Below are 285,619 nucleotides of genomic sequence, written 5' to 3' on the forward strand. Positions count from 1 at the left end.
TGTTGATATAATTACCCTCCAATGTATGTCCAAATGGGAATCATAGAGGCAGAAGATGGGATGCAGGTCTGTGAGCTTGGGAAACTGGTGACACTGGGAGGATGGGTTATCTTCATCCTCAGTGCAGCCACTGCTGCTACCAGTAGTTCCTGCTGTGGAATGCATGGGAACTGCACGGCGTTTCGGAGGTGTTAAGGCTTGACTTGTGTTTGGCACTCTGTGACAAGACGCAGCTGTGGTTCCAGCATGATGCTGAACTCTGACCGAGTTGGGCCTGCGTTTTTTCCGGGTCTCGACCTGCTGCTTGTGTGGAGAAGGAGCTGTGTTTTTGTTTCATCAGGGCCTGCAGATTGAATTTCTATGTTCAAGGTTGGGAATGTGTTGCTTCAATGCCTGAAAACTAACAATAACTTCCTGATTTCTCCAGGCAGGCTCAGTGGGAAACACTGTAGTCCAGTTAAGGGATGTACTGTCAAAATAAAGACAGTATTCTATTTTCAAAAAATGAGTGCTTCTTTAAAAAACACAAATAAAAGGCAATACAACGCAAGTGGCAATGAAAACAATGATCAAATTAGACTCAAAACTCACCTGGTCAGATTGTAACTGAATGCCAGGTGACACGTTTCACAGCAGTTATTAGAATCCATAACGCAATTCTGACAACTGTCCTTACGGATTTCATCTGTTTTTGCATTTGTCACCTAAAATGTTCATATCGGAGATAACCTGGGTACATCCAAAATATAATTTTAAAAGGCTGATTTTACGGCCAACATTATCTCTATGTGAAAGAGCTACTGTTGCAAGTCTGCTTCTGAATGGCTGAAAAGGATAAAACCAGAATTTTACAAGGTCTAGTCAAAGTCCAGACTTTAATCTAACCCTTAAACATGTCATTTATAAATCCCTCTGGTACTATATTAACTTTTGATAAATACAAATAAGCAGAGTTTATTGCATTGGCTTGGCGTGGAGTGCTTGAACAGAACACCAAACTTTTGTTATTGAATTTAATGACCTGATTTAATTATTTATCTAGCAGTTTAGACATTTGTAGCTGCCTTTGATTGTCAGTGATGATCATTTCCAACTAATGAGTTGTCTGAGACAAAAGTCCTTAATGAATCACTTATGAGCAGCAGAAGATGAGTGTTGACCAAATTTGAAAGGAGTCGTTTGTGTTCAGTGTTCTTGCACTGAACAACAATGAATCAGCTGCTTATAAAACATCTGAGGGTCAAGCAGTGATGAGTGTCTGGGACACTATTTGTTCATCTGACTCACAGGTATTCACCTCTAGTAATCCATCAGTGTGACGGTTTCTCCAGACACTAAAGGCTGGATAATAATGGTGTTATGTAAACAGTAGTGTCAATGTTGAGCTCCCATTATGTAAGCTAATGCTATACTGGAAAACAAACTGGACGTGTGAAGCAAAGGCCAGTGTCCTGTTTCCTGTGGCATCTTATTTTTAACCACAGAAACAGACCATCAGAGATATTTTAAAAAAGTAGTCATGCTCACATTTGTTATGTGAAAAAAAAAGTTAGACTTTTTGTTATTAGCGGGCGGTTTTGGTCTCTCTATTACAACATTATTGGTACTGAAACTTTGCAACATTTATAGCTATGCAGTGTTGTTGATGCAATTTTACCAAAACTGGGATGCTACTAACATTGTGAGATTAACAGCATCATAATCCAGTAGATTATTCATCCGTTCATCCATTGTCTGTAACCGCTTGGCCGGGATTCAAACCCAGGACCTCCTTACTGCAAGCAGCGATGGATAAAGTAAACAAAGGATTTACTCAAGTAAAAATAGCACTACAACATATTTTTACTCAAGTAAAAGTAAAAAGTAGTCGTACAAGAAATTCCTCAAGTAAGGGTAAAAAAGTATTTGGGCAAAAGGGCGACTCAAGTACTGAATAATTGATCAAAACATCAATTATTTAATATTTAAAAATATCAAGACATGTTGAAATTTTGGTGTTTTAAAGATCAAATGAAAATAATTCACATAGATAAAATAATTACAAAATAAAATCAGGCAAAAGAGATTTTTTTTTTCAAAGTAAAGCTTGTGAAACTTCATTATAAACTACAGGTGTGCATCTGGTTCTGGAGGAATTTTAGTTAAAACAAGCTTGTTCTTCATTCAGTGAAGTTACTCACGGTGGGCTGAGTAACCAGAAATTTTACTCAAGTTTAAAAAAATGCTTACTTGAGTAAAAGTAAAAAGTGCAGTGTAGTAAAAGTACTCCAAAAAAGTAGTTTTTTTCCTAGAGTTACTGAAGTAAATCTAACTACTTGCTACCAAAAAGAGTGCTGGCTAAAGTATTTAATTCAATTCAGTTTGTTTTTATTGCACCAATTCACAACACATGTTGTCTCAAAGCACCTTTAAGAAGAAAAGTCAGTTCAATCCAATCAAACGCAACAAATAACATGCTAGTGTGTTCATGCTTTTAGTTTGCTGTTCTGCTTCTTTGATAGCTTTGTAAAATTAATGAAATATTAATGTTAGGATAATCTTTTAATCTGCATATGTTGTCAGTTAGATTAAATGTTGGTTAATGTGGGAGAAATGATGAAGGTGGAACAGGAGAAATCCTGCAACAGCAAAACTGATCAGCCTCGTGAGAGACGGCCCGGTTCAAAGTGAGAGGAGTCGCCTGAAGAAAGAGTTATAGCAGCAAGGAGCTTTACTCCGAGTGCTAGTGATGTCACGGCTGGGCTTCTCTGCCTGAGAACAGTAGTCTGATTGTTTATGTTCTCAGATGGCTGCATATTTTTCTCATCCTCAATAAAGCTCTATTAAATGTTCCACTGGGTTAAATAATCAGAGTTTAAACTCTGCAGATTCCACGTTGGTGCTCTTCAGTAACAGGATTAAGAGTTCAGTGTGGTATCGTTTATTCTACATAAACTCTTGGTCATTTATTGGTGCATTTTCGTCATAAACCGCAGAAAAAAACCCTACTTTTATTGTTTAGTTCCAAATCCTCTATTTACTGTCAACTGGTTTTCCCTTCAACTCTGGGATTTGTAAACAGATTCATGTTCTCCCTCCTTCTATGCTTTGTGACAGCACAGAAAGTTGTGACGTTCATCAACGACGGTTTAATAAAAGTTGTGTATGACTGTGTGAAATTTAGCTGAACGGACACACAGTTGGCAGCACTGTTGCCTTGCAGCAATCCTAGCCTGAGGTCTTTCTATATGGAGTACTCTAGTTTTCTCTAAAAGTCCAAAGCAGACTGGTCTTTCTAAATGATTGTCTGTCTCTGTGAGAATGCCCACTGTCCTGCAGAAGGTAAAGTCTACAGTCTTCCTTACAGCCAACTTTCAATGACTAGAAAGTTGAAAATGAATTTCAGCTTCTCAATCTATAATATTTAGCTATGTTTCATGAAAATCATCTGTGAATAGGCAGATTTTCCACAAATACTGAGCTGTGAGTAGGCTGGGTTATCTGTATTGAGTTTTTAAAGTTGTCCGTTCTGTCCTGTATCAAGTTTGCCTGAGTAAGAATAAACTCAAATGGAGTCTAAAAGTAATTTTCGTCTTTCAGAATTACATGATGATGATTTGTTTTCCTGTTTCAGGCTGGCAAAAGATGATTAATACCAACATTATTACTAGAATTAAAGAAACAAAGATTTGGGTATGTCCACACTATCTGGAGTGATTTCATCATCTAAATTTCACCTTTAGGTCTGGGAAGAGGCCCCACTCTGAACCAGACCTTGACCTCATATTTCAATCTGCAACATTGTCTGGACTTATTGCAGGAGTAGAAAAGACGTTCAAAGCATGCAGACTTTGAGGCCCAAAGGCAACCCTCCATTTCTTATGCATTAAAGAAATGTGAATTAAAGAAGTGACATGCTCTGCTGGAAGGTGAAATGCTTTTTTTCTGCTCCAGCTGGCTTTCAAATTAGGTCAAGTTAACGTGTCTTGACACGACTCCTACTTCGACTTGTCAAAGCTTCACAAGTTTCCAGTTGGGCATTCAGGAATCCAAGCACTGTGAAGTTTTGTTTTATATGCAACCAGGTTTTGTTTAGCCCCTCTAACAGAAGCAGAACTATGAATGTTTTTTAAGATTTCGCAAACTGGTCCAGAAGTGGAAAAGCAGCTGATGACTCACCTCCTCAGGCAATAAGGAGGAGCCACAGATTCAGGAGAGCAAAAACTCAGAGGGAACGCTGCTCATTTGACCTGAACTACTGCGAGAAAGGCTTCCAGCGCAGATCCTGTCGCACAGAGCAGGACAGACACTTTTTAAAACACGATTTTTTACACACACCAGGACTGAAACCAGAGCTCAGAACCATAACAAAGGCAAAGAAGAAACTTGTTCAACAGGATTTGTCTGTTGTTTGGAGGCTAAGGTTTGATCTACCAGCTGATCTCAACATTTATGGAACAATTTGTTCTTCAGTTTTAGGGAGTAACTGTTTTCTACATCTCTGCTATTTTCTTATTTGCAGACATGACTTTAAATACTGCATCAAACAGCAACTGTCCTGTTGATAACAAGGATCTGTATAAGTTCTACGCAGCTGTGATGATTGTGATTTTTATCTTGGCTTTGCCTCTGAATGCATCAGTCCTTCACCTCTTCATATTCAAGCTCAAGTTCTGGAAATCCAACAGCAACATCATTTTCCTCTTCAACCTGGTGCTGGCTGACATTCTGCTGCTGATCTGTTTACCAATCGAGGCTCATAGCTTCATTAATGAACAAAGGAGGAGCGAGGATAAGTTCATCTGCAAAGGGATGCTGTTTATGTTGTTTTTAAATCGTGGTGCCAGCATTGCATTCCTAACGGTGATCTCTATCGATCGATATTATAACGTGGTGCATCCAGGCAGAAAAAACCTCCTGAAGGCTCTGAAGAAATCTCCCTACATCTCGATATTCATCTGGGTGTTGCTTCTGCCTCTCACCATTCCCACCATGATGAGGAACTTTGACTGCTGCAACAGCCTCGACAACGATAACACGACTAACACGGACAATAAGACGTCTTGGGAGGCGGTAAGGCTCTTTTCTTGTTTGCATCACCAGTGTGAAATGGGAAAAACATAGAAAATGTGATTCATAAAAGGTCTATGAAATCTTACATTGAAACTCTTTTGCAACCAGTTTACCTCTGTTGTAGGAAAAAGAGTCACAGCTTATGACAGTATTGCAATAAGTTCTGATGATACTTTTCAGTATCATCTCGGTTATACAATGCAATAATTTAATTTGAAAATAAGGAAATGAGTCAATCATTTGGCTGAGAGTCTTGGGAAAGTTTGTCAAGCTACTGGCTGATTTTTTTTAATGAACATTCTGTTGGGTTGTTGGTGTTTATGACAATCTAAGTTTGTTTTTCGTTTTATTACTTTTCCAGAAAACTGAGAACATAGTCAGAGAGGCAGTTTTCTTCACCCAGATCCTTATTCCCTTCATCATCCTGGTCTACTGCACCGTTCGCATCGTCAATCGACTGAAGAAGAAAACCGTTGGGAATAAGACAAAGCTAAGGAGAGCGGTCCTCCTCGTGACCGCCGTCATGGTGGTTTTCTCCTTCTGTTTCCTGCCGTGCACCATCGCCAGGATGGTGCTGCTGTTCTTTAGGGTCAAAGGCCATGCGGATTACAAGGAATATCACGAGCTTAACGCAGAAGCGGTATTTGACGGCCTCATGGTCCTCTCCTACCTGGACTGTCTGCTGGATCCGGTGGTTTACTGCTTCTGTAGCACCAAGTTTAAAGCACTTTATGTCTCCAATTACTTATCTTTTTGCGTTAAAGAAACCCCGGAGCAAATCAGCAGCTCAACGGGAAACGCAACACAACCAGAGCGCAACAAAGTCATTTAAAAAAGTGACTGCAAGTTCTGCTGGGTGTTTTTGAGCCGATAGCTGCTGTGCAGCAACCAGACTGACTGTGCCTCGGATACGAGGCCCAAGGAAGGTTTTATGTTAAATCATGCTAAGAAGATCAAAAATATGAGGAATATTTAAATTCATTTTATATCCTAGATGTAAAAAGAAGTGCCAATGTGGTTGTAACTCTAGATTTAAAGCTTCTACTGATGTTGACTTAAGAAGTTCAGTAAGATTTTTTATTGTTTTTTATATTGCCAGTACTTTTTCAAGAGATTTGCGAGTAAAGTATGCACATCTGTTTTTATTTTGTTCTTGAACTGTGAGATGAGTTGCAAAACTCTTTCCTGCTGTCGCATAAAGTGTTGAGAGAATATTTTTATCCTGAAAATCTAAATGCAAGGGTGCTTTGAGTAGCAACCATACTTATGCAATGTGGCTGTAGTGACTGTTTTAGTTGCTAAAGAAAAGTAATTTTGTAATCAAAGTTAAGTTTGTTATCTACCTCTCTTTCTGACATTTACATTCATTTATATGAGATTTGAAGGTTACTATGTGTGATTTTGCTGGGATCTGCTTCACTGTTTTATTTTTGCAGATTTCAACATAAGCACAAAACATGACTTTAAACTTTCCTGAATTACAGCAGAAGTAATGACTCTTCCTTCTTACCTAGAAAGGTGACGTATCCCCTGTGACTGAGTAAGCCCACCTGAATAAACCATCATTTGAATGATATCATTTTTAGTAATACAGGTGAGAAATGATGAGTAAGTTGCTTTGTGTCTGTTTAAAAATAGACTAAAACTCCTATAGATAATCTGTAATCTGCTGTGTCTGACGCTGATATCCATGAGTCACAGCCTTTATGGAATATTCCTCAACTTTCTTCCCAGGATAAACTTTCAACCTCAAGGTCGAAACATGAATCAACCGGCAACAGTTTTAATTCCCTAAAGGTCACACCTGCACTCTTAGACTGGGGAACCATAAAAAGAGTAAATATTGACAAAGAGTCAGATAGTTTCTCCTACTAAACAGTTTGCTGGTATGTGATACTATCCCAAGGTCTATAAGCACATAAAATGTCAACACCATGGAGGCGTGTCTTGTTTACTTCCTCACCTGCCCCATTTCATCCGGATGATAATTGGGGCTTTAACTGCATGCTGGGATTAACTAGAGAATTTCACCTCTTTACTGTATTAATAATTTATTTTTTGTATGAATGCGTCTTATGTGTTCTAAAATAATCTGTTAAATTTATTCTGGGTCGAGTCTTGTTGTGAAAAGTAATCCCATATCATCATGCTGCCACCTCCGTGTTTGGTTGCAGTATATTTTCTGTTTCTGGACCAAACAAACCTTAAACAACTGTGGCCCGAAATGTAAATGTTATGCTTTCTCAGTGCGATCTGTCATTGCTTTTATCACGTCGTAAAATGAACAGTAAATGTCTTCTGCACTGAAATGTGACAAACACTTTGACATCATACATCCAAAGAATGACTTTTGTTTACAAGAGGCATTGTGTAAATACTTATATGCTGTAAATAAAGGTGTATGGTGTAATTTTTCAAATACATTGTTGTTACATTTAATTTCTACTCTCTGCTCCAAATGCAAACATTTAATCTATGTGTATTTTTTCACAAAGAATTAAAGCAAAGATTCAATGTGTGAGTATGAGTGAAATCTACAGACACAATGTGCAAATTATAAATAACCCAACCATCCAATCTCAAGCTAAAACGGGAGAAAACGTCACATATTATTATAACTATTATAACTTTGTGTTGTTTGGTTAGTTTAATCTGTTAAAATGAGAATTAGCAAATCAGAGCTGGTTAAATATTTTAAAATAGAAGGACACACAAATCTCTTGGAGGCAAAAATGTAAATAAATAATACTCTTCAATAACTTGGCTGCACATTCATAAACAGATTATTTTCTGAACAACATTTTTAGTTACATTTTAACATTCAGTTGCTGTTTTTCTTCAGCTTTTTATCAGACATCTTAAGTTAAAGCCAAAACTAACTTCAAGCTGGTCTGAAACAATTAATCAGATTAGTTGTGATTAATCTCTTATTAAAATTATTTAGTAATTGATTAATCATTAACTGGAGACACTCAATTAACGAGACTTTTTAAAAATCTAAAATTAAAAATTAAAAAGACGTTTTTTTTAAAAGAACAACATGGTTAGAGCAGTAATTAATCCAAAACTGTTAAAAAAACACACATTTTTGCATTTAAGATGAAAAGAAAAGGCTCTGTCTGTAAAAATGTTTAGAGCTCAAGTGAGATAGTTTTAGCTTCACTTGGTTCAAATTCTAGATAAAACAAATAAGAATAAATTTTTTGCTGTCCAGTTATTCATCTGAAAAATGACCAACACATCAAAGCTGCACTGTAGTTTCTGAGCTCCACATGCACCCTTTGCTACAAACGATATAGCGCCCTCTAAAGAAATGCTGTGTTACTGCATTTTAGTCAATAAATGTTTATTTTCTTATTTAAAAATTTAATTAAAATTGTTTATTTGCATTTCCTTATGCATTTTTAATATTGTCTAAAATAATATCAAGTGGTTAAAGGAAATACCTGCAGAATGTGCCCATTTTTAATCAGATTAATTGATTAATCGTCAGAATAATTGATAGAATCCTGAAGTAATCATTAGTTGCAGCCCTAATTTCACACTCTCCTAACATTACCCACCTTGACAAAATCCCTACAATCTGTGGAAGCATGATGCTGCCACTGCCGTGCTCCACTGTGGATATGGTGCTATTCTGATGATGTCAACAAATAACATACAGAATAACACTTTATATCCTCTGTGTTTTCATTCTGACTCAACCTTTAAATCATGAGTCTAGACATTAGAAAAATATTGCTTGCATTACTCACCAGGATGTGTCAGACGTTTCTGCAGCCCCTCAGTGTCGCTGCTGGCTTCTTGAAAGCCTCCATAAACAGTTCCTGTCTTGTCTTTTCATTAACTTAAAACAAACTTCCAGTTCTTGTAAAGCTACCTTTGCCCCATATTTCTTCTTTCAGTGTGTCAATAAAAGAGAACTGCCATCAAGCATGAGAACTTCTCTTGCTTGATATGCAATGAGATACATTGCAGACATTTAAAATACCTTTACCAAAAAGATGCAAATAGGACTGTTGCAAACAATTATTTTAGTAATTTGAGCAATCTATCAATTATTCTGATGATTAATCAAATAATAAATTTGGGAAAATAAAGCAGCAATAGACATCAGAAATAGATATCGGCCCAAATGTTCATATCTGTGCCTCCCAAACAAGCTTGGAAAACAGTAACAGCTCACTTTTTAAGTCAACCTGGACAAAAGTCACTAATAAAAATAAAAAGCAGCAGTCTCACTAAAGCACTTTAAAAAAAAATAAATAAACAAAAACATGCATTCTCACGTTTCTAGTTTATATATTCATCTTCAGTTAATTTACATCTAACTTTTCGACGCTATTTTACAGCTTTTTGTATGTGACCGACATGCGCTAATCATCAGCCAGCTGAGTTTTGTCTACCTGCATGCTCTGCCACGCACTTCCCCGCTGTTCCAACAGGTGTTATGCCCAGAAACGCATGCCTGCCCAAAATTGCATCCCCTCTCGCGGGAGCGCGCATCGCTGTGTTCTCTCGCATATTGACGAGAAAACGGACTGAAATATGACCGAAGAGGAAATTTTAAAGATATTTGTAACATTATCACGTTTCTTAACCATGTAATCCCTAAAATGGTGGGTTTTATTTCGCAAATTACTTGAAATAAATACGGTTTTTACACCTTTATTGACACATATGAGTCGAACTTTTTTTCAGCCCGTGTCTGTTGAAAACGTTCTCCGCAAATGGTTTGAAATTCTCTGTTTTTTCTTTTGATACCATAACAGCTTAAAAGCATTACAAAACAGAGGCCCATTATGTAGAACATTTTACATCATGCTTAACTTTCTAGTCTGTTAATGTAGGAGGGAATGCATTTTAATTCATGAGCCTGAAAATATTTGCATCCATCCTGTTGATATAAAAATTATAGCATTAGCTCAGAGAACAAGTGTCATTACGTAGAAAAGGTGAAATCCTTTCAGCTCTTTATTTCTCCAAGTTAGCACAGGGATGCATTTTTTGGCAATTTGCTTTTCCAGCCTGCCAAAATATGCATCCCCTCTTTATTTTCCTCAAATATTATTCTAGTGATTTAAAGCTTATACCAGCAGATCATGGAACTATTCTGTTTATGTAGAAAAAGTTATTTCACTCTTAACTCTTTATTTCTCCAGGTTAACACAGGGCTGCATTTTTTGGCAACATGGATTTCCAGCCTGCCACGATATGCATCCCCCTTATATTCTCCCCAAATATTATCATATTGATATAAAACTCATACCAGTAGTTTACAGAACTACTCTAATCGTGTAGAAAAAGTTATTTCACTCTTAACTCTTTATTTCTCCAAGTTAGCACAGGGATGCATTTTTTGGCAAGATGGATTTTGAGTCTGCCACGATATGCATCCCCCCTATATCCTCCCCAAATATTATCATATTGATATAAAACTCATACCAGTAGTTTACAGAACTACTCTAATCATGTAAAAAAAGTTATTTCACCCTTAACTCTCTATTTCTCCAAGTTAGCACTGGCATGCCTTTTGGGCAATATGCATTTCCAGCCTGCCAAAATATGCATCCCCCCTCTATTCTCCCCAAATATTATTCTAGTGATTTAAAACTTATACTAGTAGTTCATGGAACTACTCTGCAGCTTCTCCTCTTCATCAAACGACATTTAGGCCTGCAGAGAGGATCGCAGAAACGTAAGGGCAGTAAAACATCATCTAACAGTTTTGCAAATCCCCCACATCCTGGACACAAATGGTTAAAACAGTTTATCTTCAGGTCAGCACTACAGAAAGGTATTTACAAAAACTAGCTGCCACAGAGACGTTTCCTCCCCCAGGCTGCCTATCTGATTTCCACGTATGCTGGGGAAAAACATAAGCATATTGGCACTGCCTTTATTTTAAAAAAACGACTGCAAGTACATGTACATATTGTTCCTTTGTCCTTATCTTACATCAAATAAAGTAATATGTTTATACCTAACTGTGTAGCTGTGAGTGCTTGAAAACTGAAGTTAAATTTCTTGCTTGTGCAAACAATCTTGGCCAATTAATTGATTGATCAATAGATATTTCCATACCATCTGGACTCTGAGCTGAGATACCCATTTCCCTCACTGAAATACAATTCAATTAGTTTGCTATTTTTTCTATTTTTGCAATGTCTTTTCCAAGAAGCTCTGTGGTTTTTTCAGCAGTGATATCTTACCTCACTGCAGCATTTACAATCAATGCATTTACAATCAATCTCGTGATGAGAATTCAGGCTTTTTATTTTGAATAAAGAGGCTAGTGAAATTACATAATTATTCAATATTATGCAGCTGCTGCAAAGCCTTAAACAGAATAGGAGTCACTTTATTGATCCACACACACTCACTGCCTTCATGCAGTGAGTGTGTGTGATGGACTCACCTCACTGCAGATTAGATAAGTCTCTTAGAAAATAAAAAAAAACATATGTAGAGTATTTAAGAGGAAAATAAAAAAAACAGCAGCAGTGTAATACTGTGAAGTTGTACTGCACAGGAAAAATGGGATATCTCTAAAAATAGTAAAACAACTTGAATTTGTTGGCTAACTTTGAAGTGTAGCTAACCCCCCAAATCAACTTTTCTTTGCTGATAAAATGTCTAAATAGGTTTTTTGGAGGTTTTATATTTATGTTTATGTTTGAATTTTGAAATTTTCGAGTTCATCTCAGTATACATAGTTCCCACTACTCTGAGCCACGCCATCTTGATAGGCAAGTGCAGTCCAAAGCACAGATGGGCCATGACTTCCAGACCAGCAAAAATATATTGACACTGTTGACCAATGTACAAGATAAATATTGATCAACAAAATCGCTGCCGTCAGGATCTATGAGGCAGATAATGGGCGATGTGAATAAGCTCTCTTCAACGTTGTTTGTGAACTCGTTCTTTCAGTTTGCTATCAATTGACTTGGAATTATTTTTCTTGCAAAGTGTCATAAGACAACATTTGTTGTGAACTGGCAATAACAGATGATGATACGAACATAGATAGACCGGTAAATTGAGAGAGAGATAAAATTATTTAGAAAATGTGTATATTTTTCTATTATAAATAGATAAATTACACATTTGGGGATTTTCTTTTGTATAGTATAAAGTCATTAGTAGTTTAGACTTTTCTCTTTTCTGAGACAAGAGAGAGAGAAAAAGGACACAAAGGGTTAAAGTGTTAACCGGTTCACACAGACCATCATTAACATGTCAGTTAGATAACCACTTTTCAAATGGTTTCCTGTCCTTTGCAAGAGCAGTTTTCTTTTAGGTTACTTATCTATAGCGTGCATCTTTTGAACTGCTTCCCTTTGTCACTGTGGTAAAGTTTTCATGTGACTAGTAAAATGATGATTTCTTTTCTAATTTGTTTTCTGGAAGTTTAAATATTTTCCATCCACAGAGGTAGATGACTGGCATTCCCCATGACCAAATATAGCATTTGTTGCCTCTGGCATCACATTGGCCAGTGGGTGCAAGACACAACATGCATACACTCTCTGTGTGTGTACGTGAGATGTTGCAAAAGTAATGTGGCACTGGTTTTGTGCAATATTACCTCATGTCTAGAACATAGTGTGACAGAGCAGAATAATGAGGCAGCAGCAAAGGGAAGTTATATGTGATGCTTTGCAGGAAGTAAAGTTTAAGTTGGAAATCATTAGCTCTGCATGTTTTAGTGCAGGAGGCTAATTTAATGTTTTACTTCAATAGAGCAATCTGTTTAAAGTGTGATTTGTTTGCAATAAGTCAATAAGTGCTTTGGTTTGGATTTTGAAATGAGCACTAAGATGTTTGTTAATGTTGAATGTAGTCATTCTCTAAATAGTAATGCACCAAAAGCAGCAGTGAGAATAAACTTATCTGATCACAAATACAGTGCTTAAAAACAATATGCTGGTGCTTGTTTACTCCCACCTCTGTGTGATCAGTGTCCACTGGATGATAAATCCTTCCTCTGTGTCAGTGGGTGTGGTGGAAACAGAATAATTTCTCTGAGTAAACACAACTAAACACATTCAGTGTGAAGTTATCTGGCTCTGGAATGCAGCTGACAGACATTACTTGTCCAATCAAACCCCTGAAAATCACAGTTTGAATGATCGTCCCTCACTGTTTGCTATAAACAGAATGTGAGAATTTTTTTGAAGGATTGTCTTTATTCCAGCTAATTCATCCATGCAGTTAACCACAGGAAAAGTAGGCTACACCCTGAAAAAAGGATACTTTAAATAAGTTAATCACAGGAGCACCGATCAGAAGTTTGATGTCAGAAACTGTTGACATATTTTACTTTCTTTTAGGTTGTTTTCCTGATAGTCCGGTAGCAACATTTGTTATTTTCAGCTGCTGTGATTCTCTTTCACACTTAACTGTGTCAAACAAACCAAACACATTGAAAAACCTGTTCCCCTCCTTGCCTGTGGTGGCTCTACACCAAGAACTACTGAAGGAAACAAGAAGACCTCTGAAGAAGACGCTGAACACGACTTCCTTCTTTATGACATGTAAACAAAAATGGAGGGTCGTCGGATTTTAGACGCTGTAGGATTTCTGTTTTGTCTTTGGTAACAAACAACAAATAATGTCTCCCGCCAAGACTAGACTGATGTTTGTTTGGTTGTATTTACCCAGAATGCCTTGCGCTTTAGTTCACTTCCTGCTTTTGGATCAGGACAACATTTAAACATGAAATTCTTATGTCTCTAAGCTTTATATATTTATTTTGAAAATGCGGTTATGTTCTTTGCTTTGATGTATTTATTAAATAGTAAAATAAACAAAAACATACTGTTAGGTTTGCTGATAACCAATCAGAGTCTATCCAGGAAAAATGTGGCTCACTGCTTTTGTTCATATTTAAAAAAAAAAAAAAAATGTAAGTACCATGCATGACTTGCAGTAAACACATTTAAATATTTCAGATCCTGCATGCTTTCCATTCATTTTAATTACTTTAGGTAAACACATGCAGACTTTCTAAAGATCCCAAGATCTACTCTGGAACTTAGCTCAAAAACAAAGTCCTCAGGTCAGGTGACGGGTTTGAAGACGTCAGGCATCTTTAAATGGTAAAAATATGCACAAACTAAGAGCTACAAGTCCAGCTACTGAAGCTGGACCTGGAATCCAGAGTTAATCATGTTCAAGTTGCAATTTATCTGCATTTCATTTCACCATTGGACCTCGAAAGTAACCAATTGTCTTTTTGCAGTACTCCACAAACAGAAGTTCATGTAAAATCTGTTACTGTGCAGCTGTTAATTTTTGAAAGTGAGGCAGCCATGTTGAAATGTGAAGTTCCTGTTAATTTTTCAGGCTCAGATCAAGGAAATTCCACTTTCTGGATGAGAATGAATCATGTGTTTATACATAGCTAGATTTGATGGCCAATGTTTTCTTGCGTGATCTGTAAGATGTGTTGTCATTTTCCCCTCAAACCAGAGCAGCTCTGTAGGTGGAAGGGCGGAGAGAGGGACTTATAAGTTTACAACCACATGGATTATTTCCAGAGTTTACCGTCTAGGAAATGAGTAACCAAGCAAAGGCATCAGGATGGTGAACAATGTCTACCAATAACACTCAGAGTGTTTTCAGAAGCATTAAAATTTAGAGCAGCATGTTGCAATAAAACCGCCATAGCAACTCGTCACCAGCCATTAAGACAAAGAAAACAGCAAACATGAGTTGCTGCTAGTTTAAAATATGTCTTTTCTTTGCTCATCTTCAAATATTTTAATATTTGATGCATATTCTGATACTCAGCTGCCATCTTTTGTTGTGACAACACACAATTAAATGTTAAAAAAAATTCTACCTGGTTTAAAATTATTTAAATCTAATATCGAGTGAAGAAAAACACAATATATGCAACATTTTCATTATTTATTCAACAAAGATCAATTCAGAAAGGAGAACTGACTGCAGGTACTGGACTAAAGAGGGGAAGTTATCACTAGGTGCTGCTGGTCAAGTAGATTTGATTAATTGATCGGTAGCCATTGAGCCGAGTAGGAAACTCAGGGTTTTTACTAGTGGAGTTTACAGATGTGTTGACACAACGCCAAGCGGAAAAGCATCAGCAATGACTTTTAAGAAGCAATTATTCCTGCAATTACCTGGAAAGATCTATTTATGAACTCTGAATTTAAGCAATCTACTCTGTGGAAGGTATTTATCAGAACAGATTAGAATATGTATTGTCATTTTAACAATTAAATATTGTGCCACAAAATTTGGGTGCAGTCCTCCAGATAAAAACAATGAATATCACTTAATAAATAATCACTTACATTGCTTTCATCTATTGACGAAAGTAAACTTAAAACTGTAGTAAAATATAAAAATCAGTGAGGTCAAATTGACTGCCGAGCTTCATTCAGTCTGGTGACGGCTAATGCGTAAAAGCATCTTCTTACTCTGTTGGTTTTAGTTTTTTCAGATCTGAAATGTGAACAAATGAGAACATCTGTACAAATTCCCATTGATGTCAGACGGTGAAATTGCAAAAAAATCCAAGAACTCCATAACCCGGTTTCCATGTAGCTTGTTAAAGGTTCTTGACGATGATAAACTTTCATGAAAAAACAAAATACCAATTTGGTCTTTTGTTTTTTCATGAAAGTTTCTGGTTTGACAAAACCAAGCACAGCATAACGACACAAACAGTTCATACTAACGGTCAAGGATTGATGATTTAGATTGTTACCTGGTCAGCTTGCACTCACTGAGTCGCCCATGAACTCAGTACTGAAGAAAAACTAGTTCATTTACAGAACAATGGTCCAACACACACAGAAGCACATCTGCAACAGAATGACTGAAAAACAAAACAGTGTCAAAGTGTTAAAAATGGTCCAGTCAGTGTCTGCAAACCTTAAAGTCAATCCTTCCCCACTAGTCAGCTCCTCCAGACTAGTGGCAGCAGATATCAGCAAACACCTGGTGGAGCTGCATATCTCCTGCACTTATGCAAAGAACAGATGTAAACGGCATCATGGAGAAGCATTGTTGTGATAACATGTTGAAGGGGGAGTGTCAGAAAGGGTAGGAGGTTCTTAAAGAGACAGAGGCCAATTTCAAGGCACCAGATATGGCTGTGATGCAAAATTAGATTTTTATTAGATTGTTTTTGATATACAGCATTTTCATAAAAACTGAAGGAAAAAGTAACTTGATTGTGTTATAAAATGGCCCTATGTGCCTGGAAAATACATAATATTCCCAATTTAAAGAACTGGAGCAACTTTAAAAAGAGGAATAGGCCAAGATTCTTCCACAATTGTCACGATCCGTGTTTCTGTGTGTTTATTTTTGAGTTTTTCTGTGTAGTCCTGTTCCCTGTGAGTCCGTCTCTGCGTCTTCCCTGTTGATTGTTTCCCAGGTGTGTCTCATTCCCTTAATTACCCCGTGTGATTTAAACCCACCTGTTGTCTGTGTTCCTCGTCGGGTCCTTGTCTTACGAATGTCTGTCTTATGTCAATAGTCGTCTGAGCTCTCCGGTTGAACTGTGAAGTCCCGGTTAGATTAGCTCCTAGTTCAGTCTTGTATCAGTTGCTACCGGTATTTGGCTGTGTCTCTCTGCCGTGCTGCCTGTTGGACTGTTTTGAGCCTTCATTAAACTCGTCATCATCACCTTAACCTGGGTCCTGCGTCATCTCCTCACCACCATCCACCCCACCTTATGACAACAATATTGTAAAGGAAAGAATAATAATCTGGAAAACGACTGTTTTCTACTAAAAGTGAATTTATAACTTACTGAATTATAATTGTAATAAAAAAAACTGAGACACATTTAGACTGTCATTCTGTTCTATTCTATTTGACAACAAAATGAAAATCTTTTGCTTTTATTTCTACTTTTAGTTGACCTTGAAATTTTGCTCATTTTCTATATGAAATATATTAAACTGTTTGTTTCTAACATGCAGTTTTATTTTATCTACGAAAACAAAATGTTCACATTTTAGCTGCAAAAACAACTTGTTGGCGTCTGGACCGAGCAATATATGAACAAGTGCTTCTATCCTGTTTTTAGCCTAAATACATTATCTGGTTCACTTCCTGTTGCAGTAAAAGCTTTATAACCCACATGAATTATAAATCCATTAGGACCAGCAGAGTTAAGACTTCTCTTCTGTTAGGCAGCGCAATGGATGACAAAAATGAAGGACTTGATAACAAAGGTCAGAGCAGAATGCTGAATTTGGTATTTGGTGTGAAAAACAACATAAAACCTTAAGGTGCAATAGACTGAGCAAAATAAATCTAAAGATAAAAGAAAATTACAAAGACTTGCCAAATAAATAAAAAATATATCGCTTTGTTCAAGAACTGTTGAAAAATCTTTACTTGCATGAGCTTCTAGAAACCACAAGTTACTTTTTAAGCCCTGTGGTCAAAATATGACAAACAAGAATTGCATTTTTTCACCACTTAGCAGAAGCAACATTATGACAGGCTTGGATGCAACATTTTGCTGCAGAGCAGAAGTCCGGTAAGCTAAAGTTGCATTCACACCAGACCTGCTTAGTCCATTTTAATCAAACTCCAGTTTGTTTGTCTAGAACACGTGTCAAACTCAAGGCCCGCGGGCCACATGTGGCCCGCCATGTCATTTTATGTAGCCCGCCTCAGCATTTTATAGGCCGATGATTGACTTAAAATAGGTTTTGAGCACGAATTGATTACAAACTACATCTCCAACAATGCATTCCGATTGTTACCAGCCAACATTGTGGCTTCTCGCCACTAGAGAGCAGCAGAGTCACCTCAAGCTGCTTATTGATTTTCCCAGCGAATAAAACTGAGACATCGACAAGCTAACATCAAAACGTCCAAGAAAAGAGAAATCGATTTACAAGTAAGACTGTGAATGAAGATGTGTGTGAGTTGGTGTCAGGGCGGCAGGTCGCGCTAGACTTTTTTTGTTATCCGTTATCTTGACCGACAACATAAAAAAAAATCGGTCATATACTATTTTTATCCGTGAAATTACAATCGTATTAACATCGGGTATTTAGTCGCATTTTATGTCTGGGGTGTGTTTCTGATCTGTACCGTCAATGTGGCCCGTTGAGGGTGGCCAATATGACAAAGTGGCCCTTGGTGAAATTGAGTTTGACACCCCTGGTCTAGAAAGTCCAGTTTGTTTGGAGAGGTGTGAATGCGTAAAAGAGCAAACTAGGCTCAGTTGAAGTGAACTCTGATGCGGTTTGAATGCATATGTGAACGCCAAGCAAACCAGAGATCGCTCTGAAAGCAGGAAGTTTAATATATAAGCACAGGGCATTCTGGGTAAATGCAATCAAAATGCATTTGGTGTGAATGCACCTTTGCCTTTAGGATGCATTCACACCAGCTCTATTTGGTCTGCTTTAATCAAACTCCAGTTTGTCTGGGGAGTGTCTGTCCAATTTCACCTGGGGAGGTGTGAACACGTAATCCAATTCTGATGCGGATCAAAAAAGCGAACTCTGGTCTGGCTGAGAACCTCGTTTCAGTTTGATTAAAGTGAACTCTGGTGTGGTTCGAATGCATATGTGAACGCCAAGCGAACAGGAGACCGCTCCAAAAGCAGGAAGTGGACTACAGTGCAGGGCATTCTGGGTAAATACAACCAAAACAAATTCAGACTAAACAGGCCTGGTGAGAATGCATCCTAAAGGTGAATTCACACCAAACCTGGTTAATCCGCTTTAATCAAGCTCCTGTTTGTTTGACTAGAAAGTCCAGTCTGGGGAGATGTGAACGCGTAATCCAACTCTGATGTGGCCCAAAAATAGTGAACTCTGGTGCAGTTCAAAAGCATATGTAAATGTCAAGTGAACCGGCTCCAACACCAGGAAGTGACTACAGTACAGGGCATTCTGGGTAAATACAACTGAAACAAACGCGCTAGAGGAGGAATTAGCTCCTGGTCTTTTACCAAACCCAAAATCCTACAACCTCTAAAATCTGACACCACTCAATTTTTATTTGCATTTTGCAAAGAAGGAAGTTGCGCTCACTGTCTTCTTCAGAGGTTTTCATGTCATTTTCTTCTGTGGTTCTAGGTGCAGCGCCCCCACAGGTGAGGAGGTGAACAGGTTTTTCAAAGGGTTTGGTTAGTGTGAACATGAACCACACCAGCTAAAAATGTAACAAATGTTGCAATTTTGATCTCCAGTGTAACTGAGTCTACCAAACTATCTGATGCGAAAACACTGAAAGTCGAGGTCCAATAGAGGAAGGCAGTGATAGAAGACCAGATAGAAAACGTTTGGAAAAAAAACACTCAGAGTGTTGATGATGTTCTGATTGTTGAAAGCTTTAAACTACCTAACGCCCAGTGGAAACAGCACTGACAATGTGTGATTATATTTTCTGAGTGAACAGATATATGAAAAAAACTTTCCACTTATGCAGATGAAAAAGACCAACCACAAGCTTTTTTCTGAACCTCTGACCAAATTTTTAAAAGTCACATTGTTACTCATCATTACATTTTTTTTCATCTCTGAGCAGAAATTACTTTGTGACTTTTTCTCATGAAATTGAATCAAGTGGAGATTTACCTCTGTGAAACTGGATTAACATCATCAACGCCTGGTAGGGCTGGTGATGGTATTCCACAGGGATCTTTAGTCAGGCTGCTTTAATTTCTATGTTCATGCTTCCTCTGAGATGAAAGCTGGGTCTATTTTTCTATACAATCTAAACAGTAAAGTCATATTCCTGTGTTGGGGATCTAAATGGATGCCTGGCTGATAGATGTATGTTTTAATATTGAAGTCAAATGAAACAGGAAACTGTGGTCAAAAAACTTAGACATTTGTCTGTCTTACCATGTAATTACTCAGAATTTTACTTCACCAGTTTCTAGAAAAATGTTGCACATGCCATAGTTTAATAAGAAGACAGCAGAGATTAAAAGGTACCTATCTGTTTCCAAATACTGCTTCATAATGGTTTCAGGTGGGTCAGACATGAGTTGTGACACGTTCGCTAGATATTGCAAAGCCTTCTTCAGTTTTGTGAATTGTTGTTAAAAATCATCACAGATCCTGGAAAAAATGAGTTACACCTATTTGTACTGGCATATATTCACAGAAAAAAGTAAAATGTAATATTAAGAAATTAAATAAGCTCCTATATCTACCGGAAAAGTTACTTACAAGTTAGTTTTGTCTTATTTTATGTGTAGTTAGATATTTCCACTAGAAACTAAACCAAAAATACTTGGTAAGAGCTCCGTTACCTACTACTAGTTCACTTTTTGTGTTTTTTTAGGTCAAAAGCAGGATCTAATCTCTCTTTGTTGATTACCAGCAGACGTTCATGTAATGTTTTACTTGAAAACTATGATTTACTCAGTGATGTCTGATGATAGGAATATTTCGACATGTGCCAACTTGATGCTGCAACAGGGAAACGTTCAGTTGAAATACAAATTAAATGCTAACCAGTCAGGTTCTTCATAAGAAGGGCTAATTCAGTTTCTTTGTTTCATTTTCCTCTTTAAGGAAAGGAGCTTTGACACTTCGCAGTTAGTTGAGCCACTCTCTTTAGCCACACCTCCAGATGAAATATATGTCCTTCCTCTCTGAGGGATCAGTTGCAGCCTTGCCTGAAGAGAGAACACACACACTCTCAGAGTGTTTTCTCCTCCTCTCTGCGCTGCTTCTCATTTCTTTTGTTTGTTTGGTGTCTCTGTTTCCCTGGGATCTTTTGGCATGGATGGCAAAGGATTGTCTGGGTTTCTCAATCACTGCCTGGATCTGTGAAAGGAGCTGTTGAATTTGTTGTTTAAGAAGGAAGAGAGGAAAATCTGGAGTGACAGATTGTGGCAGAGTGAAGACGAAGGATTCAGTTTGAGATTCATCAAAATGTGTAATATTACTATATTGCCAAATGACACCTGCTTTACACCGAATCGAGACACTTACCAAGCCCTCTCCTACGTGATGATTGTGGAGTTCATTCTGGGACTTCCTCTCAACCTCTCGGTGCTCTACATCTTCATCTTCAGGTATCACTGATTTTCAGCTGTGAAGATGAAAATTTCACAATTTCCTGACATTAAGGTGTAGATAAAGTTGGATTATGAGGTTCAACTGTGGTAGTAAAGGCTGTTGAGATGCATTTAAAATATAGCATCTGCATAAAATATCAAACAACTTAAATAAATGTAATTCACTGTTAAATTAGGTTGCATGTGCAAATACACACTAAAAAAATTTGATGTCCATTTTATGTAAGATGTTTAAATGTCAAAGTGCAGTTTGTAGAAATTGGGCTGCATGTCAACAAAGATGCCACCAGATTAATATGTTGCAATAGCTGTTCTAACAATGCACGACAGGCCAACCACAGTCTAGGTTCTTTTGATGTAATCACACATTTCCTGAATTAAAGCGTTCTCTGTAAACATAAAAAATAGCAGCCATTTCCTGACATGTGAAACTTTATCATTGTTAATATTGCTGAGAAACCAGAATAGTTTCAATCAATCATCTGCAGACGCCAGGAACCAAACGTTCTGAGCAGATCAATGTTCTGTTTCTCTTGACTAAATGTTCTGTGAACTGTTTCCTCTTCAGGTATAAATTCTGGAGGAATAACAGCGTGTTCCTCTTCAACATTGTGGTCGCCGATTTTTTGTTGGTGGCCTGTCTTCCTGTTAAAATTCACCACTATCAGCACAGTCTGAGGCGCAGCAAGAATGATGCTATTTGCCGTCTGATGCACTTCATGCTGTTCCTCAATCGAGGGGCCAGCATCGGCTTCCTCATCACTCTGTCCCTGGACCGCTACTTCAGCGTCGTCCATCTTGGGAGGAGAAACTGTGTGAAGGTGCTTAAGAAGTCTCCACTGATCTCTGTGCTTATATGGGTGTTCTTACTGCCGCTCACCATTCCCACGATGCTCAACAAATTCGATTGCTGCAACAGCCTTGGCCGAAATAACACCACGACTCTAGAAATGTTGGCGGATGCTTTCAGAGAGGTAATATTCTGGCTTCACTAATTCACATCAATATTAAATGTACAGATATTTACCATTGATTCAACGATGAAAAGGATTTTATATAACTTCTACAACCATATACTTGGCAATCATTCATAGACAGGCAGAGTTTGGTAGTAACATTTACTCAATTATATTCACTTGAGTAACGTTTTGAAAAACAATACTTTTAGGAGTATTGTCATTAGTGGAAATATAAACATTTCCAGTTCATATTTTGTTTCTTCTGATTATGTAATTTTTAAATATTAAATGACTGATAATTTGATCAGTTGCTCAGTACTTCAGTAGATTTTTTACCAAATACTTTTTTACTTTTACTTGAGTAAAAACATGTTGAAGTTCTGCCACTCTTACAAATTTTGGACACTCCGTCCACCTCTGTGTATAGGACATGTTATTACTCTGAAAACACTAAATACAAACCCAGAGGAGCCAGCTGCCTACATGAGTCTCTAAAGTATTAGAAATACCCCACATGGGAGAGGTCTACAGTAGTGATGGGACTCAATTATTATTTTTTTTTATTTTGCAGAGTTTGTGTTTAATTAATTGCATTTTAATAATAATATTTTAAAAAATAAATTAATAAAATAACATTTTCAATTCAAACCCTTTTTTGCTGCCAAATTATTGAATAAGTAGATAAATGACCTCAACATCTAAGACAAATGTTTCAGGAATCCTTAATAATTTTATGGAACTTTTTTGGTATTTCAGCTGTGGACGCTGACACAACTGAAATCCTGTCAGGGAGGGACTTAGCATTAAGATGCTAATTTAGGCCAGAACGGCTTTGCTGAAAAGCTAACTGCTTTTAGCACAACTTGAACACAACAAGAGTCTTTCCCAGACTTTTTCAGATTATTTTTCAAAGCAGAAAGAAACCTACAGAGGGCAAAGAGAAGGAGCTTTGTTTCATAGCTGTTAATTGCGGACAGCGCTTGTGCGTCAGATTCATGGACGTACCAGAAACGCGCCAATACGAAGGTTCCACCCACAACTTCTGTGTGTAAAAAAATAAAATGCGATTATGTTATAAATAAATAAATAAATAATAACATGTAAAATCTAATTGATTGAAATTAATGTTAAGGGTAACAAAGTTGTTAGATTTAACAAAAATACAAAACATTGGCCAATAAAAATGTATATACAGTAGTTTATATGTAAAATATTTAGTTTCATTGAAGAAAGGAGAAGGTTAAAGTCCAAAATGACTAAAAGGTGCCAACAAAGCAGAGGAAAACACAGAAACAGACATTCTTTCTCTATAACAAGACTAAATAAACAGATAAATCAGAAATTAAAAATAATGAAACACATTTGGAAAAATATTTAAATATCCCAGTACTTTGAAAAAATTATATTGATTTAAGAGACAGGGTAGAAGCAAGATAAAATGTAGCTTTTTAGCATACAGTGCTGCGTTTAAGTTGACCTGCAGCTATTTACATAAACCCAGTCTCTTAAGCAACAGCTCAGGCGATTAATTATTACCTACACTGGTAAATCTTTCCACTTCACTAACAGCTGCATTTCTTTAGGAATCACCACTGATTTGTATTTTCCCACCAGTTTTAAAATAAAACCTGCAATATCAACTTATATTTACCACATAAAGCACTGCTGTCCTGAGTAATAAGCTTCTTTTCCTTTCAGACTGTCTTCTTCTCGCAAATCATCATCCCCTTCATCATCCTCATTTACTGCACAACTTGCATCATCAATCGGCTGAGGAGGAAATCAATTGGGGAAAAGGCCAAACTGAGGAGAGCCGTGTTCGCTGTCCTGTCTGTCGCCATCGTCTTCTCCATCTGCTTCCTGCCGTGCATGATGGCTCGGCTGGCGCTGCTGATCGTGAGGCTGAAACAATGTCAGGAGATGGAGGATAAGGTGGTCCAGGTATACGACGCCCTCATGGTTTTGTCCTACGCCGACTGCTTGTTGGACCCACTGGTTTACTGCTTCTGCAACTCAGGCTTTAAGGTAGCTTACATCTCCACTTTCTTCCCACCATACCTGAGGAAGAAACTGCTGAAGTCTCCCTTGACCACACCAATGGCCACAACAACAGGAACTACAGCAACTACAACGACAACTGTAGTTCCAGGGGCTAAACTGATTTCATTGCAAATGATGGAAAAATGACTATTAGTCAATCTTTCTGGTTTAAATGTAGCTATCATAAAAACTTGACAACTACTGCTCCACCTGTAAAGGTATCTTCTCAGGAACAAAGCCTTAAAAGCTTCCTATTATTCTTCATTGAAAATGTTAGGATAGGTACATGGGATATAGAAAATATGTTACATTACATTTGTTGTATAAAATCATTCATAGAAAATGATTTTTGTGTGATCAGTTTTGCTTATTTTGAGCCGTTTTAGGATGTCCTGTCACTTTAAATCCAAAGAAGCTGCTGCTGGCCACTTCCCCCCAACTCAACGTTTACACTTGCCCATGTAAATAACTGCCAACCGATGCGCAATTACACAACCGTACGTCTTTGAAAAGCATAAGTGGAGCCTCCTGCACAACCAACAATATTGTAACAAGTGGTTTCTGAAGGATTACTCAAAAACAAAACTCTTGTCTCTTCACTGTGGTTGCTAGGTGCAGTGCCTGTTGATTTGTGACGTTGCATTCAGAAGGTTTTCAAAACAGCCAATTTTCCAGACACCAAAAAACATGAACTTATTGCCAAAGACATCTTTAATGAAAGTTGTTTTCATGTTTAAATTGCAGAAAAGTTAGTTTCAACAAACTAACATGTAAATACCTGGGAAGCAATCTATAAATGTATTGTTTGTTTCTGAAAAGTTACCAGTAAGGTCATTGATAATGACCCGTAACTTCCATTTAGAAAAATCACTCGAGTCTCTGAAAGCTAACCTGTGAATTTCAGAAACGTATCCTGTGTGCTTCAAGTTGGCAAATGGCAGACTTCAGGAATATAAACATTACATTTCACAAAATTACTTTGTTAATTTCAGGAAAGTAACTTCCTGGGTAGCAATTTTTTAGTTACAGATAAATAGTGCATGAGTTCCAAATAGGGAACATTTAAGCAAAACTGCAGGAAAACGTAACTTGGGGCATCAGGATGGTAACCTTTACGTTCAAAGCACATTCTTGAAGTTCCAGTAAATCAGTGCTTCTCAAAAGAAAAAAAAACTTTACTTTTTTCAATTAACTTGTTAGTGTCAGTAAAGTAACAACAATTTTGAGGAAAGTAACCTGTGTATTCCTTGATAGTAGCTTTGTAGTTATAAAGAACCTCAAGTTTTACAAATGTAACCTGTGAATTTCAGAGAAGTACTTATGTGTGTCAGGACAGTAACTTTTACTTCCAGGAACTTAAGCCTTATTTTCTAAATTTTGGTAAAGTGGTCTTTAAGTTTCAAAAGATAATGTTAACTTCAGAAACACAACATGTGAGATCCAGTAGACTCCCTAGTTATTACTAGGGATGTTTGAAGAAATAAACCTGCTTGCTGTGGGATATAATAACCTTTCCGATTTTTAAGTTTTAAAATCTACATTTTGTTTTGTTGCATTTTAATCCAAGTTGATTTTTTATCCAACCAGATGAGGCAATCTAGTGGAAATGCTTCTGCACTTTTTTCACTGTAGGGTTTCCATTACTTTACATATTAGCTCTTCCTGTATGTATAATCCTGTGATGTTTGTTCAAGTCAAAACATATAAACAGACAGTGTGGGTGTTTAGAGACGTCTGAGTCATGTTTAGACCCGTCTCGTCTTTTTTCCTCCTTTCATTTGGTTAAAATTTTTTACATTTTTGTGTTCAAATAATATAGTTTATAATGTAAATATTTATATATCTTATATATTTATTTAAATTTATTCCAAACATTTATTCCAAACATGAGTGAAAGAGTTGAGATTTTTTTATATATATATTTTGCAGGTTAATAAAAAAAAAAAAAAAACAGCCCAGCTCAGTGTTTAAGACTTGAAGTGTTGAACTTTTTCTCTTTTCTTTCTGAGTTATAAATGTTGACTGGCCATTTTGTCTCCAGTTTTAAGCTTTGTCATCACTTTATTTGACTGTTCATGTTGTTGAATCTGTTTCATGTTTCAGCCACGGCTACAAAAATGTCCAATAAATCTTTTTATGCTTTACTCTAACAATTCATGTGATGTTGTTTTTCCAAATTAGATTATTTATGGTCTGTGATGCTGACTGAAGATCTTTGTATAAGGCTGCTGTAAATACAACCCACTCAGGAAGGAGTCTGGGAGTTTTCTCATTCATTTACTCCAAACACCCAAAAGAAAAATCCCCAAACCATCCTAATGAAGCCTTCCTTGCAACGTCCAAATATTGATGTTACTTCTATCTCTTGAGGCTCAAATTTCAACTTTTATTTTGCAAGCAATTGCAGAAGTTTGTTTAGATTGTGTAATCTGCAATTACACATTCACAGAAAGCAGTGAAGGTGTGGACACTTTTACACTGTGCAGTGTTGAAAGAGTAAATGTGGAGGTGGCTGCTAAGCTGGAGCCCACAGGTCTAAGCAGGAAATATCTGGAAACCATCAACAACTCAGGAAAAAGTATGATAACGCAAACATAGATATGCAAAGCATAACAAAAACTCAGAGCGGCGTTGTGTTGGTGCTTCTGACGTATTTTGAAATGGGCTTCTTTCTCTGACCACCCAAGCAAGAAACAAAGTTGTGTATGGCATTTAGGTCTTGAAATACAGTTGGAAAGCAATTTTTAGACATTCTAAGTCTAAATTCTGACCCAAAAGGATTAGTTCCAAAATAAGAAATCAGCATCTCATCTGTAAACCTCAACAGGCTGTTTGGATTTTAAAACTCTTGACTAATCTTCCCTAATGACTGTTGCACGTTGGTTTTGCTGCTTTGTAAACACCACTGTAAACTGATAAACTACTGCCCTCTAGTGGTAAGAAAACAAACTTTCAGATTCAGTAGAAAAGTTAGGTTCAGCAGAATTATCTTTGCTAAAAAAAAAAATACCACAATATTTTTTTAATTAATTGTTTAAATTCAGATTTCAACTCTATTTGGTTGAATTTAACTTTAAAGTGTATGATTTGGAGTAATGTTTTGACCTTCCCGGCTGGCTAATCAGGAGATCCGGGATATTTCCCGGCGGGCAGGTCTGACTTTGGTCAGTGTGAAATTAGCTGCTATCACAGTATGGCAGGACATTTTGTGTCTGTAATTACAATGTAAGCAGAGAAATCGATTATATGTTAAAACGGCCTGCCATATTAGCTGTCCCTGACCCGTATCTACCTCCCCTGGTGTTTTTGTTTTGTTTTTGAAGAACCTCTGACATAACGGGTCAGTATTCCTGGTCATCAGGGTTTTAAAGATGGAAACTATGATGCGCAGAGAATGCTAGGATTAAAAAGGGGAAAACCCTGGAAACAAAACTGGCAACTTTTTCACAAAAACGAGCTAACATGTATTAAATAGTGAGTGAATGTTATCACAACTAACACGATAAAGAGGAAAGTTTGATGGAAAGTGCCAGATAAATCATTACACCTGATCTGAATTGATCAGAGAACTTTCGTACAAATGAGAGATTTGAGCTGAGAATTATGACTGTTTTTAAAATGCGATTTATGAGTAACAAACAGCAAAACCAGGCGAAATCTTCTCGGATAAATATTTTCTGGGTCAAGGGAAAATATTTATTTCTGCGTTATTGTTATTGAAACATGATCATACCGTACTTTCACCTCCAGATGGCAGCAGAGGCCAGCGTTTGAACAAGGGACAAATTCAAATTCAACAACCTCCTGGCATTTTATGATAAAGCTTACAAACTAAATGAGGACGGTAACGTTATTTGTCAGCTCATTTAAAACATGATCTTAATAAAAAATAATAATGTTGCATCAGATCAACAAAAATCTAGATTGTCTGTGGAGAAAACAGCTCAGATACCAACAAAGATAATATTATAAAATAGTTTTATCTTCTCTAAACATCAGACTTAGTGTTTTAAGTAAAGGATACATTTTGGGGGAGTTTCTTTTAAGAAATTAGTAATGTTATTTTTCTTCTACAGTTTTATGAAGTAAATAGATTATCTTACCTGAGCTGTTGATCTCTGCAGCTCCTCCAGAGTCACTTTGGGATCTCAGATGATGGAAACCTTTGTCTCCTCCCATCAATCAAAAAGTTCTAGTTATAAGTGGAATGATCTGCATTAGATCTTTTATTTGTGTGGATAAATAACTGCAGTTATTAAGTTATTAAGAGGGCGCTACATGCTAAGTACCAAAACTATTGTATTGTTGGTACATTTAAAGCAGGGGTCCCCAAACTACGGCCCGCGGGCCGGATCCGGCCCGCCACGTCATTTGGTCCGGCCCCCTGAACAATGCCGGATCCGGCCCGCCTGCTCATACCAGAGAGCATTCAGTGTTTTTTTTCATATATTGTATTTTCCGGTTTATATGTGGATTTTTCTTCAACCACCAGGGGGCTTTTGAGCAAATGTGAAACTTACTTTCCCTCAATGGAATATATACTCGTCAGTCACCGTTTCACTCACGGTTTTTTCCATTTGCATTCTGGGTAAAAATCTATCCAAAAGCGCGAATGTGTCGTCGTTGTTCAAGGGTTAACAGAGGAGCCATGTTGTGATAACTTCCTGAAGACAAAGTTTCAGAAAAAGCATTAAATTACAAGGACAAAGTTCTTTCAAGTCATATTTGATACATTTAACATTTTGATCAAAATTAAAGGTAATTTAGTTACTTGATTACGCTATAAAATGGCCTGGAAAACACATAACACTTCCCCTTTAAGTTCTTCTGGTCTAAATTACTGAGAATGAAATGAGACGTAAAAGTTTTTGACATGAGGAAATGATTTCAAATTTGCTTTCAAATGGCAGAGTTGCTTAATATTGCTGATAATACCCACTTTATTCCAAAAATAGTGCTCCAGATCAGCTTCCAAGAGCCAGTGAAGCTGCAGTCCAAGCCAGCAGAGATCCAAGGTGGCGCTCTGCCATCTCCAAAGAGACCCTCTCTTCCTTGGTTTGCTGTGTGATGTCGGCGCCAGGCTTCGGAGGGCCTGGCGTCCAATATTTTCTCCTCCTGCTGGGGTGTGTGTGAGTTTGCATCCAAACACACACGTGTGCATGTAGTGTAGAGAAACACACATGCTTGGAGATTAACAGTGATGACAGATGAGGCCTGGACCGGAACATGGCTTCGGGCAAAGATCAGAGGAAAGAGGTCATTTCACAACAACATGCACACAAAACACTACAGAGCAAATATTTACAATAAATCATCTGATCTCACCTTTCCAATACCGTTCTCCCAGATTTTATATGCAAAGGGACAATTTCAACATGCAATATTTAGCTCAACACAAACAGAGGTGGGTAGAGTAGCCAAAGATTTTACTCAAGTAAGAGTAAAAAAGTATAAGACAAAGAGTTTACTCCAGTACTGAGAAACTGATCAAATTATCAATCAATTAATATTTAAAAATAAACTCATCAGACAGAGCAAAATATTAAAATAAATGGACATTTTAGTATTTTAAGGACCAAAATGACAAGAATTCATACAAGTAACTAAAAAATAACAAAACCAGGTAAAAGAAAAAATTCCCAAATCAGTTTCTTTCAATAAAAAAAAACTTTAACAAAAACTGCAGGAGTGTCTGAGTCTGGTAAATTTCTGGTTAAAACATGTTTGTTTTTCATTCAGTGGGTAGAAAAACCAGAAATTTTACTCGAGTAGAAAAACTTCATAATTAAATTACTCAAGTAAAAGTAAAAATGTACAGCCTAGTAAAAATACTCCTGAAGTACTTTTAAAAATAGTTACTCAAGCAAATGGCAGCTAATAAACTAAAACCTTTTGTAAAAGTGAAAAACCAACAACTTCTAATTTAATTTACTCTCATCAATCATTCATCCTGTCAAGAAACATTTTGTCTCATTAAAACAAATTATTAGTGGAAATTTTGTCTATTTGTGGGTTTTTTTAGTTGAATGTTTCTAAACTATTTGAAAAAAAAGCAGTTCATTGAAGGATTTTGTCAAAGTGCTAAGAACTAACATTCTGTACAAGTGAAATGCTTTCATGAATAAACCTGTACCAAATGGAATTGGGTCGATATTATTTTAGCAAAAATACATCTTCAAACAAAGCAGGAAAGTTTAGTGTAAGAAAAAACTCAACCTGTCTAATTTCAGAGGTTGCTTTATTCAAAACAAACTTCATCTCTTCTATTATTCTATATGCAGGTATGATTTAAAACAACTCATTAAACAGGCAATAGAAATAGTCCCAGCAAAAAATATAAGATATTCCACAATTTTTTTCAAACAGAATTCAGCCTTACAAATCTGCAAAGCAGGAATTTAAAAATCCTGTATGATAAGAAGCTGAACAACATTAGGTGGGTTGGTTTGATGTTGGGTGTTTTATAGATGGGTGAGGATTCCTCAGGACTTTGTCCCGAGTCCGATTGGACAGGCGACTCCCGTCCCGCCCAGGCCGCAGTATCCGTGTGGGTTTTTACTCAGGTACTGCTGGTGGTAATCCTCAGCGTAATAAAACGGTTTGGCTTCAGTGATTTCTGTTGTAATGGAACCAAAACCTTCTTCTGCCAGAACCTGAATGAAGCAGAAGAAAAGAAAACAAAAAATGTTAAAAAGTCGGACCATACATGTTGAAAGGTGTTAAAGACTCCAAATTTTCTTTAAAGGACGCAGTTACCAAAAACATACATTAGAAGGTGAGCCGGAGTCAAAACAATCATTAAAACTTTAATTTTTTTCCACACATATGTGACTTGCTCATAGGAGCTTTAGACAAAAAAATGATTAAAAATGGACAAAATGTTGCTAAAATCTGCTGCAAACAACGTAAAACTTGATCATTTAAACCATAAACTTTATATTCTCAAATAAAACTTTCTTTTTGTCTTGGTCTCATGTTTTCTGTCTTTAACGCTGTTTGTGTGTCTGCATTAAACCAAATTTACCTGAAGAATCATTAACCTTTCAGCTGAACTAATCCCATCAACACCTCATCCTGCCAAGCAGCCATTAGCATCTCATACGTCTGAAGTGTAGAAAAACAGACTTACACAATCGCTGTATCGGTTGGTAATGACACCTTCTCCGGCTTGTTATAAAAATTACTCAACCAGATGGTGTGTGGGTAATTTAAAAGACAAAGAGAGACGGTGCACATGAAAACACACACACACACACACACACACACACACACACACACACACACACACACACACACACACACACACACACACACACACACACACAGACAGTGATGAAAGTTTAATCTGCGATGGAAGATGCTGCCGCGTTTTTAGCTGGGAGGTTTACAGCTCAGCTTTTTGTTTGATCATCTCATGGATGGTGGAGGAGATAAATATGGTTTGACATTTATTCGCTTAGGCTTTTATTTGCAAAGCTGCTCCTATTTCTTCTCGACTTGACAGCAGCAAATCCAAAACTCTGAGTTCATTAAGTTTACGGTTATTATCCTGTTGGTCAACAATCATCCCAGCTGATTCTGCAGCTCGGTCCGGGATCAGCGATTCATTTTCATCAAATGGAGAAGAAGAAGGCGCTCTGGTTTTACTCAGTAAAAATTTTATGTGAATGTAACGACAGTCTGGGCATCCAGGTTAATTATTTAGAGGTTGGCGCTTCATTTGATTTAGAGGAGCTACTCAACTGGAAACAAACTGCGTGCTATAATTCAGAGCTTGATTATACGCTCCATATCCTGTCATTATGTGCTATGTGTGGCTATCTGTTCAGAAAAGGTTAATAAACGGTGTAATAAATCATCTTTAATATATTTTATAGGTTAATTAAAGCGCTCCGATGCGATAAAAATTATTTTATTTGAAAAGAAAGGTGGGAATCAGCTTGAGAACGTTACCTCGAATGACACATAAAATGGATCATTTCATGAAAATATGCATTTTAAATTTTCTAATAACAGAAATAATGAGAAAGTCAGGATAAAATGTTGCAACATTTGGGACTGCAATTCCAGCTGCAGGAGTTTGCTTTCACACTGCACTGTCAGACAAACTAATTAAAAAACCTGTTCCACTCCTGACCTGTGGGGGCACTGTACCAAGAATATCAAAGGAAATGGCAGCAAAATCTCAGAAGGACACTGAGAACAACTTCCTTCTTCATAAAATGTAAATAAAAATGGAGGGGCATCAGATTTTAGTAGTTGTAAGATTTATCTTTTATCTTTGCGTAATCTGACTAAAAACCTCGGTCTGGGTTCGGTGAAAGTGAACTTTGGTGAGGTTTGAATGGGTAAGTGAACAACAAGTGGACTGGAGACGACTCCAATAGCAGGAAGTGGACTACAGCACAGGGCATTCTGGGTAAACAGTACCAAAATAAACATGCTAGCTTAGCGCTAGCAGGAGAAATGACTTGTGGTTTTTAGCCAAAGACAAGAGAAATCCTACAACCTCTAAAGTCTGACACCACTCCATTTTTGTTTACACTTCGTGAAGAAGGAAGTTGCGCTCATGACTTCTTCAGAGGTTTTTGTGTTGTTTCCTTCAGTGGTTCCTGGTGCAGCGCCCCCTCAGGTGAGGAGGGGAACACGTTTTTGACACAGTGCAGTGTGAAAGAGAATCCAGCAGGTGGAAATGCAACAAATGTTGCTATTTTTGTCCCAAATCAAACCTAGTCTGCCTGTTTATCATGTGAAAACAATGTACAAATCATCTACCTGTTGCACAAAATCCACAGCTTGCAGACTTACAACCTGGATATTTATAAACTTTATATATGGTCATGACTTCATGAAAGAAGTCGCCCAAGAACTTATTAGCAACATCATGTATGAGGTAAAAACTTTACGACTGACTGCAACAGAGGAATTTTCTCTGAAAGAGGAAAGTTACTTCTGTTGTGGATTAATGCACTAAAAGCAGAGAGGAAAAATCCAATATGAATAATTTCTCTAAAAACTCAAAAAACAACGTTTTAAAGCTCAATTCAAAACAGCTTTAACGTTAAACCCTTGTGACGGCACTTCAGATTTCAAAAGTCAGTCCTTTAGGGAAATAGGAGTTCTTTTGTTTTAGCACAAAAACAATCAAACTAGAAGTGTCCTCAGTAATTTCACACATTGGTGGCTCTAATACTTTGAGAGAGGTAATTATTTGAAAACCATTTTAGCTTAATTGATGTCAGCACTTGGAGACTGTTAGCAAAGAAATCAGCAAACAAGCCCAGAGGGTCTGTGAGGCTTCAGAAGCAGGAGACAGGAAGAGAGTTCAGCTCAGCTTTCAGTCTGATCCATCACTTCCTGTGAACTTCTAATGGACTCGATCTACGGTTACACATATGTAGGGAAGGTAAACTGCAGCTGCAACACAGCAGCTATAATGGGATACTGTCAGGTCATGAACTATGGTTAAAAACAGCTGGAAGGACTTGATGACAAAGAACAAGAAACATATTTTCATGTATTTTCAAACATCAAGGAAAACATATTATTGTAGTATTAATATGCATGTTATTGTTTACATCCAGATATTTAGCGCACAATGCTGGAAGGAAAAACATGCCGTACGAAGCCGCGCTGCAGCAGCAGAACAATCCCGTCAATGGCCTTTGTTTTTTTTTTCTGTTCGTTTTTTAGCTAATATTTGACATGTGTATGGAAATGTTAAATGTTTGTTATGATAAATTTTTATGGGAGGGTAAAAGTTAATTATTTGTGACTAAAAGTGGTATAAAATCAGTTAAATCTGCATTTAAAACGGAAAAACTCTGGTTGGTTCATGTACAGCAGCTGCAGCTCTGCACGTCACACAAATTTTCAAGGATCTGTGTGAAACAGGGTTGAGCAATATTGACTTAAAACTATATTGTGATATTTTAGGGTTTTATTGTGAAAGCAACCACTATTTATTACTTGTTTTTTAGGGTTGGCACAGAATTTATATCACCACAAACACAAATACAACTTGAAAAACATTCTCAATGTATCAATAAACTGAACAAGGTATCTAAATTTAATCAAATTTATTGACATTTATTGATGCTCTTGTGGAATAAGCAATGGAGAAAATAGCAAATATAACATTTTAGATCATACTGTCACTTTTTATTTATTTATAGTGACAATAAAATCAAAGAAATTCTTCATGATAAATTATAAATGTCCGTCTTTAATATGTAATCAAAGTCCTTATTTTAAATAACTACCAAAAAGGTATTTTAAGGGCTAATTTAAGACTGAACTGGCAGAAAAATATGGCTGCTGTCCTGTTTACACCAGTTCTGCATGTGAAGCTCAAAGCGGCAGCGTACCCTGCTGTGGTGGCATCTTTATTGTCCCTCCTTCCTCTCAATGTTTTCAAAGCATTTGCTTGTGCTGGAGCCTGGTGCTGTGTTAGCTGCGTGCCATAAATGCATAATTCACATCCATTAATTTGCATGTCAGAGAGGTAGATTGCTCATTTGGTATGCAAATACCTCCAACTGCTCCAGTAAAGCAGGGAAACGTGAACAACGCTGATAAGCGGCCGGAAGGAATGGAAAAAAGAAAACAGAGGCTAGGTGACGGCAGAAGAGAGGGAATCTGTGCACAAAGAGGCAGAGGAAATAAAAGCAGCAGTTTTGTGTTTAGAAGTGGATATAAGAATGGAAAGAAAATGGATCAGCCAGAAAAGATACCAGAACAATGAAAACATGGAGCCATGCCTGCACCCACAGGCCGAGCACACATTATTACATCAAGCAACGACACACACACACACACACACACACACACACACACACACACACACACACACACACACACACACACACGTTTACCACTACCTGCCATTTTAGACGCAGTGCACACCCTAATGATGGGTAGGGGGCGAGAAAAGAAAAGGGAGGCTCCTTTCATGCTGCAGACAACCACAAGCCGCCTGCAAGGTAATTTTCTGCAGCGTTGTTGTGCCTTACACACACACACACACACACACACACCAAATTACCCAATCACACTCTGTGTGAACAATACAATCAAGGCAGCCGGCGAAGCGAACATGGTCAATACCGTGACACCAAATGAACCCGTCTGTTTTCCTTCTGGGTTTTTTTTGCTGAAGTTTCTCATCTCTGGTTTAAACTTTTATTTCACCCTTCTCTGCTCCTCCATCTACATTTTTCATGGCAGCCGAGTAAAAAAGGGAATAAAAGAGCATTTAGCTTTGTATTTAACCGAGCTTTTCGGAAATTCAGGTCAGCGCCTGATCTGCAAGGCTTTGACACAGTCTGGGTTTTCAGAAATAACGAATTGGGTGGCTGGATACAAAGACTTTAAAGAGATTTTTTGGAGCACAAATTTATAAATATTTGAAGGCATGAGGCGAAAAGAAGAGAAGAATTTACAGAAATGGCAGCTTTAGGCCCCTCATCATCTATTGGACTTTGTTCTGGTACAAACAATAAAAATTATGCATCATCAGAACAAACCCAAAGTGTGAGTATGAGAGTGTGTTCGCTACTTTTGCAACTGAAGCGATTTTTGAGTAGGACAGATTTAATGCCCAGATGGTTTGGCATGGAGTGTGTTTGCTAAAGGCCAAGTGTGTTTTCTCTCTCTCTCTCTCTCTCTCTCTCTCTAGCACACACACACACGCACGTACACACACACACACTCACGTACATGCACACACATGCAGACACAGATGGGAGGGGGTGGGTGAGCCAATCTGGTGAGGAAAAAAATAAGCGGAAACAAAATCTAAGAGAGATTTTCAGGAGGACATGGTTGTTAGAGCTGGAGTCAGGAAATCTCTCTATTACGCAGAGAAAGTTGTCTGTGTTTCTGTGAGAAAATAAGAAAAAAGGGAAACCAGAGCACCGGCGGTCTGTTTCATTGGAAGAGAATCTTTGATGTAGAGATAAAACTGATCTGATCCATCATCAGTATCAGAGCCGATGCTGATGTCCTTCTTAGATCAGATCTACGGCCACCAACCTGGACACAATGGTTTCTGTTATTTTTACTGATTAGATTTACACAAATAGACGTCTACAGTCAAACACACGGGAAAATAAACAGCTTGTCACTTTAAATCCAAATAAGCTGCTGCTGGGCAAGACCCCCAACTCAATGTTTACACTCCCACGTGAAAATGACTGCAAATGGATTCGCAGTTATACAACCGTCCATCTTTGAAAAGCAGAAGTGGAGCCTCCTGTACAACCGACAAGAATGGATGGTAAATAAACTACAAAAGACTTTTCCCTTCCAGCAGCCATTGTATGGCGCATGCAGCAGTAAAACCAAATGTGCTGTAGCTCAGCTTGGGTTGCTAGGTAACGGCGCAGTTTTTAATAAAAACATTTTTCTAGGAATTTTTTTACTTTTCAAATTTAGAAATTTCAGTGTGGTTTGATTATTTCTGAGAATAACCTAAAAATATCTGAATTTTTAGAAGAAATTTACTCTATTTTTTTTACCATCCATGGCCCTAATATACCACCATTAAGAAGTGGGAGTTCAGGTTTATCATGTTTATTGTTAAACAACTCAAATGTCTGAAAATATCTTTATTTTAGACAAAAACAGAACATTATAACTCAGGATGTTATAAGTCTGATTTCCAGGTAAATGTTTTGCACTTTTGAGCTTTTTCTTCACTTCTTCATCCCTGCGACAAACCAAAGATTATTTTTTATATATTTTAAAACTTTAAGTGCTTGTGGAAAACAAGCCGCTGAAGGAAATCAATACGTGCAACGTCCCTTAAAAGAGCCTGACCTTCAAAAGGATTAAAGCTTTAACAATTTCACTTCGGCACAGTTTTGTATTGAAGCAGTTAGAGTCACAACAATCTCTACCATCTCTGTTAATTAACCTTTTGAATCTCCACTCCTCACCTCTCCGCGTGTTCACCCTCATCCTTCTATCTCTCCTCCGGGTTGCTGTTCATAGATCTGCTTACAGTTTTCGTCCCACCTTCCTGTCGGCTGACTTTGTTTTCTATTCATTCTAAACATAAAAGGCCTCAAACCAGCTGAAAGCAATGGGACAACCCCAAAAAGCCCAGCAATAACAGAAAATCCTTTTTCAGACAGATATCGCTGAAAAGGAAAAAGAAAAGGTTTCAAAAAGAAAAGGAAGGCCAAACAGGGTGAGGAGAAGGAGAGAAAAAAAAAGACTAATGAAGACCAGACTACACTAGAAAAGAATAGAGTAGAATAGAGTAGCCTCTACCCCCGTCAGTTTCCATGGAAACAAGCCCTTTGGTGCGACGGCGGTGGAAAAGCCTCAGCAGGAGAGGAGTCGACGAGGGAGGCGGCGTGTGATCGGCTTTTTGTGTGAGTGGACTTTAAAAGCGTTCGGACGTATACGAGCTGCATGTACAAGCAGAAATAAAAGGAACGGTTCTGATGAGGGGAGCGGGTCCGGAGAGCAGAAAGGGATGCTGGGAAGTGAAGTCAAGCTGATGTGAATCCTGACAAAGATGAAAACATTCGCCAAATACTGATTTTTAAAGAACAATGTGCTTCGTATAGTTAACTGAAACTAACAAAGTGATAAAAACTGAAGGCGATAAATCATTTTTAGTAACTGAAATACATAAAAACTAATTAATGGGGAAAAACTACAACTAAATGGATGTTGTGCATTTATAAAACATGCTGAAATTATGGAAATAATATTCCTCATTTTTGTGTTTATGAATCTCATCCATTTAGAACTTTAGAAGTGATGTGGAAACAAAACGTTTACTCCAGCTGTCGGCAAATTTTGTTTCATTCCTCAGACTGAATCCTGATAACGCTAACTACCGATTTACAAAAACAGAAACCATTATGGAGCAATTATTAATAAACAATGTGAGTCATAGTTAACTAAAACTGATGAAATAACCAAAACTGAAGTTGAGAAAACAACTTTATTATCTGAAACAAATAAAAATGGTAGTTAATGGGGAAAATTATAATTAAATGGAACTATGTTTGGTGTTTATAAAAATAACTAAAACATACTAAAATTATAGATATAGTTTTTGTGTTTACAAATCTATTTTTAAGCCTTCTCTTCTGATGTGAAATGAATTTTTCTACGTCAGCTGTCAGCAAATGATGATACTTCATACTCTTCCAGGAAAAGTAAAAGTATTCATTAACCAACATATATATAATCACAACATAATACCATTTTGAATTCTGCACCTAAAAATAAAACAAAGTATGAAAAAACTAAAACTATTACTACAATTAATACAAATGTAACTAAAACTAAACAATATTTAACTAAATTAGCAAATGCACTTGAAAAACTAACAGAACTGGACAAACAAAAAGTAAAACTTAATGAAAAACCCAAAACTATTAAAATTCAGGTCATTAGGAGTGACGGGTGAAGACTGCAAAGCATGCCTGACACTAGGGTTTAAAAAATGTTTAAAAGGAGTTTTGGTTCAGAAAAGTTGGAAAATTACAAAAAGAAATATATAAAAATTGATACTTTCAGTTGTTTAATAGCAGAAAAGCAACAAAAACAGCCTGATTTCAGTGAAAATGGGTCAAAACTCTGAGTCAGATGAGTGGCTAGGAATGGTAAATATTTAACAAAAGGGTAAAAAAAACAGAAAATCACCAGATTAGATCTGACCTCAGCAAACAGCAACAAAACTGAGGCAACGCGCTGCAAATCTGTGCATACAGTTATCTTAAGTGAGCAGAGATTTTAATGAGCTCCGTTTTTAATCCCCGCCCCCCTGCACAGCAGCCAGCGGGCGCCGGGGAGGATAACGAGGAAAAATGAACACGGAAAAGTCAAAATGCCAAATGTTTAAGTCTGTGTCAGACAAAGGGAGCATACAACACAGAAGAAACTTTGCTCAGCATGTTCTCCTTGGAGATGAATTCATTTCTGGATTTTAATGCCTAAACTTATGTGAGACTTTTACTTAACATCTTTAATAATAATATAGAGCAGCAGCAGCTCATTTAACATGGGTAACCCAGTGCAGTCTTTCTTAAACTGTGGTCCCCGGACCAGTGGTGGTCCACAGGCGCCCCCTAGTGGTCCGCATGCAAACAAACTATTTGACGTTAGCTCGAAGAGTTAACTTAGCAAAAGATTGCGTTTAAAAATATTAGTGGATAAATGGCTTATGACTGGGTCACTAAAAAGAACAGCTGAAGATACCAGTGGGAAGCTTTTCAGGGTGAGTTGCAGAACTGTTGTTTTTGAGTACTATTACAATACATGACGTGCCACATGTCCAACATAAATCATTTTATTTTCACCAGTGGTGGGACATGCCGGTGACGGGGCAGCGAACAGCGCTGCACCCCACGCTGACTAACTGCATCTTAACACCTAAAGTTAAATTATTTATGTTGAGCTATCTGAAAGAAAATGTTTGTTTTTGCTAATGCAACTCAAATCTATTATTTATTTATTATGCTTCTAAATTATGCCTCTTGTATTAAACTTTTTTGATTTGCTTTCTATCACTGGAAACCTTTCACATTTTCAGAATCTGTAAATAACTCAAAACGCCCCAATTATGGCCAGTCACGCTTACCAAACAGCACCACCCTCCTCATTTGGAGGAACAAAGACAATGAGTTACTAATATTTTCATTTCAGGTTGTATATATTAAAATGTTGTGTGACTGCGGTCCGTGACTGTTTGTTAAATAGGTAAGTGGTCCTTGGCCTGAAAAAGTTGGAGAAACACTCCCCTAGTGGCATGTAGGACTTTTGGGGAGCAAAGTTTCACACTTGCTGTTGTTCTTGCTATATGCAGTATTTTGCCTTTTGCTTCTATTTTCTGTGATTGCAGCATTTTTGTGTTTGCAGGTTTTTCTGTTGCATTTGTCCCCGGTGAAGGTTGTTTTGTGGTTATTGTTGGGGTTATTTAGCTCTTTTGGTTGTTTTCTCTTCAGAGTTACATTGGATCATCTCTTTTGTCTCAGTGAACCGCTCTGCCAGGCCCATTTCGCTTTGTGTATTGGTTTCCTTTTGACTGCCTGCTCTGCAGCATCTCAGTTTCGCCTTTAAATAAAACTCTAATTGCAATCCATCTGCCCGACCCCTGATCTTGTCCTCCTCTTCCCACTGACCCTGACGAAAAAAAAAGAAGAAAAAAACTCTCTGTCCTCTACAAACTTCCCAGCTGTCTCATACGCAGTTTGGCTTTTCTCCAGATTCTTTAAAGGGATCCATATTTAGTTGTAACAATAGACTTTATTTGAGATATATGTATTATATATGTTAAAACAATACAGTAATAATACTGTAGGCTGCTTAGGTTTTATAAATCTTAATAAAACATTGTCACATGGACTTCGCCATGTTGCTGCAATGCATTCTGGGTAAATCATGTATGCTCAGTCAGATTGCGCTAGCTCTGTCCAGCTAACAGTTTAAGCCTTTTCAAATTGAACTGGAGCGCATTGAAATCGATGGGAATGTAGAAATCAAGATAAAGAGAAATCAAGAGATATGAATAATCTAGATGAGGAGAAACTATCAGAGGAGGAGGAAAGAGTTGGCCGAAGAAGCTGCTGGTATTTTGCTGTTGCCTTCAGCTTCATAAATTAAACAATGAATGACATGCACCTCTGGTTGGACTGTGTGATCCGGTAAGCACTTCAATTGTTCTGTGTCCAGTCCAGTAACAGCTTAGGGTCTGGTGTTGGTCTGTGGTTTCACATTCAGTACCGGCAGCAGAAGCATAACTTGCGTTAGCATTTCAAAGACTTTCCTGCGCTGCCTGTCTGATGTTTGTCCCAGTGTTTTTCGCTCTTGGCAGCAGTGGGGTTTGGCTGCTTTGTGGATAAAAACTGTTGGTACCGCATTCATTTTAAGCTTGTAAAGGTAACGGTCACCTGTTAGAGCCTTCATCAGTTTTGCTCGTACAAATGACTTAAAGTCTTCTGGAGAGAAATGTTGAGAGCACCAATGGGTGCTTTGGAAATTGAGTTCGGCTTTTTGTGACCGTGCTCTTCTTATTTTAATAATATGGGACGTGATCCAGACTCACCTCACTATTTTTATTTTTTATTTTTAATTACAGCCAACAGCAATGCAGTGTAGAACTATCTAAAATTACACCGATCAAATGCAGTATGATGAACAACAACTCTGGTAAAGTCAGCCTTCCTGTGTTTACTCTGTAGATTCCAGTACAGAATGGATCATCAACCCATCAGGTGAAAAAATGGCCACCTCCATGAGTGAAATATATAAGAAAATTTTTGAAGTAATTATGACGTTTGCCGTAACAGCATTTTGTAAGTTAAAAAGAAAATTACAACTTATTTAGGCCAACATGTTCAATTAATGGTGGATCCCTTTAAAGTCAAAATGCTTTCGTGCACAAATTGTTCAAATAACAAAGACTGGTGGATCTGTTCACCTTCTGGTACTGATCCTTGGAGGCCAGCGCTTCCTCAAGCTGCTGCTGAGTGTAGGCGTAGATGGCAGAGCGGTACGTTGTCCCGACATCGTTCCCCTGACGCATTCCTGAAAACACACACGTTCGTTTTTTAAAACGAGGATCTCGATGGCAGCGTGGCGTCTTTGTCTTCGGTTCTTGGCAAACGACAACTGACAGCATTTCCAAAAATATAACCTGTCTTCTTCTGTCTTGGCAGAACCGAAAGCTGTTTTTTCATGACTGATCATGTCATCGTTTCACTGTCGGCTTGTCAGTCTGTCAGCCTCAATGTTTCAAGCTTTCCAAGGCTGGCTCACATATGCGCTGCTCTATTAATCAGTCGAACGTAGGAACAGGTTTTAAAATGATAGATATATTGATCATATGTAGCAGTATGTAGCAAGCAGAAACTAGCAGTGGGGATTGACGTGTCGTCGTCACAATAAATTACAATTAATGACGTTTAAACCCCCCAAATTGTTCTTACTGTCAGGATTGATAGTTTTTACTGTTTTCCACTATTTGTTCAAGGAAAGCATAAATAAATATCAATACATTTGAAAATACAGTGATACAAATCACAGTTCTTTGTATGACTCGTGTCGTAAAGAAGCACATTACAAATGGGACTGGGAATAGTCCCAGACGTTATTGTTGTTAGCAATAATATTGCTGTTTTGACACAATTTTTAAGTAAAATATTGGAAATGGCATAATAATGCAAGAACACGTTCTCAAAAATCAGTAAACTTTAAACTCTGATGAACATTTCACCCTGGAACTTGAAGGCATTTTAAATATCCAAAATAAATAAATAAAACGACAGAAACAACAAATAAAATGAATCATGAAGTTTCTAGAAACAAAACTGTTCTTCAAATTAAGGGCTAGTTGAGAACAAATCACCAGAATGAAAACATTTAACATCCAGTTTTTGGTAGAGAGAAACGATAAATCATGCAAATAGAAATTATTGAGTTTGCTTTAAATTACGAAGGGATTAATTGATTTATTGCATATTGTGACAAGTCTAGTTGTATCTGTGTAGTCATGGATGCTGCTTGGTCACAGTCACACAGTTACCAAAAAAAATGTAACAGGCTGGTTAGCAGGGCCACCGATGACAGCAGATAAATAGTTTTCCTGAAACGGTGGGTTGTTTCTCCGCCATTAGAACATTTAGCAGCGTGTTCATGAGGTGATTGACAGCACTAAGACCCTCCTCCTGGTTCTGATTGGTTGTTTTTGGTGCATTTCTTCAGACAGCAGTAACAGCTCAAAGAGGAAATGGAGATGTGTTTTCACACATCGTCTGTCTCATATTACACTGTCACAACATGGTGACAGTTTTAATAAATATGTACATTTTTTTAAAAGTTACAAGCTGCAGCCTTAAGTCCATATTGCCCACACCCAACAGAAACTCAAAAATAAAACCCCTCCTGTTCTAGTTCCAGGGTTTAGTGACGAATGTTGCGTTTACCTTGAGTCGGATCGTGACTTTCCCAGAAAACCTTCAGCAGGCTGTTGAAGCTGATCTTCTCTGGATGGTAAACAACTCGCACCACCTCAGTGTGTCCGGTTCTGCCTGCGAAATACAACCATAAATGTTAGAACCTAAAAATAAGCAAATGCAAAATTATTTTTCATCTATTAAGGAAAAAAAGCTACTCAAACCAACAAACAATTGGGCAACGTTCACACAGCAAAAGTGACCCAAATCAGATTTATGCTTCACATATTTCTGATGTTCATGGCAGTCAAATCAGCCCAATTCTGATCTTTTCTCCCCCTTAAAGAAATTGGATTTGAGCCCCTTCCAATTGTGGAAATTAATCGGATACGAATCCATCATGTCACATTTTACCCAGTTTTTACTTCATAGATGTGAGACATGCATCATAATTCTGCACCAGACCCGGTAAATCAGGACATAAATAATGGCTGGAAATTATAATTATGAAATTATGAAACACTGAAGTGCATCTAGAGATGGGCATTTATCGCATTGTTTACCATTTATCATTATAAATGTTTTATAGGAATTTAGATTTATTATTACTCCAATAGATTCTAATTAAAGATGTTTAAAAACCCTCAAAACTGTCTCTATTGTTTGGATTGTTACATTTTACAATTTTCCCCCACTTTTGTTCAACAAAAGCAACAATAAATAAAAACTATATTGAAAAGATGATTAAATGCATTTAGTGAGTGCAGCTTAGTGATACAGATCACACTTTTTTATAAGACTGGTGTCCTAAAGAAGCAAATGTTTTTCAAGAGCATTTTTGTGTTTGTGAGGCTGTGACTGCTTTAGCATGAAGATACAACTTAAAGTAACCTAATCAATACTTCTTATTGCCCTTTTTATCATTATTACATTAGTAGCACAAAATATCGTGATAAAACTTTAGGTTCATGCTGCTCAGTGCATCACACCACTTCCCAGTTCTGACTCCAAACCCAAACAGATTTCTCTGCAGTCAATCAGAGAAGTCTGGTTCTGTCTGGACCAGAACCAAACGAGGAGAAGCAGCATTCAGCTTCTATACTCCACAAATCTGGAACAAACTTCCAGAAAACTGAAAAACGTCTGAAACACTGAATTCCTTTAAAGACCCGATTGTTTAGAGCTGCTTTTGTTTAATCAGAACTGAAACGTTGATCAACATATTTCATGTTTATTGAAGATTTTGAAGATGACATTTGACAAAATGTAATGGTGACTGTATGATGTTTTTACGACTTTGAGCTGCCTTGATAAAAACTTGATATAATTTAACTTTCAGACTGTTTGATGATCCTCTTTTTGCTACAATTGCAAAACAAAATCAAATCAAACCCTTTCAGCAGGTATTGATCATTGGCAGAAAGTACTAAAAATAATCTTTTGATTTGGTTGTTTTATGTTTTTGTGGCATAAAGTGACTGAATCATATAATCCTTAACATGCCTTCATAGCGGAAGCCTTAATGCTTCAGAGCTTTAGGGTTTCTTTTTTTTAGATGCACGACCTTAAAAAAAGAGCAGATTTACACAAGAAAGACACAATATACATCAGGTGTCCTTGAAAGGCCAGGCTGGTCCAAAACTGATTTTCTGCAGAAGAAAGATTCCCTCTGCTGCGAGTCAAACAGCAGCTGGCGCTGGTAATGAGTGTGACCCATTACGTGACACCTCATCTTCTCCACGTCTCTCATTCCACCTCCACTCCTATGTCTTTCTCTGCCTTATTACTTTTTTAATATCAGGAGTTATGGATTCCTACGGCAGATATTGGCGAACAGAGACAAAGCAGCGGTCCGCATTAAATTAATGTCTCACCAGGCCAATCTCGCAGGAATAAATTCATCTCGGACTGGATGGGAAATACAGTAAAGATTGGAATCGGAGCAGAAAATAAAGCGGCAGCTGGTAGGAAATGTACATCCAGGTGCCAAATGATCTCATAATCAGGCTGTTACTCAGAATGAAGCAGTCAGGTGAACGTGTTGGATTACCAAGCGGACAAATTTTTTAATTCTGGAGAAGTTTTAAAGCCTTTTGTGCCAGAAAATAAGCTTCACTGTTTGCAGCATGAAAAAGACAATGTAAACCCAGAAAGTGGCCAACATTACCATCATTTGTGGTATTTTTCTTCACATTTTGCACCTCTAATTTGACTGCATACTAAAAATTGCACATACTGTCTTTTTTCACACGGTCTGCGTACTGTTTTTATTTCTCTCAGTTTTGGAAACAACATAAATGAGTCCCAGAGGAAACCTAACACCAGCAGCAGAATGCGACTTAACTCTCATCCCTTTCAAAGCCTCAAACTGTTTAGCAGAAGAGCTGCTCAAATCCAGGTGCTTTGCCATCCTGGAGCTAAATCAATAATAACTGGTCTAAAGAAGCAGAGTAAAGTTATGTGCAACTTCATGAAGACAAAAAAGGTTTCTTGATAGTTTGATGCAAATATGAAGTAAAACAGCTTTAAATTAAAAGGATAAACGGCTTCAAACTTGTGGTTTTTGTGCTTTAATCACCATTTACTCAGAAGGTAATGTTGGTTTGACAAAATAAGTTTTCTTATGATTTTAAAATTACTGTTCATGCATCATGTAGCCTGCATGTAGCTAGAATGTTCTCCAGTTAATTTCTAATTATTTTTGACTGTTTATTTCAGTCTTCAAAATGATAAGTGACCTTCTTGACACAAAAATATGCCTGGAATGACCCAAAGTAGGGAACATTATGTACAACCAGGGACTCTCCTGAAAGTTTGCATGTATGCACACAACCGTTCTCAAGCATTTGTTCCTCTGACATGAATAAAAAACATTTGCTACTTAAAATATGCATGCAAAAAGAAAAAGAAAAAAACAACCTTAGCCTTGTGCAGTGGAAACCAGCATAACATCAATGAAAAAATACACATAAGCAAAAAATTTATAAAAAGAATGGAAACAAAAAAGTGGTTTGAAAATGAAAAATGTTGAAAGAAAAATAACATAAAAATAAAAAAAAGATTTGAAATTGAAATAAAAATAAAATTGAAAATGATATTTGAAACATTTTTTATAACTGAAAAAATATTTGAAACTCAAAAAATTAAAAAAAAATCTGATGCTAAAAAAATCTAAACTTAAAAAAAGATTTGAAACAGAAAATTTTGAAACTGAAACTAAAAACAGGAAAACAATAAAAGATTTGAAACTGAAAAAAATTTAAACAAAGGATTAATTATATTTCAAATCAAATGTATGAAGAAAGCTGTCAATAAATGAGACACAAAATAATAAGACTCAGCGTGAGAGGAGAACTGAACAGCGTGGGAGTTTTTAAATCTACAAACAGGTACTTCTTCTCAAAACAGAGTAAAAATATGCAAATCTAATCATCACAAATTGGACCTAAGCTGATTTGAAAGCAAATATTTAACCAACAGTGAATATTCAGGTGTTGTCTTTCCTGAATATGTTTAGGCTGGAGGAGCACTTTATTCAGCCAAGTGGCCTCTTTCAGCAAAGACACAGCTAATTAAAAACACTCCAATAAGACTTCAAACCAGCTCCTATTTATATCTAAACTGTCAACAACATGCAAACTATGAAATGCTACAGTAACTTTCTGATAGGAAATAATGAAGAAGGAGCCAAACACACAAGAAATATGATTTAAAAACAAAACAAATCTCCTCGATTTGTCCGGGGAAGAAAACATCTACATGAGTAACACAGCCAACCGTGACTCTAAACATGACTCACAAATTCATACGTGGGATTTCCTCTCCTCCAATAACCCTCCAAAGCCGATAAGTCAAGCGCTCAACTTGTTCCTTCAAGCATTTCAAATGCATTCAAGTTCACTTTTACACCATATATCCAAATGTTAGACAAGAATTGAGGAAAATAAAGAACAACTTTCAAACTTTTGCAGTTTAGTCTGTAACCTTCAAACTGTGTATTGAATATGTTCAGCATTTTATCAGCAGTTATGTTTATTATCAGCAGTGTGACAGGAAGATGGAAGAACATATTTATGATGGGCATTTCTAACACTGCAGAAATTATTTTGACCCTGCCAGAAGTTGCTAAAGTCAATAATAAATTCAGACTTGTGCATTCAAAGCTGCAAATTGTAACTTTTATTTTTAAAAAAATAATATTTGTTAAAATGGTCACTACATTGTGACAGTATGAGACAAATAATCTGTGATTTTTTTCCCTTTCTTCTCCCAGTGCAAACTAAAAACAACCAATCAGAGCCAGGAGGCGGGTTTTAGTGCAGTCAATCAGTAAGGCCATGCTAAGGCTAGCTAGCATGGCCACAGGGTATGGCAGATAAACAGTTTTCCTGTAACATTAAGTTGTTTCTCCACCATTAGCACATTTAGCAGTTTGTTGGTAAGATTGATTGACAGCACTAAGACCCTCCTCCTGGCTCTGACTGGTTGTTTTTAATCGGGAGCAGGCATTTCTTCAGATGGCAATAGCAGCTCTTTTCATACATTATCTGTCTCATAAACTGAAACAACTTGGTGAAAGTTCTAACAAAAATCTAAAAAACACTTTTTAGTTCTTGTGTTTTAAAATCATATAGTTGCAGTTTTTATTTCTGATTTCTCATCATCATCTAATAAAGATAACCTCATAAACAGTTTGACAAAATAAAACCGAGTGAGACAGCAACAGACAGGTGGTGATGCGGGGCTAATGATGGATTTACTGTGTGCTGGCGGAGTGGAAGAGCCACTGGGGGGTCTGGACACACATCACACACACAGAAATAGTCGCTGCTCAGAGCGGTCAGGCATCAATAGCTGCCTTATCCATGCCCCGGTTTAATGGGGCCTGAGGGAAATGAGGCGCTCCTCTGTTTCTGTCCTGTTTTCCACAGTTTATTAACAGTCAGTAGAAAACACATGCATGTGTGTTTGTGTGTGTGTTGGTATGCAGAGGCTACCTGTGCACACTTCCTCGTACGTGGTGTTCGGCGTGTAGCCGCCAGAGTAGCCCACTTGGGTGGAGTAAACTCCCTTCTGTCTCCAAAACTTCCTCTCTGCTCCCCAGAAGCAGCCCATGCCTTACAGAAAGCAGAATGGAGACGTTTATATATCACATCTTTTCTCCTGTTTTAAATTCATTATTTCCTATATAGCAGGAATCATCTGGTGTGTATTTTGACACTTACCAAACATCACCATCTGTGTCCCCTCTGGAAAGGGCGGAATAGTCCTGTTTCCATTCACATCATGTTTGGCTGCACGAAAAGGGACAAAATATTGAAGTTATTAACAATAAAAAATGAATTTAGCAAATGTTCCACCTGTTTCTTCAACTCCACCAAATTACAAAACAAGACAGAATGACTGGAAAACCACACATTTATTTCCAAAAGCCTTGGGAGACATGTTAGAGTGAATGGCATCCTGAACACTTAGAAAGTTTGGTTGCATCTGCCAATAAACTGAAAACTACAGGGTTTTTTTTTTTTTTTTAAAACATGATAATGATTGAAAACACACACAGCAACAGACACATAATCAATAACCATCTCAGTCTGATATCACAGTCAAATTCTATAAATTAGAATATATGTCCCAATTCTTCTCTATTGTCAGGTTTAATTTACCTTTTGAAATCCTTTAAGAACAGAATAAAATACTTTTAACACACCAATTTCAATAAACCTATTTTTTTTTTTGCATCTAATCAACAACTGGATGTTCCTACTGGCAGAAAATACGAAGAAAGAGACAAGAAATGGTTGGAGTGTGACGTGCAGCATGTGTTTTGATGACTTATCGCAAGAGCAACTTATTCAAGTGTGATTTTGAGTTTCTTATTTAATTGAAACGCCACAATTGTGAAATTGTGCTATTTCAACAGGAGACAAAGTTTTACGAACATTTTTAATGAAACCGCAACTAATGAGTCCACTGGTTTAATTGGCTTAAATGGGAATTTTTTGTTGTCCTTATTATATTATAATATGTCCATATTATTCTTCCATAAATACAGAAGAGTTAAAAGGTTATAGAAACTCTGAAAATGTAGTCTGAAAGCATGTAAATTCACAAAATATTCAAGTTTGTTTCCCATTATTGTTCCCTTTCAAATGTTTTGATGCATAAATGTTCAGCTTCATCCTCACTAAAGACGGACATGCTCATTAATCGAGAACGTACAGAGAAACCCAGAACGCGGCACAAAGTCTACCTAAAAGCTGAGAGTACACACTGTGACCCAGTTAAAGAGGGTTTGCAGATTTTCAGAGCAGCTGCGCTCAGTCCAATCAGCGGCGAGCCAGAGGTGCATGAGGACGAATACGAGGCCATGCAGCCACCTGGCTGAGCCAGCGCGCATTAACTCCGGCTTGCTGCGGGCTGCGCGTGTGTGCAGATGGTTTACTGAGGGGGAGGAAGACGGATTCAAAAAAAATTGGAGTGATGGAGGAGAATAAAAATGAAGCAAACATCTGGATCCACACACACACACATTCAGCGTCTTCATGCATAGATGCATAATTGTCATGAGGGCAGCATGCTGATAGACAAAAGCATGAGAACGGGTGCTGCCAAGCAATCAGCAACACACACGCAGAGTGATAATCAGCTTGAGGTTTCTGTTCTGCTCTCAGCATTCTCAAGTTTTGCAAACACGCATCATCTGCATCTGAGTCAGTGAGTTTAGTCTGATTACATGAGGAGCCTTTCCTTGTGGAGGATTGGGATGCTCTGTATTCTGCACAGGGAACGTTTCAGCTGCTGCAGGGAAAACATGTCAGCCTCTTTAAAGAGGATTATTCATGTTCCTGAAGCCACTGCTGTATTTTTCAGAACAGCATCCATACATGCAAAATTCATGTGTGTTTCTTTCTGAAAACTACACCTTTAAAAAAATGTCTTTTCACATATTTTTTAAAACTGTCACCATGTCATGATCATTTGTTATGAGACAGATAATCCGTGAAAGGACTAATCTCCTCCACCTCCTTCCCATTTTTGAAGAAATACATCAAAAACAACCAGGAGGAGGGTCTTAGCGCTGTCAATCAAGTTTGTGTACGTGCAGCTAAATGTGCTAATGACAGAGAAAACTGTCTGTTTTCTCATTTATAAATTACATAACGCAGCTTTAAAATATAACATTTCTTAGCCTAACAAACAATAATAACAACATAAATACATACTTCATATAAAAAGTATTGAACCTTTTGGATATTTTACCCATTTATGTCTTTTAAAAATCAATCATGATCAACATAATTTGGATATTAAAAAATAAACTAAATACATTGATATTGAAATGAAAACTAATTTCAACAAAATAATGACAATTAGGTACAAATATGTAACGACTGAAATAGATATCTCCTTTAGAATGACTGACCTAATTCAACAGAGGTCCATCCAATCGGTGCAAGAAGTCTCAAAGAGTAGAATGGAGATTTACTTTACATTTATTTCCCAGCTGCACAGTGACCTGAAGCATCCAGATAAATATTCTGGAGTGACCTAATTTTCCACTAATTTCAAAAGTCGCAAATTTCTACAAAATTTCAGAGATGAGTCTAAAAATATCAGTTTTTTTTCCCAAGCATATTTTTGACTTTTCAATTTCAAAAATGTCCTTTTTTTTTCTAAGAAATTTTTGAGATGAATTTATAATTTCTGAGATTTTTTGGCAGAAATTTACCACCATTCTTTATTTTTTTATCTACAACGACTCCAATACGCTGTCATAGCAATGATCTATTTTCTATTTTATGTTACATATTTCTTTTTAAATATGTAATTGTAAGTATCTTGTGAAAATCAGTTTTGACTGTGACAATATTTTTCGTCCAAAAAGTCAATTTTGTTATCATGATTAATTAGTAAAAGCAATAAAAATATAAAACATCCGAATACTTCTTCCAGGCGCTGTAGAATTGCTGGGGTCTTGCGTTATTTTTGACAGCCAGAGTAAAAGAAACATAATAACTAAATTAAGCTAACATTTCCCAAAAGGAACAAAGCAAACAGCTCCTCCTGCAAAACTGACTTTATTTTCAACCGCAGAAGCACCAAAGACACCAGAACAAAGTCAGCGATGCCCCAGTTTTCAGATGCTACAAATCCTGCAGGAAAGCTCCAAAATAAAACATGCAAACTAAATGTAGAAAAGAAATAAAGGTTGATGAACAACACACACAGCATTCTTCCACATCCCTCAAATCTTAATGATTTTAAATGGAGATTTAAAATCCCGAGACGGATCCTCAGCCTCGTTTTTCCTCCCTCCTCCGCTCACATTATCCTCTGTCCGTGTGTGTGTGTGTGTGTGTGTTGGTAATGGCTGCCTTCAGGGAACTGCAAAGGCATGTTCATTACAGGACACACACACACACACGCACACACACACACACACACACACACACACACACACAGATAAACAATTTAAATGTAAATGTCAGTAGGAAAAAAATAAGTCCAGACAGAATACTAATGAGTTTAACAGCTCGCTGAGTGTGTGACAGAAGAATCAAGAAACAACAAAGAAGCAGCAGAAGATACAGATCAGCTGCTTATTATATCTGTCCTGCTGTGCAGCCGATGTACTTCAAATGTAAACATCTTCCTCAGATGAAGAGTCCAAGAACACACCTTCAGTCGTTAGGACTTGTTCAAATAAGTGGCGACAAACGAGTGAAAAGATTCAGGGGGGGTTTGTTGTTGTTTTAAACTGATTTTGCGTCTCTTAAAGATTTTCTTTATGATTGTTGATTTCCTGAACAAACAAAATGATTAATCAACCACAATGAATGCATTTTTTTTACTTTCTGGTATGAAGATTTGATTTATTTGACCTGTGCATCCTCACAGAAAAGTAACATGCAGACACAATAAATACAATGTAGTATTGAGCCAAGCTAAGAAAATGTAAAAAAAGTAAAATTACGATGATAAAGTCATAAGATTACAAGAATAAAGTCATATTACAACTTTATTGGTATATTATTCTCATATCATTTCAACTTTATTCTTTTGCGACTTTATAATCGCCTTACTTACGACTTTATTCTCATAATATGACTTTATTCTTGTGCGAGTTTATTCTCATAACTTTAGTCTCATATGTCTTCATTCTCAAAAATTATAATTTATTAATTTATTTAACTCAGTATTATGCATTTAATTTATCTTTGGGATCAATAAAGTAATTTGAATTTATTCTCCTATTATTACAACTTTGTTCTCATAATGTTATGAATTTATTCTGGTATGACTTTATTCTCAAATTACAACTATTCCCATACAATTGCGACTTTATTCTTGTCTGGATCATTTTAAGTTGCTTTTTAAAACTTATTTTTATTCGTTGGTATTTAATTGAGGCCCTATACTGTAAATTTCAGTTGATGTTCTATTTTTATTTTTTAATTTCTAATTATTTTTCTTTTCATCCACTTATTCTATTGTGTTATCGTCTTTGTACAGCTCTTTGGTGCAGTTTAACCTGTTTTGAAAAGTGCAATATAAATAAATTTGACATTGACATACAACTTTATTTTTATTGTTGTAATATTATGACTTTATTCACATACAAGTATATTCTCGTAATTTTATTTTTCAAGCTTTTCTTAGTATGGCTTTAACACTCTGTTGTACTTAAAGCTGTAGCTTGAAATATATATATTTATATGAAAATAGGTATCATAGATCACTATGGTTTGAAACAAAAGTGACCAAGTTGGTCTCTTTTACGTGAAAACCATTCATGCTAGTCGGGTCAATCTGAGCCATAATCAACTACTGCAATCAATTAAAGTCGCTGGAGGCAACATCAGACTAATTTTAGCACATATGTAGTACTTAAACAGTCCACTTCAATAACAGCATGAGCCTTTTTTAAATTCATTTTTTTGGATGAAGCCACATTAATACGGGAAGAACAGACAAACGGAGCAGAAAGCCAGACCAAGAAATTCCTCAGAGAATGAGGTCAGTCTTTAAAAACAGACTGTAGATTTATGATTAAATAAAACTAAAACATGACGAGCAACACCAGGCTGCAGAAACAGAAATCTAGTTTTCAATACAGCCTCTGGGTCTGTGTTCTTCTTTCTTTTATCAATGCATCATAAAAAATCCTAAATTCTTTATACTATAAAGAAAAGCTGATTTCTGTTTTATTTTTTTAGCATTAGCTACTGCACTGCAAAAATACAGAATCTTACCATGTAATTTTTGGTCTAATTTCTAGTACAGACAGTAGATTATTTCACTTATAAGATGGGAAAAATGCCTTGTTATGAGTTAAATAATCTAATAAACACTATTATTAGAAATAATAGTGTTTTTGTTAACTTTTAGCAGTTATTGACATAAAACATTCTCCTACATCTTGCTGAACAGTTTCTTGTAAGATAGTTTTGTCTTATTTCAAGCATAGTGAGATATTTGTACTAGAAACTAAAGTTACTTTGTGAGATTTTGAGTTTTTGCAGTGTATTGTTGTCGTAATGCTAACATTTCCAACTTGATACCTACGGTGGCCGACAGGTGCAAATGCGCACCAAAAGAGAAAACACCCCCGAATTAGAAAACACCCCCGAATTCGAAAACACCCCCGAATTAGAAAACACCCCCGAATTAGAAAACACCCCCGAATTCGAAAACACCCCCGAATTAGAAAACACCCCCGAATTCGAAAACACCCCCGAATTAGAAAACACCCCCCGAATTAAATGCAGCAAACAAAAAGTGTTGAAAACGGAAGTGCTCCAGACCACTATGGGGAGTCTATAACAAAAAATAGCTGTGTCCGAATTCAGGCTCTGCATCCTTTCAAGGGCCCTGAGAAACTGATCCTTCGAAGCATAGACATAATAAAAGAGTACACCTCCCCCCCACGATTGGCTGCTCCGGCGCAAATACACTTTGCTTTGCTCAACCAAAACAGCAGAAGATGCCTTCAGCACTGCGGAATATTGTTGATCGGATCGACGGACTACTGACGTGAGGGCTCGACAGACTTTTCGCAAGTAAGATGGACATATTACTGTGTATTTTTGTGATTAGAATATTACTATACTGTATTTATGTCCACTGGCGAAATACCAGCTAATGCTAGCTATAGTGCTTGGTGTTCAGCCCCCGCTCTGACAGCTAACCGAGATTCCGTAAATCTTAAAATGTTTCAGTCATTCTCCAACATTTAGATTATCTGATACAAGAGCCTACTATAGAAATGAAACAATATTATAAAAATCATAACATTCACCAGCAAAGTTTACACAGATGACAATGGCTATTATTTAATTATTTAACTCAGTCAACGTAAGATAACTCGAAAATGTCCCGTTTTTGTTTTGAAGGTTTCCTACGACGTGAGGAAGAAGGGAGAGACAGATTCACTGCACAGCACGGATGAATCTCGTATCGGATTTTGGACCCAATCTCAGCTGCTGAATCACTCTTAAACCAGAACTCGTAGGCTGGAAAACATTATATATATATATATATATATATATATATATATATATATATATATATATATATATATATATATATATATATATATATATATGTGTGTGTGTGTGTGTGTGTGTGCGTGCATAATCATGCATAGCCTAATGTATATTATTCAGTATTAATGATTATTTATTTATGTTTGTATACTTATATAAGTATGTATTGATAAGACGAGAGCGGTTCATTAGGCGTCTGTCCTTTTATTATGTCTATGTGAGAAACGACCCGATCTACAGAAGACGGGTCCTTCGAAGGCCACGAATATGGACGACCAGAAGAGAGAAGCTGTAGCCTCCGGCTAGCTGCCTAGCCTCCATCTCGGCGTTATGTTGCTTAGCAACCGTGACAACGTGAAGCACAGAGCAACGAAGGAAAAAAAACGGACTCAGTTGTTTTTTACTCTTTATTTCTGTATTATTCTTCACCTTTTGTAATAAAAGTTGTTCCATAGTAAAAAGAAAATCTGTCTGATTCTAAAATGTTTAATGTATACAAGGGATATTATTCATTTTCAAATACTCTCCAGATCTCAGGTAGTAAGACATTACAGTTAAATAAACTATGTTTGAAGGCTTAACTTTAATCAGTCAAACCCATTTGCTCAGGAATAAATTAAATACTTTATTAATATCTACATGGAGCGCCCGGCCAGCTGACAGCTTGCGAGTGAAGCTGGCTGTTAATGCAGCGGGAGAAGACATCTCCGAAAACGTCGGAGCAATATTGGAAGTAGGTGATTTATTAATGAACCGAGCAGATATTTCAGATCTACACATCTACATTCTCGCCTAAAAACATTGTAAAAAATAAATTTGTGTAATTTTAAGTGTAATACAGCAAAAATTATTTTGTCGCCATTGCTGCTTCGGGGGTGTTTTCTAATTCGGGGGTGTTTTCTAATTCGGGGGTGTTTTCTAATTCGGGGGTGTTTTCTTTTTTGTTTGCTGCATTTCATTCGGGGGTGTTTTCTAATTCGGGGGTGTTTTCTAATTCGGGGGTGTTTTCTTTTTTGTTTGCTGCATTTAATTCGGGGGTGTTTTCTAATTCGGGGGTGTTTTCTAATTCGGGGGTGTTTTCGAATTCGGGGGTGTTTTCGAATTCGGGGGTGTTTTCGAATTCGGGGGTGTTTTCTAATTCGGGGGTGTTTTCTAATTCGGGGGTGTTTTCGAATTCGGGGGTGTTTTCTAATTCGGGGGTGTTTTCTAATTCGGGGGTGTTTTCTAATTCGGGGGTGTTTTCGAATTCGGGGGTGTTTTCTAATTCGGGGGTGTTTTCTCTTTTGGTGCGCATTTGCACCTGTCGGCCACCGTAGATACCATTTTCAAAACTGGCAACATTTCTTGAAGAAACAGAAGGTTTTACGTTATTCTGGTATTATTTTGACTTTATTCTGGTACAAATTTATTCTCATAATTTAGTGACTTTATTACCACAATTTTATATTTTTTATTTATTTTTTCTTCGTATGGCTCTAGTACTCTGCTGTACTAAAGAGGATGTATGGTTTTGTTTCTTCTTTTTTATGGATTTCAACCAAAATGAGTATCATTGAATGTATTTTTAGTACTCACTATATCGAAGTATCTGTTATTTTGACAATCCTTTAAGATGCATTGATAGAAGTATTTACCTGTAGTATTCCTAAGATATCCAGGAAATAAAAGCAATGCTTGTTGTTAATCAAAAATAATTCATGTATCTTTCGTTTCTAAATACTGCGCAGCTCATGTCTACAACACTCCTTTAGACAATAACAGGAGACATTTACAAGGTTGTAACAGTAAAAAGAAAAGCAGTAACATATTTTATATTTCCCAGCTGATGCATTAGTTGTCACTCCAACAGGACGAAGCAGACTGTATCAGACGTTTGCTCCATGTCATGTTTCCTAAACTGATTTCAGCTGTAAGAGCCCAGTTTGTGCTGGCAACTAATTTGCTTTTATTTGGTTGTGAAGAGCAGTGAAAGAGGTTAGAAAGCATTTCAGGACACTTCACATCAAACAGTAAGCCACTTCATTTTAGCTACAAAGTGTGTGTGCGTGTGTATATGTGCGTGTGCGCGTGTGTATGTGTGTGTGGAACTAACTAGGATGCCTCCCAGTCTCTTTCTTTCCCAGCACCCTGAATCCTGTCACAATAATAAGCCTGATCAGAGAGCAGGCCTTTATCCATGGTGACATCTGTACCCCACACACACACACACACATACATACACACACACACACACACATGCACACGCACACACGCACACGCACGCACACACACGCAAACGCACACACACACACTCTCTATTAGTGCTGCTCTATTTCAGCTGTGTGTGTAAAGGCAGCCAAAGCAGCTCCAGAATCAGCCAATCAGAGTGCAGTACACTCAGCTTTATCTCTGCAGGCCTTCATCACTTTTTAATTTTCTGTAGAGACGATAAAGATAACAAAAGACACTCCTAAAATATGCAAGATAAGGAAACAATCAACGGGTCAGCCTGGAAGTTGCTTCATGATGGAACAGTCTTATTCACATTCATTTCCACCCTAAAGACTGGACTATTTTTAAAGAGAGAATTATGGAAAGACCAATCTAGGAGGCATTTTATATATTATATAAAATCTTGTAGCTCTTCTACGTCTTCTTATCTGCCATTTTATGAATCTTGCATTGTAACTTTTTAGTCCTAAATTACCCCCAGCATTCATCTTCTTTGTATCTTTTATTCTCTTCCAACTTTAGTTTTATTTTCTTGTGCCTTTTTGTCAAATTCAGTTAGTCTTAATAAGTTTTTAGAGTGTGTTCGCTAGTTTTTATTAGTTAAATGTTGCTTAGTTTTAGTTTAGTTTTTATTGGTTGAAATAGTAGTTTTAGTTTTTTCATACTTTTTAGGTGCAGGATTCAAAAAGGTCAAAGCATTGCATTGTGACTGTGCATACATTTATTGGATAATGAATACTCAACAGAAGATATTGTTCTTAAAACATGTTCAACAATCAACAATGGTGTTTCACTCCAACTTTATTTGACTGTGATTTAACGCCTTTAAATTGGGCCTCTGTCTCTTTAAAAACTCCTGCTCTTTCTTCAGGATGTCTGTTAACCCTTTAACGTTTTTACCAGAGTTTCACTGAGAAGTAGCTCCTATAATGAGCTCAGCTGATGCTTATCTCCACCTGGTGTTTGCTAATTGCTGCTGGCTAGTCTGAAGGAGCTGAGTAAGTCCCGCGGTGTGAGCCGAAACCTTGGTATGTTGGAAACTGCAGCTCGTAGGAGGAGTTTCTGCCATGGAGGCGGGGCTAGGTCCACTCAGCTGTTTTGTAGCTGAACAGTTGCCATGGAGATTAAAAAATTTCTCAAACATGCCTGAAAGAATCAAGGGAAGACTCCAGATATGTTCTTGGTGAACATTATGAACTCAAAAAAGCTAAAGGTATCAATTAGAAGGAATACTCTGTTGAACAGATTAGATGGTACTGGATCTGGAAGTTTTTTTATAACTCAGAGAACTCAGCAGTGTAAAAACTGACTCATTGTGATAAAATACTGACGGGTCACAGGCTTGTACATCTCCATCTTTGCTACCAAAACATCCCGGTTGGCACGACGACCGGAGAAGAGTTGAAACCTGTACTGAATGTTCAGGAACCTCTCATCTTCCCACCGGAGCTCCAGAGTTGACAGTGATAAATGAAGCACTGCAGTTAATGTCTGGCTGGGGGGAGAATGGGGGAGTCTACACACACACACACACACACACACACACACACACACACACACACACACACACACACACACACACACACACACACACACACACACACACACACACGATTGCCTACACCGTGCTGCAATTAAATCTACAAAGTAACCTCCCCCCGCCGCCCCCTCTGCCTACGTCTCTCTCTGATTGCCTGGTTTCTCCATCTCTCTCCTCCTCACGTTCCCATCATCCTCCATTTACCCCCCTGTTCGTTTTTTTCTCTCAATCTGAGCTTCTCAATCAGCTGCTCTGATTGCTGTCTTTGTTTTTATTACTGTCCGTCACGACAGCCATCAGTGTTATCCTTATTGCTCTGTGTGTTTGCCTCGCAGCGTCTGGGAAAAACTCAAGGAAGTTGCAGCAAGCCAGTTTATGCAAATTGTTAAATTGCAGTCGCACCATGGAAATAGGAATTCAATTGCTGCAAAAATTAAAATATATTTTCAGCTTGGTGATTTATGCAAATCACACGGACAGATAATAATTAAAAAATCATTGCAAGCTGAGCTAATGGAAACGAGTTGTAATTTTTACCTTTCTGTTATTAATGAACATTACGTCATCCTTCTTTGTATTTCATAACTACTGTGACTTCATAAAAAGCAGGTTTCCATACACACTTGTGAGTACATATGCAATATTTTTTGCACATTTTGAAGCAATTCTTTTAATAAATAAAGAAAGAATATTCCATAATAATGCACATACGCATATTCTTTTTACAGCACAGAGAGCTGTAATGTTTTGTGGATGAACCAAACCAGGTTTCCATCAACATTCTGTTTTTGCACATTTTTAAGTATCACTTTTAAAAAGGTTATTAGAAACAGCAAAATTCAAAATGATTTCCTCAATTTCACAAAAAGGTTTGGTGATGTCTTTCCCTTTTGACACTTTGTCACAAAAAAGGAAAAAAAAGGGAGATATTTATATTATTACACTTCTTTCTGTTCCTTTTCATCCATGATTTTGTTTAGCTGTTACATAAATTATTCATATTTACTACTGAGTGAATGAAATAAAAAATAAAATGAAATAAAATTTCATCAGGTGTGGCTGTAATAAAGAAGATACAGTTACAAGCTAGTATGAACATACAGCTGGACAATAAATCAATCACAATATATAATCAGATGCTCAATATCAATAGAAAATACATCTGATAGAATATTTAATAATTTCACTTAACTCAGATCCAGAACTGCACAGCATTCTGGGAGATGTAGGCAGAGGAAAAGCTTTAGACGCTCAACCTCTCACTGCTAGCTAAGCTAGGTTGGTGGAATCAACTAACTCTCTCACTCCCTGGTTACCTAGCAACTCAATCATTCTTTGGTTACCTAGCAACACGTAACCAGCAGTTTAAGGTTTCACCACTGTGCCTCTTCTGCTTAAAAATAAAAAAAAAACAACAGCGTGGAGTGAAAACTGTAGATAAACCAGGAAAGATCATGTCAGCAGTTTGGCAGTATTTCAGAAATTTAAAACAAAAACAATTAATCAATAATTATTTATACTGACTGAAATGGAACACTTATATCATGATACGTCTTTTTCAGGCATATTGTCCAGCCCTGCAAGAACCAAACATCTCAGGAAAATGGAGGCACAGAAGTTTGCTACGCAAGAACTTTTTCTGTAAATGTGTTTCCATCTTCCCTTCTTCTGTACAAACATAACCACCTCAAGTGAGCATATCAACTTTTTTGTGAAATTGTTGAAGTTTTTCTTTAGCTTTAATGGCTAACTTCACAAACAAATAAAAGAAAAAAAGAGTTGAAATACAAAAAAACTCACTTTTTTCCACTTAGAGTAAATATTAGATGTGAATCTTCCTGTCGATTCATTTCTGATTTTTAGGGTCACAATTCAATTCAGAAACCATTTTTTCTATTCAAAAACTATGTTTAAACTATGTGACTGATAAAAAGACAAGGCAGTGTAAACAAATCAATTAATACTTTACCAAATTCAGTCAGTTTATATTTAATCAGAATTAGGTTTGTACATAAAATCCTTAAAATCCCAGAATTAGGGTACCTTAGCTGCCTGGCTTTTACTTAAGTAAAACAAATATCAAAGAATATTTTCTTTGATAATATCCAAAGAAAATATTCCAGCATAATATTATTATGCTAGAAATACAACATAAAAAATACCAAAGAATTATTCAAAATATAATTTTATAAAGATTATTCCAGAGATAGGAATTGCGATTCTCATTAAAATCAATTTTTTTCCCTGCATCTCTAGAAAATATATTAAATATTACACAGTGGATTAAATGATAGCATTGTTTTCTTTGTCAATGTTCAAATCTGATCACATTTACCAACTGCATGAAATGTCTTTCTTATATATTTGCTGCAAAATGAATGATTACTGGCACCAAATTTTAGTATTTTCCTAGTTTACTGTCCTTTACTTCATCTTTCTTAAACCCTGAAAACAGCTGACTGATGGCTGTGAGTGTAGTTAGAGTAGAGGTGGGGGTTAATAAGCCTCCACAAGGCTTTTCTGCAGTGTGTGAGTGTGTGTGCAGGTGTGTGTGTGCGTGTGTGTGTGAGAAAGAGAGAGAGAGAGCTTCCCTACGGGTTCGACTCAATCGATTGCTCACAGCCATTAGTCGTGAGACAGTGTGCGGTGCAGAGAATCGGACTTAATGCACTTTGCACTGGCAGACTGATTGGACCCTTTCAGACCTCTATGCGTTATAGTAATGGCTTTTTGCATTCACACTTTCTGTAAGTGGATGCTGTGGAAAATGTTGACGGCTGCAGCGAGACAGAGCTGCGATGCATGTGGAATATTTCACTACACAGGCTGTAACTCACACATGAAATGTGATTGTTCATAGCAGAACGACAGAATCGTAATGCTGGAAATAAATCTGCAACACAAATTTAGAGCATCTATAAATCACAGACAGCTGCTGTAATTCACATCATTACATATTCCTTTAAGAAAAGGTTATTTCTGCATTTCTTAACTGTTAAAACTGGAGGTGATTTGGGAGTCGAAGTAACTCTTAGCCCAACTCCTCCATATCAATTTCACCCTGATTTTCTGCGACCGCTGCCTTTTTCAGGTAAGATAATGACCGCTCATAAATACTTCACACAAGCACTAATTGGCAATTTGAGCATATTTCAGCTGACATATGCTTCACCTCATCATATGGAAAGTTTAGATATTTACAAAAGACTTTGTATGAGAAGATTATCTATGCAAACACTTCAATAACGACCGACCTTGCAGCCTGAGTCTTTTTGCTTCTCTTCATCTTTTCCCTTCCCTCCATCTGTGCCAATCTGCAGGCCGTCCTCATCCATTATGCCTCTCACATTCACCCCTAAACACTTGTCATTTTTCCTGTCAAGGTTATCAGGGCAGTGTCGACAACAACGAGCCGCGCTGATGAAATCTTGCACAAAGAGAGGCTCATTTGTCCACAAGAATCCATCTGTGTTGTTGTGGAAACGGCACTGATAAATGCAGACGGACTGAAGCGAGGAAGCAACAGCCTGATAAGACTGAAGATACTTAACATGTACAAGAAACACGACTGTCAAAACTGATCCAGGTTGGCAGGAAAAATCTGACTTGAGTCCCGACATCCAAGCAAATCAGCGGATTTTCACTAACAAGCAAATGTTTAATGATATAAACGGTGCAAACAAATTAAGAAATGGCATCAACAACTACGATGCTGCATGTTTGACAGCTTTGATTGTGTGCAGATGTAGCTGCTCTGGGTCCTTCATGTGGAAACAGGAAAACATCTGGCTTCACCGAGCTTTCAGCTGTCACACTGTGAGCTGCCAGGAAGATACTTTTTATTTTTTAACAAAACTGCACTGAAATCTCTCAATACCATGCCAATATTTACAAAAAAAGATCCTCAAAAAACAGCAAAAATGACACTAAAACAAGCCTCCCGCTGCCCACAAGCACATCAGCTAATGAAGGGACTCTGCTGCACCAGCAGCCAGATGTCTGAACATCTGCATCAAGCTGTGATGAAGGAGACTCACTCTTCTTCATTAGTCTTTTGTCCATCTGTATATAAAGGTGGGGAGACTTTGCAGGCCAGCATAACATATCACATGCAATTAAATATAAAGTTAATTCCAAAGAATTTTGCTGGACGATAAATTGTCCCAGAAATTATTGCGATAAACGATGACATTGTTATTTTAAGTCCATTTTTAATAATAATAATAGCATAATCATGCGACTGCAACTTCTTCAAACATCAAAAAACATCTAAAATATCCAAAATAAACCAACTAAACAACCTAAACAATAATTATTGAAATTGATTTTAAGGACTCTGCAACCAAAACTGCAGAGATTCTCACAACTGAATTACTAATCATTCAGTTCAGACGGGAGAAACAGGCTAAAGTTTGGACTTTTGTAGAAAAAAGAAAAGTGCAAACTAATTTTGTTTAGTTATGTGTCAAATGTTTTTCAAAATATCAGCTTTTCAGCGATATCAATGGCAATTATCAAGTTTATTTCAATTTATAACGCAATTAACTGAGTTATTGGTTCTTGTGACAGGTGGTTGTTATTTAATCGTGTTATAAATTAAAACAAACAATTTCTATTTGAACAATTAATGTTTTTTTTTAATTTTCTTTCTTTCTATCAAAAACTGCATAATAAAAGTCTTTTAGTCTTTCAACAAGCCCTTTTATGAAGGGAAATTTATTGTTTCTGTTGTTTATTTGATTAAAATAACTTCCAATTCCAGTGTTAAATGTTGATTAGAATTTAAAATTTATTGATCTTTCAGAATATGTTCTCGCATTATTCCTTAAAATGGGTTCTTCAAAACAACAATATTACAGTTTATCCCAATAACTTCTAGGCCGATTTATCATCCAGCAAATTTTTTTATCATAACTGGACTGTTGACAGGTTTACTTTATACATCATTTAATTCCCTTGTAACCAGTTAAACCTTTAATGTGGAAACTAAACTGTGAAGTCATGAAAAAGTATCTTACCAGGTTTTGATACAGAAAACACTGAGGATTCCACACCACTGATCCCAGTATACGTACGTCTCTGTTCAGAACAGGAGAGCATCAAAAGCACCAAACTTACTTTAAAGACGCGACAGGAATTGATGCCGTAAAATCTAGAAATCTCCACTTTTGGCCTGCTTTCTCTCTTCTCGCTTTGCTGCGTTTCAATGCGTTTTCCATTTTAAACTTGGACACCAGCAGTATTCCCAGTAGTTTGGTGACTGACCCAAACCTCTTGCTTGGTGTGAGGCTGGCCTTCTTCTGGCTCCGACTGGCCTTTCTGTGGTTTAGCACTGTCCAGGAAAAAACCAACCAGTATAAAATCTGTTGTTTTGCTGTTGTCCTCCAAAACCCAATCACGTCCAACGGCCCCGAATCTGACTTGTGAAGAAGAAGGAAAAAAAGAACAAAAAAGCAGAAAAATATCTTCTTTTGTCTTTGCCTCCCAAATCCCAGAAGTTCAGTTTCCAGTCGATTCAGTTAAAATATGGATTTTTTTTGCTTGTTTTTTCGTCACAGATGCTGAAATTGTCCCCGTGCTTCACCACAACCACCATGCCTGGACGTTTCCTGATTTCCTCTGGCGCTGCAGCCCTAAACCAGACAGACAAAAGAAAGGAAGCCCTGCCAAGTCTCTCTACTGCAGGCATAGGCTTTTCCTTTCCCCTCCACTCCCTCGTGCTTTCTTCTGTTCCCCAGAAGCGTTGGCGAAGCTCCAGCAAGTCTGCCATGCTGCCTGAACCTTCCCGTCCGTCCCGATCGTCGTTTCGCTGTGGACCCCCGCCCTCCTAACCCCTTCGCTCCCACAGCCTCCTTCTCCAGTCCAACCCCTTCCAAACCGGCCAAAGTAGTCCAAGAACTTCACTCGGTGTTTAGTTGTTGATTAAATCTGAAAACGCTCAAACATTTTAGCACAACGCTAATCAGATCTTAAGTCTCGGATACAGCTGAGTCAACACTCCATTCACCAGACAACCTTTATATTTACTGCTTGTAAGTAAAAGCCAGCATAAAGGGCAGCGAGTGTGTGCTTCTGTGTGTCCTGGGCCCTTCATTCAGTGCCAGAGCAGACCTATTCATCATGTGCCAAGGCTCAGCGCCCTCACTTGTACTGAAGAGGGGGCATCTTGGTGCCAACTGCCCTCACTGCCAACTTAGTGCTGCTGTCGGCCTGTATATGCACACAGAAAGCTCCCTATCTCACAAACACACACACAGTGCCAGCCATGTTTATTGGCACCACCGGTAAAGATATGGTTAAAGTCTTAGCATATCTTTTATTGCAGCAGCATAATCTCACTCTGAAAAGATTCGCTAACCTTAAAAATGGGTGAATGTATTCACTGTTTGCATCTTTTATATAAAAATATGCGGTGATGACTGTTTTCACAACATTCAAGCCTTTATTTAATTTATATATATATATATATATATATATATATATATATATATGTATTTTCAACTTACCAAATTGTCTAGGAACTGGTAAGGATTTATCTGCAAACTTATATTTCTCTGGGGTATAAATATGATGCCACACACAGATTACTAGAGACTAAAAATCTATTTTTTTGGTGGCCAACGCTCAAGTTGGCTTTGACATGAAACGAAAGATGAAATCAGAGATGCTGTGGCTCTATTTCTCATCCTGAGGAAGCTGAACGAAATGTAGCTCACCTTGCCGATATTTAACAGTGTCCTGTTAGAACACAGATTGGTGTTGTTAAAAAAAAGTAACTATTTTACACATTAGTGATTTTGATTTTATATTTTTGACATTTGTGAAACTAATCTAAAGACATGAATACAACACAGACAGAACTCTACTACATTATTTTTTATGTGGTTTGCAACTACCAACAATTATATTTCTAAAAGTTTAAAAATATATAAATAAATATATGCTAAAAACGTCATAAAAGGCAGCTTTCTGGTTCAGTTGAATAAGTTCTTGCTAGGCGTTTCCCTCCCCAATATGGCGGATCTAACGACGTATTACAACAAAAACCGGGGCTGTTGAACCGAAGTACGCATGCGTACACTACAGCAGGTGCTGCTAACTGACAAAAACATCTTTTAGGACTTTTTACCGTAATTTGTTAGCCCGGTCACAGTTTGCGATTCTACAGACATTATTTACTGCCAAGAACCTCGCGAATTAAACACAATAAACAGTTAATTTCGGCTCAAGAGGCTTGAAAACAAGTGAAGTTTGGTTAAAGCTAGCTCAGACTTACCGGAGACTTTGATGCTGTCAGCCCGGCCAGGTAGCGCTGTCTCTGGGGTTGGCATCTGTGTTTTGGAGGCCATGTCTCCCATTCTACTGTTGATAAAGTGACGCCAAACCAAACGCAGCCTGGAGGAGGAGACCATTGAAACCAGAGCAGTTAGTTACCCACAGAGCTGCATAACAGCTAGCTTACCTAACGTTACCACGGAGCTGATGTAACAGGGGTGCAGCGCTGTTTCACAACAGTCAACACAAACACGGCTCTCCGTTACTTATATAAACTTAGAAAAACTGAATAAATTCTTGGAACTATAACTATGACAGAAAATACTTCGTCTCAGAGACAGAAGTTGTTATTTCTAACTAATTCCTCTTTCTGTGAAGAAATAATTTTATATTTACGTTGTAGGAGGAACAAAACGGTAATTTCTTACGTGAATTAATATTTTTTGTTAAATTAATGTTACAGAAATTTAGTCAAATAAACAACTAGATGACTAATATTAAATAACGGACTGGGTGGGGGGAGGATCTAAAATAAAAAACTTGTAAACTGAAAAAAAATATATTCAAAACTTATTTTCAGATTCAATGTAATTTTTCCAGTTGCAAAACTTTTTTTCAGTTTTTTTTTTTTTTTTTTTTTTTTTTTAGTTTGAAATTATTTTTTAAAGTTTCAATTTTTTAACAAACCCTCTGGCCCCTATTAAGCTCCATAAATACCTTTTTTAAAACTTATTTTCAAAATGGACTCTTAATCTTAAAATTGAGCCTCATCAGAAAGCATTTTCTAAGTTATTGATTGTATTTCCGAGAACTGATACCCAGGAAGGAGATAAAGCCGGTTCAGTCAGCACCAAGCAGAACCAGTGAGTCAACTGGTTTCCTGTTTACTAGGAGAAAGATAGAAATAGACAGATGATATGCCATATGGAAGAACGCAGGAGGAACACTGCTTGTGCTGAAAAAATGTTCCTATTGGTGTCTGATGATGTCTGTATGAAAGGTGAGAATTGTCAATAATTCAGCAGGAGCAAACCCGCTAATATCACCACACAGGAGAGTTGTGGTTTTTTCTGCATCACAAACTCGTAATAATTGAGTTTGTTATAAAGACCACAACCAAAAGCTTTTAGATAATAAAACATCAACACTAAATGGTTGATCTGGTTTGGTGGTTTTGAACTTAAAACCTCCATTCACACAAATTGTAATTCTCAAGTCCTCATATGGAAGCAAAACACTAAAAAATGATTGGTTTTAAGGAGGATATTAAATGACATCAGCCTTTATTAATCTTAATTTTATAAATAGTAAAAGTGACAAAGTAAAACCATTTCAAAGGAATAAAAAATATATTAACAGTTTACAAATCAGACATGTTTAATGCTTTAACTTGCTCTCTAAATAATAGATTTAAGATGTTCGTTTTTCTTTATTTTTTGATGTAGTACTTGTGATGAACTTCTTTCTTATTCAAATTTAACTACCTGGATCCCATAGTTCAATTTTGGCATCAAGAGGGAGAAAAGGATCCAAAATGATTATATTACCACAATTAACTGAGCTTAAAAAGGTGGAAATGAGATACAGATTATTTACTGCTTACATGTGCATAAATGCATAAATACATAATTCTCCTCCAGCGTATTAGGGTCATTGTAGATAAAAAAGGGAGTAAATTTCCCCCAAAATATTTTCTTTTTAGAAAAAACAAACATTTCTGAGCTTAAAATATCAAAAAGTGACTAGAAAACAAAATGTAGACATTTTTAGATGAATCTCAGAAATTCCTTATAAAAAACAAGAAATTTTCTGAGCTTGAAATGTCAAAAATGTTCTAGAATAAAACTTGGAAATTTCTGAGTTTCAAAATCCAACAATTTTTAACTTTTGAAACTCTGAAAGACAAGAGGAAAGCCCGACTACCTTGCTGCAAAACTGGAAAAGTGATGGAAATAAGACAGACCTTGACATCCAAATCTTACAACCTGAGATCACTTCATGATGTTTTACTGCTACAATCTTTCTTATTTAAAGGAAAACACATTTTGGTTTTAATGAGACCTAAATCTCTCACCCCGGTGTTTCTGGGGTGAATAATATTTCCACCATATTTGGCGCCCCCTCTATGCAGCGCCCCTATGCTGCCCATACAGTGGATTCCCACTTTTTCCGCCACCATGTGCACTTATCCAGAGTCAGATCTTCAAGTAGCCTGGTCAAATATCCTTTTTAAAACAAGTGGAAAGCTGAAAAATGTGAAAACTGAGGATTGTTTCAGAAAAAAGACAGATCTTTGACATCCAGATCTTAAAACCTTTCATGAAGTTTTACTGTTACAATCTTTCTTATTTAAAGAAGTCATTTCGGTTTAATGATATATAAATCCCCAGTGTTCTTCACTAGGAATAATTTGTCCACTATTGTGTGGCGCCCTTCTAACGCAGCGCCCTTATGTCGCATATGTAGCGCATATGCCGCTTATCCAGAGTCATGAGCAGATCTTCAAGTAGCCTGGTCAAATATCCTTTAAAAAAACAAATAGAAAGCTGAAAACTGTGAAAACTGAGGATTTTGTCAGAGAAAAGATTCTTGACATCCAGACCTCACAGCTCATGACGATGAGTGACGGTAATTATCTAAATGTGAGACTGAATCATGTTCACAGCGGCCATATTTTGGGGAAAGAAAAAAAAAACTTTGCGTGTTTAATATTTCCGGAAACCATCTGGATTAACCTAAATTATGGTCAGGTGGGGTGAGCCAGATGCTTTCACTCGGCCTTTCCTCCCCCTTCCTGAGGAGGATGAGGATGTGAAAACCTGCCTTCATCTGACTCCCTCTCTCTCAGAGGACCACCCCTCCCCTCTCCTCTCTCCTCTCCATCTGACTGCGCCCGACTTCTTTCCCTCCATCCTGCCACAGAGCTCCGCGGACTGCACCCAGCGCGCCGAGGAGGGAAGCGGCATTTTCAGCTTCTGCATATCTTCTTCTTCTTCTACTTCTTCCTCTTCTTCTTGACTCTGGACTATGTCTGCTTAGCGATCTCCTCTGGAGGGTAAAACTCTTCATCTGCAGAGGGGAGGACGGTGTGATCTCTGCATCCCCCGCATCACCATCATCATCATCACCATCATCATCATCCCTCCGCATCCCTCCATGGAGAGGATTAAATCCCGCAGAAGCCGGTCGCTTTTTGTTTTTAGTGAAAACGCGCCGTTTATTCTGCTCCTTGCTTTTGGAAGGTATTGTTCGGTTTTGCGTTTATTTGAAACTGAAATTGACGCTTTTAGTGCGTTTATTTGCAAAAGCCGCAGTGTGCTGTCGCGCTCTGCGGAACTGCTTCCTCTCCTTGTGATAAAAATCATTTAATATGATAAAAGCGACATTTATCTCCTTAAGAGGCCATGATGTAATGTGATGCTCTGACGAGAGAGGATAGTCATTTTTAGAGATGTTTTTCAAATATTCCGTTCCTGTTTGATTGCTGCATATTAAAATTCGTTAATAGTGGCTTCAAACCTCTCAGCCGACCCCCACAAAGAAGCCCATCCTCCCCCCTCTGCTCCCCCTCTGCGTTTTTAGCCTACATGAGCTATCTGGGTCATTTGCATTTCTGCGTTTAATGAGGCTGCAGATGGCTCCGTTTCTTTTCATTTCTACCTGAGAGCCGCTGAGCTGCACTGATGCACCTCTCATCTCTTTTCTGCATCATTTTCTTCCTTTTTTTATTTGGAGCTGACATGATGTGTGAACTGATGCGGGATGATGGGTAGAGCTGCAGCCGCAGCTTCCACCCCTGCAGCAGTGCTGTATAAGAACGCACATTATGGCTGCTGGATAATGGAGGGTAATGCTCTGAATGTCCGCAGTGCTGCTGCTGCTGCTGCTTAAAGGACCATACCGGCGTTTTTAAACCGGATCTGGCAACATTAAATACACATACCGGGCATGCATTGCATTTTAAAATAACGTAATGCGTCTTTCCGCTCTGCCAGTAAGCCATTATTAGTTTCCACTGTGGGATCAAAATCAATTTGTAGAGATTTTACACCTGCAGCAGACAGACAATCAATTTCAGAGAGCATTAGATCCATACTGGCAACTCTGGAACTGCTTTTTTTTTTTGGTTTTGTTTTATTGCATTTAAATGTAAATGCAAATTTTTACAGAAAACAATCATCATTTTAATCTCTCTAAATGTTAAAAATGTGAGGCAAATTGCAGCGTTTTGTTTGACTAGAAGTAAAATGAACATTTCATGGATTATTGGGCGATCGGTGAAACTGTTTGGAGGTCAGATCAAAAACACATTTAAAAAAGGAACATTTCAGTTTTTATGTGAACTGTAGAGGTCAGAGCTCATTAGATTAAACCTTTTCAGGGTAATAATGGACCTCAAAGCATTTAATGCATTCAGAGAATCTGAACCTGTGTGACAAGTAGAGCTTGAATCACACAAAATTATCACCATTTTATCACAGATCCTTAAAAATGAATGGAAATTATACATTAAAAAAACATTTAGCCAGTATTTTTTGGCCTAAGCAGTGACTGAACATTCTTTAGAATCATGACTTATTATAAAAGCTGCATGTGCAAATCAAAAATTTTTGATGTGTTGAGGCTGATTTTGGTTAAAGGCGGTCAAGTAAAAATATAAATGTGAGCTGAATGTCCTGGAAATGCTAAATGTATGCAGGAAATGGTTAAAAATGGCTGACGTGATGGAGGACTTTGGGTTTTCTCTCCTCGTGTTCACAGCGGACCTTGATTTAAATGTCCATACAATTAAGGCACGCGGTGAATGCCAAGAGAGGGACCGAAAATCAACAACCGCAGAAATATACAAACTAAACATCCACTTTAACGCGACAAATGGATGCAGTACCACCCCAAACCACTAGATGGCGTGCTCATTTTACTCAACTGTAGCATTTTTTTTTTTTTTTTTAGCATTTCGCTCATTAATTTAGGGAAAAAACAAAACTTTTAGTTAATTTGAAGGTTAAGCTACTAATAAACAGTGAAGAAAAATAGAGGCAGGGCTAATTTGTGTACTTATAAAATTTGCATATCTAATGAGGAGATGCTGCAGAGTAACATTTAATCAATTAACAGATACTAAATGTTTTCTTTTAATTCATATTTTGAGGAAATTAATTTTTTTTTGGGAAAAACTTGGCTAACAAAAATTGCAGCGTGTGTAGATGTTTTTTTCTTCTGTGGTGTTTTACGATCACAGCGCCCTCAAGTGGTCGGTCTGGACAACTGAATTTTATTTTAAAGCACCACCATAAATGACAAAGGTTTCTTATTTTAGTTCTTAGTATTGCTTTAAATACTAACAAGTAAATTTAAATATTCTTGCAGGACAAAAACTAAAAAAATGTAAACAGCAAATATAGAAAATTGCTGTAAATTGTAAAATGCAGCTGCCTTTGTTACTCCGATAAATACAATTTACCTGCAGGAGTTTTCTTACAGTTTGTTTAGCAATAATAATCTGGATTATTTGATGAGAATTAAGAGGCTGGAAAGGGAAAAGAACAAAAGAAAAATAAATTTTTAGTCAAAAATACACAACTGAATTAAATTATTTGTGAGTTTCAACATTTTTCCTGTACTTCATGAGATAGTTTAAGTGCAAAGGCAACAAAATGGGAGTAAAAAGTGACGACACATCGGCACAAAATGGCGGGAGAAATTTGGTATCGTTCATTTGCACATAAATTGCATCTCGAAGTGCCAGAATGTGCAATATATTTCCTCGATGAATCTCTAAGTCAATGCAGAAACCTTCTAGTCTTTTATGTTTCATGGATTAACTATGCTTAACACAGATTAACACATTGTAACCAGCTGAATTAGGCTGATACAGGGTGAATGTTGGCAGTCGCTCCGTTTCACGCAGCTTTAAAGTCGGCTTGCCAAACTGGAAAATGCTTGGATTTGAATCCATTTGAGCTGAAAATTGAGGAGTTAAATCCCCTGGTTTGTTGGACTGGAGACATTTGGAGGTAAAACCATGATGGAAACGTCAAGATGGCAACTATTTTGGTTATTTTGACGGCCAGTGAGGTGAATTAAGGCGAGGGAAGTAGAAAAGGACTAAATTAATACTCGTACAGTTGGAGCTTGTTGCCTCAGCCGCTCTGCTTTCACATCCGTTCTCCATCAGAACCATCTCTGTTTGGGTTTCTGCTCTGTTGCATCCCTCTTACATCAGCCTCCTAAATCCAGAGAAATACGCCATAATTCGTCATCCAAGAATAACGAACTGCAGCCCTGCAGGTCAGCAGAGATTTGCTTAATCGTCTGTAAGCGAGACAAAAAGCTGTGACAAATAACCAACGTAAACTAATTTCTGTCAAAATAAAAAAATAAAAACTACTCAACACAGAGCCAGTTGGATTAAGAGCTGCAGGAATCCTCAATAATTCATTTTTTACTTTGCATTCATGTTTATGTTGCTTTTCTTCAGAGCTGCAGAGAATAAAGTTTCCTAATGGAAAAATTACAGAGTGAAGAGGCTGCAGAAAACTCCAGTTTAAAGATAAATTTAAAAAAAAAACAAATTCACCCATCCATCTTCAGTACTTATGTAAACTATGAGTAGATAGTGAAGGATATGTTTAGTAGGTGAGCAGGAAATCCAAGTTATTACCCTGTAATGCATTTTCCTCAAACACTTGCAGACTTGAATATTGATCGCGGATGTGCAGGAGAGGCTCTGCTGGGAAACGAGGTAAAAACGATTATTATGTTTACATGGGGCAATTCACGACTCCACCGTATTACCCTTGGTTCTGTCAGATTACTTGGACAAATTCTATGCTTAAAACAAGAAATATACTCAAAATATTGTGAAAAAAAATGTAAAACCATCCTTTATGCTCTTTCTTTGATAAACGTTGCTGCACGAAGCAATTTTACACATTAATGACGCACAAGAAGGATATAAAAAAGTTATTTCACTTTGTATACAAAATAATCAAAATGTTCCATCACCACATTATAAAAACCTGAAGAAAATTACATGTTTATATTTTGAATTTGCAGTTTTCAGATTGAATTCTCTTGTTTTTCTGTGTATGGATTTTATCTCCCAATAAAGCACCATAATGTTTTGACTTATAAGTAAAATAAACAAATCTGAAAACTTGTTTTCTGTCTTTTGTTCTTGTTTCATAAGAGAATTTACTGTTTCATGTAAAAACAAACTGATTGTGCAGTTTGGTTTTAGAAAATATTGTTTACATTTTTACTGTAAATACAACAGGAAACCAGACTTTTAAAAGTCCAGATTATTGGACGGTCACAGCTTCTAGTGCAGACGTTAATATGCATCAGTATGAGGATGTTTTATTAGTTTTTACTTTTTATTTGTCCTCTGACAGCTCAAAGTGAACATTTCTGGTTTATGTGGGTTGTGGTAATAAACTGAATCAATAACAGCTCTCTCCAAATATTTCCCCTGCATTAGAACAGAATCAGCAGCTAAAATGTTCCTCTGTGTCTGAGCCAAATGAATGTGAAAACATTTGACTAGTAGTGCCTTCTAACTTTATATCAGCATTTTGAATTATCTTCCAACTATCCCAAGTAGCATTGACTTGGAGAAAAATTTTTGTGAAAAAGTGAATCTTTTAGCTGCTTCCATTCACTGCAGACAAGTTTTACAGTTATTGATATATAAATTATTGGTGATAACTTCTTCTACTTTGATGTAGTTCAACCTTCACAGGAAAAACATTTATTACATTTTTTGCTCAAAAACAACACCCATGACAGTGTGAAAAAGTGGGACTTTTAGCTACTTCCTTCACTACAGCTATGTATAACAATCATCTATATATCTTTATATACATTTTTTGTTTATGGTGTCAAGAGAATCCAGTATCTTGATTTAAGATTATTACAACAGATAAAGGCAGAAAAGCTTAAAATCTTTTTTTATTTAGACATTTTTAAACAAAATACATTCCGTAGGAAACATGCAGTAAAGGCATAACCGGCTTCAAAAACACACATTCACAGAAAAAGGAACATTTCAGTCTGCGTACATCAAATAAAACTGATCTGCACTGATAAGTAAAACCAAACTGCAGCTTTACAACATAAACAGAACTTTATTTAAATTTAGATGACAACCTTTGGCTTTATCAGCTGTGCCATCCTGAGAGAACGTCAAAAACACGACAGAAAAGATATAAAGATGTGTCAAATAAGATGAAACGTATGAAAATATTTATCAGTACTTTATATTGTCTTTTTTTTTTTTTTTACAAATTTTCTAGTGTAAAGAATTCACTTGAATATAAACTATTTTGACAAACTAATGGCTAAATACTGTAAGATATTGTGTAAGAGGAAACTAAATTAGAGCTATACCAAGTTTAACTGAAATGTTTAGATCTTTGAGGAAAAAATATTTTTGTGCTAGCTTATTTTTTGTTTTCTTCATAGCAAGAACTTATTTATAGGCATTTCAATAAAGATTATCATTGTGTATTTAAAATTCTGCTTTGTCCCAATTAGAAATGGTTAAATAGTACAAACTAATTCAATCGAGACTGTTTATACATGTAGCTAGAGCTAACACTGTTAGCTTAGCTTTCATTTATGTCATAAAACAAATCAGAAACTATGGAAACAGTGAAGTCTGTAGAATGTTTTTTGTTTGAGGACCAAAAACCTTTTCATATTTGTTAAAATAAAATAACAGAATTTGAGTCTGACCAATTAACTGTTTTCAACGATTTAGCCAAACAAAGCTAGGCTATGCTAATCTATTAGCTTACCCAAAATAAGATGAGTACAAAAAGAAAGCAAATTAAGATATTTCCCAAAATATCACACTATGAATCTTGTTAAAATGTTTATGTTAATTATCTATTAGCACAATGTTAATGAAACGTAAAGTATGTTGAAATTCTTCTGACATCCATATTTGTCATTTTTTGGTTATTTCATTTAATTTTAAATGTTTATGTTCTTGTAAACAGTACAGTTAAACAACATTTAATTTCAATAAAACAGAATAAATAAATTAAGAAAAAAAATCTGACAAAGCTGGCAGAGAAACAACTGAAAAATCAAAGAGAAAGATTAGCAGCTAAGGAACATGGAAGTATGTACGGAGTCCCATCAGTGGAAAGAGAATCCCGTTGCGGGTAGACCACCGCACCAGTTATTTAGGAATTTTAGGACATCCTGACACTCTGGACTGTGGGTCGTCTGTGGGGATAAATCAACGCAAACAACCAGTCACTAATAATTTATGTGTCTGATTCTTACAAACCCTGGCAAGGAAATAAAACACAGTATAATCCAGGTGTGTGGGTGTGTGGATACATCAAAATATGGCATCCAAAATTGCATATAATCAATCTGAAATGTACTCTTAATGTGGATAAAAACCAGAACAATTTTATTTTCTTGGGATGAAAAACTATTTTCAGCTGAAAATGTGAGGGACATAAAGGAACAATAAATTAAGTTGGTTCCAAAAATTATTTAATTTTATTTAAATAAATAATTATTTAAATAAGTGTGATTTATTTAAATAAGTATTTATTATTTAAATACAAATTATTTATTTAAATAATTATTATGTTCATAATTTTATATATTAATTTAAACCACGGTAATTGTAGTCCAAACATTATTTTGTGAGTGCATGATTGGGAAAAATTACAAAATTACAACATGAATTCTAATTTTATGGTACTTTCTTGTAAATGAGACATTTGGTTGAGTTACAAATATGTAGAAATCAAAGCTTGGGAAACTCAGAAGAAAACCTTAAAATTCCTTTAAGTTTGTCGCCTCAGAATTTTGAGTTCTGACAATTTTTCTTTTTTTACAGTGCTGTATGGAAAAGCATTTTTAGACATTTTGATCATTAGTTCTTACAAAAGAAAGAAAAACAGAATATATGAACACAACATTTTTTACCAATTCCTACTATCCATTACACATCTGAAAATTTCTAAAGCAAATTATATGATTTTAAAAACTTTAGGCTCCCAGATTAAAGGGGTGACGCACTGAGTTAACTGCCATCTAGTGGCAAAAGAAAATATTACAGCCAGCTGATAGTAAATCATAGAAAAATGCAAGAAAAGCTTTTAATTAACCTAGTGATATTCACATTAATAATTTAAAATCAAATATGGTACAAGCAAGAGTTTTTAACTGTTCAGATTAAGAATTAATGTTAGTCAGAATAAATCTAATCTCACCTTTGTTGCCATTAGAAATGTATTCCAGTCTTCTTTGTTGGCTGCTTTTCCAGCAACTGGAAACTCAATTTTATTCCTCAGCACAGGATAACCTTCAGACACAGACAACACAGGATAAGAGGTAAACTCTGTCATGAGAGCAAATATCACCAAAGCAGCAAATAAAAGCATATTTTGTGGATTATTTAGGCGTTATCCTTAATATAAATAAAAGTGGAAATAACGCTTCAATCAACCAGAACATATTAAAGCGAGGACTTTTAATGAACATTTCTAATCAGCTAAAAGCAGAGGAAAGAACACTTTCATAACAAATTACTGTCTTGAAAACTGAAGAAAAAGACTAAAAGGTAAGAGCACAGAAAAACCACCAGCATATTTTGAGGCTTTGAATTTAATCTTGATGCTTCTCCAGCCGCAGTTACTTTCATATAAAGTGTTCAATGAATTGTGACAATGTTATATTGTTTCTGGTGTTTATCATTTGAAAAAAAATCACTTTCATGCTTATTGTATGCATAAATAATATGTATCATAATTAAATTGTCCTCGAGAATGTGTGAAAATGATGAGATTATACAGAACACAAATTACTGCAGCTGAATGAGGCATTATGGGTATTTTGTCTCTTCTGGGTGAATAAAAAGAAAACACAAATGTGGAAAACATTTTTGTGAAAACTGTAAACTCATGAAAGAGACGATTCATAGGCCTCCAAAATTCGGACATTTTTTTTGTCTCAGAATTCTTAATATTTCAAAGAATCCAGAATTTAATCTCAAAATTCTGACTTTTTCATCTTAAAATCTTGATTTAAATTTTTTAATTCTGACGGTAATCTCCAAACTTTGACTGGAATCTCAGAATTCAGCCTCTAATCTTCTGATTCATTTCTTTTGGCCCTAGTCCTCTTCTGTATTTTTTGGTTTTTGCCTCACAGAGGCTAAAAACGCTTCCCATTTTTCCTATTTCTTTCTTAACTTCAAATATCTGAGTTTTCAGACTATAAATCATGTTAAACATGTCACGGTGCGTTACCGGTGAGGACACACGGCAGCGAGCGAAGGCCGGTGTTGGCGGCCACCAGCGACGCTTCGTACGTGTCCCTTTCATCCCGAGGCAGAACCTGTTCCAGCCGGTTTTCCACGGACACCATCAGAACCCAGTCACGGATCTGCTCCAGCTGGGCGTCCTGCCATCGATACGAAAAATAAAACAAGCATGGCTGTAAAACCCTTAAGCGTAAGAGACGTTGTAGTTCGAAAAGTCAAAAGATTGCTAGAAAAAAACTCAAACACTTTCAGATTAATCTCAGAAATTTTCAAGAAATTATATTGAAGAATGAAAAGTCGAAGATTTACGAGAAAACCCCCCCAGAAATTTTGAAATTAATTTAAAAACATTTCCACAGCAAATTTGGAAATTTCTGGAGTTTAAAAAGTAAAAAAATTGCAAGAAATAACTCTGAAATTTTGAGATTAGTCTAAAAAATTTTCTAGAAAAAGTTTGGATATTTCGGTGTGAGAGGAATTAAAAATTTGTGAGAAAAAACATAAATTTTGAGATTAATCGGAGGAATTTTCTAGAAAAAATTACAACTTTTGAGTTTCCTTGTTTTTCCTTGAAAATTTCTGAAATTAATTTCAAAGCATCACAGTTTTTTGGCGGAAATTTAGTCCGTTTTTAAAACTGACCATGGCCCAGAAAGCAAAAGCAGCCATTGCTTTAGCAGGATGGATTATGGTAGGAAAAAGAACATAGTAAAAAATGAAAACATAAAATATTGTAGTGCATTACAAATATAAACAAATTTAAATCTAGTGAATATAACGTCTTTAAACATCCTTATATCCTTAAATATACAACTTAAAAAAACAAATTCTAGTTTCAACAAAAGATGAGCAAAAATGTGATAAATTCTGCCTTCAGAGGTTTCAGTTTTCGCTACAATCAGTTCGTCCATCATCATCTCTCATCTTTCGTGCCTCCTGAGTCTGTGGTTAAAAACCAAAAAGTGATGAAATGGATCAATCCAACAGCCAACGTTCGGCTGACAGCGACACTAATGATTTCATAAATCCACGCGAGCCGCATCTATTCTCATTTATTAACAAGACCAGGGAGGAATGTGACACTAACTCCATCAGATCTGATTTGCGGCACGACATCGATATTGTCTCCATCTATCAGGCCGTAATTTCAGCGTGGATCTGAGCTGAGTGGGAGGAGATGACTTTCTTACGGTCACACAGAGTTTGGTGGGAAGCGGGACTTCGAAGGGAATGTCTGTGTCCAGGAAGTCGGAGTGATCCGGAGCGCGGCCGTCGTCCAGCGCCTGCAGGAAGCGAGGAAAACAGAATAAATACATTTACTTCTCAGTGACTAGTTTTAGAAAGCAAAGACGAAAAAGTGATGAAGATAAATGGAGCTGGAAGAAAGCTGGTAAAATAATCTCAGAAAATAGGATTAATGTAAAAATAAATCATTTATGATGTTTGGAAATAATATATTTTTAAGAAAAAAATCAATAGAACCCAAAAATCTAACAGGGAAAGACAACTGAACTTCCAACAAAGTTATAATCCCACAGCAATTTCAAGAAAAAAGTGGCAAAAAAATGTTTTCATTGATGAGAAGAGCATCATTTCCTCCATGGTTTAAGTCAGAAATTTTAAAAAGGAGAAAATTACCAGTCATACCGAAAGGCTGTCATGTTTTTCATTAATCTGTGACACATTTACAGCTTTACAGAACATTAATCTCAGACAATTATTGACTTTCTCCTGATACAAATATATTATATTACAATTTTTGTAATGTTTTTACCAGTAAAGTTAGCCTCACTAAAGATAAAAAAAAAATTAACAAGTTGGGAACTTAGGGTAGGAATTTCAAAGTTGATATATTTTTCTTTCTCCCTTTTGGACATGTTATGTTGACATTACTTTTTATTTGAGAGTTTTGATTGTTGCTTACTTTGTTTTGTTTATTTTATTCATTTATCTATGTTTGTTGTTTTTCTCATGTTCAAAATAAATGTTTAAATGGAAAGAAAAATGTAGTACAAAAAAATAAAAGTTATCTGAAAAATCATAAATTTGGTGAAAGAATAAATTTGCAACTACAAACGGATACTTTTTTGCTTTTTGTCGTACATTTGCAAGAGAATAGTCAAAACACTGAGGAATCAAATTTAAATGTTCGGTCAAAGAGAGATGATATAAATATACTTACATCACATAAGTCCACAAAGTGGTTGAAAAAGATAAATGCCATGTTCTCCCAGCCAACAGCCTGACAAATACACATATTCAGCATTTAAAGATGAAGATAAAACAAAGTTATTGACAAAAAACGTTTTGCAATTTAATCACTGGTAAACGTGGAGCCCAAAAGGAGTTTTAATATCGTTCATAATATTGTTCTTTTCAGCTAAATATTTAAATAACATTCAAATAGGTTTGTAATATTTCCAGATGGACAAACCTTGCAGGCGAGGCCAGCTTCATAGAAAGCTTTATCTGCACGAATCAGCTCTGTGTAACGCAGCAAAGACACAGAAACCTTCGCTGCTATGCTCATCTGAAAATGCAAATAAACAGAAGAAAGAGCGTCAGTGAAAGCAGCATTTGAACAACAGATGCTTTTATGAGTAAAAACTGCATTGTTTGAAGATTAACTTATTCAATTCCTGCAGAAGACAGACATCAGTCACCATGTTACAGGTGACGTTTGTAAAGTTACACAGTCAAAAACAAACAGCAACAATTTGGGTTATTTAGCCTGAAATAATAGAAAAAAATGCAGCTCATTTTTCAAATATTTAGTTAGGAAGCTTAGCGAGCTAACTATATTGTTCTGAAAAAGCTAAATGTCTAGCAAATTAAATATTTAGCTCCAAACTAAATATCTAGTTAGCAAGCTAAATATTTAGTTTCTTATTAAATATTCAGCTTCAAAACAAATATTTAATTTGCATGTTAAATATTTTGTTTGTAGCTAAATATTTAGTTTGCAATCTTAGTGAGCAAGCTAGCTATTTAGCTCCGAGCTAGCTAAATATTTAGTTAGCAGGTTAAATATTTATCTTCACACTAAAATATCTAGCTAGCAAACTCAATATTTAGCTTCAACCTAAATATTTAGTTAGCAAGCAAAATATTTAGTTTGTAGCTAAATATTTAGTTTGCATGCTTAGTCAGTAAGCTTACTATTTAGCTCTGAGCTAGCTAAACATGTAGCTTTGAGCTAGCTTTATTTTAGGAAAAGAAATGATGATAAAAGGGATGACATGATACGATCCATTTCATGATTTTACAAAGAAGTTCACATGAACCAGCTTTTATTTTGGTAATCCACTTCCGCTTACTGGCAAGTAAATTTGCACATTACAAAAGCTAACTAAATATTTAGCTTCAAACTGGACATTTAGCTCTGAGCTAAATAATAAATGAAGTATTTCATTTGAAACTGACATTTAGAATAACTTGATGAAAATATGACTTGGAAAATTAACCCCTGTGTTTTTATGACAGGCTGAATCACCCAAAATATTGCGATTAATTTTTGACTGCGTAACTTTACAAATGCCACCCCATACCTACCAACTGAAACATTCTGTATTTATGTCAGATTTAAAGTTTACCAGCTGCTCGACTCCTTTAGCGGCGGATCGCGCCGCCAAGTAGTGAGCGATCAGCAGCATCTGCTCAAAATCTTCATGAGCTGGAGAGTTGGCCTCAGCCGACTTGGTCAAGTTCTCACACTGAAACCGAAACCACAGAGACATCGCATGTTTCACTGCTGTCATGTCAGAAATGGAAAAGCTTCCCCTTCCTTGTGTTGGGATTCACCAGCTCCAGCAGGAAGTTTCGCAGGTCGGCCCACATGCGGTAGGACTCGGGTCCGGCAGTGTTGGAGCGGTTGATCAGGTCCAGAAACAGACGTTTATAAATGTTGAAGTTCTTATAGGAAAGAAAAGAAGTCTAACTATCCTGAATTAAATAAAACAACATCACAAGTAGAACAAGGTAACTCTGGTAAAACACATTAAAGGTTCTTGAGTATGTTTTACTTGTGGGTTTGGTGGCGCTCCGTGCTGCGTGTAGAGCTGCAGCGCTTTCACAGCCTCTTCCTCCTTGATGAGATGAGTCGCGTAAAGAGCCACATACTTATGGAGGATCTTAAAGTTCTGGCAAAAACAAACAAATCAGTGAGGAAGAGCACAGAAAAACTAAAACTTGTTTATGATCAAAGGGTTTTACTGTACGACATCTATGATGGTGTATTGGGGCCTTTATAGAAACAAAACAAAAAGGAGCAAATTTATGCAAAAAAACCCCTCAGAAATGTTGAGATTATGTTTTTGAGGAGATACAAGGACAGTACCTAGTTTTGAAAAGTCAAAAAGGTGCAAACAGAAAAACATAGAAATGATTACATTCATCTCAGAAATTATCTAGAAAAAAACATGAAAATTTCTGAGTTTAAAAAATCAAATATTTTCACCTTTTGGAAATGATCTGACTTTTAAAAGTGATTATTTTTTTTACTTTTGACGACAAAGAAACATGTCAGAAACACTGAAACATTTCTCTGCCATGGGGAGCTCAACAGTAGATATGGGCTTATTTTAATCCTTGAACACAAGAAGCTGCTCAGGTCAACTGTCTTTGTGTCTATTAAAGTAACAAACACCTCAGAAAAATCAAGAAAACAGAAGTCAGCCTGATGTAACTTTATTAACTTTAACATCAGTTTAACTATGAAACACAGAGTTCAAGCCTTAGGTACATCTACAGATTAAACAGGAAGTCTGTCTTTGTACCTGCTTGGAAGCCGTTTCCAGACATTTCTCCCACTGGCCTTTCTCTGCGTACAGATCTAGAGCCGCCATGACGTCCACACTGACCAGCTGAGCACAGAGTCACAACAACAGCTCGTCACGTCCGGGAAGCACACAGCATCAAACTTTAAACTGAGTGGACCTATGATGTAAAATTCACTTTTTGCATGTTTTCTGCGCTTGGGGCTCTACTGATTCTAAAAACAGGCCAACTGCTTAAAATGGCAATAAGTTCATGTTTTGTTGGTGTCTGGAAAATGAGCCGTTTCAAAAACCTCCCAATTGCCAAGTGACATTCCATGGACACCAGCAACCCAAGCAGAGCTCCAACACATTTGATCAACTGGTTTTACCGCTGCACAATGGCTGCTGGAAAAGACAAGTGTTTTGTTGCTGACTTACTATCCACTTGCTGCATCTTGTTGGTTGTGCAGGAGGCTCCATTTTGCTTTTCAAAGCTGTACGGTAGTATAACTGCTCATCTGTTTGTAGCCATTTTCACATGTGAGTGTAAATGTTGAGTTTATGGCACTATGATTTTGTGTAAAAAATGTCATGAACATGTTTTGTATTGCCCAGCATAAAGGTTCACCTTTAAAAGTGTTTGATGAGCAGAGTTGTAGGGAAATGGTTTGAAATTTTAGAAATTATCTGTCATAAGAGTTTGTTTTCAAGAAAAGCTTAAATATTCGTTCTTCCATTTCTTTTCAATATTTACATTCAATTACTGGGAAATATGGCAACTATCTGCACATTGTTTTCCTATAATTTAATGTTTTTGGGTTAATTTTAAGGTTAATTCAGCAGGAAAAGCAGAGAGATGCTTACAGACTCCACTCTGCCTTGGTTTTTAAGATGCTCCTTGTACTTCTGGTCCACGTAGTTTTCATATCTATGAAAAAGAGCCAGAAGTTAAGAAGGTAAAGTGACAAAACTTTCCTGTTTTTGGGTTTAGAAAAGAGGCAGGTGTGTTTTTAACCTCGGCTCCAACTCTTTGGCGACTCTCTTGGCTTTATTCCACTCTTCGCCATTAATGAAGGTGTCGATCGCCTCTTTGATGAGGTCCATGTTGAGGTAAAGTTCAGCAGCCTTACAAAACAAAACACAAAGAGATACGAGTGAGATCAGAGCTTAAAAGGCAGACAGCGTTGTTTTTTAACCTTTGAGGGATGTTTAAATTGACTATGCACTATTTATAATTAAATTGTCCCAAGGTGTATCCCAAAATGATACACCTTGTAAAACTAAAGTAAAAATTTAATATTAATTCCTTTCCATTTTCTTTAACGGTTTCAGACCTTTCCACAGATATAAAGTATAAAAGATTTCTTAAATCTTTTATGCCTGCTTTGTCCAAAAATCCAAAATTTTTCTAAAAACAAAATGCAGAGTGGAATATTTTTGATGTGGGTGTTTCAGTCTTCACCAGATCAAAAATGAATAACATTGTTTTTTATCCATGATTATTTTTGGAGCAATGAGAGTTTAAAGAAAAACCCAAAAGTGTGATAAAAATCATTATTTTTCATCTTTACTGCATTAATTTTTTTAGTTGCTTCGCGTTAAGACGCTCACTCACAGCGTTGAACTTCCTCAGCTGTGTGAGTCGCGGCCCGACGACCTGAACCACCTCTGTGGCTCGGTTCCCACTCAGGAACTTGATGGAAAGTTCTGCTGCCTGGAAACAAACAAACGAACAAAATGCAACATTCACGTGAACTGGAGTTTTAGACCTAGTGACAAAAAGAAAAAACATGAAGAACAACACTTTAACAGCAAAACATAAATTTAATATATTTGCTTATTTGGAACTAATGAAACGCCTTCACTGCTGTTGCTGGAATCAATGCAACTAAAGATGGACGAGTTTCTCTACATGCTGCGACGTTAGTCCTTTAATCCTGGAAATATTCTCCAGCTGATAGAAGGCTGATTTTGTAACCGTCTTTATGTGACTCTGAAGGTTCAGTTTTGATAATAGTTAGTATAAACGCTGATGTCCAGCTTTAATCCCAGCATTGATTTTTCCGACCCTTTGACCTTTGCTAAAGCCTCAGCAGGAGGCCCAGAGTTCAATCAGCAAACGGTTGTAACTCCCGACTCGTCCCCCGGGTTGATGCTACGGTTTCTGGGTTAATAAAAATCCCAGCGGAAACAAACCTATTGATCGCCTCGACCTTTCCTTTCACAGCAAACATCCAAATTTCAAATGATCTCGTCTCTGCAGGCCTCAGGTCAATAACACACAGAGCCAGATGTTTATCTTCACACAACCAGGAGTGTGAAGACTTATAGCGCATCTCTTAATAATTATAGTATAAATGTAAAAAAATCAGAAAAGTAAACACCTGTTGGGAAATAAAAATAAATAAAAGTAAACATTTTATTGGCTAAAATGCAATAAAACTGCAAAAAACTTAAGGAGTTTTGACCAAAACATATTTACAAAGAAGTATTGTTCTTTTTTAATAAATACAAAATATCTATATTTTCTCAACAGTTTTGGCTTAATTACTGTTCTGCATATGTTGTTCTTCCTGCAAATGGCATTTTTTTGAGTTTGTACACTCTAGTTAATAATTAATCTTGTGAAATTTCTCTCTTCTGCATAATGTACACTATGCAGTAACTATAGATGTTAACTAGAAATGGATAATATAAACTTTAAATGTCATCCACACATAATCTGGTGCTTTAGGCTGCAGAGCGTCGAAAGCCTCAGAAACAGAAACATTCTCCACAAATAAAACACGCTCCACCGTTTATTATTCAGCAGTTTACCTAAAGCAAAGATTTCATCACAGATTTGGATGGATTTTCTGTTTCCACCCAGGGAAAAGAACAAAAATGAGAGAGACAGAAGTCTTGGCAATCTGCTTCTGTGGCATAAAAAAAGAAGATCTCTTCAATCAGTTTGTGCCAATTTTCAGTCACAAGCGCTTCTGGTTTTTACAAGTACAGTGCCTCTCAAAAAGGGATTGATTTTGTGATGGAAAAGAAAGATAACATTCAAAATAATGTTTAAACTTTTTGCAGATATAAAATGTCCTCACAGCCTGATTGATTTGGAGAACTTTTGGAAGGTAAAAGTCATATCTTGGCAAATATTACGAAGCCAAAATGTGACTTTCCAAAAGACTGTAACAGACTGAATGGTGAAATTAAATCTAAACTATTAGTTAAAAGCAGAACTCTTCAATTGGAGCGCGACACAAAGAAAAAAATAAACAAGAACAAATAATAACAGTGAACATTTAACCATCCATTCATTCATCCAGCCTCCGGGGGCGCTGTTACAAAGTGCATGGATAGAGTGGAGAGATAAAAACTTGGTATGGAGTTAAACATTCAGATTGGTTGGATCTTCTTCTCCAGACAGAGAATTGAATGTATTTTGTGGGACTTCTACCTTCATCCAGCACTTTTCCATCACGGTGAGGTTGGACTCGTCCTTCACCTTCAGGTAACAGTCGACGGCGCGGGAATATTCTCCGGACTCCTCCCACTCCTTGGCCTGCTCCAGCAAACCATCCACACCCCTAAGCACAAACATTCAGGATTACACGCTTCAGGAAATCCTTCCTTTTATTTCCAAAAACGACTACCGTAAATTAAAAAAAATTAACACTGATTACTAACCCACCCCTCTGCAGCAGCTCTGCAGCGCTCCCTAATGAAAAAATGGGGCTTGCAGCCGTAAACTCTTCAGGAATAATTTTGCGTTTTTTTCCCTCACTTTCTTTCGTCTCCACTGGCAACTTTTGATCTTTTCTCCCACGAGCCATTAAAGCATCGGGGGGAAGATGAGAGCTGCATGCTGCTGGTTTGCTTGCTAACGAGCTGTTGGAAGTTTTAGTTTCAGGGGAAAAACACGAGAGATTTTTAAATAAAGCATCTAACCGTTTGTGGAAGGATTCATTTGGTGAGCTTCAGAGGAAAGGCTGCAAAATCATTGGGTTTGTTGTGATTTGAGGTTGTTTAAAGGTGACCAATTATGATTCCTCAGACAGGTTAGGTGTGTGGGTTATATAAAACATGTTCACTACATCTTTTGCACAAAATAATTTTTAAATAACCAGATTTTAGTCTGCAGATCTGCCTTATTTTATTTTAAATCCAAATAAGCTGCTGCTGGCCATATCTCCCAACTCAACATTTACACTAAATCAATTCTGCACAGCTTTTCTGTGTTGATCGATACAAAAACTTCAGATATTGGTACTGAAAGTGAAAAAAGTGGATTACTGCATCCCTACAGAAACAGCCAGGTGATTTTTTTTTTGGCGCTTGGGCTTTTTTAGTAGCAGTAAAGACTCAAATGGAAGTATAAACATTTTAGAAGATCATCAGGGCTAAATTAACTTTACCGGCTCCCCTTCTTGGAGGCTTCCCTCTCGTAGTCCTCCTGCAGAACGGAGAGCTTGCTAGGCAGATACTCCTTACAGATCCGAAACGCATCGCTCCACATGTCTGCATCCTGTCAAACACACATGGAAGAAATAAAAACAACCGACCTCAATGAGGCACATAAAACAATAAAAATTAAAAACCATCACCTTATAAAACTTAACGGCCAGTTCAGGCCTCTGCGCTCGCAGCAGGAACGCCTCGGCCTTCAGGAAATCCTTCTCCTCGAAGCAGAACCGGGCCTGGCCGACCAGAACCTCAGAGACGCTGTCCGGGTCGTAGCTCTCGGCCACTCGCTGAGCGTCGGCCCAGTCCTTGTTGTGGACATACCTGGGACAGGTTTGGACAAAACGTCAAATTAGACAAACTTTTAAATATAAAATAAGAGACAAATTAACTATTCCCCCATATTTATGCACTAATCTGGAGAGTAATTTAAATAAATGTGTAATTTGAACTCCTGGCAGAATATTTTAAATTAGAAATCCTGACTTTCATTTAATTCACAGGTGTCAAACTCAAGGCCCGTGGGCCAAATCCGGCCCGCCTTAAAGCTTTATGTGAACCGTACATAGAACCTTGAAAATAATCATTGTATGTTTAAACAATATTTTAGCAATCAAATGAAGGCAGATTTCTATGGAAAGGGAATAGGGTCACTAAAAAGAAAGTAATTCTGACTTTTTCTTAGAATTTACCAGAATTAATCTTTTAAAATCAAGAGTCAGAATTGTGAGAAAAACAAATTCTGAGAAAAAACAAATTCTGAGAAAATAAAATTCAAAATTCTGAGGAAAAAAAGTTACATCAATGTAAAATGATGTTCAGGACTTCCATAATAATGGAGCTCAATAAGTCACATAAATAACGGGAAAAACAAATAAAAGTTTGAAATTTATTCTAAAATGGATGGAAAGTGAAAATAATGCGATTTGTGAAGTTCTTAGAAAATGTCCACAAATACTTTGGAATAGCAGTTTAGAAAGTTAGCAAGTTAAATTTAGCTAAAAAGAGTTTTAAAGAAAAAAAAACAATCTCTTCCTCCAGCACTCACATGAACACGGCTTCCTTTGGTTTTCCTGCTTTGATGAACTCAACTTCCGCCTCAGGAAACCTTCCCTGGTTTTCAAAATGAAACATGTCAGAATTAAGGATTAGCAGAAAGTATGAGCTGACAGTCGCAGGTAATAATGTCTGCTGCATTAGTGACTGATCAAATTTACAACAATGGTAATAAGGGAAGCATGTCAGACTGTTGGAACTTCATTCAGATGGGAACTGACTTCCTCCTTCGCCTAATAAAGAAAAATCCCGGTTTTAATGAGCCGGGCCTCGTTACAAAGCGTTGAACGTCGCTTCATAATCGCATCAAGCTTGTAAACAAAATCTTTCCCACTGTGATGGCGGCTTAGATAAATGAGACAGGTGGCCAATTTACCTCGTCCTCCAGGTATATGGCATGCTTCAGGTGGATCTCAGGAATCTTTTCTTTGTAAGACAGGCGAGCCAAGTCAAAGGCAAAGTCAAATTCACTAAAAGTTAGAGGAAAAATCAGTAAGTAACACTTTGTAGACATGTATCTAAGCAGTAAACTGATAAATCCAACAGTAATCTCTGTTGATAAGCAGATAATGATGATGATGATGCTCACAACTTATTAGCAGCAGCCTCGATGGCGTAGTCCAGCATGCCAAACTTGTTGAGCAGCTTGACAGCGGCCTCTCCGCCCAGACTCTTGGCCCACAGGAAGGCCACCTGTTTCTGGGCAGCAGCACCTCCATGGCTCTTTGCCACCTGACGCAGGTCACAGGGATATTTATGTAGAAATCAGAGCAAAGCTCATACATATATTAGGGAATTTGCAGCTGATGATACGAGAGAAAAAACATGAAAGTTGTAAATTAGTTTGAGACAACATAATTATTGTATTACCAATACTTTAACAATTTAGTCCTATTTGGACACATTCACCTTTCCACGTATCTATTTTAATATTTTCTCTTATTTATGTCTAAATTGCGGTTCAGGGGACATTTGTGGCTGTTGGAATAATTTTGTGTGACTGAAAAATGGTCCTAATTTGGACACATTTTGTAATTGAGTTGAGATGAAAAATGGAAAGTTAATATCTTTTTAAACAGAAAATGTTAAGTGTTAAGTGTTAGCCTTGTTGTTTTGTTGCTTTTATTTATTTTATAGAGTTGCCAAATAAATGGAACATTGACCCAGTATATCTGTTGTCTTGATGATGTTGGATTAAAGCGATGTGAATAAAACCGAAGTTTCCTAAAAGTTACTTCTGAATTCTGGAAAGTAAACATAAATTCAGCTGCAGACCTAATATGTTTTGGGTCAGGTTAAAAATAAATGTAACAACGTATTCAGTTTAGTAACAATGAAAAAGTAACATGTAATGTGATGTTTTTACCCTGTATGCGTCCTCCCACATGTCATGGACTCTGTACATATGGACTGCTGCCTTCCACTCCTCCGCCTCCATTAAGTGATACTCTGCTTCTGAGAACCGGGACTCGGCTTCCAGCTCCTGCAAAGTAAATAAAAAAGAAACATATTTACCAGCATGAGTTAAACATCAAACACAGAAAAGCTTCACAACTTAAAGCTTAGCATGAATTATTACCCATCTGCATCCCTGCTCAAATCTGGGACACAGAAAAAAATGAAAATAAATCATAATCTGCAACGATTATTTAAAGCTCTTACAATTTCACTTTAAAACAAGATAAAAAAAGAAGTATTAAACATTTTTAGATACATTTATAATATGCAAAAAAAAAACTGCCATTGTAATCATTCATGTATGTAGCTGTGCAGCTAACATGACTATGAAAAGATTATTATTTTCTGTGTTGCCACTTGGGAAAACCTTTGTGATTATTTGTTCCATTTAAATTAGATGCATTATTACATGTGCAGAAATCAGTCTAAAACTAATTTATTGCTGAAATAAAAACAGATTAACAAGCATTTTTCTTCATGTTTTCATTCTGTGTTAAATGTATTGTAGATTTGGGATTTGAGGCCTTTGAGAGTTGATCTTAATTTAAAGGTTCAGTAGTCTGTGTTAGATAATTCATGAGGGAATATTCCAGAGTTGCAGCCCATTTACTGTGAAATTCACTAACGTTCTTTTCAGCGACTACAGTCATCATGACAGGCAATGTAGTCAACGACAAAAAAACCAACAATTTACCTGAGCAGCATGTGTCCAACTTAGAGGCCAAGAAAATATAAAAAAATAAACTAAAAAACTGAAATCTGACATTTGCTGTATTAGAAGAAAGTCATCTGGTTTTTGGTTTATTATATTTAGTTATAAGAACAGGATTTGAGTCACTTTCTTTCAAAACATTTGCCAATATTTACTGCTTCTAATTTAGTAAATAAATAGAGACAGTAAAACTCTCTAGAGCAGGGGTCACCAACCCCAGTCCTCCAGGGCCATCCTGTAACTTTTAGATTCACCTCTGCTCCAAAATGTCTGAATTCCCTCACCAGCATTCATTCCTCTCTGCAATAGGCTGGAAACGAGCAGCTTATTTGATCAGGTGTGTTTGAGCAGAGACGCATCTAAAAGTTACAGGATGGTGGCCCTGGAGTTGGTGACCCCTGCTCTAGATAAACAAACTTCTATTTACTGTAAAAGTCTGGTATTAAAAAGACAAATAGTTTGTGTTGTATTTAACATTTTCTTTTGTAAAAAAATTATTTTGGCAATATTTTTACCCTCATCACAAATAAAAAGTCTCCATCTGCATCAACAACTGCTAGATGGGACAAATTTGCATCAGTTTTGAACTGCAGTTGGGGGCCACACAGACTCAGTTCAAGGGCCACAGATGGCCCCTGCACCACACTTTGGACACGCCTGGTTTACACAACATGAAAATAACTGGTCTTAGTTTCTGCTTGTGTTTCACTAAAACTGCAAAAACACAAAATCTTACCAAGTTCTTTTGGTCTAGTTTCAAATGGAAATATCTTCATAGACTTTAAATAAAACAGAACAAAATTATAAGTAACTTTTTAGCAAGAAATGGGAGCCAATAATTAAGTAAATAATTCCTTAATATGTTTTTATATTTGTAAAATGAGAGATCAATTATGAATTAAAGAAACTAACATTTTCAGAAACATGCCTTTTTATTAAAGGCACAATCTTTACAGATATAACAATCTAAATCTTCAACTTAAAAGGAATTCTAAAATTATTATGACGAAGCGAAACGGCATTGAATCAGCTGAGGTTTTGTGAATTTTTTGTGTAGTTGAAATACGTTAATAGGTGCCAGATAATATAAGTTTATACTTTTTTCTGCTCCCTTTTATTCATGATTTCTGTTAGTTGTTACATAAAATATTCATATTTATTATTGAATGAAAAAAAATATAAGTACTAGTTCCAATGGAATATTATTTCACTTATAACTAGAACTTTTGAATAAATTTTAAGTATTTAGTGACTTAAAACAAGCTCCTAAATCTTGCTGAAAAGTTACTTGTATGTTAGTTTTCTTACTTCAGATGTACTAAAATATTTGCACTACAAACTAGACAAAAACACTTGGTGAGATTTTGTGTTTTTGCAGAGAATGAGGTGGACTGATTCCTTCACAGAGGAGTTTTTCCATCTGCTGCACCTTGGCCAGGTGGAGGTGGGTCTCCGTCAGCAGGTCAGGGTGATGTTTGCCCACGACACGAATTACATCATCAAACATCCGGTTCTTCTTGTACATGGCGACGGTGAGGTCAGGCCGATCCAAGGTGGAAAAAAGCCTGCAGGGTAAACGAAAAAAAGTTTTGGTATGTTTGTTTCTTTTTCATGCAGTTTTGATAAAGATGAAAGGTGGCAGCTTGAGTTTGATCACCTTTCAGCCTCCTTTAGCTTCCCGTCCTCCTCCAGCTGCTGAGCCCTGCTGATGTACAGACTGCCAACCTCCTCCTCCGTCATGCACTGCACAGCCAGCTGCACACATTTAACAGCAGCAGCAAATAAATCCGTCACATTCTGGAGAAAATCTTTAAAAAACTGGCATTCTGATGAAATGAATAAATAAAACTAACTTTGCTTCTTCAGTGGTTTGTCACTGACCTTGTGAGCTTCCTCCCAGCGCCCCGCTGTGGTGAACATGTCAACTGCATCTTTAATGTGACCGCCCTTCACAAACAGCTGCTGCGCCACCTACAGGCAACAAAGGAAAAACACATCCATCAGATGGAAGGATGGAGAAAAATAACATGATGGATGATGGAAAATAAAAAGATGGATGGATGGTTGGATGGTTGGATGTATGGATGGATGATGGTTGGATGGATGATGGTTGGATGGATGGATGATGATGGATGGATGGTTGGATGGATGATGGATGGATGGATGATGGATGGATGGTTGGATGGATGATGGTTGGATGATGGATGGATGGATGGATGGATGGATGGCTGATGGATGGATGGATGGATGATGGATGGATGGTGGTTGGATGGATGATGGTTGGATGGATGGATGGATGATGGATGGTGGTTGGATGGATGGATGGATGATGGTTGGATGATGGATGGATGATGGTTGGATGATGGTTGGATGGATGATGGATGGATGATGGTTGGATGGATGATGGATGGATGATGGATGGATGATGGTTGGATGGATGGTGGTTGGATGGATGATGGATGATGGATGAATGGATGGATGGATGGATGGTGGTTGGATGGATGGATGATTGTTGGATGATGGATAGATGGATGGATGGATGGATGGATGGATGATGGATGGATGGATGGATGATGGATGGATGGTGGTTGGATGGATGGATGGATGATGGTTGGATGATGGTTGGATGATGGATGGATGGATGGATGGATGATGGTTGGATGGATGGATGGATGGATGGATGATGGTTGGATGATGGTTGGATGGATGGATGATGTTGGATGGATGGATGGATGATGGGTGGATGATGGTTGGATGATGGATGGATGGATGGTGGTTGGATGGATGGATGGATGGATGATGGTTGGATGGATGATGGTTGGATGATGGATGGATGGATGGATGATGGGTGGATGATGGATGGATGTATGGTGGTTGGATGGATGGATGGATGATGGTTGGATGGATGGTGGTTGGATGATGGATGGATGATGGTTGGATGGATGGTGGTTGGATGATGGATGGATGATGGTTGGATGGATGGATGATGGTTGGATGAATGGATGGATGGATGATGGTTGGATGGATGGATGGATGATGGTTGGATGATGGATGGATGGATGATGGGTGGATGATGGTTGGATGATGGATGGATGGATGGTGGTTGGATGGATGGATGGATGGATGATGGTTGGATGGATGATGGTTGGATGATGGATGGATGGATGGATGATGGGTGGATGATGGATGGATGGATGATGGTTGGATGGATGGATGGATGATGGTTGGATGATGGATGGATTGATGGTGGTTGGATGGATGGATGATGGTTGGATGATGGATGGATGGATGGTGGTTGGATGGATGGATGATGGTTGGATGATGGATGGATGGATGGTGGTTGGATGGATGGATGGATGATGGTTGGATGGATGATGGTTGGATGATGGATGGATGGATGGATGGATGATGGAGGATGATGGATGGATGGATGGTGGTTGGATGGATGGATGGATGGATGAATGGATGGATGATGGTTGGATGATGGATGGATGGATGGTGGTTGGATGGATGGATGATGGACGGATGATGGTTGGATGCTCCACTTCCTGTTGCGTAAACTTTGATGCTCCTTGAGTCAAATTTCTCTTCCTGATAAACAAAGGGAACTTTTCTTCCTCTCCATGCAAACACTCAGGTTGCTCCTCCTCCTCCTCCTCCTCCTCCTCCTCCTCCTCCTCCTCCTCCTCCTCCTCCTCCTCCTCCTCCTTGTCCTCCTGCTCCTCCTCCTCCTCCTCCTCCTCCTCCTCGTCCTCCTGCTCCTCCTCCTCCTCCTCCTCCTCCTCCTCCTCCTCCTCCTCCTCCTCCTCCTTCCCGAACCTGCAGTAACTTCTCTTTCCAGGCGTTTCCAAAGCGGCGGCGCGGAGCGCTTGTTATCTTAATTACCTTGTGTGAATGTTCCCGCTGAGCGGTGCGGCTGCTATTTTCAGCAGCTGACGGCGAGCGGAGGCCGTTTGGCTCAGCTGAACTCATCACAATCAGCGCAACATGCAGAGCGCATCAACACCATCATCAGCTTCCTGTTCCTTTGTGCTTTCCACTTCCTTTATCTAATTATGTCCCCCTTTCCAACAGCTATACTCCGTAGTTTATTGTGTTGAAGGTACATTCAGCAAACTTTTCATTAAGGCTGGAACGCCCTGAAGCAGGCCGTTACATAAACAGAGACACGGGAGGACAGTTAAAAATGGCGACTGCTTAAACGTTTTATAGGTGGTGCAGAAATTCATTAACAAAGCTGCAGAGATCCAACAGATCCATTGTTCTGCAGCTTAAAATGTGACATTTAACGACTTGGTGGACTATTATATTATGCTAATTATGTTTAAAACACATAACATACATTTGCCAAAGAAAGATTTATTAAAAGAGACAGAATTTATAATTTGAGACGATCAGATATATATATATATATATATATATATATATATATATATATATATATATATATATATATATATATATATATATATATATATATATATATTTTACAAAAAAAGAGGAATTTAAACATTACTTTTGTCTGAATTCGTTTTGCCTTGTTTTTTGGTCTTTTTTGTTTAATCTATGGTAACTGCATGTAAGAAATTATTAAAAATTCAAGTATAATTTAAACTATATGGATCAAAAAAAGAGTTTCTTGATTTTAAAAATCCTTGAAGATTGTTGTATAATCATCCCTCTATGGATTAAATAATTTAAAAGTCTGATTATTTTGGGGGCTTTAAATTATTCACTGTTCTCTTTAACTAACTAACTTTTCCCTCCAGCTTTCCCCAACATTTATTTCTCTCCTCTCACCTCGTAGTCCTGAACGGAGGCGTAGTGCTGAGCTATCTTAACGTAATATTTCTCTGCTGATGGGTCTTCCTGTAACTCCAGGATGTGGACGGCCTTCTTCCACTGGCGAGCTGCGATCGCCGCCTCGATGGCTTTCAGGGTGCAGCTGGGAACAAGACAACACACACACTGCATTATGAAAAAACACAGCGGTTTAACCACTGATATGTTAAATTACTGGATTGAACATCGTGTGGTACCACACATGCGCCATTGATGGTAAAGGCAAAATAATGTAAGAACTCATCCTCAAAGATCAGTAAATTTAAATTCTAGTGAATATTTAACACTGGAGCTGGAAGACATTTTAAATATCCAGAATAAATAAACAAAACAACAGAAACAACAAATAAACTGCATACTGGAGTTTCTGTAAACAAAACTGTATTTCAAAAAACGGGTTAGTTGAGAACAAAACACCAGACTGTGGACTTTTATCGTAGATTGTGCCAATATTTGCAAAAGTCAAACTGGATAAAATATGTTCTGCTGTAGCTCGTTCAATTTGAGCAAACTGTGGCTCCTACAAGCAGCAATTATGTTAAATTAAATTATTGTCCAGTATAAAAGAGACATTTGCTTAGTCCTCTCTTTAATCTAACCGAACTTGCAGAAACTAAACTGTTAAAATGAACAAATCAAAACATCAGCAATTTTCTCAGCTTTAATTGATTTAGCCATATTTTATATAAATCAGATAAGAAATCAGGGCGTTACAAACATTTATGATTTATGCTCATCTCGCACTGGGACAGTTTGGTTTCGTGGATTTATTGCACAGTAACGGCGCCTGCAGGTGCGCGTCACTCGCTATAGTGGCTAATCGGCGCTAAAATATACCGACGGGTTTAGCTACCCGCTGGTCAAAGCTAAACTTCTTTATTCGTTCAAACTTTCTCTGCTAAATCTGGGCTATGACTAACTGTCTATATTTAGGATTTTTGAGCACATTTAAAAATAATTCCTCTTATCTTTGTAATTGGATTCTTGGTGAGGATTTAAAAAGGGATTTCTGGCTCCGTCTGCTGTGTTTATTTATCTTCCCTCCTCTCTCCTCCCCACCTGTCCATATCTACACCACCCACCCTGCTTCAATGAAATGATTGATGGCGGCGTCCATCTGTTTCTGCTGGACGAGGTAGTCTCCCCAGGCCTCCTCCAGATTCACCACCTCGGCAGGGAAGGCAACACGAGCCAGCTCCACCGCTTTGGGAAGAGGGACAAAGTTACTTAGACTAAAAACTACAAAAATATAAATAAAGATATGAAGAGATTTGAAAATACCTTTTCTGAAAGCTCCACCTTTGCAGTAGCACTCCAAAGCTCTCTGGTTGTTCCTGACCTTCTCATATAAATCTCCAGCCTGGTCAGAAGAGAAGAAGATGAAGATTATGGAAGGTAAATCAACTGATTTTCCTGTAACTTTTATATTTAGCATTCATTGCAGACAAATATCAAACGCTTAGTTTCCAGGGATGAAATCTGCAGCTTTTAATTACAGGTCAGAAACATTAGATGAAAAACCAAAGAAGTCTGAAATTCTTCATCAACCTCTACTTGAAATCCAACATGGCTGCCCTGCGTGTAAAACGTGTTAAAAGTATCTGGACGTTACTCCAGGATCCGAGTTCTGACTCCAGAGTTTGAAGTGAGGCTATCAAACTTTTTAATTTACCTTAAATCACTTGCAAAACAAATAAAAAGGTAAATCTTGTCCTTCTCTTCACTTTCAGATGTCTAATCAAACAGGGATGAAAGATTTTTCGAGAAGAGTTTTCACACAGACGTAGGGAAATGTGCAGAGAAATAACAGCCGGATGGAATGGAGCTCAAAATAACAAGCAGAACTTTTGCTGTTGTGCTCAAAGTTTTGGTCTCCTGGCATCAGTTAGGAAAACAATACTTCACTACACAAACAAATAAAAATCAACACCACTTACTCTCTCGTAAAACTCTCCCTTGATGAGGCTGGCAGCGATGCGGCTGACCGTCTCGGTGCTGCTGCAGATCTCCGGGCGGCTGATGGTCAGGCGGGCGGCTTTGGCAGGAAGTCCCGCCCTCAGGTAGAGGTTGATGGCGCCCTGGAAATCTCCTTGGCCCTCCTTCACTTCGCCGGCGCGCTCGTCCTGACCCGTCTCTGTCAGCCACTGGTAGTAGTTCTCACGCAGGCTGTTGAGCTCCGGGTGGCTCTGTTGTTCACCCAGGAAGGAAAAAAGCTTAAGTGACTGGAGGACTTGGACATTCACAAACATCTACATTTATTTCACATATAACCAGGATGGGGACCTGCAACGTTGGATTTCCATGGCGACAAGTAGGGCTGGGCGATAAGGGTTAAAATTAAAATCTTAGTTTTCAACACCAGCTCCATGTTCAGATTTAAATGGATTTTTCTCTTGCTGTCTGTTCAAAAAAATAAATTAAGAATGATACAAAATATTTTCAAAAAGTCGTTTTTATTTTAATTATCGCTTCTCTGACATGTATGGCTAATTTGGGCAATTGTTTAATTCCATGATACAGGCATAAAATTACAAGGAAAAAAACACAATTTTACCAAAACTTCTTGAAATGACTCAGTTGTTTGCATTCCTGCTGATAATAATTTGATGCTGATATATTGAAATATGAGGTATTTCTTTATCTGTTAAACCGACACCAAAGTACAACTTTACTTTATTCCTCATTTGAAGTTTTTTTCTTTTTATTATTTTTGTGTTGGAGTTGTCATAAAGTGACTACTTTATTCTCGTATTATTTCGACTTTATTGTGGTGTTACTGTGTTCTTGTAATACTATGACTTTATTCTCGCAATAAAAAAAATAATCTTAGCTTGACCATGTATTATAGAGATGACCTGAATTCAAGATGGCCGCCCCCAGAGTGTTGTCATCACTCTGAACTATGGAAACCCAATGAGAGCGTTGGTGAAAACAAAATCCTGATTTGCAAAAAATTAAATCTTCAATAACAACAAAAAAAGATTAATTGATAAAATCAATTTATCACATTTAAAAGAACCTGTTAGCAATTAACTTCCTCCAAAAATATATTTATTTTGGCTGTGGTGAGACCTCAGACCCAGTTATCTAAACAAATCCTCTATATTCAGGTAGAAAAGAATTTAAATCTGAACTGTTTGCATGTCTTCCTGTCAGGTAAGTTCACCTTGGCTTCGGCCACAGCGATGCAGTCATCCCACCTGTGGAGCTCCTGGTACATCTCTATGGCCTCATCAATGGCATTCTGCAGATACACACAAAACATCAAACATTTGAAATGACGGTCGTTAGGAAGCAACACAGCCAGATTGGTCTGTGAGTAAATTAGCAATAACTGACCAATAAAACCATCTCAGTTTCGGCAGAATGGATTAGATGGTTTTACTGTATCTTGAACTTGCATCTGTTAAAATACTGACTGGTTCAAATTATTTCTGTTAGTCAGTCACACCAACCTGCTCCATGTAATGCATCTCAGCCAGTTTAAAGTTCTTGTCCAACATGGCTATGTGGGCTTGGACTTGGTAAAATGACGTCCCATCTTCTCCCTAATTAGACGACACATTCAAATATGAAAATGCAGAAAGCAAAATTCAGCTAAAAGGCTAAGGTTAGCTTCAATTCTGTCAGTAGCGTGTCATTGACTTACTCCATTCAGTAGGCAAACAACAGCATATAAACTAAATTTAGCTCAAATACTGTCCGTTGATTATTGACTTATGCTAAAATTAGTATTTATATCAAAATTAGCTAAAATGCTTCGCTTAAATCATTAGCTGGAGGGCAGTCAGGCGGTTTAAAACAAACCGTTTCCTGTGAAACTTTGTTTGCGATCTGATTGGTCTGGTGGAGGAACCGGACAGTTGAGACGTCACCCAGAGCAGCAAAACATCTGCAGAATGAGAATTAAAAAAGCAGAGAAGAAGAGAACGATCAAGAGAGATAAGAGGAGCGATGAAACAACAGTAAAGGCTGATCGAAGGCCTGGAAACCTGCAAATTTAATGAACTGAGATAAATAACAGAATCAGTCTAATGAGCCTTCACATGCACTGCAAGTCTGAGAAATAGAAACCCCTTATAGCATTCGGCTACTTTATTACCAACTCTGTCTGAACAGTTGCATCAGATTAATGAAGAAGTCATAAAGAGAAGTTTAAAAAAAAGCTCCTTCTTACTGACTCTTCCTCATTAACATCGGTTTCCCTCATTAAGGGCATCCACTCCAGAGTAAAAAAAAAAAGGATCTGTTCTCAGATTTTGGGATTTATGCAAATGGAGACAAACCCTAACGAACAGCCTATGCATTATTAATGACAGAGAATTCAGATTTGAGGAGTATTTTTTACAACAGAGAGAAATAAAGATGGAGAGAGCGAGAAGGAGAGGATGATGGAGAATTAAAAACTGTCTGATGATAAATGAATTTGGAGGCTTGGACGCACCATCTGCTCTGTGCTTGTGTTTAATTTTGTATATCTGGACATTTCGGGGAATCTAATTATGCATTCTTATAAACAAAATATTTCTTTGTTATGGGGGAAGAATCCAGTTCTCTCACAATATTTTCTCCAGAAGTTGCTAAAGAAAAAGAAAGCCATTTAAAAACACGGGTTGGTGTATTTCTGTTGACCTGCTGACCTTTCTGCGATGTGCAGCTGACGCGCCTCTAACGCCAACTTGCTGAGTGTCTTCCACATGGCCTCAGTCTCTGGTGACATCTCCAGAGTCTCCAGAAACGCTGTTGCTCTGGAAACAAACAGAACAACGACATACAACCTGAAACTCGACAAACAGTCAATTAAGAACGCCCCGAGTCTTTCAACCCAGCATCAAACACTGAGCTGCTGCTGCAGACGATTTTTCAGCTCTACTTATGTCTTTTACTGCAATTTGTCAACAAATCCTGGTGTAAACAACTGTGAAGGTAAAATAATTCACCTGTAGGAATAGAATTAGGACTTAAACGATTAATTGGATTGATCAATAGGTTGGAGATTAATCAGTTTTATCAACTTTTGGTTTTTGAAGGTTTAGTTTTTAGAAAATCTGGATATTTTTCATCAATGCACTGCTTTTAGTTCAGAGTGAGGCCGGCTGCCATCTTCTTTGACATTCGTGTTTTACAGCTTCTATTTTTTCACATCAGGTGAACTCTACGATGAAATAAAAGGATCAGGCTAAGATTTTTTAATTTTTTACAAAAAAATAAAGTCATAATGTTACAAGGATACAGTAATAGTAATATGTAGTAAATCAAAATAAATGAGAATAAAATATTAAGAGAATGAAATAGTAATTTCATAAGATCATTAATTATCCAAGCTTTTTTCTCGTTAAAACAAATTTTTTCTTGTAATTTTAAGACCTTCTTCTGGTAAAATTGCCTCTTTATTCTGCTGATATTATGACTATATTCTTTTAATTAAACAAAAATTATCGTATCTTGGCCCTGATACTCAGTTGTAAACCTCACAGCAGGGAGGATTGAAATGAAAGTCACGTTCTAAAAAAATGCAAGACGATTGAACATTTCTGTAAGGAACTGTTAATGCCAGATGGTAAGAGATGGGGCAGTTGAGGTAAAGCTAATAAAAGTCATTTTTAAAGGGGACCTTTTATACAAAATTCACATTTGTATGCTTCTGTACTTCCAATTGGTTTTTAACTGCTTCTAAAAACAGCACAAGTGATAAAAAAAATACAACCAGTCATTTTTAGGCAATAAGTCAAAGAGTTCTGGTGTCTGGAAAATGAGTTTCAAAAATCTCCCGAATGCAACGTGACAGATCAGCAGGAACTACCCCTCCTGGTTACCCCAGCTGAGCAGAACCAGTTACCCAGCAACCTAGAAACCACTTGCTGCATTCCTTTTGGTTTTCCAGGAGGTTCTACTAATGCTTTTCAAAGATGTACTATGGTATAATTGCGCATCTGTTTCCAGCCATTTTCACGTGTGAGTGTAAACTTTGAGTTGGGAGATGTGGCCAGCAGCAGCTTATTTGGATTTAAAGTGACAGGAGCCCCAAAAACAGCTAAAAATAGGCAGAACTGAGCAGACTAAAATCTGCAAAATAATGTAATGAACATGTTTTGTATAATCCGTAGACTTATTCTAACCTGTTCAAGGAAGCATAAAAGGTAATTTTAATGAAACCCAAGAGAGTTATTGTAAAAACTTCAGCTGCTCCTTCTTTGAAATAAGAGGTCAGTTAATTATTTCCTCCGTTCGATGAGGATCCTTCATAAGAGGCTCCTCTTGGAGGTGTCCAAGTCACGACATGCTGAGGAGACACATTACGTCTCCCAGCTGGCCTGAGAGGGCTGCAGAAAAACAAGAGGAGCAGGAGGAAGCTGAGGGATAAAAGGACATCTGGGTTCTTCTGGTCGCCCTGCTGCGCCGCAGTGATTCACACCGAGGGACGGATGGATGTTTACGCCGCGCCACACTCATCATTAGAGCCATCTTCTTCTTTTGTTCTTCCAGGAAGCGAGGACTGGGCCTACCTGTCGTAATCTCCGTCGTCGGTGGCGGTACCGAACTCAATAAGGCCTTCGTCCAAAGAGTACCCCACCATGCTGACGCCTTCTGTCACTATAACTTCTGTCTTTCCATCGGCTCGTAGCAGGTCCACGATGTCTCCCTGGAAAAAAAAGATCAACTTTACTCAGTCTGTGACACAAGCAAGAAGTCTGATTTCAGTTCCACTTTGCTCTCGACTGAAGACATTTTAAATACAAACATGTTCATTCTGGATTTTTGGCAGATTGATAAAATGCATCTATATTGGATATCATCCATCCCATACTCATACGTAGGCCAGTCGCAATAAACAATAAATCAATTAATCGCACAATAAATTTAAACGAGCTCAGTAATTTCCATTTGCATGATATTATTTTTTCTCTTTCTACCAAAAAAGAGAAAAAACAATAAAAAAGCTCCAATAAAAAAGGAGCTTTTTTTGAACACAATATTGCTTACAGAGACTCATAATTCATTTTATTTGTTTTTTCTGTTGTTTTGTTTATTTATTTTGGATATTTAAAATGTCTTCCCAATAAAGTTTATTGATATTTGAGAATATGTCTTGCCATCACCATCAAATTACTTGAAAATGGTTTAATGTATATATATTATTGTTTATTGCAATAACTTCTGGGACAATTTGACAGATGAGGGCGGAGCACCAAAAAAATTTACTCAACTAAGAGTAAAAACAGAAGTACTCAAGAAACTGATCAAAACAGTCATTTACTATTTAAAAATTACATCATCAGATGGACAAACATGTAAAGTTATGTAGAAATGTTGGCATTTTAGAGACTAAAATGAAAATAATTCATATAAATAACAAAATCAGACAAAATAAAAATTGTTTTCAATATAAAACTGTAACAAAAACCGCAGGCGTGCAACAGTCTGACATCACTTCACAAGAACCTACAAGATAAAGAAATACCAGCACATATCTAATTCACGCTAAAAAATTACAGCAAAACATAAAGAGTGACGATGAGTACAGAAAGAAATATTTTGGGTAATTCTTAATGAAAAAACCCATAGAAATGCTTTAAATGATGTACGCACTACGTCAGATTTCACTAAATTTAACTAAATTATTTGTGGGCTGAACTTTTGTACCTCCCAAAAACAGATGGAATCATGAGGAAAAAACGTGAACTAGCATCTTAAAAGATCACCCAGGAAGGTAAAAAGTCATAAATAATAAAGTTTGTGTGCACCCACCCTGATGGGGAACATGGTGATGCTCTCTGGGCTGTCGATGCTGTACCAGATGCAGAGGTTGCCCCGGTTCTGGGCGACCACCACGTCGCTGCTGGGCACCCACTGGACGTACGAGCAGAAAGTGAGCAGCGTGGTTTTCACCCGGGACTCGATGTCGTACAGGTTGAGCTGAGGAAGAACGAGAAGACGGAAAACACAAATTCATCCTCAATCAGAGGATTCATCCTTAAAAACAATGCAGGGTTTGAACACTGTCCCACTATAAAATTCAAGCCCATGGAAAATGTTATATTTGGAAATGTCACACTCTGTACACCTGGCTGGTCCGAGAACAAAACATTAATTTAAGAAAAAAATCAGGCAATTTCAATAACTTTAACATTCAAAATATGAGACGATCAATAAAACACTGAGGCATTAGGAATAATAAATATTCATTACCCAGAAACAATCCAAACAAATTGTGCTCAGATTAATGATTGCATTAAACACGAAACAAAAAAGAACAAAAAAAACAACTATAAAAATGTTTTCTGGCATTTAGCAAATAGTTATGATAATTCTAACTGACCTAAACAAGGAAAGTTTAGTCTCATTTAACTTCAGACAGTGACAATAAAAAAGTCTGTGTTTTTATTAAGTGTATGGAAATATCTGTAAATAACTTTTTCCAAATCCAGGCTTTTAATAAAGGTTTAGATTACAAAACCGTACAGTTCGAGTATCAAGCCCTTTCAAGGACTTGATACAAAAATCAATCACTTTACAAACCTTGAAAACACCTGATTGAAATTCAAGCATTTTTATTGATTTAAATCAAACTTATGAATCCCAAAAAGGGAAAAATTTAACTAAACTGTCTTACTTTTCATATTCGCCCAACTCCACCCTTAATACATTTTGTCAGATAAAATTATTAGATTTAATAATTTTGCAAAAACAGTGCAGAACCAACAATATTTTTAAAATAGAGACGTAAATGCAGATTTTAGCACATTTGTTTTGCAAAGACAACCTAGCAAGTCGTTGCTAGGCAACCAAAGAGTGAGTGAGTTAGTTGATTCCACCAACTTTGCTTAGCGAGCCATGAGAGGTTGGGCGGCTGAAGCCTTTTCTCTGCCTACATCTCCCAGAATGCTGTGCGATTCTGGATCGAAGTTCAGTGAATATTCTACATATTGCATATTGAATATTTTATCAGATGTATTATATATATATATATATATATATATATATGTATTGCTATTGATTTGTTGCATTATATTTTATTGCCTCACTAGAATAGTTTTGAAATTACGACATGAGCTAGCTTTTAAGAAATGGCTATTAGCTAAGCAGATCTGCATTCACTATTTTGCACTCCAAGAATTTAAATAATCCACTCTTATTCTGCTATGTGAGAAACAAACTGAATCTAAAACTTGGAATGAAGAAAAGTGGAAAGTGAGCCTCTTCAGTGATGCATAATGGTCAGTTTATCCCAACTGTCCATCCTAATTCCCGAGTGTCCAAGCTGCTCCCGTGCAGAGCCTCCAGGCATATTGAGGGTGATGGATGCAGCTCTGACAGCAGACAAGCCCCAACTAAGGATGAATGTTTTTTTCCTGCTATATCCGTCTGTCATTTGCCCTCTCTAATTTACTGCCTGCAGCTCTTTATCTCATTGTTTCCAGTCTTTCAGCCTCTCGGGGCGCTGAGGTTTCATTCTCACCCGCAGCTTCTTGTCCCTGAACAGCAGTTTGCGTCCGGTTTCATTGAGCTCCAGCCAGTCAATCTTGGAGTCGTGGCTGATGGTTCCCAGGTTGTAGCCTGCAGCCAAGTCCACTGAGGACAGAAAAAACAAAAACAACCAGCAGATTAACTGAGGAGCAGCCAGACTGCCAGCACAAGGCTAAAAACTGGGGTCAGGATTAAAAATCAGCCAGTTAACCAGTGGGGGAAACAAACATTAACTGCTCCGTTAGCTTGTTGCTCTGTTAGCATTCAGTTTTTCTTTAATTAAAACGTTGCATTGTTCACCAACTCTGCTTGTCTTGGATTAAAAACTGAATAAATGAACATTTCTGAACACTTAAACAGTATTATTTTTGAGTGTTTAAGTAAAAAATGACTCTATGATGTAGTTCTGCTTCGACATAAATAATATTTTGGGGATAAAAAGCCAAATATGATCACCTTAAAAAAGCTGCACATTGCTGCTAATCATATTGAAAAAAATCTTCATGGAATTTTCTGAACTTTTTTTAATTTGACACATTAAACATTGCTAATGGACATTAAAAAGAGTTCTGATCTTAATGGACATTTTGATTTTCTTTCTATTGCATTGAAATGATCCAAACGACCTTGTTCTTTTTGACACACTTCCTGTTTCTTACCAATTGCAATGGTCTTTAAGTCGATCAGGTAAGCAAGTTTCTTGTTGTCTTCCACTCCTCTCTGCTTCCTCTCATTGAGCCGCACACTGGAGAAAAAATATTGATCAGTTATAAGTGACTGAATGTTTTACATGCAAGAATGAAATCTAGATGTTGATTGTTTGGGTTTCTGCAAAGATCAATATCGCCATCTAGTGGACAGCTGTGCAATTACACACCAAAGAAACTGCTGCAACTTTATGTTTTTATCTTAATACCCAAAATATTCAAATTCTGCTGATAAAACTGCTTGTTTTAGATGTCTAAAACTACGTTTAATATTCAGTTCTGACTGTTAACTGCGCTGAAGTGTGTTTCAGCGTTCAGATCCGTTTCCTGCCCACCTGATGAGGTGTGGATTCATGAACTCGGTTCTGACTGATCCCAGAATCTCGTTGTTGCTGTACTCCACCAGGCTCAGCTCCCCAGCATTAAAAATCATGCACACCTGGAAGCACAGGTTTTAATTCAAACAGCAGCACAGTTTTATACATTTAGCTGTTGTTTCTTTCAGCTTACATCACAGAAGTTCTTCAATTAATAAAAATATATTTGTAAACTTACAGATTCATTTTCGAAAAAGAACTTTTCATTTCCTCCAGAACCCGGCCAAGGCACCTGAAGAAGGAAATAGAAGGAAATTTATTAATCTGACACAAAACTGCCCATTGTTTTTTATATAGAGTTTTTAATTTTAATATGTTACTTTTTAAAATGTTTTTATTAAAACGGTTATTAATCAATTTATTTTGTAATTAAAAGTGTGCTCCAAGTGTTTTATTCTTACATTTGAAATATGTCTTTAGTAAAACTGTCCCTTTTCTTATTTTAATTTTACTTTGCTATGTTTTATTTAGTTAGTTTAACTAGAAAATATGATTTTATTTGTTGCAAATAAGTGCAATTTTTAATTTCTCAATATATTAAAATAATAAGTAAGTGTCCATCTCTTTTTATTTTTAATTTATTATTTTTTATTGAGAATATTACTTTTTTTAATAAAAAAAGTGCCCACTTGTTTATTATTTTTAATTTCACTATATATTTTGCTTATTTACTTAACTAAAATGAACTTCTTGTTTATTTTTTTAACTTCCCATTTCTTTTTACATATTATTTATTTCAATATGTTTATCTGACTTTTATTTTTTGATTTAATTTTTATATTTTTTTTTATATTTATTTTTTCGTTAAGTCTCTTCCCCATTTCTTTTTATTATTTTTCTTAAATACTGATAATACTTTAAAAAAAAATAAAAATCACCCTGCCTATTTCTGTCTACCAAACCTACCGTTTGTCAAAAACCTAAAAAATGAATAATAAACAATTTAAAATACAACAGACGGGTTCAGCACCTCGCTTAGTTTGTTGGTCAGCAGGTCGCCGAGCAGAAGTGTGTCAGAGGTGTGAGCCACCAGGTAGCGATCTTTCCCCATGATCTTCACTTCTTCTACCTCATAGTCGTAGTAGGACTTCAGCACCACCCGGGTCCCAGAGGACAGGTTCCTAATGATCACCTGGGAGGAGCAAGGGAGACATGAGACAGATGCATGTTTCATCTCCATAGCAACAGAAAGGTTTCTACCTGATTCAGCCCAACGTAGGTCATCTCAAACTTGTTCTTATAAATGGCTCTCCTCAAGCAGCAGTCAAACAGCTCCACTCCGCCACACAATGTTCCCTACAAAAACACAAAAAAACACAGAATGTTTCAGAAAAGATCTTCTTCCTTTAGTTATCCAACTGCAGCGGCACACAGCAGACTCACAGCACAAAGACGAGATCCGTCTCTCTTCCAGGCCAAGCTGGTGATGGTGTAGAGGTTGGAGATCTCTTTGGGTTTGGCTTCATCCCACATGCTTCTCCTGGGAGCCCAGTTAAAAACCCGCAGTCTGCAAGATAATCACCAAGAAAAAACTCTTTTCTTTTGTTTTTGGAGATTTTTTAAAGTTTTTTTTAGATATTCAACTTTTCAAACTCAGAAAGTTCACAGTTTTTTCTATGAAATGTATGAGATTAATTTCAAAATTTCTGAGGTGTTTCTGGCTAATTTTCCACTTTTGGAGCTCAGAAATCTTCACATTTTTCTGTAAAATGTCTTAGTTTTTTCTTTCAAACTATCAACTTTTGGAAGTTCACAATTTTCAAAGTTTTGTCTAGAAAATTTAGTGACATCAATCTCAAAATTTCAGAGATTTTTTTTTGGTGTAAATTTTGATTTCTTATCTACAATGGCCCTAATAAACTCTTGTAGAATAGAAAGTCCAAATAAGTAGAAATTGTAAACACAGCCGACAAATAAGATGACGGCTTTACCTGTGCTGACATCATTCTGAACTAGATACAGAAGAAGTGAACTGGTGAAAAAAGCCCTCTCTCATTCTATGTTTCCACAGCAACACAACAGAAGCCGACTCAAACTGACCGGTCGAAGCTGCCGAACACCACGGACTGGCCGCTGGGGCTGGTGACCGCCACCGTGAACTCCCTCTCCGATCGGTCTCGGCTGTAGTCGAAGTTCTGCAGAACCTGGCCCTCCCTGCTGTACGCCACCACCTTCTTATCGCAGCCGGCCACCATGATGTTGTTACCGCCCCAAGCTAGCGCGTACGGAGGGCACGGGTGGGTCAGCAGCTTACCCTTAGGCGCAACAAGACAGACACCGAAACGTGAAAACCTCTGAGGAGGTCAAGAAAGTACCAGGGAGTATTATAGCCATCGTACATAGAAAAAAGAAAAGATGAGCAAATTTCTGCCAAAAATCTCAGAAATTAAAAAAAAAAAGAAAAACTTGGAAATTTCTGAATCTGAAAAGTCAGAAATTTGCTAGAAACAACACTCACATTTTTAGATAAACCTCAGAAATTTGAGAGAGAAAACTTAGAAATTTCTGAGCTTCAAAAATAAAAAATTTTCAAAAGTTTTTGTAGAGAATTTCCTTTAAAAATAAATTTCTGAGGTGAATCAAAAGTTGATTTTTTTCTAGTAAATTTTCAACTTTTCTTTTGAGCAGAAACGTACTCCTCCTTTTTGTTTTCTATCTAAGGCCCTGATACGCCGTTGTAATAAAGTCCAGTAACTGATGGATATGCAGATTTAATGTGAAATCACCTGAGACTCCCCTGAGCCCTGATCATCGAAGAAGTAGCGAACGACCGTCCCATCGGCGTGACCAGACAGGATCCCCTTACCAGAAACACTGACACGAAAAAAGATTTTTACTTTATCTTTTTCCTTTTCTTGAGTCTGTATAACGATTAATCGGTTGCTAAGTTAGTTTCAACCTTCTAATTAAAACACTAAAACCTCTGGTAAAGCTGTGCGAATGTTTAAAGAAAAGATGGCTGACGTGAATTTGAAATTCCCAAACAGTAATTGTTTAATATTTTCACCTCATTTATCACCCAGTGAAATACGAAGGGATGAATTACTAATCAACCCCACTGACACTCCAATTAAAGGTTGAATTTTCCTACATTTCTTAAAGGCTTTTTGCACATCTTTACTAGGGTGCTAATAACAGTAGGGGGCGCTGTGGGGATTAGACATTTACTTAGTCGTCAGAGAGACGATGCAGGACTCTGTGGTGTAGATGGTGGAGGATTTATTCGTCTGGGTGTTGGCCACACGGACCTGAGAAGAAAAGAAATCACAACTTCATTACTTTGTTTTTTGCAAAAATGGTAACTTTGCATTCAGTGGAATATAAATCAAATTTATAGAATATGAGTTGTGCAGAATCGATAAACTAATACTTTATTCATCTTTCTTGAAGGAACCAGAAGATTGTGGGTCATTTTTGCACATTCTTGTTTTTATCCAAGTTTAAATATACAACATTAACGTCGTAAATTTTGACGGTGACTTACCTTGCCATCAACTAATCCATAAACAATAACACTTTCTGCAGGCCAAAGAAGGCGAGTCACAGCGCTCTGCAACAGAGTTGGTAAAGTTAAATACTCTTTAGTTTCAGTTTCTCTTTGCTGCAGAATCCAGATTTCAGGACCAAATTCAGATTTATCAGTAAAAGTCGAGGTTATTGAAAGATAAATACTTTGTGTTCTACCTAATTAGGGATGAACAATATATTAGCATGAATTAGCTTGAATTTTAGTCATATTTTAAAACATTGGTCCTATTTTTTCATGTTGTCAAAAGGGTACGGAAATATATACAATATAAATAACACCAGCAGCAATATTAATATTGGATATCAATATCAGCTCAAACGTTTATATCGGTGCATCCCTATACTTCATAGTTTCCATTGTGAGAAGATTTTGAAATGTTTTCCTATAAAAGCTCAGCTTCTCTTCACTCACCGTCTGAACAAATTTGTTGCAGATGGCTTTCTTGTCCCCCCTATGAAAGATGAAACCTTATAAAAAAAACTGGTCCACACATTATTCATTATTCATGCAAAAATTAAATACTTTTCCAAAAGTACAAATAAATACAGAGTTTCACTATGAATCATTTCAGATATTTCTAACTCGGTCAGGATTCAACCTTTTCCTACCACACTTTTCCCTTCCACTCAATTTTCTATACCGATGCTTGGATGCAGCAGTCTGCACATAAATGTCAAAATATTTTAATTTTGTAAGAAAATGAATTTTGGGTTTTCATGTTAAAACATTGTGTTTTGATTCACCAGCAAATATAAACCGGGTGGAAGCAACTTACCATTCTTCCCCAATTCTGTAGACGTAGATGATGTTGTCCGACTGGCCGATGGCGATTTTGATGGAGTCCGGCGAGAAGGCCATGTCACTGACCACATAGCTCTGTTTTCCATACTGCCAAATCACACAATACCTACATGTTAATGTGGTGAACTCTAACAAAGCCTGAATAACAACAGAAAACAGAGCAGGGTGACATATAGGTTGGGATTAAATATCACAGAAAGGATTGTGTTGGACATGTTACAATATAATGCAGTAACTCTCCACACAATTACCATTTTTTTGAAATGTTTAATCTCAAAAATGCTAATTTTACATCTATATTAATGATTTATTAAATAGGATCTTTTCCGCACAGGGAGGAGGAACATTTCTGCTGTAAACCTTTGCTGATTTTACATCAGATGTAAAACGTAGAGATATAAAATTAACTTATTTCGCTTTCCAAAGATGGTCATTCAGGATATTGGGTTTTCATTAGCAGTAAGCCATAATCATCAATTTAAAGAACTAAATGGCTGAAATATATCCCTGTTTGTTTAAAGCATGCATAAATTGATGTTTGCTGTTGAGCAAAACCATGTATTTCCATATTTTTAATTTTTTTTATTTCTTGTTATAATCACATTTATTGATACATTTCCAGTGAAAAGTATCAATAAATGAAGAAGCATTAACCATTATATATTTGGAGAAAATATCTATCTGAAAGTAGCAATGTATAAATTCGTGTTAATATTTAAATATGGTTAAATTGGTAATTCCTAATGACAATACATGCACTTGGGTCTGTATATAATCTGCTTTTCTGTGTTTAAAGTTGTTTTTTAGGCGAAATACTATGCCTAAAATTTTATAATAGATTTATAAAATTATGTTTTTTATAATGTGTTTTCATGCATCACCTTCGGGTCCAGAGGCTTTGTGGAGAACTTGTCTCTCCTTTCTCCATGCTCATCATAGAGTAGCACCACTCTGTCCACAGTGCAAACAGCAAACTTGCTGTTGTTCGGTGCCCAGGCCATGCATGTCACTTTGGCAGCGCCATCCTATTCAAAAGAAATAAAATATTGATTTCAAAAAGACCCACATAACTACTGAAAAATTAAGTTGCTTTTTAAGTGCTAACAGAAATGCTAACTGAACCGGAATATAACAAACCACAATTTTAATCGTTTTCAAATGACTAAATAAACTAATTTTCATCGAAACAAAGCAAAGTTAAATATCTATTCATGTTATGAAAATACACTCACACGGAGAGAATAAGGAGGTTTAAATTATATTTTGTTGTTGTAACGTGTAAGCTAGTCAAATTTTAACTAATCTCGAGCATCTGCTAACGATAGCTAACCTGCCCGACTTCAAAACTTACCTGTGGGGTTAAAAGTGTCTTAATATGCTTCAGCTGCATTCTGAAAATAACTACAGGAAGCCCAAAGAGATGTTATCAGCGCAGAAATAATGCTTTAGAACTCGACCATTTCTCCGTCCAGCTCCAGGACAGAAGCAGCAGCTAGCAAGGACGACATCTTAGTAGTAAACAGAGCTGCGATCTCCTTGGTTACCGCTCTGGGAGAGGAACCGTGGTGCGTTTATAGCAGGCGGAATTTTAAAAACTTCTCGATGGCTAGGTTTTTTGTTTCCGAAGATATTTATAACAAGCAAATGTTAAAAGATACCGATAATAAAGCTGATTAAAGCAAGCTTTAAATTCTTTAAATTCGTTGTTGAGAAGTCTTCCCTTTTATTCCATTTTATTATGCGACTTTGTTATAAATTACAAAGTCGCATATTAACAGGTACCTCAGTGTAAATGTTTTCTTCGATCTAGCTTATTAGCTATTAATAATACTTAAATATCTAAGTAAAAGAAATTCACTATTCAAATTTATGGGAATGGCTGAAGTCCGAAGGAAAAAAAAAACACAACTGGAGATGCCGGGGATTGAACCCGGGGCCTCATACATGCAAAGCATGCGCTCTACCACTGAGCTACATCCCCTTCCATGTTCAACCCGGCGCCATTACTACTTATTTATACACACCACTGTTCACAGTTTTGATCAGGATTTGAGCTTTTAAGACGAAATAACTCTGAGATCCAATAAGAATCACCGATGTTGTCCAAAATAAAAGAAATCAGTGGACATAATTCCAAAGTTTTGTAATACAGAGCGAGAACAGATGAAGATATTTTAAAAACATCCAGTGTTTTTAAAAATGTCTAATTTAAAAACATATATTTAAGAGTTTTTAAATAATTAAGCTATTTTCCAAACCAAAGCTTTTCCCTTATATGAAATGAGATGAAACAGCAAAATTAAACTCTGAAAGAACTACTAAATGTCAATTCGACTCTATCGCCATCTACTGTTGGTTTGAATGAATCTTCTGTCTTGATGGAATCAGATGGATTGAATTTCTGTTTAATTCCAAGATGTGAAGGTTATGATAAACACAATTCATGCACAAATTAGCAGATTATTTCTACACATTTTTAAAGGACATACAATGTTCTTGTTGTCAGTACCTTGCAGTTATAGAAGTTGTAGATGTTTTTATGTTTACAATCTTTGTATTTAAAAAATTGTAAACCCCAAAACAATTTCTTCTTAACCAATCAGCTTGTGCAAAACTGAATGTGCAAACTTTTCAGTTCCACAACGAGCATTTAACCCAAATAATCTTGTTTATTGCAATGTTAATTGTGTCCACAGGATGCCCCAGACACTGTTATTCCTCCATAAACAGTTTTAAATCCTGACAGCCAAAAACACACAAAGTATGAGCTAATCAACAGAATGCAGTAGGGTAAGTAGACCAAGCTGCTAATGGGATTACAGGACTATTTATAGGCTGCAGCGTAATCTCAACACACAGTTTTACTCATTCATGAGGCTGTTTCAGTGTGCAGAAATGCACAACTTAAAATTTTTTAATTTAAATCTGCAAAATCTGGTTTTATCCTTATATGATGTTTTGAATGCAAATTATTTAAATAGTAGGAAATTAGTTTTCTAATATTCTTTGGCAGTAAATGCTAGATTTTTTCACGAACTTAAAGAAATCATGATTGAACTTTTTTTTTAATTTTTATATTGAATATTTACGGTGTGAAAATCCAGTTTGCTTGAGTTTCACACAATAAATTTTATTCCAATTTGCTTGAGAAAACTGGAGTAAAGTAATCAATGCAGGGTTTATGTGGTGATGATTTGCTGGTGAGGAAACTCAAATATGATTTAATAAAGTAACAGACAAGAGATTAGAAAATCCCCCTTTTTTATTGAGTTGAATTTCATCACAGTCATTATGTACAAGGATGAAACATTTTCTATCATGTTCAGGTCAAGAACATCTTTTTGCTCTTCATAAGAAATCACTCACATCCGGTAGATTAACCAGCCAACTAAAAAGAACTAATAAAAAAATATTTTTTCTGGAAGCACATCAGCTCCATGAATATTTTATTTTTTTAGCGAACAGAGTGGAGATTGACTCACTGAACCCTGATTCAAAGTAAACACACTGACTTCAGTCTAACTTCACCATTTGTTGTAGCATAAATAAAAAAAGCGCATCTAAAGTTAAATCACTTCATAAACCTTCAATCAGTACCAATACATCATTTTGATTCATCATTTATGTTTTGTTCCTGGCATGTAGAGTTAAATTTAGATTCAGTGGGTCAATGATTATTAATATTAAATCATTTTTCAGTTCTGGCTATTAATAAAAACAAATCCAAGATGACTTCCTGTTTGCAGACGGAGAAACATGATGCAGATATTTTTATCTGACCTGATTTAATGAGATGTTTGCAGCTCTGCGTTAGTTTAACGCACCTGACTGGGAAACATGAAGCCTGAACTGCTGGGAGGAAACATGAGCTAACAGGATCTGAGGAGAGAAAACAGCAAATACCAAAACTTCACCAAAAAATGTTAAAGTGTTAGTCAAATGAACTACTTAAAACCTGCTTCTGCATCATTTATGTTAGTGATTCATCTTTGTTTCCCTTCTCCTGTACATAAAAACTATTAAATATGAATGTGAGGGTGAAACTAATATTAAAGTACTTTCCAGATAACTATTGAAAATTACAATGTAGCATGAAAGAAAATACAGTGACATGGAAAATGTGAGGAAAACCGTTACACAGCCAAAAACGGCAATTTTGTCTTATTAAAAGTGATAACTGGAAGTTTAATATATACATTTTATACCTGAAAAATAACAGGTTTTCTTTCCTCAACACAGAATCACGAAGTACGACGGAGTATTCAGGCCTCATTAAGAAAAAAATAATTTTGAGAGTAAAATCATAATATTACAAGGCTAAACTCATATTGCCAGAATAAAGTCTTAACAAAATGACAATAAAGTCGTAGCAGATTAAAGTTGCAATAAAACAAGAATAAAACTGTAATATTAATAAAGTCAGATTATCAGAATGAAGTCATGCTAAACAAGAATAAAGTTGTAAATAAACTAGAATAGGGTCATAATATTAGCAGAATAAAGTCATATTACTGGAATAAATTTATATATATAAAAAATTAGAATAAAGTCATAACATTACTAGAATAAGGTTGGATATCAAGAGAATGAAGTAGTAATTTTGTGAGAATTTCTCCTCAAAAAATAATAAAATTATGTATCTGATTATACTTTTATGAACAATAAAATACTTCATCTTTTAATTTAACACAACAGCATTAAATCATTATCAGTAGAAGGACTTTGAAATGATTAACGAAGCGACTGTTTCGAACATCAGATCCATCAAAACTTTTTTCTCAATGGAAAAACTAATCCTGTAATTTTACGGCTTTCTTCTGCTAATTTTATGATTTTATTCTTATAACTAAAAAAACATTTTAGTCTGGCTCTAATACTCCGTCATAGATCTGAATCTGGTCAGAACCCAGATGAACGAGGTTTCTGCCAGCACTTAAATGCATCACAGCTTGCAGATGAGTGAGAACACATGGATACAAAAACAAGCAGAATTATACTTCAATTTAAAGTAATCCAAATAATTTGTTTCAGTTATCAACTGTTAATCTGGGATTTTAGTGTGATCATTTTTTTTTATCCATAATGACGTGATTAGCTTATCATTTTCGTACGATTCATGTATAGAAACAGGCTTTTAAAACTTTGAATAAACCTTTTTTTCTTCAAGATTTGATATTTTTCTTTGTTCTGCACTTTGATCGTAATGTAACTCAGTCGAATCGATGTTTTGATCTCACTGTAAAGAGGGATTTTGTCCATAGGTTTTAGTCTATAACTTTACTCAACATTTTGTTTGAAATATTAAAAACATAATCATAATGTCTGCATGTTAACTTACAAACTATGAGATTAGCTTAGAAGAATATTACAAATTTGTTCTGCTTCTCAAACAAAGGTCTAGTTTTTACATGCTGGACTGATTCTTCAACAGGAACGGAGCAAAGAAATGAAAAGTTAAATGAAATATTAAATATTTTTCTCTAAAGAAATGTTCTTCAAGTTGCATTAAAGCATCTTCGAGGGAAATTACTCAACATTTAAAAGATGGGACCAGATACTTGTTGAACAAAATGACGATTTGAAGGAAGGAAGGAAGTCAGTTTTGTTTTTAAAAAATGAGTGGAGACCAAAACATAGTCAGGAATCGAAAGGGTTTTCATTTGGTAGCTTTCCAAAACCAAATGGTAATTAATATTATCAAATAATTTTAGCTCATCCTATGAGAATAAAACATGAATAATTTCCTCTAAATAATAAAAATAAGAAAGTTTGACTGAGTCTGGAATCAGAAAGCACCAGACAACAAGAGAATTTAGTGTTTTGTGAAAACTTGATAATCAGGTCAGTCACTGTGGTTTTTCACGACACAAAAGCAGCAGAAAATGTTCAAAACTTCATTCAGTCTAATGATCTAAAATAAAGCTGTGCACGATTGTGTCAGTATATAAAACATATCCAGGGTCTGAATTTATTTTCTAAACTCCCAAACTAGCTGCCTGAGCTAACACAAAAGGAGATAAAGCCTTTTTTTCTCCTCAGAAATTCTCAGACTGGATTATTTTCTGCAGGAACGTACTGCAAACGTTTACACCTTAATCCGATTTATCATAGCTACAATTATTCTTCAAGGCACACCATTGTCAGTGTCAAGTCAGCAGGTAAAGGTTTAGATTTCCATCCTGAAGAAAACAAATAATGCAGAACTTAACGGATAAGTCCGACACTTTAAATTGAGTTCAAGTCAAGTCAGCAGCTCCATTTCCATCACAAATGTGTGCAAAACTTTGTCGATGTTCCACTAATGTTGAGATATAAAAAACTAATTTGCAATTGCTTTGTTTCCTTTAAATCAGAATGAATTAAAATCATGCATGAATAAGTTTGTTCACGAGATAAGTCATTAAAAAAAAACATACAGCGCCATCATCCTCCTACCACTTCCTGTCATCGTCCTCTTCAACGTTTCCGCCAGTAGTAGCATCCGGTTGTTGGTCACGCGACTCGTGATGCAAAAAAAGTGTTTCCATAGCAGATTTGTGAAATACACTAATTTTGTTACGGCTGAAAAACCTCTAACCTCCTTTGTCAAAACCTCATCAAAAACCTTGTTTGTTTTTTGTAGGAGTTTGATCTACTATTTAATAGGTTGTAGCTGTTAACCATAAAACTGGACAAACTGGAATTATGAACAAAAATTTACTTAATGAAAACATTCACATTTTCCATTAAGTTTTTATGTAGGATGAAAAATGTGATCAACGACCGAATGTTACTATTGGAGGAAAAGACAAAGAAGTCAACAGGCAGTGGTATTTTTATAACTTTAATTTGCTCAACTTTATGATCAATGGAAACGCAGCGGTTGAGCTCTACTATCCTGCTACTTTAGAGCAGCATGTAAAGGTTTCAGGACTGCAGATCGAGGATCAGACTTTGATCTTAGCTGCGTTTCCATAGAATTACGCAAATTGAAATTTCAAAAATAAATTTGCCTAATAGAAACAAATCAGTTAAAACAAAATTGTGTTTTTTGATAAAAAGGTTTTACGGTATGATGAAATGGTTGTTTCGGCCATATTAAAATTAATTCATTTCACAAAACTGCAATGGAAAACATTTATTTTTTTGCATCACATGAGTCAAGTGATCAATAGCTGGATGTTACTACTGGTAGAAACTATGAAGAAGAAAACAACAGGAAGTGGCATGCGGATGATGGCACTGCATGTTTTTTAATGACTTATTTTGTGAACAAGCTTATTGATGCGCATTTTTAATTTAATTTCTTGTTTAACACTGCAACTGTGAAATTGTGTTTTTTCGACAGTAGCTGAATATCAACAAGGATTTGCACACATTTGTAATTGGAAACGCAGCTACTCTTTGCTCTCGTTCATAATTAGGAAGTAAAATAATAAAATCTACAAAAAGAAGCCAAGACAAAACATCAGATTGGACTCTAATCTTAGTGAATCTGGACACAAAGAAGAGGCGGAGCATGAACCCGGCCGGCAGAGGAAACGGCGGGCTGTTTGAACCACATGATGTAAAAGAGCATGACGCTAACTTCAAAGCACTGATTGTAACGTCTCGTCCTGCAGTCCGTCAGAGCGCCACGGTTTGGTGTCGGTCGCTGCTCGTCTCGCTGTGGGTGGGGGTTGTTGTTGTTGGTTTTCTTTAAGCAAACAGTGACATCTGGGCTGGTGTGAGTGTGTGTTTGTGCACATGATGCATTTCACCAGAGTATGCAGGGAAAAGCCGAAGAGTTGTTTGGGTTTTCCATGCGGGACAGCGGAAAGGGCGAAAACGACGAGTGCATGCTGATCCCCTCTCCATCTCGGCTCAGACGTTTGGCATCAAACCACAAGACTGCAGCGAGTTTTAGGTGGAAGTCGATGCAACAATAACCGCTGGGAATTGTTTACAAGAACAAGGGAGGAAGGAAATGAGTCCCCGTGTTAATGCTTCGTTTATGCTGAGCAGCTGGATTTCTACGATGTTTGGCATTGAATTTATCACCAACTTTCTATCCCAAAGTTAGTAAAAGCAAGTTAATGTGGGGGATATGTAAAAAAAAAAAAACAATAAAAAAGTCCTCCATCTGATGATCAACGGTGTCTAAAATAAAAAGGAGGTGAAAAGTAATAAATAATCCGTCCACATCTCCTTTTCATGCCATCCTTAGTGGTTAGAAATGGAATGACCAGAGGAGAATGGGGTGGAGTTTTGGCGTAACACACTTATTCAGTCAGAACCAGCGTCAGATATTTCAGGAACTTAGAAGAGAGGAGGGGGCTGGGGGGGCGTTGGGAACGTTTGGAGATCTCCATGTAGGTCCATGGAAGCAGTCTGTAGCGTTAGCTGGGTTAGCATGGGGGCGTTGGAGTTTGGGGGCGTCAGGTGGGACAGGAGATCTGGGCTGGCTGGTGACTCTGGGCTGGCTTTTCTCTGGGTTGCTCACAGCGGGCAGATGGAGCTGGATCGAAGGAGAGCCGTGAAACGCTGAGGGAAAATTAAAAATGGAGGCAGGGATCAGATCAAACGGCTCAGAAACATTCAAACTTCAACAACTATTACTGAAGTTTATGCAACAGGCCAACACTAAGTAGCATACAATTGTGAAGTAGAAGAAGAATGATCAACAGCTTTCACTGTTTTTTCTACAATTAAAAATCTGAAACTAATAATCAAATAAAAAAAATCCACATATTTTTCATTTAACTTAAGTCTTTTTTATACAATATAGCAAATAAATCAAAAGATAAAAAAATTGGTCTTTTTTAAATTAAATCTCAAAGTACCTTAAAGTTTGTGGTTGTTCAGTTTAGACATGCCTGTCACAATAACCAATTAATCAACTAATCAATTAATTACACAATCAAGTTGATAATTTCCATTCTTTTGATTATTCTGATGAAATTTGGTCTACAGAGACATAATGTTATTTTTGGCTTTGGTTGCAAGTGGTTTTTATTTTGGTTTTATTTATTGTTTTTGGTTGTTTTATTTTGGAAATTTAGAATATTTTCCACTTCCAGTGCCGAGTTTATTTGTCTTTGAGTCTGCAAACTTGCATTATTATGTCATTACCAATATATTACTTGAGAATAGGACAAGATTACTGCTGAGGCTTTTAATCTGAAAAACAAAAACATCATCTTACCTTCCTGCGTCAGCTAGTTGACACTTAATCACATGATCACTTTCCTGTAAAAAACAATAATACAAGACGTAAAATTACTTGCCTATCAGCATGAATTAAAGAGGTTAAAAAATAGAAACCAGTAGCAGCTCAGGTTTTACAAAGCAAACAAAACGGATAAAAGTGTTACAGAGTGCTGAGCAATGCAAGCGCTTCATTTTTCATTCCAGTGAGTATTTGGTTCAGATCAGTGGACGACATCTGGACCTCTCATGCATCGTAACGCAGACACACACACAGGTAACGTGTTGATGATGAACGGGGCATGCATGTAGAAACCAACATGAGGATGAATGTTGGGGTTAAATGGAAAACTGGAGGATTTTGTTAGCCAAGTAGCAGACGCCACAAAATACAGCTGACGTGTAAAATAACAAAAATAAACAAAAAAAAAACCGAAACGACGGGAAGAGGACGGGACACAGATCATTGGAGGCGGCTCTTACGAGTCATTTAGACTCTTGTAAGCTGTCTCTGGGGTTTTCTTCCCCCGCTGTGTTGGCTGATGGAGGCGACTGGGGCTCAGGTGGAGGCATGGGCATGGGCAGGGGGATGGGCTTACTTTGCTCCTCTGGGGTTTCTGGACCCAGATCGGATGCTGGCTGGATTATGATTACAGTGGTACCTGTTGGATTGGAACAGGGAAATCCTGAGGTGTGAGTCCATTTTAAATCCTCTGCTGATGCAAACCAGTGAAGCTGCTTAATGCAGTTTAATACGACCACTAGAATGTAGCAAACTACTGCTGCTGTCTTTTACTTCTGAGGATGTGAGAATTTAATATTTTTCAATCATAACAGTGACCCAAAAGAGAAATTTTTGTCATATTGCATTCTGTTTGACATCAAAAACCTTTAACTGCTTCTGCAGTTTGAGCTTAAACAATCTTATCAACAAATTCATTTCCTTGTTGATTTTGCATCAATTTGAGATAAAATGCCCTTAATGCAAACCAAACACTGGTTGTTGGGCCTGTCGCAATAAACTAATGAATCAAATTAGCTCAATAATTTCCATTTGCATGAAAGTGGATGACAAAAGTCTTCAGCCTGGTGCTTTGGCCTCAACCAGCCGTACTTTTGATGGAAAATTTTGTTCACAAAGACTTCATAATTAATTTAATTGTTTCTGTTTTGTTCATTTATTTCAGATATTTAAAATGTCTTCTAGTTCCAGTGGTAAATCTTCATTAGAACGTAAAGCTTACTGATCTTTCAGAGAGTGAACTTACATCATCATCACTTGAAAACGGTCTCAAAACAACAATAACAGTTTATCGCAATTACTTCTGGAACAAAATATCGACCAGTAAAATTAGTTTTTGTGACAGACCAACTGGTTGTTCGGTATTAATACAAACAAAACTCTCACTCATCAAAATAAATCTGCATAAACCGGAGTGACCCAGAAGGACTTGCCTCCGTCCTGATCCGCTCTGATTTGGGCCTCCAGGTCTTCAGGATCAACATATTGGTAGTTTTCCTCGTCGTCGGGGGGTTTGCACTTCCCGCAGCAGAAACAGCAACAGCAGCAGCAGCAGCAGCAGGTGAAAAGTGTGCAGCACAGCACCAGACTCTGCAGGGATTTACATGCAAACAGGTTTTTCTTAGTCGTATGACGGTCGACAGAATTTAATCTTCATCTCTAAACAGTTGAATCATCAGATTACATGCGATTCTGAACAGTTCTGCAGAGCAGCCGGAACATTTAGGTACTCTGAATTTGTTTGCCATCTAAGAAAATAATCCCAAAAAGACAGGAGATTTAGTAATTTTCCTCTGATACAAGATAAAATATGTTTTACATCACAATATTTACTGCAAAAGACCTGAAAACAACCACAGCAACATAATCAGGAGCTAAATCACCTCTGACATCATCAACAGAAGAACAGCATCATATCTGTTTACATTGTGTGGTACTACACTGCAGAAGCTGCTGATCCATGTCGGCTTTAATCTACATTCCTGGCAGGAGGACAAACGTCTATGATTGCATCATGAGGATGAACCAAAGGTCAGCGTTAGGCTTTACCCAGCTGTGTTTACAGATTCATTAAATATGTGTTTATTTGGCTAATTACTTATCCTCTAGCTAAAAGAAGTTGCCGCTCAGTTGCCGTGAAAACAATAGAACATTTTGTTAAATGTGAGAAAGGCCACCGGCGTTACTAACCTTAAACCACCATTTGGACATGAGGAAGTAGTATTTAACACTTTCCTCTCCAAACTGTTCGGATACGTAAAGGCCCATGGAGCCATACTCGTCGTAAATCCTTCTTTTGTTCTCATCGTTTAAAATAGAATTGGCGTTGTTAATCTCCTTAAACTTCTCCGCTGCGTCTGGGTTGTCTGGGTTCTTGTCCGGGTGATACTTCAGCGCTAGTTTTCTGAAAAGAGTTCAGAGGGGATCAGAGGCAAACAATCAGCTTTGGACTTCAAGAATAATTGTTTTATGAAAATAACTTCCAGGGTCACAAAATTCAGCATGAAGTTCATGGAAATAAGTACAGAGTGAGTGTTTGTACAGAGCTGAGACTCTGTAGAAACAGGTTAATGACTCAGATTAGCACACATCCAGTCAGCTCACCTGTATGCTTTCTTAATTTCCTCAGCGGAAGCGCCTTTCTCCAGGCCTAACACTTTATACACGGTCTCCCCAGAGGTGGACATCTTCCTCTGAGGACGGGCAGGATTATGTTCAGCCATGGCTCACCTCTACAAATAAAAAACAAACAATAAATGATTGTGTTTCATGTTACAAAAACACAAAAAACACTTAAAAACCTCATATTTATGGCGTTATATTTGTGCTGCCAACCTGAGCGGGCAGTGAGACTGTGGGCACATATACGTATGTGCCCACATATAATAATAATAATTATAATTATTATTATTAATAATTGATAATAATATTATTATTATTAACAATAATTTGCTTTGAGTCAAACTTAAATCTCACACAATATAAACTCTCGCGGTCAATTCTTGATGAAAGATTAAATTAGTTTTTACAATAATCGTATTGTAGTTTTATTGATAGTATTTAGTGATCAAATTTAAAAAGGTGATAAATTTAAATTTATTGTCACCTTGTTTTCTATAGCCTTGAATAATTTACTGATAAGGACATATAGGTCTGAGGGGTTCATAAATAATAAAATACCAGCATCAACTGTTCCAAACAGAGTTCATAACCACAAGCAGAGGAGATAGCGCTTTAATATAAAGTTTCTCAGACACAAGTGACATCTGAGCATTTTTACAATATTTACTCGCTTATATTGCCTAAGTAGGATGAGGAATAAAGTGATACATAAAGGGTAGAAACATGGATACAAAATGAAAGAAGGCTGGGAAAAAATATTCAGTATTACCCCAACAATCAAAAATGAATTATTTGTATCTGTTAAATGAAATAAATTACTGTGGAGATGTAAGTGGATTAATTTGCAAATGCTACTTCATCTGTCCAAGGGTTTTCCCTTTCCACACCACATTTAACTGGAAAAGGTAACATAACAGAGCACATAAACATTTCGACACAGGAAAAATATTAACAAAAGACTTTTTACTGGACTACACAAACGGATTCCTGGTCAACATGGCAACTGTACAAACCGAGCACATCTATTACTCAGCCATACAAATAATGCCACAGCGGTCATTGACTAAAGAAGATTACATTTTGCTGATCTAACAGATTACCCATCCAAGTCTACGTCAGAGAGGGCCAGCGTCCCGGTCAGAGTCTGACTGGACCGCTTTAGACGGACCAAACACAACAAAACCGCTCATCCACACACAGACGCCACGGGGGAAAAAAACACAAACAAAACACGCTGGCAGGGGGAAATGTTCTTCTGCCAAAGGCAAATCAAACAACTCTAATCAATGTACTGATTGGACAAATGGTACAGAATTACTTATGGGATCTTTACGGAAAACCCTGATTTGGAAAAAACAAAACAAAAAACAAATCTAAGATTTATCTCAGCCAACAACAAATGTAATGAACGTTTTCTGATGCAAGCTAAGAATCACAAACTTAATGAACTCAGAGAGAAACAGATAAACAGTTAAATCTCTACTGACCTGTTTTTATTTAGCCTGACATTGATCACAGCTTATATATTTAAAACAAGAATCTCTAAAAAATAAAATACAAAAGCAACAATTATTTCTACTGTTGAAACAGTTTTGCAAATGTGATCTTTAACTTTTATTATTTTTTTTATTTTGATGTACAGGCATAAGGTTATTCCTCTGAATGTTTTGCTTAAAAGATATTTTTTAATGAAAATGAGAGGCGAGCTTTTAGTTTATGCATCATAATCAAAAATATTTCCAAACAGCCCAATTTGAGCTGTTTAATTCAAATTTCAAATACTGCACCAAGTAATTAACTACTCTGTTAAATAAATAGATGTTACTATAAAATAATAACAAAAAAGTTTTACTTATTTACTTATTTCAAACTGGTGTTTTATTTTCTGACATTTATTTTGTAAAGCTCCATTATGTACGTCAGGGAATTTTATATCAAGCTCATTTTAATAAAAATAAGAAGTAAACAGAAAAATGTTTATTTCATGGGGGCAGTTATTCATTTCATGGAGTATTTATTATATATTTATTAATACTTAATTTTAAATAAAACTGCTCTCCATATTCTTACACGCACAACCTTCTTCCAGCCAGCTGTCAGGCAATGCACAGCAAAAGGCAGGTGAAGAGTTCTAAATTGAAAAACAATTTAAGTAGTTTGGAAACTATAACTTCCTAATTAATTACATCACAAATTTGGTACAACATGAAAATAAAACTTGTCTCTTAACTATCAGCAACACAAATTAATGTTTGCACCATTTCTGACTGTTTAATAAGCAGCAGCTAAAATGCATGGTCACTACGTTCAGTTTTAATGAGTGCAGCAAAGAAAAATGTAGTTTTTTGCAAACTAACTTGTTTGAATTCACTCCAAAAAAAAAAAAAACTGCAGTTATTTAAAGCTAATTGGTTTCAGTTCTGCAGAATAAGGCATTTCATTTTCCTGCAACAATTATCTTTATTGCAGTACATTAATTTTGGACACATAAACCTTTCTTACTTTTACTGGAATTAAACTACCAGCTTTAGAATCGCTTTCATAGAGAAACTGATCCAGCTGATCCTGAACCAGGCCTCAAAGCCGAGCAGTATTTCTGGTCGGAGGAGCTAATGGCTGCCCTATTTATCAGTTTTTCTACAATGAGATCAGTTACACATTTACTGGGAAAATCCTCTGAATGATTCCATCTCCAGCGCAGCAGAAAGCAGCTTTGCTTCTATTGTTTCTCATCTAATTAGTTAAGAGCCTCACGCTGCTGACATCCCTTTCACAACTGCACCAGATGGTACTTTCACTCAGTAGTTTCACATTCTGACTCTTAAAATGGGTCACTGGCAAAGATTAAAGTCACTTCCTGGTTTTACAAACACAGAAAACCTCAAAGCATCAACATTTCATATCGATTTCATGTCCAACTGTTACACATTCATGAACTGAAAGAGGAAACGGCTGATAATGACACATTTACTGCATTAGAAGTGATTCTGTTTTAAGAGTGAAGCGATTAATCGTGATTAATCGATTATTCAAATAATCTTCAACTAATTTAGTAACTGATCAGTTATTAATCAATCACTGGAGTACAGAACTCTAAAAAAGGCCATTTGCTGACAGAACAGCTCATTTGAAGCAGTAAACATGCTAAAGCCGTACAAAAAAGATACGGTAGAAATATTTTGCATTTAAGATAAAAAAAACAAAAATAAAACAAAACAAAAAAACATTTGTTCGTAAATCTGTTCTGCCTAGAACTCCTGAGGTGGCAAAGTTTTAGCTTCACCTGGTTGAAATTCTGGAAAACCAATCTTTTATTGCTATGCAATAATTAATGCAAAGCACTGACCCATCGTCAGCTACAAATGACCAACCGTACGCTAAACGAGTCCTCCTGCTGCTGAATTTAAGACAATGAAATGTTCATTTTCTTATTCAAAATAATAATTATTTGCTTTATCTGCATTTTTAATGTATTTCTAATATTCTGCAAAAAGGCTTAAGTGGTTAATTGAAAAATTTGCAGAAAGCACCAATTTTTAAAATCTGATTAATCGGTTAATCATCAGAATAATCGATTAATAAAATAATCATTTGCTGCAGCCCTATAATATTCAGTCTGCAATAATTTTGGATTGGAAGAATAAAATGTATGAAAGCATATCATCTGTCAGCCTGGACTGCAGCAGAAATACTGCCAGTTACATAAGAAACGCCGCCTTTAACAGGAACATACGTTGTTTACAGCGAGTTTCTACTCACTGGAGCTGAAAGACTTTAATCAAGTCATCATCACACATTTCAGTTTTTGTAAATAAATATCTGAAAACAGACAGCAGTGTGATCTCAACCTGCAGTCTAACAACTATGATAAAAGAGAAGAAGCCAAGTCAGGTTCTGGACTGAAATAAATCTTGCATAAAGATCACACAGACATGTTTTGTCCAAAAATGTTAGAAACGCCACAGGTCCAGATGGCGTTCCTGCTGGAGCCAAGATGGCTGCTGTAAATACGACCCTAACTGGGTGCAGGCTGGCAGAACTGGAGACATAAAGTTCAGCTTTTCTTTGGAACATAAACATTTTTGATGACTGATCCAGCCGCCACTACAGCTATTGATCGGGTATCAGTGAGCCAGGCCTATTAGGTTAATGGAGCAACTGCAGTCTTTGTGATTCAGGCTCTGCAAACAGGCCTCTGCTGTTTCATTATGAAACAAAAAAATTTTAAAATATCTACAAGTTCAATATTTTCTGTATAGAGTAAATATCCTGTATTGTCATTTTGATGACCTCACAGTTAAGTCTGTTGAAATAAGCAATTAATGAGCTTGATCATTTTTATTTTGATAATTTATATTTATTAAGGGCAATTTTGTTCAGAGACACTACATAATCTATTCATTTTATGTTTTTGGTTGTGTGTGGCTTTTGTTTTTGATTTATCATTTTTGGCTGTTGTGTTTTATTTTGTAGATTTAAAATATCTTCCAGTTCCAATATTAAATGCTCTTTACAAAAAAAAAGGTTTTGTAGTATTTGAGAGGGTGAACATTCACTATTATGCAATTTTCAATATATTATTTCAAAATGGTCTCAAAACAATATTATATATTGCAATAATTTCTGGAACAATTTTCCATGACATGTCAGCCTACTCAGTTCACATTTTGAGCTTCTCAGAAAATTTGAATAAGATCAATAAAAATGAGTTTTCAGGCATTTTTAAATCTATAATCATTAAAATTAATAGAAACAAAAGCTTGAAATATTTCACTTTGTGTGTAATGAAACAGTCACTTTCTGAAGTTTTCATAATATTCTAATGTTGTGAGATGTACATGTAGCTTAAAACAACCTGATCATTTCTATTTCAATCTGTCTATGGTTTCCTATATTATAACTTTGTAAAAAAATGTAAAAAAAAGAAAGAAAAAGGAATCTACACATGATATTTAGTCGACCTGAGAAACCCTGAGTAAAACAATTGAATCACTGTAATCGACAGAGAACAGTTTAAAAAACAGAATCTATTAATAGCAGAAACACCTTAAAGCATTTGCCAACTCAAAGCGTCTCGTCAAAAACACCAACCGAGGAAAAATCATGTGAAGACTGCAGGCAACTGCTCTTATTAAGATCCGACTCTGTGAAAACATCATTTCAGGACAGTATAGTCCAAAAATAATGAGTTAAAAATATCTCTGGAAGATGAACACTAAGTGAACTGTGACACCAACAGCCACCAGCAACAACCAATGCAGCCAAATTAAACTAAAATTAACAACTTTTTATCTCAAATGTTCAGCAAAATGCTGCTTTTATGAAAGAAATCTGAAGAAATAAAATACTCAACGAGGAGTCACCAAGTTATAAATCACTAGTAAAGCTGAATAACCAAATATAATGCAGTGTAAGCTGCTGGGGTGAAAAAACAAATTGTAAAAAACTGTGTTTAATCAGCATTTTGATCAACAACCAAACATCTAGAAAGAACAAAACAAAATGGGAGTGACAGGTAGGATGACAAATATCTGTAATCGGATAAGTGAACATCAGAGGAAGATTGGCTGAATTTGGGGTTGAAGTCAGGTGAATCCGGTCGGTCAAATAAATCAATTTAGAAATGACCAGATTATCTTATATAATCCACATGGTCCATTAAATGTAGCCCTACTACTTATTACAGCACTAGGTTACACACATGATGAAATATAGCAACTCTTCAAACATTTTCATCACCAAAACTTTAAAAAACAAAACAATTTACATCCAATATTAATATCCGTATTGATTCCGATATTGAAAAAACTCTAGATCGGGCAGCATGACAATGTGTCTAATCAATGAGGGCAGATCTATTCAGTCTAATTCTATGCTTTCTTATTTATTTTACATTATATTTACATTTCAGTAAAACTGTGGATTGGTGCATCCTTAGCGAGTTAATAAAAGAATAAATGGTTTGAAAGGAAACACCTTTGGCTTAATTTAAGGACATTTAAGCTGAATTATAAAAAACTAGGTAAAAGTTAGCTGTACTGATTGTGACCTAATTCCTGCAGGATCAAACGTTCCCACCAGCTCCACCAGTCGCTGTAAATGCTGCCCAAAGCAAACAAAGAAAATCAATCAGCCTTCAGTAGCTTCCATGCACTGCAGTGCACAACTTTATACAGCAACAAATATCTTTATACTTTCTTTTTAAGTAGTTAGACCTTTTAAATTACGCTTTGCAAAGGTTTTTTCAGTCTAAGATAATTCAACATTGTTCATAATGCATTTTTTCAGAGCATGTCAGGTTCCTCAATTAGCATTTCTTAAAAGTCATCTTGCAGTCGTCTGCTGCGTTCATGTTAGCAAAACGTCACATACTTAAAATGGAAACAGGATATGGGCAAAAAAAATAGTCAGGAGAAAATCAGTAGCATAAATATTTACTCAATGTTTATGGTGAAAAAAAGTGATGAAATTGCAGCTACTGTAAGACAACACTTAGGAAAGTCCTACTGTGCTTCACTGCAAAAACAGCACCGCTCAAACTTTATTTTCATCTTTCTGTGCATCTAGAGAGAGAAAAAGATTTTCTCTGAAATATATGCCTCATGTTACTACTTTTGTACTTTCTATGATACTGAAAAACTCTGTAGTTACATCAGGATAACAATCAAACTTTTGTGGCATATTTTGTGAAGTAATTCAAAGTACTGAAAGTGAGCTTTGCTTCACAAATACTTTACTGCGAATTGTCTGTAATTTTCAAACGAACTAAAAAGTCTGTAGACAGGAAGAATGTCCTGAAGCCGATTGTGAAGAATCTGAAAATGTTTTTGACAGAGAGGGAAAGATTTTCAACAATATTCTACGCTGCTAGGTAGATTTCCTGTCAGTTTTGTTTTCATTAGTAAAATTTAATAGCTTAAAGTGTTTTAGGTGTATATTTTTCACATGCAAATGATTTGTTTTGCCCTCCTTGTTGGGCTAACCAGATAATTTCTCTGCATGCAAAGCTATCTTGTTTCAGGTTCAAAGTCCTACAGTTCTTTAGGTTTTCCTGCTGCAACAAATATGTTTTTTTACATTTCTTACGCATCAACGCCTGCAGAAAACTGTTAATACCTGACATATCAAAAACATACAGGAGACTATGGAAGATTTCCCTGCTAAGTACTAGTTTGTACTATTCTCCTGCTGTGTGTGTAAACGCCACTCCCAAAGCAAACATTTGTTGTCTTTTTTGTTTGTTTTACATATTTGCATCCGCATAAAACTTTGGGTGGAGTCTCACACAGGCTTTAAAGAGTCAAAGAAAAGTAAAATAACCTGTTACAGTATATTTCTTTACTATAAAGAACTATTAGGGCCACTGAAAAATAAAATAAAAATCTGACTTTAATGCAGAAGGACAGCTGGGAGTAGGAGCTTCAGGAGAACTAGCTTTCTGGAAAAAACGTGGTGGACTTTTAATGCCTAACTGAATTCTGACCTTGGAGTTAAAATCCTGTTGCTATGGAGTTGCTATGACAACAATAAACCAGACACAAGCTTAGAACTAGTGCTCGCCTTGTTACAGCATTAGTACATTACAAGTATTACTGGATTACAATTGTTAAAGTATGCGAAGCTTTCTTTTGTTCAAATTCAAAAATACTTTATTAATCCCAAAGTGAAATTAAATGTTGCTGTAACTCATTAATTTAGATTCTTCAAAGAGTTATTGAAGATGGTGATGGCTGTTGGCAGGAAAGATCTCCTGTAGCGGTCTGTACAGCACTGAATCTGAAGAAGCCTCTGACTGAAGATGCTCTGCCTTCCCAAGGCAAGTTGGGATTGAAGTTATGGTTCATCTATGCTTTGCAGTGCGCTTGCCTTCCAAGATGGCGTTTTAGTGGTGCGGATCTGCATGCAAAGTACAATGCACTTCTAGTTCAGACTTTTGGAAACTATGTATTCTGAGAGAAAAGATAGAATAATTAGTGGAAAAAAGAATTCTGAGAGTAAAGTAAAAATTCTTAAGAGGGCAAAAAGTCAGCATTCTTAAAATCTGATTTTTTTTGTGAAGTATAGTCAGAATTCTAAGGGAAAAAGAAAATTCAGAACAAAGAATTCTGAGAAAAAATTCGGAATTCTGAGTTTTAAGTCGGAATTCTTAGGGAAAAGGTAGAATTCCGAGTAATTTATTATGTACAACTTGACAAGCAACCTCAATGTTCCTAACTGTAGAAATGGCTAAATATTAAGGTAAAAATTGAAAAACATGATCACTCCATACAAATCTTAACCACTGCAACAGCTGCAGAAAAAAAGGTTTATATGTCAGAAATGTTATACAAAGACTTATGCATGGAGTAATAATCCTCAACATCATTAGACACAGCTAAAACAAAGATTATCAGTGTTTAAATCCTTTAAAGGTTCATGAACTGGATTGTGACACATTCTGGACTGGGGTTGATTTGTTACTCAGCGATCATGTGGTCTAAATAATATTAAGATCTGGGAGCTGTTTTGGAATAATGAAGGAAGATTCCCGTCTGTTTGTCCTTGTGCAGCTCTAATCCTTTGCTAATCCTCCCTGAAAGGGACAACTCCTTCCTATTTTACACCTCGCCATTCATAAATGTACCATTCTGAACAGCGTAACCTCAGCAGCCGTTTCTACTTATTTTGCACATTTTAATCGGGTTTCTAACCCATCTGAAGCGGCTTGATACTCCGACTCGAGCTGTTAACAGATGTAACTTTAACACGCCAATGCCCACGCATTTCTTCGATTTTAATGTGTTTATTTAAAAAACAGACTATTCTGTTAAAAAAGAATACATTTAAAAAATCTTTTAAATCCATTCAGGCTTCGCTAGTTTGAGCCGTTAGCTAACGTTAAGCTAGCTGGTAACGTCCAAGCAGAAATAAAAAAAAGCCTCACCTTGAGTAAACTGAACACCGTGAATCTCGCCGTAAGGTTAACTGGACCATAGAGGCATCCGGTTTAATGTCTTATACGGCAGTTAACGGGTCACACAGTTCCGTTATCCCGGTGGCAAGGTAGTGAGTGATACACCCGCTACTTGCTGCGCTTGCCGGGTCGCTCCTCCTTCCAGGAAATAAAGGATGCGGAGTGATGCGTTCAAGGCCCAAATCCGCTTATCAGGAAAAAAAAAGTTGAACGTGTAATAAACTGAGGTGGGTAGAGAAGCGAAAAATTGTACTCCAGGTAACCGTCCAAACATATACTTTTTACTTTATTTTGTCTCTAGTTTAATGCCGAAAAATGTCAAAACAATTAAAAAAAATAATTATGCAAAAACTTTGGTAATTGAAAGACTAATATAAAAAAATGAAAAATGAATGTTTGCATTTGTGTGAAACTGAGTTTCACATAAATACAAACATTGTAGCATAAACGTTCGGCTGTTGAACAGGACCGTTCAAGGTCACTTGTACTTATTCTGTTCTCTCTCCCTGAAGGATAAGCCCTTTTTTGCTACATTGTTTTGCTTGCTTATCTTCCACCAGAGCTTTGGAGGTGCTCTGCACAGCAGCTCATATTACCGTGCAGTGCGGTACCTACCGCTGCCACCAGGTAGGTACTTTTTGTCCACATAAGAAAGATTTCCACACACATTATCAAATATATGTTGTAAAAAAAAATCACAACTTTATAATGAATTTGTGTGTTTTTGTTAATATAATGACATAGAAATTATTACTAAAAAATAATAATGATAAAAAAACAATCAGTTCCACTTAGGGGGCCCCCTAGCACCCCTGGAACCCTAAGTGACTGCTTAGTTTGTTTTTGCCTTGGGCCAGACTTGCTTTTCACAATAAAAGTTTATTTCTGCTGAGTCACAATGAACAGTTGCACAGTAAGAGTTGAGTTTTTTATTTTTTTTTTACCAACAGTTCAGAATGCTGCATTGCATCCTGTTTTTAACCAAGTTGTTGCCAAAGTGTGGGTCAGAAAAAAGTTTTTAAAAATGTTATGTAATAAGATAGATTAATGGTTGTTGACTGTCTTTTATAAGACTTTAATTAGTCTAGTTGTTAGTAATGTTTGCTTTTAAGCTGACACAAAACCTCATTTGCATTTCAGTTATTTTATCTATTTGCTTATGTGGAACTGTAAATGCATTTAGATTAAATCCAATGAACAAATATGCAACCTGAGATAGAATAATTTGGAAATAATCAGAAACAAGCAAAAAACTAAAATTTGGTCAAATCTGGTAAAACCCAAATTGCATTAACATTACTCCAGCAGATTGTATACGTTTTTAAATTACTCTGCTTTGTTGCATTTTACATTTGAGTATCCAATTTTTAATAACAAACAAAACTTTTCCTTTAAGTTGTACATTTACTGCTACAGTAGTTTATTTTTTTTTTACCTTTGAATCTGCATTCACTTTACTGCTGCACCTCAAATTCTCCACTTTTTTAAAGCAAGTTTACAAATCAGATTTAATTATGAGGTTTACTCTCTCATCTCTACAAGAAACAAAATTGATTGTTAGAAAATACATTTGATTTAATGTAATATGCAGTTTTAGTGTTATAAAATCTTGATCCAGAAGTCTTTATTTCAAACATTGCTACCCATGTTCAGTTCACATTATTCAGACTCCAATTTTTACAATAGCTTTGGAAATTGTTTTATTTCAGGTTCAACAACACTTTTCCTGATATACATTTGAACTAAAAAACTTTTTTTTTTTTTAAGTACTTCCAGAACAAGAAACCATAGACAGTTGCAATTAATACTTATGAACAGGCAGTGGTTAAAGAACACCTGTGTTTTTCTATTTCCACTGGTCAAGTTTTCAGAAATATTCTAGTAGAAAATGTGCATTTTCCACAACAGCAGATATCATGATTGGCCAGAGCAGAACTGGTATTAGTAGGACTTTAACTGGTCCCACGAGCCAACCGAATATGCATTTCATAGGCATAAAGGAATAATCTCTTCTCAAATTCCTTTGAGAGTCCCACCAACATCCACCAAATGGCTTCAAATAGGAAAACAACAACACATAGAAGAGAAATATTTAAACAGCATCTTAGAAACTAACTCTAAAACTAATCTTCAATGTGTTCTCCTGTCATCTTGCTAATAATTTACAGATTTTCAGGAAAAAAAACATAGAAATACTGCAATGTAGCACTCCAAACTTTCGCCTGTAGTGATACAAATAACTGGAATGTGGATTTATTTGCCAAGTACGGTGGCCAGGAGGGCCATTCTGATATACATGCCGTTCTCAGCTTGACGGAAATATGCAGCTCTGGGGTCTGTATCCACCTCCGGACTGAGGGGACAAAAGAAAAAGTCAACTTACTCTGGAAAGTTTTTGTTTTTTAAATGAGTTTCGCTGCACAGCAAAAAAAGGAACTCACCTGATTTCGTTGACCCTGGGCAGTGGATGCATCACCACCATTTTCTTTTTGGCAACAGTCATGATGTGAGGAGTGAGGATGAACTGACCAAAACACTAATAAAAACACAATAAATTAAGGATCTTCATAACTGGACTGGAACGATTAATCGTGATGAATCAATATTAAAATAATCAACAACTAATTTAGTAGTTGATTAATTGCTAACCTGAGTTTAGAGACTCAAAAAAAGTCATTTCGTGAAAAAAACGCATTCCCATAACCAAATTTTCTCAGGCGGTAGAGTTTCAGCTTCAGTTAATTCAGATTTACTAACCGCATGCTATGTGGTGACCTCCAGAGTACTGGTCTAGTTTTCTGTCTAACTTGTAATTTAGATCATTTTCATAGTAATTTCCAATGATTCCAACAATATTTGCATTTTGCTGTAAAATAAGCATTTAGGTTAAAATCATGGTTGTTTTAAGTTTTAGTCACAGCAAGCAAATGCCACCCAAATCTGATTTTTTTTTAGGCAATATAATGTTACTTAATGGATTATTGAAATAATCATTAACTAATTTAGTAATTATTACTCACCAACTGGACCAAAAAACCCCAACAAAAGAGAAAAAAACTGCACTAAGAATGTAAATTTTGTGTTTAAAATTAAAAGCACATTGCCTGTAAATCTGCCTTAGCATCTCAAATGGTAATTTTAGCTTCACTTGGTTTACTAAAGGAATGTTACAGTATTACATATTAGGCAATAAAATGTTAATTATTAGTTTATCATATCTTTTTATGCATTTCTAATAAATGGTTCAATAAAAAAAGCTCCAGAATGTGCCGTTTTTCACTCTTATTAATCGTCAGAATAATCGATAGATTAATCGATTTCAACAATAATCATTAGTCGCAGCTCTACTTCATAATTTTCTCTAAATGTTTAAAACTAAAACCCAACTTACAGCTTTGTACTCATCCTCAGATCCGAATCTCTCCTTTTGGATCCTTGTCATGTACAGGACGTCCGTCTCAGGCAGAGCTTCCTCAATGCTGTCAAACTCTTCCTGTTACAAAAGTAAAACTAATCAGTTTAGTACGCTGGAAGCCATTTTTACACTCTGGGTTCATCTGTGCACTGCAAAAACACAAAATCTTAAAGTATTTTGGTTAAAAAATGTATTTTAAGTTAGTTTCAATACATCTGCACCAGAAACTAGATCAAAAACACTAGATTGGCTGTGTTTTCTCACCTGCTTGATTCCCTTCGAAGCCACATAGCTGATGATCTCTGCAGGCATGTGGAGGTTTTTAGGCGCTACGTAGCGCAGAGTGATGCGGTACTGAGTCAGCAGCTTGGCCAGAGAGTGAACGGTGCGGCCATGTTTCAGGTCTCCGACCATCGTGATCTAGCAGAAAACAAACCGTAAGTGTTGTGCTCCTGATCCAGATTAGGATCCGAGTTTCCCGGGTTTTACCGTCATCCCGTTGACCGTCCCAAGCTCCTCCCTGATAGTGAAGACATCCAGCAGGGCCTGGGTGGGATGTTCCCCGACGCCGTCGCCGGCGTTTATCACTGGTTTACGGCAGTGACGGGATGCATTCTGCAGATAAAATATAACAAAATACTAAACTGGTTCACAAATCATGCAGCTAGAACGTGACCTCCAGAGTACTGGTCTAGTTTTCTGTCTAACTTGTAATCTAGACCATTTTCATAGTAATTTCCAATGATTCCAACAACATTTGCATTTTGCTGTAAAATAAGCATTTAGGTTAAAATCATGCTGGTTTTAAGTTTTAGTCACAGCAAGCAAATGCCACCCAAATCTGATTTTTTTTTGTCCCGTATTCGACTTTTTCACAGCAATCTTTTCACCCCTCTCTTCCAAAAAATTAATTTTGTGCTACTTCCATATGTGGTATCAAGAAGACATTCACAGTGAGCTTTAATTGAACTCTAGTTTGTTTGCCCAGAAAGTCTGAGTCGACTGTGAAGGTGTGAATGCGCAATCGAACTCTGGTCTGCCTACAAACCTCGGTTTCGGTTTGGTTGAAGTGAACTGATGTGCTGCACGCCAAGCAGACCGGAGACTACTCCAAAAGCAGGAAGCGGACTACACCGCCAGGCATTCTGGGTAAATTCAATCAAAACAAATGCAAAAGAAGTGGCTTGTGGTCTTTTACCAAAGACACAACAGAAATCTTGCTACCGCTACTAAAACCGACACCAAGAGCTTCACAAAATCTGCTTCCATTTGGTGAAGAAGAAAGTTTCACTCAGTGTCTTCAGAGGTTTTTGTATCATTTCCTTCGAAGTTCTTGATGCAGCGCCCCCACAGGTGAGGAGGGGACAGGTTGCTCAAAGGGTTTAGTTGGTTTGACATGGTGCAGCATGAAAGAGAATCGCACCAGCTGAAAATCTAACAATTGTTGTATCTTTAGTCCCCAGTTGAACAGAGTCTACCGGTTCTCTTAACAGGTGTATAAACGCCTTATATCAGATACGAATCTGATAGTTTTCTAAGTGTTTGTTGCATTTAAATGTTTAGAAAAGCAAGAGCTACAAAAATCTGTTAGTATGTCTGATGTCCGGCAGACTTGGGAAGAATCAGGATCAGCACTGACAGGTATATATCTTCTGCTCTTTTAGACTGACCTAAACCATAAAACTTCAAAAATAGAAGCATGAACCTCTAACCTAAACATTTAAAAGCAAATTAATGAGAAACAGGCAGTGATCTGTCAGAGCAACTGCAGGTTATGTTTTGCCGATAGGCGGCCGTCTGCCCTTGGTTTCGAGATGACAGATAGCAAGAATTGAGTTACCAAGCTATATCAAAAAGAAAAACACACAAAGCCAAAGACAATAGCTTTCCAGCAGTTCTATGTTAAACGTCTTGGTACAAATTAATAAATGTCAGTGCAAACAACTGCAGGTAATGTTAGCGTTTGAAAATTTAAGAGCAAAGCACTCAGCCAAAGCTTCTTCCACTCAAATCTTTGATTAAAAAAACTCCTTACCGCCTGATTGTTGAAGACTTCCCATCCACACTGATCTACTGAACTAGAGTAAGAAAATAAAACCTAAGAAACTAATTGATTGGGGAAGTTACGTTTTTCAGATATGACATAAAACGAGCAGACATGTTTAATTTGCATCTGCAAAAACCTCTCAGTTTGTCATTGTTTTATGAAAATGTGTCTTCAGCCTGATCGGCACAAAAAGGTTCTTCCAGACTGTGATCAACACCAACACCTGATCAAAACTTTTTCAAATGCAATACAAACAACTAAGTGTATTCATGAAATATTTCAGTTAAACAAACAAAAATGGGGTCAAATAAGGAAAAATATTTAGAATAAGTGTTTGATTTTGACAGGATGGTTAACAGCAGCTCCAAAAGGGACAAGTACAATTATCTTTTCTTTGCATTTAACCAAATAACTACAGGAGGAAATTAATAGCTTATTTATTTATATGGAGACAATGTACATTTCATTAACCTTTTAAAAAGGAGAGAGGTGTGATTCCAGTTTATGGCAAAAAAAAAAAATATTTTCACCTGTAGTCTCAACTACCTGTAACTTAAAGGAACAAAATTTAAAATGTTCCTTTAAATTGAAAATATAAACAAAATATGTTCTTAAATGTTCAGAATCCATGTGGGTAAACTTGTTTCTCTGGTCTTCGTGTTTTAAACAGGAATAAAGTTAAACTTAATGATTATAAAATGTAATTTAAAACCTTGAAAGTGCCGTCTTGTCTGAAGTTTTTAAGAATGTGTGTTGATCCAGAAACCCACCTCCACAGCTCCAGGAGTCGGGTGTCGCAGCACCAGGACGTCAGTGTAGCAGCACATGGTCTGAACAGAGTCTGCCAGCGACTCGCCCTTCTGGGAGGAAGACGTGGAGTCGCTGAAATGCACAACGGAGCCGCCCAGACGCTGCATGGCTGCTGCAAAGGAGCTGCTGGTTCGAGTGCTGACCTCGTAGAACATGGACGCCATGACTTTACCCTGATAGTGGAGGGTAGAACAACAATTAGACAGAAAATATAAATGTTAAAGGTGACCTTTAGTTATTCTTTGGACACGTTAGGATAGGTCTATGGCTATTAAATTTTTTACACAAAATCATTTTTAGATAATGAGATTTTAGTCTGTTGAGTTGTTTGGGGGTCTGTCACTTAAGCTGCTGCCGGCCTCACCCCCCAAACTCAACGTTTACAATCACATGTGAAAATGGCTTCAAACAGATACGCAATTATACAACTGTACGTCTTTCAAAAGCAGAAGTGGAGCCCCCTGCGCAGTCAACAAGAACACAGAAAGTGGTTTCTGGATGCTAAGCCAGCAACAAAACTCCTGACTTTTCCATCAGCCATTGTACAGCACATGCTAATGTGATTTTATATCTTATTTATTTCATATTTAAGTTATGGAACAATTTGCCATTAAATATCAGACGTGTCCACTTTCAAATAACAGTTTTATTCTTTGGCTTTTAACACATGTTGAGACCAAAAAACAATTTATGGCAAGAAAATGACTAGGTGTTTGTTTTTTCATGCTGGGCTGCTTGTAGAAGCACAAATGGAAGTTCAAAAACGTGAAAAATGTGAATTTTGCATAACGCGTCCTAAGATAAGTTACCTTCAAGATTTCCAGGCTTCTCTCTTTCTGAACCAACAACCGCAAAGTGTGAGCAACATTAAAAAGGTGGGACATCTGAAGGAGACAAAAAAACAAAACAAAACTTGATTGTGATTAACAGAATTACAGTCATATTCATGCCCTGCATGAGTTTTTGTCATGGAGGTACCTGCTCTTTGCTGAACTGGCTGACAGTCAGGATGTGCTGGCCCACCAGTGGGTGAAGCAGGGGAGACGTCTGGAAGTGGGGCACCTGGGAGGGAGTCACCTGTTTGGACTCGGACAGAGGGGAGAGCAGCCTGGACAGAGGCGGAGGATGACTGTAGGCGTCACCAGAACTGGAAGGCGGGACCATGGTCAGGTCTGCAGGAATCAGTAAAACACAAGCAGAAGTCCATAAACAATGCCGTTCCTCTGGAACAACTCACAATAACTGTATTCCCATCAACTTTGCAAAAAATGTTTTTGTGCAGGTTTAAGTTGGTTTTGTTTTTTTTGCTTTTACGAAAAGTTAATGCGTTTCTGTTTCCTGTCGGCATTAAGCCTGTCAAATGATCAATAAAATAATTGCATGATAAACTAAAATAAGCTTGATAATTTCCATTTGCATGAGTGTTTATTTTTCCCATGTCTCTCTTTCTACCAAACACTGACAAAAGGCTTCAGTATTGTGCTTTGGTCTCACCTAGCTTTATTTTTGAAGGGCACATTTGTTTACAGACCTCAGGATCCATTTTATTTGTTGTTTCAGTTGTTTTGGCCATTTGTTTTGGATATTTAAAATGTCTTCTAGTGCAAACGTTAAATGTTTGTTAAAAATGACATCTTATTGAAATCAAAACGAATATACAGACAGATCTGTTGACTGCAGGTTTGACTGTGCTGAGGCATGATGGGTATTGTAGTACCTGGTGGCAGACCAGGATCAGAGGAGCGGTGGAGTCTTTGCGGCAGCAGGAAACGGGACTCTCCCGGAGCGCGTCTGGGACTCGGCGGTCTGGCCCGGACGTGTCCTTCACGAGGAGGAGTCGGACGCGGTCGCTCCGGAGACTGATGGAACGGGAAACAAACTTTCTGAATAAAAATAATCTCAAGAAACTTCTTTTTTTTCTTCTAGGGTTTCAGGTTGAATACCAGTGGGATGTCTTTAACTGGTTCAGCTGAGTGTATGGAAGCAGCAGACCAGGTCTTCACATCCTCACCGTAACCAGGAGGCACCAGAACCTGGAGATCACAGATATTTTACTTTAAACTCAGGAAAACATTCATGAAACAGACGATGTGGAGCAAGAAGCCGACCTGTCCGTCGATGTAGGCCACCTCTCCTCGCAGGACAACGCGCAGAACTTTACCCTTCACCTTCAGGCCTTGGAACGGAGTCCACTTGGACTTGGTAAACTGCATGGACTGAGGAATAACCCACTCTTGCTCCAAATCAACCTGGGGGAAAAAAAAAAAAGAAAATATTTAAAGTAGAATTACTTATTATTATTATTATTATTATTATTTATTTCAGTCATTTCTTAACCTTTTAATACACAATGAAACACAAACAAAATGAAATAAGTATTCCAACTTGTTGTATGTATCTGTTTTTCTTTCCAAGACAAAACTAATAAAGAAATAAACAATGTTTAAATTTCTGTTAATGCAAACAAAGTGCGTACTGAAAAAAGTGTTTGTTGTACATCCAAAATAGAATCTTTCCTGTATATTTTATCTCCAAGTAATTCCAGTTGAGTGTGTAGATAAACGCGTAAAAGAATATAAACAATCATAATCAAAATTTATTGTATTTGTTTAGCAAATTAATTTTAATATGTTTTTATTTAAAGAGTGAAAAACAGTTTCAACCCCTTTCAAATTATTCCACACCTGAAGAACTTAATTGCTTTTAATATTCACCCAAAAATTCAGCTTTTTTTTAAACAAATCCTTCTCTCAGTTTTTTTCTTTAATTTTGAATCACTTCTTTATAAAACTTGGAAGGAGATTAGAAAAAAATATGTAAATGCACTCCTGAGCTCTACAAAGGCATCCAGTTTATAATTGTTAGAAATATTTAATTAGTTGGATGAAACTCTGATTAAGTTATAATGTGGACAGCTTTCTCCTGATGCATGTAAACAGGTTTTGTTGGTTTTATGTTTCCCCAGATCTCCTCACAGTAATTCATGTAACAGTACAATTTATAAAGTGATTTTTCTTTTATTAGAAAATCTTTTTATTTTATTCAATGTTACAATGGTGTTTGACTTTTTAAGCTTTTACATTGTTAATATTAGCAGTCCAATGCTATTTGTAGTCGAGCACAACCCCACAAAAAAAATAATCAGATTTCAAACACTTAATCTATTTCAATACATTTTATCATGAGCAACATATCTTTTACATTATCTTGTTACTGCATATTAAAATTTTAGCTTGCCACAATTTAGTTTATTATTATTTTTGTCACACCATTTCTTTAATACGTGTAATTCTCCTGTTTTTACAGTTCCTATGGGAATCTTCACGATTCTTGGTAAAAGAAAGAAAAGAGCCACAGCTTTAATGACATACCTCTACGTAGGTGTTTTCTTGGACAGGCAGGTTGAAAATCTTGCGTGGGTTGTCATAGAGACGTCTGATGATGTCATCTAGAGTGAGGCGGCCATCGCTGACGGCGGTCAGCAGGAGCGGCAGCATCGTTTCCAGGCCGGGGTAACCGGGAGGAGGACGCTCAGCGCTCTTCTCCTCTATGGAGTGAGGAGCTGTCGACAAAAGGAAATAAAACTAAAGGTGAACTGTTGTGCTTCCTTAGAATAGGTCTATAGACTCTCCAAAATATGTTCATTATATGTTTTAGTTCATTAATTGGTACCTACTGATACCCTCATTGAACTAACGGTGGAGAAAACTGTAAAACTAATCCCAACAATATGGAGAGTTATGAGCGATTTTAAGCAGCATTGATTGGAATTTATGGTAAAAGCAATAAATCAAAATTAATAAAACTGCAATAAATGGTAAACGATACAATAAATGCCCACCCCTGGTTTTTAGAAGCAGTTGAGACTAAAATGAAAGTATAAAAATGTGCAAAATGTGAATTTTGCAGAATAGATCCCCTTAAAAAAGTACTTTCTTTGTGAAACAGCCTAAAATTGGCGCTCACTAACCGTGATCTGTAGCGAAGCAGTCTATAACGTCCAGGTTTTCCCACAGCGCCTCCATGTCTTCGCGGGTTCCCAACATGGGTCGGACCTGTGCTCGCCCCTCTCCGATCTCCGCCACGTTTTCCTCGCACAGGAAGAGGTGATGGGGGGCCACCTCACACGTCACCTGGATGCCCTTCTGCTTAGCGGCTCGGATGACCAGGATCTACAAAACAACGCATTGATGATGGCAAATTTATAGATGCTAGGTCTGCACCGTCCAGCTGGATATGAACGGTGACTTACCTCCTCCTTTTTGGCCACATGGCAGATGTGGACGGGACGCTGGTAGAGCTGCGCCACCATCAGGATGGCAGCAACAGTTTGCTTCTCAGCGTGAGCGACGATGGGCATCTGCTTGGGCCAGTTCTCAAAGTGCTGCAAAGAACGATCAAGTAACTATTTTAATTTCAGTTCTTATAAAAATGCTGCTTATCAAATATGACTTGAAAGAAATTTGATTTTATAACTTAGCGCCTTGAAATTGGGACTTTGGCTCTTTAAAAACGATGCTCTTTCAGAAACTCCGACTTCAGGAAGTCATGACAACATGGCTTCTCTAATAACCCATTATTAACCAGTGTTTCACTGATAAGTAGCTCCTGTAATGAGCTCAGCAGAAGCGCAGTTCCACCAGATACTTGCTAATTTCTGCTGACTAGTCTGAAGGAGCTGAGTGAGGGAGTCGCAGGGAAGAGCTGCTCTGTGAGGCGGAAGATTGAAAAATGTTTTTGATAAGGGGAAGACATAACATGATGTAAAGCTAAAAAAAATTTAACATAATACTTCCCCTTTAAGAAAGAAAAGTAAAAAATGTGCCTTTAAAGGATTTTAACAAAATAATTTCATTCTTTTGTAAAATACTTAAAATAACTTGGGCAAATAACTGGAACATATTAAAGAAATGTAAATAGTTTCCATCTTTTCAAAAAAGAATTAAAAGAAGCAGTTATGGAAACTAAAACTAAGGTTTCATGTTTTCATTTACCAAAATGTGGATGTTTTTTTTTTTTTTCTTTTAAGAAGCGAATAAAGTTTCGAGATGCATTACTCTTAAAATTATAATTTCCTTAAGGGACTGTGTTGCAAGAAAGTAAAAAAAAAATAGAATATATAAATTCTATGCACAAAATGTGAAAAAATAAAAAACCTAATTTTTTGAACAGTCACTGGTACAGAGCTTTGAGGTGAAAACATCTGCACTTTTTGGATGATGTGATTTGATTTAACCAACCTCCATCCACAGAGAGACGTTGTCCATCTTGAGGGTGGAGTACGTGTCGTTCAGGTACATCTTCAGACCGGCAGTCTGGGCAGCGACGGACGGCAGGATGGCAGCGTTGTCTGCAGCAGCGCCAACATACAGGGCGTAGTCACAGCGGCAGCCCGCTTTGGCAAGCTGATGACACATTACACATTCAACGCCATATCTGATCAAATACTCCTGGTTTTGGTTATGCAAAAGACTTTTTACAGATGTTTATCTAGAATTTCTACTTCAAATGATTTTTGTCTGGAGGCGTACCTTCTGTGCCAGCGCCAGAGTGCTGGCGTCTGTGATGGCAGGCGACGTGTTGGGCATGGCACACACCAGAGTGACGCCTCCTGCTAGAGCGGCGGCCGTGCCGGAGGAGAAATCCTCCTTATGGGTGGCGCCGGGTTCCCGGAGGTGAACATGTACATCGATTAGACCTGGAGATCAACAGCAAACTGGTCATTTTATGCTGCATTAATAGGTTAACAGGTAAGAAAATAATTTCTACAGAAAATGTATTTATATTAGAGCTGGGCTTTAAATCAATTTTATCAATTAATTGTATTTGCTGTTTATAAGATGTAATATTTGGAAAATCTGTCTGTTTATTTGTACTTTAACTTAAGTATAGTGCCCAGAAGTTATTGGGATAAACAATAATAATATTATTTTGATACCATTTTCAAGTAAAATATTGGAAATGGCAAAATAATTCAAGAACACATTCTCAAAGATCAACCAACTTTAAATTCTAAAAAAAAAATAACACTGCAACTGGAAGAAATGTTAAATATTCAAAATAAATAAAACAACAAAAACACCAAAATAAATGAATTAAGTTCCTGGAAACAAAAATATCTTTTAAAAAGGGGCTAGTTGAGACCAAAGAACCAGACTGAAGACTTTTATCATCCAGTTTTTGGTAAAAAGAGAAAAACAATAAATCTTTCAAATGGAAATTATTGAGTTATTTTTAATTAATCATAGGATTCATAGATTTATTGCTTATTGTTGGGTGACAGGCCAACAGTGTTTAGTATTTCTCCTTCACTGGAAGTGCCTCAGTTGCATTTAAAGAGACGGGTTGCTCTCAGACACACCTCAGTACGAAGGTCAAAATGTGGAGATGCAGACCAAAACATTGAAGCTCCACTTTATACAAAACACAGCAGAAAGTGAAAGTGTAATGTGTTGAATATAAAAGGAGATAATAAAATAAATGTATGGACAGTCCATTTAAATCAGCTAAGACAGAACAAAACAAAAATATTCAACACTTTTTATATTCACACTGCAGACAATCTGAGGGTATTCAGCAGAAGCTCACCAGGCAGACGGACGAGTGTTTGGGAAGTCATGCAGTCGATGTGAGTTTTCACAGGCGGCGATCGACCGATCTGACGCAGAGCCTGCAAACAAATCCGTCACGTGAATATTTTTAGATCCTGCCCAGCAGGTTTTACAAGCCTCGCCTGGAAACGTGCCAGGTTACCTGAACAAAGAGCTTGGTGCATTTGATGTCAATGATGAGCGGGACAGAGTAGTCCACGGCCATCCGCCTGGTCCGGTAACCCTTGGTGACGAAGGAGGACAGGCGCCGGCCGCCGCTGTTCCTCATGGAGAGGTTGATGACCAGTTCGAAGTGGTTCTCCTCCAGGTAGTTCATGATGCTGCGCTGCCTCTCTTTGGTGGGGCCTTCGCTCTCATCTTCCTCAAATGGCCAGTCCACCGCAGTCACCTGGAGAGGAGGAGCGAGGTCACACAGACTGGCCTTTAGTCTAATAAACAATTATTCAGATGATTAACTGGATAAAAAAAAATACTGGCACATTCTTCTGATTTTTCATTTAATCACTGAAGTCTTTTTATACATTAGAAAAATACAAGCGCAAAATAATTTGCTTTCTTTTTTAAATAAGAAAATAAATGTTTATTGCCTAAAATGCAATAATATAACATTACTTTGGTAAACGCCTGATCATTTCTAGCAAAGGATGCATCTGCAGCTAAAAATATATTTGTCGTTGATATTTTTTGGATTATGAGAGGAAAGAAAAAATTAAATAGATTTTTTTTAAATCTGGTGAAGCTAAAACTGCAAGTTGAGAACTTCAGGGCAGAAGTAGGCTTGTTGCAATAGGCAATAAATCACAATAAATTAAAACAAGCTCAATCATTTCCATCAGTTTTCTCTTTTCTCTCTTCCTACCAACTAGCCCCTTTGTTGAAGGACATTTTTGTTTACAGAAGCTTCACAGTTCGTTTTATTTGTTGTTTCTGTTTTATTTATTTTGAGTATTTAAATTGTCTTCCAGTCCCAGTGTTAAACGTTGATTAGAATTTAAATTTATTGATCTCTGAGAATGTGTCTTTGTATTACTATGCCATTACAATCATATTACTTGAAAATGTTCTCAAAATAATATTATTTATCGGAATAATGTCAGGGACAATTAATCATTCAGAGAAATCTGTATATATATTTTTTAAAGTTTTGGTTTAATTGCCGTTAACAGTGAGTTGTTCTTTTAGTAAATGCTCTTTTTAGAGTCTGAATATCCAGTTAATTAATTGATAATTTCACTAATCAATTAATCACTTCATCATATGCATCAACACATGAAAAAGTTCCTATTCATTAACAGTGCAACACTGCCACCTGCTGATTCATACTTATATCTGCAGTGTTGTATTTTAAATCTCAGTTTTAGACTCTTTACAAATTGCTGACATACAAATTTTACTTCATAAACTGTATTTTAACTCCTTCAGCTGTTGTATTGAAGAAAAACGGAGTTTGTGAGTCCTACCTTGACTCCATGCTCTGTGTAGAAGTCGGCAGTTCCCAGACTGGCGTACAGGTCGTAACCCAGAGACTCCAGAGCCTTCACAGTGGGCAGCAGCTCGCTCTTGTTCTGACGCCACACAATTCAAGAATCAGTAAAAGGAAGTCAATCTCACACCGCTCCAGTCTTAACTCCAACACTAAGCTATTCTATTACTGGTAAAGCATTTTATTTTAGCTTTATATGACAGGTTTGTTCACATAATGGTCCAGTTGTCACAAAAACATCTGTTAAACTCAAAGCACGTTAAAAACCTTGTAGCTGCCGATGGAGAGCAGGATGTTCTTCTTGGGGATCTTGAATCCGGTGGAGAGCATGGCTTTGAGGTACGCCTCGTATCTGTTCTCCCCGAAGCAGGCCACTTCCCCAGTACTGGTCATCTCCACCCCGAGCACCACATCGGCCCCGGCGAGGCGAGAGAAGGAGAACTGGGGAACCTGGAGGATGAAAGACACACGGTTATCGTTTTAACAGATGAAGGAGAGGAGAAGCATGTCGGGTTTGAGTCGGATTATTTACCTTAACTCCCACAATCCCTTTTCCACGCATTAGACCGACTGGCTCTACCTCGACTCCCATGATGACTTGAGTTGCCAGGGCAACAAGATCCACTCCCAGCGTCTTTGATACGAAAGGGAAAGAGCGGGAAACTCGGACATTGCATTCGATCACCTTCAGCAGGTCGTCCTTTAGAGAAGGGAAGAGTTAACATTGATAAATAAACTATGCTGTATGATTAAAGTAATCAATGGTAGTATACTCAAAATAAAAAAAAACACTGAAATTATTAAATATTGTGTCCAGTTATTGGTATGAATTGTACCGCATTATTTAATTCCTTTAATATAAGCTGAATAATTTTCTTAAGTACTTATAAGAGCTAATAATATCAATTAATTTGTCAAAGGCCACAAATTTAAAGCTCAATGGATTTGAAGCCCAAATCTGGCTCACCTTGGCGATCAGCTGCAGGTTAAAGGGTCCGGTGACCTGCAGCTCCTGGCCGATGGCGTGAACGATCATCATGATCCTTTCGATGGTTTTCTGGTTGAGATCCTGCGGAGGCGTCACCAGGGTGGCATCGCCGGAGTGCACACCGGCGTTTTCCACGTGTTCAGAAATCGCAATGGCCGTCACGACCCCGTCACAGGCAACGGCGTCCACATCTATCTCCTGGTATACACCAACAAAAAAGAATTTCATTGCCGTAACCTGAGGCAATGTTTTCTACTAGTGTGTAATTATCGTATAGTTTATCATTTATAAGTTGGAAGGATTTTCAAGAGCAGTATTTGCATTGGTGGAGATATAATTTCTGTGTTTCCATTACAAACTTTGTCAATATTCTGTTAATTTTTCCATTAAGCCAATTTATTTTTGAAACGTCAAAATGTGCAATGGAAACACAGCTAATGTGATACAGTTCAAACTTATTATCACAATGGTACAGTAAAATAATGTGATAAAACGTTAAGTCCGTATTGCCCAGCTGTAGCTTTAACTCACCTTTGCTTCCTGTATGAATTTAGAGATGACGACAGGATGTTCTTTGGATACCGCCACTGCGCTGCTCAGGTATTTCTCAAGGTCGCTGTCGCTGTACGCCACGTTCATGGCTGCACCGCTGAGAACATAGGAGGGTCGGACCAGGCAGGGGTAACCCACCGTCTCACAAAACTTCACAGCAGACTGCAGGAAGAGAGAAAGAAGAATTAAAAAACTGAGCAAGGCACTGAAGTGACCGTCCCTCCGGGTTGCCGTACCTCTGTGTCTGAAAGCTCCTTCCACTGAGGCTGGCTGATCCCGATGGTGTCCAGCATTCTGGAGAACTTGAATCTGTTCTCCGCGCTGTCAATGAACTCGGGTGACGTTCCCAGGATGCGGCACTGCTGGCGGTGCAGCGACATGGCGATGTTGTTGGGCAGCTGACCCCCCATGGAGAGGATGACCCCCTCTGGGTTTTCACTCTCGTAGATATCCATCACCACCTAAACAAAGTAAAAAAAACTTCCTAATATCTCAGAGTTTCTTTTAGAGATCTGCTTCAACAGGCGACTCACCTCAAAGGAGATTTCATCAAAGTAAAGTCGGTCACACATGTCGTAGTCCGTACTGACCGTCTCAGGGTTGTAGTTCACCATGATGGTTTTATAGCCCATCTGTAAATAAGTTCACAACTTAATAACTTGAATTCAGTTGAATTTGTTTTTAAACTACCTGTTGGGAAATTCTCTGGCATCGCTGAGGATGAAAATAATTATAAAGCTGCTCGGGTTAAGAAAAACTGAAATTCTGAAATAAGGTTGGGCAAAGTAACTGATAACTTTGGTAATATGCAGTTTATCTCTCGTCTTGTTTAAAGTCAAAGTGGTTTGTACGATTTCAGCAAAGGACTCAGACATGACAAACTTGCAAGAGCATTACACATACATTCGCTGCAGACTTTTTAATTTTAGTTTAATTTTGAATTTGTCTCAGATGAAACAACAAATCCGTAGAGCAGAAAAAGTTTTATAGATCTAAACCACAATTAAACTGGGGAAAAGCCAATTCCTGTTTGCTTGCCCACGCAACTATTTCACAGAGGAAAATAAATAAAGATAAAAAGTGTTTTGAAGTTATATATTTGTTTGGTCAAATCCAATAAAAAAAAAAAGTGGAGTATCGTCTGTGATGTTGTTGTTGACTGTTATCTTTTTAATATCACACGCCTCTTGCTCAGCTTATTGCTGACTGTCAATAAATTCATCCGATCTCTCAGCCTTACTATGAGGCCGTTCTTTTAAAAACTCCACCATATTTCAACCATTTCCAGTGACCGCACCTTGCGGAGCTCCGTGATGCAGCCGACGGCGCACCAGTCGAACTCCACGCTGCTGCCGATGCGGTAAACGCCCGAGCCTATGACCATGACGTGCGGCTCGTTGAAGCTCAGGTCGTTCTCAGTGCCGTGGTAGGTCAGGTAGAGGTAGTTTGTGTGCGCCGGCCACTCGGCCGCAACCGTGTCGATCTGCTTCACCACCGGCAGGATGGAGTAATCGTGACGCAACTTTCTAACCGCAAGCTCCGTACTACAGGAAGGAAAAACTGATTTAAAGAAAAACAGAAACACAACGATCAAATTGGATCCAAGGCTTGATTCCTGCCCACCTCTGTACAGCCAACGCGATCTGCTTGTCCGAGAAGCCCAGCTGCTTCGCCTTACGCATCACCTCTAGAGGTATGGTGCTCTCCACCTGGATTTAGAAGGAAGAAGAAGAAAATTCAGAGTGCAATCTGATTTTAAAGATAAGCTCATAATGATCCAACCGTTTACCTGGTTGTACTTCTCAAGCAGTCGCTCGTGATCTGCAATGTTTTTCATTTTGTGCAGGAACCAGCGGTCGATCTTTGTGAGCTCATACAGCTGATCCACTGAGTAGCCGGCTTTGAACGCAGACGCCAAAACAAAGATTCGCTTATCGGTGGGAGTCTGCAGCTCCTGCAGAAAGGAGAGGGACGGAAAGATACGACCTGACTCAAATAAATATGCTCAACTCAAAAATAATTCATTTATCCCAAAAGGATTAGTATATTTAAATTTTTTTAATCTTAAAAGCAAAATGTATATATTTTTGCATAGTTTTGTCTTAATTAGTGCTTTGAATATGCCGTTCTTTTAGCAAATTACATTTTTTTGAGTGTGCATACACCAGTTAATTGGTCAATTACTAAATTAGTTGACAATTATTTCAATCATCTATTAATTTAAAAAAGGTTGGTAAGAGTCTGTGAAGAAACCCAGGCAGGATTCACAAACCTTCTCAGAGACGGGTTTGATGGTGTGGTCAAAGCCGACACAGTTCTCATCCACCATCCTGAGAGCTTTCTGAAAGGCCTCCTCAAAGCTGCGGCCGATGGCCATCACCTCCCCTGTGGAGAAAATAAAATTAAAATAAACTTCAAACTCACTGAAAAGAATATGACTGGACAAAAATGCCTGCAGCTATCTGAGTTTAAATAAGACAAAAAAAGGATTCTATGAAAATTTGTTTCTTTTTTGTCTTCTTTAAAATATAAATACGCAAATACTGTGAAGTTACAGCATATTTGCAGTGCAAGGGGTTTAAATTTGGAATCTGCAAACACAAATTGGGGGGGAAGAACGGATGGATAGATAAACAGATGGGTGAACAAACAGGAATATGGATGAATGGGCAGACAGATGCATGAAAGGATTGATGGGCAAACAAGAAGATGGAGGGTCAAACAAGCAGACGGATGACTGTCAGATATGGGATGGAAAATAGTCTGAAAATCCAAATAACTTTTTTTCCACACAACAGATCTGGAAAACTGAGATAGCAATAACATAAACTTACGAAACAGATCTCTGCAAGTGAAGAAAAGTACTTCAAGTCAGGATGCAAAACATGTTCATTACTTTTTTCTTTTTAAAAAAAAAACGCAAAATAATTTTTAGATGAGATTTTAGTCAGAATGAGTTGATTTCTGACTAAAATGTCACTGGCAACGCCTCTCAACTCAAGGTTTACACTCGCACATGAAAATGGTTGCAAACATATGCACAATTATACAACCGCACATCTTTAAAAAGCAGCAGTGGAGCCTCCTGCACAACCAACCAGAATGGAGCAAGCAGTTTCTGGATGGTAAGTCAGCAACAAAACACTTGTATTTTCCAGCAGCCATTGTATTCAGCGGTAAAACCAACTGACCATCTCTGCTTGGGTTGCCAGGTAATGTGGCATTGCCTGGCAATTTTGACTTAATAAATAGTGAGGTTTTTGAACTTGTGATTAATTAAGTCAATTATAACTATAAAAGACATTAAATGTATTGCTGTAAAACTGCTGGATATTTTTTGATCATTTGGATTGTTTCTAGAAGCAGCAGAAATCCTGCTAGAAGCAGGTAAGCAGGGTAAATTTTGCTGTTAAAATTACTGAGGAAAACATTGAAAACTTATACACTTATACTCTCTTACCAACGCTCTTCATTGAACTGCCGATCTTGGTGGAAACCCTCAGGAATTTGCTGAGATCCCATCGAGGCACCTTCACCACACAGTAGTCCAAACTCGGCTCAAAGTTTGCTGTGGTTGAGTTGGTGACCGAATTTCTAAAAGATGAAGCAAAAAATCACATCAGAAGGTGCAATATATCAAGAAAAAGATTACATTTTAATTGTAAGCTGTGAAATTAGAGGATTTGTTGGTTGAAATACATACTTAAGTTGGGGCAGCGGTATTCCCAGGCCCAGTTTAGCTGCTACATATGCCAAAGGGTAACCAGTTGCCTTACTGGCCAGAGCAGAGCTCCGCGACAGGCGAGCGTTCACCTCTATGATGTAGTACTGCAGAGAGAGTATTCAGGATTACAGCAGTGCACAGTTTACAGGTAGAGATGCCATTAATGAGCTAATATAAAGCTGATTGATCCTATTGACAAGCAGCCATTTTCTTAAAAACCAGAGGTTTTTTTTTTATAAGCATCTTGTGTTTACATCTTGTGGTGTACCTGATCAGATTCAGGGTTCAGAGCATACTGGATGTTGCACTCTCCCACGATGCCGAGGTGTCGGATCACTTTGATGGCCGTGTTTCTCAGCATGTTGTACTCGTGATCGTTTAGTGTCTGGCTGGGAGCCACAACGATGGATTCCCCTGTATGGATGCCCAGCGGGTCGATGTTCTCCATGTTGCACACCTGAACAGCAGCAGGAAGGGAAAGTTAAAGTAAAAAAAAAGGTCTTCCAAGTAGAATAAATCTGACACGAGGTACTCACAGTGATGCAGTTGTCGTAGGCGTCTCGGACCACCTCGTACTCGATTTCCTTCCATCCTTTGAGGGATTTGTCTACAAGGACCTGAGAGGTGTGAGCGAAGGCTGACATCACCAAGGAGATGAGCTCTTCTCTGTTGTTGGCGAATCCGGAGCCCAGACCGCCGAGAGCGAACGCAGAGCGGACCAGGACGGGGAATCCCAGGCGCTCTGCAGCAGCAATCGCCTAGAAGGAAAATTCAAAGTGACTTGGGGCTGGACAATATAGCTTTAAAATAAAATCTCAGGTTACTTCCTTTCCAGACATGACTTTAATAAACTTTTTGTGTTAGTTTATTTTCTAAAATTGAAATTACAAATGACAGAAATAAAGGATTATTTTCAAAAAGTGGCCATCATCCCTTCTGTGAGTTGTAAGGCAGAGAATTAGAGCAAAGCTGTTTAATTATGAGGATAGTCATAATATTAGCAGACTAAGATGCAACTTTACCAGAAAAAAAAACATTTAAAAATTATGAGAAAAAAAAAATTGTTTTAATCAGAAAAAAGCTACCAAGATCTGAAGTCACCACGTCAATCAACTTTAAGATAAAAACAAAAATAAAAAACTTAGCTTGGCCCTAATATTCTGTCGTAGAATTGACCTGAATTCAAAGTCCAAATAAACAGCAGATTTTTAAAAAATGTCATTTTCAAAAACCAAACATCTGATCAAATTGATTTATCGTCAAACCCCAAACACAATTACACAGTCATCTCATTTAAAAAACAAAAACATCTCCAGATTCTTGTTTTTGCAGTTTTTTGCTGTTTTTCGCACATTTTAAGTATACATTAAGTTTAAATGTGACATTTATATATAGATCAGTTTCTAAATGTAGAATCTGCATAAACAGAAATGGAAAGAGTGGATTAATGTTAAATTGAGAAAGGAAAATATGAATGAGTGTTTGGATTGATGAATAATGGAGCAACAGATATGGAAACAACTTTTAGATGATGGGATATTAAATTTAGTCTGGAAAAACTGTGAGGTACACTGACATTAACGTGAAACAAAGTTACATTTTTATCTCACCTGCTCTACTGAAAGAGCCGCCTCACTGGGAGCAACATGCTCATTGATCTCCTCCATTTTCTCCACAAAGATCTTCCTGTCCTCCGTCATCTCGATGGAGGCGACCGGCGTTCCCAGAACCCTCACTTTGTACTTCTCCAGGACGCCCATCTTGGTCAGCTCCACGCCGCAGTTCAGCGCGGTCTGACCGCCGAACGTCAGCAGGACGCCGTCCGGACGCTCGTTCTTTATCACCTGGAGACGGGACACAGCGTGTAATATCGCTGCTTTCTCTATAATTGCATGATTATTTGGTTTATCAAAGGGAAAAGATGAATCCACACCTGAGTGACGTAATCTGGTGTGATTGGCAGGAAGTAAACTTTGTCAGCGAGACCTTTGGATGTCTGCACAGTGGCAATGTTGGGGTTGATCAACACAGTCTGGATGTTCTCCTCCTTCAGAGCCTTTATAGCCTGCAAAGGAAAACAGAGTGAGTTAGCATGAGAAATAGGCATAAATACTTAAATTTACAGGGTTAGTAAATGTTTCCCACAGTAAAATTCAAGCACTTTTCAAGCATTTTCAGGCTAAGTTTTCAAATTCTTCTAGCATGAGAGAAAAAATACAATACAAACTAAAAAAGAAAATGTTTCAATTCATTATTTTATGACTTTATTTATATTTTTGTGGCTGTATTCTACATTCTGCACTAAAATATAGAACAATTTTACATATGAAATTTCTCTGTCTCACACAAAGTTCTAACAAAATAATCTCCCAATTTCAATAACTTTGTTCAACTTACAAAATATAAGACAATCAATAAATCATTAAGTCATTAGAAATAGTAAATATTCATTACATTGAAACAATCCAAGCAAATTGTGGGTAAATAACATTCCTGCTCAAATTACTTAAACACAATATACAATAAAAATGAGGGGAAAAAATTTGTACAGTCAGTTTAACTTCAGACTGAAAAATATGTCTCTCTTTTTATTTTGTGTGTGAAAATACGTGGTTTTGAATGTAAATAACGTTTCACAAATCTAGGCTTTTAATCAAATATTAGATTGCACTTTATTCCTAAAGTGTGCCTTGAAAAACACCTAATCAAAATTCAAGCATTTTCAAGGATTTAAGGCACTCAGAATGTAAAAAGTAAACATACATTTATTTGGATGTATTATAATAATCTTAAAGGTGACAGTTCTTTAATGTCGGACCTGAGATCCCGAGTAGTCGAACTCTCCAGCTTGTCCGATGGAGAGCCCCCCAGAACCCAGGATGAGGACTTTCTTGGGCCTGACGACCTCATTGGGTTTTGGGGCACCAGAGTATGTGAGGTGGTCCATCAAACGCTGCTTCACTGGAAACAAAACACATCAATTATGAGGGTGCAACTAACGATTATTTCAGTAATTAATTTAATCGGATAAAACAAAACAGTCACATTCAACAGATTTTTCATGCAAGACATTTTAAATAATTAAATGTAAATAATTACATTATATAATAATAGTAATAAACATTTTATTGCCTAATATGCAATTAAATAGCATTCCTTTTAGTGAATTTGAAGCTAAAATTAGGCAACTTGAGGAGTCTTGGCTAAAATACATTTCCAAAGGTTTTTGTACAGTTGTGGCTTAATTACTGAATATATTTTTCTCAGCAAGTTGCCATTTTTTTGAGTCCATTCTCCAGTTAATGATAATCGATTACCAAATTAGCTGAGGACTTATCATAATTAATTGCAATTAATCCGATTAATCATTTCAGTCTTATTTGCTTTTACATAATTGAAATAAAATAGTAAAAATCAAGTATCTGCCCTTTTAAATCTCTAATCTGTTTAATGTTGCATAAATTAGACTTTATAATGCAGGGAGAATGTAAATACCAGATTTTCCTGCGCTGCCCTCTTTGAAGTCTTTGACTGTGTCCAGAAAAACATCAAACAAGCTGACCAGATCTGTGGGGCCGGCCATGTGCTCGGGGTGGAACTGAACGCTGGGAGATGAGAACATTTTCTGTTTTCATTCACATGAAGTCTCTGCTGTGAGTCTTCAGTTGGGTTTTTGGGTCAAACATTTACCTGAATAAAGGTTTGGAGTTGTGCACGATGCCCTCGCTGGTGTGGTCGTTGGCGTTGGTGAACAGAACGTCCCAGTCGTTGGGCAGGGTGTCGGGGTCGACAGCGAAGCCGTGGTTCTGGCTGGTGATGAAGCAGCGGTTGGTTCCGTTATGGAGGCACGGCTGGTTGTGGCCACGGTTACCATACCTGAGATTATAAACAGGAAAAGTTACAAAGAGACTTTTTTTATTCAAAAAATATGACAACCAAGATGTACCATTCATAGAGTTCACTTGTGAACCATAAGAAGCCTTTCAAGTTCAGTATTTTATTAATATTATTACTGGTAGTAACAGCAGAAGTGTAAGAGGTATTGGCAATATTAGTTTTAATCTTTTTTTATTCCTTATTTTATTATTAATTTGAATTTCTACCTTGAGAAAATAATTTACAGTTTTTCTATCATTTTGAACCCCTTTAAACTCTCATTTCAGAATTATTAAAAAAAAAAAAGTTAATCAAATGGTTAACTTTTTTTAACCATTTAAAAAATGGTTAAAAAAAACATCTGCATAGCTGTAGTTTGTAACAATGAGTCCAAACAAACTGTGAGGAGTTAAGCAACATTCCTCTGAGCAGTGGGAACGTTCACCGTCCTGATAAAAGCTGCCTGACAGGCTGTCTAATCTCCGCTCGCTGGGCTTTTGAGGCTCAGGGTCGCTGGGTTTATGTTGCAGCTTCTGACCAGTCCAAATCTCCAGAGCTCATTCAGGAGACACCAAACCGCTGAGGACAGCAGAATCTGCTTTTCACAGCTTAAAGAGTGAAAGCACCAAAGCTGGAGGATTCTGGGAAAATCAGGTTACTTTATCTGAAGGCTCATAATTTAATCTGGTGTGACTGAGACGTAAAGCTGTTATCTTTCCAACAGCACTGATCTTTTCTTCAGAGTTTAGTAGAGCGTTATAATTTGAATAACGCTCTACTTGCTCTTTTCTTTAAAGGAGAAAACTCACTTCATCTTGTAGGTTTTTGCTCCAATCACCAAGGAGAGCAGCTGATGTCCGAGGCAGATCCCAAAAACAGGCTTTGGCTGATCCACACAGACCAGCTTCCTCACGTTGCTGATGGTGGCCTGGCAGAACTGGGGGTCGCCGGGGCCGTTGCTGATGAACAAACCATCAAAATCTGTGGAAAACGATGAAACGAAATGTTCCAAAACCTCAACATTAAACAATTGGCGGTCCAATCTAACCAAGAACAGCTTTACAATGTGAAGTACTGACCGTTAGTGTCCAGCGGATGGTCCCATGGTACGACAGTAACGCGGGCTCCTCTTTGAGCCAGGCACCGGATCTGGTTGTACTTGATGCCACAGTCGACTGCCGTGATTCGCAAACTACCACTTGGGTTGAACACTCTTGGTTCCTTGAGGCAGAAATTACATTAAGTGTGTCATCAGTAGTTAAAATCAGGAGATTAGCAAAATACCAGGCAGAGTAGATGACAGATATGTTACAAAAGAGTAACAAAAACCACATAATTTATGTTATATGACAATTCATTTATGCATATCCTGTTAAAATTCATGACAGAATCAATAGTTTGCCCCATATAGAGTTAATGAATGTCACATATTTAGTCTTCTTGGTCAGCCGTAAATGAACAAGGTAAGTCTGAAAGTACCATGCCACACTGATAGGGGGCAGTGCTGAGCCCTTTATGCACAACTGGCAACAGGTGCTCTTCGTCTACACGTTTAAATGAGTGAAAATAAATCATAATAATATAATATATGTGAATAATATATGTGACTAGGTTTCCTGCTGAACTTATAGGCATCTCTGGTAAAACTAGTTTTTCTGGAACTCAGAAAAACTACCTTAGCAAATACTTTTTAGACTCCTTTTCTCCCAACCCAGAACAGGAATTAGACCAGAAGATACTTATATTATCTAGCAACCCTGAATAGAAATATCTAGTTTATTTACTTTGGATCAACATTATTAGCTTTTTCTTCTTTTGCTCCTTCTTTTGGTTTGTTATTTTGTTTGAATTTCCTTTTAAATCCTGTAAAGCACTTTGTATTAACTTGTTGCTGAAAATGTGCTATATAAATAAAATTACCTTTAACTTTATAAACATTCTGGGTGAGTTACCTTCATAGACACTTCCTGGACGAGGTTCCTCTGATCAGGGTTATCAAAGGGGACGCTGTCCTCTGGAGTCCCATCTACAACCAGTTTCCCCAACATGGTGCCCTTCTCTCTTATCTTTTTAGTCAGACAGCGAGTGTCAACACCTGGAAAGAAGGAAAACAACTTTAAAAGCCTCAGTTTAGCAGTGTTGCTGAATAAAAGGAAAACATGCATTTCATATTGAAAGAATTTGCTTAAACTTAGATTTTCCTGACCTTGCAACCCGGGAATGCCATGCTCTTTGAGCCACTGGTCGAGTGATTTTACTGAACTCCAGTGACTGGGATCCTCAGACAACTCTCCGATGATCAGAGCTGCAGCGTGAATCTTGGAAGATTCAAACCACTGAGGAGAACAACATGAAAACAGGGCTGAAACAAATTATCCCATTAATCCATCATCGAAATAATTGTCAATTAATTGTTGCTTTTTGCAATCCAATTAACTGATTAATAGAAGAAAATTAAATTGGCTCTACATTGTATTGATGTTAAATACAGCAAAAAGGGTTGAACTTTTCACGTTATTAGAAGTATTTTTGTCTGCAGATTGCATTTTAGGCAATAAAATTGTTATTTTCTTATTTAAAAAGGGGAGGTTTGTTGGATTATTCACATTACTTAATGTATTATTGATATTGCAGAAAATAGACTTGAGTGGTTAACTAAAAAATCTGTAGAATGTATACTTTTTAAATCTGATTACGCCATTAATCATCAGATTAATCAAATGCAAAAATAATCTTTAGTTCCCGTCCTACATAAAAGCAAAAATTACAAAAATTCACGTTGTGTTTTCAGCCTATTAATCAATGAAGTTCATTTGTACATCACATTTTAGCAACAATGCACTTGACCAAAGTGTCAACAACTTAGAAAACCAGAAACAAACATTATATTTTGATTAGTGCCATTATCAAAATCATCAATACACAGCAAATAAACTCCAAATTAAAACTCCATTTCACTTCGTCCACCTTATCCCACCCTGATTTTTCAGTAACTGTTGTTACCTGGCTAAGTCCAAACTCTCCCTCTGTGTCGTTTGGTACTCCATAGTTGCCGATGAGAGGGTAAGTGAGAGTGAGCAGCTGGCAGCGGTAGGAAGGGTCCGTCAGAGCCTCAGGGTAACCCACCATGCCTGTCTGGAAGACTAAACACACAAAACATTCCTCAGTACAACACAAAACAACATCCGTCTATGTTTTTATTTAATATCCAAAATGTCTTTTTTCCAATTTTCTAAGATGGTGCAACGTTTTTCTTTGGACTTTATGCTTCTTATGCTTTCTGATGACTTTAGAAGTAGTGTTGTCATGTTGTTAACTAAATGGATTTAAAGTTTTAACAATATATTTTGTGGTTCTATTGGAATAACAAACGTGGTAAGAACTACTACCACGTACAGCAATCATAGCCCCACAAACACTGATCTTGGAAAAACATTTGAAATGTACTTCTTTAAGACACCTGTCACAATAGGAAGTGTTATTGATATCACTAAAATGCACACAGTAACTGTATTTAATCATATTTTCAAATTTATTGATACTTTCATTCAACAAACAGTTAAGAAAATAGTAAAACCAAATCCTGACTATATGGAAAGTTTTGGGTGGTTTTATCTATCAATTAGAATTTATTGTGACAATAGCAAATCAAAATACTTATAAGAAATTTATCACAATAAATCATGAATACAGTAAATGCTCACCTCTACTGTTAAATATATTTTTATTTTAGAAAATCTAAGCAAAACTAATTGAAATTGAAAACAAACGAACATACTCGGGTCCAAAGAAAAGTGCAAGAAAGGTCATTTAAGAAATGTATAAGTTGTCCATATTTGTGCAAAGAAAACAATAAAAAGCGCTTTACAAGCCTGTTACTTACAAAATAACAGGTTTTACAAAGCTAAGCAGTGATGGTTAGAAAATCTTACTGCTGCTTGGAGGAAGAATCTGTGATAATGCTCCTTTGTGCAACTAGGATGGCATTCTAGCTACAATGATTCAAAACTGATAATACTTATCTATACAAGGATTCTTGTTCTCATTGATAATCAAGTTAAAACTTGAGTGTGGAGTTGAATACAATCTAATGACCTAATTAAATAACTGAAAACCTGAAATATTTGTCAAGCTGGTTGCACTGTGGCACATTTTGGCAATCAACACTTGCTAACTTGCTCATCAGTTTTCACTGAAGTTTAGAACTTGGGTCTTTGGAAGTAATTTATTTTACGAGCTGACAAGAAATGGCATGTTTGGGAAGAATTTCAGCTTATATTGACCGGATGAATGGAATCCGGCCACACAACTACACTGTATCTACAGTGTAGATAAAGGACAAGTTAGCAGAGTCTGGTGCTAAACAACTGTGATCTGTGACTCCAAATTCACAGAGATCAGGGTACAAAAAAAAAGTCAGACTGAAGGCAGCGAGATATCCAATATATTTAATACAGACAAGGAAGTTAATATACATTAAATATAATATAGCTAACATTTTCATATTACTTACCAACTTCTCCCGAAACAGACACATTCGCACCAAAAAGTCGACCCCTAAATCTTTCTCCATCTTCCAGAATCAAAGTAGCTAAAGTTGCCATTTTTTCCTATCAAAAAGCTAAAGCTAACACAGGCTTGCCGTTTAAAGAACGGTCCCCACGTGAACCTTGCGCCACACAGCGCGCGAGATGCACAGGATGAATAAAATAGAGATAAAGACGAGCTTTAAGAGTTAAAAAGGGTTAGCTAGAAGCGGTAGTGTATGTTGCGTCAATTAAATGAAAACAAAGGTGAAAGAAAGCGAAATTGAAGAGTTTGGCGGTTAAACGAGCAAGAGAGATGCTAGAAAAGTGTTCCACACGCGCCGCCAGCAGCGTGGAAGTCGGCCCGCGGTGAGTAGCCGAATGTTTGACGCAAAACGAAATTTGAGCTTCCGGAAAGAATTTTCAAACTAAAATCAAATATCTGAACGAGCTATTTTTCTGTATAAGGTATTAAAGAAGTCATACGTGGTTGATTTATCTCATGAATATAAAATCTTAGATAATTTTTAAGAACAGAGAAGACTTAGATTTTTTAGCACAATTTTTAGCACGATTTTGAAAATTTGAGAGTAAAATGTTGTAAACAATGTTTAGATAAATACATACAAATAGATAGTGTTTCCCACCCTGTCTAGCAGCTTTAATATTTAAACACTTTAAAATAGTTATAGTTGCTTGACAAGTATCAGATTAACTATAGAATCTAATTTCATAAATGGCACAGTAATGTTGATACGATAGAAAAAAGTTGCTATACTGCTGGTATTTTAATTTGAAAATAAAGTTTGTTCGTTTCCATGTTGACGTCATACGGTAGACTGTTTTTTTAAACATTGGATTTTTTTCATTGATTTTTTTTCCCCAGTGCGTGTTGTAGTAAAGTTGTCTTAAAATGCCACGTTGGTCAAATAGCTAATCTGCTAAAAACACTTTAGACATTTTTTAAATGACAGCTGATTTGTTTTTGCGTGTTTTGTACAATGTCGGATTTATTTATTTATTTATTTATTTATTGGACCGAATCCTTTTCCGTACAAACTATTAATTTAAACAAATTATAAAATTAATTTTAAAAATGCAAATGAAAGAACACATTTTCCCATTCCCTCTATAAACATCCCATAAGATGTTTGTCTTCGCATATTACGTTATGTTTTGCTATATTTTTGGTTACAATATATTAATTTAAAATTAAAATTAATTTAAAATAAAAAACGTTTTAGTTATATTTATTTTTTTTACAGAAATTAAATAGATACATCGCAGTATATAGTAATTTATTTAAAAATTTCAGTTATTTTTATTCTTTTCTGTTTCCTTTTATTTTTGGGAAATTATTGGACAATTTATTTTAAGGCTTTTTTGTTGCTGTTGTTGTTGTTTTACTTATGTTTACACTGAGTTTATAGAAGTGGATGGCGCTGGTAGCGTTTTGGTACCGGAAGAGGGCAGTGTTACTTTATTTTACTGCAGGTTTGAAGTCTGCTGACTTGCAAGTGTTTGCAGAGATCTTGGTCAAGAAAATGCTAAAATGCAAATAACAGATGTTTATGATGCCTTTTGATTAAATGTAATATGATGACGGATTATAAGCCCATCGAATTGCTGTGATATTCTTATAGCTGATATGCGGCATTAACAAGCCTGTGCTTCAGCAATTATTTCTTTTTTGTAAAAATATTTGCCTGCAATAATTTAGTCTATTCCTTAAAAATGCATATTTGCATGTATCCAAAATAAAGCGTGTTCATTCACTTAGATTAATTAATTAATCTGCATTAAGCAGACCAAAAATTCACAAAAGCTGTAAAATTATAGCAATGTTTTTTAAAAGAAACAGCACCACATCTGGGACTTTTACTACTAATTTATAAATTCCCCTCCTTTTTGACACAAAAATCATAATTTTCAGTAAAGATGGCTGATTTCAAACAGATGCAGCTGGAAAAGTAAAGAAAAAAGCAAGTAACAACACGGAAAGTGTTGTGTGGTTATTATTTCCAATATTACGTTTTTAAACATTAAGATTTGTTCATTGTTTCTAGCAAATGTTGCACATTTTCAGCTAAATTATTATAGATTAAAATATCCACTTTTTTCATTTGAAATAATTTCATATCTTTGCTTGAAGAAGCATCTCAGAATTATCAGATACCAGTCATTTAAGTCATCATCTGTGTAAATTTGTCACTTTCATTAAATAACATGAGAATGACTCACTGTGAGAAAGAAAAACCAGAGAAGTTGGCACAAAACACAAGAATCTCCCTAATTATCTCTGCGGGTTAAAATAGATGGGATTGTTCGCAAATGTTCTTTTAATTTGTAATTTCTCATCTCTTTTCATCCTAAGATTAACATTTATTAGATAATATTAAACTTAATTGCGGTGATTTAGAGCAAAAGTATCTTCTGAGTGAGTTTTAGGTCAGCGGTGTGTCACATTATTTACTCCAAGTGGCAAAAATAAAACTGTCATCTCGGCCAAACTTTTCATGAAATTCCTCCATCATCTGCTGACGTTAAACGACGTCAGTGAGAACAGAAGTAAGCTAAGCCGGTTGAATAATGCAGAACATTTTGCCAAGTCTTGCTGCCAGGCATTGCGGATGCTTTGCAGACAACAACAGGCAATTAAATTAAGAGCTGGACCAAATTTCCTGTCAGATTCCTGAGAAGAGGAGACACAGAGGGAAAAAGTGAAAGATATTTAAGGGGAAAATGAGTCTCCGTACATTGACACCTGCATGCTATTGTTGTCATTAGCAACGGTTGAGTTGACTGTTGGGCTCCTGTGAGTCATTTGTGCTTATGGAGCTGAAAGGTGTAATGGCCGACAGCCTGAGATGTTTCTAACTTTTCAGTTTAGATGAATTATGTCCCTTTTCTAGAATATAACAAAATGAGATAAATGTGCTTTTAAAAAGGGGGTTAGCTTGAAGACATAAGTGGTAAGTTTGAAAGATCACACATCCTTACATATCCAGAGAGTTGGGTTATACGTTTACCCAATTACATTTACTTGAGTAATCTTTTTGAAAAAATATATTTACTTGAGTAATTTCTTGGAGTACAATCTCTTGTACTCAAGTAAAATAAAAATTGCTAAAACTATCATCATGTTGTGACTCTATGATATGAGACATATAATCTGGGAAAATATCGATCTAGTTCACCTCCTTCTTGTGTTGCTACTGTCCTATGAAGAAATGCACAGCTCCCGATCAAAACAGCCAATCAGAGCTGTTTTTGATCGGGAGCTGTCAATCAATGTTGTGAACTCACCTTTACAGGAAAACAATTTATCCACCATGATAACTAACCTTAGCTTTCATGACAGGTTCTGCTTTATAGAAAGGTGGGGAGCAATGCACACAAAGATTGATTGACAGCACTAAGACCCGCCTCCTGGCTCTGATTGGTTGCTTTTAGTTAGAAATGGGAGCACTGGGAGAAGGCTGAGGAGCTGTCAACATAGTGACAGTTTCAACAAATATGTAAAATATATTTTTTGTAAAAGTTACTGGTTTTTATAAAATAATCTAAAAAAAATCTAAAAATGTGGAACAAACAGTTCATGCGGTAGGTTTAGTGGTTTGATGCTATTTGACACAGAGCCAGGTTAGTTTGGATACCTTCTTTTCTCTCAACAAAAAAATAAATCATCAATTGAAAACTGAAATTTGTATTCAGTGAGATTATCTTGGATATAAAAAATTTTAAAATCTGAAACATTAAAGTGTGACAAAAAAAAAAACTCAAATCAATGTGAAAGGGGAAAGTATTTTTCACAAAAATTCTGGTGGATACATATTTGAACTCCAAATACTTCAAGAAATTTAAACGTTATAAATGATCTCCTAATTATCTGGTCATATTTTTGTTAGTTAGATCATTTCTATACTAGTTCATAATAAAGAAAAACACAAATTTAATCTGTTTTGTCTCCTACATTTTGGTTGTTTTAAAAGGTTTTCTTTTGTAACTTTTTCCTATTTTTTAAAAGTTCTATCTCATTTATAACTGAGGTTTTGCAAACTTCAACATAAAGTGTTCCATGTTGTGATTATGGGTTTGTTTTTATCCTTTTGAATTATGCAAAAAAGAGATTTTACCCCCTCAAAACTCTGAATAACAGGTTTGATTAACCACCTGATTTTAATAACCCCAATCTGTGGCTCTTCAGAGCATCTGTGGTGAGTCTCAGCAGTGATTATATAAATAATTTTACTGGAAAAGAAGAGATTTCTTAGTTTTTTCTTATTCAAAAGAGTGCAGAATCTGTGGAGAATTTCAGAAGGGCGTATGCTTGTTAGAATGTGTCATCCAGTCAATAATCAACTGGATAAATGCTGCATTGCATTTTTTTCACCATATTTTTATCAGTTTTCTGTCTTCTGTTTGTTCACTTTGCTAAATTTTGAGCCTAAAGCAAAGGACAGATGCAAGAATTGGGGAAGAAAATACAAATTTGACATTTAAAACTGTTATTAGCATCTTACATTAGCGATTAGCACTGCTAGCATTAAAAAAGCAATACTTGGTAGACAAAGTAGATCCTGAGTCTTGATTTTTAGATTTCCAGAATGATGCCAACATTTCCAAATCCAGCATGATCTGCAACAAAGGTTGTAAGTTTAAATGGATAAACACAGCAACCTTATTCTGTTTACTCTTCCTGTTATCTGCTTAATGCTTTGCTCTCTCTCACTCTCATGCAGCCTGAATGAACCACACAGGTCTCCGAAATTTGTAGAAAATACACATTACTTTTAAAAAGCTTTTCACATATTTTAATTTTCATTCTGCTAACTTCTCAGTTTCCATAAACATTGAGTGTTACTATTAAAAATAGAAAGCTGCTTTCTTTTATTGACAGTTTGATGTTTTTGTTTGATCAAAAACTGTATGGATTATGCTTAAAGTTTAAATCAACTCTACTGGTCAGATATCAACCCAGAATTATGATGAAGACTAAAAATTCAACTTGCTGAGTGATAATTAGCCAAATATTGGTAAGTATATGTATAAGTTTGAGCCTGTGTGAATAATTTGGATATGTGTAGATCAGAGAAAATCCACAATAAAGTGAAAGCCATTTTCTGTTTTTGTATAATTATTCCTCGCTTGGAAAAATAAAAGTTTAAATAAATAAGTCCAAGAGCCAAAATGGATGACGTGCGTGCCGATGATGGCCGCATGGCAACTTCACACTGAGGTGTGAAGAAGGTGAAGAGAGGATCAACATCCTCCACCTCTCCACCTGCTGCAGGTGTTTCTCGGTTCAGATGCACAGACCAAACTCCAAAGAGCTGCTGAGAACGACATGTTAGCGCTGAAGCTAGCCCTAAAGGTTAAAATGGCAGAAGAGGTTTTAGTTTGGGATGGTGACCTTTATCTTCCAGTCCTCCTCCTTCCTGTCCTGTTTGCACAATCACAACACAAGCAGAGATCATCCTTCAAGAAAATGCAAGCAGCGCGTGGCTCCACATCAGAAACAACAGAGTCCAACACGGTTCTGGTTCTGGTTCTGGTGGGATACAGAAAAGGACAGAAGAGCATTGCATTCATCTAAGAAAAAAAATCTAAATATCTCATAATTCTGAGAAAATATGTCATAATTACAAGATCTTATCTCCTAATTATGACAAGTTTTCTTGAAATCTTATCTCACAATTACAAGATTTTTTTTAGTAATTATGAGATCCTATCTGGTAATTACAGCATCTTATCTCATTTATGAGACTTTATCAAATAATTATGAGATAAATTATGAGATATTTTCTCAGAATTATGAGATATTGTCTTGTAATTATGAGTAAATGTTTCATAATTACAAGACAAGATGTAATTACAAGAAAATATCTCATTATTACAACTTCATGTCTCATAATTATCTCATCTTATGCTGTAATTAAAAGATTTATTCTTGTACTTATGAGATATGTCTTAAGATCTCACAATTATGACATATTTTCATGTAATTACAAAATAAAGCCTCATTATTATGATATCTTATCTTTGAATTCTGAAATTATTTCTTGTATTTTTGAGATCTTAGCTCATAATTACATCATCTTATTTCTCAATTACGAAATTTTTTCATGTAATGAAATATTAACTCGTAATTACTAGATCGTGATCTGGTAATTATGAGATAAGATAACTATATTGTTACTTTTTTTGTGAATGCAATGCGCTTCAGTAAAAAAAGGCTGCAGCAGACCCAGAAGTGCAGCAGTTCTGTGTCTGCTGCAGCATCAGCAGCGACGCTGTGTTGACATTTCAGCGCCGGTTTTCTCCATCTCTCACTCTGCATCTGAATCACTCATCTAAAATTCAAACGAGGCTCAGGAAAGGACGAGAAAAACTAGCAACAAAAGTTTTGTTGATTTGGCCGGTGCAGAGGTGTGAATGTTTCTCCCATCGCGCGGCGCTTCGGCCGTAGATTAGCTGTAAGAGACGCTCATGATGTCAGGAGACGCTGGAAACAGATGCACAATGTGGTGAGTCATGCTGTGGGCCAGAAATGACTCAGAGTGCATTCCTCCAACAGAAACAAACTTCAGTTTTAATAAAAACTTCTGATAGGATTCCTACAGAGCCTGGAAGAGCCTGGAAAGTCTGGAAGAGTCTGGAAGAGCCTGGAAGAGTCTGGAAGAGTCTGGAAGAGCCTGGAAGAGTCTGGAAGAGCCTGGAAAGTCTGGAAGAGTCTGGAAATCTGGCATCTTGAGTCAAGACTTCTCCAGGCAAAACAGAGAAAAAAGTAAATTATTTCCTTCCTTCCTTCCTTCCTTCCTTCCTTCCTTCCTTCCTTCCTTCCTTCCTTCCTTCCTTCCTTCCTTCCTTCCTTCCTTCCTTCCTTCCTTCCTTCCTTCCTTCCTTCCTTCCTTCCTTCCTTCCTTCCTTCCTTCCTTCCTTCTTCCTTCCTTCCTTCCTTCCTTCCTTCCTTCCTTCCTTCCTTCCTTCCTTCCTTCCTTCCTTCCTTCCTTTTCTTACTCTGTGAAGAAAAAAGGAAAAATAATCAACGGTTTTCAAATAAAAATCTCTAAACTGCTAAATGTTGATATGTTTCCAGCCTACAGTTCGATTAGAATAAATAAATAAAAACTAGATGATTTAAGCGTGCAGTATTTTTTTCTCCAAAGCTGCTTTTCATTTCGTGAACTAAACGCTATTTAAAATTAAACTTTTAGTTGAAATAAATGTATTCTTGTTGAGGCTTGTGGAGGTTCTGCACTGGGTCAACCGGTCCAGTCATCGCCTCGCTGTCAGACCATGTGTCACCTCTCATGTATTATTAAACAGATGATCCAACTGTTGACATTAGAAACCAAACAAATCTGTTCTGCCATCACTGTCAACTGATGTGTGTGTTTGGTTTGCTGATAGATCAGGTCAATGTTGGCCTTTTATACTGATTTAATATTTATTGCTACAACTTTGGCTGGAAATTAGAGGAAATTAAACAAGGAGGAAAGTCTGGATGGGAACGTGTTTGGTTTTCTTTAGAGCTAATAGCTAAAACTGATTGATTTATTTAACAGACATGATACAAAACAAAAACAGGGAACAAAAATATCTTCATTTTCTGAAATTGTAACGTCACTACAAGAGAAAAACTGCAGGAATTAACCCTTTTAAAGACAGTTAGCTCCAGTAATTTAGTAATGTTTAGGTTTTTTAGAACATAAATTTAAAACCTTGTTTCTAATTTCAGTTTTAAAAGCTGACAGTTTTATCTTAGTCTTAGACATTATGATATTGTTTTTAATTTTTTTATATTTCAACAGACCTACAAGGAAAATGATTTGCTTATTATGATGATGGATTTATCAATAAAGACGTTTTTCTCTACATGAATAAAACGTCACAAGTCTTAATAGAATAGAATAGAATAGATGAATTTTAGGTGAATTTTAGGTCTAAGATCAGCAAAGTGACATCAACGTATACATAGATTCACACAATGACAAAAATATTAAAATAAACACAAAGCAAATCAAACTAACTAAATTAAGAATGATATACACTAGAGAAAGTTCTAAATTACAGCACAACATGTGTTAGTTAGCAAAAATATCAAGTTTACAATCCCAGTCATGGCCTCGCACTTCAATTTTAGTTTTGCCAAACTGAAGGACAAAATTCAGAAATAAAGTATTTAAACTGGTTTTATTTTATGCTGGGTTTAGAGTTATGGCTTCTTCCTTGCTGTGCGGCCCTCCAGCCTGTAGGTATGGGATGTGGATAACACTCTCTCACCATCTTGAGCCATAATTTTCACTTTCAGTCTTTTGTTTTGTATGTTATAAACAAAATATACTTTCATTTCTGGGTTTTGGAAGAAGCTGGAGTATTAACGTTGTTTGGTTTCATTCATCCTAATTTCACCCCAGCTAAAACCCATTAGAGGTTATAGGCAATAAGGTTGGCCTGAGAGTGCTTGGACTAGGACAATGTTCAAACAGACTTCTTGTGAGTCAGATGCTCCCCGCTCCAGGTGAGAGAAACCACAAAATTTCCCATTAGGAAACCAGAACAGTGACACGTTTCTAAGAAAATGCCAAACACCCTGGTAAGTCAGAAGCTCATTATTACAAAGAGGGAAAGTGTGAAATCATCTCTCTTTACATAACTCTTTACCAGTTATGTAGAGAGAGCTGCAGTGTGAAGAACTCCCTGGACTCCAATAGGAAGCAGCAGTTTGTTGGTGCTGATTCAGTCAAAATGGCACCATGATCCACCTCCGTGCAGCAGCATGGCAGATTGCTTGGCGGTGTCTCCTCACACTCATCTTTTCTTCTCCACACAAAGCGTGGAAGAGGAAAAATCAGAAACTTATCTAACATAAGAAATTCTAGATATTCCTGTTAGTGTTTCTTATTATTTGCTTTCCAGATATTTGCATTTTAGTTTGCACTAGTTGAATCATCTACCATCAAGAATACATTTAAAGGGGCAGAATTATGTGTTTTTCTGTCAAATTCTAGATATTCCTGATTGTGCTATTTTATAGCACAATCAAGTAACTATGTTGCCTTCAGTTATTATAAAATGCTGTTTATCAAATATAAATTAAAAGAAATTTGACTTTGTAATTTAACCTTGAAATTGTGCCTCTGTCTCTTTAAGAAACTTTTGCTGTTTCTGAAGTCATCACAACATGGCTCCTCTATTTACCCTTTACCGGCATTTCACTAACAAGTACCTGAGGAGATGTGCAGCTCCACCAGGTGTTTGCTAATTGCTGCTGGCTAGTCTGAAGGAGCTGAGTGAGGGAAGGCTGCTCTGTAATGCAGAAGCTCGAAAGCTTGGAAACTGCAGCTCAGAGGAGCAGCTTCATCCCCAAAGGTGGCACTCTGTCCCACCAAGTGTTTTGCACAGCTTAATGGTTGCCATGGAGATTAAAAGATTTCTTAAACATGCACAAAAGAATCAAAGCAACACAAGTATATTTTTGATGGAGTAATACCATCATAGCTAAAAAAGTCAATTTTACATAACACTGCCCCTAGAAGATGCCTTTAATATTGATGTTTTTTTTATCTTTAATAACTTGAATTGTGATTTTAGTCAGAAAAAATGTGAGATCTCTCAAGTCATAAATTGCTGATATTGCTGACATATATGTTTCAGATAGTAATTCATTGTAGATATCGTGAATTGAAACTTCCTTGCAACTTAATAGTAAATCTGACATCATTATTCAAAATGTAATCTGAGATATCTCAAATACATCTTTTGTGTAGTCAAAATATAATTAGATATATCTTAATTAACTAATATATCCAGTCGTAAAGTAATTTCAGACACCTGGAATGTAAGTGTGGTGAAGGCAATTTGATGTCAAAATGGCCTGCCATACAGTTCGGCCGTTCGGGAAACCTCCCGACCCCCCGATGGCCAACGCGCCTCTGAATGAATCCAGCCTCAGCAAAGAGTCACAACTGATTTAAAAACATAAAGGATAAAATTCTGTACAGTTCAGAGATGATCCATCTGGAGAAACAAAGACGCAGAAATCACTGAGTTTCTTTGCCTCCCACGTTTCAGAACCAGGAAGCTGCTGCTTTGTGTAGAAAATGCATCTGTCTACTTATAACTCACAGGAGATGAATGCAGTGGGTTTAAGACTGCATTCAGGGCTGTGGGTGGAGAAGTGGAAATGATTGTGTTCCTCAGCATGGAAGCTTTGCAAAGCTGTCAGTTTAGTTACTAATTTAAGATGTTATGTAAATAATGATTAAAAAAACTGTGTGAGGGGATTAAGACCAAGAAGACAGAAAGAAAAGAAGAAGAAAAATAACTTTTCTTGTCCCAAAGGGAAACCCAAAGTGACGGCAAAATGGAAGAATCCAGATTCACACAAAGGTTAAAATATAACAGAAAGTGAGCTAATAATACTGGAAAGTAAGAAAAGTAATACATCACTTTTAAAGAAATGTCATCTGAAGAACTTTCTCAGGAACCTGAAAAAAAAATCTTCTCATCATGAGTTTAAACTTTATGTGGTAAGTTTGACAGGAGCATCACTCAGGACTCGTCTGTTGGGTCCAACTGGGTCAAAACGGACCATCACAGCCAGATTAATGACGTCCTGCAGTTGCCAATAGATTGATTTCTAAAACAAATAAGCAAAAGAAAGATTATGTTTTCATTTTTTCAGGCTCAAAAATGTCTTATTGATCTGTTTACCTCTTACCTGCTGTTTCTGGGGAACTTGGAGGCTTTTTGGACTCTGAGCCGTTAGACACAGAAATGTTCATTTCTTCTCCTTATTTACTTTTAATTAACCTGATATTTTGACTCAAAGTATTTATTCTTACTCTTTCATGATAATATTGATTATAATGATTAAAGATACTGACAATAGAATAACTGTCAAAGTACTGATCACAATGATAACAATATGATGAAAACATGATCAACATTATTTAAAAATAATTTTTAGGCTTGATGTTTATTTTTAATGAGTGATCGCTGTGGTGGATTAGTCTGCGCTGCTATTAGCTAATCTGACACAGCAGTGGCTGAGAAGCTAATTTAAACATCTGATGGTCATAAATATATTTCAAAGTGAGTCAGAAACAAGAACCTGAAAGCCAATTTTCCTTCTGTGTTTGTTTTCATCGCTCTTTCTCTTATCGTTTGTTCTCGACAAGTCGCTCATGACTCCATCAGCTGTCACTGTTCATTGGACTTCTTGGATCTTTAGCAAGACTCTCATCAACAAGATGAGACGGAGCAGATGACATGAAAGTGATGACACATTTCTCTCTAGTTTATTGGTCGCTCTCCAGCTAATCCAATGCTCTAATTTCACAGCTTGACTTTTGTTTAAGTTGCAACATTTCTGGCAAGATGTGTAACTCTGCCGAGAACAAGGAGCTCTAAACCAATGACTGATATTTTGGCTTCCAGTTGGTGTGTGAGTATGCCTACAAATGTAGATAAAACAACAACAACAACATAAGGAAAACAGGCAGAAGTTGTTTATGGACGTGTTAGAAACTGATCTGGGTTTATTTCAAATGTAAAGGACATGGAAAGAAAGGAAAATAAAAAAATAAGTGAAGAGAAAACATTAAAGAAGTCTGTTTCTACACCTGCAGAAAGAGAGAAAAAACACAGAGAAACTAAAAAGTACACAATGCTAATTAAATCACATTATATTTAGTGGCAACCGCAGCCCAAGAGGAGCGTAAAGACTTGGATCCAAATGGTGTTTTAGCATTTCTCAGCTTATAAGGTCAAATTTTCCAACAAATGCTTAAACTGTGAGGACTGATGGCTCTTTATGGGGTCCAAAGTGACAGTAAAAAGAAAAAAAAGTTCTGGTTTTGGGTTAGCGACTAGATTTAGGACTGTGGTATGAACCGAGTTGAAGTTACGATTAGAGTATTGCTTTGAAAATGAATGAACAATGAATTGAATATACATTTAAAGGTAAAATAACAATGGTTAAATATTTAGTCCATTTTTATTGTTTTGCATTGGACAAATGTGTAAAGACGTTAAAACTTGTTATAGTTTAAGAAGTACTAATTGAGCAAATTTCATGAGTTTCATCAATACATTCTGCCACAGATGAAAATGAGCTGCAGAATATTAAAGAAAATGGGTTTAAATTAAAGTGATTTGAATGTTTAATTTAATCTTCAGTTCTTACAGTTTGAAGATATTTCTGACCTTCACAATGATGCTGTTTAAAAAAAACCACAGCACAATGAAAATAAACTAATATTTACAAGAGAAGTGAAAACACAATTTTTACTGTAATCTTTTTTATTACAAAATATAAATGACAAAAAGCTTTTTAAAACTGTGTTGCTAAAACAAGGACAGATGTGACAGACACGAACGAAACAAAGCTTTTTTTTTGTTCTTTTTTCAGTTTACATGCTACAGTTTATAATGTACAGGTGAGTGTGCTCCTGCTCAGGTAGAAACTTAAAGATGTGAAGATGAAGATGTCTTGATCTGAAGGGAAGTCGTAACAGAACATCAGTCTCCAGCACACAAACAGATTCCCTTTTTGTTCAGAGAAATTATTCCACAGTTCTGAAGACAGACAGCGAACTGTAAGTAACTGTAAATTTAATTTTTTAAATTGTATTTCCTAAAATGCAATAAATTCCTTTAGTGAATTTGATTTGGGTGAAGCTGACAGCAGCCACTTGAGGAGTTTTGGCAAAAACATATTTGCAGACAGAAATGTTTTCACCTTAAAAGCAAAATGTATTTATATTTTATAAAGTTTTGGCTTGATTACTGCTCTAAATATGTTGCTTTTTAAGCAAATAGTCTACTCCAATTAACGATTAATCTATCAGTTGACGGTTATTTCAATAATAGATTCAACACGATTAATAGTTTCATCCCCAATCAGAAGTGGTTTCATCTAAATAAGTTAAAAGTATTTATGTTTCTTAATTTTATTTAGTAATTTTTGGAATGTGAATCTTTTCCAGACAGTTTTGTTTGGACAGAAAATAAAAACTGTTCCTGTCTGTCTCGGAACTATTTGTGGTACCATTCACACCCTCATTCATCAATCCGCTGTTTGTTTTAGGCACGGATTCAAAGAACAGCTGATTTCCAAATGACAACATTGAAAACAGACGGAAGGACGTCGGATGGTTTCCACTTTATAAGCAGATCCACTACAGTTCAGTTTAGCGGGGATTGATGGGAATGAGGGGGTCTGAGAAGTTCCGTGTTTTCCGTCACCGTTCTTCAATAAAAACAAACAAAAACCACATGCGTAAAATGGCACCATGTGTGCGTAAAATGTTGCCAGTGGGGAAGGCAGGCGCATCATCTCAGAGGTTTTGGACTCTGCCATGGAGGAATCCCCGGGAAGCTTCACTTCCCCACCTCGTCGAGCACCTTGCGGTTGAGCTGAGCCTGCTCCCGCTGGCTCTCCATCTTGGCCATCTGGATCATATTCCTCAGCAGGTGGAAGGTCAGGTCGATGGAGAGCGGCGGCTCCTCGCTGCGCTTCAGCAGCTGCTCCGCGGTCCGCAGCGCCTCGTCCTCCTCCTCCTCCGCGCCGTCAACTTCCGGCAGCAGCAGGTGGAGGCGGTCCGGGTCCCTCCGCTGGAGCAGCCGCAGCAGGTGGTCGCCCACCAGATCCGAGGCGGCGCCTTCCGTGGCCGCCCTGAGGAGAACATCGTCCACCTGCTGCGTCTGGAGGCGGCTGGTGCCATCCAGCCAGCCGGGGAAAGAGCGCGGTCTGCCGGCGGCGGGGCGGGGGTGTGACGAGAGGAGGACCGAGGAGAGGAGCAGCAGGAGGGGGACCGGCTTCATGTCCTGCAACCGAAAGGAAATTATGATTTTTTTAAAATTAGTTTTGAAACTTAAAACATTTGACAGTGTAAACATTTTGGCAAAAATAAAGTAAATAATTTTTTTGCATGACATTTATAAAAAAAAAAAATCCTGAAGAGATTTGTCTCAGTTAAAGATAACTATGACCTTTAGATGGATGTAAAAAGCTGCAGAACTCACTTGATTTTCGTCAGTTGATGCAGCTGAACTTTTCAGAGATGTCTGGTCTGATTCTGGAAAGTCCTGTGAGCCGCGGCTCCAGAGGTCTGCGGGGTTTTATACGTCCAGCCCGCTCCTTTTTGACGTCAATGCAACAACATGCCGCCGTCTTGGAAAGCGGGCAGCTCTAAAAGACGCACAACGATGCGGCAGCTGGCGGAGCGCGGATGGAGCGAGAATATAAGCAGCAGTTTTTACAGCTTTGTTTGTTTTCCATCTTCTTTTACAAGATGAAGGAAGAAAACGCCAGAATCTTCACTGGCTCCTTTTATTTGGGTTTAAAAAAGATTTATTTGATAAATTTTGCTCCTTCCTTATGCTTTTTGAAGTTTGGTCAAAACATTTGTTTAGCATCCCAAACTATGAATTATTTTTCATTTATGATTTTCAAAAGCTGGCATGAAAAATTCAATTCAAAGTTTAAACCCAACAATGAAGCAAAGAAAGAAAATTAAACTAGGAAAAACATTTTTTCTGTGGATTGAACCAAACTGAGCAGTGAGCTGTCCATGGTGCTGAACCTGCTTCTACATTGGATTTCACATAACAAAAAGGAATATTTTAAAAATAAGATAATTTCACACGAGTTTATTATAAATCAGAGAAACATGAATCACTGTCTCCATTTGGCCACTTAAAATACAACTAAAAACTCAACAATTCTCCGGGCTGGCATAAATGTTTTTACGCTGAATAATTAGATGTGAAGTTACTGCAAAAACAAAACTTTTATGTAGGTTTTTCCGTCCTTACTGACTTCAAGTGAGCGAACATTAAATATATTTTGTTAATTAAGAATATGAATGTGGAAAAAAGTTGATTTTGTGTCTGTTTGACCTTTTCTGTCTAAATTTGGCCAGAGTTCAACACTGAGCCTTAAAAGGTTTTCAAACTGTCCCTGATGTCCTGCAATCTACACTGCAAAACCACAAAATCTTATCAGGAATATTTGCTCTTGTTTGTAGTGCAAATATCTTAGTACACTTGAAATAAGATCAAACTAAGGAGAAGCTTTTAATACCTATGGAAAAATAGTTAAAAGTGAAATAATCTCCTTGATTATTTCTAGTATTTTTTGTCAATAAATTAAAATTAGCTGCTATTTCTTGCTGAAAAGTTACTAGTAAGTTAGTTTTGCATCATTTAAAGTGTACTAAGACATTTACACTAGAAGTGAGTCTAAAATAATTAAGATTTTGTGTTTTTGCAGTTTAGAGCTGGACAAATATGTTTTTCTTGATTAAATGTACTCAAATTAAAAGTTTGGATTCTTCTACATTTTTCAGAGTAAAATCCTGACTATATTATTCAAACGGTTTTTAAGACACTTTTTCTGCTCTGCATAAGGAAGACCAAGTTCAAACAAACACTTCAAACTTCTGACCAAGGCCACATCTGAAGTGTTTGGAAGCCAAATATATAGAAATACTCCAACTTTTGTGCATGGCTGGTCCAGATGAACTCCGCCCACCCTCCTGTTCAGGTTACTCTGCAACAACACTCCACTCGTTTTATCACCTTGGCTTAATTTGAAAATCACAGGCAGTTGGAGTGCTGCTTCAAAAACCTGCAGCGCTCTGGGTAGAGCTGCTCCCGTCCCTGGAGGGGGTAAAAGAGGCTGTTTGGCGGAGTTTCAATGCATTCGTCAGATGCTCCCCGCTTGCAGATATAGCCTGAGTGTTTGTTAATGTGGCTGCCAGCGTGGCTCAGCAGCCTCCAAAAAACACAACTACTCACCAAAACTAATAAGTTTCCCCTGAAGTTCACTGAGGGTAGACAGTCCACTGGCATTAATGAGCAAACTTTTATGGTTTCAAACATTATGTAGGATTTTTATTTGTTAAAATGTGCACAGTAAATATTCAACCTGTTCCTTAAAGTATGGAAATACCAACCTGGTTCATACTGACTATTGGGGGAAGTTTTTAAGATGATGAGACAATGAAGGGTCACTTGAACTAAACAGATCAAAACCAACATGGTGAAAATATAATTACTGCCCTCGTTAAATCATCAATTAATTGTAATAAATCAATTTTTTTTTGCTACAACCAGGTCTGGCTATCCTCTTACCCGTAGATTCAATAAACCACTGAGGGTGAAAATATTTCAAAAAGCAACAAATTATGCCCTGATCTACAGACATTGAAGTAGAGATGTGAAGAAAAGTCGTCAATATTAATCAGTCTGGAAAAAATTAGAAAGTCAATTTCCACAAACGAGGCAAAGTGGTAAACGAACGATTAAAACCAGTCCATAAACACCCGGAAGACTCGTCTAGGAAAGAGCCTCAAAAAAGTGTTTCCACTGCGGTTTTGTGACATAAACCAATTTCAATATTCCTCACCGTAGCACAAGAACTTTTTAGCAAAAACCGTTTTTGTTTTTTTTTGTTTTTAGAAACTGGCGTGTTTCCATGAAGCAAATTTATTTTCAAAATGTCAAATTGTGCAATTACGTGGTTAATGGGAATGCAGGCGAGATTCTTCCAAATCTAAAGTTAAACTAAAACAAAGAGTAAACCATGATGGATAAGACTTTTAAACATTTAGAAAACAACATTTTGTTCCTGAGGGTTATTAAAATGCTGGCAGGAGAAACCAGAACAAAGTACAACAATGAGTCAGGTGGAGAAGAGTCCAGGAAAGCAAACATGTAAATCAAAAATACATTATGAGTGAAGCTCATCGAGGCGATGAGGAGAACATTCCCTTCATCAACCAGCAGGTGTTAATGTAAGTGTGGCTCCACTGCAGCTCTGCAGCCAAATCCCATTTCCATAAATAAACTTTCACAGACGTTTCTGCAAAAATGCAAGTTTGACTTTCAAGTGCGAATTTGTCACTCAGAGTAGACGAGCAATCCTCCCCGACCTTTTACATGTGATTCAGTCACAGTTTTACACTTTGGAAATATCAGAAGGCTAAAGTAAGTTGTGCTCATTTCTCACACACACTCGCAGTCTACAGAACAAATGAGTGTAAAAATCATCATCAAGACAAGCTGGACTTGTGAGGTTTCTTCACATCTTGTTGGCCTTCCAGGTCAGGTAGGAGTTCCAGGCGACAGCGACGACCTGGACGACGGCCAGCCTGCAACGAGGAGCAAAACCTGACCATGTGGGAATGCACTTAAACTGGGGTTGGTAGATTTAAATTCACTCTAAAAATATCAACTTTTAAATACATTTGCAGATTTAGTATCTTCCATTATGACTGGAAAGAAACTGAAGCATAAGAATCTCACCTGTGATGCAGCGGGACGAAGTAGAAATTAGCAATCTGGACTGGAGGCCACAGCTAAAAAAATTATTAAAACCAGATGAGAATTTATGTTTATAAAGAGTAACTAACCTCAAATTAACTTTCTGCTGATAAACAAAAGACCAGAGGAGAATGGAGTAGCCACAAATGTTACTCAAGTAAAAGTAGTGCTGCTTCAACATATTAAGTAAAAAGAAGCTGTCCAAGAAATACGTCAAGTAAGAGTAACAGAACAATATTTAAAAATTACACAATCAGATGGACCAAAATATAAAGTCAAGTTTAAATTTCGGTATTCTAAGGATTAAATTGACAATAATACATCTAAGTAGAAAAAAATAACCAAATCAGATGAAATAAAAATGTTTCCAAATCAGTTTCTTTCAATAAAAAACTTCTAAAACTTTAACAAAACCTGCAGGTCTGTGTCTGTCTGGGGAATGTCTGGATAAAACATGTTTGTTTTTCATTCAGTGGGTAGAAAATCCAGGAATTTTACTCTAGTAAGAGTAGAAATACTTCATAATAAAATTACCTAAGTAAAAGTAAGAAGTACAGCATAGTAAAATACTTTTAAAAGTAATTTTTTTTATAAAAAGTTACTAAAGTAAGAGTAACTGAGTAAATGTTACTACTTACCACCCAACCCATAGGATTTTAAAGGTTCCATCTTTATTTATACTATTATATGTATTTATTTATATGGGTGCATTTTGACATTTCCATATAAATTTACTGAAAACTGCATGATGAAACATTTTTTATTTTTTTTTTTTACATATTTATTAAAACTGTCATGTTGTCACAGTGTAATATGAAAGATAGTCTGTGAAAAAATTCAAGCTCCTCCACTTCCTCGCTGACCTACGATAGCAATCTGCAAAAATGCATGGCTTTCAGTCAAAAACAATCAGAGCCAGGAGGAGGGTCTTGGCGCTGCCAATCAAGATTGTGTAATAGCTGTTAAATGGGCAAAAGGCGGAGAATCAACTTACCATTACAAAGAAACTGTTTATCTGCTGTCATCAATGACTAGCTAACTAGCTTTAGCAACCTGGCAGAATCTGCTGTATAGCAGAAATAAAGGTATGAGAATCATACACAAGCATGATTGACAGCACTAAGACCCTCCTTGTGTCTCTGATTGGTTGTTTGACAAATTTTCTGTTTTCTGTAGTCTGTTTTCTGGAAGAAGGCAGAGGAGCTTTTTTTTTAAACAGATTATCTAATGTCACAACAAATATGTTAAAATCATATTTCTTAATAAAAGTCACAAACTGCAGCTTTAATTGTGCAATGCTTGGCCTAAAACCATCTTAGTGCTGCCCTCCTCAGGTTGAACGGTGCTACTGCAGTTGGTTTTTTTCTAATGTTTACAACTCTACAGCTTCGTTAGTGTCTAAATCAAAGTCCTACGTTTGGGTGTGAAAAAATAATCTCACAACCATGACAGAAAAACCAAAACCAGTTAATTCAACATCAGAAACTTACATAGTAATTAGAGATCAGGGCATCTGTGTAGTCCTGTGAGAAAATAAAAAAACATATTATTGTATAGAGGAAAAACAAGTAATGCACTGCACTTCAAAATAAAAATAAAAAGTCCACTAAACTACACAAACACATGTGCATACAGATATTGACATACAAAAGCAAAGACATAAAATTCAGATACTTTAAGAAATTTATGAAATAAAAAGGATTACATCTGGAATGAATTTAAGCATAGAGGGATTGCTTAAGAATTGGAAGAAATAAAATATTTTTTATATACAGGGTTGTATTTGTCTCTGAAACTGAGTCTAAAAATGGCTCAAAATGAACTAAATAAATGTAGAGATCATATTTTCTTTACTCTTTTTGTGACACTGATGTGACCTGAATGTTTTTTTTGTCTTATCATAACTTTCCACAAATCATATTGCTCAAATATTCATGTGTGTGCAATGTATTGTATGAGTTAATGTCATAAAATGAATAAATAAAAAAAATTTAAGAGGTAAAAATCAAAACAAACAATAAAGATTTTAGCTCTTAACATTTAGAACCAAACCAGATCAAATCTTCAGCTTCACAAACAGAATCTGCATAAAAACTTTGCTCCCATTTCCTGTTGGAGGTCTGTAGAAATAATTGATGCTCGGACAGAAACCGTTTGCATCTCTGCATGTTCCTTGAGTTAAGGTTCTGTTTCAGTATGAATATTTAACTTCACATTCAGTGTCACAGCCCAACAATCGGTGCAGACAATGATTAAATTCATTCATGAAACATGAAGTTCTCTCAGCCGCCGAGGAACAAGTTGCTCACATCCACGTCATGAAGGCCGGAGAAAAGAAACAAACTGGAAGAAAATGTTCGGCTGGGCTGAAGGACTCAGTGAAACAGTTATTAAAACTCATGCTCAAATAATTAGTTTTAATAAAAAAATAAAAAGTTTTTTCCGTTTTAATTTGAATTCCTGTCCCGTCACATAAATTAGTGTTCCACCTGCAGAAGAGTGAGGGATTGAAGACGGAAGAAACATTTAAAGCAACAGAAATAAAGAGCGAGCCGGGCCTGTCGGATTGAGACGAAACATTTTTTATTTCTAAATCATATAATTTCGCCAAATTGGAGTTTAAATACAGATATCCAATATTTCTGGAAGAAATGCATACAAAGATGAGGACCGGAATGAGGAACCAGAAAACCCAGAGAATGGAAAAATGAGGATGGAGGGATGAAGAAAGGACGAATGGGAGGAAAGACAGACGATTAGATGATCTCTGGTGGTTTTTAAACGATCAGAATAAACAAAAATACAGGAAGAAGAAAAAGAAATAAAGTAACCAAAACAGATGATATTAAAGAAAACACACTTTATAATGTGTATTGCATTAAATACGCAGTAATGATCGACTCTTGCTTGGAATATAATTAATTTTGGGGTTTAATCATACTGAGCTGCATCAGCAGGGATGATTCACCTGATCAGGATGTTAGTAACTGAAATATTTGGGTCATTAATCAGAGAGAGGTTAATCCAGAACCTGGACTATAATCAAAACCAGAAATCTTAGGTAAAATATGTACAAACATGGTTATTACTGCCTCGACCTGACTGTGACCTTTTGACCCCACAGTAAATACTAAACAAGACCATTTGGTAGCGCAGACAAAACATTACAGAAGTAAAGTTTCATGTCATTCTACCTAAAGGTCACCTGAATGTGTCTCAGCGTATGAAAACAACAAGCCAATGTTCCTGGTCTGTTTTTTCTTTTTTTCAGGCTGAAACACTTTTCTAATTATGGACAAACAAGCTACTTCACCACCTGAGGTTAAAACACGTCACAATCTTCAGAAACAGAACAAAAGGAGACATTTTCGACCCACTTTAAAGGAGCTTGTTGCATTCAGATCAGTCTGTGTTTGTGTACCAAACAAAAACTTAATTTATATTCTGAAGGAGTTCAACAGAAAAACGTATTAAAACTTTAAAATGACGACGTCATGAAACTTTGTTCTGTTATGACCCTTTTTTAAAGATGTAATTTCGTTAAATATTTGAATATTTGAACAAATATTCAAATGAAAAATAAATTAGAATTTTGCTTAAATTTTTTTTACACAAAAGTTGTGTAAAAAACATTTTTTGTACAAAAATGTGTGAAAATCTTTTACACAATTTTTTGTGTAATTTTTTAAATGTTTTTACACAGTTTGTGTATTTTTTACATAATTTTTTGTGTGTAAAAAATTATTTTTGTTACACAAAATTCAAATATATTTTCAATTGAAATTATTTTCCATTGAAATTATTTTTCAAATGGAACTTGATGTTTTACTCCTAACCTCTAGGGGGAGCTAATGGAAAATTATTAGCACAAAGTAGAGGACTCATGACTGAATTGTTTTAAACCACCAAGGTTTTACTTTCAGTTTAAAATGTTTTATCGAAACATGTCAGTTTTACAAAATACACTAATTTGGATAAAGTCAAAAAACCTAGATAAAAACTTTTTTCAAAATTGTTCCCATTAATTGAATTTATTTTCATGATTCCAATTTCATCTTCTTGTGAATGAACAGCTAGTGACAGACTGATGCATCCTAGGTGCACAGAGGAGCGTTCTAGCAGATCCTTCCTCCTCCATTTATATTTCTTCTTCACCTGAATTATCCCACTTTGAGACAATAAAAGATATTCCTGTTCTGTGTCTGTAGAGTCTGAGATGACGCTTCTGGAGCATTGCAGGGTCAGACGTTGGGTGAATTTGTTGAACATGAACTCCTGCGAAGACTGGCAGCTGTCTCAACTGTTTTCCATTTGTGACTGATTTGTCCCATTGTAGACTGATGGACTTCAAATTGTTTGGAAAAGATGATTGATGGGCAGAACGGTTTGTTTTCTGAGGTTGGGATGAAGAAGCTGATGGCAGTGTGTCCTCAGCTAACTCCTGCTGTTTTTAGAGCTGGCTACTGAACCTGTCGCATTAACCAATTAATCAAATCACATAATAAATTGAAATGAATTTCCGTTCTGATGATTAATTTTAAATGGACATTTTGATTAAAGATGCATCAAAATATTTTTTCTTAATGGTTTCAGTTGTGTGGTTTTTATTCCCATTTTAAATTTGGTTTGTTGTCTTTTATTTTGGATGTTTGCTATAACTTTCAGTTGCAGGGTTAATTGTTCTTTAAAAAGTTAAAGTTTATTCATCTTTAAGTGAATGAAGTTGCATTTCTTTGTGTCAATATATTACGTGAAAATGGTCTCAAAACAACATTATTAAGTACTGACTAGGTAAAAGATAAGAGAAACAAAAATCACATCCGAAAATTTGTGTCTTCAAAATAAAACGTGTCAATAAATAACAGGGTTTGACAATTTAATCAAGTTTCCTTATAATTTTCTTGCATTTACACTTAAAGGAGACCTAAGATTCACATTTTCATTTGGATTTCAACTGCTTCTAAAAACAGCTGAAGTGCTTAAAAAAAGACAAAGCAGTTTTTTTGGGACTAAATTAATGTTTTGTGTTGCCTGGAGTCAATCTTCGGGCACTGCGCCGTTACCTAGCAACCCCAGCCAAGCCCAGCCCGTTACATAGCAACCCAAGAAGAGCTCTAGCAGGGTTTTAGCACTGTAATCGCTGTACAATGGCTGCTGGAGAAGATAAATGTTTTGTTGTTGGCTTGTTGGTTGTGCAGGAGGCTCCACTTATGCTTTTCAAAGATGTACAGTTGTGTAATTGCAGCTATTTTCATGTGCAAGGTAAAATGCTGAGTTAATGGGCGTGGCCAGCAGCAGCTTATTTGGATTTAAAGTGACAAAACGCCCTAAAACTGCTGAGAATAGGAAGATAAATCTCATTTCGTGCAAAAAAACTTCATAAGAATGTTTTGTAAAGCCATATGAATATCCTGAGCTGTTCAAGGAAGCATAATAAAATCTTGATGTTCAATATGCATTCAATAATTGGCTCAAAAACATAAAAAGTGTCCAGAAAGATTTGATTTTGTGAACAGCCGTTTAGTCGCCCGCTGCATCAGTTTTCCTCTCACGCTCCCGCGTCGCCAGGCGTCGTTGTAATGAGCTCATTTGTCATTTATTTTGTGTCCTTTCTGACATTTACCAGGTTGGCCTCTCAGGTCCAAGCCTCTCCTTTGGTAAATAATTGATGGTGATCAGCGGCACACGGGGTAAGCAAAGCGCTGATGGACGTTTGAGCAGCTGGCACAACACGACGGTTCGCTCTGACCTGGCATACAAACACACGCACATACATACACGCACGCACGCACGCACGCACGCACGCATGCGCACACACACTTATATACGGAGCAATGAGTCACCCTGGCTGGTTCGACAATCCCTCCTCCTCTTCGTGCCTCTTCCTCCCTCCCAGGAAATAGTTTCCAATATTAATGAAGGTGTTGGAGGTTTTCAACTGTTTCCCCAAGGAAAAAAAACAAACTTCCTCCTTTTGTAACAGCTTTTTGGTCAGTTTGTGTCGACCTGCAGAGTAATTTTAATCCCTAAGGGTCACTTTTGTAATGTGCATCACTGAGAGGTTAAGATAAAAACATCTCACTGGTCATATGTTGAACAAAAAGTTTTACAAAACTGAAAGGTTTTTTTCTTTTTATGAAAACAGAACAAAAAAAATTGTTCAAATATTTGGCCCTTGTGCAAAACCCCCCCCGAAAAAAACAAAGACAAGCAGATACATAAAACACCTCTGCTGTAAAGACACAGGATTAAAACTTCACATTATGTAACTCTGGCTTAGTTTCTTTGTAACATATTTTATGCAATTAATTATTAACTTCAAGGGAACAAAATTAAATTTGATTGCAAGTATATTAAAGAAATACACACATGCCTTGCCATAGGTACATTATGATATGACCAATGGGATTGCCGTATTTCCCTGCTGCCACAGTATCACAGAAAACCCAAAATCACTCCACATATTGGTGATTAAAACAAGTAAATTCATCTCTAGCGTCCTGCCTGAAGGCCTCTTGCATTTGTTTGGTGTGGAGTGCTTTAGAAAGTAGATTAATCCACTCATTTTCTGCTGTGGGACTTAATTAAAACCAATAAAGTGTTCTCCCTTTTCTGAATGAGGTGGACGACTAATGTTTAGCTTATTTGGCTGCTAGTACCTTTATGTGCTTTATCTCTATTAGATCAGGCTAACAGTATTCAAGTATTCTTCTTGAGCTTAAATTTACTTAATAGTTCAGATCTGCATTTGCTCACCCTCTTAAGTTTGGTAATGTTCTCCTCCACTGTTAGTCCGTTCAGGGCTCCGGAAATACAGAGGAAAGTTCCCAGGAAGCACGGAGCAAAACACAACTGAGAACCCAAACAGATAAAAAAACAAACAAACAAAGAAGAAAGGAATCAGTGGTGCTTCTGCTAACGCTAAAGATAACGCTATCGCTAAAGCACTAATCACAAACATTAGCTCTGGCATAATTTACATGTTCTATTTTATTTCTGTTTATATCTACTGTTAATGTATTATTGTGTTATTTTATGTTCCTTATTTGAAATAAAGTTATTGAAAAAAAGGAAAAAAACATCAGGAGAGGAAATGGAACTGCTGCGTAAACAGTACATCCACTTCAAAATAAGAGCATGAATGTAAACAGCAAACTACATGGAAGAAATTTTACACCTAAAACTTCAATATAGATGTCAAACCTTACTCAACTAAACATTTACAAAACAGCCAAGTAAATTGACACATTAGAATTTATCTAAAAAAGTTTATAAGCCAAGTTAAGCAAAAATGCCAAGAAAACCATTAGCTCTGCTAACTGCACATTAGCAAGTTAACAGATATTTTCCCTTCACTCAAAGAAATCTTGGGTACTGAAGTGACTTTTGACTATAACAGTAATTACAGACAGAATAAACTTAATAGGCTGCACATAATTTACAGTCAACGCTAATCGCTGTTTTCTCTCACCTGGTCAACAAGCATTTTCTTCATGGCATCAGATTTAGAGGCTCCAACCACGATCCTGTCCAAAACTTTGTACCAGCTGCCGATTACAGGACCCTTTAATGTGGAAAGGAAGCAAATTGTCCTCAAACTTGAATACAGATGTACAAAAAAACCTGAACAAAAATTAATCTTTTATATGGCAGTAAAATTATTTCACAGATTTATTTGGAAAATTTTAACACATTTTGTGGCATTTCTTGCAATTCCTGTAAAACAAATATATAGTCAGTTCTGTGAAAAAAGCTTTTACCAACTTAGTAGTTTCTTTGAATTAATTCTAAAAACAGACAAAGATAAAAGAGTAAAAGTAAACTTCAGTTTGGAAAAAAGACAGAATTTTTAAAAAAGAGGAAAAACACCAACCTGGCTAAAAAAGTATTAAATATCAACCAACTGCTACATGTCATGAAAGATAAATATATATATTTTTTATTACTGCCAGACATATTTAACAAAACAATCACTTAAATAGAACTTGTCTTACAATGTTTTGTCCTCAGTTTGTTGCTCAAAAACAAAATGGAGGTTTTGAAGAGACCTAGTCAAAGTCTGAACTGAAATTTGATTGACAAACAAACTGTGCATGCTAGAAAACTCTACATTATGACTAAATTTAAACAATTCTGAAAACAAGAGGATAAAAATTTCTCTACTGATCTAAAAGATGAACAATTACAATAAGTTGTTTGTTTACTTTTCCATAAATATTTCCACTGATTTGCACAGATCTTAATCGAAAGGCTGAATTAAAAAAAAAAATCTTTGATGTTACTGCAGCAAATTATGAATTTGTTTTAAACCCTAGAATTATGGATGGTGTAATTTTAGACCCAACAGAGGAAAAATATAAACTGAAAAATATCTCTAAACCTCATCACAATCTCAGCATTTTCTGAATATATTTTTAGATCAAGAGTTCGATAAATTCTGGATTTAAGACGATTACTGCAGCACAAATAAAAGCTTTCGTCACAAAGACGTAAGAATCAAATGTGAAGCTTTTAAAGGTAAACCGTACAGCCGTCACCAGGCTCTCCTGGATGAACTATTAGAGTCTGACAGAGAAGAAATTACTTTTGTTGAATGTAAACGTTAATAAAAGAGTCCCATCAAACGATCATTAATGACACAATAGATAAATAAGAACCACTTTTACCACAAAGAAGAATCCTATACTCATCATCCGGGCTGTTCGTCCCACATTGTGATGAGCTAATCCTCTCCTCTCAATCAGCTGTTGGGAGATGACATCACCCACACCCACTAGAGACCCTGAAGGACAAAAAAGCTGTCAGGACACGCTGCATGGTGTTATATGAATGTGATCCCTGCAGATTCGTTTCGTAGCTGCAGAGACGTTTTCAGTACGAAGCTTTTGTTAAATAGGATGAATGCAGCTCATTTATTTTGTTGAATTATGGCAGAATGCAGGCGGTGATGCTCAGTACTTAGCTCTAAAATGGCAGGGAGCTATCGCAGGAAGAATGCATTTCCAAATCTGTCTGATTCTTAATGTTCTGGCATTTAAAAGGTGTTTTAAATGTTGTCTCGGCTGCCTGAATATTAAAAAAGTTGTCCAAAAAAGTAATAATAGGACATGTTTGGTACTCCAGGTTATCAAGTCAAATTTAAGACTTCTTAAGATCTTTTTTACATGTGATTAATTGCTTATTGCAACAAGCTTTGGCATGCACACCTCCAAATTGTACAAAAAGGCTGAGATTAAGAAAAGTTGTGATTTTTTAAATTGCACTTCAAAACCAAAATGAATTCAAAGAGATTTAGGTTATCAGTCACCTAAACTACTGTACAAATGGTTAAATAAAGCTTATGGTGTTTTCTCCTCAACAGCATGGCTGAAACTGATCATTATTTTTACACTAATTTAGATTTTCTCATGTTGACATTCAGTAAATACAGGTTTTTCAGGCAATCAGTGTTTTATTTATCAAACCCACAGGACATATCAGGGGTTAATGAAGGCTAGAGGAAACCTTCACACCTGGATCAGAGAAGCAAACAACCCCTGACCTTCCTGTTATCACGTGACAGCTCTACTTCCTGGAACAAATTTATTCCAGATGTTTGCTCAATTTTCCACCATGCTGCTGGAACATTACAGAGAAAACCCTCTCTGAATTCATATTTAATCACAAAGTTACAGAAAAAACAAGCTAGAGAACGCTGCATAGAATAATATGACTGAAGTTGTAATGTAGCAAAAATATGCTTATCGTTTAAAATTGGGACGTGATTTATCCAGTTTGACTCATTATTAAGAACAAATGTTCTTCATTTGTTTACAACAAAGAGCCAATGAAATAAAATAAACATCAAAATTAAATAAAAGTGTAAAATTTATCAAGGCATAAATACAGATATGAATATTCTATTGATACTTGAATTGGATGTTTTCTTATCTTTCCTGTTTTTAAGAGAAATTGGTTTTTGCATCATCTTATATTTGTATGCAACTCTTTCATCAAGATAAAAATACAAAATATTAAATAAAATATTGCATTTCTATTTATTTTACACAAATTTAAAATATTTTTTTCTTACAGTGGGATTTTGTTTCACAACTGAATAAATACTCTTAATTTAAAGAAAAGATTTTTCAAATTGTTTTATTGTTGCTGCAGTTAAAGATGAACTTACTTTAAAGATTTTGAACACCAATACATTCCAAGAGATGCTGCTTGCATGAAATAAAGTAGATGAAATTGAGTTAAAGTAAAATAAATATCTGAATTTAGTAGGTATCAAATTTATTTATTTAAAAATAAAGTTGCTTAAAAAAAAAGAAAAAGATATTTTTATTTTTTGGGTTGCACAACCAGTAGTGAACAATGTAGTCGAATAAACATGGCTGGAGACAAGAAAAGGTAATAAATCCAGCTTCACTTTAAATCTGTTTTATATTTAATAAATATATATTTGAAAAATTTTATGTTCTGCCGTTGAATTGAAAATGTATTTATAGCAGTAGTAAAAGCCTAAAGACGGCAGCATGAGGGCAGCTGCTGCAGTCGATGCACTAGAATCTAATAGCAGCTGAAAAAAGGCAACCTTTACTTTAGCGGAAGGTTTCCTCATAGAGGAGCTAATAAAACGGTTTAAATGTGGTCAAATGTCAACGCTCGACTCACACTTTCAAAAAACAAAACACAAAAAATTATTTATTCTTTTATGTTAAACTGTGAAACCATAGCTAGTTTTTCATTTTACTTTTATTGTACATATCAGCTGCTTTGGAAATATATGCAGACTCCATCAGCTTGTTTTAAATATATTTTACTGCAAAATCTGATGCATTTTGTTTTTTGTTCATTAAAAATGCACACTATAATTTTGAGGATTTTAATTTAAAAACAACGAATCATTTTCCTTCCACTCCCAAAATATGCACCAAGAATACAAAGATCTAAAGGGCAGTGGCAAGAGCAAGTGAGGTGGATTAGCAGAGCTAGCCAACAACTGATTATGTCATCCAGGACATGTTAATGTGAAACGTTGTCTCTGTCAGGAGTGCTACAGCAAAGGTCTTCAGTCAGAGGCTATTACAAATTTGTTGCAAGGCTGACTGCTACTGGAGATCCTTCCTGCCCACACTATAACCAGTAAACAGTTATTTTAAGATACTTTTATTTTACCTTTGGGATAAATAATGTTTTTTTTTTTTAAAAATCATTATTATTGAATTTGTTACATATAATAAAATACTATTTACATTTATTAAAGTTTTACATTTAATAAATGTAAAACTTTACATTTATTAAAGTTTTAAGCTACATAAAAAAACTTTGAGGTGACAAAATGTGCAGCATATATGTCACCTTGCAGGGCCCCATTAACATGCAAATATTTTTTCATTTAACAAACCTTTACAGAAAATAATGTATTTTATGTCCTGCACCAGCCCGATTTTATTTATTTACAACCACATACATACTGAATTTCTGAATGAAATTGTCTTGAAGACAACGACTCTTTAATTTGAATTAAGGCAACATTTTTTTTCACTTTTTGCAAGAAAAGCCTGATGTTCTAATGATGGATGCAACCGGACAAGTATCTGCTGCCATCTAGTGGCGATAGACATGAACTACTTTGCAATTTAGTTCAATCGTTACAAAAAAGGTCAAATATAAAACTTGAAATTGATGCAATAAATACAAGTATTTGAAATTATTTAAAATGTTAAAATAATATTTTTAATATTTTAAAACATGTTTTAATATTTTATATAAAAAGCAGTAATAATTAGACATTGGCTATTTTTGTTGTTGTTATTCTTTATTTTATTTAATTAATGTTGCAGACTTTAATTTATTTCCATCAAAACGAGTTGGATCCAAAAGAAAATTTAGTTGCTGGCAGGTTAACCAATCAATAACACCAATTTTAAATAATTTTATGATGACTATGGGATAAGAAAACATGACTTCATTCAATATATCGTAGAATTTACAAAACACACTGAATTAAAATGTTTATTTTCATTAATTTCAATTATAATATGTATTAAGGAAATTATGTATATATTTATCTAATATGATATGGAAACTTTTTTATATTTAACAAATTAGCAATTGACTGGGGCACTTTTGGTCTTCCATACTTTCGAAAAACTATTGATTCATTAATGTTGCTTGAACAAAGGGCAAAAGGTTTTCCTTGTTGATTCTAAAACTGAGGTTAACTGTACACTGGAGCAAAGGCTTGGAGAAAAACTGACCCGCAGTCCAACATTTTTAACCTCATTTCAAGCAAAAAAACAAAACAAAAAACAAAACAAACAAACAAAAAAAACCCAACAAGTTTCTATGTACATAAATGACCATTACTCCTTTTATACAGTGCTTACAGTATTTACATGATTCCAATGAAAGCAGAGGTGAGTATTACTTACCAGCTGTGACTATCTGGACTGACCAGGGGTATTTGGTCATCAAGGCCTGATAGGACCTCCATAGATTAGCCATCCTCCTTAAAAATAAAGGGAATGTTGATAAAAACAAAAACAGCCAAATCAGAAGCAGCGTGGCCCAAATTAAGTAAACCTGTAAATAAGTATCCTTATGTCCACAATTAGAACAAAAATTGTAACGACACTGTTTTGGATATACCGTTAAACTCATATTTAGTTATGCCAACGATGAAGCAACGATGCATTGAAAACATTACATCAATTTAAGATAAGCCTGTACGTTTTTCCTAAATTACATATATCAACTCAAATGGATCCCAAACTAGCATATTCATAGATTTTGTCAATGCCGAATTAAAGACTATACTCACATTAATACAACTAACCAACGATTTACTCTTTAACTAAAACTCACTTTCAGAATTTTCAAATGAAGTGTAGAAGCTCATTCTTTTTGAACGGAGTTTGGCCAAACAAGGATTCGGAAGTTTTAAAGTCTGCTTTTTAGTGGTTTTCAGTTAAAGAAAAACACCTTAAACATCGAAGTATAGCTTCTCGAATAACAGCTCAGTTTAACCGCTAAACATATCGCAATAAAGTGGATTAATTTACGGGGAAAAAGCAGTGAATGCAAAATGTGTTACATGCCTGTTGGTGAGCCCGGCTGAACGCGGAGATGCCTTCACGTGCTCACATCAGCTCGGATTTTTAAGCTACATAAAAAAACCTTTTCTGCCACTCACTAAATTTCTTTAATTTAGTGAGTTGCCGTATGCAACGAAATTTCGTTCTGTATACACCTTGTGCATGCAAAATGATAATAAAGTCAGTCTAAGTCTAAGTCTAAAAATACATATAAAGTACGGCAGTAACTTCAAATATATTATATAGTTTTCTTTCAATGCGAAAGCCTTTGTTTATTTTTTACAGATTACATATGATTGATATATAAAAAGGATTTTTAATATAGTTTTGAACCTATCAAAAAGTACCTGAACGTTCTCTTCAGTACATTTACTGAGCATTTGATCAATCAAGCCCCAATCGCTCTAATTTCCTACGGTATTTAAAGGTATCATCAAAAGTACGCAAGTTCCGCTGTAAACAATGAAATACAGCCTGTGCTGCCCTCTGGTGGACAGCCGCGGTATATACCAAAACAAAAGTTTAACAACGACAAGTTTCTCATTTTTAAGTATTTATTTATTCTCTTTAAGCAAAGAGACACTTACAGAAACAGAATCAATACCCATTATGACAACTGTTTCGGAATAAAATGGCACAGGGTACATAAATGTATTATTTTGCCTCAGATGAATACTGGCAGCAGTGTTTTTCAGTAAAATTATAGTATGAGGTAATGAGCGTTCATACAAGTAACAGCTGAAAGTTATTTCAAGTCAGTTGTATTTGATTTTATATGCTTCGTATAAATGTATATTACTGTTTTTTATGAACATGGTGACATGAATAAAAAAAGTGACATGTAGCTCAGCATAACTGAGGAAATACTAGATTTTAAAACTGACAGTAGAAATGCTGAATGAGCAAACTTTTAAATTGACTTGTACTGCATATATTTCTGGAAAAAAACGGATTCATACAAGTCAAAAATGTGTGATATGATGAAAGTAATTACCTGTAAACAAGATAAATAAATAACCATGTAAAACTTGGCTAAACAGCAGCAAGGACGGGTCCCTTTAAGGGCCAGTTTACATGCAAGACCTGAGCCTGTGACAAATTATATTTGACCAAATTTCATAAAAACCCAAAATGGCGCTCAATACAGAGGATTAAGAAAACCTGTTGCATTGATGAAAAACAATAAAATTATTTTAGATAAACTTTTTAACAAAGAAATATTGAAATTTGTGGAGTAAAATAATAAAAAAACATATTTAGGCAAAAAAAAGTTAATATTTGACCTTTTCATTCACTCATCAGTTAATCGTCTTCAAGTAGTTATGATTGCCGTCCCTTTTGGTGAAAGTTGCCTGAGATAAAAACATTTACTTTGTAGAAAATAAAAATGTAACATGCCCAAATTCTTCCAGAAATCTTCACTCTGCTAGCGATGCACTAATATCTTAAAGTCGGACAGAAACGTGGGGGACGATTATCATCAGAGATGAAAACGTTGCCTTATCTTCATGCAACATCTTAGTGCAAAAACATAGATCAACATCCAATCAAAACTGAGCCCAGATCTAGTTTGATCTCAGCTGGATTTAAATTAAGTTAATTTATTTACAATATCTGGCCTCGAACTGTGCAAAAAATCCAGCAAGATGTTTGCCAACTTTAAGGCTCTTTAGAAACTCTGCAAAAACACAAAATCTTGGCAGATTATTTCACTTATACCAAGACATTTTCACATGATACAAGTGAAATAATCTGCCAGTGGAACTGAGTCTTTTTCATCCATATTAAGGTATTATTTATGTAAAACAAACTCCTATTTATTGCTGAAAAGTTACTCATAAGTCAGTTTAGTCTTATTTCAAGTTTACTGAGATATTTACACAAGAAATTAGACCAAAAATACTTGGTAGGATTTTGTGTTTTTGCAGTGAAATTAATGGTGCATAAAAGGAACTTTAAAGCATCATAAGAGAAATTATCAACACAATAAAAGAAATTAAGTTGTAATATGTTGTGGATTGTGGAACCTGATTCAGAGCGAACTTTTACCTCTGGTCCCTTTAACAAACGTTTCCCTAACCTTACAAGTTTTCCGTCACATAAAGCCCGCTCTGTGGGATCCGACAGGAACCAGTTCAGAGCATCTTGGTGGAAGAAGAAGTCGAGCAGATAAAGTAGAAATTTATTATTAAGATGTGTTCACAGCGAAGTGCTCCTGTAACAGTCTGTCCTCAGAAGTCCATCCCTTCATCACTTTCACAGACATCAGATGGAGCGTCGGTACCAAAGTAACGATCCCCAAAGTTACCTGAGAAAAAGAGCAGAACACCAACATGTTTACCACAATTTCTGTTTGTTTCTCATAGAAAGTACTCCTGACTGCGTCTCTTCATCCTTTAAAGCATCTAGCTAGCTCTGCTCTGTTTCTTTCCTGTTAAAAGTGAGCGGTTTCTGTCCACTGTCGCCACATGCTTCCTCTAAATGAAGGGTTGCTGCAAAATCAACAGACACATTCAGCTGGAACCAAAGTTGCAACATTTGTTATAATTTCAGCTGCAGCGGTTCTCTTTCACGCTGCACTGTGCCAAACGAACCAAACTATCCGAAAACCTCACCGATTCCTGGGATGATGTGGAACTGGTCGTTGACCTCTTTGTCCACGGCGGTGGTGATGATGCGGACCTTAGGGAAAGCGTAGGCGACCGAGTGAACGCCCATCTCCGCCATGAGCAGGGAGAGCAGGAAGATCTTATCCTCGGCCACATCGTGATCCTAAACATGGAGCAGGAAAATTTTTTATATTTTTTATATTTTATAAAAAGAAAAAAACTGTTTTCCTTTTTTAAAAGTAGTATTCATTTGAATTTTTTTCATATAAAAACAAAAATGCTTTTTTAAAATTATGTAATTTTTTTACTCATTAAAAAAGAAAAAATCCTTTAAAAAAATTATTTATTTTTGTATTACTCATTATTAAATTTTTTTAAAATAAAAAGAATAATTTTCCTTCGGGTAAAAACATCATGAGTCCTGGGAACAAAGCAGCAGCTTATTATCATGAAAATCAAACATTTTACAAAACTCTACACACAGAATACTAACAAAATTAAACATCTAAAACAATGTAAATCTCCTCAATCTTTGATAAATAAGTATATTTATATATCATCAAAAAAAATTATGAGAAAAGAAGCAAATAACTTTAAATAAAAGTTAAAAAAACAAAAAACAAATGGATTTATGAAGTAGGTTAAAAATTATAAAAATATATTTCACTAAAATGTCAAAAGAATATTAAAGACTCAGTTATTTATTTTAGTTTTTTTAAACATAAGTTAAAATGGAAGCTGACAAATCTAACTGATGAATTCGTCTTTTGTTATTCTTTTGCTTATTAACAATCTGTTTATTATTTCTCAGAAGTTTAAAAGTGAATTAAAAAAAATCCTGAATATTTCTGATCAGAATTAAAAGTAAAAACATTAAAAAGTTTAAAACTGGACCCACCAGCAGGACCCTGACAGCCATGAGAGCCGCGGCTCCGGTGGAGACGGTGCTGTCCATCAGGATCACGTAGTCCTCGCTGATCTCCTTCGGCAGGCGGAGGTAGTGGAGCTGCAGGAAGAGCTCGGTGAGAACCACACGCAGCCACCGAGGCGTCGCTCACAAACACACAAACCTCCGGCTCCCCGGTGTCGTGGTTGGTCTGGATGAGGATCTTCCCCAGCCGAATGTCTTTGCAGACGGCCGTCAGAGCCTGCTCCATCGTCTCCCCGGCCCGCAGGATAGAAACGCCGGTGATCTTAACGGGACAGAAAGTAAGAAAACAACAATAATTTACTCTGAAAGCTCCTGCTGAACAGCAAACAGGTCAAACTGCAGCTTTAACATCTGAATCTACTGCAGTAGAGCAGAGCTATGAGAGCTGCTGCCACTAGGGGGCAGCCTCCGGAACAACATCTGGTTCAGTGAACAGATAAATGACTTGATAACCAGTTAAAATGATCAAAGTTACACATAAAATGTACCTTTTATAGAAATAAATAGCATAATTACTCATATATGCCAGGATATACAGTTGGAAACTCATAATTAAGACAAACATTCCAGTAAATTATAAAAGAAAATCTTTTTAAAAACTAGTTTTAAACTGAAATATGTCGAAAGATTATTTTTATTCCATGAGTAATCTGAAAAGAAAAGAATTCCGACTTTTCTCAAAATTCAGACTTTTTTCCCCTCCAAATTTTGACTTTTTTCTCAGAAGATTAAAGATTAAAGAATTAGTTTGTTTTAGTTAGTTTTTTTCAGTGGCCCTATGCTGAAATGTTAAGGCAAGACATGTAGAAAAAGAGAATGAAAAGTAAATTATTACGGCCCCAACACACAACCCTGAGGTACACCACAGAAAATGTCCTAACATTCAAACACAGATACACCTTTGACAGAAAATGTGATATTTCCTGCCATACAGGATGGAAATGTCTCTCTGTTCAGGTAAAACTTGTAGAGAGAAAATATTTTTATCTTAATTTATTTTATGGTTTGAACTGATCCTTGCCAACTTTAAATTTGAAGGATAAAAACTGAAGTTTGATATGAATTTACAGCAGATATTTCCTGTTAGATGATTGGAGACAGTGGGATGGTGAATAAAGTTCATCTTATTTTGTTTTCTTGAACTTTGCCAAATCTGCAGAACAGTTCAGCTCTGTACTTTCCAGTTCAGCGTAGAGAACCGGAACCTTTTGAAAAGTTTCCTCCAGACACTGAATCAGTTCAGTGGAGAGTCGATGAGACTCTGATTCTTACTCTTTGACCGCTCAGCCTCTTTCCCTCGTAGACGGTGCCTTGAGGCGTCTCCACGGAAGCGGGCTGGACGGGACAAAAACGGGACGAAATTCAGTTCCAACTCGAAGCCAAATGTTATTTTGCACTTTGGTTGCTCCAGTGGCCAGGAAGGTCGGCTAATGTTGCTGCTGAAAAGCCTCACCTTGAGAGGCAGGAAGGAGAGGGCATGTTCTATCAGCAGCCTCATTAATCTCTTGGAGTAGAAGATAAACTCGTCTCTGTTGGTCTCCTTGTTCCTACAAACACAAACAGGAAGAGTTAAAGCTCCTGAAGGTTTTCCTGCATGAAGCTGGGAAGCAGGAACAAACAGAAGCAGGTATTTCCTGTAAGGTGTGCGGCGGCGCGCTGACCTGATGATGGTGTGCATGCCGCGGACCTGAGGCGTGCTCTCCATCACGCTGAGGGTTTTGGGTAACGGCTGACCCTGATGGGCCGACGCCAGAGCCGATCTGCAAGAAACGAACAGAAAAAACAGAAAACATTCAGATTGTTTTATGCGCAACTGAATGTGAAAATGTCAAAGTTAGACTCAGACTTCAAAACAACAAACAGACGGATGATCTGATGGACAAATGAAAGGATGAAGAGTTCAGATATTCTTTCATCCTCAAACTTATCCAGATCTGGAAAATACTTCGACAACAGCATAGGAAGTAATTAAAGGAAACATAAAAAGACATTCCAGACGTTTTAAGTACATGGTGTCAAAGTTTAATTGCATAAACTGCATGGGTAAGTGCAGTTTTATTTAAATATAACTAAAATAGGTGAATATGGGTCATTACTCTTCTTATTTATTCTTTTTCATTTTATGGAAGTCAAGAATATACATTAATTTTGTTTCTTAAAAAAACTAAAAAAGTAAATTAAAAAGCAGTGGTTTTATTTCTTAACAATAAAAGAAGCTAGACTCCTAAAGTATGCATTTATAAAACTTGATAAGTTCTGTTAAAAATGGTCATGTAACTTTTGCAGAGAAAATGTTATTTAGCAGAGCAGGGCAGAAATATGAACTACCAGCAAACTGTTTCATAAAAATGTGGAAAGACATGTTGATCCTAAATAACAGCAGAGGAGCTGTGATCCTAAGATTCCCTTTGTTCAGTCAGAGCAGCAGTTTTAAGAGTTAATGCCCTCATCTTCTCCAATTGTGCTGTAATCTACATGCAAAACAATAAATGCAACCCTGAATATCGTCAAACACATGCAAAGTGCTGCAAAGCGTCAAAAAAGCTGCTTGTCTGTTTCTGCTGCTCTCTTTACACTTTATTTTAAATTGTGCTGTCTTTCTGCAAAAAATAAGTCGTGCATTTGTTTTATTTCACAAAAATGCAAATTAGGAAAAGTACTCTGCCAGCCAAGACTTGACAGATAAATGTCAAAAGCAAGCACGTTGCCTGAATTTACAGATAAAACATGCAGCTACTAGTGGAACAGGTTAGTAAGCTCGGAGTGGATGGAAACGGCAGGATTGTGCATCTTATATTTGAACAAAAGATGCAGAAGTCGGGCCTCACATATCCCAGCGAAGCTTCCTCTGCAGAACGTCACAAAGCACAGAAAAAAAAACACAAAAAAGGGAGAGAAAGAACATTTTGAGTCGTGGAAAGCTCTGACAGATCGGCGCTGTGCAACACTGAGCAAAAACGCTGCAGCGCATCACGCCATCAGATCAGTTCATCTAAGTGGGTTTAAATTAGAGCTTTTGTTTTTATTCTGCTGAGATCTCACACCTGAAAGAGCAGCAGAGCTCCTCCACGTTTTACAAATCAATCTGTGATTTATGTCAGCATTTATTAACAGAGATTAAATCAGATTAACTCGCCCAGAGAAAAGACCTAAAGAGTCACGATTGTTGCCTTTTCTGCCAAATGTCGGCTTTTCTGCAAACTAAGAGTTCACTCCATCGCTGTCTCTGCTTTGTGTTGCAGCAGGACTTCAAACTGATTTCTAACATAAAACAGATTTTATCTGAATCATAAACAACTTGAAGCGGCGTATATAAGCAGACTCAGTGTCGTGGTGATTGTATTTTGGTGTTGATTTGTGCAAACATGGCTGCAGGAAGTTCACGTCTAAAGCAGGTGAAGATCTAGACGGGGTGTCCAAAGTGTGGCCCGGGGGCCACATGTGGCCCGTTGACTGATTCTGTTTCCTTTTCTTTATTGACAGCAAAATTATTACTGACAAATTAAAATTTTCCACAATGGAAAATATTGAGCACAACATAAAGTGTTAGTTCTTCAACAACCAAGATTTTACTTTCTCTTTTATTTCAGAGTAGCAGTGGGTATTTATCGTATCGTTTATCTTTATCGTGATATATTTCTTATCGTGATAAGTCTAAAGTCCATCAAAACCGTCTGCATTGCTGAGATTGTTATTTTTACGATTTTCTACACTGATTTTTCTGCAAACACCAGGAAGCATTAGGACAACTGCAGACAGAAAAACGGGTAAATTTTCACCATTAATCTCAGAATGTTTTTAGAAAACATAAAAACATTTCTGAGCTCCACAGATTAAACATTTGCAAAAACAAACCTCAAAAATGTTAATATTAATCTCAGGAATTGTTTAGAAAACTTTGGAATTTTCTGAGCTCGTAAAGTGGAAAGTTTTTAATTTTAGGAAAGTTTCTGAGTTTTAAAAGTTGAACATTTTATACTTTAACACCAGGGACGTGTCCAGATTTTTCTCCTTATGGGTGTGGAAGAATGGAACAGTAAAATGACAATTTCATCTAAATTATCTGCAGTCTTAGATTACAATGAACAGTGAGACAAAACTTGAAAAACAAAACTTTTTATTTAATAATAAAAAAGAACGAAAAAACATTTGGATCTGCTTAGTATGCGAAAACTATGCAATAGATGTCTTTGTTACCTGATTAGCCTGTTTAGCTTAGCGTAGCTTTAATGAATACAACTCTATTTTTAGCTGTATAACTATATTCATCTTATCAATTTAAAGAGAAAACTGTTGAACCATTGTACAAATGTCAACTGTTTGATTACCCATTTTATCCTTTGTGAAGAGTTTTTTTCTGTGCAGTAGGTCTGAAGATGCATCAACCAATGAGACCAGAGATGGAAATGAGCTATTTGGCTAGAATATAATTTATTTGCATTTAAATGTTAATTAATATGCAATGTTCCATTCCTAAAGTTTTCTATCATCGATGTTCTTCTATTAGCACGTTAGCATTAGCGTGCTGTAAAGAGAGGCTGTTTCTTGGAAATTTCTTTAAATAATCCAAACTTAATACAGTTAAATTGTATTTAACTGTATCTACATAAGTATCATGATACTTATGTAGATAAGTTTTCAAGTTATCTACATATTTAACAGGGTTATCAGTAAAAGAGACATCAGGTGTGATGGTAGTTTGGCCAGTTAAATTAATTTTTTTACATACTAAAAGCCCCAGTTATTAAAAAATAAAAAAGGTTTGACTGTATGGCGAACAGGAAGCGGAGGGGAGTAAAGGTTTGGCTGTAATGAGAAAGAAACTGAAATAAAAAGCTGTTGCAGGCATACCTCACATTGATCTCACGCTGGAATGGTTACACAGCATTCAGCCAGGCAAGGAGGGGTCAGGCCCATACGAGGACACAAAAACACACACAGTGAGCAAAATAAAAGAAACTCAAACCTTTAAAGCAAAAACATTCTCAGCTGAAATGTGCAGCTCCACACACCCCGACAGCTCAGCCATGAATATTAATTTCATGTCTGGCTGAACAAAAACTCAACAGTGTCATAAATCAGATTTTAGTAAGTGTGACCATTTTATTTGATTGTGTAAAACGGGGCTGGAACAGCGAATGATTTCATCAGTTGGCTCAACAATGTGCTTGGTGGACTGAGCCAAAGCTTTGGCAGATAAACTCTCCATGAAGGTTGCTCTGAATTTCAGAGGCAGCAGAAACCAACAGATGATTCAACGTGGAGTAAATCTTTTCCCACGGTTTAACTGAAGAGAAGTCTTCCTTCTTCCAGAAGATGAAATAAAAGTTAAAAGAATCTCTGACAGATATATTTTAACCCAGTCAGTTTGAAGGAGTGAGTTCTCCTGTTGTTTTTTATTAGGAGATAAACGACTTTGCTGGTTTATCTTTAGTGTTTATCATCATGAGCTGATTTTTATTAAGAGCTTTTTCTTGCTGTTTGCAGGATTTTTGCCGCCTCGAAGGCGGGGCTACGTCCACTCAGGCGTTTTGACAGCTGAATGGTTGCCATGGAGATTAAAAGATTACTCAAACATGCATGGAAGAATCAAGGCAACACTCCAGCTTTGTTTTGATGAGAGAAAAACTTTATAAAATGATGGAAAGCTAAAAAGAAAGTCAATTTTATTTAAACCGCCGCTTTAAAAAGGAGCAGCAAAAGCAAATGAGGTGGATTAGCAACAACTGATGATGTCATTCAGGACATGCTACTGTGGAAAATCATCTCTGCTGCCCAGAAGTTGAGCTGCATGTAAACAATAATCTTCAGTCAGAGGCATCTTCAGATTCACTGCAACACTGACTGCTACCAGAGATCCTGATTAATTTAAGGCTCTTGGATTATATGAGTTTGATAACGTCTAATTTATTTTTGGGATAAATAAAGTATTTTTGAACGCAGTCGTTCACTCATCCAAACTCTAGACAGAAAATAGCAAAAGCTTCTGCTTAAGGAAATGCTGAATAAAACCATGAAACTTTCAATTAAAGTTATGTAAATTACTAATAATTTTTGAAGCTGAAGGAAAGTAGACGAGCTTCCTGCTCCGTTCGTGTTGCATACTGCAGGTGTCGTGCAGTGAGTGTAACTGATGCGTTCTGCTGATGGCCGCGAATGAATATGTTGAAGGTGGAACAGATCATAGTTAGCAGTGGGTCATAAAAGTGAATGGATGACAGAACAATGAGGAGAAGAAAGATGGAGGACACCTCTCCTCTCCGCACGGCGCCATTAATCTCAGATAACGACTCCAGAGCTGCCTGACCGAGGTCAGCGAGGTGCAGCAGGAAGGAAGGAGGAACGAGACGAGGCAGAAAGGAGCCTCACCAAACGCTGTAACAACCAAAACTCTGCCTGGAACAATCAATATTTAACAATCTGATTTGTTTCCTTTCCCTTAATCAATAACAAAAAATGAAAATGGAAGGAGTTTTTTTTTAACTGGTTATACCGAAATTATTTGCTGCATTTGCTGTTGACATTGGAATTATTATCAGGAAAAAATATCTTACTTCTCTTAAATTACTTCAGATCAAAATCTAAGATGAGGGTAAAATGAAACCAAATTCAGTTTGTTTTTTATTCCCATGAAGCTCTTTGAACACAAAACTTACATCTTCCAAACATGTTTAAACAGTTAAGTTTAAATTTCAGACGGCAGAATATTTGAAAACAAAATTAAAAGTGACTTTTTGGACCTCATGTTGCAGCATCATGAGCACGGTTTGCTAAGAGAATAAGAACATGAAGAGAATAAGACTACCAACAGAATAACGTCTATTTATATTCACTGCTAGATGTTTTGTAAAATATATCTTTGGGATTTCTGCAACTATTTCGCAGAAGATGCCCAGTCCTGGTCCTCAGGTTTCTGCATGTTTTAGATGTTTTAATGCTTGAAAACATGAAGATGGGAGGTCAAACAGACGGATGAGAAAACCGATAAATGGATCAAACTTTTCCTGATTTTGGGAGACAATGGTTGAGCAGTTTTTGCAGAAATGCTGTCGTGGTTTTACCGTCATGCATCCGGTCAGGTTTGGAATAATTAATAAAGTCACATTTTATTTTATTTTTTTCTGATACTAAACTTTCTTTGATAAAAAACTGAAGGAAAGTCAAACTTCTGGCTTTAGAACCTGACAGCCATGCTCACATATCCACACGTTATCACTTTATTGTGGCGACGCAGCAAAACCCCGTCACAATGCTTCCCACCGCCTGCAGACGGAAGCAGCTAAAAATGTTGATCTGAATAAAGCCGACTTTGTTTACATTGTTCCTCATATAAAAACAGCCAGAAGTGCAGGATCTGTAAGCGGCGAGTCTTATCAGGGCAGGCAGCTGAAGCAGCACTTTTCAAACAGCTTCGCCACAAATCGAACTGAAACAAACTGAAACACCGGGAGAAACTACGACTTGAGCCGAGTCAGCAGAACACAAACAAGTAGAGACCTTATTGGGAGTCTTTACCTTCTCCAGCTGACTGTGGACATGCTGAACAATCAGATCCAAAGCTACAAAGTTTTCCCCACCTGAAAGGAAACACATTCAATCAGTAACTTTATTGAAAAAAGGCGATATGTGATATTTAAAGGACAGTTGAATGCATAGAGGAGAGTGACTAACCTCTGGGCACCACGATGTCTGCCACCTGCACCGTCGGCTCGATGTACTGCTCGAAGGCCGGCTTCACAAACTTGTTGTACTGCTTGATGATGCCGTTGATGTCGCGCCCGCGCTGAGAGACGTCTCTCTTCAGCCTGCGGATCAGCCGGATGTCCGAGTCCGTGTCCACAAACACCTTCATGTCCAGCAGCTGCCGGGAAAAGGTCACAAAACGACGTTCAGTCCAGTTTATCTGGTGCTTCTGCTCCAATTTCTCCTTTTAACATTTTAAAATCCTGAAAGGCTTCAGAAACAAATGATGTCACTCATGTTTCCTCTATCTAGACCAAAATAAATATAAACCTGCTATGACTTGTAACTTTTATCTTTTTATGCTAAAAGTTGATTCTTCTAAAATAATTTGTGAACATTGATAGTTTGTTTCTGCTTGCAAAACAAAATTTGTGAAATTAAACAGCAGGTTTGCATGCTCTTTTAACCAGACCCAGTTTAAAAACAAACAGGAAATGACACTTTTTTATTTTTTGAATGTGCTTGCAGCACTAGAATGTCATTAATCTTATGATTTTTTTAAAAAATAGACAGAACTAATAGAAATTTAAATCTTTGTCTCTTATTTCTTACAACAAAGCTCCATCCCAGTCACATACGTTGTAAAGTCCTCCTACAGATCCTGATAACTCGTCACCAAACTGTTTCTGCTTTAATAGAGAGAATTAATGTGGGTATTTTTTCCATTATATTCCCAGTTCCTGGCATCCTGCCCGTCTGGACGGGTTCTTAACCCAGACCTGTATATTAGCTCTACAGATTAGCAGCTATAATTGGCTTCAGTTACTAGAAAGGACACAAAGCACAATTAATCACAGAGCACAAAGGCTGTTACTGACTGAATAAGAGGGTAATCAGCAACGGAGCCGGGCCTCCTGGGAGGCTGGCCGCCTTATCGCCACAGCCCAGCGCACAAACACACAGAGGAGCCGACGCGCAGCAGCAGGACTTATTTACCATTAGGAGCGCCGTCCCTTTAATTCTTATGGATTTTCACTGACCGTAAACAGGCTTTCAATAAAAGAGCAAATCAATTTTCTGTTTAAAGGCAAATCTCTCCACATAAAGAGGCTCCAGGCAGCAGACTGGACTGAATCTTCACTTTGACTCAGCAATAAGACGTCAATCGAAGAAACACCGAGAAAATAAAGGAGGTTAAATAGACAGAAGATATTTCTACAAAATGATGGCCTAAATGTTAAATATTACTTTACGAGGATGTGCCTCTCTCTGTCTGCAGCCCTGAGGGGTAACAGCTGTGGTGGACAGACTGGGATATCGCTGCTTCCCTGAGGCTAAACCAGCTGTTCCAGATGCTGCAACCAAAGCAGAGCTGCGCAATATATCATAAATATATGGTCATCGCAATATCAGTGAGGGCGAAATCCACGTTTAGAGAGCAATATCTTCTCCTGCAAAATGTAATACTTGGACAACTAGAGTTTCAAAATGCCAAATATTTACTAATATTACTGATAGCACAACATTTTCTAACATCATGCAGCCTTAAACTACACATTTCTTGGTAGATAGAGAGTCTGCCTATTATCCTGTTACATCTGCATAAATATTATAATCAATAACATGATTTCTGCATCAACTAAACTGATCAGCATATCATAAAAAATCTAAACTGGAAGCTGAATCAACTCCAAAAACTTTTACCTGTTTACCGTCTATAATATGTGCAACATGCAAACAAACAAAAAGAAAAACTGAGAATAATAAATATTTTTACCTTCAGTAGCTCCTTGTTGGCAAAGGCCAGGATGCCCTCAAAGATCACCACATTGGCTCCATAAACTGTTTTCTGTCACAGAGATGAAAAATCAAAGAAAGAATGAAGATTTTATTGTTTATGTCGTCAGTTTAAATGTCCACAAAGAAAACAAGACAGAATCTGAATAGTAGAAGGAGCTGAAATCCTAAAAGATGTTCAAGATATTCTGGGATTTTAAAAACTTTGAGCGTAAAACTGAAAGCAGCTTCACTTTACTGGAGCTGTTCAAGACTCAGATGATTTCCAGTTATTTATTATCTGCTCCCAGTTTTCTGAGGCGAGATAAGGAGATGAGTTATGATTTTTATCCTCACAAAGCAGATACTTAAAAGCTACAAGATAAAAAGAAAATATTTCATGACTACTCAGTACAAGACAAAACATTGTCCAACATGACTCTACCAATGATTCAGATTTAGTAGAAAATAATCAGATAGATCAGAGGCTTTGATGCAGAAAACATAAATAAACTCCAAAGTTATCCCGACTATACAGGGAAGAGATTTTATTATTGGTATCATTGCAGGTACAGTTAAATAAACGTTATAAACATGTGGTCAAGTTCAAGGAAATAACTAAAATATTGACGGAGAAAAAACAAAATATACTAAGAAATGAGGAGCGAGAAGACGTCAGGATCACTGTTTGCCACAAACTCATGACTAAGGAACCCAGCAGTGTGAATTGATTTAAGGATTATGCAGAAGTTCTTTAACATCTTTAACAAAAAAACAACAAAAAACACAAGAAGGTTGAGTTTAAACAGACAGAAGTGAAAATGTGTGAATTCAGGAAGCAGCTCAGTAGAAGCTGAACCCCAGGCTGCAGCAGAGCAGCTCGGCCACTTAATTACATTCAGCTGCGTACAAAAGGGCCATAAAATGATCCCAGAGTCGCCGGCCGAGATGGCCGATTTCCCATGAGGTGTTGTGCCAGTCAGCCATGAAATTACACGGCGACGAAATAAAGAGGAGATGTCAGAGACGCAACGCTTCAGAAACGGTTCTTGTTGGGGAAAATGAAGCTTTAATTATCAGCAAACTTGCGGGGGGAATTTCAAAAAGTATTTTTACTACAGTCGTTGTTTTCTGACCCATTCTTTGCGCCGGCTGTGGCTGGTGAAGTCGTACACCGGCACTTTGATGCTTTTCCCCTTCTTCAGCTTCCTGAGGACGGTGATGAGCAGCTCGAAGTCGAAGGCGTCGGGGTGATCGAAGTTGTACTCGTTTTTAGCAGCGAGCTCCTGCTCTTCTTTATTCAACACCTGAGACACAAACAAACCAGAGCAGCAGTAAAACAGGTGATTGTGATCAGCTGTCAGGGCTCATATCAACACCTGTTCAGAATTCATAATGTGGAAATACTATTTCCTTTACTGGAGCGGGTAAAAACTCTGAAAAGCTGCTATACAAAAACACCAAGAACAAGAGATAATGTTTGCCTTTATGACGAAGTTTAGACTTTAAATTGTTAGAAAAGCCTGAGAATAAGCACAACAAGTGGCTCAATGAAGTTATTTTAGTCTTATGATTTCACAAAATCGTCCCTTTGAACAACTGAATTAGTTTTTCTCCACTTGATCTGGAAAATTTTTTAAAAATTCACAAAACTTTATTGGACAAAATGAATTATTTGTTAATGAAAAGTGTTGGGAACAAAGGATTTTTCTTTGTATGAAAATAAAGTTATAAAATTACCACAATAAAGTCGTAATATTACGAAATCATAACATTACAATTTTATTCTTGTAATTTTATTACTTTATTCACAATTTTTTTTATTCTTCTTCACACATTTGATTGAAAATTATGAAAAAGTAAATATTTTCCAAACTGAGCAGTCTAAGCAAACACTACTGGAAACTGAAAGAAAATTATTCTATTAAAAACCTGAAAAGTATGAAAATATAGTTACATTTACAAAAAAAGTATAGAACTCAGCATTGTAGATCAATCAATCAAGTTTATGTGTAAAGCACATTTCAGTAACAAGGCAGTTCAAAGTGCTTTATATCATAAAACACTAATATTGAACACAGTCAATGACTGTTTAATCTTGAGCTGCAGGAACTGCTGCACAAATATTCAGCATGTTTTTCCTTCAATATTCCTCTTTGTAACCTTTAGTCACATATTAAAGGGACAAATTTAACAAACATTTTTAATTTAGTGTTAGAAGCAAGTAAGAAAGGAACCAAAAATCATCGATTTCAGTTCATCTTGCTGAAATCAGCAAAGGGGCGGGAAGGTTAATCAATTCAGTGGAATATGATTTATGATCTGCATTTGTTTTCAAATCAAAAGCTAATGAACTATCAGAGAACTCTGGGGGTAAACAGTTATCGAATGCGTCTTATTGCTCAGAGTGAATCTGCAAATTTACTGCTGAAGACCCTATGAATCAAAGCTTGTGGTTCTGTTTTTTAATTACGCAGAGTGTGATCACCTTGTAGAAGGAGTCCATGGACAGCAGAACCACCCAGGGAACATCCAGAGCTTCGATGATCTTATTGGCCACTGTGGTTTTTCCTGAGGCGCTTCCTCCACACAGACCTGCAGGAGCACAAAGCACAAACAGCAGCGGCTCTAATTAATGAAGACAAACGTGGAGAAGCACCGCTGCTAGAAAAATGCTAAACTAGTTCAAGAACTAAATAAATACACTTTCATCATATACTCATGACATATCACTTCTTTTTACAGTTGTTCTGCAGCAACAGACACCAGATATGGCAAACTGGTATAATGAGAGATTTTTAGAGGTTAAATTCGCTAAAGTTTGAATTTCCTTAGACTTTCAATGTTCCTTTGTGCTGTTTAGCGCAGAACGGTGTGACATTGGCTGCATTTCCATTACGAATGTATGCAAAACTTTGTCAATATTCTGGTAATGTAAAAAAAAAGTTTCACAATTGTGTTGTTTCCATTACATAAGAAACACAAATAAAGTTTGTTCATGTGATGTCATTAAAAAAACCATCATCCTCCAACTACTTCCTGATTATGTGACTCGTGTGATGTGAAAAGAGAAAATTTCTGTAATTTGTATATTTGTTCTAAAAACAACTGAGGGAAAAAATAGATCAATTAAAATTGGAAATTGAATCTGGTATAAAAAAAATCTGAGATTTTATTTTTTAAGCCATATCACTTCAAAAAATAAAATATGGGTTTACCAGTATATACAGTATTTATTGCTGTCACAAATCAGTCAAAATTTGGCTTTTTTTGACAAAGAAAAATTAAACAGATTTCTACAAAATAATTACAATTACATAAAAATATGTAACAGAAAATAAGTGACTTTTAGCAAAACACTTATTTTACTGGACTAAACAAATGCTGCTTGTTTTTATCTTTAAGTCCAGCTGTGGGGATGTTGTAGAAACACGTTTTCCTTTTATTTCATCTAAACATGTTTTAAAGTCACCCAGCTGTGAAAGCTGCTCTGCTGCAACACAACAAACCCTGATTTCTATTAGCAATAAAAACCCAATTGTTAAGAAAAGATGGCAGACACAAAGTTTTACCTCCTTTCATTTCAATTTCTTTTATTTTCTTCCCATTTTACGGTTTTAGTCGTAATTATTTCCCTCTTTCGCTCCCCTCTCCATCTTGCACCAAATTTTACTACATCTTCCTCAGCGCAGGTCTGACCAGTTTTCCGCTGCTCCTTTCAGCCGTGTGTGAAATTGGGACCAGTCACTACGCTCCATTGGCAATAACAGATTGCAGACTGAGGAGAACGTCCGCCTCTCCTTCCCGCCGCTCACGCCGGTCTGATGAGTTTATTCACGCTACGGCGCTCCGTGGATGTCAAACATGCACACCTGGAGCTCACTCCACAGCTGCTGGGAAGCTCGCTGACTCGGATGTTTTACTGTGCAGATCAGCATGATGTGTCGCCATAAAGGCTCATACAGAAAGAAACCATTAGATTACGGTTTGCTAAACTTACATCTGTAGCAAAAAAGGTTTGAGCATGACAGAGGTTTTTCAGTTTATCTATTCTGAAACTCAACGTGAAGAAAACTGAGATTCTTTTATTGAGAAATTTATGTGGTTTACGCAGGACACCGGCCCTAAAAGTCTGGAGTTTGACACCTGTGAGGAAAATAAAACTGAAATGTTAAGGTTTTATCAGCCTCAATAACCTTAGACTGTTTTCACACAGTCTAAGGTTATTGAGGCTTAGACTGATTACATTTTCACTGCGGTTCACTTTCACACTGAACTGCGTCAAACAAACCAAATCGTTCAAAAACCTGTTCCCCTCCTCGCCTGTGGGGGCACTGCACCAAAAACCACTACAGGAAACAACACAAAAACCTCTGAAGAAGACATGAGCGCAACTTCCTTCTAAGACTGAAACGATTAATCAAATTAATTGTGATAAATCGATTATTGAAATAATCGTAACTAATTTAGTAATCGATTAATCGTCAGTGCAATTAACAGTAAAACAAAAGAAAATGATAAAATCTCCAGTTTGACTACGGTAAAAAGTAAAAAACTGCAACAAACCTTATTTTAAATGGCTCAGAAAGTGCAATTAGGAATTTCAAATGTAATGTAAAATAAATAACTAGACTTCAGTTTAGTTCTTGTTGAATTAGACTGAATAGATTTGATACCTGATCAGATATTAAGACCAGATTGGTGCATAGAAAGTACTAAATATTTGCGTAAATTATTAATTTTAAGCATATTTAAATGCGTCTTAGGTGACGATGTAGGAGTTGGAAAACAAACCAACCACCAGGAGAACTCTGGTTTATGAAGCAGACGGCGTTTGTTCTCTCACCGATGACAAAGGCCTCTTTGAAGGTGGTCCCGGTGACATTGTACCACGGTGGTCTGCCGGCGGTGTAGATGGTCCTCTTGTTGGTCCTCAGCAGCGGAGGCTCTGTCTTGGACTGGCTCGTGGTCCGTTTCCGTGGCGACAGCGACGGGGTCAGAGGACAGCAGGGGACCCGGTTGGAGAGACCGTCCATGGAATCTTCTCCGCTCCCGCTGCATTTAGAGGGAGAGGCATCGATAAGCTGACCGCTCGCCAAAACATTATCAGTCGTTGTACAGTTCACTAAGAGGATAGGATGGGATGTTTTTGCCATCAGAGATGCCTTTTTGGTTCATATGTGACCCCCTGCTGCTCCTTTACAGGCACTTCAAGTATTACAAAGTACATGCAAGTTCAGCTGATATTACAACATTGTAAAATTGTGGACTTGCACATAAATTGTTGTTCTGCAGAGAGGAAGAAAGAAACATTTTCACTGGAATGTCTCCGCGAGGACTCTCCGCAGTCGGACCTTTGGTATCGGTGTGACTGAGGGAGAGGACGGGAGAACTTACTGATCCTCCCCAGGAAAACACACCGTTGCCCAGGAAACAGCGTGACATCGAGTAGGGAGGCCACCATTCACATGAGTAAGGCTGTCATCACTTGGCTCGGTTTGTGGAAAGTTATCTCACTAATCTTCAGTTAAAAGTTTCTCTCTTTGGAAGAGAAACAAGCAAAACCAAAGCACATGTTCTAATTAAACTCCCGATGTTTATATTTGGGTTGGTAGGACAAACGCAGTATTACTCTTAATATGTAGATAGTGTCTACTGCATGTGATCAGTATCAATAGATAATACATCAGATATAACAATCTATATATGGAAAATTCACTTAACTCCAATCCAGAACCCCATGGCATTCTGGGAGATGTAAGCAGAGGAAGTGATTTACCTTCTCAACTTCTCACAATGAGCTAAGCTAGCCTACTCACTCAATCTTTGGTTACCTAGCAACAACCTGCTGAGTAAGTTGCACAGCAGCAGTTTCAAGTTCACTGTGAAACCATAAATGCTTAAAAAGAAGAAAACAATGGTGTGGAGTGAAAACTGTAGATAAAAAGAAAAGGTCATTCCACCAGTTTGGCAAAATTTCAGATATTTGAAACAAAAATAATCATCAATAATTATCTATATATCGACTCATATGAAATGCTTTTATTCAGCCTTAATGTCCAGGCCTACTCTAATGGATGATAGCATCAGTGGTTATTTACACAGATCACTTTTGTCTGATTATAATTCAGTTGATCTGAAACAAAAAAGTAAGGAGGTAAATACTTTTTCACAGCACCTTGAAAGATATTATGGGGTTTCAATAAATGTGGTGCTGATGATTTTGTAAATAAAATTTAAAAAAAGTACTTTACTGCTCTGCTGTCTTTCAGTGGAGTGAATTAAGAAACATGACTACAAGCTTCAAAGGAAGAACATCAACATTTATTTGTAAAAATATTACCAAAAAACCTTCAGCTTTTTGTAAGGTAAAGCAACATTGTTTTTCTAGAAGAGAAATTGAATTGAATGAAATGTTAATTTTAAAACTGAAACTGCAACCAGGCACAAAACTCAAAGAGCATTTACTCTGAGATGGCCAAGAATTTTAATTAATTCATAAAAAAATAAAAATAAATAAGAATAAAAATAAAAAAATCAACACGTCCTTGTTGAATATCTGCAGTGATATTAAATGTGTTATTGTTTTTTTTTTTTTGTTGTTTTTTTTGTCTTTTTTGCCTCTTTTGTTCTCCCAGCAGCCACGCTGACACAATGCGTGGATCTGACGGAGAAGGAAAGCTAGCCAGCTAGCTGCGTTAGCAGGATTAAAGCGATCCGTTCAGGGATCCAACAGCCGCAACAGGCACTCCATCCTCCCGGCAGGCTTTTCTCACCTGTCGGTCCTCAACATCGACCTATCCGCGTCCTCTCCCCCATCTGTCGGCTGCTCGCCCGGCTTACTGTCGAGGATAATCGCTGCTGCCATAACGGCTCGGCGCGGAAACCAAACACTGGTTGCGTGATGACGTCAGAAGACGTAAAGTGATGTTGTGTTTGCGGGACTCGCAGAACGTCGGTAATTTTACCTCAACTGCACGACTGAAATACATTATGCACATTGAATTATGAAAGCTTTCGTACTTTAATAACTACAAGAACAAAAAGGCAATTTAAAGAGTTTTCAAACAAAAGACTTTCGTCCACATTTCTTTTGTAAACTACATCGAGTATGCGATAGAAACGTTAATAATAAAAGGCAGACCATTGTAACATACAAATAACCGTCATATCTCTATGTATTTCGTAGATTTATATTATAGCAGTCATCCTGATCAAAATGACAACTTGAAGTATTTTGATATTGTTAAAAAAATTTCTACATAAAAATGCATGAAAGGTTTATGGGAGAGTTTTACATTTGTACCAGTTGCACTTGATGTTAAATCAAATCAATTTAATTTATAAAGAACATTTACAAAACAACCAGTTGACTCAGGTTTTATATTAATTAGGTCTAAGTTTAATATCAGTTAATTTAAAGAAGTGCTATATTCGATAAATAAACACATTAATACTATCCAGACTCCATAATTTATAGGGCTGGAAAAAGAAGAAAAAAAAATCTCATTTAAAATTGTCCGCTATAAAAAATGTTATCTTCATAGTATAAAATGTATTTTATTCCCACAGTTCTTATGTTGTTGTTTTTTCTGTTCTTTTGGCCTTTTTCTTGTCAGAAACATTTCTGTTTCTTACTTGCTACACTTGCTTGAAGAGCAAAGCAGCTTGATGAAATTGACTGAAAATGGTAATCAGAAATAACATTTAAATCAATTATTTTAACTTCCATTTTATTTTAAAGATGATTTAATAATAGAAAACAAAAATGATTATGATAAATTAAAGACAAAAACCATTATGGAATTTTATTTTTCCATCTTCCCTCCAACTTTCTGAGTGTCCCACAGCGCCTCCTAGTGTTCCTCCATGTGCCCGCGGCCCTCACTTTGAAAAACTGGTTTAGATTGTAGTCTATTGTATGATAATAGTTCCTTAATCATATTATTATGTTTAAATTGGTTTTTGATTTGGTAAGAATGATTGCGAGTGAGTTTTATATTAAGACGGATTGATGAGTGATCAGGAAATCAACGGTAAGAACAGCATTGATATCTCAAAAAGGCATATCTCATACAATGCAATTATAATTTTATACACATAAATCAATAGGGCCGATCTGTATCAAATGGTTATTTTTCGATATAACTGAAATTGAAAATATAATTTAAGCCCTTCACGTTTTAGTTTTAATAAGGTGATTTAATCAGGGTTAAACAAGAAAAAAAGGGTTAAGTTTATTGCAGCATGACATGCATTGGATGGAACAATAGATATAAATGCAATTCAGATTTACTTGAATTATTTGTACCACTTGTGCAGTTTGTTAAATAAATATTTTGAATGTAGATTTGATGTGTTTTTGTCCAATCATAGTGTGGAGAAGTGACGCTCGCGCATGCTGACGCCTGTCCCATTAACTTCAGGTGTCCTGCGATCAGTCAGACTCTGCAGGAACAGCAGCAGCTGCAGCGCGCCGAGCCTCACTCCTCAGTCCTGCTGCAGCTTTTTCTTTATAGGCTTCAAGTCCAGCAAGATTTTTTTCTTTTAAAAGGAAAAAAAAAAAAAAAAAAAAAAAACCTCACAGAAAACTAAACAAAATTTGTTTTTGTTTTTTTGTTTTTTTTTGTGCTTCAGCGGTGGAATGAAGGAATTTACGGATTTGTCCTGAAGACTTACAGATCCCAGAATATGAGGTGTTGGCTGACTTTCTGCGTCGACTGAAAATCAGAGGAAATCGGATTCTCGACTAAGGAGGTGGAAGAAATATTTTTACATTAGAAAATATAAGTCTGAACTTATAAAAATGGATAATACTCCGACTAATTCAGAGAAATCCCATCTGATAGACGAGAAGAGCGCGAAGATGTATTCCTTAAAATTACAAAGGTGAGACAATAGCTCAATATCCACAGAATAATTTCCAATTTTACACGCATTTGATAGAAAAACACTTGCTTAAAATGTGAGACATGGTGAATGAGTTATTTGAAATGAAAAAAAAAAACTTCGTACAAATCCACGCATGGAAATGTCCCGCAGCTTGGGCGTAACGTGCGGTGCGCAGTTTGTTACTGTGCTGCATGTTCAGTATGGCTGACGCGGGCTGTTTTATGTGAATGAGCAAATTCATTTCCATGCTTGAGTTGTTTCTGGACAGCCTGTGACAAATGGCCCCGGGGGCCAGTTCACTGAGCAGCGCTAAAAACTCATCATCTGTCGTTAGAGAGGGAGCGCGCTGCATGCGGCGGATCCGTGCACGTCCAGACCGCATGTCAGCCAAAACTGCAGGAGGAGCTGCATGAAGCAAATCCTCACTTTGCTTAAGATGTAAAGATACAAAGGGACAAAGAGGCGGGAGAAATGAAATTAGTTGATTTTGAAGATGAGAAGTGTCAGATTTGTTCTGCGCAAAATGAAAGTAGGGGCTAAAATTTTAAATATTAGAGAATATTCTGGAGATTTTAATTTAAATATGTTTATCTTTGGATGTTAAACACAAATTTCAATCACTTTTCCTTACAGGCCTCATCTTGAGTCCGTTTCCACCATCTGATCAATAAATGTTTTATTTTGTTGGCAGTAAATCCTGCTAAGTTATTTCATGTTGAGGTTAACTTTTTTATTTCCCAAAAACAAACTGTGTTGTCCTAAGAAAGCAAGACCCTTAATTTTTTCTGCAAGCATCGAGGCCCCCAAAAGAGGAATCAACTCTTGTTTGTCGACATCAAGCAGAGGTGCAGAGAGGTAGACAGTTGAGCATATGGCGCCGCGTTTGGGATTTCACGCACCATTTGCGCCATTCCTGCGCGCTTGCATGCGCCTTTACTGAGTCATCGTTTGTAGTTTTTGTTTATTTAGGTGAAAAAGGTCCATGGGGCGACTAAAATACATACTTCAGTAAGTCAAATATTTGCCTTTAATTGATAGTGATTCTTAAATACCAATATATATTTAAAAAAATGTTTCAGATGTGAAAATGGGTAGAAGTTGTCCTATTTCGAAAACAAACTGAATATTTGAGTCGGAATTCTGCTCATGATATTAATAAAATGTTGGAAATATCAGAAAATAAGGACAAAAATTATAAAGGGAAATTTTAATCAAGATAATATGTTTACATCAAGGCCCAGTTTGCAGAACAGGAAACTATCATAATTTTTATAGGTGGAGACGTTGCACTTGAACAACCTGTTCGGTTTTTACCAGGGGCGCTTCTAGAGAGTTTCTTAAAGGGCCAGCAGGGCACTAAGGACCTTAAGGTGGCACAACTAAACCAAAAGCCAGAGTTTTATTAGAAATACCATTATGGTGGGAGGATCAAATTTATGTCTGATTAAATAACAAAATATATATTTGAGCCAAAAATAGATGATATTATGAGTTAGCACATCCTAGTTTAGCCCCTGCAAATTGATTAGAATAGATAAATGGATAGATTTTTGTTTTTTACTCAATAAGTCGCTTATATTTATGAAAACATATTGCAAACTGGCTCATTTTTTGCTAAAATATTTTGCTTTTTAAATCAACCAATGTTCATAATAGTCATGATTTAAAAGCTGGAATATTTAAAAAATGGTAGACATTATTTTGCCACTGAAGAAAAAAGGAACATATTGACATTTTTTGTAATACAAGATATAATACAATCTTTTGAGAATAGGAAGTTTATTTAGCATAAGTTAGGTCTGACCCCTTGCTTTGTCTGACTATAGTCGTCCAAAACCCCGAAATATGTAGTTTATAGTTATTTTGTAAGAAAGTCAGAAAAATGTTGTGTTTTTCCTGTAAATAAGTGTAACAGGAAAAAATGTGTTCTAATTAACAGCATCTGTAAATTTTCTGGGCCTTCTATACATGAAATTGTTATGGATATGAAATTAAGAGAATTGCAGGTTGTTGTTGTTGTTGGAAACCAAAGTATGTTTTTCTGAAGATTCAGTTTTTAACAACCAACAACCAAAAAATAAACCAGGACTTGCATTTGTGTAGTTAAATATGGTATGTATTTTTTGGTTTGCATTTTGCCTTTTATTTGACTTTGTGTTGATTTTGGAGCAGAACTGATTGTTAAAACCCAACAATGGTTCCATGATGCACTTAATGCAGAATGGAGCAAAACAAAACTTAGCAGCTCAAAATGTTTGAGTCTTTTCTTGGGTTTAAATGCACAAAGTTAAAGCCTCTGCCAAACAAAGCTTGGGTTTACAAACTTAAGCACATGTTAAGTTACAACCTTTCAAACATCAAATGTGAATTCAAAGAGGTACAATCAGTAGCAGAAAGATTCTCATTACAGCTGCTGTTTAAACTTTACATACATCCTTTGTAGTGGATTTATATACAAAGTGGTTTAAATGGACTTTTATTATGAAAATCCTTTTCAGCTATCAATTAAAACTAAAGCAGCACCTAAAAAACACATCAATGTTCCATTTGTTTCTTCTTTCTGTGAGATTCTCATGTTTTTTACCTTTACAATCACACCGTTCTTTGGTAATTTAAGTAATTTATTTATTAAATTACCATCATTACCATCATTATTATTTACATCTGAGGTTTCATTTCATTATGGAGGATTTTTGCTGTTTCTGAATGTCTGAAAAAAAGTCAGAAAAAGCCTAAAGATTACTGATTAGCAGATAAATATAATATTTATTAGATATATAGACTGATTGCATTTTCCCTGATCATGTTTTGCTACATAAACATAAAAACTCAGGTGCTTAAAGATAGTAAAGATGTTTTAGAAAGTACCAAGACTTGGATGTTTCATTGTCTTTCTCCCAAAATGCAGAAACTAAATCCTTTGTTTTTAAGGCTATTTCTCAGTTCTCTTTTGGTTATTCTAATAAATTTATTTCATTTAATGAATCCTGCATATTTTAGTATCCATCCGATACCAAGTATCTGCAGGGCCTGTATCGCCAATACTGGCACCGATACTTTTTATTATCATTAAACTTCTGGCCTTCAGGTGTTTTTGTGACTTTTTTTCCTCTCAGTTATTTTGTTCAAAGCTGAGAGAGAATTTGTACAAAGTTTATGTGTCTGCAAAATACTTTAATAACATTTTAACATTATTTGTGTTTGTGTTTGCTAAATAAACAAAATGCAAACTAAAGTTTTTAACTTGGCATCAATCCGATACTGATACCAACTTGGCATCAATATTATCGATATTTTGGATTGATCTGCCCACCTTCTGCTAATGTCTGTGAGTAAAGATACAAATCTATATTCAATTTGTTATGTTTTAAAGAAAGTTTTTGATATCAATATTTAGAGTGAAACTGTTTGGCCATTGCACACGACCATTGTTGACCATAAATACTGTTTATCTTTTGGTTACTGTTTATTTATCTAATCTCCAAATGATTTGGGACACAAACGAACGATATTTGACACTGAAAACACTTCAGTTTACCTAAATGTGCCTCTGAAGATGTAAAACCACTGAACTATCAAACAGGCTTTTCCCACTCTGCTTCTTCACTGTGAAACAGTGACGCTCGGTGAATTCCCTCTGAGGTCCTGACCACTCTGCAGATGCCTGCAGGCTTTGCCAGTGCTGCTTCACAGCAGCTGCAAAATACCAAAGTGCAAGTTATGCAGCTACACAACAGCAGACATCTAAAATTATATACAGCTCAATAAAAATGAATTTACCCTCCTCTGTTTTTGACCGACCAATCAGATCATCAAGCAAAATTTAAAATAAGACAAATATAGTCTAAATAGCAAATACAAAAATCTGTTTTCAAGTTATGATTTAATTTACTGATGTGAAAAAACTATCCAGAGCAATTAAACCTTTCTTAAAATAAGTTTCCTCTGGTATTTTAACCATTTGGAGGTGATTACCTCCAAATCTTTGAGGTTGGAGGGCCTCCATGCCATTCCCCTAATCTTTATCTACATGTCATGCTTTTCTATTAACTTAAAGTCAGGACTCTGATTGGACTGCTCAAAAACATTAACATTACTTCCAGTCAGAAGAAACATGTTGTAAAACTAAAATATTGTTTTAAAACAGAATCTGCCAAGCATATAAATAACCATAAAAGATTCTGTCTCTTTAAATAAAACAATAACTGTATAGGAAGATAAGTATGCTAATTAGATCACATTTTTCTCAAAACAGATTTGCAAAACAGAGTGCTATGTCATCCATATGTAAAAAATAATTTAAATAAATCCAGCATCCTATCAAGTGGAGCTCAGTGTGTGTTTATGGAGTGTGTGTTTTCTTGTCCCGTCGGTGTAATTGAACAGAATCTGTTTTCTGCTTGACTAGTTCTTTTCATTCAGGACATCCCCTGATAGGAGTGTGTGTGTGATAAAGGGAAATCGTGCAAAGCTTGCACTGATAACGTGGAGTGTGTGAATTAAAGTGTGTGTGTGGTTATCTCCAGTCCTGCCAAATTAGTTTTTTTCCACCTCATTAGCGACATCATTGCACCCCCATCACTGCACTTGGTAGGACCAGCAACCAGAGTGTGTGTGTGATGGAGGGGAGATATATATATATATATATATATATATACTGCTCAAAAAAATAAAGGGAACATTTCACTTTAATTTTGTGTGTGGCTCCAAATCCAGGCCTCCATTGGTTAATAAATTTGATTTCCATTGATGATTTTTGTGTGATTTTGTTGTCAGCACATTCAACTTTGTACAGAACAAAGTATTCAATGAGAATATTTCATTCATTCAGATCTAGGATGTGTTATTTGAGTGTTCCCTTTATTTTTTTGAGCAGTGTATATATATTTAGGGTATCAAAGTAAAAGGGTGACACGTAAGCCACACTTTTCAGATTTTTGTTTGTAAAGAAGCTTACATTTTTTTAAAATATTTTTAATATTTTTCATATTTACAAACTTTGCAAAATAGTAAAATCTGACAAAGTTTAATCAGTATAACTAATAATATAAAGTAGCAAAACCACAAGATGATGAAACATAAAACAAGCAAATTGCTCAAAATGTGTCATTCAGAAGATCAGCAGAAGCTCTGAGACATAAACTAACTGGAATAAATGTGAATCGGTTTTAAATGTATTCCCAGCTTGGTAATATTAATTCCTTGAGTGCTTTTTAATTTAAACAAACTGTGAGTGTTTGCTACTTTTCAAGGACAACACCAGTCGATTTGACCCGTTTCCTCCCTGAATAACTACACTCACCATTCATCCATCTGAGTAAACATTGATCGCAGAAGATTCTGTCAGGTTTCCAGTTTGAAATCCATTGTAGCTCTTCTAAATGATACTCCTGTCTGCTGCAACATTTACTCAAGAAAATCAATGGTGTCGACACCTAATGCACTGCAGATTTGCTGCCATTACAAGACAAACACATTATAACCAAACTTGCTGCAGGCTCAATGTGATATAAAAACATTGTCTACCTATAAAAACAAAAACATATAGACCGACATCTTTGACTTTGTTTCTGCATCCTCTTAGCTCCTTTGCAGACTCCAAAGAGCACTACCAAGACTTCCCTTTAAAAAACGGAGGAATGTCCGGTGCTATGGAGCTGAAGCGGCACGTTGGTGCACACTGCCATTTACCCAAAACTCTGGTTGGCGAGGAAAGTGGTGACAAGCTGCTGGCCAAGAAGAAACTCTACATCGCTTCTGCAGTCTGCCTCGTCTTCATGATCGGAGAGGTCATCGGTAAAAAGTTTACAATTTCAGAAATTACACCCAAAGATTTTGGTGAAAATGTAATAATTTCACTGTCCAAATAATCAGGTGTGCAACTTTTTAATTTTTAAATTAAGACATATTTAAATATATAAACAAAATATTTTTAGAGCAATAATGTCTTGTTGAAAACTGAATAATTTTGGTGACCAAATAAGTTCTTATTTTATGTTTTTAAGACAAATTTATACCAAAAAAACACCTTTTATAGGTTTACTTTAATGTTTTCTTTTTAGTAAAAAAAAAAAAAAACTCAGACTTTACTTCTTTACTAGCTCACAAATAGTGGAGGTACATCTCCAATAAAAACACAGCAGAAGAAAACCTTCTTTCCCTGAAAGCTTGATTGGTCCTGACAGCCGTCCCCAGTGGAAACCAGTGCAGTAATAGCTTCTGGAGTCCAGAAACACTTTGCTGATTCGTGATCTTGGTTTAGATCTTTGTAATCTAACAAAAAGAACTTGTCCTGACAGACAGGTAATTGGTTGAGCTTCACTGGTTTCCTGGTTTTGCTCCATCTGAAATTTGATTAGACTTGGTGTTGTTTCAATTACAGCTGGCTGTGGTTGTTTTTGTTTGTTTCTATGTGTTTTAGTGCTGCACAACCAAACGGGATAAGGTGTCATTAAATATGACTGGAAATAGCACTTTCTCTGTAAAGTAAGACACAAAATGTTTTTACAGATGCATCAATTTCATGCCATAATTTGGCCGCACATCAGGTTCCACTTAGGCCTGGGAGTATAAGTTTGATGTGCAAAAGGAAATGGCTTCCGATCATCTTTATTCTGTGCACAAATTGTTCAGTGGATTAGATTCTGTGTAAGCACAGACATTTTAATAATATGAAAAAAATGACAAAGATGACAAAAATACATATTTTAAAGGTTATGTAGCATGTGCAATAATGTAAAAAGTTAACTTAGTTGCTAAGTGTGTAAACTGGCTGACATTCCTTTACCGACTACTGAAACATTCAAAATGACTTGCAATAAAAGAGTAAAACCTGAGGCTACATCCTAACTATGAAGCTCTTAAACTGCATGTTTAATCACCAAAGAAAGCCGTTGTTTAAAGTTTAGTTTATTACTCAGAGGATTCTGTCAAGCATACAGGCTGAGTGTGTTTCAAACAGGAGGCTACCTGGCTCACAGCCTGGCCATCATGACCGATGCCGCCCACCTCCTCACCGACTTTGGGAGCATGATGGTGAGCCTGTTCTCCCTGTGGATCTCCTCCAGACCGCCCACCAAAACCATGACCTTTGGCTGGCACAGATCAGGTCAGAATAATCTCTACTAGTTATTTTAAAAAAATAATTGGAAATGGAGATGATGATAATGATTTTGACATACAGTAGGTGATAAGAATAAAGAGTGGAAGCAAAAAATACAACTGTAGGACTAAGTGCTGCTTTAGATATTGATGTAAAAAATAAATACAGTTGATATTCTTGAACTTTGAAAGGGGACATGTCATGTAAAAATTCACATTTTGTACATTTTTGTACTTCCATTTGTACAATGGAATGTCTGGAAAATGAGGCTTTTGAAAAACCTCCAGAATGTGCAAGTCAGCAGGCACTGCGCCTCACCTAGCAACCAAGGCAGAACTCTGCCTGTTACCTAGCAACCAAGGCAGAACTCTGCCTGTTACCTGGCAACCAAGGCAGAACTCTGCCTGTTACCTGGCAACCGAAGTAGAACTCCTGCATGTTTCCTGCCACTGAATTCGCTGTACAATGGAAGCTGTAAAAGATAATTGTTTTGTTGTTGACTTACCAAACAGAAACCACTCGCTGCATTCTTGTTGGTTGTGCAGGAGGCTCTTTTTCTGCTTTTCAAAGAAGTACGGTTTTATAATTGCGCATCTGTTTGCAGCCATTTTAAACATGTTTAGTTCCTGTTGAAGGAAGCATAACAAGTCACATTTAAATTAATTTACAGTATATTCCAACTTTTACATCTCAGGCAGAAGCTTCCTGATCTGTAAAGTTTTGGGTTGTTGTGCAGTGAGGTGATCGGTTCCTGGTTCTGCTCTCCTCACAGAAATCCTGGGAGCGTTCATCTCCGTCATGTCCATCTGGATCGTTACAGGAGCGCTCGTCTACTTAGCCATCGAAAGGATTGTACGCAACGACTATGAGATTGAGGGCCATGTCATGCTGGTCACTTCTGGATTCGCCGTCATTGTAAATATTATGTAAGTACTTTGTTATTTAATAGCTTTATGCCAAATATATTTTAAAAAACAGCTAAGGTGTCACAAAATTTAATCACTTTCTTTCCTGTCTGCAGCATAAAAATGCATTAATATTAAGCAGTTGAGTTTGTACATTTTTGTTTAATTTATTGTTTCTTTAAGTAATAATTTATACAGTTTCAACAAAACAGGCTATCTTCAGTACATTTTAATATAAAAATAATCTAATAAAAATGACATAAAATCCAAACCATTTATTTTTCATTATATTTTAACTTAATTTGGAAGCTCAATATCTTTTTAAAAATAAACCAATCCAGTTTGTTTGATCTTGATCAGAGTGAGGATTTTAAATGGTTTATAACTGGCACTAATATGCATTTTTCAAGACAGATATTCAAATTTTGATGAAAGATGAAACTGTGTTAATGAGGATTACATTCCTCCTTTATATCAGCATGATGGTTATTTAGTAGAATGTCTACAGTAAGTAAATGTAACTAGTTATAACCCAACTCTGGAACTAAATAGCCTTTAGTTCACCACATCTCTTCACTGCAAAAGTAATAAATAAAGTGAATCCCAGCAGAATCAGAAGTGATTTCACTAAAAGCTGATCTTTCTGTGGTTCTGCAGAATGGCCTACATCCTTCACCACTCCACCACCCTCCACCCTCATGGCAGAGGCTATCAGCAGATTGACGAGGACGGTCAGAGCCCCGTCAGTCACGGCCACTCCCACATGCTCCTCGGTAGCCATGGCAACACGAGCGTCCGTGCCGCGTTCATCCATGTGCTTGGCGACCTGCTGCAGAGCATCGGCGTCACGGTGGCAGCGACCATCATCTACTTTCGGGTCAGATTTAGATTCTTGTTAGGGTGAGACTGAAACGTCAGTTTGATCCTGTCGGCTCTTTAAAAGATTCCTGAGTGATTAAAACTAAAGTTTCATGCATTAAAAGTTCATATTTTGCAAAGTATGTATAGTATTGCGACAAAGTAGATGTTATGTGCCAAGAAAACAGCATGGAAAAATCTTCAGTTTGTTTTTCTTTTCTTGCCTTCAGCGTGTTAATATCTAACGTCAGCAGGAAGCGCCATCTGATGGGTTTTTCCTTTTCCGTTTTGTTCTCTCAGCCGGAATACAAAGTGGCAGATCCCATCTGTACATTCCTGTTTTCTATCTTCGTCCTCTTCACCACCCTCACCATCCTCAGAGACGTCTTCAGGATACTCATGGAAGGTACAGGAACATGTTAGGAGACATTATCACTTTTCAATTAGGAGTCTAGACCATCTGACTAAGTACCTGCCACGTTTCTGTAGAGCCTTTAAAAATCCTAACGTATTTTTTTTATGCAACTAAAAGCGATAAATTAAGACAAAGCAAAAGGTTAACAAAACAGAAAAATCAACAGAAAAGCAATTTTTTTAAGCGTTATTAATTGGACAATCTTTTACTTTGTCAACTTACATACAAAACTTTCTACTCAACTGAGAAAATCTTGTTCCTGTGTTTGTATTTCTGGTAATTCTAGTGAATCTTAAGTTTGATTTCTGTTTATCTTTCTTTTATTTATCACTAGTCTCTTCCTGAGTTCTATTAATTCAAATCTATTTTAATTATGCGGATTCTGCCCTTTTTTCTGCGTTTGCGTCCTCAGTAATGACATTATAAGACAATATTAAAGAAACTAAGAGCGAAGCAGCATCAACCAGTCAGTGCAGCACGTTTATGTAGGACAAAGCCACAGCAGATGGTCGTATCCTGAGGAAGCAGTTAGACTGAAAGTGTCTTCACACGTCAATGAACCTTAAGATAAATAATCTAAAACTTGATACTTCAACAAGAACATGCTGATGGTGCTGCAGTCAAAGGCAACAATAAAAATGAAAAACAAATCTTGTAAGTACACTGACTGAACTGTAGACTGATCTGTGCAGTGAGCGAGTCGCAGTAATTAGGAGTCTGCTGTTTTTCAGGATCGCCTAAAGGAATCGAGTTCAACTCTGTGAAGGAAGTGCTGCTGACTGTGAAAGCTGTGAAGTCTGTTCACTCTTTACACCTGTGGGCCCTGACGCTGGGACAGTCGCTGGTTTCTGTTCATCTGGCAATAGGTAGCAGAACAAACGTGAAAGTGAAACTAAAAGGAGAGAAATAAGAATTTTAAGGTCTGGGAATGTTGGGATTCATCAAAAATATACAGGTTTTAACACTTCTGACACAAAATACATGTACATCATTGTGAGACATGTAAAACGGCGTATTAGGGCCACTGTAGACAGAAAAAAGGAATACATTTCTGTCAAAACAAGAAAATATCTGATATTAAAAAAGTTTTCTAGACAAAACAAGAAAATATATGAGCTTCAAAAGCTGGAAAAATCAGAAACTTTGAGATTAATCTCAGAAATAATTCCTTAAAATTAAATAATATTTAACATCTTTTCACTTATCAGTCCCTAAAGGATTTCATGATTGCTTTTATGATTTTTTGCATTAACAATCACTAATTTTGAGAATAATTTAGAAATATTTGCAAAAGATTTCGCACTTATTTGATGGTTAATGCGACTTTTTGTTCTGACGGCATATTAGGGCCATTACATAAGAAGGGAAGAGTAAATTTCCACTGAAAACTCATAATTTTTTATATTAATTTCAGAAAAAACTAAGAAATTAATGAGTTTCAAAAGTCAGAAAGTTTTGACTTTTGGAAATTTTTTTAAATGTTCAAAAGCAAAAAAATTAAACTTTGACTTTTGAAACTCAGAAATTTATTTGCTTTTTCTAGAAAATTTCTGAGATTAATTTCAGATTTCTTTTTCTGGTGGAAATGTTCTTTATTTCTATCTACAATGTCACAAGTGAAATGTTCCCTCTGTCTCTGTTTCCCCATCAGAGGAAGGCGCCAACGCTCAGTCGGTGCTTCAGGAGGCCACAGAGCTGCTCTGCAACAAGTTTGGTTTCCAGAACATCACCGTCCAGGTCGAGCTTTACTCTGAGGAGATGAGCCACTGCTCCCACTGCCAGGACCCCAGGGACTGACAGGCAGACCCGAATCAACTGGACCCAAACAGACTTGGAACGACTCAAAGACACGCTCACAACATTTTCCACAGGTCGGGCTTCACTGCTGCTGACAGTTGTGCCACATTCATCCTGCAGCTTCCTGTTGAAGGAGATGAACCGGCTTTTTTGGCAGATCAATGTGTTGGACAGAAAGCTACAAGAAAATAGACAGCAAACTCATCCATGTGTTTGTAAAGCATGCAGATGATGGCGATGGGGCTCCATGCTAACGTTGAAGGTCAGAGCTAAAGTTTATAGCTTCACAAAAGGTGATGCATTTGCTTTTCACCTCATTAAAAAGAACTTCACAGACAGACAGTGGTGGGCACAGCTAACTAAAAATACGCTAACCCTGACACACTGGTTCAGCTATACTGTTACCAAAACATTGTTTAGCAGAAGCTAATGAGAAAGCGCTAAACTTAACTGCTGCTTAAACCGTCTCCACTCACTAACTAAACTAAAAAGATGTCAAACTTTATTCAACTGAAAGTTTACAAAACGACCAATTAAATTAGCGCTTTTAGAATTTATCCCAAAAATGTATTTAGCAGAAACTAAGTGTGCTCAAAGTTAGCAAAAATGCTAAAGAGCTAAACAAAAAAAACTATTATTAGCACTTTAGTTAATTAGCATAAGTGTGCCCACCACTGCAAAACACTAATAATAAAGCATAGAAAGCATGCTGGCTTAAAATATCCCATAAGAAAGAGCATTAGTAGAAAAAAAAACAGTGAATAATTTTAACTAGCTGAGCTGAATGCATTGATTTAAAGTAAAGAATCTACAGCTTTTGTGCATACATCTGTAAAAAACAACCTGAGAAACAGAATGTATTTTATCAAATACAAAAACTGATGTAGTTTTTATGATTGTCACTTTTCCACTGCCAACTCTCCAGACACAATCTTCTTGTCAATGGAAATCACTGCCTGGTAATATTTATACACCATAGATTGTTGGATTGGAGGTACCACTAATTTCCAGACTTTGATGACATTAGTACTTTTTTCCTTTCCTTTGAATCATTGTAATAAGCTTTTATTGTTCCAGAGAAATAAAACCCAGGAGATCTGCTTGTCCATCAGTAAAACCTGCTCTCACATTTTGGAGAACACAGAGAAAATTGTCTTTAGACGGTTTGTACTGATATGTTATTATCTACATACGTGGTTCCAACAGAAGCCATACGAAGTGCTGATTCCAAAGGTTATTTTTAAAAATTAGAAATAGAAAAGTTATTGGCAAAATAAACTCGTAACCAGAAGATGAACCTAAAACGTTATTCATCGCACGGAGCATCTGATGACAGATTTACACATGGATGAATTTGATGACATCTACCAACAACAATGTCATCATATCTGTTTTCGCCTGCTTTCTGCTGCAGATTGGACAAAATTTGCAAAGTCAAAAATCAGTTTCAAAGCTCATAAATGTTTATTTACATTTGGCGTTCTAATGGCAGTGACCAAAAATGCTTCCAAAGTTTCTGTTAATGAGGAAGAAAAGCTTAAATCTGCTTATTGCATACAGGTGGTTGGTACCATATAAATACAGAAACCTTCCTGAGATCAATCACTGTGAAAACTATCTATTTTATTAAACTTATATGCACAGCTGGAACCATAGAACCAGTCCTTGGTTCCCAGTTTTTGCTAAGAGCATAGTTTTTTGGGCAATCATCACAGAGTGTGTGTAAAAAATTAAACATAAAGATTTTTATATAAACTATTCATTATTGTCCAAGTGCCAAGGGTTCTGGGTGATGATCCCTACTCTAAATCCCTCTCTGTGTTCCTAAATGTTTTTTTTTGTCTAATATTTCCCATTTGAAAATGCTAGGCTTCAGAATATAATATCTAGTACTTCTTAACATCACAAATGTAGCATTTCAGGAGAGATTATAAGCTAATTTAGGTTGTTTTAGTGGCAATTTGTAATAAATTTAGTTCAAATTTGACAAGTTACAGCAATGAAAAGTTTAAAATAACACAGAAGTTACTAATACTCTGGAGTTCATTGTAGTTTAAAGGGAAAGGAGTGAAAACGGAAGAAGAATCCATTACAGATAAATACAAAAGAATGGAGTAAATTCCTGTCAAAAAACTCCAAAGGATTATGATTAAACTCAGAAATTTGTAAGAAAAAATAAGAAGATTTCTGAGTTTAAAAAGACAAAGATTTGTTGAAAAAAAATCAGAAATTTTGAGATTAAGCTCAGAGATTTTCTAGAAAAACAAGATTTCTGATTTTGAGAAGTTGAAATTTTTGACTTTTCAAATTTAGAAATTTCCTTGTTTTTTCTGCAAAAATTTTGAGATTAATCTGATTTATGATTTTCTTCCTGCAAATGTTAAATTTTTCAAGTTGTTTTTTTTCTGTCAAATTTTAGAGTTTTTTGACAGAAACTTAGTCCTCCTTTTTTGTTTTTTCTGTACCAACACGCTGTGGTAGCATCCAGTTGACCCCCATGAGGTCGGAGGGCAGAAATGATTTAGTTCTGCAAACTGACGATTAGTTTCAGCTTCACACCAACATTCATCTCAGCCATCTCTCGTCACTGCAGCATTCATCCATCTACAAAATGCTCCTTCATCCTGTGAGCTTCTATCTGCTCTTTGTCTCTGTAACTCACTATGTTTGCCACTTCGTATGTAGCTAGTTCTGTGAAGGAGGAGCAGAACAGGAAACTCTGAAAGCCTCATCTTCCTCCAAGTTTCCTGCGTTTTTTTAGTCCAAGAAATGATTAATGGAGCGATTTTGATCTGGAGAGAAAATAAAATTGGTACAATTTTTGTTGTAGTTGTGACAAAGTTGAAAGAGTTTTACCAGTTTGTTGTAACACAGAGACACAATAGTCTAAACAGACCCAAAAGTAGGAATTGTGTAAATTTTGATACATTTGTGCTGCGGTATAAATCAAACAGTTCAGCAGGACTGCTGCAGCAACATTTATAAAACACAGCTTGAAGTATTGCATTGGAAAAACGTTGATAAAAGCATCAAACATCGAAGTAGCTTATGCAATTTTGCAAAAAATATCTTTATGCTAGCTTGAGGTGGTTTTTGGCTTTTCTGAAATGTCTTAAAGAAGAGAAGGAAACTCATTTATCACGTCGGTTTTGATGTAGCAAAGGCTCCCATCCACCAGCGGGTCTGTGTTTTACCAGAGGCAGGAAACTTGGAAAAATTTCAAACTCCAAATTTCTAAATTTTTTAGAGATGTGCAGCCCATGCTAGTTTGCAAACTCTACATCTTGTTTATTACATGCATAGTGTTAAAGTTTGTAGTTTGTTTCGCACCAAACCAAAAGACGGAAACATGACTAATTCGCATTTTCTTTTTTGTGACATTTAAAAATTTTGCTCCAAATTCGCATGACAATTGGATGGAAACAGTTCCCAAGATTCAAGACAATTACAAAACACAAAACATTTATTTTGTTAGATTTAAGTTTGCTCTTGTAGAAGCTAACACGGTGATGAAAAAAAATTTGTGCACTAGCATAAGTGTGCGCACTACTGTCAGTTTATTAAAAAACCACAATATTTCCATAATACTCATGATCTGCACTGAGTAACACTTTCTATTTAAATGTAAGCCATTAGGTGTTGATGTTTCGCACAAGTGTTGCACCTTGTGAACATTTTGTTGATGTTCATTGCAAACGCTTGCATGGTTGTTCGCTGTTATTGAAGTATGCTGAAGTTTTTCTTGTTCAACTGCCAGTCAGAAAATTTCAGCACATGTGGAGGATAAACAGAAGAATAAAATTCAGCGTTTTATTTTCAAAAAGAGACGCATATTTGTTTTCTTTTTAAAATTATGGTATATATGTTCAAAACAGCTATGAAGAATTAAAAATGACACTGAGTTTCATAGAGACCAATGTACGAAAGGTTTTATATCCATGCATAGTAAAAGGTTCTGGTGCAGCTTTACTGTCTGAAAAGTTTCTTATTGAAGAAAAAAAGCACTTTGGGTCTGTTTGCTCTGGAAGTTTACCGTCTGTTTCTGTGCTGTTGCTGTTTGTGGCGATTATGCTCCGCCTGCGTGTTGCAAATATGTCAGAAACGTATTTTCAGTGTATAATTTTGTGCACACGTGTGTAAATAATTTTCTGTTCCTTGTACAATCGACCTTCATGAAATCTGGCGAAATGGCATAAAACATGTCATAACTGTGAAGTTTGCTGTTTCATTTTTATGTGCAGAAAAAGTTTTGTAAAGTGGAATAAAACAGTGGATATAATGAACAGAGGCTGATTTCTGTCTGATTCGGTAGGAAAAAAATAACTTTAGTCAGTATTTTGTATAAAAAAGCTTTATTATCAGCAGCATTTCAAAAATACCAGTATGAAAAACTTGATGAACAGCTTTACATATATATAATTATAAATTAAGATTAAAATAAATGTGTAAACAAACATCAGGCCTGAGCTTTTGCCTCAAGATAAAAATAAGCTGAAAGTGAAAACCTACATTCATGTTGATGTTTCTGTACAACTCATAATAACTGGAATATAAAGGTATTCACATATCCCATAATAACACCCCAAGGAAAAACAAAATTCCAAAATAAAATTCCCGTTTTTGCTGAAAAAAAAAAAAAAAAGTGGTCAAAAGGCACTTAGCTGCAGGCTGGAAATGTTTTTGTAACGAAACTGACTGAAACCGTCTGAATTACTGTCAACACCAGGAGCCAAAAACTTTTCTCTCTGTTGATGTGACAAACTGATTGTTTTTGAGTTTAGAGTTATGATTTCTGCTGTTTTTTTGAAGCTTAAGATAAATACAGTCGAAAATTTTTAAAATTCTTTGATTTCATCCATGACTTTTAAATTCTGAACTTCTGTTCATCTGCTTTCTTTGGAAGAAGATTACGGCAACTGAATATTCCTATGTTTTTCTCAGAATTTCAGGATTCTGACTTTAATCTTCTGAGATGTTTCAGCAAGTCAGAATTATAAGAAAAAAGTAAAAATTCTGAGAAACAGGATTCTGACAAGAATTTTAGAATTCTGAGATTAAAGCCAAAATTCTGAGAACAAAAAATTCAAGTGTCTTATTCGTTCTTCAGTGTCTCCAACCCTCCTCCGTTGTTTTTACCTGTAATTTGTAGTCATGTATTTATGTATTTAGGGACATTTTTTGCAAACTAATGCATAACATTCACATATGCATTTAAAACCAGATCAGATTTATTGAGGTTTTGCTGTGGATCCAGGACTGACTGATGTAATGTTTCACCTTGTGGCCGTGCAGTGAGGTAAACTGTGTTGCTCTCGCTGCTCCGCTGCCGTCTGGACGCCGTCGCTGCGGTTCTGGGCCGAGTACAGCGCGCTGAACTGGGCCTGATGATTACTGATCATGGTCTTGAGTTGTGGGGTGATGAACGACCTCGCACAGTGCAGCCGCACCAGGCCCGTCTGACCCGCAGAACCAACCCACACATGGCTGCTCATGTTCGGGTTGAACCGGGCCTGGAGAGGAGAGTGAAGACAACAGCAAAAAAGACCAAAACGGACTGAATCATTCGGCTGAAGACACAAATCTCCATAGTTTCATGTATTTGATGTTTCTGATTCATTTTGCAGAGACATCTAGCTCCAATAAATTTGCATTTGGTAAATTACTTAATTATTTACTAATTTACTTATGTAAATTACTTTTTTACCTCAACTTACTGATAAGTTTATTGTGTAAACTGCAAAAATACAAAATCTTACAAGTATTTTAGTTTCCAGAGCAAATGTTTCATCACAGCTGAAATAAGACAAAACAAATTTATATGAAACTTTTCAACTAGAATTATCAGCTTGTTTTAAGTTAATAATTCCTTAATGTCGGCAAAAAAGTTCTAGTTCCACTAGCAAATTATTTCATTATTTACTTTCTAGCATATTATGTTAATTTATTTCTTTTTTCCTTTTGAACTTTGCTAACTTACTTTTTGTTTACGTGCTTAATCTACTTTTCTTGTATGTACAAATGCACTTTATCAAATTACTTTTTTAATTCATCTACTTATTTTCTTTCATTCCTAATTATTTACCTTAATGCTCATTTCTTTTTTTAGTTCTTTCCTTAATAATGTAGCAATTTATTTATCATCTCCTTCCATCCAAGCTTCCCTGTTTAATTATTTAAGCTTTTGTCATTATTTGTCTGCACTGTAAGCATTAAAAACTGTTTTCAGGCTAAACTTTAATCTTATTTACAGTAAATCCCTCTGATTATCTGAGCTCCTTTAAGTAAACCTGCTGTCATTTATGAACCACTCAGCCGTCGCTCTGAGGAAGTCAATAAAACTCTTCCTATAAATCCTTTAACTTTTGCTTTCTTTCTTTCTTTCTCTGCTGACTCATTCTTAACCATTTATTTCCTTCAGATGAAAAAAAAAAAGAACAAACTAGTGAAAAACTGAGGGATTTTTCGACCCATAAAGTGTCCGTCGATCACTTCGCCCTGAAGGGCAGAGCCGCTCCCTGGACTCTGCCTCTTAAAATTAAACACATCATATCCTCAAATGGCCGCTCTCCATCTCCCCTCCTTCCTCCTGCTGGGAGTGACATTTTTCTCATTTTCCACATCATTACATTTGGCCTGACTTTATAGCTGCCCATCAGAGAAGGAGGCAGATCCCACCTTTGATTTCTTTCTCTCTCGTTCTGGTACTTATCTGTTCATTTACTCTGTTTTTTCCTCCCTATATGTGCTTCAGAATGAGTGTGAAGAAACAGATAAAGTGTTGTAAATGTACCTTGTAGAGAGCAGCCAGCGGCAGGTCGTCCAGGTCCGTAACTGCTGTTAATTCTGTGCTCTGCATGTGTTTCCACAAAGCGTGCTTACTGAGTCCTGTAAGGCATCGCTGGAAGTCAAAGGGACCAATATTAGCTCTAAATATTCAAATAATGGAAACAATAAACTGCTTCATTCCAACAGTACGAGTTTCTAAACTCTTTTCAGACGGTTTGCATGAAAAATGAATGAATCTCTCCAGGCACTTGAAGAAAAACAAAACTAACTTTCAAGTTACTTTAGCTTGTTTTAAGTCAGTAATTCCTTAATATTGAAGAAAAAGTTCTTATTCCACTGGAGATTATTTCACTTATAGCAAAACATTTTCCCATATTATAAGTGAAATAATCTGCAGGTGGAACTAGGACCTTCCCACCCAATATTAAGGACCAATTTAATTAAAACAAGCTCCTATATCTTCCTGAAAAGTTACTTGTAAGTTTTGTTTTATGTCAAGTGCAGTAAGATATTTTCACTAGAAACCAGATCAAAAATGCTTGACAAGATGTTGTTTTTTTATTTTTAGAAAAAAATAAGGAACTTCTGTAAGTATTTATAGTACCAAATTCTTATTATACTTGAAATAAGACAAAACTAACTTACAAGTAACTTTTCAGAATGGATGGAAAAATAGAAGAATGGATCAAAGGAAGGATGGATTACATGAGGTTACTGGAGTCGCTGCAATGTTTAAACGGTGACGAAGTGGACAAAATCTAGAAATAAAATGTCTTTAATGCCATTTTTTGTATTTATCCAAACCTGGAAAACTCAGAAATCAAATCCAGGCTCCTGCAAATCGTATATAGGAACACATTCACTCTTTATTGTAATCTTCTACCATAGATTAATATGCAAACGTTTGTCTTTGCACAAAGCTTTTCTTAATTGTCCAAATATTGAATATAAAGAAACTGTACGCATATAACATGACTATCTAGGTAACAATCTGGCAGTTAAAACCAAAAACTGGATGTAAGAAAACATTTTACTGAAATCTTCTACAGTTGTAGATTTGTGAAAATAAAAATATCACTTTAGAAAAAGTTTTCAAATCTGATTAAAATGACTTTTACTCACTTTCTTTCTATGGTGAAGTTATTAATGCTGGTTTTAATCATTACTACTGTAATGAAAACACCGCCAACCTACCATATCCAAGTCTTTAAAGTGCAGGTAGTATTTCTTCACAGCCTGTTTGTACGTCTGAAACTGCAGGTGAAGACGAGAATCTCCTCCAACTCTTCCTCCCTCATTGTCTTCATCGTTTACTGTCTCTCCTGCTTCCTGTCCTTCCTCTTCCTCGCCTTTATTTTGTCCTTCTTGTGCTTCATAAGGCTCCAAAGATGTGATGTAGGCAGGCTGAGGGAAAATAATGAACAAAACAGACTTTCTACACCTTTAAAACTTAAAAATCAATCAAAACATGGAAAAAAAGCTTTTTCTAGAACTTACAAAACGTCTCAAGGATGTTTTCTTGACAGAGCAGTTGGGCAGCGGTAAGATGGAGAGAATCAGTTCGCCGAGCATATCTGATGACATCACGCTGTGCAGCCAATCGGAGTAAGACAAGGACTGCGGTGACACAAACAGACCAATCACAGTCATGAAGATCAGTTTTAAATGGAAAATATAAAATATCCTGAACTGAACAGTTCTGATTAGGTTTTCTAAATTAAAATACTGTCAAACGAATGTCACCAGGCTCTGTACTATGCAAAGCATTCTGGGTAGAGGACATATGTTAGATGCTAAGGCGCTAGCAGTGTGAAGAATAATATGAGTTTTCATGCATCACAAACAACAACTATGAGGTTAATAGGAAGATTACAACATGTTTAGGTCAACGTGTTCAACTAGTCGTTTAGTCAATAAGATGGGAAAAGCAGAAGCTGTTGGCAGGAACACTGAGCCAATTTCCCATTTTAGGGGATTTGTTTTAAAGTGTAAAGGTCATTTTTCTCGGCCAAATTAAACTGGACATGATGTGGGTTCTTAACTCACGTTTTAGACCATAAACTTTAAGATATCACTGCATGTGACTCCTTCCTCGGTTTTCTTTAAAAAACTACAGATTTCTATCTCTTTTTAAAAGCCTGAAGTTTTTCTTTGCTCTAAAATCCCAAAATAAAGATAAAACTAGCATTTTATAACATCCATAATAATAAACCTCCACAATTTTGTACAGGAAATGTTGTAAAGTTATCTTTTTCCACATGCCCAGTATGTTTTATGGCTCCAGACATGGAGCAAATCCTCTTTGGAGGAAGTTTCACTCACCCATACAGACGTACTCCGAGGAATTGCAAAGTAGGAGCGCAGGTAGTGATCAACGTAATGAACTCCAACTGAACTTCTCCTAAAACAACATCAGCAAAACATGTGGAATCAACCAGGACATTTTGAGAAAAGTTCATTCTGATGCATGGAAGTTCAGAATAATCGCAACATTTGGCCTCTGGTATTTCAAGAAATTATGAAAACGCACATTTTCATTTTGTTTTTGTAAACTATAAATTCAGCCCTAGATTTAATAAGAAGTGTAATTAACCACTGGCTTAGGATGAGTCAAAACAATTCTTAGTTAAAATATAGAAAAAAAAGATATGGAACTGTTTTCTTTGGGAGTTTAAAGTGTAAAATGATCTTAAATAAGTTTTAAGAGGAGTAGAAAATATTTAGCCTTCTTGTTTTTGTTTCCATCTAAATTCTGGAGGACAAAATATTTTCTTTCTTTTTACGCTTTTCAGTGAACTTCAGATTTTTCTTCTGAAGGTACACATTTAATTTTAAATCAACAAAACATGTCTTTATTTTTCCAGACTCAAAATCACAGGTTTTAGTTCTTTTCAGCCTGTATTTAAAATACCAGAAATCCTGGTGAATCCTCTGTTTATGGAACAGAAATGACTCCATTTGTTAAAAAGACACATGCACATGTTTGTGAAAATAATAGATAAACTATTCTGGCATCATAATAAATCTTATCCAGTGTTTCCATGACAACAGAATCCGGGTTAGGAGCTTTCTTACGGTACGAAGGCAGATTCCTGGGCAACCAGAACCCCAGGTGAGTCCAGCGGCCAGCAGAGCTCAGTGGTCAGGTAGCGTTTTTGGACCTTGACCATGTTACTGAGCCTCCTCAGATCCCACGTCTTCAAGCAGCGGTCCTCACCCGCTGATGTCAACAAGTATCTGTCAACAGTTCAGGAAATTAATGAGTCATTTGGAAGAATCCAAATGAATTGGGTGAAATACACAAAAAAAGTCTGAATATTTGATTCATACGGTGAAGTTTCACGTGGAATTCATCGTTTTTCTTCTCATTGATCAACTCTGCAAGCAGAGTCTGCTATAAACAACTGATGACAGAAATCAATACGTTTTAATGGAAAGAAAATCTGTTCACTTCATATCTGAGGACAAAACAGGTTTTTGAATCTGAGCAGAGAAAAGTGAAGCTTGACTCAGACTAACAGAGATCCATATTCTGCAATTTTACATTCTCTATTTATTTTAATCCAACTAATATCCTGTTTTATTTTTAACATAAAACAAGCAGCTGAAGTGCAAAAACACAAAATTAGGATTTTTTTTGAAGCCAAAACTAATTAGTTGTAGATTTGTCCAGAGATAAATGGTGCTGCTGTGCTGTTAATGGTACCATTAATTATTCAGACGTTTCCATAGTAGCTGCAGTAATGCAACGTGAATACAAAGTTAGATTCACTGGTGCAGAAGTTTCAATGTGACTTCCTTTAGATTACTGAATATACAGGAAGTAATATGACACTAAAAGATATGAAATATCATCAAGAGTGAACAAAAATGGATGCAGGTTAACGACTAAGGAAAAAAATGAAGCAAAAAAGAATGGATACCTAAGAGTCAAGACAAAAATATCAGTAATAAAATAATTAAAATAGTTAGAATTCAAAATATTCCAAATATTTTTGCATTATTACAAATTAAAACCTTAAATTGCTCTTATGTTTTTCATGTTACTAAACAATTACAGAATAATCACAGAATAAAATATAACATAATTTTTTAAACTTAATACTTTTTTCCACTAATATTGATCTAAAATGACACACTAACAATGCAAATGCAAGAAATAAAAATCTAAATAAAATAAAAAGAAAAAAATAGGTATATAATTTATATATACTATATTTTAGTAAAAGTTTAACATCATGTATCTGGAACTGGTTTATATTTAAGGCCAAAAACGACTAATTAGTAAAACAGAAATGACTTCAGAGCTAAACTGCCCTTTTATTTTAATTGAATAATCAACAATTTCAATCGTTTCAATTGATTTTTGTCACTTCCAGCACTGAGCAAATGAGAATTTAAGATTTTTACAGAGTCACACTGAGCAGCTGCAGAAATTTTAACTACCATCCTAATTTCACTGACTGATGGAGCGAGCTGCTCCGACGCAGCGACTGCAGATTAATGTGTTTAACCAGAAGATCAGCTGATCTTCATCATGTCGTAATGAAATAAAGAGACAGGAGACAGCAAAGGCAAAAATATTACTTCAGTTATTGTTGGGATCTCAGTAAAGACAGCAGGTAAAGTATCTAACATACAAAGAGAATATTTCTTCCCCTCCACTGTAAATAAAGCGGTTGAGTGATTTGATTTGATTTCATGGGAAAATAGCAGCAGAGCTTAATGAGGTGAAATACTGAAAGATATACACAGATATGTTTGTTTATATCATCACCTATAGCTGCTCTATTTTCAACATAAAACAGTTATTATTATTATTATTCAGGTAACATTACAAATCTAAACATCAAGATTTATTTTGTCTTTTCTGGAGTGATATTTTCTAAATAGAATCACGTTTCAGTATTTGTGAATTTCTCTGTCTAACTTAACTCTATTAAAAAATATTTGTGGAACATTTTCCTATTTCTATATTTTTTTGCAGTGCATATCTAACATATTTTAAAGAAAAGGCAGCTTGGGAAGCTCAAATACCTCAGCACAATGCTACTTAACACACTAATGGCTGCTGTTTCCAAAGCAGCCAATCGGGGAGCTCCATTCATTTTGCTAGGCACTGATTGGCTGTACCTCTGAAATAAGGAAGTGGTAAGATATTAAAGTATATTTGCTGTTTGAATAATTAAAATAGGAAGCTCTCAGCACTTTTAAAGGGGATCTGACATATTTGCTGATTTCAGCTATAACACTTGAAATTTTAACAAAAGAAAATATCCATGTATTTCACGGGCATGAATACAGAAAATACATATTACCTATTAAAAAAGATGATTATTAGACTCTTTAATAAGGTTCTAATGTAAACATAAGTTAACATCGCAGCACCTCAGGGGCCAATTCTAGGACCTCTACAACATCGAAAGCTAATTTTGTCAATAGCAATGTTGCGCTATTGCGCTGAACCAGTTCAGAGAGCAAAGAGTGGCTGATTCAAAGAGCCCAAATTTGTGCAAAATAATCAGCAGCCACTTTTTTAACTTGTTTTATAGTTTTACATTGCCTTAAAGTAGAAGATTGATGTGTCAGTTTAAAAAAAATAAAACTTTAATTTCTGAAGTCATTTACCCCCTGAAAGAAATTAAATTCAAGACAGTTTGGGCTTTTTCTGCATCACAAACATGGAGGCACAATAAAAACTACAGAATCTTTGCATCCTCCAACAGTCAGTGGGAGAAGAGCTCACCTGGATGCAGGACAGAAGACCAGAGCTCTGACGGCGTTGTCGTGAGCGAGTATCGATCGATAGGGCAGCAGAGTCAAAGACCGGTCTGGCTCTCTGACTCGCAACAGGGAAGATTTTGTACAAAGATCGAAGAGTCCAACAACACCTGAAAGGAGAGAAAAGGACTAAAGAAACAAAAGAATCCAAAAGACAAAAATATTTACTACAGCAAAGAAGAAATGAATCAGCAACAGAGAGAGATCCAGGTTATTTGTTTGTTCTTCCAGAATCAGGAAAATCAATTCGTACCATCGTAGAATCCAACAGCCATTATGTTGTGTGGTTTCTGAGGAAGCCAGTCCATAGACAGAACCTGTCCGCTCCTTTCTTCTCGAGGAGATTTGATGCAGCCCAGTTTTAGAGTAATCACGCCTCGCGCCTGCAGAAAATGAGAAGGAAACAATGCAATTCCCTCTAAAAGAAGCAGTTTCATGACTTTATTTTCCTCCAGGCCAACGTCACTCGGTGCTTTAAATGACAGACAGACGTAGAAACAGGGCCTACCTTGTAAATTGGTGGTTTTTCATCGTTTCTTTCTGCAAAGACACAAAAGCATTAACAAATGTAGTTACATATTTCCATTTTGAAATGATTTTAGGTCTTTGAGATGCAAATTTACATTGTGAGAAAATATGAGATGTCATGGATGAAAAAAGTCTTCAAGATGTATTAAAGTGAAAAAAAAAACTGTGTGTTTGTGGATCTTATGGCTCTAATCCAACAGTGGTTTTCTAAGTGATCATTTCTGTGTTTAATGGTTGGAGTAAAAAGGTATCAGGTCGTTCTAGGTCATTAGTTTTCCCTCCTCCTCCGGTTTGGATTCGTAGCGGTTCAGATCAATAGTGTCCAGTTAATTCACCCAAACTATCCATCACTTCACCACAACCTGAGTAAAACACAAACTACTCCTTTACTGAATCTGGTCCAGCTTTAGATGAATGAACGTAGATGAACGCTGACATCCCTTTAAAACCAGATGCATTTTTTTAAACCTCAAAAATAATAATCATTATTTATATAAATAAATCTGTTTTAAATCCATTAAAAAAAATTCTGAAGGAGAGAAACTTCAAATCTTGATCTAAAAATATTCCGACACTAAAAACTCTGACCCAGAACTACAGAATGTCAACTATTGTTTTCAGCAGAGAATAAAAAGCCGGTGCAAAGCGCAGCAGTTTGAGTCGGCTTCCGGCCCAAAGTAAGTCCTCGATGAATGACAGTGCAGCGATACAAGACGAGTCAGCTACAAGAGCTAAAATTCATAGCTTCCAACATTAACAACCCGCTCGGCGATGCATCTTTTTTGTCATTTCAATTATAGATCCTTGTCTGATGGAGAAAGGCGCTGTAAATTATGTGAGCTCCCAACAACACCTCACATCCTCACTGCTCATTGTCACCGCCCTGCTCCAGTCCTGCAGTTTTTAACGGCCTCCTCCTCTCAGTCATTGTGGCGACTGGATTGACAAAAGCCATTTACAATTATCTGTGGCAAACAGAAGTGGGCTGCCGCTCGGAAGGACAGAGCAGAGACACTTATAGGTTCTGTTTAAACCCGTTTGGGTCAATTTCCCCACAGAAATGGCGTCCAACCAGATCCATGTGAGATAGCTTTCTGCATATGAATGATGGATGTTTCACTGCAACTAAAGGTGACCTAATGCTTCCTTAAACAGGATAGGGTGGATTTATGGGCAATACAAAACATGTCCATATATATTTTTTTTTGCACAAAAGCATTCTTAGATAATGAGATTTTAGTCTAGTCAGCCTAATTTGATCTGTTTTAGGGCCTCTTGTCACTTTAAATCCAAACAAGCTGCTGTTGGCCACGCCCCCTAACTCTACATTACAACCAGGAGTCTTTGAACAGCAGAAGTGGAGCCTCCTGGACAGCCAACAATAAGGCAGCAAGTGGTTTCTGGAAGGTAAGCCAGCAGCTAAACACTTGTCTTTTCCAGTAGCCATTGTACAGCGCAAACAGCAGTAAAACCAGCTGACCAAACAAGCTGGAGCTCAGCTTGGGTTGCTAGGTGATGGGCTGGGTTTTGCTATGGTTGCTAGGTAACGATCAATGCCCATGGACTGTGACTTACAATAGAGAGGTTTTTGAAATGGCATGTTTTCAAGACAACAAAAAACATTAACTGGGTGCTTTTTGATCATTTAAAAGCATCATTTTTGTTTTTAAAAGCAGTTGAGACCCAAGTGGAAGAACAAAAACATGCAAAATGTGAAGTTGGAGTATCCTAAGAGAATCCACGCATGCATAGGGAGAACAAGCAAACACCAAGGCAAAAGGTTGGGGATTTGAACCCATAACCTACCAACATGCTGGAAATGTTATTTTGCTACCTAAGATTTCTCGTTATTATTCTGGCTCATGGGAAATAGAAATTAATCAATCCAAACTGATCTAGAAAGGCAAAGGTTTGGTTGGATTTCAAGTCGAACAGTGAGATAAAAACACAATGTTTTAGTTTCATCTGGATTCTAAAACTAAAACATACAAACCACATACTAGTAAACATGGAAATGTACATCTGAAGCTCTGAGTCTGCCTCAGCCACCCGTCATGCTTTGCTGCTGTTTTATAATGTGAGCACCTGGAAACTGTTTTATCCAATAACTATAACCAGTGGTCGGAAACCGAACCCAATGATCCGTGACAAGAAAATAAAATGGAAACCAGGGGCTACAAAGCAGTGGAGAGGGTAAAAAAAAGAAATGTCAGGTTTTATAGAGGTTTTTATGTCCAAATTCAGACTCGCGTATATTTCCTTTAGTTGTAAAATCGAGTCATGTGTAATAGTGTCCAGCCTGAGACCCAGCAGTTAATTGCTTTTCCTTTAAAAACAAAAACATATGAAACAAATGCAGTTTAAAATTTAAAACTCATCTTTTTCACATCATTCTTACAATTATCAGCTAATATAGAAGAAACAGCTCATTTTATGTTTATTAATCCTGCAAAAAAAAAAGTTTAAATCTCCTTGGGAAATGAGTATGACGATTTCTCTTAATCCCTCTTGAAAATAGGAAAGACATGAGAACAAGTTCTTCAAGAAAGGGAGGTGAGTGATGTAAAGTGTAAAATGACAATTACAAGATTCACATCTTATTTAAATTTATTATTTAAATCTGCTCAAGCTGCACCAATGTCAATCAAGCTCATGTATTCGTTGCTAAATATGCTAATGACAGAGAAAAATCTTAATGTTACAGGAAAACTGCTGTTATCGGTGGTCATGCTAAGTAGCCTGAACATTCATGACAGTTTACCAAAGAGCGTCACACGGTGAGGTGATTGACAGCACTAAGACCCGCCTCCTGGCTCTGATTGGTTGTTTCTAGATAGCACTAGGAGAACACAGAGGAGCTTGATTTTTCACAGATTACCTGTCTCATGCTAAACAGTCACGACATGGTGACAGTTTCAATATGTAAAAAAAAATACATATTTTTCTAATAAAAGTTATACTGCAGTTTTTAAGTTTTAACAAGGCTAATAGTCTATGTTAATATTTTAGCTAAAAACAGTTGTGTTTTCATGTGGGTTTTCCCAACTGAATAACAGTAGTCAAACTTTATTCTTTTATCTGCAGTAAAACATGAATTCAATATACTGTCTGTGTAAAACCATTTATTTTCAAGTCTCTCTTGTCCTGAAATGCGATGATTCCAGACTGGTGTTGTGTTTAATCAGATTGGCGGCGGGGCAGACCCCTGACAGGAATAAAAAACACTAACTCACGCAGACACAAGCGCCATTCTGCATATGATGGATGCTGCAGATAAAGCGGTCATTAATCTCATTCACACAGCATTCTACCAGCAGAGCCCCAGAGGCAGCAGACAGGACTGGACCACAGGCTCCACCATCGATAATCTCAGCATGGACTCGGTTTTTTCACAAGATTTTTTTAAACTATTGTCACCGTTAAAGCTGCATGGCACAAAAAGACTGAGTGCCCTGGAGGGCGTTGTCATTTTAACTAAGATTTGCTCCAGTTAATGAGCTCCATGTCTGATATGATGGATAATCCAGCTGTTTGATTGATTAAATAATTATTGAGTTCATGTACTTGCCTATGAAAGCCTCCTGACATCACCTTCTTACATGCTTAAGCTATTCATCAATTACTTCATCAACAAAAATGTTGGATAATTTCTCATAATTATTCTGATGTTTATGATTTCCTGAAGTATCTTCATGATAAGTTTGGGTTTTTGGAAAATGGTGGAACGTTTCTTGATGCTCCAGCAGACCATAAATAAGGTTTGAGGCAACAAGCAGAAGAAAATCTGCACTGAATGACTCGCATATTGCTTCTAATTAAACATTCGCCCAGTAAAGCAACGTTTTCCTGAGAAAAGCTAACATCAAAATCAAGTTCTGGTTCATGTTGAGTCAAATCTTCTGTTTCCTGGGACATTTCTTGCAGAGCTAGTGCGATTTATCCATCAGGTGTTACTCTGCAGTCCTGCAACACTTCGTGATGTCAGAGAGATTTAAGGCTGCAGTAAACCAACAGCACCCTCTGCTGGACGCAATAAATACTTCACTTTTTTAAATGAGAATAAAGTCATATTACCAAAATAAAAACCAAATAATATGAAAATAAAGTTCTAATATTATGAGAAAAATCATTCTTACTCTGATAAAATGAGAAATGTTTAGTATCTTGTGAAGTTACGTTAATAAGGAAATTCTTTATCTTTTAACATTTCAGCATCAATTTATTATGAGTAACATGACTTTGAAATGATTCTGCAAATGACTGTCTATTTCAAAGAAAGAACCACAAAAACCTGCCGAGTTGATCACATCATTATTGGTATTCTGTTTCATCACGCAAAAATTTAAATATAGCAAATATTCAAAATTTTCCTTTTCACTCTAAATGAGCAAACAACTTATGAACAGTTTCACCTACTTAGGAACCATCCTAAGCAACAAAACGTCGCTGGGAACCAAAGTTTTCCTTCCTGTGGGTCAATGGGAAGAGCTGTCACTTGACAATCTGAAGGCTGTGGGTTTGATTCCAGCTTCCTCCCACCACAAAATACTAAGTCTATTTAGATGATCTTTAAATAAAGCTAAAGGCAGAAACTTTAACCTTTCCAACCACTGACAAAATTCTTTTTAAAGGGGATCTGTTATGCAAAATTCACATTTTACACTTTTTTGTGCTTCCATTTGGGTTTTTATGCTTCTACAAACAGTCCAAGTGCTTAACAAAACCACCTGTCTGTTTTTTTTACAATAAGTTAATGTTTGTTGATGTATGAAAAATGAGCTGTTTCAAAAACCCTCCAGCCCGTTACCTAGCAACGCCAGTGGAACTCAGCCTGTCACCTAGCAACCCAAGAAGAGTTCCAACACGTCACCTTTACATTGAAAAGAAAATCTGAATTGATCAGATCCTAGAGAAGATAGAGAGTCTTACCAGGGTGTGTGAGTTTTGTGTTTGAGAGCAGAGCATCAGGATGAGGCAGGCTGTAGATGGTGACCACACCGCTGGACGTGGCGACAGCCAGCAGGCCCAATCTGGGCAAGAAAGGAGCCTAAAGACAAAAGGAAAGGTGAGACTGCATGTTTTTAAAGGTACATAACACATACAAGTTGAGTTTAGTTTACTTTATTTGGGATCCACATTTAGCTGCAGCAATGCTATTTACAACACTAAAACTATTTTTAGAACATAAGTGAAAACAAAGAACAAAAAAAACAACATGGAAGACAACATGGCAGAATATACATGGTTTTAGGTTAAACACATTATTAACTCTAGTATGAAACCAAAAATTTATATTGTTGACTGTTTACTGTAATATTGTTTTATCTGTCCTTTAAAATGTTTCACTATTATTAAACATAACACCAGCTGGCATTAAATAATGTTAATGTTCTGTACATTACCTTTTGGTAAAATGAATCTATTTTTAATAGCATGCCTGGTGAAATGATACTGTGTATATTGACTAAATAATATATTCTGAAATAAACTAAGTAGCTTCTGGCTGAAAAATACACAAAATGCTAATTATTTTTACCTTTCTGACAGAGTCAGGAAGCTCCCAGCCTCCTGCTGGACACCACTTTAACTGCCAGATGAAGCCTTTGTCCTGAGCCAAACCATAAACCAGGAAGGGCTGAGAGTCTGGTCTGCACAGGATTTACACAAAGAATAATCAATCAGTCAACAGTAAGACTGAGAAAGGAAATTGATTTGAGTTCAGTCTGGATGTATGTATTCTATATCTACTTCTTGTTGTACTCCAGTTTGCCACAGTCCCACAGCTGGACCAGTCCGGGTTCTGAGTAGGTCTGGTTCACATAGTGCAGGTCGTCCATCCCTCGATGGCAAGCCAGAGCGATGTACTGGGAGGCCGGAGCGCCGTCCGGGGTGGGACACCACTCCAGGGCCCAGACGGGTCCACCAGCAAACAGAAACATGTCCCAGCGGCCCGGGTGAGCTTCCATCGACTCAAACCTGACAAGTTCAGCAACAAGTCAGCTTAACTCAGCATCCACTCAACCTTTCATCTCTTAAACCACAGAATAAATGGAAAGGCTCATCAGTCTCACCTGCTGAGTCTCAGCAGCGGCGTCTCTTCCTGGTTCAGATTGTCTCTGGACACTTTGAAGGCAGCCGACTCCAGTTCTTGAGGAAGGTATTTTTCTAATTCACTGAAAAACCAATGACTTAGAGTGACTGACGGCTAATGCTGTATGACACGGTTTAATAACTGTCCTGACATGCTAACAGTTTATTATCCAGGCAGGAGAGACAATTTCCACATTAACATGATCTGGATCACATCATCAGCTGCTGACAAGCTGCTAATCTACATCCTTTGGTTGATTAAAACATGTACAAATTGTGTGTCTATTTGAGAATATCACTGATTAATTATTACAAACCCTGCAATTAACTCGATTAAGATTTTTAATCAAGTTCCACCACTAATTTGTTTATTATTCCAAGTAAATAATTCAGCTAAAAAAGCAAACAGATGAAAATAATCTACTTTTCTGGTACAGGCTCCCAGTTGCTAGTGGAAGGAACCCATTCTGGAAACACCCAGCTGCTGTAGTTCTCTTCCCGGCTGAAAGCACAGGCACATGGTCAAAAATACAAAAACTAATTGTATTTCTAGCTGCATCAGTAGAATTTTTTTCTATTCATTTTGTGATTGAAGTGAAAAACATTTAAGTCTGAAACACGGTGAGAAGATCTTACAATTTTTTTGTCATCTCAGCAGAATCCAGAATTGTTCTGATGGTATTAAAGTCGATTCCGTTGTGAGGTTTGCCATTTGAGCTCCTCGGCTGGGGAACATAAACAATCAAGATGAGTTTACACATAATTCACCAAAAGAGATTATTTTATTGATAATTAAGTTTAGATTTACTAAGAAACAAAAATTATTATTAAAGTAGTAAATATTAGGCATCATCTTACTTGGTGAAAAACTGGATGAAATTTCTCTCGTTCCCCAAAATCTGATTCAGCATCTGACACTTCTTCATATTCATATTCCTCTTCCTCATCGGCTTCTTCGTCTTCCATATTTGGCACAAAGTCTTTCTCAACGTCATCAACTTTTCTCTTTCGACCTTGAGCGCAAACATAAAATCACAAAATGTAGCATCACACAGTCGCCATTTTTTCTTCACGTTTATTTGCTTTTTTGGGAACCAAACTTTCTATTTATGCACACATTATTTCACATTTTTTAGTTTCTTTTGCCCGTAGCTGTTTTTTTATCAACACTGATTACAAATCTGGTGATACTCAAACAGAAGCTACAATGTGTGACGGAGGCATCCGCTGTACCTTTTGTCTGTTTGGAAGGTTTCTGTTCGGATTCTTCGTCTTCGTGCAGCTTGGAGTCGAATTCATCTCTGGGATGAGAGAAAACCTCTTTGGCTAAAAGTTGGAGGTACTTCAGCGCCCTGCAAAAATTTTTGTTGAGTGTTAAACACTGTAGAGCCACTGGAGAAATATAGAACTTCATAATTGCTAGTTGAGAATACACATGGGTAACAGATGATACTCATAAAATTTTTCACAAATTGTAGGTATTAATTCAAGAGTTCACTAAGAGTTTTGGATATTTCTGCAACCTGTACAAACAGATGGAAGAATAGATGGTTTAATACAATACTTCAAAGTGCATTTACCTTAAAATACACTTTGTAGGTGTGACTTATTTATAACAATTATGTAAACAACAGGAAGCAGAAATATTAAAATTCTGTTCAAAAATACTTTATTTATCCATAAAGGAATTAAATGTCATTATCACATCGTCAAAATGCCAATGTGGATGATGACAATGTGGGCAGGAAGGACCTCCAGTAGCAGTCAGTCTTCCAACAAATTTGAAAAAGCCTCTGACTGAAGACTGTTGCTGTATGAAAGTTTTATGACTGTCATAAGATGGTAACAGCTCAATTTCCAGGCAGCAGAGATGATATTTTCACAGTAACGTGTCATGGATGACACCATCAACTGTTAGCAAGAACTGCTAATACTTTGGTTTTGCCACTCCGAGCAGAGAGATGTTGGAGTAGGGGATATGATCCATGAAGCTGCAGGTATTATTGCAGCTTTTGAGATGCTAATTAGCTGCTCCCACTTGTAAAATCAACACCTTGTTGCCAAGGTTACACAATGTGAATGTCCGTTAATAAAAAAAGTATGAGTGAAAATTCTTGCAGCATCCAAAACTAGAAGCAATTGTCTTTAAAACATGCAACGCCTCAACCCCAAATAATTATAAATAAAAGTCCACCAAAAGAGCAATCAGAACTAAGGTAACAGAGCAACATTCCATGTTTTAGTTATTTTCTTTGCTAATCCAGATTTCTGAAAACCTTTCAAAACTGTGTCTACTGTAGTGACATCATGTGACTCACGCTTTAGCAGCTCCTCTCCGGCGACGGCCCCCTGTCTGGACCTCCTCATCGGGTTCAGCAGGAGGATCTGGTTTTTCTTCATCCGGTGGGTCTTTAACTTCCTCTAAAGGCTTCTTTCTGACATACTTTCTTTTCGGCTTCAGTGACCCATTTTCCTGGTGGACAGAATTTTCTACAACGCCGCCTCCAGTTTCTCCAGTCGGCAGGTCCCCAGGAGCAGAGGCAGTTTCTGCAGGCTGTGTTTTTCTGGGTCTTTTTGGTTTTCTAGGAGTTATTACTGTGTCAACAGAGTCTGCAGGGATTGTTTGTGGCGATTCTTTTTCTCCATTTGTGGTCTGTTGTTCAGGTGTTTTAGTTTTTCTCCGTTTTGTGGGAGTCTTTCGAGAGGTTGCTCCTTTCCCCACTGACTTTCGAGTGGATTTCTGTTTGACGCTTTTAACAATGTCCGTGTCGTTGGTTTCAAAATCAACATACTTAGAATTTCTCTTTCGTTGTCGTCCTCTTGAGCTAGAAGACAAATAAATATCCTGCTGTGATGGCGTGTCCAGCCCTGCATGGAGAGATTGAATTATTTTATAGTCCTTTGCAAAACAATTTTTCCAAAAAATAACATAAAAAAAATCTGAACAGTGTGCACTCCACATGCAAAATTGTGAAAAACTGACATTTCCATCACAGTGTTCACACCCCATTCTAATGGTAAAACACAATGATGGCAGCATCATGCTGTAGGGATGATTTTCTTTAGCAGGTCAGAGAACAAAAATAATTAGCAAAGAATAAATCCCTTTTATTAGCTTTCCCTGCAACTCAGAAGCAAAATGTTGTGATTAAATCGAACTGTTCTAATTTGACAGTAAAGAATTACGAACACTTTTAATTTTCTAGAAAATGTTTTTATGCATCAGCAAAGTAAGACTTTTTAAAAATCCAGTAAAAGCGTAATTTCATGTCACTTGAAATAACCAACAAATGTTGCTTTCCAGTCATTTGAGATATCGATATAGCACTGATGATATTTGATATTATATTTGACATATTATGTGGAATCTGAGGTAAGACCCAAAACTATATTCAAGATATTCTCCATCCCATCTGACACATTTTACATGATTCAATAAATTAGTCTATTTGTAAAACCCTTTAAAAAGCATCTATACTTTTGCTTCTGCTTATTAAAATCCAGTTAAAATGCATTAACCTTTATGGTTATAATGTGAAAACAGTTCTAGGAATGCGAGATAGTGTGTTTCAATAGAAATAAATGAGAAATTAACACTTTTTTTTGGAAAGAAAAGTGGTGTTTTTAAACGTATTATGTGTCTAAAACATATGAGGTGTGTTTTTACAAACCTTGTCCAGAGTCAACGGGATCCATTGGCTCCAGGTTATTTATGTGAGGGTTGTCCTGCAATATGCTTCGTCATCTATAGGGCATTGTTCAATTTCAGATTATCTGTACACTGGATGAGAGCATGATAATTCAGTAATATTGCATCATTTTTTTAAAGTTTATTTTTAAGGAACTTTCAGAACAATTGTAAATAACTACGATGAGTTTAAGCAGAAAGCAGTTCACTACACATAATGGAGATTTTATTCAATTAGATTCAGCAAGTAAAGGACTAGTTCGCGGTTTATAGCGCTTTTAAAAAAAAAAAAAAAATATATATATATATATATAAAACTAATAGTTTATCAATTTCAGATTCTAATTTAGAGTTAATCAAATGCAGTACAGACAAAAAAGGCAATAAAATAGATATTTCGTGAAGATAGGAATCAGATGCTAACTCTGGCGTTATGGAGATATGCTGTCACTATGTACACAAGACTCCATTGAAAAAAATGATAGTTTACGTTTACTGAGTAATTTCAGAGTTCATACAAGAAATTAACAAATAAAAATCAACACGCTGCATTGTATCACGTCTCCCATTGTTTCGGTACATTTTTATTCGCAAAAATAAATAAAACAGAAAGTTATTTCAGTTATAAAAGTCGGTTGTTTTCCTAGCAAGTCAGTATCGCCTTTGAACCTCGCATTTTGGCTAACACACACGGCTAAGCTAACGAGCTAATATAGTAGTGGCGTGTTGTGCTACTTTCACCTCGATATTACGGAAATGAGGAGCACCAACGATCACCACTGATCGCCACCATTAAAACCTAATCGTGAGGGAGTCTTAGACTTCCACCCCGGTGGCAAAGCCTGGAATCCCTCGTACCAAACTCGGGATACCGGACACCAACAGCACGGGATCGAATCCCGAGCGCAGCTCTCGGGAACAAACATGTGGATGATGATGGACTACACAGAGCGAAAACCGTCGTAAAAGATACATTACCTACTATTTAGTCAGAAAGAAAAAACTGCAAATACCTCCAGTGTCGGTCCCGCTGCATCTGAAAAATCAAACCTACAATATCCTTACATCAGACCGCCATGTTAATGTACAGGCATAGTGGTCTACACCGCCCCCTGCCAGGACAAAGTGGAATTACGAGAGATTCGTTTCCACATCACTGGTGCCCAAAAGCTGTACTTATGTAGCCTCAGAGAAGCACTTCTTGAATATATTTTTGCTCAAGTAAAAGTAAAAAGTAATTTCTGTACTAGCATATTTGTAGTAAAATATTCAAATTATAAACAAACCTATTATTACTACTGCTGTTGCAAAGTTTCATACATATGGCAGACATACTGGATTTTGAGGAATTTCCAAGTCAAATTTTTCACTTCAGGGGCCATTTAATTTTTTTTCCTGGTGATTATATCAAAGATGATATAAAGAGCCAACTTGAAGAAGGGTAGACATATATTTGTACAGTTTCACCTAATAAATTAGGCTTAAAATGACTAAATCTCAGAATCAAATATTTGCCTTATATCTATAAGAATTTGAACAATTATTATTTTTCACATTACCACGGGAACTCACTAGAAAATTTTTTGTTGTTACAATAAAGAGAACATGGTCAATATCTTTCAAAATGTGAGTTTTCTAGATCAGGAATCCAATCTATGAAATGAAAAATGCAGGTCACTGAAAATGAAAGAGGGAAAAAAGTTAACTTTTTGCAGAGAACGTGTATATAAAAGTCAAAATTGTAGTTTTGTCCTGAAACACAAACAACAACTCACAAACATTTAAAATTCTCAGTGGGAAGCTCTTAAAACAAATTCATTCAAGACTTGACTCTTTAGTTTGGTTTGAAAATAAATGTGCAAAATGCAGAAAACAAGAAGAAAATACACTAACATTTCATCAGCTGAAAAAAATATATCTGTTAAACATTAGCGCTAGAAATAACTGAAATAAACATGTCTAACAACAGTGGATGTAAATTGCAGAGGACATGAACATTCATCTAATCTATCAATATCAGGAATACATTAGGAGACAATAACAAATCTGGAAACAGGACATTTTAAATTATTTTTTCCCTTCATCAGTTAACAAAATGTATTCATGCAGTCTAAAAGTTTTTATGATTTGTGTTAAAAATAACAGAATTTCTGCTGTGTGTGAACTTTATGTAGCTGTAGACTTAATCTAATATTAGGATCAGTTTGAGTAGAGGAAACTAATCATATTTAATCTCTTTTTGTGCTTTTGACACTGAAAAATATTGAAGAATAAAACTTAACGTGCTTTTTTTGTTATCAAGACCAACACAAACAGAAGTATAACACAATCGTTGGGGATGAAAATGTTGGAGAAGTCTATTTTACACATAAGAAAAAGGTATTTGACTTTAAGAAACACAGTTACTGAGTTGGAGTGCTACTTTAATATTTCTCCTGTCTTTCATCTGATGAAGCCACAGATGTAAATAAAACAAAATGGGGTTAGATGGATCAAACGTATGAGGCACAAAGTGTTGTCAGAGAGAACAAAATACGTTCTCAAATAAAATATGCTGACATCCTCACGTTGTGTTGAACCAACTTTACCTTCTATGGTTAACAACAAAGACAGGAAGGTTTTAAAAGAATTAGACATTAAAAATCTGTGAAAACGCCCAGATAAATGTTGTGACTACATTTAGTGTTAAGTCCACAACTTCATGCTCTACGTCCTTCATCAGCTAAAGTTTTATTTGTAGTACCTTCCTGTTGTCGTCTCATCTTTAGTAGGAGTAGCCGTCTGTTGCATCATTTATTTTAGCAGCTGATGCAGGATCCTATCAGGCATTTCGCCATCATTTTGCAGCGTCAGCATGCGGCTCCATGATGTCAGGCTGTTTCAGGTTCCACTGGTCGATCTGGCGCTGCGTGCCATGAAGCCCGGCTTCCACCTCACTGCTGCCGAAACCGAAGCAGTCCGTCTGTTTCCCGTCCACCATCCCGGTTTCTCCTATCGTTTCTCCCTTTATCCTCCCGTTGACCTCCATTATCTCATCGCTGTTCTCCTCTGATTTGATCACGTCCACCATGTGCATGTCGATGTGTTCCGGTCCCAGCACGGCTTCCTTGCGGTCCATGTCCAACCACACCGGTCCCGCTGGAGGTTCTAGGGAAGTGTAGTGGAGTTCTGGCTCATCTTGTGAGTGGAGGTTCTGCTGCTCTGGGTGGAGGAACTGGGTTTGGTGCTGCAGGTGATGTAGAGGCTGCAGTGGATGCTGCAGGGGCTGCTGGTGGTGGTGGTGGTGATGATGATGATGATAATGGTGATGCTGCTGCTGGTGCAGGTGGTGGAAGTGGTACTGGTCAACAGTTTGCTTATTTGCATGGACTGACTCTTTTGGTTGGTTCTTGAGGAACTTCTCAAACTTCTTGGAGGCTTTTTTGTTTGTTACAAACCAGTCCTGTTAGGTCATAAAGCAAAGATATAAGTGAAAATCAAATGGTTAAGTAAAGCGACTAGGGATGGAAGCAATTACTATTAATTGTCGACTATAATCACCATCACTATCTACAATAAGTCTGAAGAATTCTGAGTTAATATGAGTTACAACATTTAATTTCCCGTTGGAATCAATAAAGTATTTAATTTTGAATAGAATTTGATTTAATATATTATTAGATTAAAATGAGTTCCAAACGATTAAACATCCGTTAAGCCTTCTTGTAGTGTTGTAGTTTGGCCGCCATCCAGCAGAGGGCACCGCTGGTCACCCTTAGGCGCAGCCTTTGTTATAGAATTTAAAGATGGCGGCTAACCTGGAACGGCAAAGAGAAACGGTCCAAGCAGAGTTCGGTGCGGGATGCAAAATGCACTTTAAGCGGTTCTGTTCTAAAATATAAATACTCAACAAGTGACTTAAGTTTCACTTTAATGGCGATGATTCACCCGAGCTGCGTGACGGAGCAGCTTTCTCAGCTTAAGACTGAAAAAATTTAATATGGGAAAAAACCTTTTGCAACGTTGATTTCTTTGATCTGTGGTGAGTTAATGCGCGAAGTTGTAGCATCCCTTCAGGAGTAACCAAACGGTATTTATGCATGAACGTATTGATGTGAGAAAACCACAACTTTCTATTTATTCAGTTAGTATTTTATACAGCTGATACAAAATGTTAAAATTTAATTATGTTTTTTTTAAATTCACCATATTATGAAAGATTTTGCAATTTATATAATGAAAAGGCAACCGATTTTCTTAATCCATAAAAAACTCAGGTTTTAAGAAAATGGCTGCTTGGCTGATTAATATGACCAACTTCACATTACCTCAGTTGATAATTTGCATCACTAAAGCTTCTCATTTTATTTTACATTATGTTATCTGCTTCCTGCAGTGAACAGTTCACCCAGAAGAACTGCTTTTCTTCAAGAACCAAGAAACATCTTTTTTCCCCCAAACTAATTCTCAAAATAAATCTGTATATGACCATAAAGTTTTATTCTGAAATAAAATCTTTTCTGAACCCTTCTGAGCCTATCAACTGATATAATAAAATAAATTAATACAATGGAGTCATCAGCATAAAGCCTGACCATAATGGGACAAAACAGCATATCCAAAGCAAGAAACTTGGTAATTTATTATTACCTGTGAGTGGACTGAGTTTATGTGATATTTCACTCCACTTTCAGAATTAAACTCCTTGTTGCAGATCAAACATCTGTATTTTCCAGCCTCAAATTCACCCTGAAAAAAGACAAAACAAACTTTAACCTTCACATAAGTTATTAAATACTCTAAACAATACACTATTACTTTTTAATTCAAAGTTTATATTTTGTTTAGGGTTATAAAAACAGAGAAGGAAGGAAAATATGCTGATTTGATATATTTCATTTATTCCAAGATTTAACTGAATTTGTTGGAAATTATCTTTCTAGACACTGAACAGATGGTGTACCTTTGTGCACAGTCCCAGGTGAGCTTTCAGCCCAGACACACTGGTGTATGTGCAGTCACAACCCTGAGGACAGAATATAGTGCAACACATCACATGAGTTTCACTTTACTGATACTGAAACATTGTATTTTTTAAAGTTGGTATAGGTAAAGTAGAAAAAAAAACATTTTTTGAAGTGTAAATCCAAAAGTCTGTTATTACTTCATGGTGATATTTCTATGGATGGAGGAAATGTGAGTTTAAATGAATAAAAATCCAATAATATTTTTTAAAAAACACCACATGTGAAATGAACCCAAGGCTTTAATACGAGGTGCAATGTCTGTAAAACATGCAGAGTATATCCAGAAAACTATTTTTTGGTGCTATTGCCCCTGTAAATGGTTTCTACCGTCTGGTCCAGGCTGGCAGTACCTAAGCGCAGCTCGAAATAGATTGCAAATAAATCATCAACTTCATTTTAAATCAGATTAACTGTTCAGGTTTAAAATGTAATTCTAGTAAACGTCAAACAAAAGTGTGTCCTACTTGGTTAGGGCAGTGAACTTTCCTCTGCAGCTTCACCTCATTCTTCCACTTCCTCAGCACCTCTTGGCTGAACGCCGGCAGGCCAGGTCGGGCGTATTTCAACTGGAAATGGCAACAAAATGAAAAAATTAGAGCCTAGGGGTTTCCATAAAACCAGTTTTTTTGTTCAATAACATTCTTCATGCCTTCTTATCGTCAGGCACAAGGTCTGACTGAAACTTCCTCTTGGGCCAGTCCTTTGGCAGTTCATTGTTGGCGATCTCAGCCAGGTGGAAGTTGGCCACCTGTGCAGAGGCGCGCTGCACTCTGCCGCTGGGCGTCCGCTCTGGGTTAGCCTCCCTGTGGGCCTTCAGGGCCTCATCCTCTTCAGGCTTCTGGGGCGTCTGGAAGGAACGAGTGGAAGTCTTGATCAAAACGCGACATTAGCAGTAATTTATGCAACAAATGACAAATTACTGAAGTGACAAATTACTGTAAATGTGCAAAGTCAGCTTACAGGAGCATGCTCTGACTTCAGGTGGTACTCCAGACCAGCCTTGGATTTGTACGCTTTCCCACAGTGGGAGCAATTCAGCAGCAGCTTCTCCAGCTCAGACTCTTCCTTCCCACACTTCTTCATGTGGTACACGTAGCCCATGATGCTGGTGAAGGCAGCAGTGCAGCCCTGGGAAATAAAAGGTATTTGTGAGTCTTGTATGGTTTTAAAACAGACCAAACTGCAATGTGATCAACGCCTCACTTCTTTAGAGCATTTCAGTTTGCCGAGTCTCTTCAGGATTTTACGCAGTTTGTCTTTGATGGCGCGGTCGTCGAGGCCCTTGGTGTCATCAGCTGATGGCTTTCAAGATTAGAAAAGTTAATATCAGCGTTCTGGCATTGCAGATATTACAGCACATTTATAAATAACACATGTTGCACATGACGTACGCATTATAAATGATTAAATCAAACATTTAAAACTCCTGCAGGTGAAACAAAAACAAGCATGAATGCTGTTTTTTGAGCAACAGAACAATAGCAGTTTTACTTTACAATGTAGTGTGTACTTTGGAGGCCTAAAATACACAATAAATCAAGAAAACAGCAGGTTTTACTATTGAAAAGCTGTGGGTTATGCACCGCAAAACAGCCAGCATCCCTGCTAACACCAACAGAAATAAAGAGAACATAAATAATGATCTTACCAGGTTGCTGTGGTCAGCCATGATGTGATACTTCATCCCTGTGGAGGATTTAAGCTGCTTCCCGCAGTGCTGACAGATAAAAGGTTGCTGCAGATTGACAACACATTTTTAATAAGTTTAATACTTTACACCAAGTACTTAAACAAGGAATAAATATGGTTATATCCCACATGATCTTAATAAATGCTTAGGAGTGTATTTTACTGATATTTTTCATGGTAGACTAACACAAGTTGGTGCATCATGTTAAAGAGGAAGGAAAATAATAATAAAAAAAAAACCCTGAAAGGTGTGTCATACATTTCTGTAAAGACTTCAGTGGTTTGTCAGAGAACATTATTGATTAAAAATCAGAGGTCAGGACAGTTGTGGGGAAATTTAAAGAACGGTGAAGTTAGAAAATCATAACATCCCACATTGCTTCTGTTCAATCCTAAATAACTGTTGTTTACAGATATTGCTTGTGCAAAGGTTTAGAAATGTGCAAGTATGTGGAAAAAAATAAACAAAAAAACCTTAACATGTATGTAATTAATTAAAATTAATCAGTTAAAGTCACCTTAATATGTGATTTTAAAAGCCGTATATTAAAGACTTGTAAAATATTATTAATTTTATTTTGAGAGATGCCCGCCTCATTTCCGATCAGTAAACTTCGGTTGAGTGAAAAATAATTTTAATTTTAAATCTGCCATGGGTGTGAATAATTCCTGCAATGTTTTGTTTCAAAATGCACACCACACATTTCAGATTTCTATTTGCATAAATTATATCCTTTTCATTGTCACCTTTCTCACAGTTATAATCCACTCTTGTTCTATCACATGAAATCCCAACAAAATTCACTGAATGTTTCAGTTGGAATGGGACACAGTTTGAAGTGGCATAAATATAAATGTAATATATATAATATTTATAATATAAATTTTTCAGGGTAGTGTTTGAAGCCTCACCAGTCTGCAGTTCTCCATGTGTTTCTTCAGCCCCTCCACAGTTTTCCTGCTCACACTTTTGCATTTGGGACACGTCACTCTCCCTTTGGCCACAATCTGGAGCTGCCAGCGCTCCTCTTGGCTTCCTGGAGACGGAGCGCAGCAAGAATAACAATAAAGTTTTACTATCGGAGACGGAAATATCTGAATACCAAACCAACAGATTATCTGTGCATCTAATGAATGCACATAATGCAAATTATGGATAATTTTATACAAACATTTAAGGATCAAGTTTATTTCTCAAACTGCAGGACTACTTCCTGGACCCAGTTCAACTTCAATGTGCAGGTGACATTTAGTTTTAATACTAATCAAATTTTTTTAATTAGATCATTTTTAATTAAGCTGTTCTCACCTGGAGGGTAGGTTGGAGGTTCCTTCTTGATTGGAAGAAGGATGGGTTTCTGATCTTCATTCATTTGGACAGTTGAGCTCCTACTAACACTGACTGCATCTAAAATTGAGATACATGAAGTACGTTTCTTTATTACTGCATTAGATTTATGATTTAATGTGATCTCAGCTGAATCCAAATCAGCTCTGTAAAAAGTTGAACCTGTTGGACAGGATGGAGACCTACAGGACATGCTGCCCTCTGGTGGTGGAAGGAAGTTATTTACAGCAGGGCTTGGCTCCACTTCTGCTCTCTGGACCTTCTTCATGTTCAAGTCTTTGAAATACAATATGAAAATAACATTGAGCTACCTTATGTAACAAGCTTGTTGCATATGAGAAACATATTCTGGTGCTTACCGGGTCTCCAGATGTTTCCTCGCTCCCTGTTTGAGTCACTCCAGACTTGCTCATCCTGGCTTCGGCCGTTTCCCCACCTTTGCTCTGGTCCGCCGGAGGATCCGTCTGTTCCTGGATCCCTTCCACTGTTCCAGGCCTGATCCTGGCTTTGGTTTCTCCCCACCCCCCATCCAGACTCGGGACCTTGCTCCTGGCTCGTGATCCAAGCCTGATCCGGTCCAGGATGACCTCCATCTCTGTCAGGAATCCATGTTTGGGGTTCTTCTCTGCCTGGAGTCCAGGGTTCAGGGCCTCGCTCCCTGCTGGAGCTCCAGGTCTGTTCCTCAGGCTGCGGCTGCTCCCGGCTCGCCTCTGGTCCATCAGGCCAGTGGTCCTTCCCCATCTCTCTTGGAGGCATGTTTATGGACCTTTCATCCGAGCCGTTGGCCAGGTCACCTGATGACATCACAGAGCAGCTGGTGGTCGGATAATCCACAGATCCCAAGGAAACATTCTGGAGGTCCTCATACCTGGTATGAAAACAAAATATATATTCTACAAACCTGTGACAATGTAACGTTTTCTCATTTTTTTAGTAAAAGGTGATATATTATGCCTCCTTGAACAGGTTAGGAAATGTTTATTGGTATATACAAAACATTATATTACCTTTTTTGCACAACAATGACATTTTAGTCCACTCAGTTTTGCCTAATTTGAGCTCCTTTCAGAATGAGCTGTCACTGTCACTATAAATCCAGTAAGCTGCTGCTGGCCACGCCCCCCAACTCAACAATTACAAACCAATGTGTTATTATGCAACTGTACATCTTTGAAAAGCAGAATTGAAGCCTCCTGCACAACCAACAAGAACGCAGCAAGTGGTTTCTGAATAAGTCAACAAAACACTTTTCATGTCCAGCAGCCATTGTACAGCGCATCTAGCAGTAATACCAGCTAAACAAATGTGCTGCGTAAATTAAGTGTTTTTATATCTTCTCACTTTCTCCACCGGTGATGAAGTGCAACACATTCTGTACCCAGAATGCAATTCAGGCACATTTTATGGTATGAGAGAAATACACCTGATGTGTTCAGACATGGCTCATCAACTGGTGCTCAAACAGTTTCTAACCACATAAATTTGAGCTTTTTTAGTAAAACAGTCTGAATTAGGTGAGTAATTAACATAATCTGTGTCAGAAAAAAATATACTTTCAAAAAAATGCACTTGCATTTGCTATCTGGCCATATTTCAAAGGTTTTACCTTTTTTTGCTGCAAGTTCTTTTCATCTTTACATCGTTTTGATCTTGAGTCTCTTCATCCTGCAAAAAACAAACAGAACTGTGAGGATGAAGCCTGGACAGTCGTACAAACTCATAAATCAGAACTTTCAACATAAATAATGTAACATAGAAAAAGCTACAGGATGCAATCGTTTGTCTTTCTTACCTCTGGATACTCAAACGTATTTAGTTCACCTTGTCTGTCAGGAAACCTTTGGACAGCTGATGTTAAAAACACAAAGTAAGTTCAGTTAGCTGGACAAAATGTAGGAATATAAAAATAAATTCCTTCTTTATCGCTCTACCTGGACATGGAGGTGAACTTCTGGCTTGTGATTGGACAGGTTTCCTTTTCCTCGGCACATACAGAGGTGACATATCCCCTCCGATGTGGGCGGGGTCCATGCTACGAGAGCCAAGCCCTCCAATGAAGAAATCAGCACTGCAAATAGAAATAATGGAAGAAACATTCATGGACTTCAATTGTTATTACCCAAAATATGTCAGGAAATTTTCTATTTTCATGAAAAATTAAGTTTAATTTATCTTCAATTTCTAATTTGAAATTAATTCAGGTTGTTTTATATATTGTTTTGCAATTTTTACAGAAATGTACTTTGAATTGTGAACCACTAAATAATAATGACACATTATTGAGAGAGAATATACAGTTAAGAAAACTCAGTATTTTTTATGTCAATTTTATTTATTTAAAACCTTATAAAATATAGTTCCATGAAAATTCTTCACCAGTAATAATAAAAACAAGTATCAATTAAATAATCAACAAGGAGTGATAAGAAAGAAAAGAATCAAGTTGAAACAGTTGAAAGGAACATTTAGCAAAATAAATCAAGTCCAAGGCAGGAGCCCTGAGGATCTCCATCTGTAAACAAGGCTGCTCCTGCTGATAAATGAAAGGTTCAATCTCCATTTATCCAAGTAATTTAAAAGTCCTGCTTCACTTATTATGATCAGAATAATAAAATACATAAATGTCTTTAAAAATATATAGTTTTAGGAATTAGTTGCCTGTACTGAACAGTATTCCTCAGGTTTGATGTTCAAAGTTAAGCTACAAACATAATGGAAATATTTTAATAACCTCTATAATAAATTTTACATATAATTACCATTACAATAGGATATAACGATCTTGTGTTATTGCAAATACATTCTTCTGTGAACAAGAAACTGACTTGAAGGAAAGGAATTAATAAACTATTTTTCCTTTCAATCTTAAATAATTTAAAACAAACAACCCCTAAATTAATAACATATTCATTAAACATCCCCATGTTTACCAGGATTGTGGTGCACCTATTCAACTTTATTTTAAAATATGACAATATATAAAATTTGTTTGGTGTCTAAAAATATTTCATTACAAAATAAAATAGAATAATTTTTTAATGTCTAGACATTCCTTTGATTTGTTATCATATACATTTAAACTGAGAATCGTCTTGAATTAAAGTCTTAATTTCTTTTGAAACAGAAATCTGCATTTCAAAAGGAGTGCTGAATGAGACTAATGAGGTGTAGAAAGTTTTAGAAAATCCACACTATTCATGGTTATAAAAGTTAACCATCTGTAAACAGAATAGGGGATAATTCTGAGGGAAATTATTGCTCCAGAATATTACATTTTTTTAGTATTTTGGAAATTATATTCGTATGTAAATTTAGTAGAGTTCAGAAGGCATAGTATTTCTTTCAGAAAAAGTTGTGATGAATGATGAACGCCTGATGATTCACTTTCAGCTCCTGTTGTGTTTACACTCTGCATTTGCATCCCATCTGACATGTGAGCTGTTTGTGATGGATGTGCGCATATGAGGCCAGTCTGCTCCGTTTCAACAACACTGACATAAAATGTGAAAGAAAATTGTAAATTTTTTAAAATGAATTTAAAAAAGTGAATAATATGACGTTTTACACTAAACCTGCTAAGAAGAGAGCCATTTTTGCAAAGCTGAGAATAAAAAATGATCTCTGTCCACCACCATCTGTGTCTGTGTGGATAAAAGAGAGAAAAAACAAAAAGATTTGGATTTCAGACGACGAAAACGAGTAAATCAGAGCTTGTGTCAGATATCCGATAAGCATTTCGCCCCCATACTGAGGCTCCACTCCTGACCGCCTTTCATTGTTTCTTAACGGGGTAAGAAATACCAGAGAGCCTACCGTCCTACAGCCCAGTCCCTCTGCAAGGACGGCCAGCCTCCATGTCTTCCAGCCCGGCCTCCTCTGTCGCCTTTTCCCCGGCAGAGCAGCCGCCAGGCGGGCTAACATCAAGGACAGGCCCGGTCCCTGGATGAACACGGAGAAAACCTAAAGCTGTGGCTGCACCTACATATGGACCAGCGCACTCACACGTAGGAGTATAGCAGCCACTGGATGCGTGTGTTGTTGAGCGGAACGCCCTCCTCCTGCTGGAGAGAACAAATAAGACCCGCATCTGCTGCTGCGTTCAAGGCCTGCGGGACATACCGCAATGCAAACCCTACGAGGAGGATTAAGTTTACCGAAAAAAAGAGAAATAAACTCTGACTTTAATCTTAGAATTATGACTTTTGAGCTCAAAAGATGAAAGTCGGAATTCTGACTTCAATCTAAGAATTATTAGTTTTCATTTCTGAATTCTGACTTTTCATCTCTGAATTCTGACTTTTCATCTCTGGATTCTGACTTTTCATCTCTGGATTCTGACTTTTCATCTCTGAATTCTGACTTTTCATCTCTGGATTCTGACTTCTGATCTCAGAGAATTAAAGTCCAAATTCTGAAAAAAAAAAAAAAAAATCTGAATTATGAGTTTTAGTTTAGTTCCTTGCAAACCACCAGACTTTCATGTTAAGTAGTTTTCAGCAAAATTAGCCTTAGTTGTGGGTTGTTTATCATATCTGTGTTGCCATGTGATGGACTCCTCTTCCAATCTTGCACAGATAAGAAGCTGTAGATAATGGATGGGTAATATATTTCATCTTCATACAGTTTTTTATTCAATTTAACTGAAGAAGCTAAGACAAACTATGCAAAACTTTGTAAGTAGCTAAGGGAACACTGCAAGAACAAGGAGGAAACCAAGAACTCCTGTCTCATAATTTTCTGCCTGTGTAAAGCACTTTTATATTAAAATGTTATGTTTTAATATAAACATAACATTTTTATATTAATGTTATATAAAATAGTTTGTCAAATAAAAACTATTTTTCTTTTCAGAACTCATGTTTGTTTGTTAAATAATGGACAGATCATTTGGATCACTAGCAGAAAACTTGATGTTGGACTGAAGGAAGAAGCATTTCTCAGATCCTCTTTTTAAATTCACATTTTGCATGTTTTTGCACTTTGATTTGAGTTTCTCCTGATTCTAAAAACAGCCCAAGCACTTAAAAAACCCACACACTCATTTTTTGCAATAAGTTGTTTTTTGGTGTCTGGAAAATGAGCCTTTTCAAAAACCTTCCAAATGTAATGTCCCTACCGGTTACCTACCAACCCAACCCTGAGCTCCAGGATGTTTGACCAGCTGATTTTCACTTCCATATGTGCTGTACAATGGCTGCTGGAAAAAAACAAGCGTGTTGTTATTGACTTACCATTCAGAAACCACTTCCTGCTTCTTGTTGGTTGTGCACAAGGCTCTACTTCTGCTTTTCAAAGATGTACGGTTGCTTTATTATGTAGACTAAAATCTCATAATCTAAGAATAATTTTAGTGCAAAATGTGTAATGAACTTGTTTTGTGTGAGGCCATCCTAACCTGTTCAAGGAAGCACAATATGTCACCTTTAAGATATAAATTCCAGATACTGTTCATTTTCTAGATGTGTATTCTTTCTTAGGTTTCATTCTTCTTCTGTTTTCCACATTGCTTTCTTATTTCACTGTAGCACATTTGCAAGAAAGATGAAAACCCTACAGCACAAATCATGATGAGAAAAACATTCAGTGGGTTAAATTGTGGAAAAAGAAGAACTTCATGTGGTGTTTATGCTGAGAAGGTTTGTGAAAGTGATTCAGTGTTTACCACTGAAGTTGGAGCATCATGACGACAGCAGCAGCAGTGAGCAGCACAGAGATCATGGTTCTCAGATGCTTCTCTGCAGAAGCTGCTCTTATTTTGCTGCCGTGTTTAAAATATTTTTTTCTTATTATATTAAACTGATGAAGAAGAATATATATAAAAAACTTATGGTGGATGTAAAGAATTAAAAATCAACCAACATATTCTGTCGTAACTATTTTAGTCTTCTCTGTTCCTTCCTTTTTTCTAAAACTGTTCCCCTCAGATTATGTATGTAGGCCCGGGGATTTCATTACAGTTTAACACATAATTTCCACTTAACTGTACAGCAGACTAACTTCCTGTTTCTTATCTTTCACACTTGGTCTGCCCGCCCAAGCAGCACCTCTGCCTTTGCAGTTATTTAGAAGACATGCTCGCTCAAAGTGAAAGTAAAAGTGCTTCTCTAACTGGTTTAGCTTTACTGCAGTGAGGACGAATCAGAAAACCAAGAAACAATCAGGCTGTACAAGTAAATATCTGTAATAGTGTAGGGTGATCCTCATCGGGGTCCTGAGTCTCGGATGCTTCGAAGAGGAACCACTGGAAGGTATTTTCTGCTTTTTTGACTCAGTGAATGTATGTGCAGAGCAGCTGATTCCACTTTGATTGCAATGACGTACTTAGTTTCTTATGTATGTTCATATTTTCATTTTCAAATGTCAAACAGTTCTAACCAACACTTTGTCTCTTTCTTTTTACGCAGAAACATGTCCCAGCAGCGAGAAACTGGTGAGGAGATCTAGTTTACAGATTAAACTCAGGACAGGGGCCACACACAGAACGTTTTATGCAAATAACAACCGTCTGTTGGTGGAACAAAACACACTCAAGCGTCAAGGTTATGAATGACTGTGCAACTTCCTTCCTGTTTTGGAGGCTTCTGCTGTTTTTTTTGTTTCAGGGTTTGAGCTCTTTAGTTTTCAGCCACAGCAGGCAGCAGGTTCACACAGCGGGGCGGCTGCAAGAACCGAGGAACTTTTAGATAAATATCCAGCCTTTAGATATGACTGAGTATTCTGTATTAAGAGTTTAGCAGCTGAAATCATCTCAAACTGATCAGAAGAGCTTGATTTAGGAAAAATGACAAATGTCTGAAGAAGTATTCTATAAATGTGATTATGACCTGTTGATGTTTTTTACAGCACATATTTAATGTAGTTTCTATCCTTTGGATAGAAGGTCAATACAAACAAAAGCTTGAATTCACTGGATTATTGCTTTCTAATTGACCAATAATTGAAAACTGAAGCTGATCTGTGATATTGACAGAAGTTTAGGTAATTTACAAAAATGTTAGAAAGCTGTGGATGGGTGCAGAAACACAAAAAAGAATCACATGTTTGTTTCAGTTCCCTTTTGATTCAGTGCATGAGTAGATCAATGAGGCACAAGCAGAAACAAACCCTGAAATGGTGTTTAATTTAGATTAAAGATTTGCTCTTCGGCCTTGTTTCTGTGTTTTTGCAGACATGGATTAGCTAGTGATGTTATGCAAGCAGGAAAACGCCCCGTCTCACACAACAAACTTAATATCAGTTGATCTCAACAAATTCTTATCTGTTTGCTCTTATGCAGCTCAGAGGTGGTGCAAGGTTGAAGACAAATTTATTTCTCATTTATTTCTTGAAATTCTTTTGTTTGCAAACTTATTTCATTACCGAATTTAGGTAAGAAATCATTGTAGCTCCGGAAAACAAAGTGAAAAAACCACAAAAACAAGTTAAAGTACCATAAAAAGTTGGTGTCAATCAGTGTTGGTTCTAACTGAATCTTATTGTCTGTTAATGTTTAGGCTTGGGGAGAAGGTTTTATGTCTTAGTAGCAGGTAAAACCAACGGGGCTCATCACTCCATCGTTGACAAGCTGAGCAGCGCAGGCCAAGTTGAAGCTTACTCTCCTACAGAGTGTGACTACGTCCTGCTGATCTGCCCAATCGCTTCACGCGTCCTGACAGACATCACTGAGGCTCTCAGCAAGGCTCCGAGTAAGACTGCTTCACATTAATGGAAAATATTCATCAGTTTGTGAGCTTATGCTAAAGCAGACTTGGTTTACACAGCAAATAATGATCCAAAAAAACACCAGAAAGTCCATCTGTTAGTGGCTCAAGAAAGGAGAAAAAGGAATGGCCTAGTCAAAGTACAGATGTAAATCTAATTCAGATAATGTGACATGGCTTTAAAGCAGCATTTCACCCTAAAACCCTTCAATATGGCCAAATTAAAATAATACTGCAAACAAGGGTGAGGTTGAATTAATAAGTAAAATCATTAAAAATGTATTTTTGTATTTATCTCAGGTTTTCTTTGTCTAATTCTAAAATTTACTTGACCTGAAACATTTAAAAAAGTAGGAAAAAAATGATTTTTTAATTTCATGCATGACGACAAAGTTATCCAACTCATAAAATTAGTGAAAGATGTATCAAATCTGGGTTCCATTTATCTGTTAAAACTGACTGTAAGGAACTAGAGTACAATGTTATTTAAAAAGTGTTTTATATTCATGTTTTCTGTGTTTTTAGATGGTAAACCCATCGTTCTGGTGGTGATGCATCACACATTCGACCCCAACCACGTCGTAGCTGAAAGCAGGAGGCAGGTGCAGCACCAGAACGTCCGCCTCACCGTGGATTACTTTTTCCATCAGGATAAAATCCTCAACTGTAACCGTAACGACATATCATGGCATGAAATCCGGAGGTTTCTCGGCCTTCCAATTTCCAGGGTAAATATTGATTTTAATGTAATCATTTGCAGTGGAGTGATGACTTTACTCACTTTGTTTCTGTTCTTCCAGAACTCTTTCCTGCAATCTCTGATTGAAGGTAAATACAGCAGAAACCAACATTTTTATTTATTATGTATTTTTCTCCTGTCTCACTTCAGAACTTTAATTAAATGTGTAAAGGGTAAATATTACAGTTTGATGTGAAGTTCTTAAAAAGCTAATTTCAATCTCAATCAGTTAAGAAGGAAAATCAAAAAGCAGCAAAATTTGTCGCATCAAACAGGCATGGAGTTAAGAGAGAAGTGAAAGAAAGACAGATGTGTGAAAAATAGATTTTTCTAAAATGTGATAAATGACAGTGTCAAAATTAGCCATTAGAGGCTAATTTAGAGGAAATTCATTTTATACTTTATTACTGGTTTGTTTTGAAGAGTTGAAGTTAGACCATAAAACATCTACATGATTTTATAGGATCTTTGTGATGTTTTAATTTGAACTGCTTTTCTTTAATGTGAATCTAACCAAATAACTCTTTGTTCTTTTTGCCCTTTAGGTGCAAAGAAACGTAAAGGTGCTATATTTGTCGTCTCTGTCCTTGTTGTGTCTGCAGCTGTTGTCACGACGTCCATCTTCATGGTTGTAACACATAGATATCCCTGACCTGCATCAGCTGATTCGATTCTTTCTTTAATACATTTTTAGTTTGTCTGAAACCACCTCATAGGATGAAAACTTTATTGTTGGATGAAGAGGTGGAAAGGCAGAAAATCTGATCACTTTTTATAACAGCAACGCATCAAAAGAGTTAATTTCACATATTTATATCTACAGATGATCTAATAAATACATTATCCTTGTAGGTTAATGTAAATGCTGCTTTAGTTTGATTTTATTAATGCAGAAGTCACATTACACATTTGTTACAAATAGAAAGTCTTTAAACATCTTCATCAGCTGGGACTTGGTCATATTTTTAGGATGTGTAAATATTCAAAGATCTGGAGAATTTTTATTTAAACTAAGTGGATTTTTGCAGTATTTATATTGGTTTTACCGTGAAGAATGTAAAATAAAAATGTATTAAAACTTTTCTCTGTGTTTTGTTTTATTTTTTGCATCATTATTTGGGCTTTAACAGGAAGTAGACGGGGTTTCATAATCAGTTTTCTTCCTCAGTCCCATTATAAAGCCAAACATCCAGAAAGCATGTGAACGTTTCACCCATATCTAAATTTTATTATTAAATTAAAAAGGAATTTAAGTTGTAAAGTTATGCTTGCAGTGGTTATTTTATTGTTTCGTTGCATTTCCTTCTCACAACTCAACTCCTTCTATAATAAAAGAAAAACAGTATTAAAACTCTCTCCATATATTTTTATACTCTAAAAATATACCACAATGATGACGTCATTGTTTAAGAACATACTAATTACTGACTTGATGTAGGACTCGGTGGAGAGTTTTATTGCCTGTCGTCTTTGTCTCAGTGTTGGATGATGAGGCATAACTGACTCACATGTCTGTCATTATCATGCTGTTTGTTTGCAATTTGATGCATTAATTTATTTATGTTACACTTTTAAAAACAGGTTGAAAACTGAACCAAAGTGCTGTACAAAAATGATTACACAATAGAATAAGTTGATCAAAAGACAGAGACAAAATAACAATACAAAAATATAATGAGTAATATTGAGAAGTAAATAAAATAAAAACAAAACATCACAACAACAAAGCCTCAATTAAATGTAAACAAATAAAAATACATTTTCCAGGTAAAATGTACCTGGAAAGGTAATTTATTCCAGAGAACAGGAGCAGTGAAACCTCGATCTCCTTTTCTCTTAAGTCGAGTTCGCAGGACTTTCAATAGCAGCTGATTATTTTATCTTAAAGTTCTGGACACAGAGTGAAGTTTGAAAAGATAGTGAACAAATCATGTCCAGGAAATAAACCCTTTCTTGTCATAAAAAAAGATTTTTGTTGAATAGAAAATGATGCAGAAGTTTCACACCAAAAGCATTTGGCTTAGAAGAAGCAAGACATGTTTCGGCCACAAGGTGGCACTGTAGTTTTTGTAAATAGCTAATTTCCTTTATGTATTTTTAAAACCAGGAATTAAAATAAGAGAAGTGAAGCCGTGGCTGCAGAACACTTAAGTAATAAAATCTGACATCATAACACACAGTAACATGACACTCTTACTTATTACTTGAAATCATCCAACCAGAGAAGTAATACTTTCTAGTATTGTTAATAAAAATGCTGTAAGTTAAATGTGCAGTTTAATCAAAAATTGCCTTAGGGAAGAAAATAATAACAGAAAATCAGTGTAATGGACACATTCTGGAAAATATATTTATATTAGCCAAATTATTGTTTTCATAAGCAGCTTTAGAAAAATACTGATTGTAAAACTATTTACTTTTCCCTTTTCATTTTCTTTTCTTTTAGCTGCTCTGCTGATCTTTTACTGAGATACTTTACAGAAAATCAGTTTATTCCTAAAATTAAACTGCATCTCGAGTCAGACAATCATCAGTAAAATAATTTGTTTCAACAAAATAGTTTGTTCTTTATCAGCTGTAAAGTGTAACACATATTTAATTTTCTTTCTTTTTTTAGTTTAACTCAACTGAACCTTTAATCTGAAACTGCAGTCACGACAGGAAACTAGTTAATCTCCAACAGGAACGACATTCGACACGTTAGACTGAGTGAAAAACAAAAAGTTTATTTGAATGTATTTTCAGGAGATAGCACTAATTAGTTTATTTTGTTTACCAGTTTATTTTGCATTAAACCAATATCCATACAATTTATTTTTACATTGATTTAATTATTTAACAGAATTCATGTGAACAAATCATCCACCCAGAAAGATCTACATTATGATATTAAGATAAAAACAAAAGAAGATCATCATGGTTACATCTCACCTTCACTTCCTGCTCAGTTTGAAGACTGTCATGAAAGTTTTGATGTTTCTTATGGATGTTTTATACTGGTAAATACAACAATTACAGCCACAACTATCACAATCACAGCAGCTACACCTAAAATCGCTGCTATTACTAATGGGTTCTTCAAATCTGAAAGACCAAAAGAGAAAGTTTAGATACAGTTAATCATATTTCACATATTTACAATTGAATGGTTTCAAAGTCTGTATTTGTCCTAGAAACAAGATTTATTTACTTTTTACTGAATTTTTGGAACATCCAAGATGATTCTGGATCAAATTCCATGATTTATTATTGCAGCTAGAATCGAGGAGGTCGTCGTTCCAAAACAGAAAGTCCACAGTCAGGACGACGTTGAGGTCATGCACTTGTCTGCTGCTTTCTGCTAAAGCCAGGTTTGCATCTCTGGTGTGATGCAACACGACCAGAATCACTGGTTTATTGGCTGAATGGAAAAAACAGCAAGAAAGTCGAAAAAAAACAAAAACAAAAAAAAAACAGATCAATTAGAAAAAGACAAACTTTTTGTTATTTCACACAATGTGTTTTATGTCTATACAAAACCTGCTTCCTTTAATGAAACTATGGATGAAAGTAAGTTATCTGCGTATATTGTACCAGTTTTGAACATTAATATCCTACCAGGAACTCTGGCCAGGGCTCCACTGATGTCTGCTGCAACGCGGGACACGATGGGGCAGAAAACCAGGAAGTAGTCGCACTCTTCAGGAGAGGAGACTTTAGTTTGGCCGATGTCTCTAATCATTTGAACAAGGCATCTCTGAGCTCCAGTTTCCACTCCCTCAACCATGACAAAAAACTTTTTCCCCATTTCTGCTGCAGAATGAAACATATTATTTAAAACATTCATAAACAACGAAGGAGCTTCAGAAATGTTTTATGTGACAAAAATATTCATTTTTCTTGCATAAATTTAAAACCACATTTAAACCATGAAAAGATGTGCAGGAACCAGTCGTTTTTAGTAAAAGGTATAAACATATACATTTGTCAACTCATTAATAGATTTTCCTGAATGTTGTTGTATTATATAATCATTTTTGCTTCTGTAAGTGGACTTCCAGGTTGTTGAACATTAATTTGTAGACATTGCTCTTCTTATCTTCTGTAGGAGGTGAAAACAGCACAAACCTGTTATTGCTTGCTATGCCTGAAATATAAAATCTAATGCTCAGCTGAGCAGAGGCAAGCAGCAGAAATACTTTATAGACAAAACTCTGACACTTTACTGTGATTTTGTAAATGAGACAAATAAATCATTTATTTTATCTTTATTTGATGAAGTTAAGTGGTTGAAAGCAATTTCTCATTTATAAACATAAAATGGGAAAAATTCATCAAAGGTACCAACAACTAAAATTAAAAATATTATAAAAGTAATTTTTTTTGTTCACCTCTGCATTTGTTTCTATGGAGATGCATTAAAAAAACAGAATATTTAAGTCAACAACATCCAACTAAAACCAAGAGAATCATCTCAAAGTGATTTATTGCAGCTGTTCATTATAACCATCCACTGCCTCAGGAAACAAACAATATTCTACAGGTTTGCAGTTTGAAGTAAAAAAGCATTTTGAAGACTTTTGTTTGGTAATAACTCACCTAATAGACTGATAACTTCTTGTTCGTCAAACTTTCCAATGCAGCTGAAGATCCTCAGACTCACTGAAATAGTTTCAGTTTAGAGCAGCCAGTATAACATGTTTCCTTAACAGATAAGAATAAAAGCAGCAGCTGTGAATCTTATTGGACAGCTGGCAATTAGTGCATTAAAATATCACCACTATATTTTTTCCTGCAAGTAATGACTAGATTCTTGATTCATTCTGAAAACTTTTGCAAGTAGAACATTATAAGGATGCAGCTGAAAACAGGAACATCTTTATTATTCAAATGTACATAAAATATCATCAAAAACATCCTGTAGTTTTGTGTTTTCCAGGTATAAATTTCTTCATTCTTCAATAAATGTGACATTAACACCTTCATTTTGATTCAGTTTATTTATATTGTATTATCTCAATGTACAAACAGATCCAATGTATGTCCACTTATGTCATTTAAAATAAAACAAGCTAAATTTTATTTCAATCCAATAAAATCTTTGCTGTCTTCATCAGTGGGTTGGGCTCCTCTGCTGTTATGGAGTTTTCAAAGACACTGGAAAAATAGTTCCTTATCATTTTATCTTTTATTCTACAGCTGCAGAGTTTAGGTGGAACATTAAAGCTCCAAAAGAAACATTTCTTAATGCATTACAAACCCATTGAATGCATTAAATTATTCAATATTTAGTTTATTTCAGTAACACAATTCACTAAGAGAAACACAAATATATTTATTCCACACAGATTCATGTTTTCAAGCATTTATTTTTGTTAATTATGATGATTTTCAGCTTTAAATTAAAATGTTTAGGCGCTGACCATCCGCACTGACAGCAGTCTTATGTTTTATTTGAAATAACTCAAGAAAAACATCCAAATTAGTTTATATGATTTAAAAGATAAATAAAATTCTGTGTAACATAAATGTATAACAATGCAACATTTATTTACAATAAAATTATTTTTATTGAAAGAGAAACAGTTTTCAGACTTCTTGGAACAATATATCATTTATCATCTGAAACTTTAGCACTTTTTTAGAGAACAAAGACAATAATCCCATTTAAGAAATAAAAAGGTATTTAAAACATGCTCACAGTTGCCCTAAAACATTTTACAATAAACATGTTAATTACTCCTTAATTATGCCTTTACATCATCATGTTGTAACAGAACCAAGGTGAATAAATATCCAAGCGTCTGTATCTGAATAACTTTAAGGCTTCTGGAGATCAACACTCCACCTGGTTGTTTTTACGAACCAATACAATAATCACCAGCACAACGATCTCAATAAAGAGAATTACACCTAAAATCTTCAGCTTTTTTGTTGTCACATAATTATTCAACCCTGAAAAAAAAGAACATAGTGTTTATATTTCACATATAATTTTATCAGAAAGATCAGAACATAAACAGTTGGTGTAGAAAACAAAGTTTCTACTTACATTCTCCGAAGTTTTGAAAGCCAATCTGAAAGAAACAAATGGTACATTGACAATATTTAGCTTCCAGTTTACTGCATGGATAATTTCCAGTATGGTTAATAGTTTAGATACCAGTTGGTTGGAATGTCCAAGATGACTCTGGATCTGAGCCCATGATTTATTATTGCAGCTAGAATCGAGGAGGTCGTCGTTCCAAAACAGAAAGTCCACGGTCAGGATGACGTTGAGGTCATGCACTTGTCTGCTGCTTTCTGCTAAAGCCAGGTTTGCATCTCTGGTGTGATGCAAAACAACCAGAATCACTGGTTTATTGGCTGAAAAGGAAAAAAACAAGGCAAAAAAAAGATAAATAAAAAAATTATCAACTTTTGGGTCTGCATTTATTCATTCAATTTTTACAATTGCTGTGTTTCCATTGACCATATATTTTTACAATGTTGAAAAAACATAATTTTGTAATTATGAATAAGTTTGTTCACATGATAAGTCAATAAAAAAACCATGTCACGCTGTGATCCTCCTGTCTTCTTCTTTGTGGTTTGTCCAAGTGGCAACATCTGGTTGTTGGCCATGTGACTTGTATGATGCAAAAAAAGTATTGCCATTGCAGTTTTGCAAAATAAACTAATTTTGATGCAGCTGAAAAAAGCACCTCATCCTATTGCCAAAACGTTTTAGTGGAAAACAAGAGGCTTTTCAAAATGTCAAATTGTGAAGCTATGGTTAAAGGAAATGTTGGTATTGACAAAGTTTTGCACACATTTCCATTGGAGACACAGCTAATGTGTTGTATATCTGTACAAACTTATTTTCCAACCTGTTAATGAAGCTATGGCTGAAAGTGAGCTACTTATGTACGCTTTGCTAGAGTTTAGTAATATGATTATCCTACCAGGAACTCTGGCCAGGGCTCCATTGATGTCTGCTGCAACGCGGGACACGATGGGGCAGAAAACCAGGAAGTAGTCGCATTCTTCAGGAGAGGAAACTTTAGTTTGGCCGATGTCTCTAATCATTTGAACAAGGCATCTCTGAGCTCCAGTTTCCACTCCCTCAACCATGACAAAAAACTTTTTCCCCATTTCTGCTGCAAAATGAAAGATATTATGTGAAACATGCACACATAAACACTGAAGAAGCTCCAGAAATGTTTTATGACAAAAGTATTCCTTTTTCTCACATAAATTCAAACTATGTATAGATCTGCTTTAACCAGTCATTTTTAGTTCTTATACTTGTATAATGTGATTGCAATTGTAACATATCTCCTCTTTTACTTCTGTAAGTTTATTTTCAGTCCTGGTTCAAGGCTGATTTCCAGACATTGTTGTCTTTATCTCTTGCAGCAGGTGGAAACAGCCCAAACCTGTTATTGCTCGCCATGCATGAAATCTAAAACAAAGTTCAGCTGAGCATTAAGAGCAGATCTGCTTGATGGACAAAACTCCCACATTTTACTGCAAACTAGACACACACAAAAAAAAGATTTTATCTTATGAAGTAAAATATTTGAAAGTTATTTCTCATTTGACAACATGACCTGGGTAATGGGCTGCTAAAACACCAGAGACTGAAATAATAAATGTTGAAAAAGTGAACTTTTTATCAGTTGGTAGAAACTTACACAAATGATTCTGAGCATAAACAAAAACAGAATATCTGAATTTATCACAACCCATCTAAAACCCTGAAACAATCAGAATCGTCCCAAACTGATTTATCGTAGCATTTTGACACAAGCATCCAACAGGAAACAGATATAATACGGTACAGGTAAGTAGTTTTTAATTTAATAAAAGCATTTAGAAGATGTTGTTAGTTAATAACTCACCTCACAAACTTGTTCATTAAATGTTGCAGCAGAGTTTAAAATCCTCTGACTGCCTGAAATAGTTTCAGTTTTGAGTGGAGCAGAAGGCTGCTCTGCAGGTTTCTCTCAGCAGGTGAGACTACGCAGCAGGAGCATTGAGTCTTACTGGATGGCAGAGTTGTGTGGAAGTGGTTCACTAGGTTCTTGTTTTATTCTGGAAAAATTGGAAACATAAGCAGATAGAAAACGGTTCTATATTGGCATGCGGCTGGAAGCCTAGCAGAGAGCAACATTCTAGTAAACTTACTGGTCAGACTGAAGAAGACAGGCTGATGAGTAACTGGAAGTATAAACAATAAGTATTGCGCAATCAGGAAATGGTGAGGTACCCAGTGAAGGTGGTTTCCAAGGTGATCCTTTTCAGAAACTTGGACCTTGACTGACATAGGGTGCATTCACACCAGTCCTGTTTAGTCCACTTTTATCAAACTCTAGTCTGTTTGTCTAGAACAGTGTTTCCCAACCCTGGTGCTCAAGGCAGACTGCCCTGCATGTTTTAGATGTTTCCCTGCTTTAACACACCCCATTCAGATGATTGCAGTTCAGAAAAAGCTTGTTAATCAGCCATCAATTGAAATCATGTGTGTTGAAGCAGGGAAATACCTAAAACATGCAGGGCAGTGTGCCTTGAGGACCAGGGTTGAAAAACACTGGTCTAGAAAGTCTGAGTCACTTGTGGAGGTGAGAACATGTAATCAAACACAAGTGGACCAAAAAACTGAACTCTGCTCTGCTTACAAACCTCCGTCTTGGTTCGGTTGAAGTAAACTTGAATGCATATGTGAACACCAAGCTGATCAAAGATTGCTCCAAACCAGGAAGCAGACTTTAGTACAAGGAATTCTGGGTAAATACAACCAAAATAAACACAAAAGTCTAATGTTTGCCTGGTTAGACCCGCCATTGTTACATAGTTTTGATCTGCAGGCTGTAACTCGTCCCCCCTGCTGCAACAAGACTTCCTGCACTCTAGTTGCACTTTCTCTTCAGGATCAAGCTGAAAGCTACATTCAAAACGGTACGGATCTTTATTTCTCTGCACAGGGTGGGAAGGAGACATCAGTATCAACAAACTGAGTAAGTAATCATCTTTAAGTCGTCATGTTTTCCTTGTTTCACACAGATATGAGTCAGATTATTTCAAATACTCTAATTGTCATGGGGTGTGGTTGGTGGTGGTGAGAATGAACGCTGACAACCCAGGTAGTGATGAAGATGATGATGAATTTAATAAAGAGAGCTCAAACACAGTCCAACACAGGCAGAGAGCAGCACACAGCTAATTACCGGTAGCAACTGAACGACAGAGGACTGAAAACGAGAGCTGAACCAACACGGGACTTTACAGTTCGACTGTGGTGGCAAGCAGACAAATGACATACGACGAGGACGGACAAGAGACAGAGACAAGAGGTGGACTTAAATACACCAGGAGAGTCATCAAGGGAACGAGACACACCTGGGCTGACAGGAAAACACAGAGACTCAGGGAAACAGGACTAAACACAGAAAATCCCAAAATAACTATACAGAAACACGGATCATGACACCAATGAAGCAGATAAAACTAAGAGGTACATGACTGAACTTCTTTAGTTCATCTTGGACTTTTTAAACTGTGGTGGTGAAATAAACGTTTTAATGTCTTTATCTCTCCACAGGGACATGTCTGTAGTAAAATATAAAGGTAAGCTTTTTATATATATATAAATAATGTGACTAGCAACGTAAATCCTGTGTATCTAACACTCTTTCCTTCAGTAATATAAGGAGTAATTCTGTTTTATGGCTCCAGATTTTGAGCAAACTGTAAAACATTTAATAAACTTCACTGAACACCAGCTTAAAGTTGCTGTGATAGTAAATATGTGTAATTATCTAGTAGGTAAGGAAGCACACAGCCTTTTTTATTCCACACCATGTTTGATAAAGACAGGAATGAACTTGCACTGAGAAAATTTAATAGGTGGCTCCGCATAATAAGTGTTCACAAGAACTAAAGTATTTGACTGAACAGCTGCAACAGAGTGGAGATTATTTCAAAATAAATACAATAATCGCTATCTATAAAAATAAATGTTTTATTCTATTGATTCTATATTGTTATATTATGAGGAAAACTTCAATTAGGACAGAATAAATTCTCCTTTTTGGAATTTATTTGGATCTGTACTTGATGTAATATATATATTTTTCCATTGTGATCCCAGTAATGAGTTGAATAACAAGCTTGTCCATTCATCTTCAGCTCTGGGAACAAAATTCTTTGTCATCTTGTCTGGAAAAACAAATGGAGCTCATCAGCCCATAGTTAAAAAGCTGGAAGATATCGGCCAAACTGAGGTAGACTCGTTTGAACAATGTGACTACCTCCTGGTTTTCTGTCCAATCGCATCCCGCGTTGGAACCGACATCAACGAGACCCTCAGCAAAATATCAGGTCAGGTACAGCTTCGTCTTTTTTATACTCAAGTTATCTAAGCTTTGGGCTATAATTTGTGAGAGACAGATGAAGAAATATGAAGAGAGAGACCGAGATGAATGAAGCTGAAGTGAGAGAGCTGTAGGAAACTGAAGAGACAGAGACGGAGCTAAAGAGAGACAAAACAGACGGCAGCTGAAGAGAGAGTGTCTGACTGGCACTACAGACTTAGAAGCACTGAGAAGCTTTACACTTGTTTGTTCAAACTGGATAATGATATTAATCCATCTGGTCAATGCAACAGGAAGCTTCTGCACCAACATTTCTAAACCACTGGCCTCCCTTCTCCATTCCAGACGTTAAAAAAGCCATTCTGGTGGTCATGCATCACACCTTCAATCCCAGCCTCATTGTAGCCGACAGCAGGAGACAAGTGCAGAAACCCAACATCCTCCTGACTGTGGACTGTCTGTTTTATGAGGGAAAACTCCTCAAATGCAACCGCAACAATAACTCAATGACCGACATCGAAAGGGTTGTTGGAACGCCTGTTTCTTGGATAACTGTTAAGGTTTGTTGGTCTGATGACATATCGTTATGACAATCAAATTATTTTCCAATAGGAATTATTATTTCAGCTTCATTGTGGTCATAATTGTCTTTATTATTCTCCATTTCAGAACGCTCGCTGGAAAAACATCCTTAATAGTAAGTGAAACATTTTTGATTTTCTTAAATAATCTTTCATCCTTCTGTACAGCGATATAATTCATCCTGGGAGTTGATACTATCGTAGCATTGCACAGATATTTAATTTAAAGTGGTTTATGTTTAACTTTAAATGATGTTTTTAGTGATTGCCTGTTAAATGCTTGAGGAATAACACTTTCATTTGTGACTGTTTGTGTTGTGTGTCTTTTTTTCTCTTAGGGTTAAAGATTCCTCTCCTCATCTGTTCAGTTATTTTGATTGTTTTATTGCCAGTAATTATTTGGAGAATTTCTGCTTCTTTAACTTAAGAAGTTCAGTTAAACTGGCTGGAAAAAACAACACAAATCAATCAAATCTTTGAAAAATCAGCTTTGTTGTGTTTTGTAAAAGTTTGTCTTGTTCACACCGACACCTAAAAACCAACATAACATGAACATCAGTTCTGTTTTGCAAAATCTTGTTTTTTGTTGTTGATTTGCAAAGGTTTTATGTTCCTGTTATTCTGTTTTTTTTTTATGGATTTTTCCAAATTTTAAAATTATTTACTATTTATTTTTCTAATATATTTCTGACTCTTGTATTTTCCATCAGTCCTAATAATTTAAGCGAATATATCAGTTTCTGACGAAGATATTTACCACTGGACAGATACGGTAGGTCAGTGTGAAGTCAACAAATTTAAGTTCCCCCTGAATCTGTCCCTGCTTCCAGGGACCTGGAGAAGGTAGAGCTGAGTATAACAGATAAGATGCAGCAGAGTGACTGTTTAGCTCCACTAGCAAGAAAAGAAGATATCTGGATTACTGCCTTCATCTAACGACAGAGAGACACTGCAGAACAAGAAACGTGGAGCTGAAAGAAACTGAAGGCTGAGTCTCTGATTGTGGAGGATGAAAGACAATGAATGTACTGATGGAGGAATGAGGATGATGTCTTTTGCACCAAATGTTTTGGATCAATAGAGACAACAAAGTGAATGTAAGAGGTCTTTAATTGCATTTCATAAAATAAAAATCAAGCACTTTTTCTTAACTATCTAATGAGAATATTTCTTGGTATTTGTGCAAGACACAGAAAAATCTACACTCACAAACTTCCTTTTGCATTTTTTTCTGTGACGTTCATAGATATATCTATCTAGACAAGTCTTTCTTGGTTTCTCCTCCAGATTGTTGAGTCAGAATGCGCCGTTACCTAGCAACCTCATCTGAGCGTTACCATCACCTAGCAACTGAAAAGGGGCTCCAGCTGGTTTTACCGCGGTTTAATGACTGCTGGAAAAGACAAGTGTTTTGTTGTTGACTTCCCATCCAGGAAACTCCTGCTGCATTTTTGTTGGCTGTGCAGAAGGCTCCACTTCTGCTTTTCATAGATACATGGCTGAGTAATTTTGCATCTCTTTGCAGGCATTTTCATTTTACTTTTCTTTTTGCTCTTTTTCTTTCACTGTCTTTGTCTTTCCTCTCTTATTTAAGCCATCGCAGCCATTTTCACATGCAGGTATAAACACTGAGTTAGGTCAGCAGCAGCAGGTTATTTGGATTTAAAGTGACAGAGGCCCTAAAACGGCTCATTCTGAAAGGAGCTGAAAATATGCAGAATCTAGCAGATTAAAATCTCATCATCATGATTTTCTACATAAAATTGTAATGAATATGTTTTGTATATCCAATAGATTTATCTAAACCTGTTCATGGAAGCATGATAGGTCTCTTTTAAACCGTCTGTTTATTTTCTTAACCATGACGGCATTGAAATCTATTTCACTTTGCTTCCAGTTTCTACTCCACAATCTGAGCTCTGCTGTGCTCACCAGTTGATGACAGCCCTGCATGCAGCAGAGGAGGTCTGGTCTGCTGCAGAGTGATTAGTGGGGTCACACCTCTGGCCTTAAAAGGCGAAGCAGAATACCAACAGCAGAAGCCCCCTCTAAAAATATCCCTGGCTCTGAACGCCACGTCAGTGTAACAGCACCAGTTAAGTTCACAGTTTCTCAGCTGGCAGCTGAATTTTTCCATCAAACTCATGGAAAAAATGTTGCATTAAAAGATATTAACACGCTGGACACCTTGTGGTCACATGGTGCAGCAACGCGGCCGGTGGGGTGAAGTTACCTCTCTTCACTTCTGCCTTTTGCTTGGGTCACTGCAGCGGTCCCAGTGGTCAGTCTAATTCTGTCTGAGCTGGTCGGGCGGAGGAGGGGGTGGAGGAGGGGTATTGCTGTATCTGCAATCCCAGGCCCAACCTGCCAAAGGGCAAAGACAGCGACTGTCTAAACTTGGTCTCTGTCTCTCCAGCCTTTTCCTCTTGGGAAGCATTAAAGACAAACATTAGAAAATAATTTGACTTTTTGGCCGTCTGATAAAAGAAAGGAAGCTCTAATTTACAAAGAAGAGTCTTGCTTAAGAGTTTTTCATGCTGGAGTACCCAGTAGGATTAAATCGTTCAGAGGAGTGAGGAAAATCCTGATGTTTTGTCTTCATGGAAACATAATCTGCTGAAGGACTGAAGCCTTTTCAGAAGGATTTTAATTCTGGAAGTATGACTGAAGCAGCTGAAGGTAAAGTTTTATCTCATTTTAAACATCTACCTTCTGTTTCACTCTTGCAAAAGTTTTGCTGTTTTGTAAATTAAACTAGGGGTGTCCAAACTGTGGCCCAGGGGCCATTTGTGGCCCCAACTGCACTTCAAGACTGATACAAACTTGTTTATTAAACTTTATATTTTTAACCAGTGTAAAATTATTGATGAACATGATGTTAAGTACAACAAAGTATTAGTTTTTTTTTATAATCAAGCTTGTATAATAATTAGAACCAGGTTTATTTTACTTTTACTGAAAAGCTGACTTTACTTCACCTAAATCTATTAAGCTTGGTTAAATAAAGAAGGAAAATTGAAAAAAGTGACAAATTCTGTTCTTATAACTGAGAATAAACTTAAGTGAGCCTAAAAGGATTTTAAAGTTAAATGTCTTTCTTTTAATAAAACAAACTTGCGAAATCCTTCAGTATTAGATCAACGATCCAACAACAACAAAAACATTGGGCTACTTCCTTTGCTTATTTTTAGTTTATATATCGTTACGTTCTTGATCTGTAAATACTTTTAATTCAACAATTTTGGCCCACATAACAGAAATGTTTGGACACTCCTGTATTAAACTCTTTAATTTAAAGTGTTTATAAATAAGCAGCTTGCAGCTCTTCGTAGATCTGAGACGTTTCTGAGACTCAGTCACTATCAACACTGACTCTGCTGTCGCCCATAATCATGTCACCTGATACTGCATGACGTTACTTTTTCTTATTTTACCAGATTGATGGATAATAGTCAAGATTAAACTTATTTGTGAAACTAGAGTTCACTCCTGTCTGCAGATCTCAAATTTGTGCATTAAGCCTTAAAATACTATCGTAAATAAATAAATAAGAAAAATCCAACCTTTGAGTAAGTGGTGGTCAAAAAAGATCCAAAATTAAGAATTACATGCTCAGCAGTGAGATATTTAATCTACTCATCAATTCTTATTAAATATTATGAAAGTATTTCTTTAATTACTCTTTCAGTTTTTATTGTTGTTCCGCTAACGTAGCCATGTGTGAACCTTTGCCAACATGCTTTGGAGAAGAAGTGTGATTACCAAAACATGGCTGCAGACTTCCTGTTTGAAAATGGATTTCACATCATAGCACAAAATAAGTCAGGCTCACTTGAAGCTTAAATTCAAATTTTTATCTGAATTCCTACCAGAAATGCCAACATATGAGAAGTTTTCTTTTAAGTTTCCAATTTTACTGCTTAATCAGATGATTACATTATATCTGCATCATTACAAACTAACTAACTGGATCTTGGTGATGAACTACAAAGCAAAGACTCCTGGGATAACTTTGAGTCAAGAAGCATTTAAATTTATTTTTTTGCTATAAATGTTACAAAACTGCAAAAATAATGGCTCTCATTAGACTGGATTACAAGTTTAAATTTAAAGATTTCGCTGCATTGGTTTTTAATTGCAGCTGGAGAAGCTGAAGCTGACTTTTCAGACTTGCAGCTATAGACCTTGAATTTTATTTATTTAAAAATTGATCTTAATAAATTGTACTTCCAGATAACTGATTAAATTTGAACTCAAACTGGAAATTAACATGCACTGAAATTTCTCTTCCTCATATCTCATCATTATCCATGACAAAAACTTTTAAATATTATCTGAAGTTTTTAAAGCAACATTTAAGTTTCAAAGAGTTGATAGATCAATTTTTGGGTGAAAAACAAAGAATGTCTAACAGAAAATAATAAACCTAATATTTTATCCCAGACTAAAGCACGGGTTTTTCTCACAAAGATTAATAATATTGATATAAATAGATAAACCAGTTATTAGTCTATTTATTTAGAACATAGTAATGCATTTTGTTACTTTTATAGTAATATTTTACAGATTCCTCAGGCTTACTTTGACAACACTCTGCAGACAACCTTAGCTAAGCTTCAGCAGATACCTGGTAGGAGTGTAGAAACCATAGATGGAGACAGGTCAGCTGTAAACTAGAGGATTCATGTGTGGAAGACTGAACAAGCCTTTTAAAGCAGGTTTCAGAAACTGGTGCTTATCCAAGCTTGCATGATAAGGCCACAGGTTAAGAGGTCATCTGAAAACTAAAACATTGACGTCAGGAAGGTTGTTTCTGAAAGCTCAAGAAGAGGAATTACAGAGGAAATTTAATCCAGAGCTTCGTTTCGCCAAATAGAAGATTAACCCTTGTGCATGTGAGGACTGAGGCAAACGTAGAGGTCTATGGAAAATGATGCAGGTTTTACGTGTGGGGTCAGTTGGACCCCATTTCGACATACAAGGGTTAAGTGACATCATTTGAAATACTTTGCTGTAGTGAAGTTCGACTGGAATAAAGTTTCTGCAGGTTTCAGAAAGTCAAATTTAAGACGTTTTTTTAATGCCGCCTTGAATGAAATTTAAATGTTTTTTTCTTTTTTTTTTTGCACTGCATGCACCTTGCTTCATATGGTTTGTCAACGTAAGTGAGCCAGCAGCAAAAACAAATGTCTTCCAGCCGACGGGCCATAAAGTTGCACTTACTCATGATTCTGTTTTATTTTGATCTAAATGTAGAGACCTATCAGCACCTTGTCAATATCTCAACCAGTCACACTGATAATCACAATGAAACAAGCCTTAAATTATTTCCTGTCATGGTTGTAGAAGAACACAAAAATGATGAGATGTATACTATTGATGAAAAAAATACAAATACAGTAGTATGAGGGGAAAGCTGCACTGGAACACCAGGAGTAAAACAAACCAACACAGACTGACAGAAGATGAGCAGCTTTAGTACTATGGAGCTTGATTGCTGGATCATGAACACATGACTGATTGTAAACAAGGTTCAGCTGTGAAGAGAGACCAGGCAGGCAGACTGAGGGAGAGAGAGACGGCAAGAGAGGAGCAGGGAGTAAACAATGAGCAAACAGAAATAAATAAATAAATAAATAAATAAATAAATAAATAAATAAATAAATAAATAAATAAATAAATAAATAAAATATAATAATAATAATAATAATAATAATAATAACATGTTGGTAATAATTTTTTTTTATAAATTATACTGCAAAACTTTCTTACTCGTCTTCCGTATCACACATATGGAGTTAAATAACATCCCAGCATCATGTTTAACATCATGTTTAATGTGATCCTGGTCCATCCTTTGCATTAATAACAACTTTAACTCTTCTAGAAAATCTCTCACCAAGGTCTAGCAGTATATTCACAGGAATTTCTGATAATTCTTCCAGAAGCACATTTGTGAGGTCAGACACTGATGCTGGACAGGAAGGTCAAAAAAGTGAGATTATCTCCCATTAGATACATCCAGACATTTTTTAAGTCTTATTGCATGGCTGTTTCATATTTTGTGTTACATGTATGCTGTCATGTCTTAATTACTATATATTTATGTATTATTCATGGTCCAGTGTTGATGTTTGAAGCAGGATTGCACAGCTGAGAGTCAGAGTGCATCTTGTCTTTTATTAGCTCCACATTTTCATTATAAAACACATTTTACCTTCTATATGCAGTGTTTTCTAGAACCAGTTTTCTTAATTATATTTTTGTATGCGTTTGTATTGCTATCTTTACAAAATAAAGATTGATGATTGATTGATTTGTTAATTGTGGGAGGGTCCATCCACAAAACACTGTCCTCACATGCTGTAGCTGGTATCCAGACTGGATCTGTGGGAATGGGAGCGGAGGGTGGATTGTGGTTTGTGTTCAGAGCTGCTAAGCTTTCTTAGTCAGCAGTAATGAAGAAGCTTGCAGTCGCCGCCAGCAGTGAGCTGAGGAGAGTCAACAGGTGGTTTCAGCTCGTCTGACAGACACACAGCAGCGTAAACGACTGACTGGGATGCCGCCATGAAGCCAAGGTCCATTTTTCAGGAGCGAAAATTCAAATGAAGTATGTCTAGCTGATGAAACCACAACGGCCCAATCCTTGGTCCTCTAACGTTTTCCCTAATTAGATAAATAAAAAAAACAAAGAAAACCAAAACTAAACAAAAAAATACAGCTAGAAGAAAATGTGAATTGAAGTGAAGCACAATGTAAAATACTGAAAAACCAGGTTTGCAAGAAAAAACCCCCATTGCACCCAAGAGTTCATTTTATGACAGATTATACAATCAATGCTAAGAAAATTAAAATAGTAAATTTCAAAGAATAAAGCCATAATATTATGAAAATAAAGTTATCACAGAAAAACATTCTGAATATAATGATTTTATTCTGGTGATGTTGTCTTTATTATTGAAATATAATGACTTCATTCTCATAATTTATTATGATTTCAGCCTAGTATTATTTTTGACTTTATTCTCAATATTATTATTTTTTTTATTTTATTAGTATGACCCTAATAATTTGTTGTCAATTTTTCAACAATAGATTGGAATTAAAAAAACAAACAAACAGTCAAACATATGGCAATAGCAAAATCTGTCATGGTGTGCAAATACAGAGTCATGAAAAACCAAAGTTTTTAATGTGAATAAATAAAATAACTTACATGGAATAACTGGGTGGACACAGATGAGGAGCAAAGATCAGGAAACTGACAGGAAAACAAGGAAAGATGGAGAAACCATGGAGAACGATGCAGACTTTTGTTACAACAGGGATCAGAATAAGAGAATAAAATCACTCCTAGGTTTTTTTCTGTACATTTTGTCTCATGTGATCGAGCAGATATTTTTGGTTTGACCATGTTTTGTCTTTTTCTTTAGCTCGCTCCTCAGTGACAACCACCATGGTCATTGACGGGAAGGCCGTGGAGGCCGGCTCGACGACTCTCCGGTCGTCGAAGAAAACGTTGACAGATGACCTCTACTCCACGTTCAGCTCCCCTCTGGCCTGGATCCTGGTTCTGGCACTAATCATCACCTGGACATGCGTGTTCATTATTATGTTTGATGTGGCCGACTATAAGACCATTGCTGGTAAAAGAAGAATGGTTAATATTTGGTCAATTATGATGTTGAACTTATTGAATATTTCTTTGTTATTTGATGCTCTGTGGTTCATCCGTTATTTTAAGTTTAGTATTTTAGAGATTTACTTATGTTTGTTTCCAGTTTGACTTCACGTTTGTGTAGAAACTGTTGTTTTGCACTTCAAGTTAGATTAAAGCAATTTTAAAAACTGGATAAAGCCACTTTACAATTATTGCATTTACAAATATATTAGTTATAAGCACTTATGTTTGGAATTACGAGAAAATGTATTTTATTTGGGAATAAAGGAAGAAATAAATATTTTCTTTTAGTTTTTATTGTATGTTTTATAAAGTATCCTTAATTTTTGCTAACTTCAGGGAAAAACTTCAGGAAAATTTCACCTGGAAAATTTTCCTCAATTTCATCATATTAAAGAATTTGCAGTCTCTCTGCATTGTTTATTATAATTGAATAGTAAATGAATAATATTATTAAAATTACATTATTTGAATAACCATGTTATAACATATTCTAACTCTGCCACTGAAAATCTCTCGTCATTCATCTCTAACAGAAAGACTCACAAGAAACTGATTTTGGTTAGTTATCTTATTTCTTTTTAATTTACACTGACAGTGTGATGCAAATTAATGGACACTATAATCTAATTTGTAAAAGGTATAACAATCAGTTGTATTATTGAAAAAGACTGGATGCATGTAAAACTTTACCCTTCATGTTTTTTTCTTTCCTTTCTCACTAAAAGTTTTTACTCATCACTGTTTTTCATCCAACCAGATCGGCCTCCTGCTGGGATCAGGAAGGTTTTAAAGAGTTCAGGGCGCAGAGGCAAGACTTCTCACCTGCAGCTAACTTAGCAGATCCTTAATGCTTCTTCTAAAACTACTAATGGCTTCATATAACAGCAAAACATAGCAGCTCACAGATTAGTCTCTGTGTTTAAGAGAAGATGCATTTACAAGCAGTTTCTGGTGCATTAGCCGCATTCTGGATGTTTAGCTTCAGTGCGAGAAATGGATATTTGATTCTGTCCTGATTTTGTGCATTTGCTCACATACAAAGAAATGAACAGTCTCTAGCTATTGTGGTAGTGAGATTTAATTTAGAGACAGAATAAAACCGCTCCAAAAGAAGGAAGTGGACTGTAGCGCAAGGCATTATGGGTAAATACAGCCATATTAAACGCCAGCTAGAGCCCAAAGCTAGCGTGAGAAATGGCTTGTTGTCTTTTTGCTAGACAAAAAAGAAATCCTACAACCGCTAAAATCTGACGCCAGTCCAACTTTTATTTTCATTTTGTGAATCAGGCAGTTCCTCAGTGTCTTCTTTAGAGGTTTTCGTGGTTCAGTGGTTCTTGGTGCAGCGCCACCACAGGTGAGGAGGGGAACAGATTTTTCAACAATAATAATAGCATAGTAATTATTGACTGTTCATTAGTTTGTAAGTTTGCAAAACTAGTGAATGATAATTTGTACAGTCATGATTATTTTTAAATGTTCTGTAGAGGGAGGAGTACATTGACTGCATTGTTTTCTGATGTTTGTAGTTTATTTCCTGAACTTTTGCTTTTCAACATTCAGAAAACCCATCAGTGAAGTTTGATCTGAAAAAAGAAACTATGGGTTTTTGAAATGATTGAACTTCAGATGAGCTTGATTCGAATTAGTTGCATTAATTATTGATTTCTGATTAGGCTAATCGAGCTCCTCTGAAATCCCTGTTACATATAAAGCAGATTCTGGCTGAAGCTGATGGCTGAGGATCTGGAGGATTTCTGAAATGCTTCTTCATGCAGCATTATGGTGGAATGTGTCCTGAGGAGGTTAAACTGGAAGATGGGTTTCCTTTACCTCCTGTGACGTTTTAGGATACATTTCTTAAAAGTTCTTGCTGCCCCACTTTCAGTTTAACCCCTCAAAGTGGAACTATGTCCGTCTTGAAGAAAATATTGCTTATACAGAAACTCTTATTGTTTGAAATTATTCAGTTTAGTTACAATGCTGATAAATATAAACTCATATCTTTGTGTTCTTTGCCTTGTTGACCTCTGTGCTCCACCAGGAGGCCTCAGTAAGTTCGGTTCAGATCCTGTGAAGGTGGTGAACGATGCCGTGGACGAATCAACAAACATTATTAGTGCCGTGTTCAGTTTCGCTGCAAACCTTATTGCTCCGGATGAAGAAGAAGGTACACTGAGTTCTTCAAAACACACATTACACATCACATTTTAATAAAAATAGGAATTATATTTTATAGTATTCAAGCATGTTTGAAAGAGTGATTATAGATTTATTTTTTGATCATGTACATATTTTTTTATCTTCCTCTGCAGGAACGCTGTATGCAGTGAGGAAAAAAGGTTTGTACTACAGCAGCTTCATACAGTCATGCTTCCTCAATCTTATGCCAAATTTCACCTTCTATGTTAATTTTTTGTGTCTAGCACAAACAAATGGAAAATCTACTTCAATTCAATATTTTTAAACTGCCTGAGTAAGAACTTCCTAAATGGAGGGAATTAGCAGCAGATTTGGATTTTAAAATAATTTTTATGAAATCACAATATCAATATATGTTTTTGTAAAGTTTTATTGAAAAATGGAATGTGGCAAATTATAAATGGAAAATTTTTTGATGGTATCTCAGAAATCAGCAGATTTCTGCATGTTTTCATTGATTTATAATGTATTTTTGGTGATGGACTCAACGTTTTTTTGTTTGGAAGGCCTCCCTTCCGTCACCCTAATCTAATCTTTAGCTTCTAGAAAGATCTGGTATCAGATTCAAGTCTGGAAGAAACATGGTAAAATTAAGATTAAAATTGGGGTTAGCTTCTTGAGATTAAAATCTAATATATTTGGAGAAGTACAGGAAAACATTCACATCTGGGATCCAAAAATGTCAGTTTCTGCCTGACGAAAATACGGTGAAACAACTTGTAGCTTAAATAATTTACACAAACATGTTAATATAACATTACAACATGACAGCAGAAGGCTGTAAGCCATGGATGAGTTTTTGACTGTTGTGTTTATATAATTTGATTTGCAAAAAGTATAAAGTTTGGAGACACTATCAGGTTAAATTGGGGCTGGGAACCTCTGATTTTATACACAGAATAGTTTTTACATCTAAGCTTCTTTTATTTATGAACCATCTCAAAGAGTCAAGATGGTTGGATGAGGAGGAGGAGGAGGAAGGTCAGGTGAAGAGTAAGAAACCAAAAGGTATTTGAGTTTTTGGGTGGGTGAAGTTTGGATTCTGCCATAACAACCAACTAATGGAGATAAAAACAGGAGATTCTTCTACTTTCCTGTAATAGTTGTGCTTTTTCATCCCTGGTCATTATTAACTAGACACTTAATATTTCCCTCTAAAATGTTTCAATTAATTAGATTTAGAATGCAACATGTGAAAAAGTATCTACACTTTGACTTCATTGTTTCAGTTTCTCACTTGACTTATAAAATATTTTTATTTGTTTTTTTAGGAGAATTTTTACCGCCAAGAAGTAAAGGTACGTTCTCTGATTGCATTTCATCATTCTACCTGAATAAACAAACGACATCACCTGAAACACCTGCACTGACACAAAAAGGAACCAAAATTAAAGACATTTTACAAACTTCCATCAAATTTCTGTAATTGTTTATCTTGTTGTTGTTATTCTGATGACATATCAGTTAAATTTCATGATGTGGACTTGATTTTCTTTCAACATCCTCATAAAAATTCAACCTGAGGTGCTGCTATTATTTCTATCCTTTGATTTCATAATATTAAATTAGTCTTCAAGAATTTTCCAGGATAAATAGTTTTGATTTCTGCTTTTTTAAATGTATTATTATTATTATTATTATTATTATTATACCTTATGCATTTTTACAGTTATAGGAATGCAAGTTCAGACAAAACTAGAAACGGCAGAAGAAGCAGCAAAGGAAGAGGAAGAGGAAGAAGAGGCCAATGAGGGGGAGGAGGAAGAGGAGGAAGAGGTGGAGGAAGAGGAAGAAGAGCCCTCTGAGGAGGAAGAGAAGGAGGAGGAAGACGAAGATGAAATAGAAGAGGAGGAGTATGATGAGGAGTATGATGAGGAAGGGGAATATGAGGAGGAATATGAAGAGGATTATGATGAGGAGGAGTACGAGTATGATGAGGAATATGAGGAGGATGAAGAGTTAGCTGAAGATGAGGAGGAGGAAGAAGAGGAAGAGGAAAAAGCAGATGAGGAAGAGGAAGCAGTAAGCACTGAAGAAGCTGAAGAAGAGGAGGAGGAAGAAGAGTTAGCTGAAGATGAGGAAGCAGAGGAGGAGGAGGAAGAAGAGTTAGCTGAAGATGAGGAAGCAGAGGAGGAGAAGGAGGAGGAAGCTTTAGGTGATGAAGATGATGATGCAGAAGAAAGAGAAGACGAGGAGGAGGAGGAGGGTGAGGAGGAAGAGGAAGCAGTAAGCGCTGAAAAAGTTGAAGAAGGGGAGGAAGAGGAGGAAGATGCACTAGAATCTGAAGAAGATGAGGAAGAGGAGCTGGAAGGAGACATCCAAGAGAAGGAGGACGAAAAGGAGGAGGAAGGAGAGGAAGAGGAGGAGGACGAAGGAGCTGAACTGGAGGAAGCTGGAGAACCTGAAGAGGAGGAAGATGATGAAGCTCCTCCATCAGCTGCAGTAGAGGCTGAGGATGATGAAGAGGAGGCAGGAGAAGAAGATGGAAAAGAGAGGAAGGCAGACGCTGCAGCTGCTGATGAAGAGGATGACGAAGCTGCAGCTGCTGATGAAGAGGATGAAGAAGCTGCAGCTGCTGATGAAGAGGAGGATGATGATAAAAAAGAAGCTGCAGCTGCTGATGAAGAGGAGGATGATGATGAAAAAGAAGCTGCAGCTGCTGATGAAGAGGAGGATGATGATGAAAAAGAAGCTGCAGCTGCTGATGAAGAGAAGGATGATGAAGAAGAAGCTGCAGCTGTTCATGAAGAGGAGGAGGCCTCTGATGAAGAGGAGGAGGCATCTCCTGAACCTGTTTCCACCTCAGACGATGAAGAGGCGTCTCTGTCTCCTGATTCCGATGGCGACGTTCCCGTTGTTGTCATAGACAGCGATGAAGACTCGCCTGACGATGATGACGATGTCAAAGATGAAGATGACAGCAGTGACGATGCGTTTGTGGATTCCTCAGAAATCAGTGACTCAGCACTTCTGTCCAGTGAGGAAGATGATGAAGATGACAGACTAGCAGCGATGTCAGACAGCGATGATGTCATCGCAGAGGACACTGAGGAAGACTTGGATCTAGATCTTCCTCACATAGCAGTTTCTAGTGATGAAGAGGAAGATCTTAAAGTTAAAGATGAAGAAGATCTTTCTCCTCTACCACCTGTCGATGATGGTGATGATGATGATGAAATAAAGGTTTCTGAGGAAGATGAAGATGATCTGGACCAATCAGACGACGTTTCTGTGGCTTCCTCTGAACTGTTTGCAGATGATGAAGATGAAGGTAAAGATGAAGACCTTGATAAGGACGACCTCATCGACCTTCAGGTTGATGAAGATGAAGAAGATCTTGACAAACCTTTAGAGGAGGAAGAAAAAGAAGCAGCAGAGGAGGAAGAGGAAGAGGAAGAGGCGGACATTCTTCCTTTGGTCAGCTCAGACAGTGGAGTGTTGGGGGACGACGATGACGACGATGATGAAGATCTTGATGAAGAATCTCTGAGTGATGATGAAGATGAAACAGAGGAAGACGATGTTGAGACGAGCTTCGATGATGAAGAGGAGAAAGAAGTGATAGAAACACTGGTTGGCACTGAGGAAGACATTGATGAAGCCGAGGATGACGAAGGTGAAGGTGAAGATGAGGAAGATGATGATGAGGAAGATGAGGAAGATGATGATGGACTTGATGACATCCTGTTGTCAGGTGAGGACAAACTTTCATTTTCTCCATTTTTTAAATCAAAATATTCAAAAGTTTGACCGTAGATTCACAGTTTTTGGGCAAAACTTCACAAAATGACAGCAATAAAATATAAACACTGAAATTTATAGAATTAAAAAACAAAGAAATTATTTCAAAGTGTTTATTTCTATTCATTTATGTTTTCTGCTAGAACTTAAAAAAATTATAATGTTGCATGAGACCAAATATAATAAATTTACGCCTTGCTGGGCTTAAACTTTTAAACGTGCTGCAGTTATGTCTGTTGCTCTATGGTACTTTTTTCTTCCACTCAACTTTTCCTTATCATGCAGAATTATGCAAACTGGTTTTCTTTCTTTTTTTTTTTTAGTTTCTTCTGAGAAACTAAGCTATATATTTTCATTGGCTGTAAGCCGTAATTATGAAAAGTTATCAGTCTGTTTAACAAATTCAAGGAAATAATTAAACGTGTAACTGAGGCGCATGAAGCTGCATGTGCAAATATATTTAAAAGTCTGAAACCAGATTTAATTCAGCCACAGTCA

The 285,619-nt window shown here is 36.6% G+C and overlaps 17 protein-coding genes, 1 long non-coding RNA gene and 1 other non-coding gene across 28 annotated transcripts in view; 6 read left to right on the plus strand and 13 right to left on the minus strand.

Moving 5' to 3' along the window:
* Positions 1 to 4,100: 4,100 nt before the first annotated feature.
* gpr31 (G protein-coupled receptor 31) lies at positions 4,101 to 7,471 on the plus strand. 2 transcript variants are annotated; one of them, XM_088002079.1, is made up of 3 exons: positions 4,101 to 4,402; positions 4,502 to 5,052; positions 5,414 to 7,471. In XM_088002079.1, exons 2-3 carry the CDS (start codon positions 4,504 to 4,506, stop codon positions 5,882 to 5,884), a joined length of 1,020 nt encoding a protein of 339 aa, XP_087858205.1. In that variant the 5' UTR covers positions 4,101 to 4,402; positions 4,502 to 4,503; the 3' UTR covers positions 5,885 to 7,471. The 2 variants fall into 2 exon arrangements, with proteins under 2 accessions (XP_087858205.1, XP_087858204.1); XM_088002078.1 differs by having other exon boundaries at positions 4,101 to 5,052.
* A 13,131-nt stretch (positions 7,472 to 20,602) lies between these two features.
* On the plus strand, positions 20,603 to 26,252 carry LOC106917227 (hydroxycarboxylic acid receptor 2-like). Its single transcript, XM_014986023.2, has 3 exons — positions 20,603 to 21,097; positions 21,669 to 22,074; positions 23,758 to 26,252. The coding sequence occupies exons 1-3, from the start codon at positions 20,955 to 20,957 to the stop codon at positions 24,244 to 24,246; spliced, it is 1,038 nt and encodes a 345-aa protein (XP_014841509.2). The 5' UTR covers positions 20,603 to 20,954; the 3' UTR covers positions 24,247 to 26,252.
* Positions 26,253 to 30,320: 4,068 nt separating this feature from the next.
* msraa (methionine sulfoxide reductase Aa) lies at positions 30,321 to 65,827 on the minus strand. Its single transcript, XM_014986025.2, has 6 exons — positions 65,593 to 65,827; positions 48,242 to 48,310; positions 48,014 to 48,133; positions 43,047 to 43,151; positions 41,543 to 41,649; positions 30,321 to 30,752 (listed from the first exon to the last, which is right to left on the minus strand). The coding sequence occupies exons 1-6, from the start codon at positions 65,726 to 65,728 to the stop codon at positions 30,582 to 30,584; spliced, it is 708 nt and encodes a 235-aa protein (XP_014841511.2). The 5' UTR covers positions 65,729 to 65,827; the 3' UTR covers positions 30,321 to 30,581.
* On the minus strand, positions 52,401 to 56,821 carry LOC148153093 (uncharacterized). The gene is made up of 2 exons (XR_015761862.1): positions 55,886 to 56,821; positions 52,401 to 53,581 (listed from the first exon to the last, which is right to left on the minus strand). It is a non-coding gene; the product is annotated as an uncharacterized LOC148153093 (long non-coding RNA).
* A 7,699-nt stretch (positions 65,828 to 73,526) lies between the features above and the next one.
* On the minus strand, positions 73,527 to 110,567 carry ift172 (intraflagellar transport 172). The gene is made up of 48 exons (XM_014986029.2): positions 110,395 to 110,567; positions 109,925 to 110,068; positions 109,018 to 109,130; positions 108,654 to 108,693; positions 108,198 to 108,263; positions 107,882 to 107,961; positions 107,440 to 107,527; positions 106,754 to 106,968; positions 106,097 to 106,220; positions 105,914 to 106,009; positions 105,684 to 105,845; positions 104,892 to 104,945; positions 104,672 to 104,775; positions 104,289 to 104,374; positions 103,622 to 103,734; positions 101,911 to 102,078; positions 100,668 to 100,804; positions 98,802 to 98,909; positions 97,969 to 98,053; positions 97,617 to 97,709; positions 97,328 to 97,405; positions 96,099 to 96,347; positions 95,443 to 95,521; positions 95,244 to 95,364; positions 94,120 to 94,264; positions 91,201 to 91,290; positions 90,977 to 91,074; positions 90,749 to 90,884; positions 88,516 to 88,632; positions 87,739 to 87,881; positions 87,526 to 87,619; positions 87,142 to 87,206; positions 86,237 to 86,417; positions 86,048 to 86,157; positions 85,090 to 85,219; positions 83,260 to 83,358; positions 82,660 to 82,769; positions 82,509 to 82,572; positions 81,663 to 81,749; positions 80,910 to 81,026; positions 80,689 to 80,799; positions 80,481 to 80,600; positions 79,322 to 79,417; positions 79,070 to 79,129; positions 78,078 to 78,170; positions 76,874 to 77,027; positions 75,836 to 75,927; positions 73,527 to 74,828 (listed from the first exon to the last, which is right to left on the minus strand). The coding sequence occupies exons 1-48, from the start codon at positions 110,431 to 110,433 to the stop codon at positions 74,739 to 74,741; spliced, it is 5,244 nt and encodes a 1,747-aa protein (XP_014841515.2). The 5' UTR covers positions 110,434 to 110,567; the 3' UTR covers positions 73,527 to 74,738.
* A 385-nt stretch (positions 110,568 to 110,952) lies between these two features.
* trnaa-ugc (transfer RNA alanine (anticodon UGC)) lies at positions 110,953 to 111,024 on the minus strand. Its single transcript has one exon. It is a non-coding gene; the product is annotated as a tRNA-Ala (tRNA).
* Positions 111,025 to 112,287: 1,263 nt separating this feature from the next.
* dnajc5ga (DnaJ (Hsp40) homolog, subfamily C, member 5 gamma a) lies at positions 112,288 to 131,345 on the minus strand. The gene is made up of 6 exons (XM_088002297.1): positions 129,776 to 131,345; positions 120,835 to 120,962; positions 120,421 to 120,634; positions 119,664 to 119,820; positions 118,207 to 118,870; positions 112,288 to 117,545 (listed from the first exon to the last, which is right to left on the minus strand). Exons 2-5 carry the CDS (start codon positions 120,951 to 120,953, stop codon positions 118,695 to 118,697), a joined length of 666 nt encoding a protein of 221 aa, XP_087858423.1. The 5' UTR covers positions 120,954 to 120,962; positions 129,776 to 131,345; the 3' UTR covers positions 112,288 to 117,545; positions 118,207 to 118,694.
* Positions 131,346 to 131,479: 134 nt separating this feature from the next.
* On the minus strand, positions 131,480 to 158,201 carry cad (carbamoyl-phosphate synthetase 2, aspartate transcarbamylase, and dihydroorotase). The gene is made up of 44 exons (XM_014986032.2): positions 157,825 to 158,201; positions 156,315 to 156,454; positions 155,518 to 155,647; positions 155,264 to 155,406; positions 154,391 to 154,532; positions 154,121 to 154,292; positions 153,126 to 153,311; positions 152,931 to 153,040; positions 152,254 to 152,396; positions 151,369 to 151,500; positions 151,046 to 151,279; positions 149,972 to 150,193; positions 149,704 to 149,892; positions 149,415 to 149,539; positions 149,172 to 149,305; positions 147,984 to 148,096; positions 147,501 to 147,665; positions 147,335 to 147,420; positions 147,009 to 147,255; positions 146,245 to 146,343; positions 145,948 to 146,172; positions 145,691 to 145,873; positions 145,139 to 145,357; positions 144,704 to 144,871; positions 144,439 to 144,621; positions 144,149 to 144,253; positions 142,831 to 143,076; positions 142,666 to 142,747; positions 141,609 to 141,775; positions 141,318 to 141,482; positions 140,330 to 140,461; positions 140,048 to 140,249; positions 139,449 to 139,639; positions 138,186 to 138,326; positions 138,021 to 138,110; positions 137,795 to 137,936; positions 137,056 to 137,249; positions 136,887 to 136,961; positions 136,038 to 136,250; positions 133,710 to 133,835; positions 133,485 to 133,640; positions 133,197 to 133,298; positions 132,247 to 132,341; positions 131,480 to 132,158 (listed from the first exon to the last, which is right to left on the minus strand). The coding sequence occupies exons 1-44, from the start codon at positions 157,913 to 157,915 to the stop codon at positions 132,059 to 132,061; spliced, it is 6,705 nt and encodes a 2,234-aa protein (XP_014841518.2). The 5' UTR covers positions 157,916 to 158,201; the 3' UTR covers positions 131,480 to 132,058.
* Positions 158,202 to 170,951: 12,750 nt separating this feature from the next.
* ucn1 (urocortin 1) lies at positions 170,952 to 171,670 on the minus strand. The gene has a single exon (XM_014986033.2). It carries the CDS (start codon positions 171,668 to 171,670, stop codon positions 171,227 to 171,229), a length of 444 nt encoding a protein of 147 aa, XP_014841519.2. The 3' UTR covers positions 170,952 to 171,226.
* Positions 171,671 to 173,713: 2,043 nt separating this feature from the next.
* On the minus strand, positions 173,714 to 188,343 carry mpv17 (mitochondrial inner membrane protein MPV17). 2 transcript variants are annotated; one of them, XM_014986038.2, is made up of 8 exons: positions 188,263 to 188,343; positions 187,597 to 187,673; positions 183,841 to 183,956; positions 182,646 to 182,738; positions 181,931 to 182,026; positions 176,665 to 176,697; positions 175,157 to 175,209; positions 173,714 to 175,002 (listed from the first exon to the last, which is right to left on the minus strand). In XM_014986038.2, exons 2-8 carry the CDS (start codon positions 187,667 to 187,669, stop codon positions 174,933 to 174,935), a joined length of 534 nt encoding a protein of 177 aa, XP_014841524.1. In that variant the 5' UTR covers positions 187,670 to 187,673; positions 188,263 to 188,343; the 3' UTR covers positions 173,714 to 174,932. The 2 variants fall into 2 exon arrangements, with proteins under 2 accessions (XP_014841524.1, XP_014841527.1); XM_014986041.2 differs by lacking the exon at positions 188,263 to 188,343 and adding an exon at positions 188,030 to 188,246.
* A 452-nt stretch (positions 188,344 to 188,795) lies between these two features.
* On the minus strand, positions 188,796 to 208,320 carry LOC106917234 (uridine-cytidine kinase-like 1). 3 transcript variants are annotated; one of them, XM_088001942.1, is made up of 15 exons: positions 208,035 to 208,320; positions 206,105 to 206,313; positions 203,747 to 203,853; positions 202,395 to 202,565; positions 201,260 to 201,331; positions 199,471 to 199,660; positions 199,315 to 199,376; positions 196,651 to 196,667; positions 193,461 to 193,559; positions 193,253 to 193,346; positions 193,072 to 193,134; positions 191,939 to 192,061; positions 191,767 to 191,874; positions 190,875 to 191,031; positions 188,796 to 190,751 (listed from the first exon to the last, which is right to left on the minus strand). In XM_088001942.1, the coding sequence occupies exons 1-15, from the start codon at positions 208,124 to 208,126 to the stop codon at positions 190,669 to 190,671; spliced, it is 1,647 nt and encodes a 548-aa protein (XP_087858068.1). In that variant the 5' UTR covers positions 208,127 to 208,320; the 3' UTR covers positions 188,796 to 190,668. The 3 variants fall into 3 exon arrangements, with proteins under 3 accessions (XP_087858068.1, XP_014841521.1, XP_014841522.1); XM_014986035.2 differs by having other exon boundaries at positions 188,796 to 190,567; positions 208,035 to 208,185; XM_014986036.2 differs by lacking the exons at positions 188,796 to 190,751; positions 196,651 to 196,667 and having other exon boundaries at positions 190,861 to 191,031; positions 208,035 to 208,186.
* Positions 208,321 to 209,506: 1,186 nt separating this feature from the next.
* slc30a2 (solute carrier family 30 member 2) lies at positions 209,507 to 221,227 on the plus strand. The gene is made up of 8 exons (XM_014986044.2): positions 209,507 to 210,147; positions 215,735 to 215,946; positions 217,112 to 217,258; positions 218,025 to 218,178; positions 218,815 to 219,034; positions 219,316 to 219,421; positions 220,162 to 220,296; positions 221,082 to 221,227. The coding sequence occupies exons 1-8, from the start codon at positions 210,065 to 210,067 to the stop codon at positions 221,225 to 221,227; spliced, it is 1,203 nt and encodes a 400-aa protein (XP_014841530.2). The 5' UTR covers positions 209,507 to 210,064.
* Positions 221,228 to 225,562: 4,335 nt separating this feature from the next.
* Positions 225,563 to 245,205, minus strand: gtf3c2 (general transcription factor IIIC, polypeptide 2, beta). Of its 3 annotated transcripts, none has more exons than XM_014986043.2 (20): positions 245,114 to 245,205; positions 244,084 to 244,157; positions 242,731 to 243,280; positions 241,646 to 241,764; positions 241,271 to 241,425; positions 241,049 to 241,137; positions 240,837 to 240,914; positions 240,394 to 240,495; positions 240,071 to 240,298; positions 239,859 to 239,970; positions 239,252 to 239,369; positions 234,303 to 234,334; positions 234,048 to 234,177; positions 233,760 to 233,904; positions 231,089 to 231,250; positions 230,336 to 230,414; positions 229,511 to 229,630; positions 229,208 to 229,417; positions 228,018 to 228,125; positions 225,563 to 226,737 (listed from the first exon to the last, which is right to left on the minus strand). In XM_014986043.2, the coding sequence occupies exons 2-20, from the start codon at positions 244,106 to 244,108 to the stop codon at positions 226,501 to 226,503; spliced, it is 2,799 nt and encodes a 932-aa protein (XP_014841529.2). In that variant the 5' UTR covers positions 244,109 to 244,157; positions 245,114 to 245,205; the 3' UTR covers positions 225,563 to 226,500. The 3 variants fall into 3 exon arrangements, with proteins under 3 accessions (XP_014841529.2, XP_014841528.2, XP_087858048.1); XM_014986042.2 differs by having other exon boundaries at positions 244,084 to 244,193; positions 245,114 to 245,199; XM_088001922.1 differs by lacking the exon at positions 245,114 to 245,205 and having other exon boundaries at positions 244,084 to 245,090.
* Positions 245,206 to 245,462: 257 nt separating this feature from the next.
* znf512 (zinc finger protein 512) lies at positions 245,463 to 256,170 on the minus strand. The gene is made up of 16 exons (XM_088001923.1): positions 255,957 to 256,170; positions 254,075 to 254,211; positions 253,936 to 253,991; positions 253,750 to 253,808; positions 252,503 to 253,011; positions 252,330 to 252,419; positions 252,105 to 252,203; positions 251,708 to 251,832; positions 250,755 to 250,841; positions 250,310 to 250,408; positions 250,067 to 250,234; positions 249,756 to 249,953; positions 249,571 to 249,672; positions 249,043 to 249,105; positions 248,730 to 248,828; positions 245,463 to 247,542 (listed from the first exon to the last, which is right to left on the minus strand). The coding sequence occupies exons 2-16, from the start codon at positions 254,172 to 254,174 to the stop codon at positions 246,937 to 246,939; spliced, it is 2,460 nt and encodes an 819-aa protein (XP_087858049.1). The 5' UTR covers positions 254,175 to 254,211; positions 255,957 to 256,170; the 3' UTR covers positions 245,463 to 246,936.
* Positions 256,171 to 258,224: 2,054 nt separating this feature from the next.
* Positions 258,225 to 261,664, plus strand: LOC148153095 (uncharacterized). The gene is made up of 6 exons (XM_088001905.1): positions 258,225 to 258,391; positions 258,548 to 258,573; positions 259,637 to 259,828; positions 260,369 to 260,571; positions 260,644 to 260,671; positions 261,128 to 261,664. Exons 1-6 carry the CDS (start codon positions 258,366 to 258,368, stop codon positions 261,232 to 261,234), a joined length of 582 nt encoding a protein of 193 aa, XP_087858031.1. The 5' UTR covers positions 258,225 to 258,365; the 3' UTR covers positions 261,235 to 261,664.
* A 1,623-nt stretch (positions 261,665 to 263,287) lies between these two features.
* On the minus strand, positions 263,288 to 265,321 carry LOC148153096 (uncharacterized). 2 transcript variants are annotated; one of them, XM_088001911.1, is made up of 4 exons: positions 265,161 to 265,321; positions 264,180 to 264,374; positions 263,773 to 263,982; positions 263,288 to 263,666 (listed from the first exon to the last, which is right to left on the minus strand). In XM_088001911.1, exons 2-4 carry the CDS (start codon positions 264,367 to 264,369, stop codon positions 263,563 to 263,565), a joined length of 504 nt encoding a protein of 167 aa, XP_087858037.1. In that variant the 5' UTR covers positions 264,370 to 264,374; positions 265,161 to 265,321; the 3' UTR covers positions 263,288 to 263,562. The 2 variants fall into 2 exon arrangements, with proteins under 2 accessions (XP_087858037.1, XP_087858038.1); XM_088001912.1 differs by having other exon boundaries at positions 264,180 to 264,371; positions 265,161 to 265,277.
* Positions 265,322 to 265,910: 589 nt separating this feature from the next.
* On the minus strand, positions 265,911 to 268,724 carry LOC148153097 (uncharacterized). 2 transcript variants are annotated; one of them, XM_088001910.1, is made up of 5 exons: positions 268,445 to 268,724; positions 267,506 to 267,697; positions 266,725 to 266,927; positions 266,614 to 266,638; positions 265,911 to 266,516 (listed from the first exon to the last, which is right to left on the minus strand). In XM_088001910.1, the coding sequence occupies exons 2-5, from the start codon at positions 267,693 to 267,695 to the stop codon at positions 266,398 to 266,400; spliced, it is 537 nt and encodes a 178-aa protein (XP_087858036.1). In that variant the 5' UTR covers positions 267,696 to 267,697; positions 268,445 to 268,724; the 3' UTR covers positions 265,911 to 266,397. The 2 variants fall into 2 exon arrangements, with proteins under 2 accessions (XP_087858036.1, XP_087858035.1); XM_088001909.1 differs by having other exon boundaries at positions 267,506 to 267,700.
* Positions 268,725 to 269,380: 656 nt separating this feature from the next.
* Positions 269,381 to 272,651, plus strand: LOC148153098 (uncharacterized). 2 transcript variants are annotated; one of them, XM_088001906.1, is made up of 6 exons: positions 269,381 to 269,560; positions 270,145 to 270,170; positions 270,732 to 270,923; positions 271,262 to 271,476; positions 271,586 to 271,613; positions 271,836 to 272,651. In XM_088001906.1, exons 2-6 carry the CDS (start codon positions 270,149 to 270,151, stop codon positions 271,922 to 271,924), a joined length of 546 nt encoding a protein of 181 aa, XP_087858032.1. In that variant the 5' UTR covers positions 269,381 to 269,560; positions 270,145 to 270,148; the 3' UTR covers positions 271,925 to 272,651. The 2 variants fall into 2 exon arrangements, with proteins under 2 accessions (XP_087858032.1, XP_087858033.1); XM_088001907.1 differs by lacking the exon at positions 269,381 to 269,560 and adding an exon at positions 269,583 to 270,057.
* A 643-nt stretch (positions 272,652 to 273,294) lies between these two features.
* The window catches only part of LOC106917241 (uncharacterized), a 29,159-nt gene continuing 16,834 nt past the window's right edge, over positions 273,295 to 285,619 (plus strand). Inside the window, exons 1-6 of the mRNA XM_014986050.2 lie at positions 273,295 to 274,176; positions 278,931 to 279,143; positions 281,223 to 281,348; positions 281,494 to 281,520; positions 282,652 to 282,678; positions 283,050 to 285,074. Of these exons, the coding sequence (XP_014841536.2) occupies positions 274,158 to 274,176; positions 278,931 to 279,143; positions 281,223 to 281,348; positions 281,494 to 281,520; positions 282,652 to 282,678; positions 283,050 to 285,074 (2,437 nt within the window). The 5' untranslated portion in view covers positions 273,295 to 274,157. The remainder of the gene's footprint in view (positions 274,177 to 278,930; positions 279,144 to 281,222; positions 281,349 to 281,493; positions 281,521 to 282,651; positions 282,679 to 283,049; positions 285,075 to 285,619) is intronic.

The sequence above is a fragment of the Poecilia mexicana genome, unplaced genomic scaffold (assembly GCF_051168715.1).
Source record: "Poecilia mexicana isolate PSO_F unplaced genomic scaffold, ASM5116871v1 scaffold_21, whole genome shotgun sequence".
Lineage (NCBI taxonomy): Eukaryota > Metazoa > Chordata > Actinopteri > Cyprinodontiformes > Poeciliidae > Poecilia > Poecilia mexicana.

What these genes read in the sequence shown, in the direction of transcription:
- gpr31 (XM_088002078.1), top strand. Translation starts at nt 4,504, where the DNA reads ATGACTTTAAATACTGCATCAAACAGCAACTGTCCTGTTGATAACAAG. An exon ending in ATAAGACGTCTTGGGAGGCG is followed by an intron (nt 5,053 to 5,413) that starts GTAAGGCTCTTT and finishes TTACTTTTCCAG; the next exon opens with AAAACTGAGAACATAGTCAG.
- LOC106917227 (XM_014986023.2), top strand. Translation starts at nt 20,955, where the DNA reads ATGTGTAATATTACTATATTGCCAAATGACACCTGCTTTACACCGAAT. An exon ending in CTCTACATCTTCATCTTCAG is followed by an intron (nt 21,098 to 21,668) that starts GTATCACTGATT and finishes TTTCCTCTTCAG; the next exon opens with GTATAAATTCTGGAGGAATA. An exon ending in TGGCGGATGCTTTCAGAGAG is followed by an intron (nt 22,075 to 23,757) that starts GTAATATTCTGG and finishes TTTTCCTTTCAG; the next exon opens with ACTGTCTTCTTCTCGCAAAT.
- msraa (XM_014986025.2), bottom strand. Translation starts at nt 65,728, where the DNA reads ATGGTCTCCTCCTCCAGGCTGCGTTTGGTTTGGCGTCACTTTATCAAC. An exon ending in TGACAGCATCAAAGTCTCCG is followed by an intron (nt 48,311 to 65,592) that starts GTAAGTCTGAGC and finishes CTTTTCGTGCAG; the next exon opens with CCAAACATGATGTGAATGGA. An exon ending in GACACAGATGGTGATGTTTG is followed by an intron (nt 48,134 to 48,241) that starts GTAAGTGTCAAA and finishes GCTTTCTGTAAG; the next exon opens with GCATGGGCTGCTTCTGGGGA.
- ift172 (XM_014986029.2), bottom strand. Translation starts at nt 110,433, where the DNA reads ATGCAGCTGAAGCATATTAAGACACTTTTAACCCCACAG. An exon ending in TACAGAATTGGGGAAGAATG is followed by an intron (nt 108,694 to 109,017) that starts GTAAGTTGCTTC and finishes CATCTTTCATAG; the next exon opens with GGGGGACAAGAAAGCCATCT. An exon ending in GAGGCTGCTGCTAATAAGTT is followed by an intron (nt 87,620 to 87,738) that starts GTGAGCATCATC and finishes TCTAACTTTTAG; the next exon opens with TGAATTTGACTTTGCCTTTG.
- dnajc5ga (XM_088002297.1), bottom strand. Translation starts at nt 120,953, where the DNA reads ATGGCTGAACATAATCCTGCCCGTCCTCAGAGGAAGATGTCCACCTCT. An exon ending in GAAATTAAGAAAGCATACAG is followed by an intron (nt 120,635 to 120,834) that starts GTGAGCTGACTG and finishes AACTCTTTTCAG; the next exon opens with AAAACTAGCGCTGAAGTATC. An exon ending in CAGAGCGGATCAGGACGGAG is followed by an intron (nt 118,871 to 119,663) that starts GCAAGTCCTTCT and finishes CCAATCCAACAG; the next exon opens with GTACCACTGTAATCATAATC.
- cad (XM_014986032.2), bottom strand. Translation starts at nt 157,915, where the DNA reads ATGGCAACTTTAGCTACTTTGATTCTGGAAGATGGAGAAAGATTTAGG. An exon ending in AACTCCAAACCTTTATTCAG is followed by an intron (nt 153,041 to 153,125) that starts GTAAATGTTTGA and finishes CTCATCTCCCAG; the next exon opens with CGTTCAGTTCCACCCCGAGC. An exon ending in ACCTGCAGCTGATCGCCAAG is followed by an intron (nt 144,872 to 145,138) that starts GTGAGCCAGATT and finishes CCTTCTCTAAAG; the next exon opens with GACGACCTGCTGAAGGTGAT.
- ucn1 (XM_014986033.2), bottom strand. Translation starts at nt 171,670, where the DNA reads ATGAAGCCGGTCCCCCTCCTGCTGCTCCTCTCCTCGGTCCTCCTCTCG.
- mpv17 (XM_014986038.2), bottom strand. Translation starts at nt 187,669, where the DNA reads ATGGCTAATCTATGGAGGTCCTATCAGGCCTTGATGACCAAATACCCC. An exon ending in AGAAAATGCTTGTTGACCAG is followed by an intron (nt 182,027 to 182,645) that starts GTGAGAGAAAAC and finishes TTGGGTTCTCAG; the next exon opens with TTGTGTTTTGCTCCGTGCTT. An exon ending in ACATTACCAAACTTAAGAGG is followed by an intron (nt 176,698 to 181,930) that starts GTGAGCAAATGC and finishes ATTTTCTCACAG; the next exon opens with GACTACACAGATGCCCTGAT.
- LOC106917234 (XM_088001942.1), bottom strand. Translation starts at nt 208,126, where the DNA reads ATGGCAGCAGCGATTATCCTCGACAGTAAGCCGGGCGAGCAGCCGACA. An exon ending in CAAAGAGGCCTTTGTCATCG is followed by an intron (nt 203,854 to 206,104) that starts GTGAGAGAACAA and finishes GTGCTCCTGCAG; the next exon opens with GTCTGTGTGGAGGAAGCGCC. An exon ending in CCACATCATCCCAGGAATCG is followed by an intron (nt 190,752 to 190,874) that starts GTGAGGTTTTCG and finishes TTGATTTTGCAG; the next exon opens with CAACCCTTCATTTAGAGGAA.
- slc30a2 (XM_014986044.2), top strand. Translation starts at nt 210,065, where the DNA reads ATGGATAATACTCCGACTAATTCAGAGAAATCCCATCTGATAGACGAG. An exon ending in CATGATCGGAGAGGTCATCG is followed by an intron (nt 215,947 to 217,111) that starts GTAAAAAGTTTA and finishes TGTTTCAAACAG; the next exon opens with GAGGCTACCTGGCTCACAGC. An exon ending in TTCTGTTCATCTGGCAATAG is followed by an intron (nt 220,297 to 221,081) that starts GTAGCAGAACAA and finishes TTTCCCCATCAG; the next exon opens with AGGAAGGCGCCAACGCTCAG.
- gtf3c2 (XM_014986043.2), bottom strand. Translation starts at nt 244,108, where the DNA reads ATGGATCCCGTTGACTCTGGACAAG. An exon ending in ACCTTCCAAACAGACAAAAG is followed by an intron (nt 241,426 to 241,645) that starts GTACAGCGGATG and finishes TTTGCGCTCAAG; the next exon opens with GTCGAAAGAGAAAAGTTGAT. An exon ending in GCTGAGATGACAAAAAAATT is followed by an intron (nt 240,915 to 241,048) that starts GTAAGATCTTCT and finishes CTGTGCTTTCAG; the next exon opens with CCGGGAAGAGAACTACAGCA.
- znf512 (XM_088001923.1), bottom strand. Translation starts at nt 254,174, where the DNA reads ATGGACCCCGCCCACATCGGAGGGGATATGTCACCTCTGTATGTGCCG. An exon ending in ATACGTTTGAGTATCCAGAG is followed by an intron (nt 253,809 to 253,935) that starts GTAAGAAAGACA and finishes TGTTTTTTGCAG; the next exon opens with GATGAAGAGACTCAAGATCA. An exon ending in TTGTGCCTGACGATAAGAAG is followed by an intron (nt 249,673 to 249,755) that starts GCATGAAGAATG and finishes TGCCATTTCCAG; the next exon opens with TTGAAATACGCCCGACCTGG.
- LOC148153095 (XM_088001905.1), top strand. Translation starts at nt 258,366, where the DNA reads ATGCTTCGAAGAGGAACCACTGGAAG. An exon ending in CGAAGAGGAACCACTGGAAG is followed by an intron (nt 258,392 to 258,547) that starts GTATTTTCTGCT and finishes CTTTTTACGCAG; the next exon opens with AAACATGTCCCAGCAGCGAG. An exon ending in GTCCCAGCAGCGAGAAACTG is followed by an intron (nt 258,574 to 259,636) that starts GTGAGGAGATCT and finishes GTTAATGTTTAG; the next exon opens with GCTTGGGGAGAAGGTTTTAT.
- LOC148153096 (XM_088001911.1), bottom strand. Translation starts at nt 264,369, where the DNA reads ATGGGGAAAAAGTTTTTTGTCATGGTTGAGGGAGTGGAAACTGGAGCT. An exon ending in AGCCCTGGCCAGAGTTCCTG is followed by an intron (nt 263,983 to 264,179) that starts GTAGGATATTAA and finishes TTTTCCATTCAG; the next exon opens with CCAATAAACCAGTGATTCTG. An exon ending in TTCCAAAAATTCAGTAAAAA is followed by an intron (nt 263,667 to 263,772) that starts GTAAATAAATCT and finishes TTGGTCTTTCAG; the next exon opens with ATTTGAAGAACCCATTAGTA.
- LOC148153097 (XM_088001910.1), bottom strand. Translation starts at nt 267,695, where the DNA reads ATGGGGAAAAAGTTTTTTGTCATGGTTGAGGGAGTGGAAACTGGAGCT. An exon ending in AGCCCTGGCCAGAGTTCCTG is followed by an intron (nt 266,928 to 267,505) that starts GTAGGATAATCA and finishes TTTCCTTTTCAG; the next exon opens with CCAATAAACCAGTGATTCTG. An exon ending in TTGGACATTCCAACCAACTG is followed by an intron (nt 266,639 to 266,724) that starts GTATCTAAACTA and finishes TGTTTCTTTCAG; the next exon opens with ATTGGCTTTCAAAACTTCGG.
- LOC148153098 (XM_088001906.1), top strand. Translation starts at nt 270,149, where the DNA reads ATGTCTGTAGTAAAATATAAAG. An exon ending in GACCCTCAGCAAAATATCAG is followed by an intron (nt 270,924 to 271,261) that starts GTCAGGTACAGC and finishes TCTCCATTCCAG; the next exon opens with ACGTTAAAAAAGCCATTCTG. An exon ending in TTTCTTGGATAACTGTTAAG is followed by an intron (nt 271,477 to 271,585) that starts GTTTGTTGGTCT and finishes TCTCCATTTCAG; the next exon opens with AACGCTCGCTGGAAAAACAT.